This window comes from Cupressus sempervirens, chromosome 11 (assembly GCF_028749045.1).
Source record: "Cupressus sempervirens isolate cs-2001-9-10 chromosome 11, ASM2874904v1, whole genome shotgun sequence".
NCBI classification, from domain to species: domain Eukaryota; kingdom Viridiplantae; phylum Streptophyta; class Pinopsida; order Cupressales; family Cupressaceae; genus Cupressus; species Cupressus sempervirens.
The window spans coordinates 392,481,016-392,730,574 of NC_143128.1; the positions used below are offsets into that span (position 1 = coordinate 392,481,016).

At 35.3% G+C, this 249,559-nt stretch overlaps 2 protein-coding genes, 2 non-coding genes and 1 pseudogene across 4 annotated transcripts; 4 read left to right on the forward strand and 1 right to left on the reverse strand.

Annotated features, from left to right (window-relative positions):
- The first annotated feature begins 6,071 nt into the window (after positions 1-6,071).
- On the forward strand, positions 6,072-6,190 carry LOC149529669 (5S ribosomal RNA; annotated as a pseudogene).
- Positions 6,191-6,788: 598 nt separating this feature from the next.
- On the forward strand, positions 6,789-6,907 carry LOC149529670 (5S ribosomal RNA). Its single transcript, XR_016359545.1, has one exon. It is a non-coding gene; the product is annotated as a 5S ribosomal RNA (ribosomal RNA).
- A 575-nt stretch (positions 6,908-7,482) lies between these two features.
- LOC149529671 (5S ribosomal RNA) lies at positions 7,483-7,601 on the forward strand. Its single transcript, XR_016359535.1, has one exon. It is a non-coding gene; the product is annotated as a 5S ribosomal RNA (ribosomal RNA).
- Positions 7,602-82,643: 75,042 nt separating this feature from the next.
- Positions 82,644-243,468, reverse strand: LOC149529672 (NAD(P)-binding Rossmann-fold superfamily protein). Its single transcript, XM_089810478.1, has 6 exons — positions 243,141-243,468; positions 203,258-203,410; positions 186,936-187,029; positions 141,831-141,913; positions 93,132-93,285; positions 82,644-83,082 (listed from the first exon to the last, which is right to left on the reverse strand). The coding sequence occupies exons 1-6, from the start codon at positions 243,327-243,329 to the stop codon at positions 82,847-82,849; spliced, it is 909 nt and encodes a 302-aa protein (XP_089666604.1). The 5' UTR covers positions 243,330-243,468; the 3' UTR covers positions 82,644-82,846.
- Positions 128,499-132,450, forward strand: LOC149529673 (uncharacterized). Its single transcript, XM_089811143.1, has 3 exons — positions 128,499-128,577; positions 131,328-131,625; positions 131,765-132,450. The coding sequence occupies exons 1-3, from the start codon at positions 128,499-128,501 to the stop codon at positions 132,003-132,005; spliced, it is 618 nt and encodes a 205-aa protein (XP_089667269.1). The 3' UTR covers positions 132,006-132,450.
- Positions 243,469-249,559: the final 6,091 nt, after the last annotated feature.

Here is a 249,559-nt window from a genome sequence, read left to right on the forward strand (position 1 = left end):
TTCACTATTCATAAAAAATGATTTAAATTAGTTAACTCCTTTTTCTAATCAAATTGAATAAGTTAACTCCTTATTTTACTCAAATTAAATCTATTAACTCCCTTTAATTTGGAAATCTTCCTTTATGACTGAACATCACCTTTAATCCTGACCGTTGATTGAAATCGATCTCAACCGTTGATGAATTCTTGGAAAGTCTATTTAAGAGACCCTCATCTCTTCATTTTGAAAGGTTGAATGAGACTTTGCATCGAATTGTTGCTGGAATTCATACTCAAACTTGCTCATATTCACATACGCAAAGATTAAGTTTGACCAAAAGTTGACCAGATTCAACCACGGTTGACTTGAGTTGACTAGTTTTGAAAAGAATTTTGAAATAATTAAATGAAATTATTTAATTAAATGGAGTACTTACTTCTAATTAATTAAACAAAATTATTTAATTAAATGAGAAGTCATTCCTAATTAATTAAATGAAGTTACTTAATTAAATAAGAAAAATGTCTCTAATTAATTAAAGATTATTTAATTAAATAGAAAAAGTAATTATGAGAGCATATCTCATTTTATTAAATTAAATATCTCAACAAAATCTCTCTTCAGTTCAAAAAGGGAAGTTTCCAGTTCACTATTGATCAAAAATGAATTAAATCAGTTAACTCATTTCTCTACTCAAATTGAATCAGTTAACTCCTTATTTTATTCAAATTAAATCTGTTAACTCCCTTTAATTTGGAAATCTCCCTTTATGACTGAACTTCACTTTTAATCCTGACCGCTGATTGAAATCGATCTCAACCGTTGATGAATTCCAGGAAAGTCTATTTAAGAGACACTCATATCTTCATTTTGAAAGGTTGAATGAGAATTTGCATCGAATTGTTGTTGGAATTCATACTCACATTTGCTCATATTCACATACACAAAGATCAAGTTTGACCAAAAGTTGACCAGATTTAACCATGGTTAACTTGAGTTGACTAGTTTCGAAAATAATTTTGAAATAATTAAACGAAATTATTTAATTGAATGGAGTACTTACTTCTAATTAATTAAACAAAATTATTTAATTAAATGAGAAGCCATTTCTAATTAATTAAATGAAGTTATTTAATTAAATAAGAAAAGTGTCTCTAATTAATTAAAGATTATTTAATTAAATAGAAAAAGTAATTATGAGAGCATATCTCATTTTATTAAATTAAATATTTCAAAAAAATCTCTCTTCAGTTCAAAAAAGAAAATTTCCAGTTCACCATCGATAAAAAATGAGTTAAATCAATAACTCCTTTTTCTACTCAAATTGAATCAGTCAACTCCTTATTTTACTCAAATTAAATCTGTTAACTCCTTTTAATTTGGAAATTTCTCTTTATGACTGAACTTCACCTTTAATCCTGACCACTGATTGAAATCGATCTCAACAGTTGATGAATCTCAGGAAAGTCTATTTAATAGACCCTCATCTCTTCATTTTGAAAGGTTGAATAAGAATTTGCAGCGAATTGTTGTTGAAATTCATACTCACATTTGCTCATATTCACATACGCAAAGATCAAGTTTGACCAAAAGTTGACCAGATTTAACCACGATTGACTTGAGTTGACTAATTTTGAAAAGAATTTTGAAATAATTAAATAAAATTATTTAATTAAATGGAGTACTTACTTCTAATTAATTAAACAAAGTTATTTAATTAAACGAGAAGCCATTCCTAATTAATTAAATGAAATTATTTAATTAAATAAGAAAAGTGTCTCTAATTAATTAAAGATTATTTAATTAAATAGAAAAAGTAATTATGAGAGCATATCTCATTTTATTAAATTAAATATCTCAACAAAATCTTTTTTCAGTTCAAAAAGAGAAATTTTCAGTTCACTATTGATAAAAAATGAGTTAAATCAGTTAACTCATTTTTCTAGTCAAATTGAATCAGTTAACTCCTTATTTTACTCAAATTAAATCTGTTAACTCCCTTTAATTTGGAAATCTTCCTTTATGACTGAACTTCACCTTTAATCTTGGCCGTTGATTGAAATCGATCTCAACAGTTCATGAATTCTATGAAAGTCTATTTAAGATACCCTCATCTCTTCATATTGAAAGGTTGAATGAGAATTTACATCGAATTGTTGCTGGAATTCATACTCACATTTTCTCATATTCACACACGCAAAGATCAAATTTGACAAAAAGTTGACCAGATTTAACCACGGTTGACTTGAGTTGACTAGTTTCAAAAAAAATTTGAAATAATTAAACGAAAGTATTTAATTAAAAGGAGTACTTACTTCTATTTAATTAAACAAAGTTATTTAATTAAATGAGAAGCCATTCCTAATTAATTAAAAGAAGTTATTTAATTAAATAAGAAAAGTGTCTCTAATTAATTAAAGATTATTTAATTAAATAGAAAAAGTAATTATGAGAGCATATCTCATTTTATTAAATTAAATATCTCAACAAAATCTCTCTTCAGTTCAAAAAGGGAAATTTTCAGTTCACTATTGATAAAAAATGAATTAAATCAGTTAACTCCTTTTTCTACTCAAATTGAATCAATTAACTCCTTATTTTACTCAAATTAAATCTATTAACTCCCTTTAATTTGGAAATCTTCCTTTATGACTAAGCTTCACCTTTAATTCTGACCGTTGATTGAAATCGATCTCAACCGTTGATGTATTCCAGGAAAGTCTACTTAAAAGACCCTCATCTCTTCATTTTGAAAGGTTGAATGAGAATTTGCATCGAATTGTTGTTGGAATTCATACTCACACTTGCTCATATTCACATACGCAAAGATCAAGTTTGACCAAAAGTTGACCAGATTTAACTACGGTTGACTCGAGTTGACTAGTTTTGGAAAGAATTTTGAAATACTTAAACGAAATTATTTAATTAAATGGAGTACTTACTTCTAATTAATTAAACAAAATTATTTAATTAAATGAGAAGCCATTCCTAATTAATTAAATGAAGTTATTTAATTAATTAAGAAAAATGTCTCTAATTAATTAAAGATTATTTAATTAAATAGAAAAAGTAATTATGAGAGCATATCTCATTTTATTAAATTAAATATCTCAACAAAATCTCTCTTCAGTTCATAAAGAAAAATTTCCAGTTCAATATTGATCAAAAATGAGTTAAATCAGTTAATTCCTTTTTCTACTGAAATTGAATCAGTTAACTCCTTATTTTACTCAAATTAAATCTGTTAACTCCCTTTAATTTGGAAATCTCCCTTTATGATTGAACTTCACCTTTAATCCTGACCGTTGATTGAAATCGATCTCAATCTTTGATGAATTACAGGAAAGTCTATTTAAGAGACCCTCATCTCTTCATTTTGAAAGGTTGAATGAGAATTTGCATCAAATTGTTGCTGGAATTCATACTCATAATTGCTCATATTCACATACGCAAATATCAAGTTTGACCAAAAGTTGATCAGATTTAACGACGGTTGACTTGAGTTGACTAGTTTCGAAAAGAATTTTGAAATAATTAAATAAAATTATTTAATTAAATAGAGTACTTTCTTCTAATTAATTAACTAAAGTTATTTAATTAAATGAGAAGCCATTCCTAATTAATTAAATGAAGTTATTTAATTAAATAAGAAAAGTGTCTAATTAATTAATGATTACTTAATTAAATAGAAAAATTAATTATGAGAGCATATCTCATTTTATTAAATTAAATATCTCAACGAAATCTCTCTTCAGTTCAAAAAGGGAAATTTCCAATTCACTATTGATCAAAAATGAGTTAAATTAGTTAACTCCTTTTTCTACTCAAATTGAATCAGTTAACTCCTTATTTTACTCAAATTAAATCTACTAACTCCCTTTAATTTGGAAATCTCCCTTTATGACTGAACTTCATCTTTAATACTGGTCGTTGATTGAAATCGATCTCAACCATTGATGAATTACAGGAAAGTCTATTTAAGAGACCCTCATCTCTTTATTTTGAAAGGTTGAATGAGAATTTGCATCGAATTGTTGCTGGAATTCATACTCACAATTGTTCATATTCACATACGCAAAGATCAAGTTTGATCAAAAGTTGACCAGATTTAACCACGGTTGACTCGAGTTGACTAGTTTCGAAAACAATTTTGAAATAATTAAACGAAATTATTCAATTAAATAGAGTACTTACTTCTAATTAATTAAACACAGTTATTTAATTAAATGAGAAGCCATTCCTAATTAATTAAATGAAGTTATTTAATTAAATAAGAAAGGTGTCTCTAACTAATTAAAGATTACTTAATTAAATAGAAAAAGTAATTATGAGAGCATATCTCATTTTATTAAATTAACTATCTTAACAAAATCTATCTTCAGTTTAAAAATGGAAATTTCCAGTTCACTATTGATGAAAAATGAGTTAAATCAGTTTACTCCTTTTTCTACTCAAATTGAATCAGTTAACTCCTTATTTTACTCAAATTAAATCTGTTAACTCTCTTTAATTTGAAAATCTTCTTTTATGACTGAACTTCACCTTTAGTCCTGACCGTTGATTGAAATCGATCTCAACCATTGATGAATTTCAGGAAAGTCTATTTAAGAGACCCGCATCTCTTCATTTTGGAAGTTTGAATGAGAATTTACATCGAATTGTTGCGGGAATTCATACTCACATTTTCTCATATTCACATACACAAAGATCAAGTTTGACCAAAAGTTGACGAGATTTAACCACGGTTAACTTGAGTTGACTAGTTTCGAATAGAATTTTGAAATAATTAAATGGAGTACTTACTTCTAATTAATTAAACAAAGTTATTTAATTAAATGAGAAGTCATTCCTAATTAATTAAATGAATTTATTTAATTAAATAAGAAAAGTGTCTCTAATTAATTAAAGATTATTTAATTAAATAGAAAAAGTAATTATGAGAGCATGTCTCATTTTATTAAATTAAATATCTCAACAAAATCTCTCTTCAGTTCAAAAAGAGAAATTTCTAGTTTACTATTGATCAAAAATTAGTTAAATTGTTTAACTCCTTTTTCTACTCAAATTGAATCACTTAACTCCTTATTTTACTCAAATTAAATCTGTTAACTCCCTTATGCTAAGATCAAGTTTGACCAAAAGTTGACGAGATTTAACCACGGTTGACTTGAGTTGACTAGTTTCGAAAAGAATTTTGAAATAATTAAACTAAATTATTTAATTTAATGGAGTACTTACTTCTAATTAATTAAACAAAGTTATTTAATTAAATGAGAAGCCATTCCTAATTAATTAAATGAAGTTATTTATTTAAATAAGAAAAGTGACTCTAATTAATTAAAGATTACTTAATTAAATAGAAAAAGTAATTATGAGAGCATATCTCATTTTATTAGATTAAATATCTCAACAAAATCTCTCTTCAGTTCAAAAAGGGAAATTTCTAGTTCACTATTGATAAAAAATGAGTTAAATCAGTTAACTCCTTTTTCTACTCAAATTAAATCAATTAACTCCTTATTTTACTCAAATTAAATCTTGGAAGTCGGAAGTAGGCTTGGGGACCCAAAATTATTTAATTATTCAACTTCATTTTGGGTCCCCAAGCCTACTTCCGACTCCGGGATAGGAACTTGCTGCGTCTTTCTTCCTGTCCCGGACGAGTTGCATTCTAGATGACAGACACGATGTTAAAACGATGTTCCTCAACAAAGTGATCCCCGTGTGGCTGAAACTGTTGATACAATAACAATGCGTTCTTATGATGGACAGAAGCTTATACGTTACAACTCATGGTATTCGAAAACTTTCGAGGGTCGTAACTTTTCACCCCCCACCTCTGTTCTTCTTGAAATTCTCAACAACGTGGATTCATTAGGAGATGTTATCCCCATGGAAACTCGTGCCTTTCTTCCTATTGGTGCCTTCTGAGTTCCCCATAAGGTGCATTCTTAATGTCGGAGTGCTCTTTACTTGCTCGTGCATTCTAGGTGCCCCATAAGGCATGTTCGAAGTGCTGGATAAGGTGCATCCCAGATGAGGTGCAACCCGATGCATGCTCTAAGGTGAAGACGCAATAGTTTCATGTCGGGTGCGATCATACCAGCGTTAGTGCACCGGATCCAATCAAAACTTTATAGTTAAGCGCGCTTGGGCCGGAGTAGTACAGGGATGGGTGACCTCCCGGGAAGTCCCGATGTTGCACCCTTCTTTTACTTCTTATATCGTGTCGTTGTTATATTTGCACTACTCTTTTAGTTCTCGGAGCCCATTTTCGATCACGCGTCCTTGTTCCCCAATTCAACTTCATTTTTGGTCCCCAAGCCTACTTTCGACTTCGGGATAGGAACTTGTTGCGTCTTTCTTCCTGTCCCGGATGAGTTGCATTCTAGATGATGGACGCGATGTTAAAACGATGTTCCTCAACAAAGTGATCCCCGTGTGGCTGAAATAGTCGATACAATAACAATGCATTCTTATGATGGACAAAAGCTTATACGTTACAACTCATGGTATTCGAAAACTTTCGAGGGTCATAACTTTTCACCCCCCACCTTCGTTCTTCTTGAAATTCTCCACAACATGGATTCATTAGGAGATGTTATCCCCGTGGGAGCTCGCACCTTTCTTCCTATTGGTGCCTTCTGAGTGCCCCATAAAGCGCATTCTTAATGTCGGAGTGCTCTTTACTTGCTCGTGCATTCTGGGTGCCCCATAAGGCACGTTCAGAGTACTGGATAAGGTGCATCCCATATGAGGTACAACCTGATGCATGCCCTAAGGTGAGGACGCAACAATTTCATGTCGGGTGCGATCATACCAGCGTTAGTGCACCGGATCCCATCAGAACTCCGCAGTTAAGCGCACTTGGGCCGGAGTAGTACTGGGATGGGTGACCTCCCGGGAAGTCTCGGTGTTGCACCCTTCTTTTACTTCTTAGACCGTGTCGTCGTTATATTTGCACTACTCTTTTAGTTCTCGGAGCCCATTTTCGATCACGCGTCCCCGTTCCCCAATTCAACTTTATTTTGGGTCCCCAAGCCTACTTCCGACTCCAGGATAGGAACTTGCTGCGTCTTTCTTCCTATCCCGGACGAGTTGCATTCTAGATGACGGACACGATGTTAAAACGATGTTCCTCAACAAAGTGATCCCCGTGTGGCTGAAATAGTCGATACAATAACAATGCGTTCTTATGATGGACAGAAACTTATACGTTACAACTCATGGTATTCGAATGCTTCCGAGGGTCATAACTTTTCACCCCCCACCTCCGTTCTTCTTGAAATTCTCGACAACATGGATTCATTAGGAGATGTTATCCCCGTGGAAACTCGCGCCTTTCTTCCTATTGGTGCCTTCTTAACGTCGGAGTGCTCTTTACCTGCTTGTGCATTCTGGGTGCCCCATAAGGCACATTCAGAGTGCTGGATAAGGTGCATCCCAAATGAGGTGCAACCCGTTGCATGCCCTAAGGTGAGGACGCAATAGTTTCATGTCGGGTGCAATCATACCAGCGTTAGTGCACCGGATCCCATCAGAACTCCGCAGTTAAGCGCGCTTGGGCCAGAGTAGTACTGGGATGGGTGACCTCCCGAAAAGTCCTGGTGTTGCACCCTTCTTTTACTTCTTAGACCGTGTCGTTGTTATATTTGCACTACTCTTTTAGTTCTCGGAGCCCATTTTCGATCGCGCGTCCCCATTCCCCAATTCAACTTCATTTTGGGTCCCCAAGCCTACTTCCAACTCTGGGATAGGAACTTGCTGCGTCTTTCTTCCTATGCCAGACGAGTTACATTCTAGATGACGAACACGATGTTAAAACAATGTTCCTCAACAAAGTGATCCCTGTGTGGCTGAAACAGTCGATACAATAACAATGTGTTCTTATGATGGACAAAAGCTTATACGTTACAACTCATGGTATTCAACAACACATTAAGATCACTTATGTCAACTGTTTTTTTCAATACGTTATCCATACATGTGTGTCTTAAGGGGACATAGGAGTCGTAATGGGACATACTATTTTTTATAGGTTCTAATAAGTCTTAATATGTATTATTAGGATATAATAGGTCTTATTAGGTAATGATGATTCTTACATTACCAAATGACACATAATGACCTCATGATACATTTCTAGGTATTTTTATCCATATATATGTTAAGGGAACCTAGGGACTCCTACTAGGTCATTATGTCTGTTATAGGTTGTAATAGGTATTCATATGTTTACTAGGACATAATAGACTGACCTTACTATCAACCTTAATAAAACTATATCCCATTTACTTTATTAACATTCTTAACTCTAATTCAAACTACTAAATTAAGTCATGAGTTCTAAATTGTAAACTAACATTTTCTAACTAAACTCATTTACTCATCTAGTAACAAATTTTTCTATCCCTATGTCCTAACTCTCATCTACACTCCCCATAATCATCAAAGCATTTACATCAAAATCTAGATTTTAGTCAAGAATTATATTTTTTTATTGCATGTATGTACATCTGTACACTTAGTTATCATTTAATCAAGAAATTTTATTTTATTTTTATTGCATATACATGTACATGTACGAATATTTATTTTTCACATTTGCATGAGCACGTTACAATGTACATTAGATATGGTCTCTAAGATAATTTGTTTTAAAATACATATTTGTGTTACATGATTGAATTTAGCACCATACATTTAATGTTGTTTATTATATTTACATGTGTTTCAAATTAAATTTAACTTTTAATTATTTTAATTTAAATATACGTGTATGTTTATATTTGTATATATATGCATGTGCAGATCTCTAGATATTTATCACTCAGATGATAGCTTCACATTCATATCCTCATATTTATTTTCATATATACATTATGGCATCCGGTTCTGGGGATCGTGCTCCTGCATCATCAGGGGATGCCAGTGTTTGTGGTGGGGGTCAGAGTGCTGAGTCTAGTACAGTACGTAGATCGACCTCCTCCACCCATGATAGACAGAAGTTACTTAGAGATATAGTTGCAAGATTATCTTGTGCTATGCAGGTTTTGGATACCTCACTTTCCTCTTCTACCACCCTCCCTAATAGGGAGAAGGTCATAGCGATGCGAGAGGATTTATTTTGTATGATTCAGACAGTTGAATCATACAACCTGTGAGGCCTCGCCCCCGACCCATCGTAGCATAGTGATACATTACTCTTATTTTGTTATCCGCGACTCGAGATGTCAAGACATTATCTGATGCTTAGAAGATATTTTATTATTTCATGTTGTGTGATGTTATTTCCAGATATATTTGATGATTTTCATTTAATGTTCATGTATATGTATGTTGATGAAATCAGTAAAATATAGGATTAACACATTGAGTTGGAATCTTTATGATTAAGGATATAAGTAGGATGCAAGAAACCCTGATTTATGTATGTTTCAATTTATGTAAATTTTTGATACGTATATATGTACATGTGATTTTCAGGACTACTGATGTGTGCAATGAGTGTGCAGATATTTTAGTCGAGGAAACCGACGGAGGAACAAAACTGATCTCTATGTGCTAATTTTTGGAAACCTTGTTGGTCGTAATTCATGTATTGTGTTGTGAGATGTATGTATGTATCTCTTTGTGTTCAGTAAATGTTGATGTTCGTAACTATGTTTTGGTTAGTGTCGCTTGACACTCATAAATTGTTTATGTGCTTCAGTGTGTTGTTTAGGGTTAGTCATCCCTAATTCGAATTTGTGCTTAATTTGCAAGTTAGAGCTGTTAGATGGACCTATCTTATTCCTAGATTTTATTTGTCTCTAAACCTCTTTCCTAAGGCTTTTAACATGTTTTTTATTCTAACCAAAGGGTATGGGTATGGGTTAGGGGTCTTTTCCAACCCCTAAGCCCCTTTTTTTGACTTTAGAGGTCACTCAAAAGTCCCCTTTTTGCCTTTGTGCGGAAATTGCGAGTGGTTGTCATGAGTTGTCTTACCCCACCTCCTTTTAGGGTTTAACCATGGTGTAGGTTGAGTTAGGAGTTTCTAGAGTGGCTAGTGGGTGGAAATAGTTATTGCTCCTTTTGGGTGGTTGAGTTGGAGGCTTATTTAGAGGCCTTCCTTGGACTAGTTGTTTTGTTACCTAATCTCTACATTTAGAGAAGATTTCTTGAAGCTTGAAGGAAGGAGGGATACTCTACTCAAACTGGTTCATTGCCATTACCTCTTGTGAAGGTAGGAAACGCCCATCTCCCTTATTCAGTTCTTATGTTTTGTTTCATGTTCTTGTTACTTTGTTGTTGTTTCACTGTTGTATGGTTGTGGGTATGTTGGGAAGGTTTGTAAACCATGTCTTTTTGGTTGTTTTCTTTCTTGTTTATGTTTTAAATTTTTGAGTTTTTCTTGCATGGGTGTTTTGGTATTGCTCACCCTAGGAGAGGGCAGAAGTGACCAATTTTGGGAGAGGTCTGTTTAGTTGGACTCCAACTTGTGTAGAGTCTCTTCTCAGGATGAGAAGAGGGATAAAGGGTAGGGTGTTATGGGCCCTTACCCGTCAACACAAACCTGGTATGAGTATGGCAAGTTTAAATGGAAGAACGGAAGTTCTTGGTTATTGGCCCCGATTGGGCATCTGAATTGGTGTTGTGTTTGACTTCTCCAGTTGGAAGAATCCACCTCTCCCTAGTCTTGATTCACTGTGAATCTTATTGTGTAAACCATGTATGATTATGCATGCTTGATGTTCTTTTGGTTCTGCTTAGTTGTCACCCGATCAGTTATTGGTTTCCTCCATGGTTCTTGAAATGAGATTCAGAAAACATTACAAACTCCTTGATTATGATCATGAAGAAAATTTGATAAAGTTATTGAAAATTGGGATTGAGATCCTATTGTAAATTGTATTTTTTTTTAAACCTTTTTATATATGGCAACGAAGCCGGGTTTTCTTCCTGATTCTTTCTCGGCTGAGCCCTTGAATCAGGTTGATAATAAAATAAATGATTGAGTAAATTTTGCTTCTCTCAAAATTTTTGTATTCTATGTTGTTATACGAATGTGTATAAAAGATGAGATGAAACAATGATGTGCAATTATGCAAGATTCAAATTGTAAATGTATGGTATCTCCTTTGAGCTTGGTATGATTTTAGTTATGGATGGTTGTGTTGAAAGTGAAATTGCAAGAACATGTAGGAAAGAATCCTGTTAAGTTATCCAAACTTAAATTCAAAAAAAAAACAAGATAGCGGACAGAACTTGGTGTGTCTTGATACTCCCATCAAAATGAATAGAGCAATATCATTTTGATCTCTTATTTTCTCAAATTGCCTTAAGACTAGTTTAGTCATTATGTTGTTCCAATGTTGATCCATCAGTTATAATAGATAGTTAAATGAATATGCAGATGGTTATTTCATGAAATGTAGGTCTCATTGAAATACATAGCCTCTGAGGTGCATGAAAATTATTAAGCAGGAATTCATAAGAAATTTGCGTAGATTTTGATGATCTTGCTATAGTTGATTTGTTGAGCATAATGCATAAAAAGGTGGTAGATTAATATCATTTAAGAATTAAAACACCAATTCTATAAGACTGTATAGTAAAACCATAACCATCAAATAAGTTTTAAAAATACATATAAAAGAGGCTTGTAGAAGCACATCTTCATTCTGGAAATTGTATGGAAAACTCAAAATTGGTTGATGCTATTACAGACTATTAAAATATTCACATCACAATAAAATAAAATAAAATCTAAAACCAAATTCTATTCATTATGACAAAAATAATATAGTTTTAGTAGATATCCTTAATATCTTAACTCTCACCTATAAAACTTTACCAATGAATATTTGGGGCAAGTCAAACTGTCGTTCCACATGATGACATCACCATGTCCCATCACTATCTTCCTCCAGATTGGGCGCTCAGATTTGAGGGAAGGCATTAAAGTTTTTGGAGTTTAAAATAGCAAATTTTGCAAGAGATTCTATCTTGCTTCCTTCCACTTGCTATCCACTTGGATCGCATGGTTATTGAGGGGGGGGGGGGGGGGGGGGGGGGGTCTGTCACGCCTCCCTTGGGCAGAGTGCTGTCCCAAGGACAGCGCTCCTTGGGAAGCGCTTGCCCAAGTGGGGCATAGGGTTAGTGTAGGATGGGTTAGAAAGTAAGTTAGTATTAGTGTTAGGTTGTTTTTTTTTAAGTTTAGTTTATGTGTAGTTTATTTTGCTTTGCTAATTATTAATAATGTTGGTTAGTTTTTATTTTGTTATTAGTTTTAGTTAGTTGTTATAGGTTTGTTTAATTTTTAAATTAATTTAATTTTAAATCAAGTGAAGTTAGTTAGTTTAAAATGCAACTAATTTGTTATTAGTAGTATATATTATGTTTTATAGTTACTTATGTTATTGATTAATTTGTAATTACTTTTAATTAGTTAATTTTAAATGTAATTTAAGAATGTTAGTATGTTATTTTTTTTTTAATTTTTAAAATATTGTAAAGCTTGCATTAAAATTAGTTTCAGATGTAATTAAGTTTGGTTAACAATGTTAGTAAGTTATTTAAAGTTTATTTAAGTTTTAGGTTAGTTATTGTTTTGTTATTTGTTAATTATTCTAGTTAGTTGTTATTTTGAATATAGTTTTGTTTAATTTTGCAGATGTAATTTAATTAGTTTTATCATTAATGATTAATTTAATCTAAGTATAGATAGTAGTGTTTTGTTTTAATTGTTATAATTATTTTAGTTCCTCCTAATTAAATAAAGTATAGAAAGGTTAATTGGCTATTTAAATAAGATTTAATGTAGGATTGATTGATTCAATAAAGCAAGTAATTTTAATTCAGAATTCAAGTACATTGTTATTCAAGTAATTTTGATTGTATATCATTGAAAATTAATGTAATATCTTAAGTTATCGATATTAATCTAATAACGAAAGTTTCAAAATTTTAACGATGATATCGTCCTCTTGTTTAAAATCTTAGGATGCAATGTAGGGAACCTGTGCTAAAACTTCTATCTTAGTCATATCAAACGTAGAGCATGTTTAAATTTTTTTTTTTTTTTTTTTAAAAAAAAGTTGTGTGTGTTTTTGCCCTCTTAGTTTGTGCATGACACAACCCTTTCGATGATATGAGCATTAAGACATTTTATTCTTCTTTATCTCACAGTGTCACTGGCACTGTGAAGTACACACAGATTGACAGTGAGGTTTCCACCAGCATGGTGAAAACCATGTTTCCATCTTATGCAGATCGTCGCAGAGTTAGAGGCTACTCTGCGATGAAGTGTACTGATCCACTCGTCGCACCATTGATGTATCCTCGTTGGTTGGCTACTCATCATAGATGGCCACAGAAGGATGAGTTCCCCCTATATTTCTGCAAACAATTGTTTGCAGAATTTCATTTACACTATGATGTTGACTATACAGATTATCCAAGGCATGTTGGGTAGGGTCAAGGGAGACATTTTGACATATTTAGACCTGTGGACACTCCTGCACTCGTTAACAAATGAGCAATGGTGGGTCCAAACCTTTTCGTTATGCCGAGAGGTCCACAGATGGCTACTGCAGGTGAGAGTGTTCCTGATGACACAATTAGGACAGATTTTTTCGAGCATCGCCACCATCGCCACACAGTTACACGAGATTTCTTCTGATCGATGTAGTCAATATATGCTACGGTCTTACGTGTCTTGAGGTACCGCTCCCACAGCTGCATCATCTAGCACACCTGTTGATGATGATTATGGAGTTGCAGACATGCCTTCTCCTGTAGACATTTATGCAGTCTTAGAGGTGGATGCATTGCATCGTTTGGCATCATATTTAGCATGTGATCTTTTAGATGCATATCAAGCATTATCTACACTCTCAGGGATTCAAATTTGTGACATGAGCTCTTAGATTAGACATATTTTGTCACGTACAGCAATCCCAGAGGATTCACAGAGGCAGGAGGACATTCCTACACCTTCTACTACTCCTACTGCTACACAGGTCCAGGCTACAGCACCAGCCCCAGCTACTCAGGACCCTACAGCACCCCCCCCCCCCCCCCCCCCCCACACTCAGGATCTTAGTGGCACCATACAACCTGGTCTATTTACTTCCATGCTTTCAGATCAGGGCCGCACTATTGACTTGGATGCTGATACTATTTTTTCATTACATGATTCAGATATCAGTCAGATCGGTAGAGCATTACATAATGCAACGGTAAATATCTCTATATGTTTAGATTTATAGTAAATAATATGTCTATATGTTTAAATTAATGTATATGTGCGTGTTTGTGTATGTGTTATAGGGTTTGAGTGATAGTATGTTACGTTTTGTTGATCTGCAGACACCGACAGATCCTACACATCGTGAGTCCCAAGTATGTTATATATATATATATATATTTGATTTATATACATGTATATCTTGATATAATTTATATGTACACATAATTAAATGGTTCACTTGTTATCATTTGACATAGGGTTCAGATGCAGCTGATAGACCCCTTTTGGGGACAAGGCCCAGGATCAGAGGGGGGATGTAGCTGATTAGATCATATGTGGCCTTTTATTTTATTACACACATGTTATGTCTAGATACATATTTATATGCGATAGTTTGATGTTTTATATGTTATTTCCATATGCATACATTTTATATCCAGACACTTTGATATCTTATATGTTATTTTCAAATACATGGTTTATATGGACACTTTGATGTTTATATGTTATTTATAGATACGTGTTTATATCATGGACACTAAATGATTTTTTATATGTTATTTCCAGATACATGTTTATATGGAGATTTTGATGTTTTATATATTTTATTTCCAGACATTTGATCTACATGACCTATTTTTATACATTTGATATGGGTACATTATATTCTCCAGATATATGCACATGTATGTTATTGATCTTTTAATGTAGACGTCTATTTTATTGATCTTTTGATGTCTTCATCCTTTATGTAACTTATGTATGTGTTATGCACATGTTTCTATATGTTATTCATATTTTCAATATTCAAGTTTACATGTATATGTATAGTTATTCATCTTAATACCTTAATCTAAGTATAATTAACTATATAATTTTAATGGTCGATGTACATAACAATATAACATATATTTAATGACATGTCTTAATTAACTGTATAATTAACTATATTTAGTCTAATTATATTTAATGTAGATCATGTATTAACTATATTTAATGGCATGCCTTAATTAACTATAATTAACTATATTTAACCTAATTAACTATAACTAACTATATTTAATCCTATTAACTATATTTAATCTAATTATATTTAATGTCTTACTAATTGACTCTATTTAATGACATGCCTTAATTAACTATAACTAACTATATTTAACCTAATTAACTATAACTAACTATATTTAATCTAATTAACTATATTTAATCTAATTATATTTAATGTCTTAATAATTAACTCTATTTAATGACATGCCTTAATTAACTATAATTAACTATATTTAACCTTTAAATTAACTATATTTAATCTAATTATATTTAATGTCTTAATAATTAACTCTATTTAATGACTTAATTAACTATATTTAATGACATACATTCTTAATTAACTATAATTAACAGCATTTAATTAATAAAATATAATGTACATGTAATATGTAACATAGTTCATATAACATATACATGTAAGAACATAACGATTACATACAAACATAAAGAATGTATCATATAAGAACATATAAAGATTATATGTACATACAAATACTAAAAGGGTTGTCTTAAGGGGAGGTCCTAAGAGACCTGGTCATAAATGAGATATCCATATCGAATTTAAATAAAAATAACAATATATGTCTAATTTTTCATATGCAAGATAAATGATCCAATGTACAAAAATTTATAAAACAAATATCCTATCAATATTAAATATGAAAGTATAAAAGCTATACAGGCATAACTCAACTAAAGCTCCACAATAAGTACATAGGTAAACTAGAGCTCCACAAACAATGTATTGTTAGGATCCTCTCTACTTTTTATTATCTCTAGAAGTTTTTTCATATTCTTCAATAGGCAATTTTCACTTTTGATTTCCACGACGTCCTTTTCTTTGTACTGCTTCAAATTGTAATTTGGTTGCTATAACATGGTTACTGTAGTGTAAAACCTTTTCTCCAGGCTCGTATTCAATAAATTCAATACCACTACCAATTACCCTTGTTTGTTGATAATATGTTCCTTCAATAACAACTGATCCAATTGGATATGACTATTCATCAGCATCTATAGTTCCTTCTAGCAACTTGTGTTTTGCTTTTGTGCATCTTAAAAGATAAAAGTCCACATTTTTCGCATTATCTGATAAGGCTTGAACTGCAAAAATATCTCCTGCATGTATATAAAAGATAAATATAAATTAATTTTAAAACAAATATACATGTATATATGCACACAAACCTGCCACAACTGAATCAGAAATGCGCTCATAATCAGCTAAATATATAGGATCATGAATGTCAATGTCAATGTCAACATCTTCGAAAGGAGGCTTTCTAACTCTCCTTCAAATCCCAATGTGAAACATATCCATTCCCAATATTTTCGCATGCACTCACTACATTTTCCTTAATGCAGTCATCACAAAAACATGTTTTCTCTCTTACTTTAATTACTGGAGGTTTATGGTTTCCTGTAGTCATCACTTGATGTAAACTTCTAATTCCAAGAATCATTTGACAATTGTAAGGATTAGATCGATCTATATCTGTTACAAATACAAAAACTAATTGTCATATTTCAAAATAAATATTTAATTAAAAACTCAATTTGATTTGAAAAAGACATTAAAAATAAATATAACTTAGTTCACCTTTCACCTCCCAAAAGTAACGCTTATTGTATTCAGTATCTCAAGTAGCAAAATGAACTTTGCACCATTCAACAATTTGATTTGTGCTTTCTATCCTATTCCCTGTATGTACATACAATATGCATGTATATATAAAATTAAAAATATATGCTATTGGAGTATTAAACATGTACATTTAAAAAATGCATATATTTAGCTGCAAGTTCATGTTGTCAAAGCGCACGTATTATACATGCTCCTGCTCCATCATGCTCCCCTTTTCCGTGTTCACTTTCAAAGAAATTCCATAAAAACTTAACATTGGTTCTAGAATGTTGCATTGCTAACCAATTAAATGATTTTGCAGATTTGAATTGTCCTGTGAACATGAAACATGATAAGTATCTACAATTATCCAAGTCCATATATCAAATAGAAATAGACATGTCCAAATAAATATAAGTTAAAATAAAGTTAAATAAATGTGTAACTATTTCGTGTATACTAACCTGCACATCCATCAGACCAAATCCAGTGCTCTGAAACATTTATTCCACGATTTTTGAGATCTTCAGAGAACATTGCAAAACAATGAGCCACATAACTCCTGTCATGAACTTTATCGTCACTAATATAGAAATGAACCTCTTTGATGATGATGCGTTCATTTTCATCCAATCTTTCTATCTGATCCACCTCAAATTGTGCATGTCTATAGGTCACTTGCACAAATATTGCAACTTGTTCAGAATGATAATATTGGCTTTGGAGCTCTATATGAGGTGCAAATGTATAATTCTCAGAAAAATTTATAACTAAAAGTATACAACCAGGTGGAAAACAATTTTTGGAATCACGAAACTATTTAGCTTGCCATCGTGCACCATGACAATGTTGGATATGTGAATATATCAATGGACGAAACTTGGCCATGAACTCATCATAATGCAATTCACTCTCCTTAATACAATTTTTCTGGATTCATCCCCTCTATTATTTTGGTATGTCTCATATTCATATCTCATCCATGAAACTGGTGTGGATTCATTAATATTCTCAACTTGCATAATTTCAAAAAAATTGTGTAAATCTGCACAATCTGCACACTGATTTTTGATGCATTGCACTTTGAATTCATCTGAATCTTCTAATTTATCACATAATATGGACCTCACAAATTGTGTTGTACTGCTAGGGATGACCAAATTAGGATCAAGTATTTCCATAACTTTTTTAAATGATTGCAAGTGTAGACCAAATTCAACATGATTTCTACAACAACAAGTTTCTCGCATCTTATTTATGCGTATAAAGGAAGAACGTAAACTCTCAAACATTCTCTGACATATTTTGACATTTGAAAATTCTTGTTTGAATGCTTCAAAAAGTTCACTTTGAGTCATATCTATGAAATGTTTTGGATGTTCAATTTTGGCCCCTGTTTCTTGATCTTTAATTTGTATAGTATCACGCCTGTTGGAAGAAACATGAGAATGTGTGGTCCAAAATTCAATAACTTATCTTTTTACTTCTCCAAAAATCCTATCTTTTCGAGGAACTCTACAAATATTTACCCAGTTATTCTCAATGTTATCATCTAGCATATTTCTCCTCTTGATGTATCTCTAGACAGTTCTTCTAGATATATGTAGTACATCAGAAATTGCACGTACCTATTTTTATGTGTCAATTTTCTACTAGATATAGTAGTCATCAATGCTCTACGTGCATTACTCAAATCACCTCCTCAAGTTGTGTTGTCAATTTTGTTATAAGCATTTTTCAAATTTTCAACTATTGTTTTATTAATATTATGGGCATGGCTTTTCCTGTTATCAACACCCAACAACTCTAAAACAGGTCTCATATATTTTCTCCTAAATAACTTGACAAATAATTGTGCCTGTCCAAATATACTTTTATCCTTGAAATATTCATCCCACATGTTCTAACAATGTTTTCTGATAGTGTTATCATTTATCATATCTTTAGATGGAATTTGGTTAAAAAGTAGTTCTTCATCCAAATCCATCAAATTTTTTATGCTTTCTAATTTGTCTCTATCAATAGAACTACCAATTTCTTCCTCTTCATTACTTTCATTTTCTTCATGAATCTCATCATGTTCGAGAATTTCAGTAGGTTGGTTTAGAGCATTTTTTGTATGGCCTTTCATTTTGTCATCTCTTTTTCTATCATATTTCCTTGATTTTTTCCTTTTACTACCCATTGAATATTTCAATCTATAGAAAAATAAATAAATAAATTTAGATTTCACTAAATATCAGCTAATGGTTCAATATATAATACATAAAAATAAAAATAATTAGAAGAGAAAAAAAACACCTTCAAAATATTTGATCCTTTGCAATATTGATTAAATCCGCAAAATAGTTGTTGAAAATTGCTTCAAAATTAATTGTTTTTTGAAAATCTTCTTCCAATTTTCCTTGTCCCTGTATATTTAATTTTTTTTAAAAGGGAAAACAATATTTTTTTATATCAAATAGTCACATTAACCGCTAGCGGTTTCTACTGCCGACAGGCATTTCGGCCGAAACAGTTATGGCCGAAACAGTTCCGGCTGAAACAGTCTATGTGGCAGCCAAACAGGCAAAAATCAGAACTTCTATAAACATCTCACTTTGAAAGCCAATTTGACCTACTAAATTGAAGTATTTTTTAAAACTAATAATATACTTTTGTAGTTCTCGGAGTCACGATTATGATTGTATAATTTTTTTAAAGTTTTGATTATGATTAATATGTTATAATTTGAAAATATTACAAGTAGGTATCTTAAGATTCAGGAAGATGTCTATTCAAAAATAAGAAAAAAATAGTAAATCATGTTAAAAAAATAAAAAAAAATTATGGTGCACTAGAGGAGAGAGTCTTCTTCAAGAATATGTAATTTTTTTTTTAAAATATGTAGATTTGATGGAAAAAGCTTGACGGGAGAAAAAAACTGTCTATTTATGATAACTTTGACTTTGACCAGTTATAACTTCAAAAATATTAGCCGAATTTCAATTTTTCTTTTTTGGTGCACTAGGTATACATGTTAACTCTAACATATTCCAAAATCAAACCAAAATATGAACATTTTCATATATTTATTTGACGGGAAAAAAACTCTATATTTTTAGTATTTTTAAAAAACTAAAAAATACACTTTAAAAATTAAAAAATAAATAAAATTTTAACTCAATTTTTTAAAAAAAATTATAGACATAAACTTCATCCAATTTTACACATTTCATTAGTTTACATCATCTTCAAATTCTAAGCTCAAATGCCACTTTTATTTCGTTAAAGTTGAAGACTTTAAATTCTGATATCACTTCTCCTTTATAAAAGGTGACACAAGTTTGTGCTTTTACCTTGGAAAAGAAATAAAATTTGAATGAGAGAGAGATGAAGGGAAGCTACCAATCCAATTATGGAGTCCAGATATGACTTGGGAAGTTACTGATGCCAGTTTTGTTTGGTTTGACCAATATTTTGCTCCCAAGATGAGGATGTTATTAGTCCAAGACAACCCTAGAATACCTAAACCTTTGTTGCAGTTGATAAGGCCTAAAGATCATGCTAAACTTTTGAAGGTTATTCATAATTAGGGAGATATCATCCTGTATTATGTCTGTACTATTTTTCAAAGCATATGGTTTCTAAGGGAAGCGTCATGTCTTGCCCACCAAGTACCCTTAAAGGTAGGAATTTTTGTGAAAATTTGGAGGACTTGAAGAGAGAGAATTAGTGGGATGATTCAGAGGGACATTTTTTCCAAGCTTCAAAGTCGCCAACAAGTTTGTGATAACCAAATGAGGATGGAGACACCTAGGTAAGTTTCTGGATAGGTATCTGATGGCTCAATCCCATTCTCGTTTTATAGATCCAGAGGGATTTTATGAAATGTGTAAGGAAAGAACTAAGGCTAAATCTTATAATCACATTCTTTACTATCTTGGGGATATAATCATAAATGAGTTGTCTTTATAAAGAACAAGAAGTAAAGAAGGAAAATGGAGATTTTTTAGCAGAGTTCTTGAATTCGTTAATACTTTGGATAACAAATATGATCCTTTAGGGGATATAAAATTTTGGGGAGACAAAATAAATAAATTAATGATACATTTTGCCAGAATAATGCAAATATTGAATGAGAAGGAGGTATTAATAAAGACATATCTAGATCAAGTTGAGGAGTTGGAAAGAAGATTAGTAAGAATAATTGTCATCTATCCAGAACAGTACACCCCCCAGAGAAACGTTGGATATGTAGTTGCTAAAAATATAGGATCACATCCATTGCTAGTTTATCAGAGGAATCATTCATAAAGCTTGTCTTCAAAACTAGTAAATATTTCATCAACGACCAAATTTTAAATTCCTTTGCTTTACATGAAGAATTCAACTATTGTAGGCATTAATGGTGAATTAAGATACATCTTCACGTGCAAATGAAGTCAACATAAAATATGTGATTTTTTCTTTTATGAATACAACACGAGACAGAGCATACAGAGCAGACAGAGCTTGGATTCTTGAATTTTTAGGTTATAAGTTGTTATGACCAAGGTGGTAGTTGTTGTGATCAGAATTATACAATGATCATTGATAGGTATTTGAAGTTTTGTAAAGGATTATATGTTCAACCTTTCAAAGAAGTAAAATCCCTCCACAAAGGGATTTCTCTAGAAAAATGGACTACCAGCATAGCAACGTCCATGATGATTTTCTCAAACAACTACCCGCCTTTATAAATGAAATTGTTAAAGGGAGTGAATTGGTCTTGAAAAGCCCTAGGTTGAAAATCAAGGAAGGTTTTTATGATAAAGGTAATTGGCTAAGAGATGTAGAGACATCTACTAGTGATTTAGAATTATTTAAAATATAGTTTTCACAGAGAGACCATGATACACCGCTCAGTAACATATGGGAGTTTGATGTTGGGAAATTGGTAGTACCAAGCTTTTTCATGGATGTTGATTTATTGACCGCAATAGTCAAGAGATATGACCCTATATTGCAGACAATTAAAAACCACTCTAGGGATCATTTGTTCAAGGTCATAGTAGAATAGATCAAGGAAGTTTTTATGCCGAACCCTAATACCGCTCAGCATGAGAAGATTCACTTTGATGATTTGCACACCAAGTACGATGTACAAAGGGTATACCTATGAGGAGGGCCTCTACAAAAGAATTTTTTTAAGGTAGGGCATCTGACATTGGTAAAACCCTCTATCCTTGAGCCCCTTTTAAAGAAATATTTCAATGTTGTTGTGATGTGGAGTCTATTCAGACTCGGAGGTTTATTCGGTATGGTTTTTTCCCCATATTATTTCTACAAGAGTTTGGTGGTAGCACCTCCAAGACAGGTTCAAGGGGTAGCACCCCTGCAAGGTCTTGAGGCAGCACCCCAGGTGTGTTGCCTATCATAATATAGGTTGGGTCAAGGGGAAACACCCCTGCAGAGGTACTAGCAACTAAGAAGCAAAGGTTAGTAGTGGGATCTTCATCAAGAATGGAGGAAATTTTGCCTCAAACCCCCATATATTTTGATAATAAGGACTCTTTAAGGGAGCAACTAAAACAAATAGGAGGCTAGGATGATGTTTTGATAAAAGTGTCATAAATAGAAGAGGGAATGCCTCAATAACCCCCAATGCTACTCTTAGAACTCACTATTGAGGATTATAAGGGGAAGGGAGATGGATCCTGTCATAGACCATGATGCTAAGAAGTTTGTGTTTGATGATGATTTTGTTAAATCTAGGGCTTTCATTCAATTTTTTGTGGAGAAGAAATATTTCTAATTTTGAGGCACAATGTAAGAAGATAAAGTCAAAGTAACCTAATAGACAGGACTCTAATATCGAAGAATAGATCAAGATTGAAAAGATCCAAAATTTTGGTTGGTTAACCCCTAAAGGGGGAAGACAATTACTCAAGGATGTAGGTGTTCTTATATTACCAGTATGGGACACTGCAACTGCAATGATTTTTTATGCTATCAGGAGAGAATGATACCAAATTCAATACAAAAGAAGAAGTCAAGGAAGCCCATAAATGGTTAAAATAAGTGAGGATTGCAAAGCCCTGGTAATCTAGTCAATTAAGAGAAAAGATGATCTAGACTTTAGGAAATTCCAAATGAAAAACATAGAGGAAGCTTGGTGTTATATAGAGTAGCGGATGTAGATAGTGAAAAAACTGCACTCATGAATAAGGAGGTGATTGATTTCAATGTAGTAGTTACCAAACAAGACAAGAATAAGTTTATTGAGCTAGACACTAAGTTTGAAAAGGGGCTAGAAGCCTACGATGAGAGAAGAAGGAAGATAAATGAAATGGAGAAGATTATTTCCAATTTACAAAAGCAACAAGGAAAGATAAATACGGAGGAAGGGTCTAGCCAACTCATGATTGCAACCTCCCTTGCTCCACCTCCTCTCATTGGGCCTATTGTTGATATCCCAGATACAACTCATTATCAAGAGTTCTATACTATAGATGAGTTAAGTGAAGAAAGAGCTAAACTTAGGGCAGCTCAAGTAGAAGTGCAGTTGCAATATGAGGATAGAGTTAGGGATACAATCTTGTTCTTATATGATAGAATAAATTGGCCCTTTTTCCATTTGGAAATATCAAAACTAGATTGAATTTGGAGTGAGCTTAAGCATAATCAAGGTGCCTTAAGAAATTTTTTGGATAAATGAATTAGTAGAGAAGATGATATCACTGCCTTATGTGCCACTATTATTGATAAGGTTGATGATTAGAATGAAAAGACATATGATCAAGGTACTGACTTGGTTGAATTTGATCTTAAGAGGGAAGTGCTATAGAAAAGGATGAGAACACGTTCCGTGTATCTTAGTAGAAACTATGATCTTTTCCCCATATGTTAAAAGGCCTTGGTATCATTAAAAGAAAAGACGAGTGGGGAACTAAATTAAACGAAATAATGAGTGTAAGGATGAATGATGATGTCAATAAAGAAAACTATATCTAGTTTGCTAGGATTGTTGACGAAGTAGTTACTGTTCAAATATTCTTTGATTCTTTCCACCAAGACTTTGAGGAAATAATGAAGCTTGGAAAAGATATTTTGAATATAGAGATTAAAATCCTTAATTTCAACTAGCCAAATGACAAAGTTTTCAATAAGTGAATGGTAGAATATTCTTCAGCTTCAAAACTTTTACAGATGGCATGTGAGATTAAATCAATGGACAAATCTATGACCACTTAGGAGAGAGAATTAATGGACAAAGGTATTTAGGTAATAAAGGAAGAGATAGAAGGAGTAGTCTAACAACCAACACAGGAAATTGAAGATAACGCATCAAAAACTATTAAGGAAGGGGACATCCAATCACCATTTGAAGATGCCATAGAATCAAATCAAAGTTAAAAGGAGGAGGAAAAGTTGGCCCCACCATCTGAAAGAAAATCATCATAAATTGTTAAGAAACAAGAAATAGACAAAATGGAAGAAGCCCTTGCCCCACCACAAAGTATTTGATGAGGAGTTACCTTGTTGTCAATGAAAGATGCCACAAATGTTTTTTAGTTTCTCGTGCTATGAGGATAGTGACATTTTGTATTTTGTTTAACCTTTCTGTCAAAAGCACAACTGTCTTTTCCCCTTTATGTCTGAAGCTTGTTGCAAGTCATGCTATATAAATGCATTCCCAATGCTAGAGAAAGGGTCTGAGAATCATTATGTCGAACTAGTTTTGATCATTTTCTAAGTAGTCCATGTTTACTATATGGTAATTTTCTAAAGGTAGAATGAAAAACATGGTTAACAATATTCACTTTAGTTGAGCATCTCTACAAGAAATTAACATTGAACTATATATTTTTCAAGGAAGATAATACAAAGGCATTAATAGAATTGTTGTTCAATTTGAATCTTGTCTCTTCTTTGTAACTTCTGACTTTTTGAGATTTGATAGTAGAGTTATTGAATCCTAGTTCGGTTCTTTCTGGAATTGTATTTCAATTTATGTTTTTCTTATAATACAATTGATTATGTACATTCTTGATGTGGATTGAGTGAATTACTAGTTATCATAAGAAGATTCTGATGAGAATGAGATTTCTAATTGAATATTGATTTCTTTTCACAAAGTCTTGAGATAGATCAAATAGTAAATGTCAAATTGTCGTGAGATAGTATCCCAATGGATAAGGCACTAGTTATCATCAAAGTTGATATAGCTTGGAAGTTCATACAATGTATTCTTTTGTAAATCATATCTTTAAAACTTTCTTTTTTGAAGATCTGAAAGTGAGCATGTGCTTGATTCTTGGAATCTTAGGGCATGACTGATTAGCTATTTGTCATTCTTTTAATAATTCTAGAATTTGAAGAATATGAGCCAAATTATCTATTATATTGGAGTTCATATTAAAATATAAGAATTGGAAGGAGGAAATGAATTCCTAGGTAAACCCACCTAAATTTTGCAAAGTTCAAAGTGGAGAAAATGTTGCAGGGTCTTGTCAGTTGGTCCTTTTAATTTGTTCCCCAGAATACTAGTTATGGTTTTTAGCTAACACTTAGGTATTCTTGTATATTAAAAGGTTCTTAAAATTATGTCAAATCAAGAGCCGACAAAATGGCAACTCTGATGGGGACTTATATTGAATTCTTTTAGTAGACATACCTTGAGAATCTAAAAATGAAATTCAACACAACATGATGTGGGTTGTATCCCAAAGTATGGTAGGTCATGTGTTAGAGTAATTCCTTGTTCATGTAACAAAGTTTTCACTTGCCAAAGTGTATTGTGACAAGGGTTTTTTTTGTATTGGGCCCTTTTGTCAAATCTGTGGTCAACATCACATTCTCTTCGTAGTCTCTTTTTTTTCCTCTTAGAGGGTGGCGAATCAGTCAAAGGTTTAGTAGCTAGTGATATATTTTAAGTTTTTTTTGAAATGGATGATAAAAGGAGAAACACAAGAGCATATACGAAAGAAAAAATAGAGGTTTTGTTATACATAGAATTACCTCAGGTTGGTAGGACGAACCAACTTGAGAAAATGGGAGATTATGGCCATACATGGTGTACAGTTTCATAATAGATGAAGATAATCACACCATTGTCTCTCTCAAGGATACTATATCTATTCCGAAGACTACCTATTCTGTCATCAAATACACTTGAATTATTAGCCCAAGAACATAGGACTTGAAATGGGTCAACACGATATGTGCACTAAGTTCCTTTAAGAGTCTTAACACCTATGTTGCAGGAAAATAAAATGCATGAAAATAATCTATACTACTGTTACAAAATAGTAAACACACTTGGGCTAACAATAGATAACTGTAGAAAGCTTTGGAAAATGAACCTAAACTAGTTAACAACTCAAAACATCTACCATGATCATTTTCTGCAAGTACTACAGGAACTTCCACAATAACAATGTTGTCGGACTAATACAGTAAATCTATCTTGAAAATATAAAATTGAAAAGAATGAATCTACTCTACCTAAATCTATTCCACCTCCCAAGTGGACCCCCTTGGTTGGTTTCAAATAACTATGAACACAACATGTATTCCAAAATCACTCTTTCATTAAAATCCTTCTTTGATTGAATAATTCATGAAGAACAGAAAAAAAGAGTAACTTCTAAATCTTAAACCAACATTGTCTATTTTCTCATTAGCTTACTAAGATGATCCAAATCCATTATATAGAGGATTGGATACTTATTAAAAATATGACATAAAAGTCTTGAACAAACATCGCCAAAAAAGAAAGCGGAAGATCAACCATAACATAGTATATTTATTACAAAGCAATAGAATAACAACTTGTAGGAAATATAGCAAGTTGTGTCTGCTAGATTTTTTGGAATAGTAACTCCTCTGCAGGCGCGACCTTTCCATAGGAATTGAACTGCTCTTTCCTTGCCATGATTGGTCTCCATCATCCTCTTCCTTTAATGCAGTAATCGCCACCCTTTGAATCACTCTTCATTTTTGCAAATGTTAGAAACATCCATAACATATATGCAAGATAACATTCCTACTCTTATTCATATATTAGAACATAGCTTAAGATATTTCTATGAAATACTGCATTCTATGTATAATATTAAGCAAAGTATGTCATACACACTACCCTATAGTTTAGTAAGTTCTAACTATCTCTGGTATAAGTTCACAAAATATTCACACAAATGTTTTGGAAATCTTTTTGACAAAGCACAAAGAGTAAGTCAAAACTATGAAAACTATATCAAAATTAAGACATTAATATGCCTCATCATTTGCCCCCCCACTATGCAAATGTTTTTTCTCAAGCATTATACTTCCTTACCATAGCTCTGAAGTCTACCACTGTAGTTTTCCCTTTCTTCCCACTTCTAAAAGTGTAGAAGAATCCTCTGGTGTGCTTCCAATGTTCATCCATGTGTTTCTCAACCAATGAATCTGGTCTAGTAGCATCATTACCATAAAGAGGCCAAAGAAGGATAGGAGGCTGAAAATTCAATGGAATCCATAGTTCCTTTCTGATTTATCTTCCCAGTTGTATATACGTGGCCACCCTATTAATGCTTGCCTCATAATTGATAGGGCTATGTGGTTCTACCTTTCTGAAAGCTTCTAGCAGTCGGTTCCATTGGTTCCTAAGCCTTGCATTAGCTCTTTGCTATATAAAGTTTGGAAGTGTCTGGTAATCTCTATAAACCTTTTCTCTTTCTACAAACACTTTCTCCCTGATCTCTAGTTTTGATTTTCTATAGGTTTTTCTAAACCAGTCTTTAGAAGGTCAACAGGCTTGCGTGATTCAGCATGTAGTGGTAATGGTTTAGATTTCTCAAGATCTCTATAGGCATTTAACTGCCTATCATAGTTTGTCTAGTTATGCATCTAGGACATTAAAGCCCTGAGGTGAACATCCCCTATGTAAAGAAAAGGTTCCACTCTATCTTATGTGGAATTATGAAATTATGTAAATAAAGTTCACACAACAAATTCTTCTACCATGAAGAAAAAGCCTGATACACATTGTAGAAATCTTGAGCATTTTTAAATTCACAATCAACATCCCTTATTTTCATCATCACCTGAAATAGTAGAAACTGGTCCTTTAGACAAATGGAATACACCCTTGGTAGTGGCCTATAGGCCATTACTTGATCAACTACCTTTAAAGCCTTATTCATTTGTTGTTTCTATTTCTCAAGTTACTCTTTCAGTGACTCAATTTCCTCATCTTTGTCAAATATTACTTTATGCATTTGGTCTCTTTCTTGCCTCCAGAAGGCCTTTTGAAAAATGAAGTGATTGTGCAGACCAAATAATATAGATTGAATTGTAGATGAAGGGAATTCTTCAGCCATAGATTTCTTCTTTTGTTCCTTAGCAACTTGCTGGAAGTAATGGGTATACCAGGAGGATCTATAAGGCATGATAGAAACATTAGAATATACAGGGACTGATGGCAAAGTAGGTTGATCATTTTCAGGGGCTTTTTCTAAGACAACAACAGGGTTTGACTCACACATTTCCTAATTTCTCTGTGGCATTTCATTAACAGGCTCATTTTTATTTGTTTCCACATTTTGGGGTTCCAACCATACATGAGAGTCTGGAATATTCTCAACCACTGATTCTGTATGAGATTTTGAGATTGAAGCATTTAGGTTTTCAATGGAAATTGGGTATACTTGACCTCACATACAAGGGCTTCAACACGTAGGAACCTCTTTAACTTCTATTGTTTTGCAGGCCCACTTTGGTTTAGGTGCTACTGGGGTAGATGCTGCAGGAGTGGTCACTTAATGAAAGAATCTTTTTCTCTTTATCACTTGAATAGAAGGGTTTTGGGCTTCCTTTTCAAGATTAGGGCTCTCTTTACTAGCCTTATGCTTTCCTTTGTCTCTGGAAGAGCAAGGTATGTCACCCTTTGAAATCAGCTCAACATGTTTATCAGGAGAGGGTAATGCTAGTTCTTTTTCTATTTCAGCTAGATTCTAACTGGGCTCTGCAATTTCTTTCTCATTCTCTAAATTTTGCAGGACAACGTTGAATTGAGGTTGCAAGATTTTAAATTCAACGAATTCTACCCATGACACAAGTGAGGAATCCCTTAGAGACCTTTCAACAAAAATTTTGATGAGGGCATGATGAGAAATAGAATTTGCATTTCCTTTCTAATTTTCTTTAGTGGTTATACATAGCATATTATAAAGGAAATTGGGGACATCAACTTGAATGTTATGTCTTACACAACTAAGTAGCTTAAAATGGTGAGCGTGCAAGTTTGAAAACCTGCCTTTGCAAGTCAAATACCTAATGATATGGGTTGCCAATTCTGGATACGAAGCTGGAAGAAAGAGTCTTTTACACCCTTGCTTTGAAATTTCCAGTAGAGGGTCACCTAGTCGAGAGAACTGCGCCTGCGACGACATGGCATCATGTTCATTCAGATAATGCTCCCCATTAATTGGTAGTCCTGTGACTTTTTTTGTATGCTCCTTAGTAGCAATTACTATTAATCCCCATACTGTGGCTCCCCCTTCATCAAATGTCCTCATAAACTCCATTGCTACTTCTTTATTAAGCTCAAATAACTGCAGGAAGTAGCCAAGCCATCCACAGGAATTAAATCATTCGACTACTTCCACGTCCACAAGTAGAATACTATGAACAACCAGCTCATGTCTCAACAACTGTCCTCCCATCTTCAAAATGCCTAGCCTCAAATTTCTCTATTCTCACCACCCTAATAAGTTTTACTCCTTTAACACTTCTTCAAATACCCTCTTCTTCGAATTTAAAATTGATCTTTCTGAGAAGTGTTAATATCGCATTCTCTTAACAAGACTTTTTCATGTTTGGCATGTAAAATAATGATGTAATTAATTATGAAGGACATCAAGGTTTAACTGGAAGTGTTCTCGTAATAAATCATAGTCTAAGAGATCTTTCCCAAAATCACAATGAAAAGGTACAACAAATACAAAAGGATTTTAAAATCAAACCGTCACCAAAGTACAACCTATAATGTGGACATGACTAAGGTGACATGGAGATGACATTTGGAAATTAATACACTTTCTCAGCACCCCACTAAATTTTGACAAGTGTCCACACTTAAAAATTTTGGCATAGGAAAGAGAAACTGGCTTAAGGCTTATATGATACATTTAATGCAGTATTATATATAAATATTGAAACCTATGCACTAAAAATGAATAAAGATTAAAAATGTTGTACTTGAAAATTTTAGAGTGTACTTCCACATGCAAATTGGTGAGGTGACAAAGTCTGGTGACCACAAAACAGGTACTTACGGTATATTTTATTGAAAGCAGTAAAAATAGATTTTGTGGGTGATGTGGAGTGTGAGTGGATGATAGATAAAGAAATGAGATGAGTTGATATGAAGAAAAAGAAAAATGAATGAAACAATGGACCTCAAATTAAATGAGGTTTTATTATGAGTGCTCGTTGAAGGTTTGTCATGGTACAACTACAAGAAGAAGGTTTGCACCCTCCATTGCAAGAATTGTGTCTGTAGGAGCTCATAACCTATTTGGTTGGAATTGTTGCAGGAACTCATCTTTGGTCTGTGGTTTATGATAGAGGCTCAACCTATGGTCATTTACAAGAAATTTGAATTGGATAGGATCAATGGTTGTCAGCTGGACTACTCCATTTTTTAATACATAAAAAATTTCATAAGGCCCTAGCCACCAAGTCTGCATCTTTCCTAGATTCTCTTTGAAATGAGAATCGTATAGGAAAGCCCAATCTCCCACTTGAAATTGTTTATTGCTGATATGTGCGTCATGCCACTTCTTTCACTGCTGCTGAATTATCTTTGTTCTTGCCAAAGTTGTCTTTCTCATTTCATCCAGTGAGTTCAAGTGGAGAAGTCTATCTTCTTGTGCTGCAGGAAAACTAATGTTCAATTCCAAAGCAGTGCACAGTGTTTTATCTTCAAATTAAATAGGCAACATTGTTGCTTTGCCATACACAAGTTTAAATGGAATGAATCCAATTGTTGTCTTCCATGTATTTCAGTATGCCTAGACAGCTTCAGTTAACTTGCTACTCCAATCCTTCCTGTGTATTTGCACTGTCTTGGTCAGAATGGCCTCAATTTCTCTGTTGATGACCTTTGCTTTCCCATTTTCCTGAGGGTGATAGGGATTGGATTTCCGGTGCCTTATGATGTATTCTTTTATAAGTTCAGTGATCAAGTTTGATGTGAACTGGGATCCTTGATCTGTGACAAGTTGTCTAAGAACTCTGTAGCATATAAATATTTCCTCATATAAGAATTTAGCTACTTTCTCATCTCTTGCATTTTTCATTGCCCTAACTTCCACCCATTTAGTTACATAATCCATACATACTAAGATGTAGGATTTTCCATTGGATGGTGGGTCAATTGAACCTATGAAGTCCATACCCCACTTGTTAAAGGGTGTTACAACAATTTGTGGATTGAGTGGCATCTCACTTGACTTGGTCGGCCCATCCTCTGGCATTTGTCACACTTGGTTTTATAATTTGTCCTTATGTAATGTTGGCCAATAATATCCAGTTGTAAGTACCTTTAGTGATTTTTTATCCTACAAACTGGCCTCCACATGGTTCGTCATGACAAGCATGTAGTATGTCATATATCTCATCCTCCCTAACACATCTCTTCATGATCTGATCTAGTCCAGTATAGAAGAGATTGTTATCTATCCATGAATAATGTAAACTTTTCTCTACTAGCTTCTTCTTATCTTTGTGAGAGAAGTGTGGGGGAATTCTATTTGTAGTAAGATAGTTTTCTATGTCTGCATACCATGGTGTATGAGTTGCTATGTGGAACAAATGCTCATGTAGAAAGGTATCTTCAATTGGAGTCAGATCTTCATCAACAATGTGCAGTCTAGACAAATAATCAACAACTATGTTGGACTTGCCTTGTCTTGAAGCCCATGGTCAATGTTGAGCAATGAAGAACACTTGATCATTGTCCCCATCTATCTTCGTGTACTCCATTGGTAATTGTTTATTCTCTAGGTTGGTTACCAGTTTACATGCACAGTCTTCCTTCTATTTGCGACAGTAAGGACAATACTTTTCCAATCGTGATTCAGCTTGTGCATGCTTCTTCTTTGCAGTCATTGTGTTGAGATGCATAGCGACATCATTTATGATGTCCTTGAAATCTAAGAGTAGATTAGATATCTCAAGCTTTGAAATACCTTAACTGATCCCTTTAGCAATTGTTGACAGGTATCCTCTGCCTTTCTTCATACTTAACCTTGAGTAGTTAAGAAATATTTTCTTGAGGTCATCCCAAGAGGATTGATATACATCACCACCAACCATCAAGTCTAGTGCTTCCAAACAATTTTTCGTTTACCCCTCTCAAAAAGACTAGTTTCTATTAATCTTCCGCCAGTACATGCTGGGGGTTCTTTTGTAGTGTATACAAGAAATGTGAAACATAGTCTTTCAATGTTTCATCCTCCTTTTGTGATATTCTAAAGATATCATCTCCTCTTGGATCATTCCCCTTGCAATACTCTTTGTATTTCTCTAGAAATAGAGTTTGCATTTCATCCCAAGTACCTGCTCCATTGGCTCCTAAGCCCATGAACCATTGCAAGGTTGATTCTTTCAGTGTTGTTGGGAACAACTTGAGCTTATGGGAATCAATGTTATATCCAAAGCTACAACAAAGTATGTCAAACTCAAATAATAAAGTATCAGGATCCTCAATTACAAGGACATAAAACTTTGGAAGAGCAGTTACGAGTATATTTTTGAGATTAGCATCGGTTATGAGGCTCAAGAGAGGAAATGGAAAAGTAGGTTATGTCATTACTAGAGGTATTTGATTATGAGGTTGCTACTAAAAAAGAGCATTGGCTATGGGATTATTAACAACAGGTAGATTTGTACCAGAACTATCAAGAAAGCTAGCCAAAATTTCAACACAAGGTTGAAGACCACTTGTGTCCAAGGTTTCTTCTCTCGAGGAAGATCCTGTAGGAAAATCAGGGCTTGCATCCTCAAAAGACAACTCAACTTCTTCAAATTCTTCGTTCAAATTAACAGACTCCAGTGGAAGAAATCTGCCATATTCATCTCATTGTCTTCCTCTTTGATGCATGCAATTGAATTCTTCATACTTGTGAAGAAACTTTTAGGAATGCAACTTTCTAAAAAATTTAACTAAAAAAACTATGACCCAAAAAGATGTTCCTAGCTTGACACCATCCCTAGCAATGACACCTAAAATGTACAATTTCATAATAGATGAAGATAATCACACCATTGTGTCTCTCAAGGATACTATATCTATTCTGAAGACTACCTGTTCCATCATGAAATACACTTGAATTGTCAACCCAAGGACATAGGACTTGAAATGGATTAGCACGATATGTGCACTAAGTTCCTTTAAGAGTCTTAACACCTATGCTGCAAGAAAGTAAAATGCATGAAAAGAATCTATACTATTGTTACAAAATAGTAAACACGCTTGGGCTAACAACAGATAACTATAGAAAGCTTTGGAAAATGAACCTGAACTAGTTAACAACTCAAAACATCCACCATGATCATTTTCTACAAGTGTTGTAGGAACTTTCACAGTAACAATGTTGTAGCACTAATATAGTAAATCTATCTTGAAAATAGGATATTGCAAAGAATGAATATAATCTACCTAAACCTATTCCTCCTCCCAAGTGGGTCCCCTTGGTTGGTTTCCAATAACTATGAACACAAAAAGTATTACACAATCACTCTTTCATTAAAATCCTTCTTTGATTACATCAATTGAATAATTCATGAAGAACAGGAAAAAAGTAACTTCTAAATCTTAAACCAACATTGTCTATTTTCTCATTAGCTTACTAAGACGATCCAAATCCATTATATAGAGGATTGGATACTTATTAAAAACATGACACAAAAGTCTTGAACAAACATTGCTAGAAAAGATGGCGGAAGATCAACCATGACATAGTACATTTATTACTAAGCACCAAAATAACAACTTGCAGGAAATATAGCAAGTTCTATCTCCTAGATTTTTTGGAACAGTAACTCCTCTATAGGCACAACTTATTCATAAGAACTAAACTACACTTTCCTTGCCATGATCGGTCTCCATCATCCTCTTCCTTTAATGCAGTAATCACCACACTTTGCGTCACTCTTCATTTTCATGAAAGTTAGAAACATTTCAAATATATATGCAAGATAACATTCCTACTCTTATTCAAATATTAGAACATAGCTTAAGATATTTATGTGAAATATTGCATTCTATGTATAATATTAAGCAAAGTATGTCATACACACTACCCATAGGTTTAGTAAATTCTAGCTGTCTCTGGCTTAAGTTCACAAGTTATTTACACAAATGTTTTGGAAATTTTTTTTGACAAAGCACAAAGAGTAAATCCAAACTATGAAAACTATATCAAAATTAAGACATTAATATGCCTCATACATGGAAGCCCTGAGATAATACCTCGGCTCATTCACAATATCATCATGTGATAGAAAGAGAATCCTCATCCATGAATTCTGAATCTGAGAATACAAAGCTTCTAGATTAAAAATGCACTACCCTATTATGTGAAGAAAGAGTGTACCAGGATAAAACTATTTCTTCCATAGGAGATACTACTTTCATACCCAATATGTCTAAGGAGGTAAATCAACGATGGGGATATAATAATACCCTAGATAATAGGAAAAACTTTAAACACATTCCATATGTTGAAAGAAATCTTATAGACCTAGATGATCCTATAGATTCAGAGACCACTTCTGTAGATCCTGATGAGTTGCTATCTAAAATCAAAATACTTAGGAAAAAAGTTGCAGAGGAGGATGCCAAACACATTTTTTTGGAGAAAGAGGTAATAACCATGAATTCCCTCATATAAAAGGAAGCTTTTCTCCAAAGAATGGAAGAGCTTAAAGAGAAAAATAGGAAGTTGGAAGAGAAATCTTCTACTTTACACTTAGATATATTTGGAGATATGGGAGAAATCAGGTCTAAAATCCAAGATCAAGAACATGTTCTACAAGAAAAAAAAGAACCCATCATTTCTTAAGTTCAACCTTATAAACCCATTGAAGAGAATGTGATTGATCTCACCACCAAGAAAGATGATAAAAGAAAGAAGGTCATAGGTATTCAAATTGATGAGACCAATGTTCCCCGCAACAATATTGTTATATCCTAGATTGACTTAGAATTGGAAAGAGCAAAAAAGGAGAGGGAAGATTTGGCAAAAGAATTAGAGAAGTTAAAAATGAAGTTGAGGCAGCAAAAACAAGAAGGAAGATTCATTTCCTTAAATCCACCTCAATCTTAGCAACTTGGAAAAATTAGACTTCAAAGGGCACATTTCTAATTCCAACATGCAATCCTGTGATAAATAATCAAGCATTCTCCCAATCAGTACTAGCTTCCACTTCTACTACCACTTGTTAGTTAGCTATAACCAAAGAAGGAAATATTCCCATGCAAACCCAAGGGGTTGGACCTAGTTCTTCTAATGTCTTAGGATTTCAGAAAAGACTCATCTATATGAAGAGAGAGATATAAACCATTGTCCTTTATAGGTATCCCCAGTTTTCCTCATCCTATCCTCAATGATTTGAGAGATAAGGTCACAAAAGTTTCTGGAAATAATGCCATTAGTGGTGAATAACATCTTAGAAAATTTACTAATATGTTGAATGATTGTGAGGTTGAACATGAAGATGTTGTCATGAAATTATTTTTGCATTTACTCACAAAAGATGCCAAAGATTGGTTTAGGAGACTTCTTGATGATAGCATTGGGTTGTGGGATGATCTAGAGAAGTATTTCAAGGAACAGTATTGGGATAACACTAATGCAAGTTGTATGTTGAATGAATTTAACAGTATCAAGTAAAAATGAATCTACATTTTATTTTAATGGGAGGTTTCAAAAAGGAATGCATAAGTTATTCCAAATTGTGAGATTAGGTGAGATTTTACTCTTGACTACCTATTTTAATACTTTTGATAGTAAAATTACCTATATTTTGAGAGACAAAGATCCCAATACATTAAGGGATGCTTTCAAGATAGCTATCAAAATTGAGAATAATAGGAGAGCATCTAGAAAGCTTGGAAGGAGAGATGATCCCAAGCTTTTTAATCCTACGGAAAACAAGAAAGAAGGAGATAAGTCTATCACAACTAAAAAGCTTGAGGAAGATAAAATGGATTAGGTGTTGAACTTGCTTAAGAATTTGAAACCTCCAGCTAACAATGCAAACAAGCCTAATATTGGTGAGAAGCCATAATTCAACAACAATTATGACAGACAAACCAAATTGTAGAATTACCCATACAACACATAATGGAAAGATGATGAGCCCAACACTAATTCTATACAAGGCACAAATGACAAGAATACACCAGATCGATTGCAGAGAAATTCTATAAATATGATGGAAGAAATGCTTTGCTGTATTATTGTCAATCTCCTCATTCTCCTCATTACTATTCAATCTCCTATGCAGTTGCTCGGTCATTCTCTACACCTCAACAGACATAGCCCAAAGAGGGAGAGGAAGAAAATAATCATGATGATGTGACCTGTAACATGATTAATTCATGTGATAAGTGTGAAGAATCTGATGAAGAAGGGTTTGAAATGGATGTGAGCAGCCGACGAAATATGTATCAGGTATACCATCAACATATATTCTTAAATGATGAAAATGAAGTTGATGATAAGACATGCAACATGATTTAAGGGGTTTAACACATGAATTTGAGAAAACCTTCCAAGGAAGAAATTGATAAAATAATTGCTAAGATGGCTTCTCAAGTTCACAGTACTTATAATCTAAGGAATAAAATAGTTAATACTAGTGCTAGGAAAGTTTCAAGCATCTTCATTAAGGATATGACCCACAAAATGAATTATGGCAACAAAGAAGAGGATCAAATGGTTGTTAAGATCAAGGACAATAAATTTAAGAAGTGGGAACCCAAGAAGAAGGTGCAAACTTAGGGTGTAGATGTAGTCAAGACAAATGAAAAAAAAAAGTGCAGTCTTGATGAAGTTAGACAAATTGAGGATCCTACTACTTGAGTAAAACTAAAGGTTATTCATGAAAACTCTTTGTTTATGACCCTGTTGATATGATATCTATGTTATCACAAATTGCTATCAAGGTTCCTTTATTTGAAATTTTTAGGATAGAGGGATTGGGAATAGTAATGTCATTAAGGGAGAATCATCATTAGGATAGGAGGTACAAGTTGTAGTAAAAGAAAAGGAAGATAAAGGAGTGATATCTCAGATACTCCAAATGTACTTGGATAGTTCGTCAGCAACATACATAGAGAAAATTGACCCTTTCTTTGTTAGCTTGATTCTAAATGGAAAAACTTTGAAGAATTTTATGATTGATTTAGGAGCCTCTAATAATGTCATGCCTTTTAAAATCATGGAATTCCTTAGTCTAAACGTAGATACTAAATATGGTAGATATCAAGCCATGGATGCAAGGGAGGTCCCTTTTATAGGTACCATCAATGAATTTCCATATAAGCTAGCTTCTTACCTTGATGTTGACTTAACCATGAGTGTCTTAGTAGTTGATATTCCTCCTTAGTATGGAATGTTACTCTCAAGAAAGTGGAGTGCTACAATGGGAGGGAGCCTACAATGTGACCTATCTTTTGTCACTTTTCACATAGATGACAAAGCTATCAAGGTCAATAGGGAACCAAGAGTATTCATATGAATGAAGACAACATCGATACTAATTCTACATATTTCTTAGATACAAAAATGAATGCTTTTAGGGCTGAAATTATTATTCTAGAAACTAGAAAGATAGTCCCATTGATTTCACAAGAAGCAATAAGGTGTATAGGTTCGCATAAGGTCTAGACAATGTATTTTTATGGGGCTAGTTCCAAAGAAGGGTCAGGGGATGGAGTAGTTTATATCTCACTAGAAAAGAACACATTTATGTACTCCTTTACTTTGAACTTTACTTGCCCCAATAATATAATAGAATATGAAGCATTATAGCATAATATGAAGCACTTTTACTAGGATTGAAAGTAGTTGCTAATCATGGCATTAAAAATTGCATTTTATTGGTGACTCTGAATTAGTATTATCCCAGATTAGGCAGACTTATGCATCCAAGAATAAAGGTTAAAACAATACAGGAATTTTGTATGGGATGAGATTGAAGCATTTATGCTTTTGGAATCACTTGGATGGATATGACTAAGAATAAAATGGATGATCTGCTAGCTAATTTGGCCATCAAACTTGATCATATATTCTTTGTTGGGGTCTCAAAGATTGAAGTGTAGAATAGGCCCTCAATTCCTGATAATATAGAGAATTGACAGATATTTGAAGATGATAGAGATATTTTGAATTTTCTTCTGAATGAAAACAAATACCATGGCCATGAATTAGATTTCAATACGCTTGTTGAGAACATAAATGGGAAGGACACCATTTTTGGTCAAGAGATATTGTAGTTGAAAACAAATAAAGTACCTAAAGGGTTAGTAGTATTGGAAAGTGTTTTTGACAATCAAGACAGGGTCCACCTAGAAGTCAAAGACAAGAAACAAAAGAGCTAGAAGAAATTAATCTTGGAACAAAAGAGTCACCCAAAAAGGTGTATATATGTAAAACTCTATCCCCTTCTATAATAAAATTCTTAGTTGATCTATTAAGGAAGTTTAGACATGTATTTGCATGGCCTTATGATGATTTGAAGGCTTATAGGGAAGATTTGTTCAAGCATGTTATCCCACTGGAAGAGAATGTTAAACCATTTAGACAAAAGCAAAGGCCTATTGATCCCACACTAGCTCCAAAAATGCAAGAAGAATTAATGAAGCTTAGGGATGGGGGAATTATCAAGCCTATAAGGCATTCCACTTGGGTATCCAATTTCGTGCCAATCAGGAAGAAAAATGGTCATATTAGACTATGTGCAAAATTTAAAAATATTAATATTGCCTCCTTAAAGGACAATTATGGTTTACCCAACATGGAAGCTATGCTGCAATAGGTTATTAGCTCTGAGTTGATGTATATGATGAATAGATTCTCTGCTTACAACCAAGTATTGGTTAACAAAAAAGAACAATTCAAGGTTGCTTTTACCACACCATGGGGAACATGATATGTGTATTTTAGAATGTATTTTGGCCTAATTAATGCAAGGGCCACTTTCCAAAGACCCATGGATGTTGACTTTCAAGGTTGTTTACCAAGAGGATTTGACAGCGTATTCTAAGAAAGAAGAAGATTGTTGCAGACATTTGGAGAAAATATTTTTTAAAGCTTTGGAGTATGGAGTTTCCTTGAATCCAAGGAAATGTGCATTTGGAATCATAGAGGGGAAATTTCTAGACCACATAATATCTAAGGATGGAGTTAAAATTGGTCCAGAGAGGGTTGCAACAATAGATAAAGTCCGCAAACCAAAAAAATTCAAAGGTATCTGATCATTCTTTGGCCAAGTGAATTTCTGAAGAAGATTGATAACCAACTTTGTTGAGATTAGCAAACCCATATCCAAGATGCTTAAAAAGGAGGCAAAAATCAAATGGGAAGGTGAACCATCAGTTATTTTTCAAGAAATAAAACATGCAATGAAGAATGCCCCTATACTTAGGAGTCCAAATTACACCAAGCCAATGCACATTTTTTCATTTGCATGTTTCCACACCATTGCCATAGTCTTGCTCTAGAAAAATGAAGAGGGTTTTGAACAACCTATTGCATTTTTCAGCAAATCTTTGCAAACTACAGGGTTAAAATATCATATAAATGAGGAGGAGGCCTATTTTCTTGTAAAAGCGGTCAAAGCTTTAAGATGCTATATGGTTGGTCCTATTGTTGTAGCTTTTGTTCCCAGTGCTACTGTGAAAGAAATTTTTTTCCTAGCAAGAAGTATTTGGTAGAAGATGTAGATGGATCAACTCGATTCAAGAGTTCAACATGGATGTCTAAATTACAAAATTAGTAAGAGACTAGGGGTGAGCAAAGTTGATGGGAATCTAACTTAGAGGCCAATCAAATAAATCTTGTTGATGAAGACCACCGACCCAACACTTATGATATGGATTATTGTGTGTGGTATTCTAATGTCATTTCTTATCTGCAACACTTGGAAACCCCACCTAATTTTACTAAGAACAAAAAAAAAGATCTATAAAATTGTAGGCAATTAGATATATTATGATTAATGGGAAACTCTGATGGAGAAACTTTGAAGGAGTATTATTGAAATGTACTAATCATGAAGAGTCAGCTAAGATACTTGTTGAGATGCATTCAGGAGTTTGTGGAGGTCATTACATGGCTAAGACAACAACACACAAGGTAATGAGAGCTTGTTTTTGGTGGCCCAACCTATTCAAGAATGCTCATTGTCTAGTTAGAAAATGTCACCCTTGTTAGAATTTTGCTGGCAAGTTGAAATTCTCTGGGAACACCCCATTGAAACTAGTGGAAGTCCAAGATCCTTTTCAATAGTTAGGAATGGATTTTATAGGAGAGATAGTGAATAAATCTAGCACTAGTTATTTAGGGATCCTTGTAGCAACTGACTATTTCACAAAATGGGTAGAAGCTATTCCCACCAAAAAAGCAACTAGCAAGATCATGAACAATTTACTACTAAATAACATAATCACTAGATTTGGATGTCCAAAAAAAATTATAATCGATAATGTTATGTGCATCAAATCAGATGAGTTCATTAAATTTTGTGAAAAATATGGTATCACAAGATCAACATCATCTCCATATCATCTACAAGGAAATTGGCAGGCTAAATCTACAAATAAAATTTTGTTGAAGATCTTCAAAAGAACTATGGACAACAAAAAGGCATGGGACTCCAAGTTACCCTTGGCAGTTTGGGCTAACAAAGTAATAATCAAGAAGGCAATAGAAGTGTCTCATTTTGATTTGGTATATGGGATTCAAGCAAGAATATCTCAGAACAACCTAATTGGTCTTTACAACTATGTCCAAAAGTATGATGAGGATGTCATAGATGATGGATGAACTTGTTGGGTTAAGTAAGTATAGAAGAGAAACCTCTACCAAAAATGCTAAGTTGCAGTTTCAGATGAGAAACCTATTTGATAAGAGAGATGTATAGAAAAAAAATTGAGGCTGAAGATTTAGCATTATTGTGGAATGCAAGAATTGAAGATAAGGGTAAGAATGGTAAGTTTGACCCTATATGGCTTTGTCCATACTTGATAGACTTCAAATCAGGTGAAGATTCATATATCTTGAAAGGAATCAATGGAGATATTCTGGAACTACCAGCTCATGGACTGTTCTTGAAAAGGTATTTCTCCTAAGAATTTCTTTTCTTTTCCATGGGCAGTAGTTAAGGTTTGTATATATGTTGTTTCTGTATAAAGGTGTGGATTTTTCCTATCATGTGAGCATCGCTCTCTGTACTATTGCCAAATATGTGGTCTGCTTCGCCCAGAGATTCTAAGCCCTTGTATGAAAAGAGATTATTCATCATCCCCAAATAGAGCCATTGTTAGCCTCTCTTTGAGTCCCTTTGTTTTAGCATATTTTTTGAATTTTAAATTTCGAACAATTATGTCATTCTTGTCTAGGGTGGGAAATTAAAGTAAACCCTAGTTATGATATAAATATTTTAAACTCCTCTGTCAGTTCTAATCCTTCGATTAGGGTTTTTTCTTTTTCAACATGAGTTAACCCTTGTTATTTCTTTAGTTTTACCTTATCTATGGTTATATCTTGTTTGGTTTGCTTTTATTAATTATGTCAATATTAACCCAAGGGACGAATTGTTTTACAACCTTTTGATTTATTTGAGATCTACAGCTCTTGCTTCATTGCTATGTAAAGATGTAGTTTCTTTATTTTCTACAACAAGGTGAGCTTATGACACCTATCAACTGGGACCGAAGAAATGCCACAATCCTAGTGATCAATCTCAACCCTCAGATGCTAAAAGGATCAACACTTGTCATTTTTTTGTTATGAAAAGTTGTGCATGGCTTAGCAATTGCAACATAGTGAGAGTATGGCACATGGATATGGCAGGCCCCTAAACTTTCAAAGGAAATTGTGTCATTATAGGATAGTTGTCAAGATATTGTTGGTTCATCAATCTGGTGATGCAACTTTTAGATGTCTTCACAACTATTGATCAAGATAAAGATAGAAAGATGGCATGTTCTCACCATGGAGAAGTACCCAAGTTTTAAGCATTGTGAGAATATTAGAAGTTTCCACATGTTCATAGAGGTCCCAAAGAGATATCGAAATATGCAAAACTTTTCAGTCGTTGATTAGAAATAAGATCAACGATGGTCATGTGATCACAATTTTAAGCTGCATGTTATTTAAATAATGCAAGAAAATGACTGTTTGGCATGTGTATAGTGGGTCTACATGGGTGCAGTGATATTAATATGGAACATCAACCATTAGATGCAAGCCAGATTTATGGTAGTCATTAAATCTCTAAAGAAAAGTGAAAGGTATTTAACGAAAGAAATTATGTAACATGATGACACATGGACATGGTGGACCAAATGGCTCACAAACTTCAAAAGAAATGACATCATTAGAAAGCAATAGATGTCATGTTATGATTTTCTCATGCACTATTAAGGTATTGTTCCCAAACATTGATCAAGGATAGATCAACGATCCTCACTTTGTCGCCATAAGGAGTAGCAAGGCCATTAACCAAAGTGATCATGTGATATGGTGACATGTATCTAGGTGGGTCATAGCGAAGAAATAGAACTAAAAGGTTTCCAGACCATCAGATTGAAGATAGATCGATGGATGTTGTTTCCTCACAATGAAAAGATGCACATGTTTTAAGGTATCGTGCATAGTGAGATGAAGCCACATGTCCATGTGGGCCATACGGAGCTAGTATGAGTGTTTGTTTTCTTGTAACCATCAGATCAAAGATAGACCAATGGACATTGTTTTGTTGTTGATTTAAAGTGAGCGGGTTTTAATTTTTGCAACAAACTGAGAGATTACCGCGTGTCCCATTTGCACAAAGATGACTCAATTTGAATCAAAATCATCAGACCATTTTAGATCAACAAACAAATTTTGAATTTAGTTGCTTTATATGAACAATTCAACTGTTGTAGGCATTAATGGAGAATTAAGAAACTCGCCCATGTGAATGAATTTAACATAACATATATGACTTGTTCCTTGTTGAATACAATGTGAGATAGAGCATACAGAGAAGACAGAGCTTGGATTTCAAAATTTTCAGATTGCAAGTTGTTGTGACCAAGGTGGTAGTTGTTGTGATCAGAATTATACAACGAGCATTAGTAGGTATTTGAAGTATTGTAGAGGATCTTCTGTAAAGCTTTTCAAAGTAGTAAAATGCCTCCACAAAGGGATTTCTCTAGAAAAATGGACTATCAACATAGGAATGTTCATGATGATTTTCTTGAACAACAACCCACCTCTACAAATGAAACTTCTTAAAGGAGGGAATTGGTCTCGAAAATCCCTAGGTTGAAAATCAAGGAAGGTTTTTATGATAAAGGTAATTGGCTAAGAGATGCAGAGACATCTACTGGTAGTTTATAATTGTTTAAAAGATAGTTTTGTCAGAGAAACCATGATACACCACTCAACAACATATAGGAATTTCAAGTTGGGAAATTGGTTGTGCCGGGAGTTTTCGTGGATGTTGATTTATTGACCACAATGGTCAAGAGATATGTCCCTATATTGCAAACGATAAAAAACCACTCTAGGGATAATTTGTTCAAGGTCACAACAAAAGAGATCAGAGAAGTTTTTATGTTGAACCCCAACATCGCTTTGCATGAGAAGATTGACTTTGATGATTTGCAAGCTAAGTATGATGCCCAAAGGGTATACCTATGAGGAGGGCTGCTACAAGATCATTTTGTTAAGGTAGGGAATCTTATATTGGTAACACCCTCTACCTTGAGCCCCTTTTGAAGAAATATTTCAACCCTAGGGTAGAGGTTTTATATATTTCCCTCTGTAAGATATTTGACATGGATGAACAAGAACATGTCACAACACCGCTAGTTTTCATGATGGCCCAAATTTTGCAATATGGAATTACCTCCATTTGATTTTGCTTCCTATTTAGCCAAAGATATACACAATGGTTTAATTGGCATTAGCAAGGGTAAAGTAAAGTAGACAAACCTTTCGATTAGTACTCTTTCGTCATGTATATGTTCTTGTTCAAAGGTGTTTTTGTCTTTGGAAAAGACATAAAATTTGAACAAGAGAGAGATGGAGAGAATCTACCTATCCAATTATGGAGTCCAGATATGACTTGGGAAGTTATTGATGCTATCTTTGTTTGGTTTGACCATTATTTTGCATCCAAGATAATGATGTTATTAGTCCAAGATAACCCTAGAATACCTAAAACATTGTTGGAGCGAATCATACCTAATGATTATGCTAAAGGTTTGAAGGTCAGACATAATTGGGGAGATATCATCATGTATTCTATCTCTACTATTTTCAGAGTAAATGGTTTCCAAGGGAAGCCTCATGTCCTACCCTACCAAGAACACTTAAACGTAGGAAATGCTGAATTTTTGTGGAAAATTGGAGGACTTGAAGAGAGAGAACTGGTGGGAACATCTAGAGGGACAATTTTTCCAAGCTTCACAGTCGCCCACCATTTTGTGATAACCAAGGGAGGATGGAGACACCTAGGTAAGTTTCTGGATAGGTATATGATGGTTCAATTCCATTCTCATTTTATAGATCTAGAGGGATTTAATGAAATGTTTAAGAAAAGAAATAAGGCTAAATCTTATAATCACATTTTTACTATCCTGAGGATATAATCAGAAATGAGTTGTCTTTATAAGAACATGAAGTAAAGAAGGGAAAATGGAGAGTTTTTAGTAGAGTTCTTGAATTTATTAATGCTTTGGATAACAAATATGATCCTTTAGGGGATATAAAAATTTTGGGAGACAAAACAAATAAATTAATGACACATTTTGCAGGAATAAAGCAAACATTAAATGTGAAGAAGGAGGTATAAATAAAGACATATCCAGATCAAGCTAATGAGTTGGAAAGAAGACTAGTAAGAAAAATTGTCATCAGTCCAGGATAGTATACCCTCCAGAAAAATGTTGGATATGTAGTTGCTAAAAATATAGGATCACATCCAATACCAGTTTATCATAAGAAACATTCAGAAAGCCCACCTTCAAAACCAACAACTAAGAGACAAAGGTTAGAAGTGGCATCTTCATCAAGGATGGAGGAATATTCACTCTCTCAAACCGCCATACATTTTGATATTGAGGATTCTTCAAGGGAGAAGCTAAAATAAATGTGAGGCTAGGATGATGTTTTGATAACAACATCAGAAATAGAAGAGGAAATACCTCAAGAACCCCAAATGCCACTCTTAGACCTCACTGTTGAGGATTATAAGGGAAGGGAGATGGATCCTGTCATAGAGCAAGTTGCTAAGAAGTTTGTGTCTGATAATGATTTTGTTAAATCTAGGGCTTTCATTCAATTTTTGTGGAGGCGAAATATTTCTTATTTTGAGGCAAAATGTAAGAAGACAAATTCAAAGTAACCTAATAGACAAGACTCTAAGATTGAAGAAGAGATTGCAAGGATATATAGAGAAAGAGATTGTGGAGGGAACTCAGTGAACTACTTCGTGGATAAAAATGATTGCAAGGATATGTAAAGAAATCTTTCATACATATGCAAAGGAATCGTTTCCTAAATTTATCAAAGAGGGGAATTTAAATAATTCAACCATGTGCAAACGACAGGTGTAATGCCTCTCATCAAGGCTCATGTCTTGGCAATGACACAACCATTTGTAGGGTTGTAGCTGTAATTGATAGAGGATGTTTTGAATTTTTTGTTGCATGTGGGCAACACAAATCAAGGGCAAAAAAATATTTCAAGCTATTAATCCAAAGACAAAAATCATAAATAAAGAAATCAACTAAAATATACACTACCAGATCCAAGGGATTCAAGAGCACGATTTTATACCCGTTGGGCTTCAACAACAATTGCTTCATATGGCGAATTAATGTTTTTTGCTTGCATTTTGGATGACATTATTGTTGCTTGGTTTTGTGGTAAGATTTGATATTTGTTTTATTCTTTTCTTATGCTTGGATGATGTCAAACTTTCAATGCTATCAGGCAATGCTTTGAAAAAAATTCCACAATTTATAAATTATGTGCCCCAACCATCAAAAGTTGTCATCAAAATTAGGTCCTAATATCAAAATTTCTATGATATCGGGAATGTTCACAAAAAGATCACAAATTTTACAATACATTCACCCAAAATCAAAAAAATTAGGTCCTAATGTACTAGTGGCTCTCTATTGATTTTAACTTTTTGTTATGTTTTATGTCAAAATTTTGGCTAGTTAACCCCTGAAGGGGGAAGACAGTTACTCAAGGATGCAGGTGTTCTTATTAACCAGAATGGGACATTGCAAATGCAATTATTTTTTATGCTATCAAGAGAGAAAATGATACCAAATTCAATACAAAAGAAGAATTCAAGGAAGCCCGTGAAGGGGTAAAATATAGCGAGGATCACAAAGTCATGGTTATGTGGTCAATTTAGAGAAAAGATGAATCTAGACTTCAAGAAATTCCAAGTGCAGAACATATAGGAAGCCTAGTGGTATATAGAGTAGTGAGCGTAGATAGTGAAAAAATTGCACTCATGAATAAGGAGATGGTTAATTTCAATCTAGTGGTTACCAAACAGGACAAGTAGAAGTTTATTGAGCTAAACACTAAGTTTGAAAAGGTGTTAGAAGCCTACGATGACAGAGGAAAGAAGATAAATGAAATGGAGACGATCATTTCAAATTTACAAAAGCAACAAGGAAAGAGAAAAATAGAGGAAAGGTCTAGCCAACTCATGATTGCAACCTCCCCTGCTCCACCTCCTCTCATTGGGCCTATTATTGATATCCTAGATACACCTCATCATCAAGAGTTATATACTACAGATGAGGCAAATGAAGAAGAGCTAAACTCAAGGTAGATCAAGTAGAAGTGCAATTGCAATATGGGGATAGAGTTAAAATACAATCTTGTTCTTAATTGATAGAATAAATTGGCCCTTATTCCATTTGTAAATATTAAAACTAGCAAGAATTTGAATGAGCTTGAGCATAATCAAGGTGCCTTAAGACAAATTTTGAATAAATGGATTAGTAGAGAAGATGATAACACTACCTTATATGTCACTATTATTGATAAGGTTGATGATCACATTGAAAAGACACATGATCAAGCTACTGACTTGTTTGACTTTGATCTTAAGAGGGAAGTGCTACCAAAAAGGATGAGAACATGTTTCTCCATGTATCTTAGTAGAAACTATAATCTTTTCCCCATATGTTAAAAGGCCTTGGTATCATTAAAAGCAAATAAGAGTGGGGGATCGAGTTAAAAGAAATAATGAGTGTAAGGATGAATGATGTTTTTAGTAAAGAAAACTATATCCGGTTTGCTAAGACTGTTGAAGAAGTAGTTAGTGTCTAGATATTATTTAATTCTTTCCACCAATACTTTGAGGAAACAAAGTGTAGGACCAGAAAATGGATTAATAGTTAACATACTATGGCAAATCACAAACTCAATAAACATATGCTAATACCCTCTAGTCTACCATGAAAGCCAAAAAAATAAAGAAAGCAAAACAAAGTTTTAACCCCCTCTTTCATTTATAGCTCCCATATCCTTCTTTCTTCTCCATATGATGTGGCTTCAATTGCCTATGATGCACACAATTGAAAAGAAAAAACCTATGATATGATAATTCGATGAGAATACTAGCTGAGTGATTTGAAGCTTGATGATTATGGACTTAGGTGTTCAAACCAAAAATGAAAGCAAGAATGCTCAATTTATAGTCATCACACAAGAGGAGAGCATTGGACTTGTCACCTTGGATATGGGACTTTACAAGAGATTCCTTTGAGAATTTGCGACGCATATGACACAAGATGCCAAATGTAAGATTGCATGATGCTTGGAAGTGAATCATGGCTAAAAATGGTGGAGGATCTATGATGCGTCATGTGACACCTCAAAGCCACTTAAAGCCAAGAATCTATGAAAATGATGACTAAATATAGATATGTGTAAGGAATAAGAATATATGGATTGTGACATATCTTAGCCAACTGTAAATAGAGAATTCATGATGTGTCATGCCCATGTGTCATGATCATGTCAAGATTGTGCCAAGAGTATGTGGAATATTTGAATTAAAAATTCATTATTCCCCACAAATAGAAATTAGGAATTTGGAAATTAGAAGTGGAAAATATGAGTTAGGAAATTGAGAATTTCCATAGTTTATGAATGATGAATCCATTAATTAATAATATTAATCAATTGAGAATGTTAATTAGGAAGAATGGTTAGTGAAATGGCATAGGATTAAATTATGAATTATTTAATCCTATAAGAGAAAATTAATAGATGATTCGCCAATTTGATTTGATAAATGCAATAATATCCTTTGATGAAATATGATGATTATGTAGATTGAATAGGATGATGAAGAGTAGACAAAAGCCATGGTCAAATTAAATGACTGATTGAGATTGATAACATGCCAAGGACACATGGCGTGGTTTAAGAATGTGCAACATTTAAGGGCCATTGTAAATGCTATAAGATCGAAATTGACTAATAAGGTTGATCATAATAACATAGATAGACCATGTCAATGTTATTAAAATAGTTGATGATGTCACAATCTAAAATTGAGGGACTCAACAATGTCAATGATCAGATGACAAGAATAATAGTTTGAGCTAGCATTGAGAACCATGATGGTACTAAGGCCAAATTGATAGGTTTCTAAGGCACTAAGAGCCACAACAATGCCTAGGGTTGGACAAATGATGATTGATTTGAGACATCTGACATGTTTCGGGATAATTATAGTTGATTCCAGGTGATTCTGGGTAGATTTGGGGTGATTCCAAGTTGATTTGATATAATTTCGGGTAGATTTGATATGACTCTAGGTTGATTTGATATGATATGGATAAAATAGAAATCAATTTTGGAGCGATCTGTAATTGATTTGAAGGCAGATATGAATGATAAAGAATATTTCTAAAATACGGTTGAATGATAATCAAGTTGGCCAAAAGATTAGAATTAGTGAAATGAGAAAATGGGAGGGTTAGTGTGAAAAAGTGATGAAATCGTAGACGCGAACCATTTTTGAGTGTCTACATTTTGCCCCTCTTTGATACAATGTGATTTAGAATATTATGTCAAAGAACCCTGATGAAAAAGCCATAAAAAGATGCCCTAGCAGTGGTGGTATATATGGGTGCCCCTCGAGAAATTGACTAGGATAGGCATATGATAGGTCAACTTGTTGATAGTGAGAAGACAAAGCCATATGCAAAAGTGATGGGGTCCAAAGTTTAAAATAGGGGTCAATCGGGGGCCCGAGAGTAATTTAATGGGTTACCACAGAAGCAAGTGACCAAATAATGCAAATGATAGGTCAATTTTTTCACAACGAAGATATGAACCCAACACAACTTACGGCTTGCAAATCATAGTTCAAATGCAAAAGTTATGGGCTTTGGGAGTAGTTTCGAGCATTTAACTACCCCAAGTGCGCCCAAAATGCACCCAAGTGCACCTAGAGTGCACTTGGTCATGCCAAGTGTGCTATGACAGGACCAAGTATGCCATGTGTGCACTTGGGAAGCCAAACTGTGCTCTAAAAGTGCAGATTGTGCCCCAAAAGGCCTCGAGGGCCAAATCAACCTAACTGGACTTAGAATGACCTAAAACTTTGTGTGCATGCCCAAAATGATGGAAAGAGCTCATAAAATGGGTAAAATATGTCAAACATGGTCAAATGTGGCCAAACTTGGGTCAAATTGAAGCTAGACTTGGTGGAAAGCCACAGAAGGTTGATAGACAGTGTATGATAATGCAAGAATGCTGGATTGCAAGAGGAAGATGATTTGGTGTATCAAAATACATGATCATGGTGGTGGATGAAGAGATAAATGATAGAAGATTGAGGAGACAAGATGAAGACGAATTAGTATGAGGACTAGTTAGAATAAGCTGAGGACTTTTTCTTTTAGAAAGTGCATTATATGTCAATGGAGCCTTATTTTGATATGGCAAATGAAATGCAACACATCATGGCATAAAGGGACAGAGCGCAAACGCAAACCTTTTGCACAAACAAGCATGATGTAAACAAAAAATGACCTTGTCCTTTACAAGGCATATATACATGCCCCAGACTCTCGAAGGTACATTTTTTAATAGATAGGAAGGAAAAGATGACCATAAACCATCCCGAACACTCTCATAGATCATTTTATATCATTGAGTGGCTTAGGAATATGATAAACGAAAAATAAATCACTCACTAAACAATGTGAACAAACAACGATTCCTGTCCATTATTACTTGCTCTTTAGTGTTTTAGGTTTGCAAATAGTTTGTGACAAGTTGATCATGTGATAGGTCTGATTGTTGATTTAGTTGATAGGTTCATACTGACACTTTGGATTGATTGTTGGTTCACGTTGTTCAGATAGTGCGGTTGTCATTCAAGTGTCATGCTTTAAATTTTAGCCTGCAAAAAGTGCAAGTGCTTAAGCAAAAGGGGTGGTTATGCATAGTGAGTATTTACAAAGTTTATTACATTTTTTGGTAGGTTTTGTGATTTTTAGGATTTTGAGGGTATTTGATGTTTTTGTGTGATTAGTTTCTTCAAGACATTTTACGATTTTTAGGGTTTATTTTGAAGACATTTTATGATGTTTAGTGATTTTTTTAAGGATATTATATGATTTTTATGAATTTGTTCAAGACATTTTATGATTTTTATGAATTTGTTTAGGACATTTGATGATTTATAGGAATTTGTTCAGGACGTTTTATGATTTTTAGAATTTTATACAGGATCATATTTGAATGTTTAGGATTTTTTCAAGATCATAAAGGATTCACAAGTGTTAGCTCCAATACAATGTGTGATAATTTTGATGGATAAAAAGTGCTTAGGGATATGCCCCCAGATCAAGTTCAAACTCATGCACTGTATAGGTAATATGCCCCCAGACAAAATATAGACTATGTACAAAGGCCAAAGATAGAGCATGTACAAATTGGTGACGCTTGGGTAAGATAACAATGGACATTAACCAATTCATGGGCCATGATCAACGATTAGGGATGTCTTTCAATATGAAGGATATGATCAAGGAATGACAAAAAAGGGGGAAAAGCTAGATGGGATCCCAATACATGGAGGAGCAACAACTGATTGCACATGGCACTTATTTGCTAGGTTTTTACCATGCTACTTGTTCAAAGCACCTATTTGCTAGGTTTTCACTTTTGGACGAAATTTTTCTCTTGACTCAAATTTTTGTGCTAAGATGCTTGTTTGCTAGGATTTCATCAAGGCATCTATTTTTTCATAACTTTTTTCACCTTTTTCTTTTCTTTCTTTTCATGACTTTTTTGCTTTTTTTCTAGGACTTTTAGATGGAATCATGTTTAGTACTTGCAATGATGCATTTTGTTGATGGACACAAGTAATGGTTCACCCTCTATAATTGCAAGCTGATATACTCTGGACCCAAATGCTATAGTAACTACATAAAGTCCTTCCCAATTTGGTTCAAATTTGCCTAGTTTTTTCCTATGTTGTTGAGTTTTGTAGTTCATCTTCAAGACTAGATCTTTGATCTCAAAGTGACGACTTCGAATTTTCTTATTATAGCTTTGTTTGAGTTGGTTTTGCTCAGCTTGCAGATGTGCCAAGGCAGCTCACCTCCGCTCATCAAGGATTTCAAGTTCATGGAGTCTAGGTATTATGTAGTTTTCATCATCAACAACATCTTGTAGGGATACTCTCAATGATGGAATTTCAACTTCGATGGAAAGTATTGCCTCGATGCCAGAGACAAGAAAGTATAGTGTTGCACTAGTGGGAGCAGGCACACTCATTCTGTAGGCCCAAAGAGCTAGATTTAGTTGTAAGTGCTAATCTCGACCAGAATCATTGACAGTCTTTTGGAGAATCTTAACAATATTATTATTAGATGCTTCTTCTTGGCCATTTCCCTATGGATGGTAAATATTAGAATATCAATGGTATATGTTGTATTTCTTGCAAAGCTTATCCACATCTTTGTTTTGAAATAAAATGTCATGATTAGTAATAATAGCTAAGAGGGCTCCATACCGACAAATGATATAGTTTAGGATGAACCTTGAAATTTGCTCTCCTATGGTTAAAGTCAAAGGGATGACTTCCACCCACTTGGTAAATATTATGTTGCTATGATGACGAACTTATGGCCATAAAAAGGAGGAGAAATAACTCCAACAAGATCAAGTGCCCACTATGAGAAGGGCCATGGAAATATGATTGGATGTATTTCTTGTGTTGGTGCATGGATCGGATTACTATGTATCTAGCACTTATGACATGTTTTGGAAAAATCATATACATCTTGGTCCATGGTGGGCCAATAATATCCAACTCTTACTAGCTTCTTGGCTAGACTCAAACCATTGAAATGATATCCACATATGCCTTCATGAACCTCGTGTAACGCAATTTCAACTTCTTGTGAATCAAGGCATCTAAGAAAGGTTTGGTCAAAGGATCTCTTGTAAAGGGCATCACCGACGATGACATATCTAGCGACTTGCAAGATAAAGGCTCGACATTCGTTCTTGGATAGGTTAGGGGGTAAGATTTGGGCATGTAGGTAATAAAAAATGTCTTGATACCAAGAGGAATTGGAACCAACAAGTTCACACACGAACTATGATTGAGAGAGTTCAAATGTTGAATCAAAAGTTGCTCGACAAGGAACTCACAACACTCCAAATTTTGAGGCATATCAATCATAGAAGCAATAGTAGCCATAACATCAACTTTCCTGTTGTGTATTCTTGGTAGTTGATGAAAAGAGATAGTGACAAATTTTGATTTGAGGAAATCTGTCATTTGTTTGTAAGGCATTAATTTGTCATCTTTGGTGTCATAATCATCATTTACTTAGAGGATAACTAATTGGGAATAACCAAAAACTTGCAAATGTTGTATGTTTCATTTGATAGCTAGCTTCAGTCCTATAATCATTTCCTCATATTCTGCTATGTTGTTTGTACAATTGAATGCTATCCGATATGACTTGGGGATTATGTCTCCTTGGGGAGTGATGAACATAATGTCAGCTCTTGAACCATTTCTTGTATGTGATCCATCAAAGTAAAGTTTCAATTCATTACCTATATCCATGTTAAAGATGGCTTCATCTGGAAAGTTTATCAACATGGGATGATCATCTGTTATAGGTGCTTCTGCTAGCTAATCTACTATCACTTACCCTTTGATTTTCTTTATGTCCACATATTATATGTTGAATTCACTAAGGACCATAACCCATTTGGCTAAGCGCCCTGTGAGAGCAACCTTCCTGAGGAGATATTTTAATGGATCAATCTTAGTGACAAGCATTATTTTCTAATGGAGCATGTAATGTCTCGGCTTTTGAGCTGCAAAGATGATGGCAAGGCAAGCTCGTTCAATGGCTCACTCTCTTCCTTGTTCATCATTTTGTGCTAAGAGAGCCCCTAATGTTGTTTCTATAGTAGATATGTACAGAATGAACAATTTGCTTAGAACAGGAGCCATGAAAACTAGTGGATGTAGAAGATAGTCTTTTAGCTATTGAAAAGAATCATCACACTAGTTGTTCCATTGAAAAGATACCCCCTTATGTAACAGCGGTTGAAAGGAGTGGCACTTGTCTGCTAGTTGTGCAATAAATTTACAGATAGACTGTAATCTCCCTTGTAGACTTCTTAATGTTTTTAGATTTCGTAGAGGCATTTCAAGTATTGCTTTTACTTTCTCAGGATCCACTTCAATGCCTCGTTGAGAAACAATATACCCTAGGAGTTTTCCATAGACAACTATGAATACACACTTTTTAGGATTCAAACAGAGCTTGTAGCCTTACATTTTGTTGAATATCTTCTCTAGGATGCCCAAATGATACCTTCTTTTGGGGGATTTGCAAAGTAAGTCATCTACATAGTACTTCATAAGATGTGCATGAAATCATGGAAGATGGTAGTCATTGCTCTTTGATATGTTGCCCCAGCATTTTTTAGGCCAAATGAGATAACATTCCAGCAATATGTTCCCCAAGGGCATATGAAAGTCGTTTTATCTTGATTTTAAGGATCTATTCTTATCTAATTGTAGCCTTAAAAACCATCCATCAGTGATAACATCTCATATCCAGTTGTCATGTCTACAATGATATCTATATTTAGTAAGGGGAAATCATCCTTGGGACATGCCTTGTTAAGATCACAAAAATTAGTGCATATCTGGATGCCCGCAGAGTGTTTGCTTATTGGTACTAGATTAGATATCCACTCAATATAGTTAATGGGTCTGATAAAGTTGACATCCAATTATTTCTTCAATTCAACTTTGACAAGGAAAGCAACTTGAGGACGCATGTTTCTTAACTTTTGCTTTGCTAGTTTCACTCTTGGTTTTAATGGCAAGTGATGAAGGACTAGTTCAGGATCTAATCTAGGCATGTCTGCATAAGACCAGGTGGAGTTGATTTGTCTCTCTAAAAAGAATCTGACAAATTCCTCTCTTTCCTCTAGGGATAATGAGGCTACAAAATGTATGATCTTAGGATTGTTAGGTCTTCCCAGATTTATCTCTTCTATCATTTCCACAATTAATGTTGATCATTCCTTCAATGGAGGTACGTCCGGTCTTCCATCCTTGGGTGCCTCAGAGAGGTTTTCCCCCTTGGATATGTCCTTTATTTTACTTTTTCATGGTCTAATGGCACCTTTTGATTTTCACGAAGAGACCTACTTTTGTCTTTTTTTTTTCTATTTTTTCAATTTTCTGACTGGAAGATGGAGTTAACTCCCTAAAGTATGCCATGATGTTTAGGTCAATGGAAAATCAGGACTTTGGATCTCCTTTTGGTAAGTCTTCACAGAGCTCAAAGAATTATGATGGCACCATCATTTTCAAACTAATCAAAGATCGGTGGTCCTTGTTGGTCCCAATCAAAAGTTCGGGTTGAACTAGGGAAATGTCATCATCGGTGTTGAATAAGCTTTGGTCAAAGGAAACGATACGAGTATTGCTATCAAAGGGGTCATAAGCACCATGTTCAGAGGCGAAAGGGCTTGGGTCTTAATGTAATTTGTCACAAAAATCTAGACGAACTAAAGGATCAATAGAATTGTCAATGATGTGCTTATCTTGTATGGGTAGTTCATCAGGATCAAAGATGTGGTGAAAGCCAAAGGAGGTATCAAGGTCATCAATGTTGGATGTAGGTTCTATGGGCTACAGTTGGGTGTTCTCAGACACCTTTTCATCGGTTGAAGTGTTCACATTCTTAGATGAGGATGACTCAATATTAGGGAGATCCAAAACAAATGGTTTGAATCCAAGTCCCAAGCTACGAGGTTGTCTTGATGAAGTGATGGGTTGAATAATGCTTTGTTTTTGAGGTCCCAATCCACTACATCCATCATATCCCTTTTTCTACTTGATGGTGAATCCAAGTCCATATTTATCTGAGGATATAGAAATAGATTATTGTTCTACTTTAGGCTTTTCAATCCATGTAGATGTGTTTTCATAGACATGTTCTTCGTGTAGTCCACCTCCACTATTGAAAGTCACAGAAGATTTCTTCTGAAATGTGAATTTAGGCTTGATCTGTAAAAGTTGTGGTTTACCATATGACTTTGGGGAAAGAGGGAGTTTCCCAATGTGAAAGGCATGTGACATGGAATACTCACTACAACCTTCGTCTTCAATTTTGAGCTTTCCTTTGAATGCGGGCATGAGTGTGGAAGGATCAACATATTTGGAGGATTTGAGTGAATTCGCTGCATGGTTTGTCGAGACTTGGTATGTGGTAGTTCCTCTAAGACTACCATAGAATTGGAATGGATTTGGATCACTAGGGATGATAACCTCTACATTGTTATAGGAAAATTTTAAGCATTGGTGGTATGTAGAGGGCACAACTTTCATAGCATGGATCCAGGAGCATCCTAGTATCATGTTACAATTTATTTTGATATCTAGGACCTAGAATAATGTATTTTCGGTATCTACACCAACTCTTATGGGTAAGATGATGACGCCCTTGGAGAAGCATTCACCATCATCATAGGCTTTTATTGTGATTATGCAAGAGGGATCTACATCTTCTTCAGAGTAACCCAGACCCTTGACAACTTTAAGGGTATAGATATTTAGTCTCGCTCATCCATCTATCAAAACATGTTTGACCTTGGCATTATGGATAAAGACTTCAAGATGAAGGGGGTCATTGTGGTTGGGTCTATCTTTAGGAATATCTAGAGGGGAAAAGGTGATATGTTGTGATGTACAAGGTTCCCAACCATGGCCTAGAACTGGGAAACATCAATGTTATCTCAGACTACAGACTCTTTAAGGGCTTGATCCAAGATCTTCTAATGTTGGGGAGATGCATGCAGTAGGTCCAAAATGGATATTTTCCTAGGGGTCTTGTCAAGCTGTTCAAAAGGCCTACTAGGAGGTGCGGGTATAGTAGAGGTTGTAGGTCTACAAGGAGCTCCAGGTAGGGTGATCATGGTACGATGCGCAGTGACAACGTAACAAGGGTCTTCAGCCTTTAAGGTGAATGTGGATATGCAGGAGTCAAAGTCATTGAAGAAATTGATGGTGTAGCCATATCCAATGCATGTGTAATTCACATTAGCTTGTGAGTTTGAGTTTGAACTAGACGCCTTTTCTTTGTCATGATTACCCAAGGATCTTTAAAAATAGTTTGATCAGAGTTAGATGCTACTAGTAAAGGATCTACAATAATTATACTGTCATCGATGAGGTCCTCGATTTCATGTTTGAGTTGAAAACATGAGGTAGTCTTGTGCCCTCTAATACGGTGATAATCACAGAATTTATTTTCATCCCATCATTTTGATTTTGTCAGTGGCTCATCCCTGATTGGGCGTAACTGCAAGAAGTTATTACTTAGTAATTGTTGGAGTGTGGTGTCGAGAGGTATCCCCAAGGGTGTGAATTTTATGTCTTTGGTTCTAGGACGTTTTCGAGGTTTGTCTTGCATGAAAGTCTCAGTTGTCTATTGTTGAGGTGGTATTTGATTGGGAATTTGTGAATTTGTAGTGTTTGCACCTTTTAGAGTCAGTTGGGGTTGTGTTGTGCTAATTGTTTGTACATCCATAATGTCATCATTGGTTACATTCTTGTTTTTAGAGGAAAATGCCATTAGACGAGTTGGTGTTTGTGTTTTCCTTGTTTGTTTTGAGGATTCCCTTATGGATAAGAGTGTCTTCAATACTAGCCCCTTTTTTCATCATCTTGGAAATGGTGCTTGGACTTTTGATCTTGAGTTCATACATTAAGTCAGGGACTAGGTATTCAATGCACAGATTAATTTGTTCCTCAGGAATGTTCAGTGAGCATTGACTGACTAAGTTTCTCTAGTGTAATAGAAATGTGATAAATGGTTCTCCCATCTTCTGTTTAGTTGAGCATAAATCAGAAAGTGTCACCTCATTTGTAATGTTGAAGGAAAAGTGGGAGATGAACTTGTCTACCAATTCTGACCAAGATACCATTCAAGTGCGGGCCCACCTAGAGAATGAGTAAATGATCTCATGAGGTAGGTAGGTTCATCACTGAGTTCGGTACAAGAGGCACAAAATTCTCTAATGTGATCAACGAGGTTGCTTTTTCCTCAATATTTTTTGAATCTAGGTGCCTCTAAATGTTTTGGGAAAGGAGGCATATACAGACTTTTATCAAATGAATTAGGACACAAGTTAGTTTCTGTGTATAGAGCTTGTTTCATCTGGACTACCAATGCCTCAACTTGTTTGGATAGTTGTTTGAATTGTTGTAGTAACTCTTCATTAGGGTTTTGAATGATAGTCTTCTCTTAGAGTCATTTGTGTCTACAAGTAGATTGTTTGCTATGGCGAGAACTGTGTCTACTCAGTTCTGACATTTCTATGTCTGAAGAGTCAAGTGATGTGTCACTAGGTGGTGGAGGTATATTAGTACCTCAAAGACAAAAGGGTCCTTGTTGTGGTACATACTAGAGTACTTGTTGTGATACTTGTTGTGGTACTTGTCGTATTGATTGTGATTTTTGAACCATAGGTTGTTGTTGTATCACTTGTTGTGGTTGTTGTTGTGTCATTTGTTGCAGTTGTTATTGTGATACCTCTGTTGGTTGCATGGGAAACCATGTATGTGATTGTCGTTGTAGAGGTATATGTTGAGGTTGTGAAGGTGTATGTTGTCATTGTAACAAGTCTAATTGATAGGTAATTTTTCGCTCTAAATGTCTTCGGTATTCCAACTATTGTTCGAGTTTCTCTTGTTATTTAGCAAATAAGGCTTGTTGTTGTTGGAATTGATGCTGGTACATTGCATGTAACTCAAGCGGATTCACATTAGGTTGTGCATTAGGTATGTTGGATCCTTGCACCACTTGAGGTTTTTGTTGTTGTTATGTTGTATGTGTGTTAAGTAGATTTTGACTTGGTTGTGCATTAGAAATGTTAAGTTTGTGTACGACTGTAGGTAGTTGTCTTAGAAGTTGGTTATGCCCTTGAGAATTAAACATCATGTTTGGGTTGTTGTTTTGATACCTTTGTGTGTTAGATGTTTCTCCTTGGGACATCATATTGATTTGGCAATGAGATCTGTTACTTTTGCGAATGGGTGAAATGTCAATAAGGATATTCCTTTGTATGTCAACAGGGCTTGTTGCAATTGATGTTTCACATGGTATACTTATGGGAGGCTCCATAACATTTGATGTCATAACATTTGGTAAAGTTAGGAGCAAGGGTACGCTTTGTTGATTTTCCTCCAAAGGAGGTATGTTTGGCATCTCTAGAGTGCAAGCTACTTTAGGCACATCTTGTTGTTGCATTACTTCATTGAGTTTGATTCGTAATGTCCTTTTGGGATATTTAGGAAGAGTCTTGTTTCCATTTATTGATGGCAGTTTGTCAAACAAGGGATTGATGTTGATGTGTTCAAACATACTTTGGAGGATTTCAATGGTTGATTCTTTATGGGATCTTATAAGTGTCATCAGTGTGTTTGAAAATTCCAAAGGTTGTTTTCCCTTGTCTAAGTCTAAATTAATCATGGGTTGCATGATTTCAAGCGTACGGTTGGTTTGATGTTTGGACATAGGTCCCTCCAAGTTTCGGTTGAATTTGATGATTTCTTGGGCTGCTAAAACTTTAAATTTTTTTGCGGAAAGTCTTCTCATGGCAAGCCCTAGCCATTTCTTCATCATTGATGCTATAATCTATGTCGAAATCATCGTTTAGGTGTGATGTACCTTGTATGTTTAGAGAATTAAAGGTACTTGTGTTAGGTTTATAGAATTTGAATGGGTGAGTTTCTTCATCCTCTGGAGTTGTAGGTGCACTTCCACATCTAGGTGGTATAGGTATGAATATGGGTTCAAAATTAGGACCCCATTGAACCATCCCATGTGTAGGGGAAGTGCCTAAAGGAAATCTCAATGTAGGTGTGTTGTTTAGGGTTGGTGGTTTCATCCCTTGATGGTTATGATCTTGTGGATACTTGTTTAAGGGGTCCACAAGTAAGGGTTGTGATGTTTCAAATTGGTCTTTGTCAAACGTTTTTTGGGATTTCTTGCTCTTATTTTGCCTTGGACGAATTTTAGGTTGCACTTTGGGATGTGTTTGTACCTTGGAAAAAAAGGGTTGATATAGTGCTTTTGTTCTCTCAGCTGATTGTGTCCTTTTGAGTGTTGGCATAATACCTAAGGATGCAAATGCAATGGAGGAAACCCTAAATGGACAATCTACCTCCCAAGTGTGCACCTAAACTACCAATTGCACTCAAACAGTACCAAGTGCACCCTTGGTGCACTTGGGGACCTGAAGGTAAGTAGTTGGTAAGCAGAAGGTGTGCAGTGGATTAAAAGATGTGTTAGGGTGCTTAATATGCAGAATGTGAATGATTTGAGTGTTTTTAAGTGTTTTCTAAGGTATAGGGATGCAATGCAAGCTATGAGGATGCAGATTAGGGTTCGGGAACCTATAATGAAATCCCTAATTACCAAGTGTGCTCTGAAACTACCAACTACACACTAAAACTACCAACTACACACCTAAAGTGTGCAATTGGTAAAATAGGGCCAAGCTTGGAAAACTGGAAGTGGGTATGCAAGATATGACTTTTTTTTGGATTTTTAAGTATTTAGGGATGTTATGCAACCTATGAAAGTGCCAAATGAACTAGGGTTTTGATATGCAAGGTGAAAAATGTTCCAAGGAAATCATGCAAATGCAAATGTAAAAGACATTTTAGATTTTGACAAAAAGAAATGAAATTGACCCTATGGTATGCAAAATGAAAATTAGGGTTGGACTTTGGACTTGGGAATGATGTTAGAGGTTGATGTATGCAAGTTGGATTGTGAAAAGGATAGTGTGCTAAGGTTGATAATGACATGTAGGATATGCAAAATGCGGATATGAGATCAAGAAAAGTGGTGGGTTTGACAATGATAAGTTGATGGGGTTTGATATTGGATATGATGCTAGGGTTTTGGAAAATGCAATGTGAAGGGGATATGACACTATGGTAAGTCAAAATGACATTTAAGGACACTAGGAATATGACATAACTATGATGAGGGTGCATGAAAGGTATTGAACTTACGATCAAATCTTTGGAAAGTATTTTGTCTAAGAGTTTAACCTTGTGAAGATGGACTTTGGATCTTAACCAAAAAGAGATAAGAGACAAAAAGATCAAGTTGATAAAGATGACAAGGTTAAATCCATCAAGACATAGATAGAGTTTGACCAAACAAAAATGATAAAAATAACAAAAGGACTAGTCAAAATCCATCATCCATCGACATTAGGAAACACTCTAGGACTCATACTATGTTCTGATTTTTTACTAAGTTCAAATGTTTCAGGTTCAAAATGAGATTTAGTGGGCTCACAATGAGGGTTATGATGATCGGATATGCAATATGCAAAGGTCACAAGATGCAAAATGATGTTTTGGGTGCAAGATGACATTTTGAGTCATATGCAGAATGAGGACTACATGGACTTCTAGGTGCAGTTTTAGGGTCCCAAAATGCAGTCTAGAGGCCCAAAATGGTCTTGATGGTCACCAAGTGCGCTCTGACAGCACCAAATGTGCTCCAATAGCACCAACTGCCCCTATGGTGCACTTGAGGCCAATTTGAGCACAATTGGTAGTTTCATGGCATAGTTGGGAGACTGGGTTGAATGTATGTTGATTCTAGACTAGGTGACTATCAAATTTATATGCCAAGGAGCTATGTTGTTGGGGATGATGCTAGGAAAGGATTGAAGATGCAGAATGAGTGTTATGACTTAAGGAATGAAACCCTAAGTGAAGACAATGAAGGTTAGGACATGTAGAATGCAAATCAATGCATGCTGAGAAAGGGGGACATTTACAAGCACCTAATGACACTCCTAATGATGTATGGAAGTCTAAACTAGGTTCTCAAACTACTAAGTGCACTCAGTTGGTGCCAACTACACTCATGCTGCACTTGGGGCTAGTTAGAGCACAGTTGGTAAGTTGGGTTGAAATTAAGGTGATTTTGGGTTCTATGGTTTCCAAATTGATGCTCAAGTGAGCCAAATGATAGAGGATAGTGCTAAGACTAGAATGAAGGTGCAAAATAATGGTTAGGACACCCAGAATGATGGTTAAAGTGTATAAGATGAAGGTTGGGTAATGCAGGAATGCAAATGGGAGATGTAAGATGTAGATTTGAGGTTGAAATGCAAAGACTAAGAGATGCAAAGTGAAGCCTAAGGAATGCACTATGAATGATGAGAGATGCAAAATTAGGACTAATAATATGCAATATCAGGCCTAAAGGATGCAAGTATGAAACTCAAAGAGTGTTAAATGCAAGTGGATGCTATGCAAAGATCGAATATAAGTCATGCCAAGCATGTCTAAGGTTACAAGTTGTCATGTTTTCCAAGTCCTGAGAGTTTTGGACCAAAGTTTGCAATGTTTTGACAAGAGGTGTAATGTTTTGACAAGGTTTGAATAGTATTCAAGGTGTAGATTTTCCAATTCGATTTTATTTTGATTAATATTTTTTGCACACGCAAAATGCAATAAACAAGAATAGTTGTTAATGTGAAAAGACACACCACAACCTAAGACTTTAACACTGTATCTACTGAATTCCCACTTGAACTGAAGTTCAATCCAGACTGGACAACCTACGATATTGGCACCACAAGCTCCCCCTTACAATGCAGTCACTTCTTCGGGCTACCAAGATCTGAATCCCAAGGGTCATCACTTCCCAAGGCATTGTTGCCTCTACTGAAGACCACGACTATGTGGGATGTCTTCACAAGCATGTGTGACTCCCTAAGCTAATGGATAGAAAGGTTTTTGGACTTTATAACAAAGTATTTAATGTGGGCATTCCATTCAACAAGTGAATGATAAACTTCCTTAGAATGTCTCCCAGCCCTGAGCACCAGGGTTTGACACACCACCAAGGTACTAGAGGAGAGCTATCATGCAGCAATACCACTGACACAACATTAACCATATCGAGTTTGTTATAACGGCTAGAATGTTGACCTAGCTTTGGCCTGTTATCGCTTTGAGGTCATCCCCTAGGGCTCACCAAGTGGTGAGTCTTGGGTCCAAGGCAGGCCTCTCTAAAGAAGTTACACAGATTTCTCTTGCACCCAAGATCCAGAAATGCAAAAGGGAGAGGATATGTACATGCAACTCCTAGGGTTCTAAACAATACATAGACACCAAGCAGTATAGAAAGACCAAACAAGGTGTTATCTAATCTAGAAAAACCACACATAGAGTTTGGACAAGCACATGGGTCTTCAACAATGTCCTGCAAACAAGCATTAGTAGTTTTTCAATGAATGTCTTCTCCCAACGATCGCCACATGTTGCAAAAAAAATATCAGTAACATGAAATCATCTACTCTTGGTCTTAGAATGAAATTGAAACCCTAGATGCAGATTCTGATCAAAGTAAGTGCTCTTTGTGAACCAACTGTGCCTGATAGAGCAAATTGCGCCCCAGAAGGCCAGAACGACTTAGGAGACCCCCAAGTGCACTCAAATAGTACTAAATGCACCCATGGTGCACATGGGGCCCAGAAGGGTGCAGTTGGTAGTATTGGTGCGCAGTTGGGAGACTACGTGCAAATTGTGGGGAAATGGTGCCTAAACAAGACCCAAAACTTGAAATTTTGAAACCTACCTAACCAACTACACCCAGATAGTGCAAACTGCACCTGGATAGTGCAAACTACACCCATGGTGTACTTGGGGCCCACAAAGGTGCATTTTCTTGTTTTGAATTGCAGTTGGTAAGCTATGAACAACAAATGGGGGTTATGGTGACTCCTAGGCCCTTAAAACAACTTCCTAGAGGCCCCAAGTGTACCTTGATAGAGCAAAGTTCACCCTACAACAACAAGCTAATAGAATGCATAGATGAGAGCTTAACATCATGTTATTGGGCCCCCTAATTAAACTAGATGTGATAAGAAAGAGCAGATAGCCATTATACCCTTCCAAATGAGCTCCTTCCCTACACCTACAAGCAAAAAAACCACAAATCCAAGGTAGTTAAGCATGATCTTCACATCGGGTTCACCAATTGTAGGATCAGAAAATGGGTTAATACTTAAAATACTATGAGCAAATCACAAAATCAATAAATATATGCTAATACCCTCTAGTCTACCATGAAAGCCAGATAAACAAAGAAAGCAACACAAATTTAAAACCCCCTCTTTCATTTGTAACTCCCATGTCATTTCTTCTCCATATGATGTACCTCTAATTGCCTATAATGCGCACAATTGAAAAGCAAAAGCCTATGATATGATAATGCTATGAGAATACTAGAAGAGTTATTTGAAGCTTGATGATTATAGACTCGGGTGTTCAAGCCAGAAATGAGAGGAAGAATGCTCAATTTATAGTCATCACACAAGAGGAGAGCATTGGACTTGTCACCTTGGATATGCAACTTAACAAGAGATTCCTTTCAGATGCGAAATGTAATATTGTATGATGCTTGGAAGTCAATCATGGCTAAAAATGGATGTTGGTTCCCAAAACCGCAAATTGGAAATCCAAGAGCTTGCCACTTCTCTGATAGGACTTCTCAATCAGTTCTGGCCAACGAACCGGAATACTTTTTTATTCCCCTTCATTTCATGATCCGCTACACCCAGGCGAGTTAATCTTCACCTCAAACGTTGACTGTCTGGTTCAAGGGTTTTCTATAACGAATTTAACTTCTGGAGTTCTCTAGCTAGCAAAGTCCTCAAACTCAATTAAAATGAAAATTGGATGTTAGATAATGGTTGAATGTATTGTATAGTTGAATAATAATTAATTTGATGCTTTTAGGAATGAAATTATAGATTTTTTGACTTCCATAATAAAAAGACCAGTGCCTCTGCTCATTCAGGCAATAAAGGCAACTTCAGTGAAGATTTTCACAGACAACTTTATAACGTTCTATGCACTTATACTGTCAACAATTAAATAATCAAGATGCAACAAATCAAATATTTATGCAATCTTAAATTAGTCCTTATTGAACTTTAACTCCTTTGGTAGGGAGACAAAATGGACACAGATACGGAAACAATTTAATATTTCACAATATCGGTGATGATCGAATTTAAAATGCTAAATGACCATGTCTAATCTAACATTAAAATTGTATACATAATTCCCAAAAATAATTACAAAGGATGATTCATCTGCAATTTAAATCTCCATACCTTTAATAATAAACAAAGAACATTTTATTTTAATAAAAAAATTAAATAATTGAGTTTACATTATAAAGTCATATTGAGCCCTTATTCCTCCATACAAATAGATAATAAATATTCTTCTGAATATGAATGTTTTTGAATATATCATGTTGTTTTACATTTCTCTCATTATTTATATCTTAAAACTTAAAGAAATGTGACTTTCCAAACTCAAAAGTCACTTCCTTATAAAAATAAATTACACCCCTTCCCATAATATGACTTATAAATAGTTTTAATTAAATTAAAATCAACAAGCTCCAGTGAAAGGCTTCATAATTTCATGACCCCATCTCATGATAAATTCATTGAGCTGTATAATATTTTTCCAGCAAATATTATTAATTTTAAGAGACCTTTATGGTGTTATTCAACACTCTTATCTATTTACGATTTAATATATGCTTCCATATTATAGCCACATCATAAATACTCTTGTATTAGTAATGATTTGAACCTTTATTATTTTTGTGTTTTACGGAAAATATCATTCCGTCATCTCCAAGTGTTCGAGCTGTGTATATAGTTTTATGGCTTTGAATGCACTTGTCTCTTCCGCTCTAATTGGCATGAGTTATGACTTCCGAATTTGGTCCATTCCTTCAAATTCATTGCTTCAATAGGCATGATCTTGGCAAGACTCGTTCAACATAATCCATCATTTTGTGAAACCCTTTATGATATGGAGTCATCATCAAATGTGTGTGAATGGCCTATAATTCTTCATCTGCGTGCATCTCACAAAGCATGATTGACACCATCCACCATTTTCTGGCATAGCATCCTTTAAATGTCATGCATACATATCATCATGTCTGGAAAACTCAACAGTGTGCATTGTATTCAAAAGTTAGTTTGCTATGGTGCATTTAATATTTTGTTGGAAGTATACTTCTAAAATGATGCCTATTCATAATTTGAGGGATTGTGTCATACTATATCGTAAAACACAAGTGGAAGACATGGTAAAATGCATAAGAGTATTATGGGGATGATTAGCCATGCACGATATAACTTCTTGGAAACATTATGAAGGCAAGTGCTTTGTAAATTCAATAGCCCAATAGTAACTCATGGGTCATGGTAACATTGGTGTTTCATAATACTCATAGCAGTCATGCTGGACTAAACCAGAAGCACATCTTAATAATGATAGTGTCCAATTTCATTCAACACAGTGATATTTTAACCCAAATGCAATAGTGGGACACCCTCCAATAGCAGTGTATATTTCGAAAACAATATTGGAGGTGTATGTGAATTGGAAGTAGGCATAGAATGAAAAAGAACCATCATATCACATTCCATTCATTGGAGAGAAACATTGGACAGAACCACACTTTGAGATATTAGATAGTGAATTCCCTTTGATAGTGAACATGTTGGGATTACTAAAGCTTTGGGGTCCTTTATCTCTATTTGTGTCAATTCACTCAAACTCCTTTACACATTATGGTGGTTATGATCTTTTATTGTTTTAATTCATATTGTTTGAATATAAGTAGTGGGTAGGATTTAAATATTTTCTCTTTACCATGGTGCTTGGGAATCTAAAATTTGCCAAATTTTAGAGTTTCATCAACACTTATAACGCATCATCTGACACCTCAAAGCCACTTAAAGCCAAGAATCTATGACAGTGATGGCTAAATATAGATATGTGTAAGGAATAAGAATATATGGATTGTGACATATCTTAGCCAAGTGTAAATGGAGAATCCATGATGTGTCATGCCCATGTGTCATGATGATGTCAAGATTGTGCCAAGATTATGTGGAATATTTGAATTAAAAATTCATTATTCCCCACAAATGAAAATTAGGAATTTGGAAATTAGAAGTGGAAAATATGAATTAGGAAATTGAGAATTTCCATAGTTTATGAATGATGAATCCATTAATTAATCAATTGAGAATGTTAATTAGGAAGAATGGTTAATGAAATGACATAGGATTAAATTATGGGTTATTTAAACCTTTAAGAGAAAATTAATAGATGATTGGCCAATTTGTTTGATAAATGTGACAATATCCTTTGACGAAATATGATGATCATGCAAATTGACTAGGATGATGACGAGTACACCAAAGCCATGGTCAAATTGAATGACTAATTCAAATTGATAACATGCCAAGGACATATGACATGGATTAAGAATGTGTAACATTTAACAACCATTGTAAATGGTACAGGATCAAAATTGACTAATAAGGCTGATCATAATAACATCGACAGATGCTATCAATTTTATTACAATGGTTGATGATGTCACAATTTGACATGAGGGACTTGACAATGTCAATGATCGGATGACAAGAATGACGATTTGTCCTAGCACTAAAAGCCATGATAGTATTAAGGTCAGATTCATAGGCTTGATAGATTGATAGATTTATGAGGCACTAAGAGTCGCGACAATGCCTAGGGTTGGACAGATGACGATTGATTTGAGACACCTGACATGTTTTGCAATGATTCTGGTTGATTTCGAGTAGATTTGGGGTAATTTCAGGTTGATTTGATATGATCCCGAGTAGATTTGATATGATTCCAGGCTGATTTGATATGATATGGATAATATGAAAATTGGTTTCGGAGAGATCTGCAATTGATTTGAAAGGGGATATAAATGATGAAGAATATTGTTGACATATGGTTAGCGTGATAATCAAGTTGGACAAAAGATCAAAATTAGTGAAATCAGAAAATGGGATGGGTTAGTGTGAAAAAGTGATGAAACCGTAGATGCGAACCATATTTTAGTGTCTACACAAAGAAGCTTGGAAAAGATATTTTGAATAAAGAGAAAGAAATCCTTAATTTCAACTAGCCAGATGAAACAATTTTCAATAAGTGGGTGGCAAAATATTCTTTCACTTGAAAACTTTTCCAGATGGCATATGAGATTAAATCAATGGGCAAATCTACGGCCACTAAGGAGAGAATTAATTGACAACTAAGGTATTCAAGTAACAATGGAAGAGATACAAAGAGTACTCCCACAACCAACATAGGAAACTGAAGATGACACATCAAAAACTATTAAGGAAGGGGACATCCAATCACCATCTAAAGATGCCAGAGAATTAGATCAAAGTAAAAAGGAGGAAAAGGTGGCCCCACCATTTGAAGGAAAATCATCAGAAATTGTTGAGAAACAAAAAATAGACAAAATGGAAGAAGCCCATGCCCCACCACAAAGCATTTGATGAGAAACTACCTTGTTGTCAATGAAAAGATACCACAAATGTTTTTCAATTTCTCGTGTTATGAGGATAGTGACATTTTGTCTTTTGTGTATCCTTTTTATCAAAAGGACAACTATCTTTTTCCCTTGTTGCAACTCATGCTATATAAATGAGTTCCCAAGGTTAGAGAAAGGGTCCGAAAATCATTTTGTTGAACTAGTTTTCTTCATTTTCTGAGTCAACCCATGTATACTATATGGTGATTTTCCAAAGTTAGAATGAAAAATGTGGTTAATAGTCTTGAGTTAGTTGAGCATCTCTGCAAGAAATTGACATTGAACTGTATATTTTTCAAGGAAGATAATACAAAGACATTAATAGAACTGTTGTCTCTTCTTTGTAACTTTTGATTTTCTGAGATTTGATAGAAAAGTTATTGAATCCAACTTATGATTCCTTCTGGAATTGTATTTCAATTTATGTTTTGTTGATAATCCAATGAATTATTCAAATGCTTGATGTGGGTTGAGTGAATTTTTGGTTATCACAATAAGATTCTAATGAGAATGAGATTTCTAATTGAATATTGATTTCTTTTCACAAAGTGTTGAGATAGATCTGATAGTGAATGTCAAATTGTTGTGAGATAATATCCCAATGGATAAGGCATTGATTATCATCAAATTTGATATAGCTTGGAAGTTCATACAATGTATTCTTTTATAAATCAAATCTTTTAAATTTTTTTTGTTGAAGGTCTAAAAATGAGCCTATGCTTGATTCTTGGAACTTTGGGCTCGATAGATTAATTATTTGGCATTCCTTTGATAAACATAGAATTAGAATAATATGAGGAAAACTATCTATTATATTGGAGTTCACATAAAGACATGAGAATTGGAGGGAGAAAATGAATTCCTAGGTAAACCCACCTAAATTTTGTAGAGTTCGAAGTGGATAAGGCATTGTAGGATCCTGCCAGTTGGTCCTTATAATTTTTTCCCCAGAATACTTATTATGGTTTTTAGCTAGCTCCTAGGTATTCTCTGCTTTTAAAAGGTTATTAAAATTCTATCAACTTAGGAGCTAATAGTTAACAAGAGGAATTTTTCTTTTCTTAACTGATTGGTGTTTTAAGACATCCTATGTCTCTAGTTAAAATGATGGTTCTTCTACATACAAATATGGGGCAACACGATGGAAAAGGAACCCAAGATTAGAAGCTAGTAACAATAATAGGACATGACAATCCAATGGTGTTTGGAAAATTATTAGAGGGTGAAGGGAGAAACGAGCCTACAAATCGCATATCATAGTAGTGGATAATAATTATTAAGAGATTGGTAATATATGTAGGCATATATGTGAAATACTTATTGTTACCATTTTATTTACAGATTGCTTAAGAATGGATAAATTGTTGTTGTGTTGTTATTTAATTGAAGTATATTTTAAGGTGGGATTGTTTTCTTCTAAGATATAAAAGAAAACACACTAAAAAAATAATTATTGATTGCATTAACAAGACAAAAATGCTGATAGAAAAATAGAATGGGCCGCTCTCCCCGCTCTCCCGCCCAAGCGCTTTTTCAAACTGGAAGATCTGCTGCGACTCCCCTGTCTCCGTCCTGTTCCAGTGTGGCTGTTGGAGTCACTCCCGCTCCTCCTGCGAGTGGGGCTTCTTATGTGGGTGGGGCTAAGGCTCTTTCTGCATCTCGCCCGACCTCTTCTGCGGATGGGGGTAGGGTCCCGTTTGCCCCTCTATCGGCCTCTGGTTCTCCTACTCTTGGTTCAGGCTCTTTTGGTTCTGGGGGAAGAACTTTTGCTGACGTTGCCGCCTTTGAGGCTAGGCTTCATGGTGCTTTCCCTCATGTTAACTCATCTGGCCCCTCTTTGGTTTCACCTGTAAGTGCTTTAAAGCCTATTAGGGTCCCTTTGGATCTAGATTCAGTTGAAGACATTTTCCAAACGGTAGATGACCTTTCTTCTTTTGCTGCAATTTTTCGCTTCCGTGGCTATTGGCCCTCCCTTGCTGATCTACATGGCTGGATCTCCAAGAACTGGTTGCCACTGATTGATAATAATGTTCACATATTTCCGTGTGCTAAAGGTTTCTTTATAGCTAAGTTTCAAGATTCTAATGAGAGGAAGATTATTTTATGTCACAATAATTTCTCTTGGCAGGGCAGATTTCCACTTATGGCCAAACCGTGGCATATGGATTTTGATCCTCTCTCGAAATCCTTTAATAAGTACCCTATCTGGGTTCGGCTCCCTAATCTTCCGATTCATCTTTGGCAGGATTCAGTTTTTGAATCTATTGGGAATGCTATTAGGGATTTCTTATATGTGGATGCTGACACTTCGGATATTTTCCACTCAACTTGTGCTCACTTCCTTGTTGACTTGGATGTTTCTAAAGGTCTTCCTGAGGCGGTCTGTTTGGATTCCCCGAGGGGGTCTTGGTCTCAAATGTTGGATTTCGAGGGAATCCCTTTTCGTTGCAAGAAATGCCACTTGACGAGTCACGTTGTTGCTCGTTGTGTAGCTGGGAAATCCAAACCCAGGCGTTCCCCCTCTTGGTGGACTGGGGCCTCCTCTGAGCATTATACGGTGAAACAATCCTCGGTTGCTCCTGCGGTTTCAAAGGTTGAGGTTAGTGTTCCTTTCGTGCCGGTGGTTGCGGAGGTTGCTTTGGCATCTCATCCTGTGGATACTGTGGCTGTGGGCAGCGTTCTTTCCAAGCTGGTGGTAAAGGATTTGGTCTCTCCCCCTGCTTCGGTTGACCCTCCTAGGGGTCAGTTGTCGTCTGTCTCTCATAGGGTTGCTGAGGCCTCTGCGTCCCCTGGGATCCATGGCTCTTTGTCCTCTGAGGATTGGGTGACCGAGGCAGCGAAGTTTGAGGAGGGTTGGATAGCGATTAAAAGGAAGAAGGCTAAGCCTTCTGCTCCCCCTTTAGATATGACCCTTCAGTCGCGTAAGGGTAACCTCATTTTAAAAGGATAATCTTTTGTTCCCTTATGCTGACTGGTTCTTCTGGGTTGGTGTTATGGTCTTGTCACTAGTTTTCTGGTATCTGGTTTGGATAGCCTTCCTGGCTGCTTTGCTCCAGTCTGTTTGTCCTTTCAGATTCTAGAGTTTTTGGTTAATTTTAGTGGTCATATCTGCTGGTTTCAGGTCCCTGCAAAACCTGGTTTAGTTGTTTGGCTGGTTTCAGGTCCTTTTAAAACCTGGTTGTGCTTAATGGTTTATCTTTCTCTTTGATGTAATGGGTTTCGGGGCCCCTTCAAAACCTGCTTTTACCTTAATCTAAAACAAGACAAAAATGCAAAGAAACGCACAAATAATTTTATTCACAATTTAAAATGAGATATATAGTGAATTCATCATTACAAGACTAGCTATAAGTCTTTTATTAAGACATAATAGAAGAATAAAAACATATTTTTCCAAAAAAAAATAGATCCACACAAGTCGTTACATCTACTAAAATAGTAAAATCTAAATGAAAATAGCTTTGAATGGATAAACATTAACAACAACAATAGGGGGGGAGAAGTCCTCTATCACTTGGTAATGAAAATTCTTTTTGATCTAGCTAATGTAGACCCAAGCTTGCATCATGAATGGAAAAATAGTGAGAGAAGGATTAATTTTACAAACTAAGTAATGAACGATATATTCATGTTACTTCTATTGCTAACATTCACTCATTCAAAGTAGTTTATGTTATGCGCACCTATACAAGTGTAAAGACCATGCAATTATTGAAGGGACATACTAATTATGTCTATGAAATCTTCTAACTAGTTTATATTAGTTGTACAGATGATTGAAGACTTATGTTGTTGAAGGGACATGTTCTTGATTTATGAAACCTTCCAACATTCACCAATTGTTGATCAATGAATTTTTTTGTCTCGAATCATTAAATGAACACATATTCAGTTGTGAAACCTTTTGACTCCAATTTGGAGTAGTTTGAAGACACGATTTTTCAATTGTCAAAGGTACATGGCATTTTGCAGTAAAACCTTTCAGGTCTCTATAGGACACCATGTTCTTAGTTTCAACAACTACTGGAGATCAACAAAACTTTAAGTTTTCCATGAGAGAAAGTTGAGGATCATAGAGGGAATAGGAATTCGTAGCAGCAATGACAATGAAATACAATAATCAAGATTCATGAACAAGCAATTGACATGGATTACATGTCGAAAAGGTGCATCAACCATTACACAAGGAAGTAAATAGTAGAAGCAATGCAATGATAAAGGACAACTATTTCATCATTTTGTGGATGATCACATTAGTATCGACAAATGTCAAAGCAATATATCATGAGAAGGGTCAACTATAGTCAAAAGATACAATTATGATGCCAATTTTTTTTTTGGACAAGAGCAATGCAAGAAATAGGCACATGTAAATAATGACCATGTAGAAGGTTTTGTAATTTCATTTAGAAATAAGAGTAAAAGACTATAATGTTTCAACAACAAAAGAAAAAAATTCAGTCATGGTGTTCTCTCAAATTCAACAGGATGGTTGGGGGTCATCTATGGAATCAAAACATGATCAAAATGTTCAAGTGCATATCATCCATATGAAGGATTAATGACTGTATGAAAGAGGTCCAGGTATAGATTTCAATTGTGAGGGACAACATGTTTACAACAAGATCTGACAAAGAAATCCAAATGACCCCTAGATATAGAGGCACATAGCAGCGTGCATCTCATTACCAGCAGCTAGTTGTACGGACACTACAAAGAAAATGAGGAAATTCTTTTGGCAAGTAACACATACCAACAATAACATTGATATCATAGTTGACAGTCTTATACATTGAATAATCTCAAAAAACATGGGCCCTCGCTATGCGAATGTTTTGAAAACCACCGGGTGCGTGCATTTTGTCCCCTGTGTTGCGTTGATCTCTTTCACCCCATTAACGGCTACTGATTTGCCTATCGGCTCTGGTACTCTGCCTACAGCTGAAGTGTCTCATGCGGCATGTGCCAAGGATATGTAGGTTGGGGATCCTTTGGCTGCGGAACCCGTTTCCTCTAGTACTGCTTCGGGGGGTGGCCTTGTTCCCACAATGTGCAGTCATGGTCTGGCAAACGCTGGATCTTCATCCCCTTTTTCGACTGGTGGTATGCTCCGACAGGTGCCTGGGAAGCACTCTTCTCAAACGGTGGTTTTTCTAGGTCTCATTCTGCTACGAATGTTGCTATCATGCAGAAGGTTGGGGTTTGGAAGGTAGCTCTGGGGGTTCGGTTGGGCCATCTTACGCCCAATCTCTATGCAATGGCGATGGTTTTGGGGTTGTCACTGAGTCAACGGTCTCTAAACCCTTTACTACGTGCAAACCTATTTCTGTCAATCTGAATAAAGATATAGTTTCAAAGATTGAGCAACACACTGAGGCTCTTGAAGTGGATGCACTTATTTGCTGATTTAGGGGTTTTTGTCTCTATCTCAAGGAGCTCCATGCTTGGATCTCATAGTATTGGGATCAATACTTGACCAACTCTGTTCAGATCTTTCCCTTGGCAAGGGGTTTCTTTTGCCAGATTTGATAATTCGAAAGATAGGCAAGCGATTTTATGTGATCATTTTTTCATTTGGGATAACTATTTCTCTTTGATGGTTAAACCTTGGCACAAGGACTTTAATCCAATCACTACATCTTTTTACAAAATGCCCATCTAGGTTCGCCTTCCTAACCTCACTCTTCATCTCTAGCGTGATTCTCTGCTTGAGGAAGTTGAAGAGCCTTTAGGTGATTTTTTAATGGTGGATTCATAATCCTTTGGTAAATTGCACTCCACCTATGCAAGGATACTTGGTTATATAGATGCTCCAAAAAGCCTTTCGGTAGAGGTTAAACTCAGTGGCCCTATTCGCTCTTGGATCCAATTGTTAGATTGTGAAAGCCTGTTATTGTTTAGATGCAAGCAATGCTTTAATACTAGGCATGTTGTAGTAAATTGTGTGGTTGAAAAGATCAATTCCAAGAAGCCCACTTGGTGGTTGGGGGCTCAACGACAACATTATACGATGGTTAAAGTGCTTGAATCTAAAGTGGATGCTACCCAAGATGTTGATCTTTCTCAACATCAAGACATTGTTGTTGTCCCTTCTGCTATACAAGTTGTTGAGGTCGGTCATAAGGACCTTTTTGTGGTTGATTATGTCATTGTAGATTCTGATGTTTCTATTCCTATTGATTAGATTATGACCAATTATGTCGGTTTAGCTCAACAGGGCGTTCTGGGTGGTAGAGATTGTATGGTGGCTTCTGTAATGTCCCTATACTGATGTGTTGTTGGAGTTGCCTCTACTGATCCTATCAAATTTGATATTGGTTTTGCTTGTCCTGATGGTTATATTGATTTGTTGGCCTGGCCTTCTATGTCAGCTAATATCAAGCAGGCATGGATCACGGTTAAAGGAAAAAATTCAAAAAAAATCCCTCTTATTCTTCTTATAATGCCCACAAGTTGGGGGTTAAAGAAAATCTTAATATTTCTTGTCCTGATGGGTGGCCAAATTGCTAAGTACTTATCCTTTCTTGAACCACCAGTTCGTCTTGTGGGATTTGTGAGTTGTTTTACATCCCCTTTCTATCTTAGTCTCGATGTGTCTCTATCATGTGTCACTTTGTAGTGCGTATTGTTTATCTTTCAGGTTTGGTTTGCAGGTGTTTACTTTTACACCTATTTGTATTTGGGTTTCAAGTTCCCTTCAAAACCTATTTTCTTAATAAAAAACAAATACCAAAAATAAATCTGTGTTAATAGCTTGAGATAAAATTTGCAAACCATTGGAATAGGGAGGAACAAATATAAAATATCAAGCGTATCAAAACCAAGTTTTAGGGGCAACATTTTTTTGAAAATTCATCATGAACAACATCTCAAATGGGCATAATCTTTATAAAAAAAAAAAAAAAAAAAACTTGCCAATCTAAATTGGGAGGTCTTCACAGTACTAAAATTCCCAAGAGGACCCTAGATAAGGATCTTCGTATCTAAGTCTAGCAAAATAATACTAGACCACATCACATGCGACATAAACGAGCGAAATAAAGTCATTTTTTTGTATGATTAATGGGGAGGAAATCCTTTTATCAATCAACTAATGAGTTTAGAAAGCATTAAAAAACGTATGCCATGAAAGCTATGGAAAATATGTCAAGCACTAGATTACAATTCTAGAGCCTAACCCGAGGATATGCGTTAATGGAAACAATTAGATGGTCTAAACTTGCATCATCAAGACATGGATAACTTAAATAAAATACTAAAAGATAGGTTTTCCACTCTTACTCAAGGTAGTGATGAAATCCTATGGAATGGTGCAAGGCCAAGGAAATACAATTTAAAGGAAGGGTACAAAATAGTCTCCAAACAACATAACCATAGTAAATTTCAACTACCAATTTAGTTATACTGGACCAAAGATAAGATAAAATTATTAATGTCCACGAAAAACCAAAATGGTTTATGGGACTAAGCATACAAACAGAAGAGCCAGCCAAGCAAAGGCACCAAACAGTGACTGAAAAGGAAACAAAGCAACAAGAAGAAAGAAAGACAAGGAAAGGACTAAGGGTCGTTTATTGTCACAAAGAAATCCGTAATAGAGAGGTACATCCATGGACAATCCATAGTCTTCGGATGTCGTGAAGAACCCCTATAGGACTAATTTAGCCTGTAGAGACTAGTACAATGTCTGACAGATCTGGAATGTGAAGTACTGGAAGGCCCTTTCAAACCCCGCGAAGGAGACAAGGGAGAGAAAAAGGTGGTAATGAGCTGATCAGAAGTCTTGTCTCTAATGAAAGGACTGCAGGGTATTCTCTCGAAGATGGGTGGCCTCCCGAAGATAAAGTGCTAAACATCGCTGATCAATATAACTGAAGAACATCGAGAGAGAAGAACAGTCTCTGAAAAGGCAATAGAATCTCCCTCTGATTTCATAGTAATGAGGACAACAAAATATGAAGTGAGTCTCGGTCTCAACATCCATCAAAGTGCATAACTGGCATAATCGATCAGCCTGATCCATATGGTGATCAGTCTGAGCCCTAAGACAATGAGAACCAACCCTAAAAGAGCCCAAAGAGAACCGTAATGCATGATTCCAACGCCGGTAAAGATAGGCAGGGTGAACAACAATACCATCCTGAATAACAAGAAAATGCTCAGCATAGAAGGCCATCTTAGGTCACAAACCACCCAGGGGATGACACCAAGTAGTGGTAATATACTGCCTATAGATATCATGTCTGACATGCTCATTCAACTACTGACGAGAGGGAAGAAGATGAGCCGAGGCATCCAACGAAAACTGATAGGGAGGAAGACGATCAATCTCAATCCCGATCAAACCCAACAAAGAGGTGCCCTGAGCATACCAGCATCTTGATCTAGCAGAAGTGTCAGATCTCATAATCTCCACCAAAGAAAAATATGCCAAAAAAGAGTATCTATGTCGATCAACACCTATCTCCATAAAACCACGAAGCTGATGAAAAAAACCAAATCAAGTCAAAAATAATGACAAGTTTGAGAGGATGAGCACTAAACTCCGCTAAAACAATGTTGTGAGGGGTGAATCTGTGACACCTAATGATACGATGCAATAACAGTGTCTGGACCCGCTCAATAGAAGCCTATTCAGAAGTAATAAAAGAACGTCCCCAAACCACAGAACCATAAAGGACTGTCGGATGAAGTAAGGAGTCAAAAAGGGACTACTTGGATGAAATATCCTGAAAATGATGCCTGAAGCATTGTCTCTCCAGCAAAGCCAGGGAGCCCATACCCTTACTGACTCTAAACTGAATAGCAGGTTTCAAACTGAAACATGGTCCTGAGAACTTCACACCAAGATACATGTGAGAGAGAGTAATCTCAACCTCCTTCCCCTAGAAGAAGAAATGGAGATGAGAGCTCTTTAAATAGTTAAAGATCATAACCCATGTCTGAGATAAATTGACCACAAGCTATCCCTGAGTATAGAAAGAAGTAAGACTATCAAGGAGTCTCTGTAAGCTATCGAGAGAAGAGGCCAAGAGAACGACATCATCAGCAAAGAGGAGAATAGAGATCAGAACCTGATGTAAATAACACCCATCTCCTAGTTGAGAGGATTTCATAAGGAAATCCTCCAACTCATCAATATACAAGCCAAACAGTGTAGGGGAAAGAGGACAACCCTACTTCACGCCAATGGTGCTCTGAATTGGATCAGAAAAGCCCTCCAGAGTTTTAAGCCTACCAATAACCTTCTCATAAAGTCTCAAAATAGCAATCTGTAACATATCTAAAATTCCAATCTCCTAAAACCGCTGAAATAAAGCCAACCTAGGAACATAATCAAAAGCCTTACGGAAGTCCACAAAACAACAATAGACCTTCTAAGAGCGGTGTCTAGCCTCCCCAATGATAGCTCGTAGTGTAAAAACATGATCCATAGTCTGGTAGTTTTCCCGAAAGCCAACTTGACCTCTCGCCCTACATCCCCGTCTATCAAGCTCATTGGATAACATGGTGTTCAGAGAAGTGCCATAAAGTTTGGCAAAAGTATGACCAATCATAATAGTTTTGTAATTTCCTAGATCAGAAACAGGCCTAAACTTGTGAATAGGATAAACAACATGTCTAGACCAGGAATCAGGAAACCCAGTGCAAACCACTCTATTAAAGAGTGTAGGAAGGTAAGATCCAAGAACTAAAGCACCAAGTTTGAAAAGTTATGTCTAAAAACCCTCTTCATCAGTTCCTCTATTGCATCTCAAAGATCTAATGGCCTCCATAATGCTAGAATAGGTGAACAAATGGCAATGGGGAGGTGGAGTGGAGTAGAGAGGAGGTTGCCCAGGAATGTCATAAAGCGACATGATGTGGGAGGTCAGAGAATGATAGTCAAGAGTGGAGGATGGGGGCGAGCAATGAGGGAAAAGGGTATGCCAGAAGATTTGGGGATTCTAAATAAGCATGGAGCAAATAGTTCTACACTGAAAAGAGGCAAAGGAACGTTTCTTATGACGAAGAAAACGAAGATAAGAAACACGCAGATGGGTAAAGACAGGAGACAGCCTCAAAGACAACACGAATAGAGTGATGGACATTTTTGCAATCAGCATCAAACCATTTATTCATAGGATAGGTATTCTGACGCTTAGCTATGAGAGAGAGGGGAACGGTGGGGAATAGAAAGGAGAGCAAAATCCCATATAGCAAAGGCAAGCGAATCAAACATGTTAGAGGCAGCTAGCGAGTCATCAAAACTAGCGAGTGACAAAAGACACCTAAGGTGATAAGTAAAGAGCTCACCATCACTCTCAGGGTAATGGAAGCGAGTAGGAAGGGAGACAGTACAAGTAAGGCAAAGCAAGCATGGGGAAGGATGGGGTGAAATGCAAATAGAAATGCTAAGAAGAGCATGATTGGCTAGCAGAAGACACGAAATGGTGAAACTGCGAATGGAAGAAATGAAAGGAGGATAGGAAATGACATAGTCAACAACACTCGCACCACCACAGTACTGCCAGCAGGTAAAGAGAATTGATCCAAGAAGGAAGGATAAACCATTCAAGATCAACAACCCAGAAGATTCACAAAGCTGGAGGAGGTGGCGACCATAAACAGAGAACAGCCCAAGAACATCCTCTGAAGTGCGTTGCAGGCCCATAGTAGTCGGATCTAACTCAGAAATGCAGTTCGAATCAGAGCCACAATCACGTAAAGGGATCTGACGATCCTTGGTATGAGCATTGAAATCACCAAGAATAACAATATCTCCTAAAGCCTCAAACTGCAAAATACTCTCCTGAACGTCAAAATAGGGATCGCCATCCTCCGGATCATGAATAACATAGGAAGAAGAGGTCGGAGGAAAATAACAAACAGCAATAAAAATATCTCTTTGTCTATATTTCTGCCGACCAATCCGGACCCACATAAATCTGGCAAAGGCATCAGAGTGAACAACCGACATAACCCTGAAAATATCATCTCGAACCAAACAAGCAACACCCCCAGACCCACAGACCCAACCAAACGTCTGAACCTCATCTCTACACACTGACAACCACTGATAACCATGATAACCTAGAAGAGGACGCATAGGGCTCTCATGAGTCTCAGTAACGGCCAAAATATCTGAAGACCCCACCACATCCTGAAAAAGACCAGGTAATGACCATAAAGAGCCATTACTATTACAGCAGTTGACAAGAAGAGAAGAAGATCTTACCAAAAAGGAAGAGTATTTTCTTGGGCAGAGCTACAAGGGAAAATCCTAACAATAGACAAATTTAAAGGTTGAGGATTTAAGGGCCATCAATATGCCCTCTTTGCCAACTCCATGACGAGGATGTCAATCATCTAAACTGAACTATCCTTTTTCATCACAATAGGGTGTCTTTCTTGATTTCCCAATGATATTGTGTCCCTTCTTCAATTATGGCAATTAATGAATGGAGTAAGTGGAAACTTGTGGCTTATATCACCTGTCATCCTTATTTTGAAAGTGTGGAAGGAAAGAAATAGGAGAATCTTCCAAGACAAAGGTAGGGCATAGTTTCATTATTAAATAAGACAAAAGCAATAGCAATAGAAACACTAAATTAGCAAATGTCAATTCAAAAATCTTCCCCAAAGTTTTACACAAGATGGGATGATCTTATGTTTAAAAATTGGTCCGAACAGGTAAAGGAGCGCAAGTAAGCTCAAAGAATAGAGAAAGATGTAAGTGGTCTCTTGAAAACAATAGTTGGTACAACTTAAACTTTAATGGGGGCTCTAGAGGAAACCCTAACTCATTGGGTGTTTGATGCATCATTCACTCTAGCAATGGAGAAACTATAGCAAAGTTAGGACTACTCCTGGCTGAGGATATCATATTGTGGCAAAATTCAAAGCTTTATTAGTAGGAATATCACTATACTTAGAATTGAATTCAGCAATGGAAATTGAAGGGGACTTGATAATTGTGATAAATGTGGCAAGGTTCAAAACTACCCCATAATTAGAGACTACATTCTCTTTTGGAACTGTTGTTATCTTTGATTAAAAAAATTAAGTAGGTTACAATTAACTACATCTAAATAGATGGGAATAGTTTAGCAAATGATTAGCCAAGATGGATGCGAAGGGCAATCATCTCAGATAGACATTTGAAGGAAGGTTAGAAGGATTGAGAGATTGACAAGAGAAGGATGGTCAAAAGAACACATATCCTCATAATAATATATTACTAAAAATGGTTTAGACCAGAAAAATTCAAAAGAATTAGTGATGGTTTATCAATATAATATGATAAAAGTAAAGGGCCTAGGAAGCAAGGAATCTCCTGAAGAAAATGAGGAAGAAGACGAACTATTGGAAGAGGTAGAAAAAAATAGTGAGCAAAGTTGAAGATTTATAAAGAAAATAGGAAATTGCAATGCCTAAGAAGGATACATAGGTTGAGTCAGAGGATGATGAGGAAGCAAAGGAAAACATGATGACTCTTAGGGACTAAACCCTCAAAAGTACAAGGATAAAGGATCTTCAACTTCCTCAAAGTGAGGAGCAATAGATAAAGAAAACTATGTGACTGTATTATTTCTAACATACTTATCACAAAGCTTCCGATTTCGACCCCTTATTCAACCCAAAACAAAAGGCAATTCCAAAAGTTAAAAAAGCATTCCCAAACATATAGGGAAATTGATTTTTTAATTTTCGAAAATTCTATAAAGGAAGATTTGGACCTCTAGTTTGGGCATGTTGAGTGACTTTTGATATCACATCTATTTGAAGGAGATTGGTTCGTCATCTCTATTTCTCTATGAACAAACCTCTTGCAAGCAACACGCTCCAAGTTGTTGAGAGACATAACCTAGAGAATAATCCAATGTCTTCATTCAGAGGTCTCATTTGGGCGTACTAGCTTTTACGTTTTCAAATGCACGAAGCTTATTGCACATCAAAATTTTAAAGAATGATTTTGGAAAAGATTGAGAAGGATTAAACTTCTATTTTGCTAGTTGTATCTTTTTTTTTGGCCAAATCATTCCTAGCTAACCATATTATTTCGAGGATCAACATATGGATTGTAAAGCGTCATTTGGGTTCATCTTGCTCATCATAGCATTCACAAAAGAGTTTGGTTGTTATTTGTCATTTCTAACCCAATTGTACCATTTGGAATATACTAGTTAGGACCTACAATTTTCAAAACTTGCACTTAGTAATTATTATCATTGCAATCATTTATAGCAAATGGGTATGTACCATTTATATTTGTGAGCAAATTTATCCATCTACGTATTTTTAATATCTTTGTAGTGTAGATTGTGTTAGACTAGTTTTTAGAAGTGAATATTACAAGCATACAACCTATATTTTGTGTCATTGAATGTATCTATTACAATATAAGTTAGCTTCTTCTATTCTCTCTTCACAATCTTATATTCAAATGCAAAATAAGGCAAAGACCAAGGGGATATAAGGCACATATTACAAGTAGATTAAATATACAAACTGGAATGATCAATGCGAATTCAAAATCAGAACCTTTAACTAGGTGCAAGTCAAGCCAAACAAGAAGAATTAGGATGTTTTAAAAAACATCCATCACTTGAACGAAAAAGCAAATCAGAAAGAAAGACTTGCCACAATTGTAAGGAATCAAGAGTAATCTGAAAAAGGTGGTGCAAGTCAACATATGCATCATTCAAAACTATGTATTACGTATGAAATTTATTAAGGCTTATTAGATGTCCTAAAACTATTTGAAGAAACTTCATCATAAATCAAGTACTCCACCAACAACGGAAGAGAATACGACCACAAAAGCCCATTTTCAATTTTTGGATAAAAAACTGCTGCGTTTTTTAAAGATGAATAGTACATGGTTGAGGCAATATTGGGTTTGCGACATTGGTTCCATCATGGACCACCTTCCTTGGAGATTTTTATTCTTATTTTGTTGTATTTACATACTTTTCTTGTCAAAGGAATGAGGACCCTTTCAAAACCCCTTGTCTTAAACTTCGAAAAAAATGCCCTTCACTTCTTTAATGTTCAATTAATTTCTAAGATAAATTAGTTAAATATACGAAAAAGTGAGAATATTTGACAAACCTAAACCCAAGTGAAGAAGCATCATAACAAGTATTTTTCAACTTAATTTCCAAATATGCATAATTTGTAGTGTATATAAAAAAGTTCTCATCAATATTGAAGTTTAATATAAATATTTTATTTGGTCCTCTCATGACCATCCTTCCTTTGGGCTTGTTCGTGTTTTGTTCATTATCATCATTCTTTTATTGAACATATGGGGACACTTCCAAAAACCCTTACTTTTCTTTCAAATTAAAAAAATAGATCATATTTTGTAAGAGAATGTGAGACTTCTTTCATGTCTGAAGATAAAATAGTTGAAATTAATCAAAATTTGTGAGAGAATATTTAGAAACCCAACTATAGAAAAAATGGATCAAATATTTTTGAAAAAAGGTTCCTCAATATTTGAATATGCATTGACATAGTTTGTAATATATATAAAAATAGTAAAGATAAGCTTGTGGTTTAATACATATATTCTCATTAATATGGAACCTCAACATTACCTTCATATGGGAAATTCACAAATGGGAAATAATTACCTTTATCGAAACAAAATAAACCTTGCAAGGACTACCAACACCTACCATGGTATCTCTTGCCCATCCCAAGCTAAGAACTTTCCATTATCACTTGCTTTAGAACCATCAATGATACACAATAGTTTTTCTACAGAGAATTTTGTTGTAAATAATTTAGCAGAAGGCACATTTTGTTGATATGGCCTTGAAAGATCTGTATTGACAGTTCCAGGGTGTAATAATAAGCATATGATTGGTTCCTTTTGACGTTCAAATTCCAAAGATATGTTCTTGGTCACTTCAAAAACATGGACACGGTTAGCTTTTCTTTCTTGGAAACAAGATAAGATAGGAATTACTTTGAGCAATATTAATATTTAAGTTAAAAATAAAACACAATTTATAGAGAATAAATAGACAAAATGTGACACTTAATTACATCTTTTATTGTAAACTTCATACTTCCTCCAAAAGGAAATAAGATATTCAAGTACCTTAAATGTGATTTTTTGGTTACTGACATATACCTATAAAATGCATCTTAAATCATGGATCATTGTTAATGTATATTATGATTTCATTATTTGACAAAACTATACATAGCAATTGAGAGAGAAATTAGATTAAATGTTGTAGCTTTTCTCAAACAAAGATAACTCATCTCTTTGAAGATCTCTTCAAATATCATTATATAAGATAACATAGAATATTTTATGAACTAATAGTTCCATAAAACATTTGATATTTTTCAATACTAGTTATAATTTTTATCTAAAAGAAAATAGAGTGCATCTTGTAAAGTTATGTTTTTGATACAATAATGCTCAATGTAACCAATTGCTTAATTTTCTTGTAATATAGAATATTGTTGTATGGTTAATTAGTTCACCATTCTATAATTCAATTCCATAAACTAATATGTAATGGTTGAATACATGTAATTAATGAATGAAAATGTCTCATTAATAGGATAAGTGACTTGAAAACCTCTAGCAAGAGAGTAAAATGGTGCCCCATGGAAATAGTCTCAAACTATATTTGTGTGGTCTTAAAAGGAGCAACTTTGATCTAGCAAGGAATGGAAATGGACTTTTGATGTTTTTTGGGTGAGTGTTTTGCATTTGACAGTTTTAAGGATCAATTGCAAAACAATTTTTTTTTTCCCTTTAGTGAAGTAAAACAAGAAGCTCATGAAAGTTCAAAGTCTTTCCACAACTCCATATAAGAATTCAACAGCAAGGATAAAACATATGTATAGCTCAACATCTCTAGCATATATTTCACCTCCTTGTCTATGTGTTCTACAATAGCTTCATATTAAGCCTACAAGAACATTTGGAAACAAAATATAATTTTGAACACAATATGCAACTCAAAGTCTGCAAAATTGAGTTTCAATCCCTCTTGAACAAAAGCATAACACTCACAATTGTCTCAAGAATATGCCATCACATAGTAACCTAGATTGGCATAAAGTCTCAAAATGACCTAACTCTTTTATTGAAAGCAATCTAATTTACAAGTAAGCTCAAAGTCTTAGAGGCGTAAACAAAAATATAGAGTTTATTGCCTTCCCAAAAGATGAATATTACAATGAGGCTCTCTCCTATATATAGGCGAACAACTAAAAGAAAAAGGTGGGAGAAACCCAACAAACTTTGACCTACTATATAACTAACTTTAACTTATTCGAACTGCAAGGCCTAATGTACCTAACATGTAATTTAATTGCATGTAATAACTTTACTGATGAGGTCACTTGCAATTACAACTTAATTTTTCAATTACATGTAATTTGTCAATAAAAAAATTCCAAAATGCTCGATGAAAAATAATTACCTCAAAAGACACAAACTCATTACATCATCCTTTGCCAAATTCATTATGTCTCTACTAGATACTTCGTAATTGATGCGCTCAAGTTTGGTGGAAACATCTTAAACTAGAATAGGAACTTCCATTTCATATTGTTCTACACATAATAGCCACTATTGGAAAAGCACCATTTAAATGTTTCTTTCCATCTTTGTCTTGCAAGCATTCTATTCTCTTAGTCATTTCATCACAATTCCACCTTGTATGGCTTCATCATGTGGTTTTTATTGTTTTATATCCTTCTACAAAATAGAGCCAATGAGGAATTTTGGGTTTTTCGAAGGCCACTTCAGGTAGCTCAAACAGACGCATTTGAACTCATAAATAAGAAGTTCAGGTTGCATAAGAAAACAATGTGGAGTGAGATCAATAATTTCACAGAGGTAAACTCTACAGAGAATGTCTTTATTGGGGAGGTTTTAATGCTATTCTAAACTTATAAGAAAATGTAGGTGGATCCAAAGCTATCACACAAACAATGTTAGCTTTCAAAGAATAGTTTACAAGGGGCATCCTACTAGATATCCTATCCTTTAATGGGGTGTTTACATGGAATAGCAAGTGAGCTAGTTTATGTTACATAGCGAAAAGATTGGATAGGTTCATATTTAAAAGCATTTCAATTACATTTAACTATCCTTTTAGCTCTTTCATTCTTCCTAGAGCATGATCAGATCACTTCCTTGTTATGCTAGAGATAGGTGAACAACATTAATCAACAAGAAATCCTTTCAGATGTGAAAAAATGTGATTTTTAGATAACGACTTCCTTAAAAATATATATCAATGCCAACACAGAGAGAAATTTGAAGGATCAAAGATGTTCTTCTTTACAAGTAAACTAAAATCATTAAAAGATAAAATTAATAAATGTAACAAAGACCACTTCAATAATATATTCAAAGAAAAACTAGAAAATGAAGCTGAACCAAAAAAGACTTAAGGAAGAAATCATCAAAATGGGTATAGACATCGATAAATATATCCAAGAAAAATAATTATTAGCCAAAACAGTAGACATATTAGCAAAAAAAGAAATTTTCTAGAAGTCGAAATCAAGAGAGACATGGCTACCAGAAGAATATAGAAATACAAAAAAAATCCATAATAGCATTACTAAGAAGAGAAATATCAATAGAATAGTTAAAATAAATGATAATGTGGGTGATAATATAACTAAAAACCCAAATGAGATAGTTGAAACCTTTGTCAAATATTTTTCTGATATCCTAAACAATTTTGAGTCCACAAATCTAACAACCCATAACAAGATGTTAGGTTTAATCCCTAAAATAATAATTGTAGAAGAAACTAAAATCTAAATAAGAAATTCACTGAGGAAGAAATAAATGAAGCTCTTTTCAAACTCAACCTAGACAAATCACTGAGCTCAGATGGTTTTCACGCCTTCTTCTTTCAAAAATGTTGGGATATATTAGGACACGACTATGGGAGGCTATTGAAGCAACTAGAAACTCTGAATCTCTATTAATTGAACATGAGGAGCTAGGTGATTTCAAGCCTGTAGGTTTATACAATACTATCTATAAAATCCTGTCCAAATTGTTAGCTAACAGACTTGTGTTTTTTTACCAAAGCTCATTTAACAAGAATATACATACTTCATTCCCAACAGGTCAATTTGTTATGGTAATATGATAGTTCAAGAATTAATATATCTGGTACAAATTAAAAGGAGTTGTGTATGCTAATAAAGTTAGAATCTGAAAAGCCTACGATAAAGTAGATTGGAGATTCCTATGCAAAACACTGAAGCTTTTGGCTTCTCTCGTCAATGGACCAACTTAATATTTAACTGCAACTTGACACCCAAAATTTCCCTCTCATAAATGGCACTCTTGAAGGTTATTAAGCATATCGAGAGGAATTAGGCAAGGGGGGCCCATTTCTCCCTTTCTCTTCATCATCATGGCATAAGCATTTGGCAAAGTTATAAAAAAAGCTCGAACATAAGGGAAGATTAGAGGTATTACAGTAACAAAGGAACTCCCTCAAATAACTCATCAACAATTTGCAAACGACACCATTTTATCAAGGAAAAGAATTATGGAAGAGCCTCAAAATTTCAAGCAAATAATAAAAACTTACGTGGATGTGTTAGGCCAAAAAGTTAATGCAAACAAATCAATGATCTTCTTCATTAACATAAGTGATGAAACAAAGAAAAATATGTGTGATATAATGGGGTATAGGAAAATAACTTTTCCATGCAAATATCTCAAAAATACAGTTTGAAAACGGCGCCATAGAAGAAAAAACTAGAATATGGTCATGGAAAAAATAGACAAAAAATGGATAGTTGAAAAGGAAAATGGCTAACCAAAGCAGGTAGGACAACCATGATCAAAGCAGTTTTATCATCTATTGACATATATCAAATGTCTTGTCTCTCCTTACCCAAAACTGGTAAAAAGGAAATTAAGTTCTAAACTAAAAAACTTTTTTTGGCAAGGTACCACATATAAGAAGAAAAAAGCCTTGATAAAATGGGAAAGTATTTGTAGACCTAAAGAATATGGAGGGTTAGGAATAAAGAATTGGAGATGGAAAAATGAGGCTTTTGGACAAAAACTTATTTGAGGAATGTACAAAAAATACAAAAGTAAATGGGCTAAATTCTATTTCATAAATATTTAAACTCTTATCCCCTTTCCTTGTTTTGTACTAAAAATCTATCAAAAGGATCTAGAATCTAGAACTTTATGATGAATTGTCGCTCACTAATAGATAATAATCTAACATGGGATGTCGGTTTAGGTTAGGATGCGTTATTTTGGGACGATTCATGAGATGGGGTTCCTTCACCAAATAGTTTTAACCTACCAGCCAACATGAAAAATACTTTCCTCTCTAAGGGGCAACAACTTAGCAATTATAAAATTAAAGTAAATGATATCCACTATGGAGGTTGGCAATGCAAATCCCTTGAAGACACTACTAACAATTCTAGAGAAAAACATATTTAATCAATTTCTAAACAAAAGACAAGTATATCACAAAGATAATGATGATAAACTAATATGGGGAGCCTCAAAAAATGGAAATTATAAAGTTAAAAAAGGGATACGAAAAGATTATAATCTACCAACAATGGAAAAAGATCAATATCCCTCTTAACCTATCTTGGGATTCAGCATGCCTTGAAAGGTGTGAAATTTCCTCTAGGTTGCCCTCCAAAAAAGAATTCCAACAACAGATAGATTCTCTAAGATGTGTTTTGAAGAACCATCAAGTTGCCCATTATGCGAGAACGATTCTAAGACAACAGAACATGTTCTCTTCAACTATCCATATGCTAGGAATAGTTGGTTATGGTTATGTTAGAAATTAAACTGAAAAAAGCATTTCCTCGCAATCTTTTAAATCTTCTAAGTATCTGGCCTAAACTCAAATGTTCCAGGGTTTATAGCAACCTATGGAAAATATCCCCTTCCATACTTATATGGGAATTATGGAAAGAAAGGAATAGAAGGATATTATGCAATGAGAGGATGGATCTACCAACTTTCCTCAATAAGTTGGAGGTAAGCATTACAGAGGTCGCTAATAATAATCTCAAGAACCTTTATAGGGAGGAAAGGCCCTGCATTGAATGGGATGCAGAAATACACAAGAACTGATTAAACTTAATTAACCCACCAATCACTTACCCAAAATCAAACAAACTTGCTAGTTTAGAATGGAAATGGGAACCTCCTTCAACAGGATGGGCAAAGCTAAATTTTGATGGTGCTACTAGGGGTAACCCAAGTCCCGCATGCTTAGGTTGTGTTATTCACTCAAATAAAGATACCTATTTAATAAAACGTGTCAAGCCCTTTAGAGTAATGTCCAATAATCTAGCAGAGTTAGAAGCACTAGTCGAAGCTTAAAACTTAGCAGAGAAATGGGCATTAATAAACTTTAACAAAAGTGATTCTCAAATTATCTTAAACACATTAAGGAAAAGAAAAACCCCTAATTGGATTCTCAACTCAAAACTTTAATATGCATTAAACATACTTGACGAATTTTAGGAGATAATCATAAAGCATATTTATCGAGAAGGAAATAAAGAGTCAAATACCCTCACTAACAAAGGTGTAGAGGGAGAGGATATTTTACAAAAATAAAACCAGCCTAATAAGGATAACCTAGAACTCAATTCTAGCATTATAAATCTATAATATAATTAGACAAAGTCTAGAGATGGGTCACATTTGCTTTACATAATGGTCTCACAGACAAGTTCTTCTTACTATTTTGACTTTTTAACTAAGAAGGATAAATTTAGTTCAAAATGAGGAGAGATTTATCAACACTAACAAGAAAGATGACTAGTATTCATTTTAAAACTTTCCTACTAATATAAAAAAAGGAATCAAGAACCATAAAGAGGATGTAGGTTTCAATAAATCATCTCATAGAAGGATTTGATTTTAGAAACTCTAGAAACAATAAAGATCAATGAATTTTAACACAAACCTATTAATACAATCTATGTTATAGTTTATAGTTCTTAGACCAAGATCAAAGAAATAGATTAAATGTGATATCACACTGAAAAGATTAAGGAACTAACACAAATATTACTTAGAAAGGAAAAAGACGTCATATATATATATATATATATATATATTATCATCCTGTCAATAAAGCTATTATCGAGTAAGGGACGATTTTGCTAATCACCATTAGAAAATTCATATACAGGATATGTGGAAAGTATCACCAAATATCTAAACTTGATAGTAGATAAATTTTTGCTACTATGATTTCCAAACACTAACAACGGATTTTAGCCAAAGCAATGTATGCAATGTTAATTATTGTTAGTTAGACAGTTGTTATTTCTGACCCGGAAATAGCAGTTGTATTTATGGGTAACTTGGATAGTTGTTCGTCCTTATCTATGTATAGCAGCATTAGTTATGGGTGATTTGGACAGATGTTTGTCCACTTGCCAAGAATTAGTAAATGGTTATTGCAAAGATAATTATTTACTAATTTTAGTGATTCCCTTTTGGACACCTCGCAACCAATTCTATTATTCGTTGTCGAGTTGTCTTAATCTCAGCCGTTGGTTTGATTTAATCTCGGTCGTTGGTTTTTCCAATAGGGTAGTATAAATAGGGGTCATTGAGTCATTTGGAGAACATGAAGTTTTGGAGAAATGTTTGCAGTGTTAGCAAACAGTCTTACAGTGTTAGCAAGGGCGTAGTGTTAGCGTGGGGATAGCAGTGGAGAACATCAGCGGGAGAAATTAGGAGGTTGTCGAAGTTCTGCTAGTAAGAGGCAAGGAATTTTGTATCTCTTGATTTGCTGAAGTTTAATATAATTTCTCATCTGTAGAACTGGTTTTCCCTTGGGGGTTTTTCCAAGGACAATTTGTCCGAAAATATTGTGTTCATTGTGTTGCGCATTTCTTTCCGTATTTTATAAGTGAAGTTGCAGTTGTGTTATTTTTCGATATTAGCTAGGGAATTTATTGTCAGCAGTTTAATAATCGTTTATGATAGGAGATTAATAATCAGTGACTGCAATTGTTGATTTTTCACATGGAGGTCATCAAACTCAAAATCGCTAATCAAGCAACAAGATTATGGAAAAATGTGAAGCCAGCAAATTGTGACCAAATATTGTAAATTCTCATATAAGAAAATAGATGTTAAAACTGATGTATCAAATGTGAAGTACTTATGGCATAAACCTTACGATCTAAAGTGCTTGTGTAAACAAAGCTCTCTATGTCACAGAGAGGGTTGAATTGAACATACAAAATTGATGAGACTATTACGACCCCTTTACAAACTATATAAGATTACTGGCTTGATATTACTTCTAAAACATATGACACCACTCACTAAATATTTTCAAGAAACTCGCCACCTTGAAATTCCATTCAAGAACATTCAAGAACATCGATAGTAGACATTCAAGAACATCGATAGTAGACTTTTCAAAATTCCACAGTAGAGCATTCAAGATACAATTCATGCACAAGTAGTAATGTATGTCTAGAAGGAGAAGGTATTCACATGTAGAATGTACTCACAAAAATCACAAAAACTATTGCAGATGATGAAGACTGAATTTGAGACCCTTGGCAATCATGGGTATTTCCCTGCCACACTCAAATGGAAAACGTTATAATTTGAGTGGCATGAAACAAGCTATTAATGTATGTCAGTCAAATTTGAAGAATCCTTCACATGCCCAGACCAATTCTACAGTGATCATCCATGTTATTAGCCATTACATAACCAGCATAGTTTCATGGTGATGTGGGAACGAAGTAAAAGGAAAACACGCACGGAGATGTTATAAATATGCTCAAGGCATGAAGTTGATGAAGGAATTTTGCAAAGTATCTTCCCCAATGACGGAGTCCAAATAGTCAAGGAATTGTGAATAGGTAATTTTCCGTCTTGAAGCCTAGAGTTAGTTGGAAGCATACATTACCAAAAGAGATTTGTCTGCCACAACCCCCAAATCTCCCGAGCGCTACTAAGAATAAATCATGGAATATGTAAGATGGAAATAATGCTATGCCAAGTCTTATATGCAGTTGAACGTAAATTCCACCATGTCAAGGAAAGATGAAAAAAGAGAATGACCGCTGAGATACTAAAAGATTCCATCCTGATATGTGCAGGTTTAAACTCACGATGCTATCCATCTCACATAGTGTTGGAAAGGATGTTGACCACGTTATGAGTGAATGGAATATAAGCCTCTGTTTGCATAAGATCAGCAAGTATTAAAATATATATATACACACACATACATATATATATTCAAACCAAATTTTCGGAGCCTGTGAATGCCGTTGGGAGCAGCCAAAGAAATCATTAATACGGGGCATTGATATTGTTAATAAGATAATAAAAAAAATCAATCACGAGGACTATTTGTTTATTAAGTGATAATTTACTTTAAAAGGTGTGATTTAATTTTTGAAAAGGAATGCCTCCTCACTTAAAAAGTCACGTTCACTTATATAATCAAATATAACTAAGAAGCTAACATGATTGAGAATGACACAAGTGAAAAAACATTATTGAAAATGAAACAAGGGAAAAAAACAATAAACAAGAGATATTTGGAAGAAGAATTATAAAAGACATTCAGATCTTGTAAGGGTAAATATGAATTATAAAGATTGATTTGTATTATGAATCAATATTTATATTTTAAATAAAATATATTTATTTGTGTTTATTCAATGTAAAGAAAATAAAATACAATTTTGATTTCTCCCCTATAATTAATAAGGTGATTTAAATTATTTCCAACAAAGCTTATGCATTAGAATTTTTGCAGCATTCTTTATTTGATAAACAGGAATAATGTGAAATATATAAGGGTTTATGCATTCGTGTCTAATTGGACTTCTTGTCAAAGAAGATAAAATCATTTTAGACTAGCATCGAATTGCACAAGGGGTTTATCTTTTGCATTTGGAGTACAAGAGTAATTGATGATATGTATATAACAACTTTGCCAATTCTCCAACAGGATTACCAATCAGTTTTGACATACGAACAAAAATAACTTCAATTCCCCTACACTTTAGGCTTTGCTAAGCCAAATTTTGAACCTTCCTTGAACCTTGATTGTTTGGTTCAAAGCTTTTCTATAGCGAATTTAAATCTTGTGAACTAAAAGTTGGCAAAATCTTTAAAACTTGTTGAAAATAAAATTATATGAATGCTTTGATACGATTGAATGTTTATATAATAACTGAGTCGATGCTTGTAAGGAGGAGATACATAAAAGAATCTTTAACATCAACTATGTCTCTAAAACAATACATGGTTGCCAACCACACTCCCTATAGTACCATACACTCATGGTCGAAGACACAAGGATTGTAGTGAGTTAAAAGGAAAAAGCCACAAATACAGTGGAACTCAACCACTTATAATTTCATACATTCAAAAGATCTCTACATAATATTTGCAATTATTGTTCCTTACAATTTAACCAAATAATTCCGTTATATAATATAAGAAATACCTCAAAATAATTTTCAATAGTATAAATTTTACATCACTGATCTCCCTCGAATTTCATCTTTGATTTTCTCAGAATACTTTTGCTTCGATTGCTGAGACAATTATAAGAGATATTTTTATTGAGTGCAATCATCTCTCTTACAAGAGCCAATCAATCCTTTTGGTTTTCTCAGAATACAACAGCCGATAATTATATCTCTTACATCATTAATTATAAAAGATTGAAAGGGCCATTAAGTTGCTTGTCTTGTGTATTCAGTACTACTTCTCCATGTTCACATTTATATTATATTATTTACCACATAACATATCGAAAAGAGAATAATTTATTTGCAACAGAAATTGGACTAAAAAATTAGTTTATTTATACAATAAGATGATTCAGACTATGAACCACTGGCAAGATTAAACGGAGGAATAGTAGCAATACTGCAAAGCATATGAATTTACTTACATTGATTGAGGGCTGTTTTTGAGGCTCGATATGAATGCCATCCACCTAATCTGTTATCACCAATGGAACCCACCCTAGCACTCAAGTTCGCGACAATGGCAGTTTCTCTTCCAGAACCTTGTCCTCCCCCTACCTTTAATAGTGGCCACATGTGCTGGAAATGGAAAGTGAGATATTTAACACATGAGAACTATACCATGTCAATCCCTAAACCAATCATAATGAGAAGAAAGTCAATAAATGAAAGTAAAAAATTAAAATGGCATCCTTCGTAATAATTCAAATTTCTTGAAATTCATGTCTTTAAAGTTTAATAAAATACAATTGATATAGAATAGTATATTAAACTGTAAATGGAAGTGCCAGTCTTCAAAGAATGTATGAGGAAATGATAAGAACATCAGCCCTGAGATGGTCCTTGCATTGATCCAGTAAATGAAATTTTGGCTACAATGAATGAAAATATATTTGTTGAAAACATGTAAGGTTTACATTTTTAAAACGTCACTTTAGCGACGGCATATTTTAGTATTTAATTTTTTTCAAATATCTAAGGTTTACATTGATAGAAAACTCCCTTTCGTGACTTACTCTAGTATTTAAGTGTTTATTTAGTAAGGAGTTAGCTTCCCCAAGGTATTTTAATTTCTTATATAAGACCTGGGGTTTTGCTTATAGTTATTTTGTAAAAATGTTGAGTTTGCTTCCACATTAAAAGTTCTAATCATATCTTTCACATTGGCTCTACAACCAAGTTGTAATCATCAATCTTAATATCAAGGGACCTTATTTCTTGTGTACTCTCTTGTGGAAGGTAATCTTTGTTTCTGCAGATGATCCTAGGGTGTTGAGCTAATCTTCAGATCCTACATCCTTGAAATCGTCAAGCAAATCATGCAATTTTCTTTTATGTTTTCCTTTACTCACATGCTTGGTGAAGATCACCAATAAATCTTCCATGTTTGGTCAAATTTATAGTTGGTTTGGCCACTGAAAAAAGGTTCCATATCACATGGCATTCACCTCTTTCAGGCATGATTTCATAACCTTATTGTCAATTGAAATGTGGGATTTTTTCAGCACAGCCAAACAAATTATAGCAATTTCCTTTTACATTTTTCCTTCACTCATATGTTGTCTGCATTTTCAATAATAACCTACCACTTGAAGTGCACATTTCTACCAAACTTGAAACCAAAAAAATCCAATAGTTCCTTAAGTCTATTTACCTATCCTACTGATCCTGTTTTTACACTTGTTTTTTGCCACTTTGGCACTGATTTTCCTCACCTCATCCTTGGAAGCTATGAAATCCATGTGTTTGACTCAAAGCATAGTTCAGAGACTGCTTTCCCATATTTGGTTGAGTTTCCAACTTAGCATGCCACACAAAAACACATGATTTTTTTCTATTTTTTTGCCTTAGCGCAGTTTCATGAGTTGGTTACCATCTAAATTGCAATTTTTACTTCACCTCACTGATTGAAATTTGTGATTTCACTAAACATCAAAACATTTATGAAGTGTAGATATATGTTGAGGAAGTAGCTTCGTTGAGATTGAAGCATATGATACTATATGGAAAATTGATTTAAATAATATGTATAATTGTGTGAAAGAAAGATTTTATATATATATATATATATATATATATATATATATATATATATATATATATATATATATATATATATATATATATATATATATATATATAAAAGATCAAATGTAATCACATACATATTAGTGAATCTTTGTCTAAATTAGGCAGAATAAACTTCCTTATACTCACCCAATGACTGGGTATTGCATATGCTAATTGAACAGACATATATATTGGTTCTTACATTATATAGTGGTAATGATAGTTCTCGTATAACAATATTTATATTATCGGTGCTAAACAGATAGTCACATCCACATAAGGTTGTGACCCTACTTGGCATGAGCCACATCAAGGTCATACCCCTATGTGAATACATCTATTAGAAATGTATTAATATTACTATCAGTGCTTGTTTTGACATGACATCAATCACACGGCAATCTCATCTACAAGGCAAGCATTCGATAATATACTTACATATCAGTCAAGTTAAGATTACAATGTGCTGCAATAAAGGATATACATAGTATAGGTATATACTCTTGCATATATTACTTTGCAATTAATTGATTCTCAGAATTTTCTGAGATCATATCTCAGTTGCAATAAAGAGAATCAAACTGAGATTAAAATCTGAAAGCATCAAAGGACTATAATATTGTTCTTCAGACATACTTTGAAATTATAAAACTATTCTTTTCTCTATTTAGATAGATATACCTTAACATGGTATCAGAGCCTAGCTAGAGAAGAATAAATATAGTAAAATTTGAGTCCAAAATTCAAATTTACAATCAAAATTTTAAAGAAGAAGCAATCATGGTGAATGGCATTAGATTTGAGGATAGACTCGAAGGCACTTCAAATTTTGTTTCATAGAAAATGAGGATTATAGCAATACTTAAAGAACTTAAATTGGATTCTGACATAGAAGACGACATTAAGATGCCTGAAAATGAACCAAATAAGACACCCTAGAAGAGACACAACAACAAGGCTAAGAAAATAATCATTAATGTTGTCAAAGATCACATTCTTCCATCAATATCAAAACTGGAATCTGATTATGAAATGTTTCAGACCATTCAAAATACACTTGAAATCGACAATGCAAGCAAATTACTCACCTTGAAACAGCAGCACTTAAATATCAAAAAGATTAAAAGGGAGACAATTTCATCTTACTTCTTGAGAATCACTGAATTAAGAGATCAACTCTCTACAATTGGAAATAATGTTGATGATCTGGAGCTCTCTCTAATAGCCCTTGGAGGATTACCAATCTCATAGGAATCAATTATCCAATGCATTAGTCAACCTTCTCTACCTAAATTTGATCAACTCAAGAACGTTGCACTCAAGAAGAATCTTGACTAATCTCAAAAGGGATCGATCCAAAAAAGAGGGAGAAATTCAAGCACTGCATGTTAATTCAAGCAACAAAGGAAAGAAAATGAAATTTAAATGAAAAAAGAGGAAATAACTATCAGAATCATAAAAACAGAGATTTCTCTAAAGTACAGTGCTACAAGTGTGATATGTTTGGGCATACATACAAGTTTTGTCTAGAAAGAAAGAAAGCTCAAGCTACCATAGATGAAGTCAAGGAAGTTGAGAATTATGTATTCTTCTTAGCTTTAATGAGTGAATTGAGCTCAAATAGAAACAATTCGATAATCAATAGTGGAGCATCAAGACATATAACCGGATTCAAAGATCAGTTTGAAACTTTTGAAGGACATTCAACAGAAGAAGTTACCATTGGAGACAATTCAACCTATCCACTGAAGGGAATTGGGACCTGTTCAATTCATATAAGAACCAAAGTTACCTTACAACTGAAACATGTTCTCTTTGTACTAGGCATCAAGAGAAATTTGGTCTCTATTTCAGGCCTAGCTGATCAAGGCTATCAGGTCACTTTCCCTGAAAATAATGTTTTACTTTGGCCTAAAAATTCTAACATTAAGAATGCTATTTCTGTAGGATCTAGAGATGGTAGTTTATACAAACTATGTAATAATCAAAAACATACGCTGAGTCATGAAGTATCAAATAATAATAAAATAGGGCATAGAAGATTAGCACATCTCCAATATCATGCTCTACCTACTATAGGAAAGATCACTACCGGATTACCCCATCTAAAACCTGAACATACTGGAATTTGTAAAGGACGTGCTCTATGGAACAACACAAACGGGTCTTTTCCTTCAAGTGAACATAAGTCTAAAAAGGTACTAGAACTTGTCCATACTGATTATGTGGTCCAATGTTAACACCCTCATTAGGGTGATTTTTGTATTGCATAATCTTTGTTGATGATTACTATAGAAAAACGTGGATATCCTTCCTAAAACTAAAAGAGTCAAATGAAGTATTGTTGAAATTCAAAAAACTTAAAGCCTTCATGGAAAATCAAACAACGAAGAAAATAAAGACTCTGAGATCATATGATGTGGGTAAATATATATCTGAAAAATTTTAAGGATTCTACATTTTTGTTGGGATTAAGATGGAGAGTACATTACCTTTTAATCCTCAACAAAATGGAGTAAAAACATAATCATCATTGAAGCTGCAAAAGCCATGATGCATGATTAAAACATATATATCTCATTTTGGGCTGAAGCCTCAAATACAACAATATACATTCAAAACAGATGCCCTCGCTCAATCTTAGAGAACATAACACCTGAAGAAACCTTTACAAAGATTATGCCAGATTTAAGCCATCTAAGAATCTTTGGTCGCCCCATATATATTCATATTCCCAAAGAAAAGAGAACTAAGCTAGAACCCTCTGGGAAGAAAGCCATATTTGTTGGCTATAGTGAAACCACTAAAGGATGCAAAGTTTATGTTCCGAGACAAAGATCTATTGAAATTTGTAGAGATGTTAAATTTGTAGATGCAGCCTACAACCTCTCTCTAAGTACTGAAGATGATTCAATCACAGAACTGGATACAACTGAGAATCAAAGGGAGAATATAATAGAAGATCATGAACCTTCATCATCTAACCCTAAGAATGGTGAAATTTCTAACAATAAGAAAAGACCATTATGGGCGAAAAAGATGATCAAAGAAAATAATGTGGAACCCGATCAAGTATATAGAGAAAATAAGAGAATAAGAAATCAAACATGCTAACTTGAACTTCTGACTGACCTTACTAAAACTGAACCATCAAATGTTGAAGAGGCTTTGACCTGTCAAGCTTGGAAAGATGCAACGATGAAAGAATTCCAATCCATCCTAAAGAATGATGTCTGCGATGTTGTACCTAGACTTAAAGACAAATCAATTGTCTCTACAAAATGGTTATTCAAAATCAAATATGCATTTGATGGTAGTATTGTAAAACACAAAGCCAGATTTGTTGCCAGGTGGTTTTCTCAAAAGATTAGAATTGATTATTAAGAGACCTTTGCTCTAGCCACCTGATATACTTCTATAAGAGTCATTATTGCTATTGCAACATCGAAAGGGTAGAAGATACATCAAATAGACATCAATGCTGCATTTTTTAATGGCTCCATTGAAGAAGAAGTATATATAGAACAACCTGAATGATTTGCCACACATGACAGAAATCTTTGCATATGCAAATTGAACAAAGCAATCTACAGCCTTAAGCAAGCTCCCAAGGCTTGGTATAAAAGAATAGACAGTTATCTCTCCAATCTAGGATATTCCAAAAATGAAGCTAATCCTAACATATATTTCAAAATATCTAAACATGACATGTTAATTCTTGTTCTCTATGTTGATGACTTATTAATAATACTTGAAGATCATCTTATTGCAAATTGCAATTAAGAACTTGTGGCTGAATTTGATATGAAGGATCTAGGGCTTTTGTACTATTTTAGTATTTTCTGGGTCTAGAAGTATGGCAAAAGGAAAATTACATTTTCCTAAATCAAGAGAAATACACTTTTGATAGCTTGACTGGATTTGGTATGATGAATTGTAAAACTTTATCTACTCCGATTAAAAAAAATCTTCATAAGCTTAAAATTGAAGCAGCAGACTTAGAACCTCCAGACCCTACTTACTATAGACAAATTATTGGATCTCTTATGTACTTGGTAAACACTCACCCTAATATATATTATGCTACTAATATGTTAAGTCAATTCATGTGCAAACCTAAGAAGATTCGCCTAATGGTCGCCTAGCATATTCTAAGATATTTACATGGTACTATTGGAATTGGCCTGAAGTATGAGAATGTTGAGATACAACTCCAAGGGTATTTTGATTTCGACTAGGCAGGCAGTTCCATTGATCGTAAAAGCACTACAAGGTGTTGTTTCAGTCTTGAATCAGCTATGATTTCTTGGTATAGTCGAAAATAGTAAGCAGTTGCTCTAAGTTCCATTGAAGCTGAATATATGGCTACTTCAATGGGAGCTCGTGAAGCAATGTGGCTGAGGAAGTTACTAGTTGAACTATTTGGAAAGCCCTTGAATCCCACTGTGATTCACTTTGATAATCAAAGCTGCATCAAACTTTTAGTAAATCCAGTCTTTCATAATCGACCCAAGCACATAGAAATCCCTTACCATTACATAAGAGATATGGTAGACAGAGATGTTATTCAATTGGTCTACATTAGTATTGAAGAGCAAAATGCCAACATATTTACCAAGCGTTTTAGGAAGTTGAAAGTGGAGTACTTCAAAAGTAAACTTGGTATGACTAAATTGTAATTGAAATTTTTGAGATGGAATATTTGTATTATGTAATTAATATATTCACGAATATCTAATGTTGCAATATTGCATTTATGTATTATGTCATGAAAGGTGACAATCTTTCATGGAATGATTGTGTAAGGTCATTATTGTAAGGTGACAACCTCAACAATAGTGTGACCTGTTATCATGATAGACTACATTAACTTGCTATCCTGGATTATGCCAGAATTCATGAGAACTATTGTATCAAGATTGACTACATTAAGTTGTTGTCTCAGACTATGTCGAATATTTTGATATTGTATATAGTGTGTTTATTTGTTATCACTTAGTGTGTCTCTGAATTATGTCAGTGGTTATGATAAAATACATATCATGATTGACTCCTTAAAAGTTTTGTCTTGGATATCATGATATTGAGATAAGTTATTTTAAGTTCTTGATCTGTTACCATGACTGAATACAACATCTGTTGTCCCAAAATGTGTTCGATGTCATGATGATTTATGTATCCAGATTGACTATATACAGTTCTAAGGTTGTAATACCTGTGATATTGGAGACTTCATCGTCATCCTAAGATCAAGGGTGATATCTGATTGACTTCTTTTTGTTGTTATCCAGGAGTGCTGAAAATCAGATAATTCAATTTTCTTTAAGATGAAATGTATTCAAATTGGAAACTTTATTGATGTAATACATCTAAAAGATGTTCAATCTTCTCTTGCTAGGAGGGAGTGTTGACGAAGTAGCTTTGTTTAGATAGAAGCATACGATATTATATGGAAAATTGATTTAGATAATATTGTATAACTGTGTGAAACAGTTATTGATTTAGATAATATTGTATAACTGTGTGAAACATTATATATATATATATATATATATAGAAGATCAAATTTAATCAATACATATTAGAGAATCTTTGGCTGCATTCGGCAGAACATCCTTGTCTACATTCAGGAGAATAAACTTCCTTATACTCACCCGATGATTGGGTATTGCATATGCTAATTGAACCGACACATATATTGCTTCTTACATTATTAAGTGGTAACGATAGTTCTCATATAAGAATGTTTATATTATCGGTGCTAAACAGATAGTACATCCATGTAGGGTTGTAACCCTATGTGGCATGAGCCATGTAAGGTCATACCCTACGTGAATGCATCTATTAGAAATGTATTAATATTGCTATCGGTGCTCATTTTGACATGACATCAATCACACAACAATCTCATCTCCAAGGCAAGCATTCGATAATATACTCACATACCATTCAAGTTGAGATTACAATCTGTGCGATAAAGGATATACAGAGTATAGTTATATACTCTTGCATATATTACTTTGTAATTAATTGATTCTCAGAATTTTCTGAAATTGTATCTCAGTTGCAAAAAAGAGATTCAAACTGAGATTAAAATCTGAAAGCATCATACAAGGACGGTACTATTGTTCTTCAGACATACTCTGAAATTATAAAGCTATTATTCTCTCCATTTAGATCCATATTCCTGAACAATATATAAGCATCTTTCCACCTCCAATCACTATTTTTACCCACTCTACTACCCCTGCAAAAGTGCAACAAATGACAGAATTCTTTATAAGTACAATTTTACAAGGCTGAAGCTGGTAAAAAATGGTAACAAGGGTTGTAAGTTCCTAATGAAGCCATGTCATATTTAGGGTAGAGCTAGTAAAAAATGGTAATAAAAGGGTGGCAAGTTGTTGATGATGCCAAAAATTTAAAAAAATATTTAAATGCTAAGTAAAAGAATCATAAACTTTCAGCTGGTGATGCCAAGAAAAATCTATAACTTAATTGTCAATCAACCCATGGAACCACACAAAAGCAAACATAGATGAAATTTACACTTTCTTAACTGGCGAGCCAAGCTGAAAACTCTCTCAAACAAGGCAAAGTTCTCATTAAATCATGCCTAGACATATATCTCTGAATTTTGCGCTTTCCCAAGGGCACAACCAAGAAAAATCAGTGCCAAAAGCAGTCAAACATGGGTGAAAATGAGACCAGCATGATAGGTAAATGGGCATAAGAAAATATTGCAGTTCCATAGTAGGAATGGAAGTTGTGCATTAAGTGACAAGTCGAGATGGAAAATGCAAAAAATATACGAGTGAAGGAAATCATAAAAGAAAATCTAACAACATTTTTGGCAATGCCAAGTAAAGACCATGATTCCAGTGGCAAGGAGGTGTGAAATCATGCCAAGAAGGAGCAAGCAGTTAAGTGATATAAAAGCATTTTAAGAAGTTGAATCAACACTAAAGTGCATTAAACATGGTACATGCCATTATGATCTTGATCAAGTATAAAGGGGAGGGTTTTAACAACAATATGGCACACTTTTATCATGGCAACAAATCCCAGCCCTTCCTTGATATTCGTGAACAGCTTCAAGAGAATAAGAAGATTTTAAAGTAAATGATGACTTTGTTTTCGTCCTTTTTCCTTCTTTCAAAAAAAAAAGATAAGTTTCTTTAAAGTGATCTTTTCTTAATATATGATATTTTGGTCCTTTTTATTATTTATTTAACATTTTAGAATTTTGATGTTGAACTTGAAGTATATGATGCTATGATGATGTGATCATGATGTTGTGATTACAAGTTTATGGTATTTCGAATTTTTATTGTTCTGTGATAGTATGTGATATTCTAATCTTAATTCATGCTTATAGGCTGCATGTGTGTGTCTGTGTAATAACGTACCCAAACCCTATTTCAAAAAAATTGTCGTACTAGAAAAACTGTTATTCGAATGTAATATCCAACCCTTATATTCTCTCCAATTTTTCCTACTATAAATTGGAACCAACAAATAACCAGTAAATAACCAGCAATCGTCAATCAGTAAATAACCAGCAATACAATAACAATATAATTGTATAAACAGTGATAAAAGTCAGATTGAATAATCAGAAAAGAACCTGAAATGCAACTGTGAACTTTGTAATAAATTCAGTCACAAAGATGAATTGGCGCTACGTCCAATCCACCAAAGAAAAACCTGAGAGTTTGCATCCTCGAATCCTAAATAGAAGATGAAGCTTCCCTAATTTCTCCAAGAGAAATCTCAAAACCAAATCAATATCCCAACATACTGAAAATGAATTCCTCATCCTTCTTTTATACTGAAAATGGTGACCCTTTAGTTCCCTTCTCCTATCCTTTCATCTTTTCCTTCTTGTCACATTAAACCGACTATATAATATTAATTTGACCCATTTTATTAATTTGCATTAAGCTCCCTTAAGCCAAAATTAATATTTTATGAATTTGACTTTAAGAATCCTAATATCCCAAAAAGGGGACATTACAAGTCCTCCCTCCTTGAGATTGCTTCTCCTGAAGCATTCGGTACCAACATCCCATATAAAGTTGCAAGTAGCCCTGGAGCCCAATCGGAAAATTACTGCTACACCCATTTGTTGCGCTAGTCTGACTACGACTACACCAAGCCCAAGACTGTATAGCAACTCGTCAAAAACCTCAAAAGGTAAAGCACTCATTTTAGACCTCACACGAGTCTATCCATCTGATCCTGGGAATAGATGTGCATCCTCCTACAATCCTCTCTGGGAATCACCCCATCGTTGTAGTCATGTGAACAAGTCTCAATACTAGGTGTACACCTAGGTCCCAAATCATCCAATCAATCTCATCCCCATCTTGTAAATCAATAGGATCTTCCTCATCCAATTTGAAACGCAGGTTATCAAATGTCCAATCAGCATCTACCTCAAACAAGGAATTAACTACCTACTGAATGTGATCCAAAATTTCGTTACTTGATTTTTTGGGGCAGCTATCCAAGTCATAGATTTGTTGAATACTATACAATTCCTTAATCACTTCACGGAAAATCTCATGCGTTACTTTATCCTTGTGTTCCCTAGATTGATTTGTGACAACAATTAAACTCTCTATCTCATGAAGAACAACTTGTGTATTATCCAAGGCCTCCGAAGTATCCTTAAGCTCCCTAATGAGCTTATTAACCTCATCTTCTTTTTTCCTTAATTGACCAGCATAATTTTCAGCAACTTTTAAAATATAATTCCTATCTGAAAGTAGGCATAAATACTCTGATTTCAAAGATTCTAAGGCTACTTTTAACCCCCTGTAGTTCAACTATATTAAGAATCACTTCCCATTCTCATTTGTCCATTTTCAATTTCTGCCTTCCTGTAAAGATGCTCAATGATCTTGTAAGTGTCGTCATAGCATACTAAAGCTGCAACAATCATATCTTCAATAACTTTCAGCTAATTTTTCAAAGAATCATTGTCACTTTGGAGTGCATTTTCCTAAAATCTTGTTTTTGATTGTCCGTCTAACTCATTATCATGTATAAGTGAGTTGTGAATAAAAACACATGATTCATAACTCCTCACAAGGATGCCATCCATTTCATCATAGGCCCCAAACTCCCTGTTTGATTGATTTGTGTGCAATCACAAGGTAGTTTATTATGTCATCATTGTCAAGCAAATTGTCATCATGTGAAGTCTCCAACACACTCTCTCCTTGAATAAGACCATCCTCTTCAAGATGCTTGTCTATAACCACCTCCAAGTCACCAATGTAGACAAATCCATAACCCATACCAACATTTGTGTTTTGTTAAGGCAAAGTTGTGAGATTTTTATCTTCTTCATTGGTGGCCTGAATTCCTTTATCTGTCTCTTTTTCATTATAATCCTTACAAATGTGACTAGGTGTCCAAGTTTACTGGCATGTAAAACAAATATGCTCTCTACTCATTTCGTTTTTGCTTTTTTTTGAGACCCTGTAACTTGTTTACTTGTTGTTATTAGCTCGTCTTCAATATAAACTCCTTGAATATTTCAGTTTTATGATCAATTAGTCCTTTGGAAAATTCGTATGTAACTGAACATACAATATGTTCCTTCCTCCAAATGGTCAACGATTCAGCTTGCAACTTCTTGCATATTCCATCATTTTCATCAAGGATTAAGGACATAATCGTGTGTATCTGAGCCTTCATATTATGCTCCCTAATTTCAACAAGGATACATTGAAATATGTGAAAAATCAGGTAATTGCATTCAAGATCCAGCATAACAATGAATGGTCTAGCCTTTGCCATGATTTCTAGAATATTCCCTCTTAGCATAGGCAGAATCTTTGTCATCGTGTAAGCCCTAAAAGCTTTCCATCATTATCTGCAAAATTTTCCTCATCACATCGTCATTATAGGCTGCTACCAGTGCAGTTATGCGTGTAATTTCATTGCGACATGAAGCCACTGTAAGTCTGATATTTTTGTTTGGATTTTCCATAAGCATGAGTTGTACCAAACCAATCATCGAAGCCTACAAGGCCCAGTTAAGAACACTGCAATCTGTTTGTTCTACTCTGGACAAAAATGTTTCTAATTCTTCCAATTTTGAAAGAAGACCATCCATACATTTTAAAGACTCTAATTGGTACCCATTTATATACAATCCATTCCCTATCTCATTTTCTTTCTTCAAATCCCTTAGTTGTTCATGACTAAAAGTGTCATTGAATTTCTTAGAGAAGACTTTCTTTTCATTTTTTCCATTGCACTAACACACACATAACGTTATTTGATTAGCTACATAAAAAACTACCGAGACAGATATTCTAAAATCAAATGAGATATAGCTAGCTAAACAATTTCCTTGCAACATTCACTAAATATTCTCAACAATTCTTACTCTGACAACAGCAACCAAGAACAACTGAAGATGGTTTTGTCCATCTAGCTTTGGGGTCTTAACGGTTTAAAAAAGCACTACATATCATTCACAAAATTGGCAAGTTCATAGCTCAAATATAGACTACTCAAACTGGATTAACAGGACCCTCTTTTTAGACTTAACTTATTTCTTACCAGAAAATGTTGCAATGTTTCTTTCAGACCAAATAGCTTAAATCAAAGTGATTCCAGCAGAAAGATGGCAAGAATTTAGGACCTTCCTATTCATGTAATTAACAACTCTCCCAGATTATACTCAAACAATGAGTAAGCGTTTCAACAACATATCACTTACCCTGTTTCATAGAAACCGGGATCGCTTCTTAACATATGCTGATATGCTTGTGGCTTTAACCATACTCAGGTTCAAATTTTGGCGTCCAACACTTTCGATCTCGTGAATATTCAGCTTCAAAAGGTTACCAAGAACCCCATACACCAATTGGATTCTATTTTTAATTTATCAATAATAATCCAAGAAGCTCCACCTTTGTGAATAATAAACACCAATAGTCGCAGATTGAAATCCAGTCTGTATCAATTCCTATACTGGCAAAATTGTATTGTAACTACCTGAGCGGTAGCTAGAGGCTTGCAAAGTCATCTCCAAACTGTCGAACCTGCTTAACATGTGCAATAGTAAGCTTCAAACTATTCAACTTCTTCCACAAAAACCTCTCTCAACGTATATAGTTATCAAACTAAGACTTTGGTTTCCAAATGCAATTGCGACGACATTGAAGTTTCAATACTGTGATTTTACTCAGTAACAGTTTGTCTGGATGAGTACACTAGTTCACAGTCGTTAATTCTTTGGATATAAATATTGTGAGCATATAAAAATCTTGGGTGATTGACGTGTGGACACACTTCACAGCTGACGTATAATGAAAGGAGAATCAACGAGCCTAAGCAGAAAATCGATTCACCATCAACAATTTCACCAAATTAAATCATCAAGACAACCAGACGTTTAGCCAATGAGGTTTGTGTTGTCAATCAGGATTGCGCCTATAGCGAGATAGGAATCTAGCTATCCTGTTGGAACATGGAAACCTCTCTCGGATGGTGGGGTTAAGAACGAGAGAAGAATCTCCGAATTCTAGGCCGGTTCCTATATGATAGCACCTATGAAACTAACTTTGAACTCGGGAAAAGGGTTGAGAATGTATGTGAATAACTAGATACTAAAACTAAAAATAGGTGATACACCAATGGTTTTGAATGTAACTTTGATCAAATTAGCACGAATTACGAAAAGACAATTGATTCACAATACTCAGACAAACACGTAACCACAAAAGTGTTTCTATGCAAGGAACGGGATCTTCTGCTTTGAAAGGGATACCTAGGTTTCACCAATTTTCTGCAAAAAGACAATAATCACAAACATAGACCTGTAATCACATGTATCACGATTCAAAGCTGCAATAAGGAACGTAACTAAAATGAAGGCAAACACAACATTAAAGTAAATAATCCACAATATTGCACAAGAACCAATGAGAAGGAACTGCTGAATCTCTATAATCAATGCTAAAAAACAATCTTTGCTACAAATGCCCTCACAATCAACTCAAAATCTGCAATGTGCAAAAATCTGAATCCGAAAGAAGGTAACCCAGCAAAATATGGTGTCTACAGCCATGAAATAACAAGAGAAAGACATCAAGAGGTGCTACCGTCCATGGCCAAATACATAACCAGTAGAAAATGCCTGGGTCTTTGGGCTCATATTAGATATACATTCGGGCCATGTACCCATTTCTCCCATGGATCTTGGCTGGTGATTTTAACTCCATTACTAGCTTAGATGAAAAACGTAGAGGAGTAGCTAGGTTGGACACCTCAACAAATCTCTTCAGGGATATGATTGACTCTTTGAATCTTATTGATGTGAAGCCAACTAATGGTGTCTTTACATGGAATAATAGGAGGTGTGGTGTTGAGGCTATCGCAAAAAGGCTAGATAGATTTTTGGTTTCTTGTTATTTGATGAACAGCAAATTGATCACTAATTCAGAAATTCTGGATTGGAGAGGCTCTGATCATTGGCCTATCAAGCTCTCGGTTACTACTTATGGAGTCACCAAGAACCCTTCTTTTAAATTTCAGTTAATGTGGTTAAGGGATCAGTCTTTGCAGGATCTAATGATGGATTGGTGGTACGAGGGGATGCCTACTCATGGGACGGCAATGTTTACTTTCTGCAAGAGGCTTCAGCATGTTAAGTGCAGGCTTAAGAAGTGGAATAAACAATGTTTTTGGAACCTACAGGCTCAAACGATAGATGCTCAGGCTAAGTTAGACAACATTACTTGGTTGATTTGAGACCAAGGGAGAACCTTTTATCTAAGTGAAGCGGAGTCCTTGGCTCTTAAAGGATTAGAAGGGTGGGAGCTTCGAGAGGAGATCTTCTAGAAGCAAAAATCTCGTATTGACTGGCTATAGGAGTGGGATAGGAACACTGCATTCTTTCATAACTCGGTCAAGGCTCGGAGATAAGGGAATTCTCTTTCCTCCTTGGTCTCGCCTGAAGAAATTCATCTTTCTTCCAATGTTGATATTTCCAAGGCAGCAGTCAACTATTTTCCAAATCTCTTTTCTAAGGAGGATCTTGATGCTAGGAATAAGGAGAGGGCAATCTTGGATTGCATTCCTCACCTAGTCTCTGTCGAGATGAATAAGAACCTTTTACATCCTATTTTGCTATCTGAAGTGGAGAAAGTGGTGTTTAACATGAAAAAAGGTAAGGCTCCAGGCCCTGATCGATTTCTGATTCAGTTCTTTCAAGAATTCTAGGAAACTATTAAGTTTGATCTCCTTGAGTTGGTACAAGAGTCTCATAGGAATAAGCAGATGCTCAAGTCCATGAATTCTACGTTTCTAGCTCTCATACCTAAGCAGGAGGTAGCCAATTAGTTGGCTCATTTTAGACCTATTGCACTTTGTAATGTTGTCTATAAGATCATCACCAAGCTGATTGCGGAGAGGCTTAGGACGCTAGAGCAAGGGGGTTTTGTTGAGGGAAGGCAAATTTTGGATGGTGTTGTGGTTGTAATGGAAGCTATTCATTCTATGGCTAATTCGAAGGAGAGGGCTATGTTCATGAAGCTTGACATGGCTAAGGCTTATGATAGGGTGAGCTAGGAATTCTTACAAAATGTTCTCCTGGCATTTGGCTTTGCTGAGGAATGGGTTAATTGGATTCTGAGTTGTGTGACCTCCTCTTCTTTTTCTGTCATTATAAATGGAGAACCATCAGATCTGTTTAGTGCTTCTCGAGGACTTCAGCAAGGAGATCCGTTATCTCCTTATTTATTCATTATCATGGCTGAGGGTCTTGGAAGATTTATTAAATCTCAGGTGGGAGGTGGGGGGGGGGGGGGGGGGGGAGGACTTATTCAAGGTTTGAGATGGACTGACTCTCTTCCTTCCTATTTTGACCTTCAGTTTGTGGATGATACTACATTGATGGGCATGGCCAGAGTTAGTGAAGCTATCAATTTCAAGAGAGCCTTAGACATTTATCTAAAGGCTTCAAGTCAGTGTATTAATGATGACAAATCTTCCATTTTCTTCTTCAATACCCCTCAGCCTATTCAAAACAAGATTGCTAGGATCCTCAGATTTTAGATTTGGATCTCTTCCCTTGTTATACCTTGGAGTCCCCTTGGTTTTGGGATCTCAGTATAAAGTGTATTGGCAGGGGATTTTGGATAAATTCCGCAATAAAGTCAATCACTGGACTTATAGGTGGCTTTCATCTGCTAGCAGAGTGATTATTCTTAAGACTGTGGTGCAGTCTCTCCCTATTTACAGGTGTTGTATGCAAGTTCCCCCTTCTACTTTTGTATGAGATTTTGATGCTCTTTCTCGCCAATTTCTTTGGTCTGGTACCCTTCTCTCATCGAGGTGGAGTTTAGTTAAGTAGGTGTGTCTGTAGGCCAAAGTATGTTGGGGGCCTGGGTCTTAGGTCAATGGCACTCGTTGTCACAGCTCTTGCTGCTAAGCTGTATTGCAGGTGGTGCAACAATCAGCACTCAAATTGGGCCAAGATTCTTACTCACAAGTATTTTTCTGGTGCGGATAGTTCAGATGTGCCATGCCTTGCTTTGGTGGGTAAAGGTTCTTGTGTTTGGAATACCCTTAAGAAAGGCGCTCAGCTAATTAACGAAGGCTTCTTTTGGATTTGTAATGGAGGCTCGAATGCACTGTTTTGGCAGGATTCTTGCGATTGCCATCCACCCATGACCTCTAGCTTTCCCCAACTTCAGCCTCTCTACAACATTTTCACTAATGCTGCTTGGTTTCGGCTGGAGCATTTTAAGACTGTCAAGCATTTGGGACAGGTGGAGGTGAATTGCTAGAAGGATTCTCAACAGTGGCCTATCGGTGACTCTGATGAGGATCACACTCTTCTTGCTCAAGTGTTGGAGAACAGGTTTTGTAGTTCTCTTAAGGGGAGGGATATTCTAGCTTGGGATCCTAGCCCAAAAGGCAAATTCTCTGTGGCTCAAGACTATGCTGTGCTGGACAGGAACCTCAATGGTACAGCTGAAGCGCACTGGTGGAAGAAGGTTTGGAATAGCTTTTCTTGGCCCAAATGTAATTTCTTCTTATGGTTGCTGGCAAAAAAGAAATATCTTACATGGGAGAATCTTCACAAAAGAGGCTTTCAGGGACCTTCTGTTTGTTTCTTATGTTCACATAATGAAGAGTGTATCTCTCACTTATTTTTTCTCTGCCCCTTTTCGAAGGAAATTTGGCATAGATGGTGGGAGGCTTGGAGTCATAGCTGTATTCATGCAACTTCTCTCATTGACTTCTGGGAAAGTCTAGGCCGACCTCTAGCGAAAATGTCTTTCTTGCAAAGTGCCTAGAGGGTTGGGCTAATTTTTGTTCTCTGGAACCTTTGGTTGGAGAGGAATCGCACGATCTTTTGTGACTCTAAGTTAGATAGCCTGCAATTGTGGAGGAAGATTCTTAGTAAGCTGCAGGAGACTATTTTTGCTAAGTGGGACATGTTTGAAAGTATAGATCCTGGGGAACAAAGTATTGTGAGGAATTTGAGTTTGGATGGCAGTAATCAAGGAGGCACTCTTAGAAATCGGTCGTGCCATGGCAAGCAACGTGTTTGTAGGGATGGGCGATGGTCCCCTCCACCAACTGGGTTCTTCAAGATTAATATTGATGGGTCTTCTCAGGGAAATCCTGGTCATGCTGGTATTGGAGCTATAGGTAGAGGTAATGATGGTGTTGCGGTTTTTATGTTGTCCATTTATAAGGGTCAACATTCTAATAATCTGATGGAGGCCCTTGCTATTAAGATTGTTGTGAAGAGACGATGTTCTTTAGGCTGGAAAAAGATCATATGTGAGTCTGACTCGTAGATTGTTGTTGAGATGTTGAATAACCAAAGCTTGGAAAGGGTTAATTGGAGATTAGCCTCTTTGGCCAGACAAATATTGAGCTTATGTAGCTCCTTGAACTCTGTTTCCTTTCGTCATATCCCTCGCGAATGGAACAAAGTTGCGGATTGTTTGGCGAAGTGGGCTTCAGAGAACGTGGATACTTAGGGTATTAATGGAAGAGATGAGTTACCTGGGGAATATCGGGAGATTGTTGATCAACTGATTTTGGACGATAAGAATATATAGTGTTGTTGTGGGCCTCTAGCCTTTGTTTTGTAATCTGAATTTGATTGAATAAATTTTTACCCCTTTCTCAAAAAAAAAAAAAAAACTATAACAAAATAGAATACTTGCACCAAACTGGTCTCCAAAACACGTTGCATCTATAGCCTCTACTAACACAATTCTGTCACCTTAGCCAATCTGACCTTGATAGCCACCTGTGCCGCCTTCTCTACTTCCAACGCCTAGGTACGCTGAGCCAAGTGTCGCTCTACTACCTCCAACGAGATGATTGCTCCACCCGAGCTCTCTATGCATCAACCAAGACAGCCTCATGCCAAACACAAACTCTAAGTGCCTCAAAGCATAGCACCCCTCTCGAAAGGCTTCTACAGTGCCCTTTCCACCTCTGGCAAACAACCACTCCATGCCTGTAGTAGCTCCAAGTCTCATCAACTGGTCACACTTCCCTTGACTGATAACTGAACTAACTAGGGGTCTAGGGGGCATCACCTCTAGCGGGGTCCTGGAACACACCATTTTTGTGATTTTCTTCCAATCCCACACTCTTTCTACCAACCGCTTATGTTTTCTTCATTACCAGTTTATGTCTTTCCTTCCGGTACCATACGTTTTCTATTCTAACCTATTTTGATCTATTGTCGTTTTTTTTTTTTTTTGAACCTCCTATCGCCCTTCTTCTGTGTTTACTGGTAAACTATAATCTACTTCCCTTCAAGTGAGTCTGTGCAGTGATCTTAGACTTCTGTGTTGCATAGATGACTATGCCTATGTCGTACGGTTCTTCTTCTTTCTCCAGTTCCTACCGTACGAAATGGCTCTGAGTTCTTTCATAATTTGCCAATGTATATATCTCCTTGCTATCGAACGGCCCTCCTGATACAGTATGGGCTTCCTACTCTGGTTACTAATTTTGTATGGACCGTACAACTTAGTTCTCCAACACCAATGTTGTAGAAGTTTTTCGTACGGCCTCTTCTTCAATCTGACCGTATGGTACACATCCAATTCCTGTAACTCCCAATCGTACAATGTATTCTAGTATGTTCCTTCTACACTTTCATCTGCAATGTTCCTCTCTCTGTCCTCTAGTGGCTGTACGGTCCTCTTTACGTACACACTTAGCACTTTATTAATGACATTTCCCTGTTGTCATACGGTAGCCTCAAGAATGTCATATGGTTAGTCTTCTACTGCTACTGTACGGTCCTCCCAATTGTCTCTTTGTGTTTCCGTACGAGTTGTATCGAGTGCCTTCCTTATTCTCGCTTTCGTATGGTCGTACGGCTATTGGTTTGCTTTATATAGTTGGTCATACTCTGTTCTTCCTAGGCTGTACAGATCAAATAATGTTCTCCCAACTTTCTTCGGTAACACTCCTCCTGTAATCTTCTTGACCGTATGGCGTACGGCAAAACTAAGATGTGTTTGTTGATGGTCATACAGCTTTTCCTTCCTGAAAAGTGATCCCAAATTTGCCTTCACTAAGTCTGTAGCTCCTTTTGTCGGGTCATATGGCTTTATATCTTCTTTGCTTAGCGGTATAGGTTTTATAATTCCTTCTTTGTAAATGTCGTACGACACTTCCTTTCCTGGTGATCCCTTGTTGACTATACCAGTATGTCTTCTTTCTTGCTCTTTGTACTTTCTCCCTTCCAGTTTTCCCGTACGGCCATACGATATCTTCCCAGTGTTCACTACTCTCTGTTTTGGCCATACCTTCTCCTCTGCTTCTAGTTGTTGTATAGCTCTCCGTTTGGTCGTATAGTGCTTTGCATGGGCCGTACGGTGCTCTCCAAGGTTACCGTATAGTATAACAATCTATCGCCTTCTACTCTCCAAGGTTCTCCTATGCTGTACAGTCTACCGCCTTTTGCTACCCTTTAAGTTCCGTATGGTGATGGCTTCCTTCAGTATTTTCGTACGCCCTTTCCTAATGCAAGTTTCAGCCGTATGGTCTGAGCTCTCCCTTTGTTGTGTGTTCATATGATCTTCTCTCATCATACTAAATGTCGTACATTCCTATTGTTTTAGCCCTTTTATATATAGTGCCTCTCTCCCTCAATCCGTACAATCGTACGGTTAAGCCTCCCCGTTACACATGTTCGTACTGTGAGCTTATATGTCTTTTGTGTTTTAAATGTTCTCAAGACTGTATGCTTTGAGTCCATATTTCCTCATTACACATTAATATTTCTCTTTTCTTCAGCTTACTACTAAAAAAAACTTTAATATTATATTTTACACTTTATTTTACATATATACACCAATATTTATTATTTTTAGACTATCTCTCAGTTGCTCGTCCACAAAGGTGCGTTATTTCTTTCATGATAGACTTTTGACTTCAATTCATTCAATGCATCGACTACTTTGCATCAACCATCCATAATTTTATTGCTCTCTTATAGCCCACTTCACAGATTTTATATGATCCGACCCACTTTATTTTAAATTTGCCTGGTTTGATCTCGTTATGCCTCTTATACTTCAAAACTAATTGTCCTAATTGAAATCTGTTCAACTTCAAGTGTTCATGCCATGCCTTATGCTTGTTTTGTTTAATCTTCGTGGTCCCTTACATGAATTCCGTCAATTGCCACTCCTTGCCGTCAATAACTGTATTCTTGATTCTAGAACCTTCACTCCGTACAACTACAATTTTTATTAAGCCCTTCCTCTTTGTTTCCTGTGCAAACCATACGATGTGTTTTTCTTGCTATCAACACCCTTCTACTATATTCATGGTGCAATGTAACATTTTTTTTCTGCGCAGTCCATTCACCGTTCACCGTAGAGTGGAATCTTTCCTTTTGCTGCCTTCAGTTTCAACCATAATCACTTCATCTCCCAAGTTCATTATTTTCACAGAAGGCTCTTCATACTTCATCGGTTTATCCTCACTGAACGTATGGGCCAGTGTCTCATCCACATGCACTTCTCCCTCCTTTATTTCCCTATACTCCTTTGAAAACTTGTTTCCTTCTTTTTATTCCTCGACACCCAACATGTTGCAACTCGAGAAGAGTTCTAATCCTCCATCTATAGGTGGAAAAGTCGTTCATTGAGTCTAGGTGGTCATCATTCGACCCACCTTCCAATTGTAGGACTCCTTCCTCATCTAGTTCCATTTGCTTCTTACCTTCGTCCTCTCTTTCTGAATCGGAAGATCTGGCTTCTTCTCCTACCATTTGTGTGTGTAAATCAATAATAAATCTTCGTCCTCTACTCTTCATTGATAGCGTATTCTTCTTCCAATCATATTTAACCTTCGCTTGTACAAGTCATGCTCGTCCAAGAATGGCATCATATCCCCTTGTTTTTAGCAAGATGACTACAAAGTCGAGCAGGAACGGTTGTGTTCCAATAGTTATTGGTTGTGCCATCAGGATCCCTAGAGGGTTAATGCCATGTTGGTCTACAGTTAGCAATTGGAGCGTGGGTGGCCACAACGTCGGCTATCCTAACTTCTTCTAGGTATCTTCTGGTAGGACATTTACCCCTGAACCTCCGTCCACAATTGTGTCTAAGAGAATCATTCCCAATATACCCATTTCTACAACCATCGGATGCCTTCTTGATGTGAGGGCTAGCAGCATTGGGTCTGTTGCGCTTGTTCTGTTTTCCTTCTCCTTCCTAGGTTCTAGTAATTTAGCAGTCGGAACCATGTTTGTGAGTGTCGTTCGTAGTTGGGGCATTGTGAGGATCAGATCATTTAATTTTATTGGCACTTCAACTTGCAATATCCGCCTTATGATGTTCTGTTCTGCGTAGTTCTTCATTGACGTACCTGCAGAGTCCCCCTTCTCCGTTTGTGATTTCTCTATCTGCATCCCCTTCTCAATTTCTTCCCGTGCTTCCAATCTCTTTTTTCTTCCGTCGGGTCTGGGTACAGCTTTGGCTGTTTACGTGTAATTGCCAGGAATTCCTCTTCGTCTATTCTCAATTCAATGCTAAACAAATTCACTCCTGATTTTGATTTCGAGCACTTGGCATCTTCATGATCTCTAGGCCCAAACCATCTGCATAACAACTGCGGTGTGTTCATTATTGTACAGTTTCAAGCAAAGGCCCCACAAGTTGCATGCCCGACATTGAACCATTGGTCAGTCATTCGCATTATACTGAATCCGAATGCGGCCCCCATTATTATTGTTATTATTGTTGTTGGTGTTGTTATTTTGTCCCCTTCTGTTGTTTCTGCACCCCACCAAAGTGGCACCATCATTGTTTATGTTTCCTTTCCCTCCTAAAGTAGATGCTTCCTGTTTTCGGAGCACTTGTTGATGCCCTCTTGTTTTCATATTTAATGGGCATTCCTTTGTGGAATGTCCTGCAATTTGGCAGCTATCGAAGAATTGATTCCTTGGACATGATCCCTTAGTGTGACGTTTTGTCTTGCATTTTGTGCACCATAGCTCGTTTTCTTTGGTCTGGCTATTTCCTTTCTACATATTCTTTAACTTTTTCATCATCCTGATCATATCCTTCTAGAGGGCTCGAACCTTCTTACTGCTCTTTTCATCACTACTGCTATCTTCAGAAAAAGATTCATCTAAGTCAGATGATCTGCTTTTCTTCTTCTTTTTTGTTTTATGTTCACTCTCTAAGTCCATCACTCGATTGTATGCTTCAGTGTACAACGATGGAAGTACATTCTTCATTTTCCTTTTTAACTCCAGGCGTAGTCCTATGAATCATCTATTCTATAGGCTTACATTCCATTTTATTTACTAATTCTTTTAGCTTTCTAGCATATACATAGACTGTTTCATTTTTTCCTTGTTTTGTGGTGTAGATTTTTGTTACTATCTCATTGTCGTCTCGTAGCAGTTGAAACTCTGTAATAAATTCCTTCTTTATGTTTTCCCATGTCGTTAGCTTTGTCGGACCGGTGTCAGAAAACCAAACGATTGCAACACCTCGTAAGGTGGCTGAAAAATAGCCTTGCCCATTCATCCTAGTCGTTTTCTCCATTCGTGGTCCAAATCATCTCGCAAGTTTTGCAGTGTCTGATCGGGTCAGTCGTGCCACCCCGTCGAACTTTGGTAACTTTTCCTTGGACCGGCCATCGGTATCTCTGAGATTCACATACATATGCATATCATAACAAACTCAAAATACATTTCACTGATCTTGAACCAGTACAATCATCTAAGATGAATTTCTTGCATACATATACATATTCAGATTAGGCATCATATTTAGTCTAATTGCTGATGGTAAAGATAGTATTCACGAACTAATCAAGTTCATAAGGATCAGATTAGTTAGTGAATACTAATTATTACTAATCATGCCTACTGAAGTTGAAAGATCATAATCGATCTCATTGTAACCCTTAAAAATATTATATATGCAAGATCGATGAAGGAAAGTAAATCATTCAAATCAATAAATGTATTTACTTCTCCTGCAGATTGAATATAATTACAGTTTGTTATCATTTGTTACAGAAGAATTGACATGTACAGTTGCAGTTCTCAGAGATCTGACCGATGCTACTCATCAACAAATAACGTATCTGCAGCAATTTAATATTTTTATTGAAATAAACATGTCGTAAAGGCTTTTGACACTGTCCCTAGAGACAAGCTTTGGCTCTGGATGGAAGAATTGGGGACTCCTACGCATCTCAGAGTTGTTGTTCATAGAATGTATGAAGAGGTGAAAGTCAAAATCAGAACTTCAAATGGCATTTCAGAATGTTTTAGGAGCGATATCGGGGTCAAACAAGGTTGCCCTTTATCTCCCACTTTGTTTGGTTTATATATTGACAAACTAGAAAAGTGGTTAAACATGCAAAAGGGTGGAGGCATTCAGCTAGGTGAATTTGTTATAAAGCTGCTACTATATGCCGATGATCTCATTTCGATTGCCAAATCTGTTGTGGTTTGCAAGATAATCTATCTTCTCTTGAGAGCTTTTGCAAAATGGTGAGGATGCAAACCAATATCAGCAAGACTAAGGTTATGATTTTCTCTAATAATAAAAAACAGCATCAACAGGAATTTTATTACAACGGAAGTGTTATTGAAGAAGTTGCGGAGTATAAATACCTTGGCATCAATTTCAACAAAAAACTAAGCCACTCTAGTTGCCGACATAAAAGGACATTAGGTGGGTGGAAGGCTTTTTATGTTCTTCAGAACAGGTGCCGTGAAGTGGAGTTGTGGGATTGGAAAACTATCCAAACCTTGTTCGGTCTTCTTGTGCTGCCGGTTGTTCTTTAAGGGTGTTCAATATGGGCCATCAACACTATTATAGCACAATGGAAACAAATCGAAGGAATCCAAAAGCGTTTGATCACAAGCAAGTTTAAAATCAAAAACATTGTTCCATATGATATCATGCTAAGTGAAATGGGGGCTGCTCCTATCGAGGCACTTGCTATGGTTAGCCTTTTAAGCTATCTAAAAAGAATCAAAAAAATGGAAGAGTATAGATGGCCTAAAGTTGTCTTTAGTGATACACTATATAAGCAAAAAAGAACATGGATACAAAAAAACATCAAATGGATAAATAAATGGAATATTCAATTCAATATGTGCCCCACAAATAATAAAGAAATAAAGGTCTTTGTTCTGGAGAAATTCTACAACAGAAATTGGGGAAGTAAGATCAAGAGGAAGAAAATATATTATATAAATGAGTTCAACCCCACTTGTGATCAACTTCAAAAAGCCTACATAGGAGCCAACATTTCTTAGAGGGCTATAACTCTAATTGCCCAGCTGAGAACCAACTCTCACCAACTTCGTTGTGAGACTGGGTGTCGAAAGAGGCCAAAGGAGGCTTGGGAAGAGAGAATTTGCAAATTCTGCAATTCTGGGAAAGTGGAAACTGAAGAGCACTTTATTTTAGAATGTGAGGCCTACAAGGACAGCAGAGATAAATTTGCGGATACTTTATGTGACAATTCTTGGCATAACCTATTCAACGAAGAGTACATTGAGCAATTGGGTGGGCTCATCATCATCCTACACAAGAAACGAACGGAGCTACTTAAGTCTGCTTAAGTTGTCTTGCTGTCCCATAGGCTATTTTTAGCCTTGCGGACATTAAAATTTTATCTATCTATCTATCTTTCAAATCTAGAGACGTGTTGCTTATTCTCGAAGGCATTATTATCAGATGGTCTTAATCTGCCACTTGTAATTATTACCTGCTAGAACGACCACTAGACATTCATTATGAGCCAAGACAAGTCTCAAGAGATACTACCGTTAAATTTTGTTGCCCAATAGTTCCTGACAGTGTTAACTAACCAAACTAGATTCTTGTCAATGCTCAGTTATACTATGATTTTCTCTGGCTCTCATGATGATGTGTTCTCAAAATCCTATAACTGCAAAATGCTCTCTTCATCATCCAAAGGAATAATATCACAATTGAAACACAACACTCACATATATGAGAAATTTGGTTTTTTATTAAATTCCTCCAGTAATTCAAATCAGCTTTCAATCAATGTTTAAGCATCCCAAATAAACCATAGAAAGTATTAATCGAACTCTAATCTTGGTTACGACCTAAGTCACAAGGTTCGAGTTCGAGTTCGAGTTCGTCAACTATGAAATTCGGATGATGTTCGACAAGGCAAAAAAAATCAAATAAATTCGACAATAAGTTCGTCTTACATAATTTTCTAAAAAAATATAAATATATGATTATGATTGTAAAGTATGATTTTTTTATACTAATCTTTATGAATAAATAGAATTAAAATATATACAAAATAATTGTTTTATTTAATTTTTACTAATTAAATAAAGTTTGAATATTACAAAATTAAAAATAATAAAAAAGTATTGTAACAATAATTAAATTAATAAATATGCTACATGTTAATATTTTACTGATAATAAATAAATGTACTGTATACATATAATATACACATGAATATTTTCCTACAATAAATACACATCGATACAAATATTTTACTCTTAATAAAGAGATAATAAAAATAACATTTATTTTAATAATCTTATAAAAGATTAAAACCTAATAATAAAAACAACATCTACTATTATAATCTTAATAAAGTTTCAAACCTAACCAAATAAACAAAAAAATTATCGCCCGTTGTTAGAGAAAACGAATAGACGAAGTTTTGGTTGTCACTGGAGAGCCCGTCGGTTGGAAGGTTACGCAGTTAATCAAACGCATAGGTTGGACGGAGCTAAGCAGAGGTGAAAGGTAGGAGGCTGGAGCGGAACACATCTTCAAATACAAGCTTCAGCCAACCCTTCCACGGTGCCACGATATTCAAATCTTCAGACAGTCTTTTTGCCCCAGGTTCAGTTACGATTGGATTCATTTCAATAGACCATGGACATCGTTTTATAAGCTTTTTTCGCCCAGAAATCTGATAACATCGCCGTACGAATTTCATGACGAATTTAGACGTTTTTTTAATATTTTATATGGGTTCGCCGAATTTCGAACCTGAAGCCGAAAATTCGGCGAACCCTGTGACTTAGGTTACGACAATACTTCCTCGAGATCCACTACAACCTCTCTCGTGTGCTCCCACTGTTAGCGGTTTCCAGTTCCCTTCAATTTTTGACACTAAACAGTATAGAAGCCTCTGTGAATCTAATTCATGTCTATTCTTCGCTTTACATGATCCCCCACACCTTATCGCGTTCTTGAATGAGAAAGATTTACAGAGATAATTGCAAGGAAACAAGTTAAACGTAATGGCACTAATGTGTCGTATCGATCATTTGGAATGTCCTCTAGTCTTCTGTGTCATCTAACGGCAATGATCAGAGCCAAATATGCACTGCCTCACAATGTTTCCTTCACAACCTTCGCCAAAATACTAAAACAACGGCAACAATATACGTTCTGATTAATACGACAACCACAAATATTAAGTATGAAATATTCCATGGCAATTTGGCTTCAAAAATTAGGTATGGCAAGTGCTGAAGAATTTTTTAGCAAATATAATTTACGGCAACTACTACTTCAATATTTATATTTCCCGAATACCATCATAGGTGTCCGCAAACCATTTGGCCAATTTTTAATACTAACTATAGTCCTTCAAATCTGAATATCCTGCAACTTCAAATTATTTAATACCAAAGGCTGCATGATATAATTTTCTTTGCATAAAGTATCAGAAACAATAAACATGGGCCTGTAGGAGAAATATATTGACCATCAAATATCTGCCCAAACAAATATTCTTCCATGACAATATTAGAAATCTCCAGCTTTGTAATTGTGTTTCCAGAATTCAACCAATATTATTCAAGGCAATAGACTTTATGAATCAACCCGTTGGTAAAGTTTACAGAATATAAGCTCAAATGATTAAATATATCAGTCTTCAGAGAGCAGCATAAACTCCAAGCCAGGTTTTATTCTTTTTGAGATTTTACGGAGTCCATAGAAAAAACTTGCAACAGCCACAATATAAACTCTCCTCAAGCTGAAAAAATCTAATAAATCCATTCTATATAAATAAAACAGGATGGCAGAAATTTTTAGCTCTGACACCACTGTAGTATCCCACTAAGATATTATCTCCAATTTTAGGTCAAATTATTTTCAGAATATAAACATATATTTTATACAAAATAAACCAACACAATAAACTAGTAGTGAACCAGTAAATAACCAGCAAATGCTCATTCAACTCCAGAACTTGTTATTGCATTATACATCAGCAATACAATAACAATCAAGTCCAAGCTTGAAAACAAAAATACAATCGAATTGGAGATAAACAATAAATGCACCTATAATCCCAATGTGAATTTTGATGTGAGCCCACCATAAAGATGAATCGGGGCTACCTCTTATCCACCTTGATAAGAGCCCGAAGTTTTTCATCCTCACAATCCTCAACAAGAGAAAGCTAGCAGCCTCCCACAGTTCTCCAAAGAGAAACCAAAAATTCAATCTCAAACCCAAGCATGCCCAAATGACACCATCTCTCCTCTTTTTATTATCCAATGCCATGACTCTTCAGCTTCCTCTACCTCGTCTCCTTGTCGTTTTGTCTCTTATTAATGTCCCTTTAATATTAAATTGGCCCTTTTTATAAATCTTCATTAAGCTCTCATAAGCCAAATTAAATATTTCATGAATTTGACTTTAGATTTCTTAATGTCTTAAAAGGGGAACATTACATAAAGTGGCACCTGTATAATCTTTATTTAAAATAAAGTCATTTTGTAAATTAATTTTAATTTTCGCCTTACATTTCCCTTAATTGTTGCCTAAAAGATAATCATTTGAAGAATATTTTAAATCAATACCTAGTAAATACCACAGAACTGATATTAGAAATTTAAATTATATTAGATAACGGTACTTATGAATCTAACTTGACTTATCAGTTAACGTTATGTATAACAATAACTCTAAAAATCATTAGTTGCCAATTTATCCTCAATTTAAACAATCGCCAGCTATACAAATCTGGAAGCTAAAGATATTGCACGTTGAAGCTAAGAGGAGACTGAACTATGACCAGCTGTCAAAAATACCAGTAACTAATAAAAATAGTAAGTCATCCTAGCCTGCCAACTGACCAAATAGAATCAAAATTGACACTAAAAATAGTATGTCTCGGACGGCTTATCCAAAATCACTTCAGAAATTGTTGTACATCTCCACTTCATCCTTTGAGCTCGCTGGCAACATCAAAGGCCCCCTCTGAATTGGTTGACACAAACCTGGAAAACCATACCAACCACTTCGTAAGAGGACCACAAAGGGGGGACATCACGTCATGGTTTTATATTACGATATCGTTGTGAAAATATTAGGAGATGGTATATTGGACTTGGTTCCTTCCTCGGAATGATTGCTATTAGATTTTTCTTCGTTATGGGAAGCTTAAATCCATGATAGTATTATGTGATGCATAACTTTGTTTGATCTAACAGAATGAACAAGGCTTCGGGTGTTGTTTTAGCCTTATATTTGAGGGTCTTTAAAGGAGATCATAAATGACACGGCATTGCTTCTTTGAGGTGTTAGTAGAAAGAAAGGTTATGTTTTACAAGTATTCTCTCTTTATTCTATTCGAGCTTCCATGAGATTCAAGATATATGATTTGGAAAGATGGTGACATGTTATGGGAGAGTATGCAACTATATTAGTGGTATGTGTGAATCATTGTGATTGTTCTTACTTATCATAGCTTGATATGAACATATCTTGGTATAATCGACATGCATTGAGCTTGATTTTTGGATATGGTATTACCCATGCAGTAATAGTTTGTGGTTTATGGGTTAATACATTGTTCACGTGAGTTTATTGATGATGTTTATGCCTAGGAGGTATGGACAATTGGATGTATTGACATATATTGTGAATGTCATTTACAATCAACTGGAGTTTTCCCTTCTAGCAGAAGCTTGAAGACTTTATTATCACATTGGATTTTGGTGCTTATGTTCTTGGATTGGTGCATCTTCACCTTGACTTGTTCTTTTTTCTTTTGTAGGTGGCATGTTGGAGGATGAGAAAAGTTATTTCTTAAGATGGTGATCACTTGGTTTTATTGCACTTATCTTGATGGATTACATGTATGGCTTTCATGATGTATTGCTTGACTAGCCCTTATGCAATATATACAAATGGGAGAATGTTGGGATAAGGTATTGTACACCTTCCATAATGTTTACAACGTATTACTTCATTATTTTGTGTGTTGCACTAGGAAAACCTAAATGGACATGTATCACTAGATGTGAATATTGGTGGGGCAACTTTTGATGAATATGTGAATATTGGCTATATTCTAATATTGGCATTATTTTTAATATGGGTATCACACACGAGTTCATGTTAATGATTCATGTGGTCACATCTATGGCTATCATGATGTATTCATTGATTGACCCTTATGCAATCTATACAAATAGGAGAATGTTGGGATAAGGTGTTGTACAACTTGCATAATGTTATAATATATTACTTTATGATTATGTGTATGTTTGACTAGGAAAACCTAGATGGGTGTGTATGATTCCAAAATAACCCATAGGCATCATTCCAAAATAACCTCGAGCTGCAAATGATGCCTCCAAGAATGATGCCTCCAAGAACTACTTATGTGTTGTACACTGCCTCTAGAAAGAATGGTGCCACCAAGAACTACTTATGTGTCATACACTGCCTCCAGAACGAATGGTGCCTCAAGGAATGATGCTTGTGACCGTACTTTAGTTTAGAAGTCGTACAGAATGACAAGGATGGTCGTATGGATGCTTGATGAGGCCGTACGGTATGGAAAGTTACCAAGCAGTACGGTATTTGTATCAAGCCGTACGGTGGGAGGAATATTTATGTTGTATAGTGAGTAAGGAGAGTGCGGGGTTGATAATAGAGGCCGTACGGACAAGGATACAAGAAGTTCAATGGAAATAATGAAGAGTATGAAGGAATAAGAGACTATACAGCTAGGAGTTAGCTGTACGGAAGAAGATGGGAGGCCACACAGATGGGTTTACGCGTCCCACAAAGAAGGCGATCTGATTCATACACAAATACAATAGTTCTTGATAAAACATACTTGAATGCGAATAATAATAATTGCCGAAATATATTACTCCGGTTTGCCAGATCCAAGCGACGAAATACATGCAACAATGGAAATAGGGTGAGGGTTGAATCCCACCGAAATCGCAATAAGCCAAATAGGGAAGATCTTTCACTTCTAAAATGGCGAAGAACAAAGAACCCTAAACAGGAGTTCATAGTATAAAGAGATAATCTAGAATGCATTCCTAAGACTTCCTATAAGTCGTGCTTAAATACCCATCGAGAAACCATTCTCAGGATATACAAAAATAGCCGACGGCAACGCAAACTTCGAACAGAAAAATAAAAATGGCACCGAGATAAATTAAATCAATCGGCCCGTTACAAAGTTTAATTAAATACATTTACTTCATGACGGGGACATTACAGTCCTCCCGTCCAAAAATTTGCTTCTCCTCAAGCAAATGCAATGCCGGATGCTAGAGAATGTGCTCGCCTTCCCACGTTGCGTCGTCCAACGGTAGGTGTCGCCAGCGTACCAAGTACTCCTTCACAGTGCAGTTCCGTAGGATCTTTTCACATACTTCGAGGATCTCGGCAGGTTCCAAGATGAGCTTTCCTTCTTCGTTGAGTAGCGAAAGGTTGGTAGCAACTATGATGTTTTGCCCTATGGCTTTCTTCAGATAGGAAAAATGGAAGACATTATGAATGTGGCTTCCCTCCAAGAGTTCCAGTTCATATGCTACCTCACCAATGTGACGAACCACGCGATAGGGGCCATAAAATCGCGACTTCAATTTCTGCTTTCCTGATCCCTTTAATGAAGACTGTCAGTATGGTCGGACCCACTTCAAAACTCCTCTATCCTATGTCTGTCAACGTACATCTTCTGTTGGATTTGTGCCTGCTATAGGTTTTCTTTCAAGCTCCTAAGTATGTCTTGTCCCTCCTGAAGCTAGTCCTTCACCCTTCGAGTGCGACTATCACCCATAACTTTTCGATGAAAGAAAGGGGTTCGTACCCATATAGGGCTTTGAATGGTGTCATCCCAATAGACGTGATAAGTGGTACTGTAGCAATATTCCCCCAGATGGATCTATTTTACCCACACTCGTTGTGCCGAGACATAATTCCGAAGCTAGCCTTCGAGCCATTTGTTTACAATCTCGATTTGATCGTCCGTCTACGGGTGGTAACTCTGCTTGGTGATAATTTTGTTCCTGCCATCCAAAACAATTATGTCCAGAAGATACTGACGAATCGTCCATCCTAATACTAACGATGTTTCAGGGTAACCCGGGCAGATGAAAGACTTCTCTAAAAAACATATCGGCAACTTGTGCAGCCTGAAGGTCCGAGGGGATGGCGAAGAAATGTGCATACTTTGTCAATCTGTCAACCACCACGAAGATACAATCCTTTTCGTTCACCTTCAAAAGACCTGTTATGAAGTCCATTGATATACTTTCCCATTTATGTTCGGGAATCGGCAAAGGTTGTAGCAGCCCGACAAGAAGAGTATGTTCGGACTTGTTCTGTTTGCAGACCGTACATTCTCTTATATGTTGCAACACGTCCTCTTTTAGCCCTTTCCATGAAAACCTCTCCCGAAGACTTCTGTATGTTTTGAGGAAACCGAGGTGTCCAGCCAGAGGTGAGTCGTGCACTTCCTTCAAGATCTTCTGCTTCAATTTGGAGTCTGACACCAGGTATATCCGATCTTTATAGTAGATGATATCATCCACCACTCTGTACCGATCTTCATGGGTGTGGCCATCCATTATTTCATAGGCAAATATGTTCTTGGAATATTCCACTAGCAGATGTGCCTTCCAATCAGCTGAAATCCAGTCTAATGAGCAGATGGTGGGTTTTCTGGACAAGGCATCTACAACAACATTGTTCTTCCCTTCCACATACTCAATGTCAAAATCAAAAGCTTGAAATTTACTTACCCATTTTTTGTGTCGTTCGTTCAAATCCCGCTGCTCCAGAAAATATCTTAGACTATTGTGATCCGTACGGACAACAAACTTGGCACCTACCAGATACTGTCGGAACTTGGTTAGCGTGTGCACAATGGCCAACATTTCTTTGTCGTATATGGAATACAGGCGTTCTACTAGAGTAAGCTTTCTGCTCTCATAAACAATGGGGTGTCTATCTTGCATCAGTACTGTTCCATTGCCTTCCCCGGACGCGTCGCACTCCAGAATGAACGACCGAGTGAAGTCAATCAGTGCAAGTACGAGACAACTGCTAATGACCTCTTTCAGCTTATCAAAGGTGAATTGTGCCTTTTCGTTCCACTGGAATGACCCCTTCATCAAATCCGTTAAAGGTGCGCTGAGCTAAGAGAATCCTTTAACAAACCTCCTGTAGTAACTGCACAGTCCAAAGAATCCTCACAAATCCGTGAGTGATTTTGGGGGAGGCCAATCGAGGATAGCCTAAATCTTCTCTTGATGCACTTGAACCCCATATTTACTGACAACATGCCCCAAGTACAATATCTTTGTCATACCAAACTCACATTTGGACTTGTTGGCGAACAAGGACTATTCCTGCATGATACTTAGGACTTCATTCAGATGCTTTAGGTGCTCCTCCCAAGTCCTGCTATAAATAAGAAGATCATCAAAGAATACCAATAGATACTTACACAATTGTTTGTTGAAAATGTGGTTCATGCATGATTGAAAAGGTGCATTGGTCAATCTGAACGGCATAACGAGGAACCCATAATGTCCGTAGCGGCAGCAAAAAGTCGTTTTCTCCACATCTTCTTCCCTCATTCGGATCTAATGGTATCTGAAACGGAGATCTATTTTTTAAAAATAGACCACGCCATGTAGTTCATCCAGCAACTCATCTATCCTTGGAATGCGATACCTATTCTTTATTATTTTCTTGTTCAACGCGCGGTAGTCCACACACATGCACATCGTCCCGTCCTTTTTGACCAACACTACAAATGATGCAAATGGGCTAGAACAGGGACGGATCCATCCTTTCTCTAGCAATTTTTGAATCATCCTTTCGATCTCATCTTTGAATTTCTTGTGGTGGCAGTACGGTATGGTTATGACTAGCTTTGCCCGTGATTCCAACTCGATTGTGTATTCAAACCCCCGATGAGGTGGTGTGCGCAGAGGAATATCCATGAAAACTTTATCATGTCTACTTAAAATATCCTTAAGTTCATCCTCCTGTGGAGGTGTTAAATGCCCCTTTATAAGTTCTGCCTAGATAAAACAATGCGCAGCCTACGCAACATCATCGTGCCGCAAGATTGCCTCCATCAGATGTGTGGAAACTTCCTTCGAACCTTCATTTTCCATTCCTCAAAAAACAACCTTCTTTCCATCAGCCACAAAAGTGAAGTCCATCCACTTGAAACACTGAGTGTATTCATCAAGGGTCTCCATCCACTGTATGCCCAGAATAACTTCAATGTCAGCCAGGTCCACTATGAAGAAGTCCTCAGTCATCGTCTGATTCGCCATTGTGATGCTCAGTTGAGGAACAAGGTGCGTGCAGGGCAGGAAAGTCCCTCTGGCAACCTTGACCTGAAAGCCTGCATGTGCCTCCGTAGGGAGACTTCTCTGTCTCACCAAGGATGAGTTGATGAAATTTAGAGTAGCGTCAATATCCAACATCACCGTAACCCTTTGTCCTTGAAGGGTACCCCGTACACGAAAAACTGTGCACCTCGGGCTGCCAGCCAATGCAATGGCTCCCTCACACTGTACCAAAGCAGCAATTCTCTCTGTACGGTTCAAACTGATGTTCGTGTCAAGGTGGGGTTGCTTGTCTTTGGCCGACATTTCTTCTTGTTCGTCCTCATCATCGGACACGACCTCAATGTAATGGATCTTCCCCTTTCCGAAGCATCGTTGACCCAACTCCCAAGGTCCGTTGCAGTTGAAACACAATTTCTTCCTTCGAAATTCCTGTCTGGTCACTTCATCCAACGATGGCTTCTTGGGCAAAGGTTTGTCCCTCAAAAATGTCAGTGATTTAGGATGTAACTTCGAGAGGATGAGGATGATGCAGACGACGATGTCGTACTTCGTGCTTTATTGATTACTTCCGATAGGGTAGTCGGATCGAATCCCTTCACCCAACCTTTCAGAGGTTCAGTCAATCTGTCCATGAAGAGCACTACCCGCCTTCTTTCGGACATGTCTATGACCAAAACAAGAGTTTCTGAAATTCTGCAATGAATTGATCTACCGATCCAATTTGCCTCAATTGCGCCAAATCATTGAAATTAAGCTCCGGATCTTTACCATCAAATCGTGCTATCGATCTCTCCGTGAATTCCACATAAGTTTTTATTTGATCATGCCCTAATGTGATGGTGTCGTGGTGCCACCATTCGTGCACAACCCCCTCCAAGTGTAACACAGCAAATTTGATTGCTTCTTCTTCTGGCATGGAATTCAGCTGGAATAGGTATCGGCTTTCATAACCCACGCTTGCACTGATATGGAACCCGATCCGTCAAATGGTGACAAATTTACCTTACTCAACTTTCTCCTGAGATCATCATTAAATTATCCTTTGTTTCCGCCTATTGAATATCTCATTCTCAGATCTGCATAATCTTTCTTGGATATATCTTCTTCAAGGTTTGCACTTCCAATCTTCCCTCATCTCTTCGAAAGTTGGTTGTCTCCTTCCATGTTGTGCCTCCGTCCGTGGTGGAAAAGTCGGCATGGAAGGTCGAGAGTGTGTTGGCTGAGGGATTGATTTCCCCAACACCGAGTCCACGCTATGACCATTTTGTTCTCCAAATATTTTGTTCTCCACCAACTTCTTGAGAGTTTCTTCCAAAAGTCACTACGTCTCAGTGATTTGTGCTTGATTCCTGGCAAGTTCCCTCAAAAGAGCCACAAGTTCGACAGCGGTCAATTCTCGTTCGTCAGCCATTCCATCAACAGAATGTGTCCTTCTCTTCCGGCTATAAACTCTCATTCACTATCCACAGGCTGGCAAGATCGAAGCGCTCTGATACCACTGTAATGTTCCAAAATAACCCCGAGCTGCAAATGGTGCCTCCAGGAACTACTTATGTGCTATACACTACCTCCAGAAAGAATGGTGCCTCCGGGAACTACTTATGTGTCGTACACTGCCTACAGAAAGAATGGTGCCTCATGGAATGATGCATGTGACCGTACTTTAGTTTAGAAGCCATACAGAATGACAAGGATGGCCATACGGATGCTAGTTAGCCGTACAAAAATAGCCGACAGCAACACAAACTTCGAACACAAAAATAAAAATGGGACCAAGATAAATTAAATCAATCGGCCTGTTACAAAATTTAATTAAATACATTTACTTTATGACAGGGACATTACAGTGTATCACTAAACATGAAGTCTTGGGGCAAGTTTTTATTGTATTGTAATATTGGGATTATATTTAATGTGGGCATGACATTGGGATATGATATTCTCATTATTTAATATTGGGGAAAGAAAATTAACAAGATTGCGCAGGGATGTGGGTGCCTGGGTGTGTCAATTTTTGATAAAATTTAATATTTTACAAAATCTAGAAAAAAGAGTCATGACAATGAACTTTCAAAACAAGATTAATGATAAATTTTGCAGCAATAATATTGTTTTCAGATTCAGATTTGCAATATGTTTGTCATAATAATATATGCTAAATGTTTAGATACATAACAGAGAAGGCAAACTTTAAAACATCAACAAGATCATAAATCCTATAACAATGACATATTGCAAATGATAAACTTCTGATCAAACAGTGAATAGAGTTTATTGTTAATCAGTACTTTATCAAGATTTCAAACTGATTATATATTAAATTAAGCTTCATAAACAGCTAGCTCATATGCAAACAAAATCAGAAACCTTAATCAAGGTCCTTAGCTATGATTCTCTCTACTGAGTATATGCTACTTGGGTAGATGCACCAGTATCTAGTACGCACCACAAGGGTATGGGTACAAGTACCCGTGCAACTATGATATTTAATATAGTGTAGATATAGTTTCCAAAATCAAATGCAGGGTCAATGGTATCGTGTAACCATGAATTTAATATAACACTAGTATTTTGTGTGACCTCCTCCTCGTAAAAGAAAACACTTATTAGTGGTTTAGGTTGGTTGGTTGAGAAAGTTGTCTTTATCGAGTATTTCTAAACGTTGCATTTGTGAAGCATGGCATGGAATGTACATATACATGCTTGAACACTTGGGAATAATGGGCTTGATGTTTTAGAGGTTTTAACTGTAACTATTTAAGCGCTTTATATAGTTGTGATATCCTACATTTTGTCAACACAAAATGCAGGTAAAAGTACGAAGCTTTTTCAACTTAGTTTTGCATTTCTTTGAGTTTAGTTCATTATTTAATTGGTTAGTATTGATCAACCAATCGACTCCGATTAATATAATGAATCCTTTTACCAAAGGCTTTCGTCAAATCTTTCTAATTTCTCTATTTTTTGAGCCTATGCTTGATTTTTGAAGCCTTAAACGTCCTTTTTCTCGTTTTTGAATGTTTGTTGGCTTGTGGTCCTTTGGTTTTGTTCAAGTCATTGCTTTCGGTTTTCCCTTCAATTTGATTTATCTTAGTGCTTAATCGGAGTTGGCTATCAAAATATATGACCAATTTAGTGTCCAAAAAGTGAACCTTTTTGATGCAACTACACGAATTAAAAATATGATGTTATATTTTCAAGTTGACATTCACTTTTTGAAAAATATAACATAAATTTATCATTTTGATTTTTCACTTAAAGTAACTATAGTGCATTTTATGTTATATTTTTAAGTTGAATTACTTTTTGATTTTTTGCTTAAGTGACTATATAGTTTGATTTAATTTTATATTTCTAAATCAAATGCTCCAGTAAATATTACTTTTAAAATTATATTTGCACATTATATTTTAAATATGATAGCGTAAATCATAGTTCCAAAAATTGCCATGAAATCGCCAAAATCGCGGTAAGATTCATGGCTCACGATTTTTTTGGAATCGGAAATCGCTGGTGGTGATTTTTTCCTGTGAATCGCCTGAATCGCCAAAATCGCCATCGTGAATCTCCAGAAATCGGCCACGACAGCAAGGATAGAAAGTTCAATTTTTAAAAAAAAACACATGTTTTATTTGCTTTCTAAGTTGACTTTCCTCTTTGTTATAACCCTAAAGAGCCTTCTATTTGCTTAGTATGAGTAGAAGACAGGAAGAGTGAGAGAGAAGAAGAGAAAAGAGAATCCATAGGTTTCCAACCGGCAAGAAGGAAGAGCACCAAAGAGATCAGAAGTCCATCTGGGGAGGCCATAAATTGCATTGGGAGCATTAAGGAGTCAATATCAACACTCCTCAACTCATTTGCAAGAGGTAAGTGTTGGTTTTTTTTTTGCATGTTAGTGTAGTATGCATTTTTTGTTAAATTCTTTTATTGTTCATTTGCAAATCTTGAATATTTTTTATTTTTACTAAATTGCAAACTAGGGTTTGTTGTTTTGTAGTTTTTGTTTATTAGTTGCAAACTTTGATTTTTTACATGAATTTTTTTGTTGCAGCAGCCCTTTGCTTTCATTTTCCAATTTCCACAACGGGTAAAAAAGATGAATGCTGGAAATATAATGAAGAGTTTCCTGGGAGAACCAAATATCAAACAAAATGTATATTTTGCACAGAAAAAATAAATTCGGGAGGTATCTATAAATTGAAATACCACATTGTTGGCATACCTGGCCATGATGTCACAGTTTGCACTCATCAAACCGCTGAGGCAAAACGCTCTTGTTTAGTGGCATTAGAAAAAATTGAACAAGACAAGTTGACTAAGAAAATGCAACTTGAACGGTTAAGAGGTATTGGCTCCCATGCTCCCACATCCGCAACCGCATCTACATCTGCAAGTGCATCTGCATCAGCTTCCGCATCCGTAGGTTGTGTTGGAGAGGGTTCTTCTAGGCCTCATTTTCATCCTAGTGCTAGTGCTCATGTGAGTGTTAGTGGTAGTCGGTCTCATACTGAGACAGAGTCCAACACCAACCTATTGCGGCCTAGAGTGCGGAAAAACAGAATGGATAGTTACTTTGTGCCCCGCACTACTCCTGGCTCCCAACCCACGCTTGAGGGCATGGGCTTGAACAAGGAGATTCATGATGCTGCCAGAAAAGAGATTTGCAAATTCTGGTACTTTTGCAACATTCCATTTATTGCAGCCAGGTAATTGATTCTTTTTTCTTTGTTATCTTCAAAGTTAAAGTTAAAAGTAAAAGTAAAACTTTAATTATATCTACTTGTTTTATGATTTTAGTTTTTGACATCTAAATTTCTAATCAATATCATTATCTATTTGTGACAGGACTCCTTATTGGCAGAACATGATAGATGCAGTTACCATTTGTGGTCCGGGGTTTAAAGCCCCAACTGAGGCTGAGTTGAGTGGATACCTCCTGGAGGAAATGGTTGAGGATATGAGGCATGAGCTTGAGGACAACCGAAAGGAGTGGATCGAAAAGGGTTGCACCATCATGACTGATGGTTGGACAGATAGGAGGGGAAGAATACTCCTCAATTTTCTTGTATCCTGTGGAGGTGATTGATCATTCTACTTTCCTACATACATAATTTTGAATCGTGATTGACTATTTCAAATTTTGATTTGTTGATTGCTAATAGTAATTATAATTCGTTGTTTTGTTACTTGTAGGATATACCATGTTCCTCAAATCCATTGATGCTTCTGCTCATGTAAAAAACGCCACATACTTATGTGAGGTTATTGAGGAAGTTATAGCAAAGGTGGGGGAACAACATGTGGTGCAAGTGGTGATGGATAATGCAGCAAGTTATGTTGCTACAAGTAAACTTTTAACTTTTTAAGTTTTGAAAATAAATTTATTTGAATTTTGAACTTTTTCTAATTCTAACTTAGAATTTCTAAGTTTCCTAAGTTCTAACATGTTTGAAATTTGAATTTCTAATTATCTTAAAATTGTTGTAGGCAAACTTTTGATGGAGAGGCACCCCACCATATTTTGGTCCCCTTGTGCAACACACTGCCTTGACCTCATGTTGGAGGAAATTGGCAAACTTGAGTGGGTCAAGTCATGTGTGGAAAAAGCAAAAAACATATGCAAGTTTATTTATAATCATTCATTTGTCCTTAGCACAATGAGGAAGTACACAGGAGACAAAGAGTTAGCTCGTCCAGGGATCACGAGGTTTGCCTCGAATTTCATCACCTTGCAGTCCTTGTTGACATCAAGAGATGATTTGAGGAGCATGTTTGTTGGGCGGGAGTGGATTTCATCTTCTTATGCTACGACCACTGCAAGGATAGATGTGGTGGATTGCATATTTGATGATGATGGTTTTTGGAAACCTGCTAGAGAAATCCTTAAGGTAATTTTATTGCAATTTAACATTTAATATTTTACAGTTTACTATGCTAATTGTTTAATGATTTAGTTTGACCTTAAGTTATATTATTGAATTATTCTATGTTTAAGTTTTGACTCAAATTTTTGTTTTACTTTATATGTAGGCCACTGAGCCCCTTGTATCTCTCCTACGAACTGCTGATGGGGAGAAGCCCTCTATGGGCTACATATATGAGGGCATGGATAGGGCCAAGAAGGCCATTAGAGCTCAGTATGCAGGAGTGCAGGAGAAGTATGCCCCTATTTGGGACATCATTGATAGGAGATGGCAGAATCAGCTCCACAGACCCATCCATGCAGCAGCTTGCTTTTTGAATTCGGCATTTCGTTTCCGTCCTAACTTCAAGGCGGATGAGGAGGTTCTCACCGGATTATATACAATGATCCAGAGGTTGAGTACTGATGAGGATAGCAGTGCTACAATTATTGAGCTTGATAAGTTCAATAATAAAGAAGGGCCACTTTTCTCTAGCAGGGTAGCCATAGATGCTCGGGAAACAATACAGCCAGGTAAAAATTAAATTATATATTTAAAATTTCAATGTTCATGAATCTAGATTCTAAACTTAAAGTTGATTATGTAATTTTAGAGTTAACTTGTAATTTGTAATTTGTAAATGACACTAATTATTTTTATTTTCCCTTATTTCAGATAGATGGTGGCAAATGTTTGGGGCCACAACCCCAAAACTTCAAAAAATTGCCATTCGTATTCTGAGTCAGCCAAGCAGTGCTTCTGGATGTGAGCGCAGTTGGTCCATGTTCGAGCACATCCACTCGAAGAGTAGAAACAGGTTGACAGTGCAGAGGTTGAATGATCTTGTCTTCGTTCATTACAACCTCCGTCTTAGAATCAGACAGATTTTGGGCACTGACTCCTCTCCGATCATTCTGGAGGAGATTGATCCAAAATCAAAGTGGCTCACAAAGGTTGTAGATCCAGTCTTCACTGAGGAAGACCGTGCGTGGATTGACCAGGTGGATATAGAGGCTGAGGCAGCTAGAGCACGTTCTTCAGGCATTGGTAGACGCACACGTGCACGCACAGACACAGGCCCTAGCAACATTCGTGAGCCCATCTTATATGCGGGAGATATGGCTCGACAGTCCTCTAGGACCTACATTAGACGCCTTGCTACTAGGCAGACTGGATACTCTGAGGCTGAGGCTGAGGCTGTAGCCGAGCTTGAGGATGATGTTGAGGATGATGATGACTATAAGCCTGAGGCTTGAGTTGGAGCCTTGTTTTTATATTTTGTTTACAGATATTGATACTGAATCATTGATAGACATATGTTTCAAACTTTCACGGATCTTCATCTTAGATTCTTACATAAATTTATGATATGATGTCTTATGGATCATCTTACATACATTCTATGATTTAAATCATTATGATCATTTGATTTCTATTTACTTCAGCTAGCCTACAATTTACATTTTAGATAACATAGTTACGTATGTGATGGATTTTATGTTCCATGTTTATGTATGTTAAGTTTTAACTTCTATTTGATGATGTTATAGTGTGCTTAAGTTATATTCAATAAAGGCTGCATGAAATAAGTTTTAAATTGTTAAAATCTTTAAATTTAAAGAGTTTTTTCAAATTTGCCGATTCATCGCCGATTCATCGCCGATTCAAGATTCGATTAGGCCTTGCCGATTCCGATCCGATTCCGGTTCACGTTTCTTTGGTGTAAATGTTATTTATGACCCATTTAAATAATATTTTATCAAAAATTAAATTGACATGTGCTTAATTCATCACTTAAGTTGTGCAAAACATGTCTACAAGCACATTTCATCAAAAATATGCAATTGCACCCAAAAGGTGTGTTTTGTAAAAGAAAGCTCAAGACATATTTTTACAACATGTATGTGCACCTCTAAAATATGCATTTCCATCCCAAAAACCTGTTTTTGTATTCCAAGGGCCAAAATGTCCATGCATGTTTTTCCCAAGAACACGTTTTTGCAAGGAAATCTCAGATTTCTCCATGAAATGCTTTCAAATCTTCTCCTCTGGGGACATTTTCGCAAATCGAAGCTTTCTCGTCCCAAAAACATTGAATCTCCTTGCAAAAAAATTATTTTTCATGCCCTTTAAGACATGTTTTTAAGAAAAAATCCATTTTGGAGGATTTTTTTTATCACGTTTTAGGCCCAAGGAGAGGCGTTTTGAAGTTTCAAATACATATCTTTGCTAATGGGAAGCATGTTTTTGCATTACATTTGCGGAATGACTAATGTAATAGCAGATTTGAATTATGCTTTTCTCCAAAAACATCCCATTACCATGCATTCATTAAAAACGTTGGAGTTGCGAGAGATTCTAGGGCACGTTTTGAGCATTCTCATTCAAAAACACCTCATTGTATGTTCATTACAAAGTCATCATTGCAAGGTTGAAGAAGTCCAAGTTTGTTTGAAGATTTTCAAAGTTGGAATTTCTTTCTCCTTCATTTTTGGCATATGATCATCAAGTGGACATTTTGCTTCTTGCTAATTAATTCATGCTTATCTTGCTGATTTTATGCATGTTTTAGATTGATGCTTCACACTTGTTGATATAGATTTCATGAAAAGTTCATTTTCCCTTTAAAAATAATAAAAAATTTCATTTCTATGCTTTTGGTTTTTTTCCCAAATTTCAAATTCCAGTTCGCATATTGAAGTAGCTTGCTTGTCAACATGTTTGAAGGTATGTGTTTGTTTTCTTGTTTTTCTTCATTTGGAAAATGTTACAAGTTCTTTCCCAATAGCTTGATCACGTTTCATTTCACTCCATCTTCCATCAACGAATGCAAGTGCATCTTTTCATCGCACTTCCATCATTTCATGCCACAACACATTGCATCTATTTTTTACATGCAATTACAAATAAGCTCATCTTCCATCTGCATTTACATGTCATCTCACTTTTTGTTCCTCATTACATGTTACATATACAGATAATTCACTTTTCGTGCAATGACATCTTAAAAACCCATTTTCGTTAAAGTCATTTTTTAAAAGCCAAATGTTTTAATTTGCAAGCATTCCCATGCATTTGACTTCCATGTCTAAAAGCATATTCATAAGCGTTCACTTCCACCTCATACTTTCATCCTCTCAAGCCGTACTCCAGCCTTCACATATGCATGTTATCTCTTTTCAAGATCATCACATTAGATCTTTGAACTATCTAATCCATACTCTGAAGCTTTGTTGTTGATCAAGAATCGACACTTTTATGGAAGCAATATCCTCCCATGATGTGTTCACATTTTGGAATTTTCATGTTGCAGCACAAGCACAAGGGATGCCCCCATCTACAAGATCGAAAGGCAAAATGAAATATCAATATGATAAGGAGTTGGCTCAAGCAACTCCATCCCAGGTTACAGCTATTCTTGATAGTTTGTCACATATGGAGATCGGGCATGTGGACATAACTAATTTCCTTTGAAGGGTAGAAGTTGTTGTTAGTCATGAAATGAAACGCATCAAAAGGTGTAATATTCATTTGATGTCCACATTTCCCATGGCTGCCCTAGAACCGAAATTTGTTCTCGGATGTGTAAAGCGTTTAAGTCCAAAGTCAAAAACCATCAAGGATGCTGATGCTAATGTTACTATAAGCCTTGATCTAGAGGTTATTGAGCAGATTTTCAAAGTGCCGAAGAGTGCACAGTGTGTGGATTTGACCAAAGAGACATCTTTGGAGATATGGAATGTGAGTAAGGGAAATTATCAGAAGTGTGATAATTTATATTGGTTTGATTCCACGAGAAACAATTTCTCAAGATGGTCAAAAACCATTCACAGATCTAGTTTCAAGTTGGAATAGAAAGACCTAATTATGCTACTCAACAAGATATGTGGTCTCAAGGATTCTAATGATTTTGAACCATGGATGTATAAGTTCATTTTCCAAATAATTTCTTTGGGGAGAACCTATCAGCACTGAACTCTATGAGCAGTTGCTCAATGAAGGGACATCGGCACCGTTCCACATGAATTCTTATCTTGTCTATATTGTTACGGCTATGGGATATTTTTCTAGACTTTCAACCAAGGGACATCATCTTCATATACCAACTTGGGAATGATCAGATTACTCTGACAAATAGTAAGTACCATTACAAAAGAGTTCAAGATGCATTCTGTGGACATTTTCAATGTCTGTTAAAAGGGTGTCTGATGAAGCTTGGGACAATGTTAACCAGTATGGTTGCATCTTTATCCAAATTCCAACTTTTACTTACTTAAGAGTTGGGTATTTCAAAGGAGAACCATATATCTTACCTAGGTAAGCTAATGACAAGATTATTTTAATGGAATGACCAGACAACTCATGGAGGTTAAATTTGATCAACATGCTCTGCATAGACCAGGTTTTGGTATTTCTTTTGCCAAAACCCTGATAATTGGTCATTGCATGATCAATTCTATACACAAAGCAAAAGCCATGGAAGAAAAACTTTAGTTCATCACATTGAAGAGATTCAAAGCCAGATTTGACTTTGATTATAGAGAGATGAATTCTCAAATTGAGAGGGCCTTTACTCATGTTCATCGTATAGAAGATGTTTGCATTAATATGCGGTCAGAGTTGGATATAATGAAAATGGATTACTACAGACTGACTTTGCAGCAAATCATTGATCTTAATATGCTCGAGATCCCATCTTATAAACAACTTGAAGACGATGCCCTTTCCCTATCCAATGGCAGCAAAAGGAAGCTACATCTATTCTTAGTAGATTTCAATCCATTCTAGCAAACAACAACAAGAGTTTGACAATCAAAGGTCGTAAAAGGGTCAATCCAAAGTTGGGTTTGGATTGTGGAAGTTTTGGTCCTCCTGGAAGGAAGTCACAATTGGAAATCACAAGTAAAGACGGTCCTTCTTCTTCTGATGTAAAGAAATCTCTTAAATTCAAGTTGAAGGGTGGAAAGGGATTTAAATAATCTCAAACCCCGAAACCAGTTCAAGAGTAAGAGGAAGAATCAAAAGAAGAACTTGATGAAGAAGATGAGGAGGAAGGAGTCGTGGTGATCATATCTCCTCCGAGACCTACACAAACTCATGAACCATCCATGCAGGAAGCACCTTTTTTGGGTACGATAGGTGTTCATGTGGATTCATTTTCCACTATTTTCACACCTTCCATCCTGACTTCAAAAGTTAATACATTGGCTTTTCCTATATCCTTAGCAACTCCTCCCATTTGAACAATTGAACAATCTGAACATTTGGGGAATGTGTTCGAGGATTTTCCAACTCTGACAGAACGTCAAGTTTCTCAACTTGATACATCCCTAACAAGTTTTGAGTTGTTCATGACAAAATCCTCTTATCATGCACCTATGAATTCAGCTATGCAAACTGAATCTTGCTCGATCATAAGGGAGATACAATCAGGATCAATGTCAATGGTCTGCCTGTATCTGCTTCCACACATGAAAATTTCAGTTCGCTTGCATGGTTAAGCAGGATCACAATGAAGAGAAGGAAGGTTGTTGTACCACAAGATGATCTTCCTATTAATAAAACTAAGTCCAAATCTTTGAAAGATAAGATTGTATCAAGGATCTTTGTTGATTCAAAAAAAACCAAGTTTGTAGAGGAAGTTGGGCCACTGGTGGACAAGCCTATTGAAGAGCTTACCTATTCTGATTATAAGTTCACCAAGCTAGAGATAAGAAAGCAGTCACGACTAGGTTGCTTACAAGATGGATGCTCAAGATGCACATGCTAATGTAACAAAGAGCAATCATGAATTATGGAAGAAAAAAAAATCAGCTCAAGCAAGGGGTTGCTCACTTAAATGAAGTTATTCGGCAACAATCTTCTCAAAATGTCGTTGTTGTGTCTCAGACATTCAAGGAAAGAAGGATATTAGAAGCTGCTAAGTCTTGGATAGGAGATGTCATTTCTGAACGAGTTCAAGCTATTACAGATATGGTTAAAGTCCTTATGCATATCAAAAACATGGATGAAATGGAATAAGACATGATTTATTCTTTGACTCAAGAAGTTGACGCTTTGAAAGGAATTCTTAATGACTAGGATGAGATTGCATAGTTTGATCTAGATGTCATGGTTAGATGTGACATTCTTCCATCTTGTGAAATGTTTTTCAGATGTCATGGGCTCATAGGTTACAAGGAGGAGACGCTAAGAAAACTTGTGACAAAGTTGCAAGCAAATCTGGAAGATTGTCAAGCAATAGAAACAGGAATCAAATGTGACTTAGAGCAAATGGGATGTCAAATTCTTGATGAAGACAATAATCTAATTACAATTGAAAGGATAACTTCAGAATATACAATCAGGGCCAATTTTGATTTAGATTCTAAGGATTTTGGTTCTCATACAATTAACAAGTTTGCCTTGTACAAGTCTTTAGCCAAGCATCTAAGAGATTCCTTATGATCAAATTCCAAAATCGTGCAATCAGCATAAAAAGATGCAATAAGAATAGAGGCCATATCAAAGGTGATGGAGATTTTAGATCTTCCTACAATGCGTGATGTCGTCATCAAATTTAAGGCACTAAAGAACAATCTCTAAGATTGTTATTTTGCTTTTCTATTTGTAGATCAAAGAGGATGCATTGCATGGAATTATGTAATTACATGTAATCCAATAGTTTATCTTCTAATTAGACTCGGTCAAAGTTTGTTGAGTTGCTCCCACTTTTTCCTCCATCTTTTTCTCAACTTCATTGCCTATATCAAGGAGTGTTCTATTATTGTAAAATCATATTTTATTGTATGCAAGAGAGCTCTAGAGAAATTGAGCAAGCATAACTTTTATTGTGTTGCACCATTTTGAGAGAAAAGTGAATACAAAGAATCAATTGAAACTTAACTTTGATTGAGTGAGATTGTTACTTGTGCAAGTTAGAAGCTTTGACCGTGATTTGCATTTGTTGTCTTTGATTCACATGTTTTACATTCTTGACACTTGAGTTTTAAAAAATGAGTTATAAAGCAATCGGATCCAAAGCTATGACTAGGAGTGGTTGTAGAGATATATAGACCAGAAGCTTTGTTTGTAGCTTATATCTCTTTCTTGTTTCACAGAATAATTTGGATATCCTTACTTCTTGAAGTCTTTGTGCCCCAATAGTAAAGCTTATTTATATAGAATTATAAATGGACATAGACGCAAATCAGTACACTTTGACCTAGGCTTTGAGTTAGTGTTGGTTTATCAGTATCACCGTTTCCAACTATTAGATAGAAGCATAGTTAGAGATTTCACATTGCCCATTACTCGCTCCATGGGTAAGTGGGTTCTTTCTTGAAAGTTAAGAGGAAACAATATTGGCAACATCCCTTTACAAAAGCTCTCAACTTCTTGCTTACCTTGAGTTGATCCGAGGAACGATGAGAAGGGCGAGTCTGCCCTTTAAGGTAGGAGAGACTCTGTCTCATACGTTGTGGCTGCTCATCCTATTTTGCCAATGGATTTTACCCAAAACTATAGGTTGCAAAATATCCACCCAACAAGTTGTAAACTACAATGGAGTGTAGATGCTTTCAAGGATAGGTATTTCCCTCAAGAGGGATTTCCTAGGGTATATCCTGTGTTATATTGTGGCTTGTCTATTTGATTTTTGCATTATTGCAATTGTAAATCTTGAATGTATGCTTACCTCTCACGGGTTATGTAAGAAATGGATTAAATGTAATTGGATATGAAGCATTATTTCCTAACATCAAGCACAACAACTTCAACCATCACAATGGGAAATCTCCAACACCCAAACACAAAAAAAAATATTAGAAATCTTAAACACAAATGCTCAAATAATCGGCAATATTAAAACACGTTGAAAACCTCTATGACTTGAAAAAGCAAACTGAACTTTAATCTGCACAATGGCGATTCAAGAAAGACATCACGCTAGTCTAGCTAGGGATTAGCTCACAAATCCAAAACTCAAAATCTTAAGAGGGTTCCCATCCTCAAAAGAATAAGCAAGAACTCTAGGTTTGATTCAACAACATAACAATAACAATCAATAGCATATCTAAAAATGAGCCCCCTCAACCGCTTTTTAAAGATTTTGTAACGAAAATGAGTAATTTGAAACTATAAAACAATTCATGTATCACTCACAAAACCTTTTTAATTATTAAATAGCTTCCATGTGCAAATCGCCTTCATTTTCCCTCAATGTCCATTTTTGATAGGGACATAAACAACTCAAATAGAATATCACTTGAATATTTTATCAATTAACATGAGAAACTTAAGTGCATGTTTTACTTATTTCACCAAAGTTGTGGATAGCACTACAACAACATAAAAATCCAAATTTGACTACCATGATGAAATGAACCAATAGGAAGAAGGGGAGAACAACTGAAGAGTCTGAAAACACTTATAGAAGCGCCATTGCAGTCAATACTACTAACTGCCTCGTCACCATAAACAAAAATCTTGAAATACTGAAACTGTGCACTCCAAGATCTTTGAGTCCCTTTCCCTTACCAATTAACCTAAAAGCACTTGGAAATACGCACAATATCACCAAATTGATTTGGCCTAAGAAGGGGACATTCATAACCAATGCATATGCACAAAACAATTTCAAATTCTTCTCATTAATAGCATTTGGGGGGATTCTATATATTACCTTTTTTAGAGCATAGTTTTTTGAATTTATAATTATAATCTGTTTTTTAAGGAGAATGCACCTCAAGCCTTCAACAGCAAATTTTGAGTTCTTTTGACATAAGTTCTGAGTTTTACAAATTGTGTGTAACTGCTATAATAGTTTAATCACTTATTCATATTGCAACTCTATACTGAAATGTCAAGAAATGTGTCACATACCAAAAACAAAGCTCTTCTGATAGTGGAAAAATGAACCACAGTTCTAAATAAGTGGATTTGCGAAGTTACAAAATAGTCAAACTTCCAATGACAATACACAATAGAACATGGTGTGGTGAAAGGCATCAAATTTACTGAATATATACCTTAATTACAAGGAGTGGCCCCACAGCATTAACTTCAAAAGACAAAAGCAGAGACGCCTTCTCTACTTTACTAAGCGTTGTTTCTGCAAAAAGCAAGGAAACATGATTAATTTCTAATGTTCACATCATGTATATTATAATAATTAAGAGATCACTGTACGTGTTTGCTCTATCAGATTACATGTCATGACCCCTTCCTGAAATAGGGTTAAATAATAAACAATTAAATTAAAAATATGAAAGAATAATATTAAAAGTAATTCTATATTAGTTATGTTAACCAAAAGGTCAAAGGGCATGAATAGAAAAGTTGCGTCTCCTTAAACTGAGAGGTATGAAAGAGATAGATGAGAACTTCATTTGAGGAAAAAGGGAAAGATATAAAAGAAGACAAAAATATCAGAAATCATATCAGTCATACAGAATCAGCAATAGATAAAAACATGGCAGGAATATGATACTGACCAAATGAAATGGGCATCACATCTTTAACACAGAGCCACTGGCTGGGGTAACAAGAAGCAAGGAAAATGACAGAACTAACAAGCATGCATCAGGAAGGGATCCAACCAGGCACTGCAGGGAATCAATGTAGTCTGAATCACAGTCAGGTTTTCAGAGGTAAGCTATTATCTGTGTGTGTGTGTGTGTAACTGCAAATGGTTGTGACTTTTCTGAAGGGCTGAAATCCCCAATTTCTCAAGATCTTTCTTGTGAGACCCTTGTTTCAAAACCTTTCACAATTTCACAAAATCCAATGCACAATAGAATGATTTTCACCTTGCAATGAATGCATTTAGAACTTTCAAACCCAATTGCTAGTAGCTTCTTGAATACTGCTTTCATGACTTATAAAATATTTTTCATTTGTTGCACTTGCTTTTTAGCTATTTGAAATTTATAATTATATTTTCCTCCATTTGGTGCACATAATGTATATTTTAATAACTTATATTTCTCTCATATGCACTTTATAATTGACTTTATGATCATTAGATAAGCCCTTTTAATAATACGGTCAAATAACATTTAATGACTTTGTAATGCCCAGCCCTAGTTTGCTTTTCATGTTTTTTGTTGCCAAACTCTTTTAGGCCAGTTTTATGATTATGTTTTATGTTTAGCGGTACTTATTTACTGGATTTGATTTGATGTTATTTCATATTCAGTCCATATATTTGATGAGCTACTTGGTACATGGTTATTTCAGGTGTTTATGTTTATCCTTTCGATGATGATGTTTCGTATGTTCATATAGTGATTTCAGTTATTTCATGATGATAGTTAGATGAATGATTTATATGTGGTTTCTATGGATACTTACCCCATACTTGCATGTGTATGGTGTACTTGTATGTTTTACTTTATGTTTGACGTTTTTGATGTGGTTGAGAGAGGGAGTCACAGTCACCTGTTAGTTGGGATCTACACGATACACTACTCCCCGCCATTGCCTATTTAGTTTAGATTATATTTGTATGTACATGCTCGGATTTTATGCAAATTGTAAGTACCGAGCATCGACTTCCTTCAATAGCCACAATGAGTGTGCTCTATCGCAGTATCTCAATGGTAAAAGAGGTGAGATAATTCTTGAGTCCAAATCCTAACCTTAAACCAATTGTCCTAGAAAGTAGGACAAGTATGAGTTGTTTACCCTTCCGAATTCAAGTGAGGTGAATTCATGATTTTGACCATGTAGTTTGAGTTTGTGTCTTATCTTTCAGATGGCTTTACGTATTTAGTCTTGTGGGTCTGTGATGATTTTCAATTATAATTTAATCAAATTAAAAGAGAGTTTAATGATTTAATTTAATGAAAATTTTATAAAGAAAAATTGATATTTAATTATATTTTAGTTAATTGTTAAATTAATTAAATAAAAGAATTAAACTTAAAAGATTTAATCGAAGTTCAAATTTTAGCGTAATCATATTTATTTAACTTAATAATAATATATTTAGAAGTTACATTTCTAGAATAAACTCTAAATATTATTATTAGTTAAATTAATAAATATTTTATTATAAACATCTCATGATTTAATAAAAGAGAGGAATTGATTTAATAAAGTAATTTTAATTAAATTGCAATAAGGTTGCACATGAAAATTAAAATATAATAAAATAATTAAGAAAAAAGTTTCGCGTGATTGCAAAACCGAAAAATTCTTTATTAAGAAATTAGAGCTCATTTCTCCACACACAGATTTGGACGAGCCAATTTTCGAGAAAAGGGTTTTGAAAGAAAATGGATTTGATTGCGAGCTTCGTGTATCCATTGTTTAGCGTCAGATCCAGGTAAGATCTTGTGGCTTTTGCACAGTAGTTTCTTTCATTGAAATATTTGTCTTCTCCGTGTCTAAATAGAATGGTTTTCAAAATTTAATTTGGTTGAAACCCTTGTTTGTGAATTTATTGTTCTTCGTTTCAAAAAACATTTTTAAATGAATTGAAGATTGAAAACCTTATTTGTTGAATTCAGGCTAGGGTTTGAAACAAAAGGAATACCAGAAATTAGAAATTTACAAATTTGATAGTTCCTATTTATTTTTTATAAAATCTATGTTGGTTTTTATTTTTAAAATATATATATATTATATAAAATTACCACAGGTAATAAATTACTGTGATAATTTTATATGAAATAGAAATTTGTTTAAACAAAAAATTGGTTTATTGCATGCGTTGGGGAAGGGAATATTTTATGGTTTTAGTGGTGCATTTAAGGAATTTATTTTTAAATATATATATTTTTATTGGGCGGGTGAGTGCCACCACCCCCCCACCCCACTTCTCCTTGATGGTTTCATTACATAACTATGATGGCAGCCAAGCCCATCGTGCAATCCTTGACTACTGCAGCAACCGAGGCTACCAAAGCAGTCAATCACACGCAAGCCTAGGGTCGGGTGGCAACTACCCCACTTTGTGGTTTGCTAAGTTGTTTTTTTAAATGTTTTTTATTTTTCTTAATATTTTTCAGTGTGTAAATTTTAAAATAGTTTTATTTTATATTTATTTAAAATATTAATAATTATTAAATATTTTGTTGTTAAATAATATATATTATAAATATTATTAATAATAATAATTAGTATTTTGTTAATAGATTTGTAACTATTTTATTAACGATTTAAAATAAATTATTAATAAGAAAATAATTATGATCATTAATAAATTTATTGATTATTGTTAAATTTTAATAATATTTAAATTGAAGATTTCTAATTATTAAAATATATTTTGAAAGTAAATTTGAGAATTGTAATTGGGAAAATGATTAAGGGAAATTTATTTCATCTTTTGATAATTTGAAAGCCTTGGTAATTTTGATACTTTGGTAATGAAAACTGAAACCCTAATTGTATATTGAATTTTGTGATTTGAAAACAAATTGTACTATGAAAACAATGTTTAAAAAATTCTGATGAGATGTATGTTGTATTTCATGTTGGGGATCGAGTTTGACTTAGTGCTTTGACCAATCAAGATGTTTACCAAAGGCTTGGGGATTTTTTTTCTATGATGATGTTTTGTATATGCTCGTTTATAACCGACCATGGTGATGTGTCACGTATTTTCTATGATGAGATTTGATCTAATGTTTGTTAGTGCTTTCCAGTTCTTGTGTAGAGCTGAGGTGAATGGTATGATTTTCTTGGATTAACCTTTTGAGTCTTCGATCGGATATCTTTTGATGCTTTCCAGCCGCTTGTATGGGACTTGTGTGCTAAAATGTTGCCACACTTCTATGAATCATTACATGTAAGAAAACTCAAGAATGAGCCCTCACAAATCGGTCCATAGCTCTCTACTCATAGAGTGCAAGGGTTTGCAATGGAGGCCCTCAGTTTGACCTATTTTTGTGCCCATGCACGTACACCATGAGATGACAGATTCAAAGAGGAAAAGCAAGAATGCTAGTCTCCATGATCTTCAAATATGCATGAAAATAAGATCTAATCTATGAAAGCAAAATCTAATCTATAAATGCAAGATCTAAGCTAAAAGCCCATGATGGGTGCAAGAGAGAAAAAGACAATAAAATAGAAGTTCTCCACAAAAAGCTTTTGTATTCAAACTCCTTCAAAAATTGGTCTTCAAACCTGCAGCATAACGATAGCATAATCATGGGTCTCTAACATGAGGAGAGGGCTCTCCCTTATAAAGGAAATTATGGAGGTGAGAGGCTTCTCACAACCAATATGGGATAATAGAGCTTGATCCATGTGAGACAAAATTCCACCAATGAGAAAAGAGGAGTGGTTGAGAAGAAAGTGGTGATCCATGTGAGACAAGATTCCACCAATTAGAAAAGAGGAGTGGTTGAGGAGAAAGTGGAAAGATAAATCCCACTTAAATCACATTTTTAAGTGTAGAGAAATTAAATAAAAAGAATTTATTTTATTTCCTTTTTTCATCAAATGAGATATTTAAGTGGGATTTTTATTTAATTAAAAGGGAGCAAGTTCTTTTTAATTAAATAGAAGATATTTAATTAAATTAAAAGAGAGGTTTTTCTCTTAATTAATTAAATGTGGATGAACTGTTTAATTAAAAGAGAGGTTTTCTTTTAATTAAATGGGGATTTTATTTTATTTAATTAAAAGAGAAGATTTTCTTTTAATTAAATAAGACTTGGAATAAAATGATCAATCTTAGAAATGAAATAAATCGAATTTGATCAAAAAAATTGATTTGAATATATTACAAACCATTGATTCAGAAATTTTGATAAATTGATAAATTGAATAATGGGGGGCCATAGTCTAGGCGACCATTTTTGGGTGCATACAGGACTGAGGTGATTATTGTGTTTTATCTTTTGGTACTTTCCAAATGCTTGTTGGGACTGAGGTGATATTGTGATTTGTCTTTAGGTGCTTTCTAATTTCTTGCAAAGGACTAAGGTGAAAATTGTGATTCTATGAGTTGTACTTTTGAACCTAGGGTAGGTAATATGTGTGTATATTGGGGAGTGGCTTGCAATTGAGGCCAGAGTCCTAAAGAAGCTACCTGGGTAACCCATTGTAAGTTGTTTTTAATAAGTGATAATATTTCATTAATTAAAGTCATTGTTTTTCCTCGCCCCTACCTCGAGTGCTAGTACAAGCTACAATGGGAGTAGAAAGGAAGGTTGGTTCTAACATTGCTTCGTTAGTATGCCTTGTCTATACGAAAGGATGTTGGTGTTGTAGAGACACTAGGCAGCCGGAGTCCAAAAAGGCTGTCAGGGTAACCTTAGAGTTGTCTCATGCGATGACACTTGCCCACTTACATAGTAGATTTCCTACGTGTCTTTGTTGTTGTAATAACCCCAATAGGTTATAACTTCTTCAAACACCGAAAATCTTTATACTTCAGTTGTTTGACATTTCGTCAAACACTTTGCAAGCAAGGGTCGTCTGACTGATATAACTTCTCAGATTGTTGCAGTGATTCTTGTTTGGATTTGCCTCAAAGAGAATGATTACAAAAGACTCCAAATTGTCTAAGCAATGACCTAACATAAATATGCAACTAATTTTGGCACTAGTGAATGCATATATGAGTTCTAATCATGAAAATGATCACTTACAGCCAACTGGTATTTTAACAAACAGTTGGTATGCAAGCTAATTGGCTAATAAAAAATGATATATTAACGCTCGAAGACAACTATTAATGACCAGCAATTGTATCTCCTTGATTGAGAATGAGTATCCAATACAATATTCATACTAAGTTAGCCAAGACTCTTGGCATTTACAAAGATATCAAAATATGATGATTGTTGGTAAAGTAATATGCACCTACAGCTGCCAATGAAAACTAATGCAATACTAAATATCTAACTTCAATACTCCCCTACAGCAGTACGCTATTCACATGCATGATTAAATAAAAACTAAACCATGGATTGCTGATACCATTGTGAGAAATGTAAAAATGAATGATGTATCTATTAATGAATGATAGGTATGATATGAAATGACAGTTACAACAGCACTCTATAGTGAAAGGCAACTATGAAAATACACATCAGACCTGGCATATGAAGTCGCCTTAGAGAATAGATGTATTGCAATACCACTGAACAAAAAATAACCTCCTCAAATGCCCAAGTCGTGCCTCTCTAGCTGTCGTCCCTGATTGTAGATGGCTGTAATAATTTTTTTTGCTTTTTCGAATTTGCTTTTTCAGATTGCTTTTTTTTTTGGATTGTTTTTCCGAACCTGCTTTTTCGGCCTGCTTTTTCGGTTCTGCTTTTTTGGCCTGCTTTTTTCGGACTGCTTTTTCGGCCTGCTTTTTTCGAACTACTTCTTCAGTCTGCTTTTCCGAACTACTTTTTCGGCCTGCTTTTTCGAACTGCTTTTTCGGCCTGCTTTTTGTACTCAATGTAGCACAAATAGAAGATTGAAGTATCTTCCTCCCAGCTGCAATAATTCAAGTGATATTTCACACCCTCAAAATTGCGTACCAATTGAGAGTTTTCGTTCTCAATAGCCAGTTGTGACTACTACAGAAACCCTAGGCTCCACAATGCACATCAACAAACATCAACATCAACAACAACAAATCTGGATGATTAGAATGAAGCCCGGGGTGCCTATTTATTCTTTTTCCTCCACTTTCTCCAGAAGCTTCTAGAACATTATTTTATTTTATCTATTAAGTGACTTTATAAAATATTTTATAATTCAAGTCACTTTATTAAATTAATTAAATATAAAGTTACCTCTTAATATCTATTTATTTGATAACTTTATAAATAATTAACTTAATACCACTTATTTATTTAATTAAAATAATTAATTAGTCATCCTCATAAAATATTCATTATTTTGGATAACCTAATTAATTAAATTAATTAAATCAAATTGCCTCCAAAATGGGGACATGACAGTTGCCTCTGGGATTAGATGGTACTAGTGTGTTGGTACTCTTTGAGATAGTTTTCTATCACGTATTTCCTTGACCTAGATGTTGGTTATGACTTGTGGATTGATATCTATATGGGACTTGAGATTCTCTCCTCAGCACAGTGGTAGTAGGTCATATAGGTTACATGAGGTCAAGTGGTAATGGTTTTTACTTATAACATTGAGATCCGACTACTGGATGTCGTCATTGGATGTGCTTGTGCAATTGTACCTTTCTTTCTAATCTTGTATTTATGTTGGATGGTTATATTATGTTATATTGTACTTGATTATCAAAGATCTTATGAGATGATGTATTTATTTCTGATGTATATTCTTTGAATTTTTCATACCCTATCACTTGTACAGTGGATGATCATGTATTTTGATTTTGCCAAGTGGCATCTTATGTAATTATATATTATTGAATTGGAATTGTACTTGTAGTAATTTTTTGATGTGGATTTGTTGTGTATCGAATTTAGTATTAATAAAACTTACTTATACATGTGACTCAACGTCGTGGGACCCCTAAGAGATGTAATCTGTTTATGATGGTTGTATGCATGTGAGTTATTGCTTCCGCTATATTATCTCTTGTTTAATTATTATCTTTTAAAAAAATGTTTGACAAACTTAGTGAAAATTTAGGTTAGTTTCTTTTGGGTTCCCTAGTAGGGCATTACAGATTTGCACTTTTATGTGTCGATCGACCCCCCACTTAAATAAAAGAATTATATTATAACTCTAACCATTAATTATTAATAAAGGATTATCTATTAATAATTAATACCTTCGGCTTAATCCAATATCTCATTGAAATATGTCAACAGATGAACTCTGCCAATACCAAGTACAAGTGCACTGCTAAAAATACCAACTAAAGCATAATTTACTTACTATAAATAGTAAGTCACCCAAACTAAGCCAACTAAAGAATGAGTCAATCACTACATATACCATGACCCTGAGTACGCCTACCAAGTATAGTAACCGCTCAACAATGACTTACTATCTATGAATAAATGCTCCAGTCAATGATATTGGATCTCAATGCTATCACAAAGTTGTTTAGTGGCACTACTAAAGATAGAAACCCCAACTCTCCCAAAAAACGCTACAAATAGTAAGTGTAACAATTAAAATCACACGAAAGCAATACTAAACATCCCTGATCACTGGAGTGGGAAAACAACCTCAACCTCAACTGAGACCCTCTATCTAACTAATTAGCCTATGAGGGTCAAGAAATAGGCTAATCACTCTAACATTGATGCTCATGAAAAATGTGAACATTGTATGTCCTGTGGCCTTATTCAAGTCCATGTTCATTTGCAGCCTGTGAAGGTAAATTTTCTAAGTGATTGAACAGAGTTTAAGAATTGAATCCAATTTTTTAAGGGTCTAAAATTTGTTATTTTGTATAAGTCCCTTAAAACCATACAGATTGCCAACTTCAAAAAGGGATATGAGAGAGGGAATAAGGGGTGAAACTCTTCGAAGATGAGTTCTATGAGGCCAAGGAAGATTCCCTTTCTCTTATTAGTCCTCAAACCATCGAAATTTATCGTTGCCTCATTTTGTGGTGCTTCATTCTCATTGCCTATTTGTGGTTGCCCTAATTAGAATTTGCCATGCATCAATCTAGGCCATTGGTTTTGGTTTAAAGAGAATTATTGGAGAATTTAGCTAATATACTGTCAAATTTTCTCTATTGTTTACTGTTGTGTTTTGCATGGTGAATAATTTAGATCTATTAGGAGTATTGCATGGTGATCTAGATTCCTCATTCAAAATAGATTTGATTTCAAGTGGTTAAGTAGAATTCACATTATGTAATTTAGCTAGATAAGACTAATTGTGGATGCATCCTTGCTTGGCTCTGTAATGTCCCCATTTTTGGCAACTATCTACAGTTGGCAGGGTCAATTCATCATTGCAACTCTCGTGAGTTGACAGTGTGATTTAAGGCTCTCAATTGTGAAGTTGCTATTTTTAGTGAGTCTATTATTGGCAGTTACTATGTTTGGCAGTGCACTGGTGGCATTAGTTGTTGCTCACCATCTACATATGGTTGGTGCATTTAATCATTCAAGTTAATAATTATAGATTTATTAATGAGGCTTCATTATTATAAAGTGTTTTATGTTACTATTATCTCCAAAATTTACACCCTCGTGCTTATGTCCTGAAACTTTAGCAATTTTGGAGCAACATGAGATCAATCAGGAGTTGTGGGTGGCCTATGATCTAATTGAACTATCGAGTTATAGTCCAGCTCCTATCTGATATAAATGATGAATACACCTATACTAATAAACGATGTAAACGTTCCATGGAAAGGGGATAAAAAGGGAGACTTGTAAATGGAAATCCTAAAATAATGAAAAATAAGGTGATACACTAGAAGAGTAATTCAGAATACTATCATATTATATGACACAATGAATGCTTTCAACAGATAACCACTACACACACCTTGAAGGAAATGTTAATACATATAAATATTTCAAGAGAAGGCAAAAAATGAATATTATGAAAGGAAATACATCACAGTCAATTATATCACCAAGGAAACACAACTCAAGGCCTATGAATAACAAATATAAGACATGGAAGATGTAAAACAAGACATCACCAAAAAGGTTTCTGAATGAAACACAGTTAAATAACATCAAACACCAACGACATACAACCAAATCTTACTCCAAAAAGCTAAGTCCAATGAAAACTATATTACGATCAAAAGCCCAAAGAACAATACATCTGCATGAATAGCTCAGAAAAATTGAGAAAAAGATGCTAAGGATAAAAAATCACATATGCATCCCTCTCCTCTCGAAATTTGAACCTCTTCTCTATGAAAAAGAGAGGTATATAACAATAATGAAACATCGCCACATTCCCACAAAATTATAAAGTGAGGGTCAAATATCAGAGAAAACTCCTCAAAAAAAGGGGTCCAATCTGAAAAATGATGCCAACTATCCTTCAAACTAAGCCTCTACTCTAGGTCTGTGATGACCACTCGATAATAACTAAAAAATCTCCAAGAATCTCTCAAAAAGTAGCCCCAAAGTCACCCTTAACACTCAAAGTCTCAATATCATAGTCAAAACACATGGCATCTCAACTGATCATCACTACACGTTACTACATCTTTAACTAAAAATCCATCCCTTGAATTTATGCATTAGAACCCAGCTATCCCTCGAAACTCTAGTCTAACAAGTTGACTTTATCAACTCAATTAAAATGCAAACTCTCTTTCTACCGTTGTTGCATTTTAATTTATTATCTATTAAACAGTTGATTTATAGGATATCAACTAAAAATAATAATATTTACAATTAAAATAAACAATGCAACAATAATAATATATTAATTAAAAACCAATATAGACTTAAAACTCAAGTCTTACATTATTCTTTAATTAATAAATTACACACGTCATAGCAAAGTAAATGTTGCAGACCCAAAATGGTTATCAAACTCGATATAGTATTTTGTTTTGGTGAAAGGCAAAATGCATCTCCTCTCATTTCATTATAGTTTGGTCGAATTATGAGACAGGACGAGGAAAAAAGGGATTGATGAAAACCCTAGCCAATATAGAAAGAAATCTAGAGTTTCTCTTGTTACTTTGCCCTATTCAGATCTTGGCCATTGCTTGGTCTTTCTTCATGTCGTGACTCGTCTATTGCTATTTGTTGATGTTTGTGGTGTATCCTTGCTTATGTTGTAACTTGGAGTGAACACCCCGTGAATGGAGAATATTCCGAGTGGATGTCGTGGTTATTTTCTCCTCCTTTCTTTTGCTTCACAATGGCAGATTTGGGGCTATTCTTCAGGTTTTCCTGAAGCAGGTCCAGCTATGCTTTATGGCATACAATGAACTTTTGATTCTTGAGTTATCGCTGGTTTATTCTGAAAATATCGTGGCTCGTGTCATGATATCTTCCTGCTTGCTTCCATGTCATTTTAGAGCCATTCCAAGGAGCCGTGGCTAAATTTTGCACATTTTTATTGATGAATACTGTAACTGGGAGTTGTAAGTTGCATTTTCTTTACTTTGAAATTCTGAATTTTTTTGGAGGTTTTCACATAATCTTACGGCTGCAGCTTGGAAGAAGATTTTGCCTTTGATATTCACACTTCTTTCTATTTCTGATATATGAACCATAAGTAGCGGTTTTCCATACATTTTCTGGGTTATTCTGAAAATACAAAATGGTTGCCATTCCAAGGCATTCTTCTTCAGGGTTTTGAATAAATATATATTCTATTGTTTCCCTTTGCTGCTTCTACTGATGGATACTTGTTTTTTTACGTTATTGCTTTCTGGGTGCACAGAATTCATTGATATATTTGCTATTCAAGATGGAGTTTGGAAATAACTTGCAGATTTCTGTATTTGCTTACTGCCTTTTGACCCCTTTATTCTGAATTCTTTATCCATACTGCAACAATTCTATAACAAAATTTCTAGAAAACAAAACCTTGCTCTATTGCTCTAGCACTTCCATTATCTGGTTGATTATGAAATTCCCTGATTTTTTCTTGTGAGGTTTCATGGTGATCATTCTATTTTCAGATATTTCTACATTAATTAGAAATCTGGATATGCCATTTTTACTTTATGTTATAGCTTCATAAAAGAGAACTATAAAGAGGGCTCTTCTAATGCTCGAACTGTTTTACATAAAAACTTAATATTGCATCTGAAAACTGGCTCTTATACATTTCTAGGTTAATCTTTAAAAAAATCCAAATGTTTAGCTTTACGGTTTAGCTTTCTTCTTGGAAATGTTACCTTCTGCTTGTACTTTACTTTCTTTTAAAAGAGGTTTCTTTGTTTCTTATGGAGATTGCATTGCAAACATTGAAAATATTCTTCCTGATGCTATAAAATCTGAAATTTATTTTCCTCATTCTCTCAAAATGTGCAGAAAAGATAGAAATGATTTTTATTCGACTTTGTAGCTTTTCCATTCTTGTTTATTTGCTTTCTCTTATTTAAAGAATTACTAAATGCACATTCTTCTCTTCCTACCTGATAAGCTTTTTCTTATTATCCACCTTTTGTACAATTTAAATTATTCAACCTCTTGCTGCACTCATGTGTTATTTGAGAAATTTCCAGTTCTATATTTGCTCATTTTGATTGTAGAGCTCATCACTATACCTGATCAATATGTGGCCATTGCACTCTTCAATGTATTTGAACCATTTCTACTGATATAGATGCATTTGTTTATCTACATTTACTCTTTCTGTGCAATTCATGCATATGTTTTTTTCTGTTCATTCTTGTTGTGTGGAAATTCGTAATCTGAAACTCTCGGTTTTCCTAGCTGATGTAGAGGCATTCTCCTATAGCATCTTGATAGTTGTTAGTTGTACTATATTTGCAGCCTTGCTCTATTTGATTAGACCTTTTGATCTTGTGACTTTCATACTCCTTTGTTGGTTTTAAATCTACAATTGTCTTCTTGTAATTTGATTGTTCCATCAATCTTGTAGCTTGATTGCAGATTGCATTTGTTCTTCTTGTAACTTCAAAATGATTTCTTCTGTGTTATTGAAACAAAAGGTTTCAAAACAAAAAAATGACTTCTCACTTTAATGTTTAATTTTTTGACATTGAATTAGTTGAATCATCTCTATTACAAATGTAACAGGTTTCATAAACATGAAAATGTCCCTTTAACACTTTTGTTCTTACTATTTAGCTCAGCTACTCAAGTGATTTTATCTTTAATAGACATGTTGGACAGGAAACAAACATGTTAGTAATAAGCATTGTGTCATGATTGTTTTCCTTTTCTACTGATATATATCTTTATTTTGTGAAGATGAATGGCATGATAGAACTATGAATATGAGGCAAGCGAATATACAGTCATTGCATAGATCCATTGAATCTATTTATCTTTTCTGTAAACGCAAGGTTCGGATGCATGGATGGGATGCACTTCGAAGCAGCGAATGGGTGGAAACGAATGGATAGAACTCAACCAATCTATACAGACAACAACTGGTGCCCATGACCTCCCATCTCTTTCTGCTTCTTTCATGTTATTTATTTTGGTAGAGTAGGAATATATATCAACAGTTTAAGGACTACTCTCACGATCAATTGTGTGAGAGAATTTCACTTTCAGCATCCTTTTATCATTTTGTGTTTGTAAATATCAATTCTATTATCATGATGAATGATACAAGGACATTATCTATTATTTCAATATGAATGAAAAGTGTTTCTTTTGCAATTATGAGTATGGCTTGAAAGTGATAAACATGTATACTTTACTCCATTTGATTTTTCAGAATGGAATTTTAACATGAGTTCAAATTAAGTAACATTTTTGACGACCTTTGTTGCCGACCTTTGTTGATTGTCTACCTACTAGACTTTTGACCATATGCCATGACATTCATTGGGCATCAAAGTTTGAAATTTATGACTCTTTCTTCCACTTTGAATTTGTTGTTTGGAACAATCAAACATGTAGGGATCAACTAGGTAGGATGTGATGACTTGCTAGTTTATTGATATGCATGTGAGTGTTTCAAATAGCATTTTCATTGTCTCCTTTTGAAAGGGTGCACATGTACATAACTGATTTTTTTAAAGTAACGTTGAACACAAAATGTGTTTAAAACACTTAGGGAAATGGAAAACTAACACAACCTCTAAAGTTGTTGGTCAGGTTTCAGTATGCATATACATGAGCCTAATGAGACCTAAAACGCTGTTAGGACTGATTTATATGGATGACCAAACTTGTTGTCCTGCATTTTGTCACCACAAAATGTTGGTAACAGCATGAAACTTTTTCAAGCTAGTTTTGTGTTTCTCTAAACTTAAATTTGATATTCAATTACTTAATGTTCATCGATTGATCCATTTCAATTCGTATATCAAATCATTTTACTAAAGGCCTTCGTCAACTCCTTTTCGATTTCATTTCTATCGAGCCTTTGCTTGATTTTTGAAGCCTTCATCGTTCGTTCTTTGCTTTTGAGTTTGAATTTGATAGTTTTTAGTCCTTTCTTTTTGCTCATGTCATGCCTTTCAAATTTCCCTTCGATTCAGTCTAACCTAGAGCTCAATAGGAGTTGTCAGTCAAAAAATATGCCCATTTTACTACCTCAAAAGTGGACCTTTTTGGTGCAACGGCACGGATTAAAAATATCATGTTATATTTCTAATTTAACATTCACTTCTTGAAAGATATAACTTAAATTCACTTTTTGCTATGTTTTTAAATTAATTTAACTTTAAATTTTTCACTTAAATTGACAATAGTGCACTTATGTTATAATTTTAAGTTGAGTTACTTTTTGATTTTTCACTTAAGTGACTATATTAACTATATAGTTCAATTTATTTTTTAGCATTTAAATCAAATGCTCTAGTAAATAATACCTTTTAAATGATATTTACATGTTATATTGCGAATATGATATGTAAATATAATTTATGTCCCACTTAAGTAATATTTTAATGAATTTAAATTGACATGTGCTTATTGAATCACGTAAAGTCACCAAAAGTGGACATTTTATGTCATTACATGTAAAATCCATCAAAAGTGGACCTTTTACATGTCATTACATATAAAGTTCAACTTGGAAACATAAATTCATCAAAAGTGGACATTTTCCACATCTTTGCATATTCAAGTTATCAAAAGTGGACCATGCAATTACATGTAAAATCCATCAAAAGCAGACATTTTACATGTTATTTCATATAAAATTCAACTTGGTGGACCTTTTTGATGTCATTACATCAAAAGTCTATCATTAGTGGACCTTTTTTATGTCAGTGCATCAAAAGTTGATTTTTTATGCCTTTACATCCAAAATATGAGATGCGACTTAAAATGTGTAATTGCATCTAAAAGGTCCGATTTTGCTTCCTTGCACATTTTAAAATATGCTACTGACCCAAAAAGGTCTGATTTGCCTTGTTTGCACATTTTAAAACATGCTATTGCATCTAAAAGTTTCGATTTTAAACTAAAGCATGTTTTAATGTGTATTGGCCTCCAAAAAGTCTGATTTTGAAGACATGCATGTCTTTGCCCTCCAAAAACCCGATTTTGATCATAAATAGAGATTTTCTTGATGGATTTGCATGGAAGATTTCCATTGGAGGCATTTTTTATTGGCAATGAGTTTTCTTGCATTAAAAATGGATCTAACAAGCTCAAAAACATTTTTGGAAGCTCAAATCTAGGACACGCTTTTGAAGAAATCAGCAAATAACTCCAATTTTTATCCATGTTTTTGCTCCAATCCAAATCGATCTGGCTTTATTTGGTGATTGCATTGCATGTTGCTGCATGATTTGAGGTTTAAACACCAAATCGATTTACTCATGCACCATGGTAAAAAACATTTTGTGTTAAAAATGTCCCAAGCACATTCATCTTAAAAATGTTGGATCTTGGAGCAATTTCAGGGCACGTTTTGGCATCTTTCAACAACTATTCCTTGTTCGATGCCCTCTTCCATTCAAATTTGTAAAACGTTGAAAGATTCAAATATTTTTTGAGAATTTTTCAACATTGGAGCATCTGTCTCCTTCACTTTTGGCACTTAATCTTCATATAAGTGGACTCTTACTTTCTTGCTATTTAATTTGTGCTTATCTTGCTGATTTTATGCACATAATTGCTTGATGATTGCCACTTGTTGAAATCTATGCCATGGAAACTGCATTTTTCCCTTAAAAATGAAGATTTTGTTCATTTTCATGTTTTTGGTTCTTTCCCAAGTTCCAATTTCGAATTTGCATGTTGAAGTGTTTTGCATCTTGGCATGTCTAAGTCACTTTCCAAAGGTACATTTTTCTTTATGTTTTTGTGTTTTGTGCTTGTTTGTCGGTTTTCTCCACTTTCCATTTCCTGCGAGACCATCGTCACATTCCATTTCCATCTTTCCATGCCACAACACTTCACATCTCATCCGACAAATGCAATTACATGTTTTTCATCTATTCACCATCCGCACATGCATGTAATCCTATTTTCCGCTTCTATTTTCACTCATCTCTCCATATGCACTCATGCCTCCATGAGCAAATACATGTTTCCACATCTTTCCATGCTTTTCATCTCCCATTACATGTTGCATTTACATGTAATCCATTTTCCGTGCAATGACATCTTGAAAACCCTACGTCACATTTAAAAATCAGCAATCTCCATTTGCACGCATTCTCATGCGCCAAACACTTTACTTCAAAAAAAAAAGAGTTAAAAGGTGTTTATAGAAAGTTGCTCTGAGTTTACATTCGGACACCATCAAGAAGGTTTTCAAAGTGTCAAAGACTCCAATTTGTGTTCATCTACAAAGGAGAATTCACGACAACTCTAACGAGAAAACTTGCATTACATCAAGTTTTCAAATGACAATGGATAATTCATCAAAGTCAGAGGTTATCAATAGACGCAGCATCATGGTTATCAAGATGAATGCAGTAGCACAAAAAACAAGAACTCCCAAACCTGTGATCCTTCGAGATAGCATCGCCAAGTACAAGGTCTTCCAAGAGAATCCCTAGGATTGTTTCAATTCTCTTCTATCTTTCTTCTTCTTCTTTCATGTCTCTAATTGAAGAGGATGTATTACATGAAGATGTGTAATTACACGTAATGCAAGTTACATGTATGTAAAAGATGTAATGTGAGTTGCATGTGCAGTTGCATGTAACCCTATATTTTCTCTTTTAGTTAGACTAAGTCAAAATTAGTTGAGTTGCTCCCACTTTTTCCTCCACCTTTTTCACAACTCGTGTGCCTATATAAATGAGTGCCCCCTCTTTGTAAAAATCATCTTTTGTTGTATGCAAGAAAGCTCTGCCACATTTGTGCAAGCATAACTTTAATTGTGTAGTACAAAATTTGGAGAAAAGTGAATAAAAGAAGTAATTGGATTCGAAGCTTTAACTAGAAGCAATTGTGATAGAGCAAATTCGAAGCTTTGACTGTAATTTGTGCCAATTGTTTTTGATTCATGTTATTATTGTGTGTTCAATAAAAGACCATAGTGATTTAAGAAGCAATCGAAGCCGAAGCTTTGACTGGTAGCGGTTGTGGAAATATATAGCTAGAAGTTTTGTTTGTAGCTTATACTTTTTTCTTAATTTTCAAATAGTTAAGTTATTTTTACTTTCAAGACTCTTTGTGCCCTCATTGTATAGCTTTTCCATATAGAAGTACAATCGGACTTAGAGCCAAACCGGTACATTTTCAACTAGCCTTTGAGTTAGTGAAAGTTTATTGGTATCACTATTTCCAGCTCTTGATAGAAGTGTAGTTAGAGATTCACCTTGTCCATTAGTCACTCCACGAGTAAGTGGATTCTTTCTTAAAAGATAAGAAGAAAGGATATTGGTAACAACCATTTTATAAAATCTCTCGACTTCTCACTTGCCTTGAGTTGATCCAAAGAACGGTGAGAATGAGGAGCCTTCCCTTTAAAGTAGGAGAGACTCTATCTCATACGTTGTGGCCAGTCATCCTATTTTGCGACTAGATTTTTACCAAAAACTATCGGTTGCAAAATATCCACCCAACAAGACTCAAAGAACAACTTTAGGAGTTGAAACTTTTCGTTGTTGTGTATATTAGCCATGTATGTATACATGTTTATGTTGGGTAAATGTATGTGATTGGCTGACTCATGTATATACATGTGGGTGGGGTAAACAACAAGTTTTAGATATATACCTTTTGAAACTTGAAACTACCTATACATTCCAATCATATGAGTAGGCATGCAAGTACCAAGTACATACATTTATGCAAAAAAACATTCATATGTGCACGAATGATGTAGGAAACTATATAAATGAGACCTGATTTGACTTGAACTAGCGACTAGACCTAAGGAAAACAAGAAACTATACAAGGAAAGGAAACAAACTGAAATGTGTTTAGACAACACTTTGGGAAAACCTAAACTAATATTTAGAGGCATTTATTGAAAGAATGAAACCTAAACCTAAAAAACAATAAAAGATAGATCATACCTCAAAGCAAGCCTTGAGGTGTATCTCGTTGACAAGGATTGGTAGAACATTTGCTTAAATAGTTGCGAGTTGAAGCACATTGTGTTCTTTGTCGTCAATTATTCGAAAAGTGTCTGCTCAGAAATTATCAAACTTAGCATACTGCCCTGGGCTTGTCTTGAGTACATCCCATTTCAGTACCAAATCTCCTTCTTCGAAATGACATTTAGTAGCCTTTTTGTCAAAAGTTTTCTTGGTAAGAAGTTGTTGATGTTCCATTTCCTGCAATGTTGTTCTTCTTTCTTCATCTAATTCATACAACTTAGCATACCGTAATTTGAGGGGATCATCCTCCTTAAGTATCATTAATTGATCAACTAGTTCCAATGATTGGAACTCTGTAGAAATAGGCAATCTAGCTGGTTTACCATATACAATCACATAAGGAGAGTTTCCAAGAATCTTTTTGTGCATGATTCTATCCAGCCAAAGGGCTGATTTCAATTTCGAATGCCAATCACGCTAATTCTCCTCCAAAGTTCTTTTGATTATCCTCAACATATTCTTGTTTGTACTTTCTGCTAAACCATTAACCTGAGGGTAATAATTTGAGGATGTATTAAGATATATATCATTCTGTACAACCCACTCAGTAGCTTTAGCTCCCACACAGGCTAAAGCATTATCACAAATGATTGATTCAGGTAAATTTTCATAGAAATTTAGTACAGTTGTTTCTTTGGCTTCTCTCAGCACCACTGCTTCAATCTAGCATGTAAAAAAGTCAGTTGCGGTCAAAATCTATTTTTGACCTACACTAGAACTTGGTTTAATAGGACCCACAAAATCAATTCCCCACTTCATAAATTGTTGATCAACCAAAATTGGTTGCAAGGGTAAAAGATTCTAGCCTTTCTTTACCTGCAAATAAGGCACATTTTTTACATTTCCTTGCCCAAGCATGGGCATTTTTTAACAGATCAGGCCAATAAAAGCCTCCCCTTAATATTTTACATGTTGTTGTCTTTCGGAAAAAATGACCCGCTTCATCATGGAACTGTTCCAAGAGTTTGTTGGTTTGATCACCATCAATACAGTGCAACAACATTGCCATTATGTTCTTTTCTGAAAAAAATATCATCAGCCAAAACACAAGGGATGGACAGAAGTCTGAAATACCTACATTTGGCTCTATTATCTCAAATCGCACTCCCTTATTTGCAAATAATGAGTCATTTCAGTCACCCAGTTTACTGGTTGATCATTTCTACCCTGAGCATCATTAACCAACAACAAATTTTGGTTGCTTTTAGTTTCCTGAAAAGTGTCATTAGCCAATTGTTCACACAAACCCTTACCCCTGACAAGCTTAGTGATGTGAACATCAACATCATACTCCATGACGCAAGTTATCCAACCTACTCGTTTTTCATTCAAATCCCTACTTAGTATGAATTCTTTCTCACTTGGATGAGCTACCATTAAATGAATCTTGTTGTTAGAAACTAGGTGTTTAAACTTCTTTAGACTTTTTTAAAATCAAGAACATGTTTTTCTATGAAGTTGTACCTGTGTTCGTATTGTTGCAAACCTTTGTTGAAAAACGCAACTTGTTACTGAAATCCTTCAGCATTTTGCTACACCAGCATTGTAGAATGGTGTCAAATCCACCATAAGCATATAGAATAAAATCTTTAGTGAAATCTGGATTAGCCAAAGCAAGGGCAGAGGATAGGGCCTCTTTAATTGCTTCAAAACAGCACTTTCCTTCTTTGGTCCAACTAAAAACATTATTCTTCATTAACATTTTTGTTAAAGACTTTAAGAAATTTGCAATATCAGGTATAAAATGCCTTACAAAATTGATACTACCAATGAACCTTTGCAGTCCCTTTTTATAAGTAGGCAATGGCAACTCTAAAATAGCCTACACTCTTTCCAGATCTGTAGTGTTTCCATATTTTGAAACAATGTATCCAAGAAGCCTTCCGTCATGAACAACAAATAAAGACTTCTTAGGATTTAGAGAGATACCAAACTCTCTGCATCTCCAATGCCTATCTAAGATGAGAGATATGATCAGTAGCTTCTTTACTGAAAACAATTATATCATCTAAGTACACCAGCACCATTTTATACATCAGGTTTCCAAAAGCCATATCCATAGCTTTCTCGAAAGTAGCTCCAGCATTTGATAGTCCAGATGGCATTCTCCTATAGGCCATAGTGCCCCATTTTGTGGTGAATGTTGTTTTGAACTAATCCTCATATTTTACTAAAATTTGATTGTATCCTGATTAACCATCTAATAATGAAAATCGCTCAGAGCCTGAAACCTATTGTAAAATTTGTTCCATGGAGGGTAAGGGATGCCTATCTTTTAGCAAGGCTCTATTCAAGTCCCTAAAATCAACACATATTGGTATTTCTCATTTTTTCTTTCTTACAAGAACTAGATTAGAAACCCAAGAGGTATGTTTAATCGTAAACACAATCCCACCCTCTAAAAGCTTAGTCAATTCTTTTAGCATCATAGGTTCTAGCTTAGGATTTATGGGTTGCTACTTTTGTCTTATCGGTTTGGCATTACGCTGAAGTTCTATGGTATGTTGGGTCAACTTAGGATCAAAGCCTTTTAAATCAGATTAATCCCATGCAAAAACATCATTCAACTCTTGAAATAACTCGATGAAAGACTATCTTTCTTGCTGTGAATTTACTTTACGAACCTTTAGTCTTTTTCCTTCAAAAAATTTCAGCTCTTCATAGTGTTCCTCCTTGATTAGTAAGCTGGTTTTATCCTTCCTTCCTTGATCATCCGGATTAAAAATAGTTTCTAGAGTAACCAAACCTTTAGGTAACTTATTTGTTTTCAGTTGTATAACCTAATCACCATACTATTGATTAAGTCTATCTTGGTAAGAAACTGAAAAACACATCTTCCAACAAAAAGTTCAACATTTGTTTATCTGAATCAAAAACTTGTCAATTTATGTTGTTATCTGGGATTGAAGGTCTAACCACTACCTTCACATGATGTTGTTCATTTTTTTTAGTGATATTCTCAACAATATTGAACTGTGTGCCTACTGCTGCAAGTCTATCAGCAGACTGATTTTTACTTCTAGGTATGGATATCAAATTCAAAGCATCAAATTCCTCTATAATATTTCATACCCTATTTTTGTACAGCTTTAAGATATCATTTTTAACAAAAATCAGACCTCTAACCTGGTTTACAATCAACTTCTTGTCCCCAATAACCTGTAGGCACTTGATTTTCATTTTTCTTACCCATTCCAGTCCTTGAATAAGACCTTCATACTCAGAAACATTGTTAGAACAGGAAAATGAAAACCGCAAAGCAGTATAATATTTATCATCTTGAGGTGATATCAGCATTACACCTCCACCCACACCATTCTTGCTTCTTGACCCATCAAAATACATCTACCACACGCAGTTCTTCTCTTTTACAACTTGACTTATATCCTTAACCAGATTTGGCATGACTGAATTTGGTTCGAAAATCATGTAAGTCCCAAAACCAGCATCATGAATGTTGTTGTTTTTGAACATCATGAGCATATTCAGCAGCCCATTCACCTAATAAAATATCTGGAATGTCATTTATACGGGTATTTAGCTCTAAGATAGCAGACTGATTTTCACTATCAAAAGACATCACATTTGCATTAATGGCAGGGAGGACATAAGGCTTTATACGGTCCTTACCTAGCATTTCAAACTTAATCGTAACCTTAGTACCATATCTTGTTCTAAAAAGCATATGAGACCAATCAGATGAAAAGTACCCACCGATCTTTGTTGTGAAATCCCTAGACAAACATAATGGAAAGTATGATGGAAGATCGATCACATAAATGTCCTGAGGTATTGACAAATTTGGACATGCATGCAAAGTCAAGCTAGCATCTAATGAGATCCATTGTATTAACTGAAGATTCATCAAGTTGTACTACTCCTTTCTCCAAATGCTGATATTTTAACCTTAGTTGGTCTGCTATCTTTTTAGACATAACAAAACTGGTTATCAATCATACAATTGTGGACCAAATTATCACTTATTATCAATGAAACGTTAAAAGCGGGAGGTTTTATATCTTTACCTTGTATTCCTTCCTCCTTTTTATTTTTGTTCTCAGCGGCAGCAAGCTGATTTATTAATACAACTTTATGAAGATCATGTGCTACTTGTTTAGGAATAGCTTCACCAAACAGCGTTTCCTTCAATAGATCGGTTTGAACCGATATTGCTAGGGAATCCCACATAGACATTGTAATATTCATTTTTTCATATTCTCCACAATGTTGAAATGTACACTCGCATGTACCTTTGGCTGAATCTTAGCAACAGCAAGCTGAATTGGCTGATTTTAATGATCTTTACTAGCAATTGGAGGGTTCTTCTATGAAACATGTTGATCGATGGGCCTGGATGATCCACCGATTGTTGCGTTACTTGTATTAGTACCCTTGTTAACTTTTTCATTGTCAAGTGCTCTTTTCTTATTTTTGGTATAAACAGCAATTTGAGGATTATCATCATTGACACCACAAAAATCTTCTCCTTGCCAATTGAGGAAGCTAGCATCCATAGGCGGTGCATCTTGCTGCTGTTCATATTCAGCTTCAGGTGTATGTTGTGTACTTGTAGCATCCTGAACCATCAAAGCCTGATTTATAACTCCATTGGAACAAATAGCTTGATTGTGGGCCTAATTACATGGATGGCACCACTCATAATTTGTTGTTAGGTTATTTTAAGCGAGTACAATATCCTTAATAGAATTAGCAACATTAAGGGGTGTTGGATTATAAGGTCTATGTGGCCTTTGATTTATATTTTGTCTATTTCCAGCATTATAGCCTTGATAATTTTGTTTATTCTGAAACTGACCTTGGTTTTGCTGCTGATATCCTTGGTTTTGTTGCTGATACCCTTGATTTGTAGCAATGTTTTGAGCTTGAAATGGAAGTCTTGGCTGGTCTTGTTGTTTCTTCAGAATTACCAGCTCATTTCCAAAAGTTTGAATAAAACATTCAAACTTTTGCTAACTATTTTTTATCTCCTACAGCTCTTGAGAAGGTCTTGCAATTGTAACTTCTTGGCTGCTTGCAGTCGGCAACGGATTAAAAGCAGAATTTGTAAAAGCATATTGAGTTCTATATTCGGAAAAATAGACATAGTTGGCCTAGGAGCAATCTTACATGCCTGAATAAGACTATTTTCCGCCCTTACTGATAGAGCCAATGATTGAGGCAACAAAGTATCTCCTATAGATTGAATCATGACAGATATGATGTTCAAACTCTTCAAATAGTACAAAAATGCATGATTAGCACTTGCTCTAAGAGCAACAGGTATCCTATTCCACGATTTTTGAAAATGTGTCTTCAAATCAGTTATCTTCTCTTGTAGAGCCCTTTCGATAGTTTGCAATTGTTCTACTGGTGACAAATGATCAGATTGTCTTCAAAAAACTTGGTGAAAGCATCACCCAATTCATCCCATATGCTAACTAAAGCCACTAGCAAACGACTGAACCATTCTAATACTTTTCCCTTGTATGAAGCTACCAATAACCTGACTAATACATTTTCTTGCATGATATGATGAACATTAGAGAGAGATGCTATGTCTCTAATATGTTCAAAAGCTATGGTTTAACCTCCTCTAATGAAATTTAGTACTCATTTGAGAGTTGCCAAAGGAATATCATTAAGTTGTTGGAGATTCAAAGGACTTCCCTAATTAAAAGGCACAAAAGAGAAAGCTCTTAATAATGCCATTAATGGTGGCTGATAATTCATTTTTTGTTGTTGTATTGAAACTACAGCAGGTATTGAAATCATTCATTGTGGAACTTCTTGTTGTATAAGTAAAAGTAATTGAAATCTCAAGTTCAAAAGACTTGGTTTTACAAGTTGGACTTGTTGAATGCCTGAGATTCTTATCACTTGCACGATTTCATCTTTGATAAACTCGAGTATCCGGTGCTAACCATTGAGTGCTCTTTGTTGGCTTTGTTCTACCAAGAGTTCTCCAATGTCTTTGTGGTGTCTCCAGTTGTAGATACTCAAAAGTATTGGAGCTTCTAGTCCATACTTTTCTCTCTAACAACACTGATCTGCACTATTTCTTTCCCACAGAGTCGTCAGATATGCAAATTTAAAATCCTTGAACAAATAATACTAAGAAATTGTTGTTTGCATATCAAAAACAAAAGAAACTTCCTTAAAAGTTAAGGCAAGTGTCCCACTGGGCATGCCAAAAACTGTTATCTCCAAAATTTGCACCTTGATGCTTATGTCCTGAAAATTAACAATTTTGGAGCAACATGGGATTAATCATGCATTGTGGGTAACCTATGATGTGACTGAACCTCCGAGTTCTAGGCTAGTTCCAATCTAACATATCTGATGAACTCACCTATACTAATAAAAGATGTAAAAATTGCATGGAAAAGGGATAAAAAGGGAGATTTGGAAATGCAAAACCTAAAATAATAAAACAAATAAGGAGATACACCATAATGTAAAGTTTTATGGATCTTCTGATAGATAAAACAATTACAATAAATTAGGAAACAACTGAAGATCTTACTTGTATTACAGAGGTGCAGAGTATGGCTTGAATGAGGAGGACCTTTGATTGGATTTATTTAGATCTTTTGCTCTGACAACAGTTGATAATATAACCTGTCTGCTAATTGTCCTGATGCTGATCTTGCAAGTTAGTTTTATTAAAAATATATAACATCAACTTGTTTGCAGATCGCTGGAAATAAAATGATGTGTATTGATTGTCTTTCACAGTGACCTGCTCCTCTTTTAATATATGTATGAAAAGCCACAACCACCGTAGAGTCATGGATCTATGTGGCCTTTGCCACGTAGAGACATGCCTCTTTAGTGGCATTGTCTAAGTTAACAAACTTGATTCTTAGTAATCCGCTGATGGATAATTTATCAAGGAGCCCGATATAATGTGGCATTATTCATATGACTGTCGATAAGTATACTGCCGATGATTATTAAAGTGCAAATGGATATTATACAAAGCCTCTATGTGTGTGTGTGTGCGCGTGCGTGCGCATTGAATTTAACAAGCAACAGTAACAACTTTATTAGTTAAACATAAACACAAATTAGTATTTCAAATAAACATGAATTACTTCTACTGATGCTAAAACATTAACACTCCATCTTTAGCGAGGAAGAAGAAAATACCATTAGAATTTCAATATAGAAATCTAATCACTTTATCTGATCTTCATACTACAAAATTATGAACACTTATCATAATGCATATTTAAAATCTCTAATTGTTTGAAACAATATCTAGAGAAGTCACAATAAGAATGTTACCTATGATCTCTAATTGCTCGAGGCAATGTCTAGAGATGTCGCTAGGTTTTCATGATCTCTAATTGCTTGAAGAAATGTCTAGAGATGTCCATGAATATCTGTTACTCATGATCTCTAATTGCTCGAGGCAATGTCTAGAGATGTCCATGATCATAACATGAATTTGTTATCTATGATCTCTAATTGCTTTGAGCAATCTCTAGAGATGTCCATGATAATAGGCCTATTACTTACAAGATCATCACCTAGTAAATAATTACCCTAGTTACCGGATTCGTGCCTTAACCCTCGGATCCGGATCCGCGTATGGATCCTTGAGGATCCGGGCAGGATCCTTAATCCTGCCTGTGGATCCGTCAGGATCCCTGGATTAAGGATCCTGCCCGGATCCTCAAGGATCCACGCGCGGATCCGTGTGAATCCATGGCAAGGTCAAAAAAAATTTGCAAAAAAGTGGGAATTGTAGTTTCCTATTTTAGCCTGCCAACATTTTCAACCACCAACACCTCTTTTAGCAGTCAATTTTGTGTCGACTCCAAACACTGACACAAAGCACTTTCAATATGGTATCAATGTGACTTTCATTCTGGAAAGAGAAGGCAGGACCATTGACATAGACTGACAGCAGCTGCTGGTGTTACTGGTACTGTTGACTGTAATGGCTGGAAGGACTGTCAAAGGCTTTGTCCAATCGTTTCTGGAAGAATTTTTTTAGCAGGTATGTTAACCTTATTGATCTTCATCTTCCCATTGGTGCTGAGTCAGATAGCACTTGCTGTCTTCAACATTTGGGAACCACTGCAAATGAATTTGTATTTGAACAAGCGTCCTAATGCAAGATCATTATAATATATATATATATATGCACGAATCATAATTGGAAAAAAAAAAAATCCCCGAATCCACGGATCGGATCCCGTGCCCGAATCGGATTCTTGGCACGAATCGGTAACTAAGATAATTACCTTCTCAATAAATATGCTCATGAAAGATCGTCACCTTTCATTACATATGATGCTACTAATAGACAATAGAAGCATAAACACACATCAATTTAAAATTTGATTTAATATTAAATATTACAAATTAATCATACCAAGTTTTTTTTTGAACTATTTCAACTTCACTTTAGCAAGAGGCCTGGTAAATATATCAGCTGTTTGCTCATTAATACCGATATACTTTAATTGAATGATTCATCGATTCACCATATCTCGAATGTAATGAAAAGGAATTTCAATATGTTTGGAGCAATTGTGGAAAACTGGATTGGTTGAAAGCTTGATGCAACTTTGATTATCACAATCAATCACAGTGGGCTTCAAAGGTCTTTTAAACAAATCAGCTAACAACTTCTATAACCATACTGCTTCCCTGGCACCCAAAGAAGATGCAATGTATTCTGCTTCGGTGGAGCTTAGTGCAACTAAAGTTTGTTTTCTGCTACACCAAGAAATCATGTCAGATCCTAGACTGAAGCAATATCCCAAAGTACTTTTACGTTCAATAGGACTACCTGCCCAATCAGAACTTGAAAATCCATAAAGTTTGATGTTGACCTTCTTATATTTGATTCCCATTCCAATGGTACCTCTCAAATATCTCAAAATATATTTAGCTGCATGTAGATGTATCTTCTTTGGTGCACACATAAACTGACTCAATGTGTGACTAGCATAGCGTATGTCAGGACGAGCATTAACCAAGTACATTAGGGACCCAATAATTTTCCTATAATAAGTAGAATCTGTAGGTTCAGATTTGATCACATCATCTTTCAACTTATGTAAATTTACTTCCATAGGAGTAACTGCAAGTTTACATTCCATCATCCCAAATTTAGTTAAGATATCCACAGTATATTTTCCTTCATTCAAAATAATACAGTTATCCTATTGCCAAACTTCTAAACCAAGAAAGTAGTGAAGTAGACCTAAGTCTTTCATTTCAAATTCTGCTGTGAGCTCTTGTTTGCATTTTTCTATGAGATATTCTCCACCTGTTATCAACAAATCATCAACATATAACACAAGGATAATCATACCATCACCATCTATTTTGAAATATAAGTTGAGATCAGCTTCATTTTTAGAATATCCTAACTTCAGTAAGTAGTTGTCTATCCTTTCATACCAAGCTCTGGGAGCCTGTTTGAGAGCATAAAGTGCTTTCTTTAACTTACAGGCATGAGTTTTGTTGTACTGAGTATTGAATCCTTTTGGTTGCTCGATATAGACTTCTTCAATCTTCTTGTTGAGGAATGTTGTTTTGACATCCATCTAGTATACCTTCCATCCCTTGGATGCTGCAATAGCCAAGATGGTTCTGACAGAAGTATATCTAACAACTGGAGCAAAAGTTTCTTCATAATCGATGCCTTCTTTTTGTGAGAACCCTCGTGCTACAAATCTGGCTTTGTATTTTTCGATGCTACCATCAGATGCATATTTAATTTTGAACAGCCATTTGGAAGAAACAACTAATTTGTTCTTAGGTTTTGGTACCACATCGCATACATCATTTTTTAATATAGAGTTATATTCTTCAATCATTGCCTCTTTCCAAGACTGATTTGAAAGTGCTTGCTTAACATTAGAAGGTTATGTCTTTATAAGTTCAGTTAACAAGGCAACATAACATGATTGATTTCTTGTTCTTTTGCTCTCTCGCATTACTTCATCAAGTTCAACATGATTCTCTTCTATCATTTTCCTAGCCCAGAGTGGCCTCTTTTTATTAGTGATATTTTCAGATTCTTCGTGAATAGGCATAGTGGAAGAGGAGGGTTCATAATCATTCTCCCTCTCAATTTCTGTTTGTTGATCTTCTTCAGGAATAGACTGAGTAATAGATTCAATACTGTTTTTGGAAATTTTAAAGGCAATTTCTTGTTCAAATTTTACATCTCTACTAAGCTCAATTGCTCTTTGTCTTGGAATGAAGATTTTGTATCCTTTAGTTGTTTCACTATATCCAATAAATATTCCCTTTTTCCCAAAAGGTTCTAATTTTGTTCTTTTCTCTTTAGGTATGTCAATATAAACTGGACATCCAAATATTCTCAAATGACTTAGATCAGGTTTAATGCCAGTGAATACATCTTCTGGAGTGATGTTTTCTAAAGCTGAGTGTGAGAATCTGTTTTGTATGTAGACTGCAGTGTTAGATGCTTCGGCCCAGAAGGAAGTGTGAAGATTTTGATCGTGCATCATTGCTCTGGCTGATTCAACAACTGATTTGTTTTTACGTTCCACAATTCCATTCTGTTGAGGATTATAAGATACAGAAAAATCCCTCTTAATCCCAACAGTAATGCAGAAATTCTTTAAAATATCAAAGATATATTCACCTCCATTGTCTGATCTTAGGGGTTTTATTTTATGTCCTGACTGGTTTTCAACTAAGGCTTTGAACTCTTTGAATTTAGCTAAAACTTTAATTGATTCTTTTTGTTTCAAAAAATAGATCCAAGTTCTTCTAGAATAATCATCAATAAAAATTATATAGAAGAAACATCCATTAAGGGAAGGTACAGACATAGGACCACAAAGATCAGTGTGGATCAGTTCAAGGATGGATTTAGATTTGTGATCACTTTTAGGAAATGATTGTTTAGTGTTTTGGCTTAAGGCATATCCTTTGCAAACATTTGAATGATCAGTTTTTAGGCTAAGTAAACCTTTTACTATTTTTCCCATGGACGATAAAGCCCAGTAGTTAAGGTAACCTAACCTCCTATGCCAAATTTCAGTGGAGTTTGAGGTTTCATGACTTAGAGCTAATTTTGTATTTTGTCTATTACAAAGTTTATAAAAACTTCCATCTCTAACACCAAGAGAAATAGCGTTCTTAATATTAGAATTCTTGGGCCAAGCTAGAACTTTGTCATCTAGAAAGGTGATTCTGAAACCTTGATCAGCAAGTCCGGAGAAAGAAACTAGGTTTCTTTTTATTCCTAGTACATATAAAACATTCTTGAGTTGTAGTGTGATTCCTGAATTTAGTTGAATTGAACAGGAACCAATTCCTCTGATAGGATGAGTAGAGTTATCTCCAATGGTGACTTCTTCTAAGGCTTATTCAAAGAAGGTTTCAAATTTGTCTTTAAAACCGGTGATGTCTCTAGATGCTCCATTGTTGATGATCCAAGTGTTGTTATTAGAGTTTAATTCACTTGAAAGGGCTAAGTAAAATGCATAGTTTTCTTTTCCTTCTTTCTCTTCACCCTCTTCTTTGATTTCCGCTAAGGCTGCTTGAATCCTTTTCTTTTCAGAATAGAATTTTTGGGGGTGACCAATTTTGTCACATTTAAAACATCTAACTTTTAACCAATCACGATGCTTGCAAGATTTGTTAGACTCCTTTTTGTTGTATTTGAATTTTCTCTTCTTATTTGATTTTACATGAAGTGCTTGGATTTTTCCCTCTTGATTTGTACTTAGTCCTCTTGAAATTAGTCTAGATTCTCCTTAAGTGCATTCATTTTTTAATATATCAAATTTTGGAAGTTCGGGTCATGAACTTAATCCTCAAATAAATGTTTCCCAAGACAATGAAAGACCTCTCAGTGCCATCATGCCAAGTTCTTTATCATCAACTCGACTGTCCATACTTGCAAGTTGATCTTTTAGTTCAAAAATTCTTAAAAAATATGGGGTGATTAATTCTCCATTTCTCATTTTTATGTATAGTAGATCTTCTTTTAATGTTAATAATCTGCTAATATTATTGATTTCAAATGTATCTTGAATTGTGGAGAACATTTCAAATGCAGTCTTGAGACTGGATATGGATGGTAGGATATGATCTTTTACTGAATCTATAATGATCTTCATGGCTTTGTTATTATGTCTTTTCCATGTTAATTTTTCTAGTCCATTTTCAGCCATAGCCATGTTTGATTCAATGAATTCTTCTAATTCCATTTCTCTTAATATTATCATTTCTCTAATTTTCCATGAAGAGAAATTAGATGCACCCACAAGCCTATCTTCTAGTCTCACATGATTCACCATTTTAATAACTTAGAGTTTTAGCCCCTTTTTCAAAACTGAGATTTTTTATATATAGAGTCTAATGGTTTTTCTTATCAAAATGGCTCTGATACCATGTAAAGTTTTATGGATCTTCTGATAGATAAAACAATTACGATAAATTAGGAAACAATTGACGATCATACTTGTATTACAGAGGTGCAGAGTATGGCTTGAATGAGGAGGACCTTTGATTGGATTTATTTAAATCTTTTGCTTTGACAATAGTTGATAATATAACCTGTTTGCTAACTGTCCTGATGCCGCTCCTACAAGTTAGTTTTATTAAAAATATATAACATCAACTTGTTTGCAGATCGCTGGAAATAAAATGCCATGTATTCATTGTCTTTCACAACGATCTACTCCTCTTTTAATATATGTACGAAAAGCCACAACCACAATAGAATCATGGCTCTACGTGGCCTTTGCCCAAGTAGAGACATGCCTCTTTGGTGGCATTGTCTAAGTTAACAAACCCGATGCTTAGTAATCTGCCGATGGATAATTTATCAAGGAGCCCAATATAATAATGTGGCATTATTCATTTGACTGCCAATAAGTATACTGCCGATGATTATTAAACTACAAATGGATATTATCCAAAGCACACACACACACACGTGTATATATATATATATATATATATATATATATATATATATATATATATATATATATATATATATATATATATATATATATATATATATATATATATATATATCTGTGTGTATATATATATGCATTGAATTTAACAATCACCAGTAACAACTTTATCTGTTAAACATAAACACAGATTAGTATATTAGATAAACATAAATTACTTCTACTGATACTAAAACATTAACACATAACAGTAATCCAAATTACTATTATATTATATGACACAATGAACGCTTTCAACAAATGACCACTAGACACACCTTGAAGGAAACGTTAATACATATAAATATTTCAAGAGAAGGAAAACAATATATATATTATGAAAAGAAATACATCACAGTCAAATATATAACCAAGGAAACACAACACAAGACATATGAATAACAAATATTAGACATGGAAGATGTAAAACATGACATTACCAAAAAGGTTTATAAATGAAACACAGTTAAATAACATCAATCACCAAAGACATACAACCAGGTCTTACTACAAAAAGTTGAGTCCAATGAAAACTATATTACAATCAAAAGCCCAAAGAACAATACATCTGCATGAATAGCTCAAAAAAATTGAGAAAAAGATGCTACGGATAAAAAATCACATATGCATCCCTCTCCTCTCGAAATTTGACCCTCTTCTCAATCAAAAATAGAGGTATGTAGCAATAATGAAACACCACCACCTTCCCACAAAATCAAAAAGTGAAGGTAAAATATCAGAGAAAACTACTCGAAAAAGGGCCTCCAATCAGAAAAATGATGCCAACTAACCTTCAAAGTGAGCCTCCGCTATAGGTTTGTGATGACCAATCAATAATAACTCAAAAATCTCCAAGAATCTCTCCAAAAATAGCTCCAAAGTCAAAACACATGACATCTCAACTGATCATCACTGCACGTTACTACATCTTTAATTGAAAATCCATCCCTTGAATTTATGCATTAGAACCCACCTACCCCTTGAAACTCTAAGTCTAACAAGCTGACTTTATCTCAATTAAAATGCAAACTCTCTTTCTACCCTTGTTGCATTTTAATTTATTATTTATTAAATAGTTGATTTATAGGATATCAACTAAAAATAATAATATTTACAATTAAAATAAACAATACAACAATAATAGTATATTAATTAAAAAACAACAGACTTAAAACTCAAGTTTTACATTATTCTTTAATTAATAAATTACACTCCTCACAGCAAAGTAATTGTTGCGGACCCAAAATGGTTATGAAACTCGATATAGTATTTTTTTTGGGTGAAAGGCAAAAGGCATGACATCTCATTTCATTATAGTTTGGTCGAATTATGAGAGAGGAAGAGGAAAAAGGGGTTAATAAAACCATAGCCAATATAGAAAGAAGTCTCGAGTTTCTCTCGTTACATTGCCCTATTCAAATCTCGGCCATTACTTGGTCTTTCTTCATGCCGTGACCCATATGTTGCTATTTGTTGACGTTTGTGGTGTATCCTTGCTTATGTTGTGACTTGGAGTGAACACCCCCTAAATGGGGAAACTTCTAGGTGGATGTCATGGTTATTTACTTCTTTCTTTTGCTTCACAATGGCAGATTTGGGGATTTTCTTAAGGTTTCCCTAAAGCAAGTCCAGCCATTCTTTATTGCATACAATGAACTTTTGATTCTTAAGTTATTGCTGGATTATTCTAAAAATATCATGGCTCGTTTCATGAGATCTTCTTGCTTGCTTCAATGTCATTTTCGACCCATTCCAAGGAGTCGTGGCTGAATATTACACATTCTTTTTGATGAATGCCATAGCTGGGAATTGTCAATAGCAGTTTCTTTCCTTTGAAATTCTGAATTTTCCTGGAGGTTTTCACATAATCTTACGGTTGTAGCTTGTAAGAAGATTTTGCCTTTGATATTCACACTTCTTTCTCCTTCTAATATATGAACCATAAGTAACGATTTTCCAGTTATTTTCTGTTAAAACTATAACTTCGATCATCATAGAATCTAACTGTGCAGATTGCACAGACCTTATCTTGGTATATTACCTAATGATGGCCTTTAAATACATTGCTCCTTGAATAGGCATGATTGGCGATTTTGAAGATGAGTGTGTGTTAGCATTTACTTAACTAATTATAGTTATTCTTGTTTGCTAAACATTATCTCCTTGGACACCGACTCTGAGAATGCATTGTTTGGGCCAACCTAGATAGGGTCATGTCCCTTCAAGGGACATGCCCTTTGGTTAAGGTACTTATACAAGGTGTGATTGTAGTTAAAGGACACACAAGAAAAATAAGTCTGCTCTTTTAAGAAATTATGCCTATACAAATTTATTGCAGAGATAAAACAAATTTCAGAAAAACATTTAATATTCTAATAACACCTCCTACATACTAAAGATAAAGAAGATCATCTACAACAAGGACAGAAAGTATTATGTAAGTCTGATTTAATAACAGAATTTGTAGAAACTTTACATGGTATCAAAGCTCTAGTAGTCAAACCTAGGCTCTGCAAATTAAATAATCAAACTTAATATATATCTAGCATCTTTCTACTATCTTCTAATGGCATACACAATTTTGATGGGAAAGAACACTTTGATGCTTGGAAATTCAGAATCATGATGATTCTTGAAGAAAATGATGTGAAACAATTCGTTGATTCAGCATCCAAACAACCTACTATTGAACCTCATAAAACTATCTGGAGTGAAGGAAACAGGAAAGCCATACAGATTATATTAGATCGGGTTAAAAATGATATAGTACCCATGCTAAAGAAACATCAAACAACATTTGATATGATGAATGCATTACTAAATGCATATGAAATTAACAATGCAACTAGAGTTTTGGCACTAAAAAGGAAACTAAATCATATACAAATAAAGAAGGGAGAATCGATGAACTTACTTCCTAAGGGTTGCTAGTTTAAGAGATGAACTTGCAAGTATAGGAACCATCATTAATGACACATAACTAACACTAATGGCTATAGATGAATTACCAGATTCATGGGAAACATTCGCACAAGGAGTAAGCACCAAGGATAATCTTCCTCACTTCAATAGACTTAAAGGAGATTGTCTTCAGGAAGAATCCATAAAACATAAGGAAGGAGGAAAATTGAAAACGAAAGATGAAGAAATTCATGTTCTTAATACAAATTCCTATAAAGGCAAGAAGAAGCACTTCAAGAAGAAAAAGGCTAATCAAAAGAATGACAAACCTAAGAAAGATCTATCAAAAATAAAATGCTTCAGATGCGAAAAGTTTGGACACTACAGATCTAATTGCCCTGAGAATTCTAAACAACAAATGAACTGTACAAACAATACTACAGAAGAAGATAAATATGATCCTGAGAATATTGTATTGTATTCGTCACTAACAAATGAAGTCTCAAGTAAAGCATGGGTAATTGATAGTGGATCATCAACATATTACAAGATACAAAGAAGCACTAGACTCTATATCAGAAAAGGTTAATGGTGAAGTCACCATCGGTGATAATTTAGCACATTCAGTCAAAGGAATTGGAAATTGCACCTTGAATCTAAAGTTGGGTAATTCTCTTCTTCTCAAAGGAGTACTCTATCTACCAAGAATAAAAAAGAATCTAATCTCAATTACAACACTTGAAGATGGTGGACATAATGTTGCATTCATGGACGATAAAGTAATAACCTGAGCTAAGAACTCCTCATTTAGGAAAGCAAAATTGATTGGTCACAGAAAAGGGTACTTGTATGAACTGAATTCAGAACCTACTTAACCTATTCAAACCCTAACTCATGAAGCTATTGATATAAACGAAATATGGCACAGAAGGTTAGGACATCTAAATTTCAAAACCTTATAAACTATGGAGAAGATGGTTACTGGTTTACCTAAACTGAATAAACATCACTCAAGCATATGCAAAGGATGTGCTCTGAGTAAGAACACCAAAAGTCCATTTCATGATAGCATTAGGAAAACTAACAATATTTTGGAATTAATCCACTCAGATTTATGTGGACCTATGTTTGTTCCTTCTCTTGGAGGATCCTGGTACTATATACTTTTTATATATGACCTCTTTAAAAAAAACTTGAATTTACTTCTTAAAATGCAAAGAATCAGAAGAAATATTGAAGATATTTAAAGAATTTAAAACCTTACTGAAAACTTTTCAGGACACAAAATTAAAACTCTTAGGACTGATAATGGAGGGTAATATACCTCAGATTTGTTTAAAGAGTTTTGTAAAGAAACAGGAATTAGGAGGGAGTATACTATTCCTTATAACCCACAACAAAATGAGGTAGCAGAAAGGAATAACAGAACAATTATAGAAGCTACGAGCTATGGTATTTGATCAAAATCTAGAATATTATCTTTGGGCAGAAGCTTCTTGTACTATTGTCTATATTCACAACAGAAGCCCTCACTCCTACCTTAGAGATAAAACTCCTGAAGAAGTCTTTACAAAGGTTACACCTAATATAAGTCACCTTAGGATTTTTGGGTGCCCAGTATATATACATGTTCCAAAAGAAAAAAGAACTAAGTTAGAACCCTCTGGGAGGAAAGGTATTTTTGTAGGGTATAGTAAAACATCTAAAGTATATAGGATTTTCATAATTGGTCAGAAAAATATTGAACTTAGTAGGGATGTAATTTTGAAGAAGATTTAACATCAAAAGAGCCCTAAGTTCTGAAGATCCCTCTCCCTTACCTAGTTCTAAAAGAAATATTTAACCTGAGTCTTAGAGGGAGAAATTGAAGAAATTGAAGATAAAATTCAAAATCTCAATCTTGAAAAAACTCAAAATTCTAAGAAAAGACCACTTTGGACCATTAAAAAAGTAGAAGAAGCACACGACTTCGCTGCACCATCCGAGACAATCAGAGAAAGCAAAAGACCCAAAAGATTTTCTAGTTATACAGCAAATATGAATGATCTGTCTAAATAAGAACCAACCAATGTTTTAAATGCTATTAAACATACAGCTTGGAAGGGTGCTATGATGGAAGAATACCAATCCAATATGAAAAGTGATGTATGAGAAATTGTTCCTAGACCTAAAGGAAAATCTGTTGTTTCTTCCAAGTGGATATTTAAAATAAAGCATGCTGCTGACGGAAGCTTTGAAAAATATAAAGCCAAATTTGTAGCCAGGGGGTTCTCTCAGAAAGAAGGAATTGATTATAAAAAAAGCTTTGCTCCTGTTGCCAGATACACCTCTATAAGAGAAGTCCTAGCTATTGTAGCATCGAAGGTATGGAAAGTACATCAGATGGATATAAAAACAAAATTTCTGAATGGAAAGATTACAGAAGAGGTTTATTTGGAGCAACCTAAAGGATTTGAAACTCATGATCCTAAATTTTTTGTTTGCAAGCTCAAGAAAACACTCTATGGGCTTAAACAAACTCCAAGTGCTTGGTATGAAAGAATTGATAAATATCTCACTGACTTAGGATTCTGCAAAAATGAAGCTGATCCAAATCTATATTATAAAAGGGATAAAGATGATATGGTAATATTGATACTGTATGTTGATGATTTACTAATAACAAGTGATGATCATCTCATAGATCAATGCAAGAAAGATCTAACCAAAGAATTCAAGATGACGGATTTGGGACTCCTTCATTACTTCCTAAGACTAGAAGTAAGGCAGAATTCTGACAACATTATACTTAATCAACGAAAGTATACATTAGATATCCTGAAGAGATTTGGAATGTGGAACTGCAAGTCTATGTCTTCTCCAATGGAGACTAATCTACATAAACCTTAAAGAAGCAGGAACAAAATCACTTTCATAGATTTTACTCTCTACAAACAAATGTTTGGGTCCCTTACGTATTTGGTAAATACAAAACCTAATATTTGCTATGTTGTTAACACCTTAAGTCAGTTTATGTGTGAGTCAAAGGAGATTCACCTCGTTTTAGTCAAACACATTATGAGATACTTACAAGGCACTCTTAACCTTAGGCTCAAATATGAGAAAGTTGACTTGAATTTACATGGATTCACAGGTTCAAATTGGGGTGGAAGTGTTAAGCATAGAAAAAGTACTTCAGGATGTTTCAGTTTAGGATCATCAATGATATCACAGATATGCAGAAAACAGTCTTTAGTAGCACAAAGTTCCACAGAAGTCGAATACATTGCAGCAGCGATGGCCTCTCGGGAAGCAGTTTGGCTTAGAGAGTTACTTGTGAGACTATTTGGTCAAACCATGAATCCTACTATTATTCTTTGTGATAATCAAAGTTCTATCAAGCTTTCTGTGAAGCCAGTTTTCCATGACAGGTCCAAGCATATTGAAATTCCTCACCATTATGTTAGAGATATGATAGACAGGAATACTGTAAAATTAGAATACATTTGTACTGCATATCAGATAGCAAATATTCTTACCAAACCTCTCTCTCGAGTGAAGATAGACCACTTCAGGAAAAGACTTGGTATGGTTGAATTATAAAAAAATTTATTCTTTAAATTATAATAAAATAATTTTATTGTCAGGTATTGACTGTTATGGGCTCCACCATTTGTATTCATTATTTAAGAGGTGACGATCTCTGAAGTAATGAACACTCGTATGAAAGACATTATGATAGATGACCATCTCTTAGATAATGTGCGGAACAGTAGAGAACTAGTGTCAAATCTAGATAAGTTTAAGATCATTTGTCACCTAGACATTTCTATGCCTATGAGTCATAACTTGGATAAAGGAAGAATTTATTCTTCGGACTTTATCCTGTTTTCTGGTAAATCTTAACTCAGTATCATGTTGTGATATAGGATTGTCAGTACCTATGAGTCACAACCTGGATAAAATAATAATTTAATCATTCTTCGGATTGTATCCTATCTATTGCATTCCATGCAATATGGTTATCACTAGTATCAATGATAAGTCATATCACAAGTATAGTAATATAACATCTATCATGTGTTCAATGATACCACAAGATAAATAAGATTCGGATAGATATAGAGTATCATACTATGCTTATTCATCGAAATTGATGATGCTAGATATGTTATCTCTCAGTATGATTATAAGGTTAAGAGGGAGTGTTGAACTATAACTTCAATCATCATACAGATCTAACTATGCAGATCGCACAGACCTTATCTTAGTATATTACCTTATGATGGCCTTTAAATACATTGCTCCTTGAATAGGCATGATCGATGATCTCATAGATGAGTGTGTGTTAGCATTTACCTTACCTAATTATAGTTATTCTTGTTTGCTAAACATTATCTCCTTGGACACCGATTCTGAGAATGCATTGTTTGGGCCAACCTAGATAGGGTCATGTCCCTTCAAGGGACATGCCCTATGGTTAAGGTACTTATACAATGTGTGATTGTGGTTAAAGGACACACAAGAAGAATAAGTCTGCTCCATTAAGCAATTCTGCCTATACAAATTTATTGCAGAGATAAAACAAATTTCAGAACAGCATTTAATATTCTGATAACACCTCCTACATACAGAAGATAAAGAAGATCCTCTACAGCAAGGATAGAAGGTATTATCTAAGTCTGATTTAATAACAGAATTTGTAGAAACTTTACATTTTCTGTGTTATTCTGAAAATACAAAAATGATTGCCATTCGAAGGCATTCTTCTTGAGAGTTTTGAAATAATATATATTATATTGTTTCCCTTTTCTGATTCTACTGATGGATACTTTTTCTTTTACATTATTGCTTTCTGAGTGCACAGAATTAGTTGATATATTTACTATCCAAGATGGAGTTTGGAAATAGCTTGCAGATTTCTGTATTTGCTTACTGCCTTTTGACCCCTTTTTTATGAATTCTTTATCCATACTGCAACACTCCTATAACAATTTTTTTGGAAAACAAGCCCTTGCTGTGTTCAGATCTCCAAATACCGCCCTTCCAGTAACTTTTGTATTGTTGTAGCAGTTCCATTATCTGGCTGATTATTAAAATTCGCTGATTTTGCTTGTGAGGTTTCATAGTCATCATTTTGTTTTCAAATACTTCTACATTACTTAGAAATCTGGATATGCCATTTTTACTTTCTGTTATAGTTTCATAAAAGCAAACTATGAAGAGGGCTCCTCTAATGCTCGATCTGTTTTACATAAAAACTTATATATTGCATCTCAAAACTGGTTCTTATACATCTCTAGGCTAATCTTGAAAAAAATCCACGTATTTAGCTTTATGGTTTAGCTTTCTTCTTGGAAATGTTACCTTTAGCTTGTACTTTACTTTCTTTTAAAAGAGGTTTCTTCATTGCTTATGGAGATTGCATTGCAAACGTTGAAAACATTCTTGCTGCTGCTATAAAATCTGAAAAAAAAATTCCTCTTTCTCTTGAAATGTGCAAAAAAGATGGAAGTGATTTTTATTCGACTCTGTAGCTTTAACATTCTTATTTGTTTGCTTTCCCTTATGTAAAACATTACCATATGCACATTCTTTTCTTGCTACCTGGTAAGCTTTTTCTTATTCCGCACCTTCTGTACAATTTAAGGTATTCAATCTCTTGCTGCAATCATGTGTTATTTGAGAAATTTCCAGTTCTGTATTTGGTCATTTTCATTGTAGAGCTCATCGCTAAACCTGATCAATATGCGGTCATTGCACTTTTTAATGTGTTTGAGCCATTTCTACTGATATAGATGCATTTTTTTATCTACATTTACTCTTTCTGTGCAATTCTTGCATATCTTTTTTTTCTGTTCATTCTTGTTGTGTGGAAATGCGTAATCTGAAACTCCCGGTTTTCCTAGCTGATGTAGAGGCATTCTCCTGTAGCATCTTGATAGTTGTCAGTTGTACTAGTTCTATTTGCAGCCTTGCTCTGTTTCATTAGACCTTTTGATCCTATGACTTTCATATTTCTTTGGTGGTTTTAAATCTACAATTGTCTTCTTGTAATTTGATTGTTCCATCAATCCTGTAGCTGAATTGCATATTACATTTGTTCTTCTTGTAACTTCTGAATGATTTCTGCTATGCTATTGAAGAGAAAGGTTTTGAGACAAAGAATGGCTTGTCCCTTTAATGTTTAATTTTCTGATATTGAATTAGTTGAATCATCTCTGTTATAAAAGTAAAAGCTTTCATTAAAATGAAAATATTCCTATGATACTTTTGTTCTTACTATTTGAATCAGCTGTTCAAGTGATTTTATCTTTGATAGCAATGCTGCACAGGAAACAAACATGTTAGTAATAAGCATCTGTGTGGTGCTTGTTTTTCTTTTCTGCTGATATATATTTTAATTTTGTGAAGATGAATGGCATGATAGGACTATGAATATGAGGCAAGATGAGACATGATCATTGTCTGGATCCATTGGATCTACCCAAATTTTCTATGAATGCAGGGTTCGGATGCATGGATGGGACGCGGTTCGAGGCAGCGAATGGGTGGGAGCGTATGGATGGAACTCAACCAATCATTACAGGCAATGACTGATGCCCATAACCTCTCCTCTCTTTCTGCTTCTTTCATGTTATTTATTTTGGTAGAGTAGGAATATATATCAATAGTTTAGGGACTACCCTCACAGTCAATTGTGTGAGAGAATTTCACTTTCAGTATCCCTTTATCATTTCGTGTTTGTAAATATCAATTGTATTTTTATGATGAATAATACAAGGACATTATCTCTTGTTTCAATATGAATGAAAAGTGTTTCTTTTGCAATTTTGAGTATGTCTCGAGAGTGATAAACATGTATGCTTTTCTCCATTAGACTTTTCAGAACTGAATTTTAACATGAGTTAAAATTAAATAACAATTACTTTATATTATAATTTGGTGTGGTGAAGTTGAAGCCTCTTAAGTGAAAAGCATCTTCATGAAGCGAGGTGCTAGAAAAGTAATTTATTTAAAGAATTTAATGGAAGCTTCTAATTAATGGTGTGTTCAATGGATTATAGGTCAAGTCGATTATAAAAGGTTGCTTCATGAAGCAAATGAAGGATCCAATGAATTGTTTATTTTCTTGATATTTGCTGAGGGTTTGTATTTATGAATTCTGGAAATTCTACTGAATCATATTCTAAATTGTTGCTGAGGTATAACAATTTGTGTTAGCTTCTCAGTCTGTATCCACTGTATCTAAGAAGTCATTTGTGCAAGGAATTGGCTTGAAATTTGCAGTTCATCTGAGGGAGACATTGAGTGTATCTGCATTGGAAAGAACCTGCAATTTCCAATACAGGGCTGAACTGTGTTTGGGTGGCTGCCATTGACAGGATACTAGGCAGCGATTTATGTTAATGGGAGTCTGTAATTGCACCTGCAGATTGGCGGCTAAATTCTGAGCCTGCGGGTGTTATTTAGGATCCATTTTGGAGAATTGAAGACCCACGATAGGTAATTCTGGCCTGGTAAATCAAACAAGGCAGCCACTTAAGTCTTTCCTGGACTGTGAGCAGAATTTGCAGGGTTTGCGATCAGTCTTTGGAAGCCTGTGTTCGCTGTTGAAGGCCTGCGAATCATTGCTGAGGGTCTACATTTCAATATCTGGGGCTTGTGTTGGATTTCCTAGGGCCCACATTGTCTGTTGTGCGCTCATGCAGTGATAGAAGAAGTTTGCGATTTGGGATCAAGTGTGATTTGCTTGCTGTTTGTAATTCCTCAATCAAAATCAAGTTCTTCTATTAATAAATTATAATTTCCATTTCATTGCAGCAGTATTGTGATAGTTAATAAATGACAAGTTTCTTTGGTTGGTGTGAATTGTGCAAAATCAAAATTGAGCAAAATAAAGAGATTGTTATTTCTCAAGGTTGCATGGGTACTCGTACCCACGTACCCAAGTACCGGGTACACGTATCCCACGTACTGGGTACTCGGTGGAGAGCATCATAGCTAAGGACCTTGATTAAGATTCTGATTTTTTTTTTTGGTTTTTTTTTTTTTGTATTAACTTGTTGTCTATCAAACTTAATTCAATACCAAATCAGTTTGAAACTTTGATACTCATTAATAATAAACTTTATCACTGTTCAAGTCATAAGTTTATCATTTGCAATATGTCATTGTCATATGATTTAGGATCTTCTTGTTCATGTTTAAAGTCTGCCTTCTTTGTTATGCATCTAAGCATTTATCATGTATAATTATTTCAAACATATAGCAAATCTGAAACTGAAAACAATACATTACATTTCCAAAATTTATCACTGTTCTTGTTTTGAAAAACCATTGTCATGACTCATAATTTCAGATTCTTTATAAATATAAAAGTATAATTTTTAAATAAGTTTGACATACCCAAGTACCCCCATCCCCTATTATGAAAAATACTTTAAACATTAAACATTCAGCAATAGCACACACACACACACACACACACACATATATTATAATTTGACTTATGGCTCATATTTTCAAATTTCCTGTTTTGAATGCTCAATGTCATGACTCGTGACATATATATATATATATATATATATATATATATATATATATATATATATATTATAATTTGACTTATGGCTCATATTTTCAAATTTCTTGTTTTGAATGCTCAATGTCATGACTCATGACATATATTTTGATTTTTATATTTTATATAAAATACTAATTATATAGAAAAAATTAGGCATACACACGTACCCCCGTCCCCTATTTTGAAAAATATGCATACCCGTACCCATTCCGTTCCCGTACCCACGTACCCGTGCAACCTTGTTATTTCTTGTAAATAAATTCTTTAGCATTGTATTTCCTATATTATTGTTATGATCCAAAATTCAAAATGTATTAAACACAAGCAAAGAGGAAGACATATACATTTGCCAATCTATCGGCATAGGCAGTAGAGTTGGGTCGGGTTTATTTAGTGGTATTAAGCTTGCTTGCCATTGTTTGACGAAATGTCGAACAATTGAATGGTGAAGAAACTGGAATTAGACAAGGCTATAACCGGTTGGTATTATTACAGGCTCAATCATAGACCAAACCACTAGTTATTGACTGTAAGTTTTGCTTCTGTAGGTGAATGGCATTTATATGCACTTAACTTCAATGTATACTTTCTCTTTGATTCATGTCCATAGATGGGATTTAATGAAATGGTAATTGGTTTGAACATCATTTGAACGCACCTTAGAAGCTTGCACTAGATGAATGGAGTCAGTGAAAAGATTGCATCTAGTAGACCCCAAGGACATTCGCACTTTCTTGCATCCTTATGTAGAAGTAGAAATAGTCTAGATTTGCAAGTTTGAGTTTAATTGCATTTCATAAGTTGGAACTTGAAGTATAATTTTATTGCACATTGTGAAGCCATGTCATTCAAAGTCAAGTTGACAAAGTCCTAAGTTAACAAACGTAAGTTCCTTTGTGATAACTAGTATAATCTACTATTATCACTTAGCGAGTATCCATACAACAAAGTAGCCTTGGAGTCACCAAATGATATTTCATTGCAATCATAGCATAAGTGGTATCTTTGTTCAAGAGAGGATTTGATATTCAGTGTTTCATCGTGAGACATTGAGTGGTTTATCTTAAATGTTGTAAGGGAATAAAACTTACATCAACACTACCCAAGAGAATTACAAAAGAATGTAACAAGCCTAAAGCATGCAAACACACAAGAAAGAAACATGGTGCAGTTGAGAAAACAAATGCACAACACAAATTCTTTTAGGGTGATGCTAAATTACTCAACCCCTAAAATGTTCTTGTGCCACTTTGCAAACTTACAAGTCATGTCATTGTTAAGAACTTAAGATTGATGTCATTGTTATAAAGATTTGATGAGAGCTATTTCTACTTATCATCAAGTTCTTTTATTATCCGTATTACACACCCAAGGTGAGGTTCTCATACGGAATCTATGAAGTGTGTTTTATAAGTTCACTCTTATTCGTGAGTGTGAGTGCCTTGTTTGAGAACGGATATAGAAAAGTTTTTCTTAATATTTAATCCAAATATTGAAGGATGTCATAACCAACATGAACTAAATTTTGCAATAAAATGAGAGGTCCCCAGTCTACAACATATTAGAATGTTAATATATTTCTCTTTTCAAAGTTTGCATTGTAGATCGCTGGCACTGGATGGTACAACAGGAAGAACAAGTTTTCTTTCAACACATACAGCCATACAAGATTAATAAAAGGGTCATCAGAACAGAGCAATATACAAAACAGCCCTTAGAAGAACAAAAGGTTCTGCTCTGCTGACAATTTTATTAATATACTTCGTAAATCATAATATTAAAATTGCAAAACATGTTTAAGTTCTTTCTATTCCGTCATCATGGTCATATGCTTAAGACAAACTATAAGATTCCTCTTTGTTTAAGAAACCGACATAATATAAAGCAGAAAAAACACCCTTATGAACAACATTACTAAACAGAAGAAGAGCTTTAATATCAATGTAAAAATGGAGATATGTAGAAAGGATGTAGGATGTAATACAAATCAAGAATAATTTTATTATGTCAATGTTTCAACGTAGTTTTTTCCCAACTCTATACTAGTTTCTTGTTCGTTGGATTCCAGTAAACCCTAATACTTCAGTGTTCTGCCCAATGCTGAATTTGTTAATATGTTACATCTTCCATTCTATACAACTGTTTAAGTTTAACAAATTTTGATTTAAAATAAAACTTACCTTGGGAACCTGTGAAGACTAATTAATTTCCATGGATAAAATTTTGGCCTTACTGAATTCCAATAGCACCATCTAAAATAAAGTTATATTGCATGCAACTTGAATTCATGCATTACATTTCTTCCAGCCAATAAACATGTTGTAGAGATTCAAATTAACAAATTTTTAACCAGTTTTCCCTGCAACTGTTGGATATCTATTTTAAGAAATATAATAAGTTTCCCGATTTAAGCAGTGTGCAAGAGAATGACAAAGTATCTGCTAAAATGAACAAATATTCCTAATCGTATTTTTGCATTTGTTATCAAGTCCTTCCAAGGTAACGATAGCAAGAATTAGAGAAACTGAAGATTAACATTACTGAAAACAACAATATGATGGTACTCAAATTTATCTTTTCCTTGTAAACTCCAACTTCTGTCATTTGCATGATCTTTTAAAATAAGAGAACAAACCTGGCTTCAAAACATTGGGTATAGACAGGATCCCAGAGGTATTGATTAAAAGATCTAATCGTCCATGAGTATCTCTAATTGTTTTTGCTGCAACCTGCCATATGTAATTCATACATCAGAAGGCTGAACAAAAATCCCAAAAGAGGATATGACAACAAAACATTACACTAATAAGAGAATGAGATTGAACTAACATTTCATAGTAACTAAAGCTGAACCTAATGTAAAATTAAATGGTGGCAATCATCTTACAAAAACCAAGCAGTATCCTCAATAAAAAAATGGATTTTGCAGTGTAGCTCAAAAAGTATGCAGTAAATGGGCAACCCTTCATGACATCTTTGAAATGGACAAGAAGACAAACAGATACATAACATACATAGATGGCTTCCATCAGTGGAGCTTTAGCAGCACCCTTCCCATTGCCACTCCAGTGATAGAGCTTATCAAGTCTATCCTGACAGCATAAGTTACCAATTCGGATGCGGGATGTGGGATTATATTTTTGGGGCGGATTCAGATGCATATGGATACGTCTGTGTGTGTGTGTGTGTGTGTGTGTGTGTGTGTGTGTGTGTAATGTTGTTGATTCTGCTGATGATGTATCACTTGGGATTGGGGTGATTGTTGCTGTTGGAGAACTGATGTTGATTTGTTCTATTGAAAGCTCTGCAGTACCTGTTGTTGCATAAGCAATTGCAATTTTTCAATACTTTGTGTCTGATAATCCTGCTAACAATGAAGAATAACTTGGGAAGTTATTTGCTGCTGCTTTATTTGGTTTAATATAAATGATTGGAGATCACGTCATGCAGGAGATGACTGCAATTGGGGCAAAACTGCAATGTTTTGATTTTGTTGAGGATTTATAGCCTGTGAATTTGAAGTTGGCTTCTTGGAAGCTTCCACAGGGCTTCCGGTTGCATCCGGAATCTACCCGCATCCGCTTCTGTTTCAAGCAGATACCTGGACAAATCCGTATCTTACCTGACAGCATAATAGAACCTAGTCCCACTTTGCTAATTGTAAATTGAATCCAAATCATGCCAATCTCTATGTGACATCTGTATTAAAATTTTGAGAATTACCAAGTTTTACTTTGGTTACTTGTTACGCTCCACTTGCAGTGCATTTTTCTGGTGTACTACAATAGCCATTAGTTTTAGGTTAACAAATAAATTAAAAATTAGTTAGTTGTGTCTGTGAGTTATTCCAGTAAAGGAATTTCAGGTGGTTATTGACACGAACACAATGCTTAATAAGCATTCGCACTTGATCTTACAAAGCAATTGAATTGAAACAAGTTTGCTGAATTTCAGTCTTGATGGAAATATCGGTTTCATTTTTTTATTTCTCTCGACAATCAGTTGATCTGTATGTAAAATCTCTTTACTAGATTGGACCAAACTTGATCTAATCACACAATCAGTTTGTTTTACAGTTTGAATATTGATTGGGAAACATTTTTACAAACAGTTTACAAGCATGCTTATCATAGTTTCAGTTGAGTTTGGTAATATTTAATAACTGGAAAAAAAGAGGAATGAACTAATGACAGCAATTTCCAATAACCATACACTGATTATATTAACAGAAGTGAAAATAGGTAGATACAGAAATATAACAATTCGGTCCTGATCTCAACAACTAGCCATAATATCTGCATGGTTTCTAAGAAATTTAGGAAGCCTTCTTCAATGCAATGGACTCTTGAGCTTTTGACTGCGCGTCTTTATATAGTCCCATTGTCACAAATGAAGCCCACAGTAAATGACCAAGATACCCACACTTGAATAAAAACCCAAACTGCTGCTGCTATCTGGCCCATATCTCCATTACCACTGTACTTGCTGCTTCTTGGAATTACTCTCTCTGGTCCAATGTGAATTCAAGCAAAACCGATCATTGGTTTCTTGGATGTGCAACTGCCTGTGAATAATAGCAATTACTTAATTGTTTTGTTGTTCATGCAAGGTCACCACCTGCAGGTCAAGATATATTGCTTTTATTTGTCAGGAAGTTGCGATGTCTGGACTGAAGACCCCGATATGATGGAATTTGCTTTACCCGTATTCTCTTTGACACACAACGACACTGCCCTAGCGCAATGTCTTTCCAAGGCTTCGGAATGTTCGAAGTACAGGTGGGAGCCGTCTTTCACACTTTCCATTTCCCACCGTGTCCAGACACAACTCCTTCAGCGTTCCTTTATCTGTGGTGTGGCCTCTGTTCTGTTGCGTTCAGAAATTGGAGACTTCTTATTGATGCAGAACAATCTCAAATATCATAACTCCTGACATCCCGTGGGACATTCATGTGCCATATCGACAGTACTGAAGCCTATAAGAACAACAGTATTGTCGCTATGATTTGCCACCTTTCTGATAACAGTTTTCTTAACCAACTAGACCAGATCCTTTATGGTAAAATAGTTCTCATCTCAAATCTGAGGAAGTGTTATAATTTTCATAAAATCTTCCACACCTTCCACCACCTCGACAATGCTTCCTCCCGTAATTCAACTTCCTCCAAACTGTTAATTAACAAAGCCTTACAGTTGATTATTTAATTCTAGTTTGCGATTTATTAACTACTAATAATAATTAACATTATTATTTAAAATTAGAAATAGTAACTAATATTAAATAATTAACATTATTTATTGATATTTAGGGACATTACAAGTCCTGTTCTGAGATTTATTGTCCTCGAGCAATCAAATTTCTGAATGAACTACCATTTGTACTAGGAAACCTGGGTCCTGAAGCAATCTCGTGAAGTCTCTAGCAGGAATATGCCACAGCACTCTGACATATCTAAAATGTACTTCACTGTAAAATAGTCCACCATACATGTGCCAATCCCAGGGTCCCAAATCTGAACATCATCTCCAGTATCAATCATCAAGAAGAAAAGAGAAGCATCATTCATCAAAGCTTCGTCAGTGAATGTTTCATTAACTGTTCCTAACCTGAAATTATCTATGCAACCAATTATACCCAACAAATCTAAGTATGGTGAAGTTGATTGTTTTATGTTAGCCTTACAAATCATCATATTCCTATACCCCAGCACTAACCAAAATCACTAACACTATTTGTTGAACTATCTATTCATGCAATTTAGATTATATAATTCTTGATGTACTGCGGTGATCACACAGCTAACTTTCAATACTCATTTCTGATTTTGTTTGAGAACCAATGTATCTATGACTTTAACTTTTCACAAATTCTCCCTTCCTTGAGCAGCTATCATCTTAGCGTGCTTAGCTTTCTCCATCCACACATTGCACTGTAAAAAAGTTCTTTCTACATGTTCACTATAGCCCATCAATTTCCTTGGTTTCTCATCCATTACAACTGATTCCTACCAAATTCCTTCAATGTCTTCATTTTGCTGATCTGAGTCTTGTTTTATGATGATCAGTATGCTTTCCTAATGTCTGATGATAATACTGATTCAATATGGCACTGTTTCTGATTTATGGCACTTGTATTTATGCATCAAAGTCAACAAGGCTGCTGCTCAATTTGAGCAAGCCACAAATTTGATGCTGGTCTTCTTTGATACCACTGATACTCCTCTAATATCTTCTAGTTGGATATGATATGAGCAGTTGTAACTCTCTACCATGTCCCTTTGACATATGTTTAGCTAATGTTAATGACTTAATTAATCACACTCTGAATCTTCCTTTAATCAGCAATAACACTATTTTTCTTTGAGCACTGGTAGTTATATGCATAGTTGGAACAATCGCCGAGTATTCGGCGAGTTTCCAACACTCACCAAGATTTTGAGCTCAGCGAGTTTTCCAAGAAAAAACTCGCGAAAACCAATAAATAGGCCGGGAGAAAAAACTTGCCGATTACTTGGCGAGTTTTTCTTTTTTAAAACTCGCAGAGGTAGCAGGTAACAGCTGCCTGCGGGCTGGCCCAGCAATATAGAGTTCCATTTGTGCATTCTCAAGGCTTGAGGTGTGGAGAGAAGAAGGCTTGGAGATATTCTTAGGTGATTCCAAATGATTCAAGGCAGATTTGAGTGGATTTGTAGAGGATTCTAACCTGTTGTAGAAGACAAATCTCTTTCCAGGTAGGTTTGCTGAGATTGTTTTTATCATAGTTGGAAAACTTTTTATAGTTTTTCTATTGTGTTGTTGTTGCTTGTAAATGAATTCAAATCATTTAAAGGCATTTTAACTCTATGTTTGAATCATTTGAAACCCATTCAGCTCTATGTTTGACAAAAAAATTTGAAGACTATGTAAGATTTTCTAAAAACAAACCCTAATTGTTCGTTTAGTTTGTTTAGTTCATACTCATAGATCTAACTTCTAAGTTCTAAATTTGTTTATTCATTTTTTATAAATTTATGTGTAGGGCAGCAGTTAAGCATTAAAAAAACATGACAAATCAGCAGGAAGAGTGGCCACAAACACCGTGCCCATTTGGATATATAGGCACTTGGCCTAGAAATGCAAGAGATAGGGCATCGCGGTTTGCCTATGAAGCTCCAAATGATGTTGGGAAGGTTATATGCATTCCATGTGAAAAACTTATTTCTGGAGGCATAAACTACTTCAAATACCACCTTACAGGCATAAGAAACATAATTCAAATCCTTGTCTCAAGGTAACTGAAGAAGACAAAAGATTCATCAATGCCCTACTTGCAACTGCTAAAGAGGAAAAATAGAATAATGAGAAGGCGAAATTAGCTATGAGGGCAGCCATAGTTGAATCTCAAGGAGCTCCTTTTGATATGCAAGAAGAAGAAGAAGCACTTGAGAACATATCGGGATCTCTTCGTGGCCAGCAGATCTGCAAAAAAAGTGTCTCTTTTGCCAGTTCCACTTCTTCTACATTTCCTAGTTCTTCATCACCATCCGCATCAGGGATAGGGAGTTATTTTGTGTCCAGGAACACAGCTAGATCACAGCCATCATTAGAGGGCACTAGATGGAACAAGGAGGTGCATGAGCAAATTGCTATTGCAGAAGCTGATTTTTTGATTTTCAACAATCTCTCAATGAATGTGGCTGATAGTCCCTACTGGTTGAATTAGGTGAAAGCAATTTCAATATTAGGCAAAGGGTACAAGCTGCCTTCTGGCAAGGATTTGAGTGGAAGGTTAGTATTTTACTATTTAATAATTGTAAATAAATATGATTTACTTCAGTTCATTGTTATATTTTAAATCTTAATTGTTATTTCCTATTTTTTAATAACACTTTATTATGCCTAAATTTTGTAGGTTGCTTGACAATGTGGTTGATAGAGCAAGAGTATTGATTGAAGACCAAAAGAAAGAATGGAAGAAATATGGCTGCACCATTTTATCTGATGGGTGCACAAATGGAAGAAATAGAACCATTATTAATTTTTTGGTTGCTTGCAAAGATGATGTGGTGTTTTGGAAATCTGTTGATGCCTCCAACAAAGTGAAAAATGCAAACACATTGGCTTAAATGTTGGAGAATGTTGTCATGGAGGTGGGAGTAGAGAATGTGGTGCAAATCATTACAAATAATGCAGCAAAATATGTGGCAAAAAGTAAATTTATTTTTTTATGTTCAATATGAATCATAAATGTAATGCTATGGTATTATTCAATTTAAATTTGATGTTAATATGGAAAGTTTGTAACTAATTATTAATTTTTACTACTCTTTTTGGTAGAATCCTCCAAGACAAGCATCCCACACTTTTTTGGTCACCTTGTGCAACATGTGTCCTTGACCTTCTTTTGTAGGACATAGGAAAACTTGATTGGGTGAGTCCAGATGTGGAAGATGGTAGGCGAGTCACCGAATATCTATAAACACCCATGGGTTCTCAGTTTAATGAGAAAGACCACTGAAAGCAAAGATTTGTTGAGACCCGCTATGACAAGGTTTGCAATGTTGTTCTTGATGTTGCAAAGTATTCTCGACCACATATTGGCTCTAAAACAAATGTTTGTGTGTGTTGATTGGGTTAATTCACCTTACTCAAAGAAGCCTGAAGGAGAGGCTATGGCACGGATAGTCTTTGATGATAGTTTTTTTGCAAAGGCTAAGGAGATTGTGGAGGTAACTTCAAGAATCAAAAAATTATTTTTTTAGTGGATTCAAGTTTCATTATTAATTTGTAACTTACTATCTTATTAACTAATTTGTATTTTTCAAATTTCAAATGTAGATGTCTATGCCCCAGGTTAGAGTCTTGTGCATATGTGATGGGCAACAATCCCCAATGGGCGGTCTTTATGACGCCATGGATAAGGCCAAAGAGGCTGTTAGAAATTACTATCATGCAGACAGACTCAAATTTGACACCATTTGGGAAATTATTGATAGGAGGTGCAACATGTTCTACCAACCCATTCATGCGGCAGGCTACTTCCTCAACCCCAAATTCAAGTACTATGATTGTCCTTGAGATTTTACTAAGACTTTATTTTACTTTACTTTTTAAGGTTGTGTAGTAAGACTTATATCATTTTCTATTTGTTTTAGGGCTGATGATTCCTACTCAAATCCTATCCTAGAGGTCATGGAAGGTCTCTCTAAATGAATTGAGAGAACGATATCCAATGAAGCGGAGAGAGACCTTATTGTGACCAAACAAGAAGTCTGTATAAAATCGTGGGGTAATTTGTCCTCTTCTATGCTAGCAAAGAGAGAAAATGCTACGCAAGCACTAGGTAAAGCATCAAACTTTAAAACTTTTGCAAAATGATAAATTATGTTTTCTGGTTATCTTTTTCCATTGCTTTATAACTTATTATATTTTGTTTTGCAGATGGTTGGTGGGCAAGTTGGGGTGGCAATACCCCCAATTTAAAGAATTTTGCTCTCAGAGTCCGATGCCAACCTTGTAGTGCATCCCATTGTGAGCGCAATTGGAGCTTATTTGAGTCCATCCACACAAAGAAAAGAAACAGAAAGACTCAAAGACAGCTTAATGACCTTGTTTATGTGCATTATAATCTTAAGTTGGGCATAAAAAGGGCACAGAGTTCAGCACTACCTGGTCCACTTGATCTGGAAGAGATAGATCCTTATGCAGATTGGACTGCACACGAGCCAAGTCTATTGTTTTTAGCAGATGAGATCGCTAATTTGGAGAGGCAGGCTATGGAGGGGAGTGTTGGAACAGATTTTCATTTCACAATGGATGACATTGAGGACAAGGACGATGACGATTCAAGCTCGGAGGAGGAGGCATTACCAGTACCACATATAGGAGGAGATACATCCTCTTCTAGAACGTCGAGCCAGTCAGTAGGGATGTCAAGCAAGGAGGCACAGCCACAAACTTCACAATCATGCAACTCATGCCCAATCCAAGTGCGGGGCACTTCTTCGAGGACTAGACCACCTCGCTTTCCTACTAGTACAGCGAGAAAGAGGAAGATGTGATTGTATTGATATATTTAGTATTTACTTCTTGTTTGACAGATTGAAACTATTTACTATTTTTCTTCCCACCATCAACATTCCACGTGAGAATAAGATTTTGTACCGGCTCTGCATTTATATATCAAAAACTCTACTTGTTTCTTTTGTGTTCTCTTTAATTAACTTATTAGATACATCTTCTCATTAAATTTTGCAAAAAAATATTTTTTTAATTAAATTTCAGCAAGTTTTTTAGGTTCCCAAGTTTTCCCGAGTTTTTTTTTAAATGGCCAAGTTTTTCCCAATTAAACTTTAGGGGGGCTTGGTGAGTTGTTGTCGAGTCCGAGTTTTCCAACTATGGTTATATGAGATGATCACCATTGGATGATAGCATCCCTTAGTCCGTTGCCATCTCAATGGTTCCAATAGTTTATTGTATTCAAAAACAAATTCTTGCAACATCCGATATCCTATAGCTTGGTAGAAGATATGATTCTTTGGTTGTAATTTCCAATCATACCAATTTAAGAAATCCTTGTCATATCCAAGATCCGTTTGATATTTAAAACGACCCAAACATTATTTTGAGTCAATATTAACATCCATAACCAATTTGTTGTTAATCATCGTTCTACACAATTGTGATGTCTTCTTTCTAAAACAGAATTTAATAAAAAATAATAATACTAAAATAGAAAATTAAATAAATAAATAACAATAAAATATAATATGGGTTTGGCCAATAAATTAAAGAAAAATACATTTGTTTCAATAAAGAAACAAGTTATATTATTTTATGAGAGAGAATTTAATAAGTAATAAATAATAATTATATACAATAGAACATAATTAAATAAATAAAAATAAAGCATGCATAACCGATATTGATTGCATTTTTTCTATATTTAATGTTCTTCTTTAGTAACAATAATGGCAATGATGATAAAGATTTTTGCGGCTCATGTATGGCAAAGACTACCATGGCTTGGAGTCGGTAATGATACATCTATACTCATTGGTTTGCCTTCGATGGAGACTATTGTCAAGTCAGTGGCAGAATATCAAATATCATTTGATTTAAGTGGTGCTTGGACATTATCCTAAATTCGATAAGGAGAACGCACTTACTTAAATCTGCCTATTCGAACCATAAGTAAATAACAATAAAGTGAGTCAATTACAGAAGTCTGAAAGTCAACATAGCTTTCACAGACCAACATATAATGATATATATTTAATAAATACTCCTAATTTTTTGTGATTAATTTCATGTGGAGAATCACTGATGACAACGATTAATCATGAAGTCCATCAAGTAAGGAAAAGGGCTATTATATAGGAAAAGGGTGATTGTATTGGTCATAAGAAAAATATGATAAGGAAAAAAGAATCCTACTCATTCGGAAATTGGTGATCAAAATCTTGAACCATAGGGTGTGATTACTAAGAACTAAAATTATAAAATATGATTGGGCAGTGGTTAACATAAAAAGAAAATCAATGATGGAAAATTGTGATGGATATATATAAACTTAAAGAGATGTCGCTCTGGGAGAAGGAAGCATAACAGCATTTACATATTATTTCCTTCTTCTACTTAAGAATGCTAGAATTTTCTACTCAAAAAGAGAACAGGTGAGTATAAGTGGGTTATACCTACCCATTACAAGGTAGATAGGTGTAATATCCCTCTAATAATGAAATATATATGGAATAAATAATTGATTTGGATTGAATAATAAATTATTAAAGAGTAAAATGATTATTAGATATCTTGATTATCAATTTATTACTACCAAGTATATAAGTTGATTGAATTAATATAACAAACAAATTAATTAGTATTTCATAAACAATTATAAATTGATATTTTTAAAAGTGAATAATAACAATGTTCATTAATTAAATAATTAAAGTGCCATTGCATATAAGAGTGGACCCACCTAGAAGGAAAAGACCTGAATCGGGTCACGACTCCTCACACCATATAGCATGGGTATGTAGCAAAGGAAAAAGGGCATCAGAGAACAATGAAAGAACTACCATGGGGAAAAGAGGAAGCATCGACGCAGAAAGCCATGTCACCTCCGGACTGTTCACACCACGTGAGTCTACATTTCGCTCAGAGATACAACGAGAGGAAATGGAAGAAGTAATTGTTATCTCCAAAATCGACACCTTGATTTTCTTTAAGTCCTAAAACTCGCAGCGATTTTGGAGAAACATTGGATCAACCAGAAGTTGTGGGTAACCTATGACCTGGTTGCACCTTCGGATTCTAGGCCAGTTCCTATATGATATATCTGATACCTTACTTGTACCAATGGAGACGTGAAAACTTATATGGAAAAGGGTAAAAAGACAACCTTGAACATGAAAAGCTTAAAAGATTTAAAATAAGGTGATACACCAAGATTGATAACACAAAGTACTGTTATACCTGAGACACAATGAAAGTTTTTTAAACAGATAATCACAAAAACCCTTGCTTGAAGATCTGCTAATTCATATCAATAATTTAAGAGAAGGTTTATGAACTTGAAAATATACGAAAGGAAACTAATCACAATCGAATATACCAATAATGGAAACAAAACTCAAAACCTATGAAACAGATATTAGATAAGGAAGATGCTAGACAAGACATAATTAAAAAAGGTCTATCAATAAAAACATAATTTGAATAACGTCAATCACCTTGAAGCGTACAACCAAATCTTTCACTCCAAAACTGGTTCCAATGAAAACTTTATTCCAATCAAAAGCCCAAAAAACATTACATCTGCATAGTAGCTCAGAATAACGAAGAAAAAGATACTAAGGACAAAAACACATAAGTATCCTTCTTCTCTCAAAATCTGAACCCCTTCATGAAAAACAAGAGGGGTATATAACAACAAGACCATCTACATAATATCAGGAAGTTTTGGGTCGAGTTAATGAGTTAACTCATTATTAAGAACCTCTAAAAACTCCAAAAATATGTCCCACATATCTCAAACTGAGCCTTCACCATCCATGCATGAGAAAAGCCTAAAAAAGACCCCAAAACTGCCACAAATAACTCCATAGTGCACTCCAAACTCCACAGTCTGAACTAGGCCTCCAAAAATATCAACTGAAACTCCTCCTTGAATTTTGGCATTTAAATACTGTTAACTCCCTTTCAATTGCCAAATACTTCCAGTTGAACTCCAAAGTTACAAGGCAAAACTCCCTTTTAACTGCCAGATACTTCCAGTTGAACTCCAAACTTACAAATCAAAACTCCCTTTTAACTTATTATTTAATTGCATTTTGTTTTTTTAATTATTATAATCTAATAGTTGATTTATAAATTATCAACTAAAGAAAAATAATAATATCTACAATTTGTATGAAATGCAATTAAATAATAATAAAACATTAAAATAATACATAGCTATTTAAAATACAAAGTCTATGTTATTATTTCAACAAAGAATGAACAAACTCCTTATTATCCTTAACTGATGGACTCGAAACTTCATTAAAAACAATTAAGGAAAAGATAAAAAGGTATTGGAGAGTTTTATTTGATCACTTGTAACTTATGAGAATGCTGAAGGTGAAGCACGATAGGGGTAATTGTGAAACCCTAGCTGCCTTTTAGCTCAAAACCCTACAATTTCGCTACTATAAAACGTCATTTTTTGTGTATCTTGCTGTTAGAAAGACGCCTGAAAATTTTCTCAGATTTGTGGCATGAAAAGCAATCATTTTTTGAGGCCGCCGACTAGTGATTTGGTATTATTTGAAGTCGAAATCTGCTCCTTTTGTGGGTTGCTCTTCGCTGTTAGCTTTACTGGCTGTGAGCGCCATTTCTTTTCTCTTTGGCCGTGGGATTTGAATCTGCAGGCTAGAAGTGGGAATGCTAGTAGACTCATTTTGTTGTTTAGAAACAAGAAAAACAAACATGGCCCTCTGTAAGTGATCTTTTCCTCTTTATTTCCTTGTTCTGTCTTTACTTCATGGGTATAAAAAATCACATGCTGACTGGTTATTTTTAGTTGTTCTTTCTGGAAAACACCTTAGCCATTTTGTGGGTTCTTCTCCTTTCATAAGTTCTGGACGCTATGAAATCATTATTTCCTCCTTTTCTCTTGGTCATGGATTTAATAGCAGGCTGAGTATGAGACGTTTGGAGATTGATTCGTTTTGTTTGAATTTACATGAGGGTTTCTGCTGTATATGAAATTTTTACAAAGATATTTGCCAAAATACTCGTGTAGATAGTGGTTGCTTTGCTGAAAGTTGCCATAACATAACATGATCTCTGTTACTGGTTCTTGCTTTCATTGCTGAAAGTTGCATATAGATGCCATATTTACTGATGTATTTGTAATAGATTCATGATATATGAAACTCCTTGCTGAGTGTATTTGGTTGAACTCTTAGAGACTATGATTCTTTGCTGAAAGTCATACCAGATTTCTTGTTTTGTCTTTGCTGGAAAAAAAAATTGGACACCAAATTTCCTCTATTTAATACGACTCTGTCATACATTTGCCATTGCTGATATGTTTCCATTAGTTGCTGTTTGAACTATACCAGATTTCTTATTTGGGTTTTAGCTGAAAGATGCATCTGTACGCCATATTCCCCTCAAATTTGTGATTTTCTTGGCATAGAATAAACACTACAGCAAGTACCTTTCTTGAGATAAATTAATGTCATAAAATCTGGACGCCATTTTTGTCTCTATTCTATGATTTTCTTTTCATCTCCATTCTCAGTTAGTTGTGACATACCAAAAGTGCCAAATAACTCTTTCCTTCCTTGTTTTGTTATAAGGGTCTGCATATGTCCATTGAAGCTCTCATCTATTGTATTACCTTACCAACAGTGATGGTGTTCTGCATTATGTTAATGTTGCTGGCTGTCTCAGTGTATTGTGATTCAAAAGTTGAACTCCCACAACCTGCCTGTAGCTTCTGGACATTTTTGGAACTCAGACCTGTGGAGCCTTTGCCTTCTCCTTAGGATTCTTTATTGAATCCAATGCCCTCTAGTCTGGTTTTGCTTCCTTTCCAGCGTTATTTTCTCCCCATTCCCAACATTATGCCTTTACTGGACTTCCTATAAGTTTCATTTTACTTATAGTGATGAGTATTATCTTGCTTCTGTTTGCATCTTGCCCTGTATGATGCATTTTTCCTACTGGCTGAAAATGGTTATTTTCTTGTTGTGATAGATAACCTCTTGCTGTAGCTTTGATTTTTGCTGTATTAGCGAAACAAAAGGTTTCAAAACTTTAAAAGTTTGTCCCTTTAATGTTTCATTTGTTGTTATTCGTATGCATACCAATCCCACTTGCTACGCCTATCATATTTTCACCAGTTTTTATAAGTAAAAAGTTTCAAAACAAAATGAATTGTCCCTTTAATACTTTTATTTTTCGCGATTGACTTCTCTATCTACTGATGTATGCCTGTATTTTACTGAGATGAATAGCGTGTGGGATTATGAAAGTGAGATGAAGTGAGCTATTAGGGTTGCTTAGATCCATTGGATCTAACCCATTCTCTTTTGTGGATGCAGGGATTGGAAGCACGGAAAGGGCGAGATCCAGAACTGTGAAAAATTGGATGCAAATGGCTGTCACTTCACTAGTCATTACAGATAATAACTGGTGCCCATGACTTTTTTCTCCTTTTACTCCTCTGTCATGTTACTGATTTTAGTAGAGTATAGGTGTATGTCAGCACATGCGGACTACTTCCACAGTCAAATGTGTGGGAGAAATTTACTTTCAACATTTTATTTCTATCATGATTTGTTCCATCATACAAACATTGTATATTATTTCAGTATGAATAAGATACTTTTCCTTTAATGCATTTCTAAGAATTACTTGAAAGTAATAAGCATGTATGTTTTCCTCCATTTGAACATGTGTGAAAATTGAGCAACAGTAATATGGCAATCCAAACAAGCCTCTTGTACACTATAAATGATGCACGACCAAACCGAAGGACGACTACATCACTAGGAGACACGCAAAGGGAGGATCAATTCACGTCGGCAAAAGAATACCTTACAAAATGTTATTTATGAGTTGGCAGTGGATCATAAATGCTATCGTGCAGATCAAAGGGGACATATAGGATAATACTGACCAAGCAAGTAGGAGGATCGGGTAGATAGGAAGAAAGAACATGTGATCAGATGCGCAGTAAACAGTGACATCACTGTGATGGTTCCACCATAGAGATTGATCGAGTACGAAGGCCATAGGATAAGGGTAAGGCTTATGCAACGAATTGACCCCCGAACGTAGGTAATGTATGAGTTATGACATTTATCATTCATAAATTATGTTTAGTAATTACGAATTATCAATTAAGTCAGTTTTTAACGTTTAACGATGTAAATATTATTTGGAAGTATTAAAGATATAAGTTATAACTTATTTTATGGACAAATATGAAAATAAGGATAGATTAATTTATTAAATGAAAATATATGAGAAATGAAATATATATAATTGAACGGTAATTTATTAAAAATCATAAATTGATATTAATTAATGGATTATAAATTAATTTACATTTAGTGATAGCTTGTTAATGGAAATTAATAAGTATCACATAAAGGAAGGATTATAACTTTGTATATTTGTATCAGAGGTGGGTGAACTCCCACTTGGCAAATATGATGAAGTAAATGGCAATCTATTGATGTCAGTATCAAAGATAGGTATAGTTACCTGTTTGGCTGACACAATAGACATGGATATATGTGTTGGTATCAAAGATAGGTATTATACCTATTTGGCCAACTTATTAAGGAGAGATATATGTGTTGGTATCAGAAATAGGTATCATACCTATTTGGCCAAGCACCAAGATATGTTGATATGTACGGGTGCTCCCTCCCATCAACATACTTAAGGAAATATAATGGTAGAATATTCTAATGGTGTCAACATATGCATATGTGAACCTTAAAGGGTGCACTCTAGAAAAGACGGTTGAATAACTAAGGGTTAGGTAACCCGATCTAGAGATGTATTTAAGGTTGGGTTAGGATAGAGGGTAGAATAGTAAAATATATTTTATTATTGTATAAACTCTAACATTGGTTTTACAGGAATGAATGTCCTATTTAGTGGGGACATTAAAATAGGCAGGGAATAAAAGCAAGGCATCAGGCATAGTGTGAAAGAAGGTATAAAGCTAAAGGAAAGTATTTGAAACTACAATCAGAATTCTGATCAGAACTACATAATATTTCAATTGTAACTAATTGAATAATTAAGAAACAGTGACCCAAGGATATGACAAAAACAAGAAGGATTAACAGCAAAGATGATGTCAGCTACATCATTTCCATATTCATTCAACCATCAGAAATTGCAGAGTTCATCAGATTGCACATAGAGTAAATACATATAAGATCAATTCACTTCATATCTATTTAATCGTGCATTCTGAGATAGCAGTGTTCTTGATAAGAGCATTCATTCTCTGAAGTATTGTAATGTATATATTGCCCTTTGAAATATTATCAGTATCTATTCATTATCAATTACATAACTCTGCAAGTGTAATCTGACATTGCAAATTTTTAGTCATAAGAGAGAATTCTAGTTAATTGTCCCAAATTTTCAAGCAAACCAGAAAAGGGACCTTAGAACAATGGGGTATTTAATATCAAGTTTGCTGTTTTCCAGAACGAGTAGCTGCCTGAAGAAATCAGACAAGAACAGATATCTGCTTCTAATTCTGTCAGATGACTGTTGCATGATATTACTTCTGTCCTTCTGTGTCCACGTAGTTCTGTATCCTCGTAACAATGTTTATCCTTCCTGGTATTCTTTTGAAATCATTTATGCAACATAAATGTTAGCTAGATTGATGGGGACATCACCACATATTTGACACTAGAAAACATTTTTTAATTTAAACCACTTCAACCACTAAAAAACTGTGATTCCCTCACAAACAAGTAAATTCAAGGCACGCAGTGACCATTGCTTAGTGACATATCATTTTCGAGTCGCAAAGCTTGATCTCAGTTAAATAAAAAATTGACAACATGCAAGGTAAAAGACCATTACCTATGGGCCTTCCACTAAGTAGTTGTTTAATTAAATGCTTTTCATTTCAATCTTCATTCTTATCTTCCCATCCTCAATTACATATTAGTTAGGTCAAGTTGTACAAGTTATCTCACTTGGAAGAGGATATTTCTATCATTTGGTATCATGCTACCAGTTACATATTTCTCAACCACTGTTGATTGTGGAAACATGGATAAATGCTTAAACTTGCACCAATGGAAACAAGCAAACCGCATAGAACCTGGTTGGCCACAAAGTGGTTATCCAGCATTATTTTGCAGAAAAGTTTCCATACCTATTTTTATAAAATTTGCACATAGCATAAGAAGCAGGACCAAAACTAGCCCACTTTCATCTAGAACACAACCACAAAAGACATTGCATATCTGAGAAAGTGATGAAGACAAGATAATTTGCAATAGTTAGTGAATTTAAGCAAATTGTCATCCTAGATGCTTTTAGTCTGCTGTTGACCTCATGGCATCTTTTAGGCACTCTGCTTATATCGGAGAAACTCAATTTTCAACAAGGTTAGGATCAAGAGATAGATACACTTTGTTCCTAAATATAATCAAATGTTTTGGTAATAAGAGATCTTTCATATAGCACAATTTGCATTTTATGGAAACTTTCTGATTAACTAGTATCTAGGATACTACAAATCTAGGGCGTGCACTTATTATTTACATTTAGCTTAATGACTTATTGTATCCTATCATGGTTGCAAATTTATAGTTCCTTTTCTTTGGATTAAACACACTTGGACACACTAAACATTTGTACCACACTGCATGAACAATTCAATTCAGTCATTCAAGTCGAACTAAGAGTTAAATGGAGTGAAAGCAAAACGTACATCAATGCTGCTCTCATCTGTTACATCTAACTGTAGAAGAGTAAGTCGTTCTGTGTGCTGCTTTTTTAAATCTAGAAGGCTTTCAGCACCATTAGGATTCCGGCAAGTTGCAATTACATGGCCCTTTACATAATTGTTCAGCAGTTGTCGGACCTGACACACAACGCTTTATATTTAGATAATATGACAAAAATTTAAATACAAATTCTGTGTAAAAAAATTGCTAGGGGAATAAACTAGAGCAAACCTCATAAACATAAGTTTGATTTTGAACCAGATTAATTTACCTTGTAAGCTCGTGCAAGTAAAAAAAAAAACAGAATGAAAAAAAAATGATTACGGTCCAGAACCAGGAAAAACAAATAAAAACACAAAGTAAACATATAATTCACAATTTCTTGGAGTTTTTTGTACATTGTACCCTACAATTTATGGCATCAACAATATATCAATACACGCATCTATCATTCAAGAGCATGGGAAAGAAATTTACCTGAATGAGAATGGAACATACAATGAATGACTGATTAAATAATTAAAAGAACATTTGAAATCTCATGCCACTTTTATGATAGGTAACATATCATATCCAGAAATTGTTTTACATAGCAGTTAATGGCATGCTTTTCTAATGTTACGAACCAATTGTTAACACTGTCCATGTCTATTATCCTCCTTTATGTTAGGAAAATGTGTCTCAACCTTGAATTTACATGCAGTCACTATTTCTATGAAGTTGTTTGCTTGAGCACAAATTTTCCCTAGTCTCTCCCCAAAGGTTCACTTGGCTAAACAAGCACACTTTTTCTTCCAAGATTGTGTCTAGTTTTGCAGATATTAAAGTTGCCATTTTTGGAAATTGCTGAACAATTTGTTGAGTTCAATTTTGGAGGCTTTTGAGGCTCCAGAACAGGCCAAATGAGGTTAAATGGCGTACTGGTTTACAAGGTAATAGAGCACGTTGTGAGCTTTCAAGCGCTTCAAATGGTTCATCGCTCCGACACACTATTTGAAAGTTGTCGCCACTTGAATTCAGGTCTCTTGAAATAGGAAACGTAAAAATGTGTAAAACACATAAATGAGTTGTAAAACAGAGTTACATGTGTTGGTGTATTTATTGACACATCGTAGGACATCATTGATCGGTGTTTCCTATGTTGAGCACATAAATGAGTTGTAAACGAGAGTTACATGTGTTGATGTGTATATTGACACATCATAGAGCATTGTTGATTGGAGAAAAGATAGGCACCACTTTATAAGTGATTCTTAGCCCATGGTTTTGTAATACCACTTCATGATTTCTTGTATCATATCTCCTATATAATACATGTGTGAGATGGAGGGTGTGTATAAGAGTCTTACAGCTATTCAGATACGTTCAGATCTCTTGTTGGTGATAATTCTAAAATTAGCTTTCTCTGCAAGTATATTGTAATCTGTCATTGATTTCTATCTGCAAGTATATTATAATCTGTCATTGTTTTCTAAATATTATATTGGGCGGCTTTTGAGTGTGAGGCTTTTCTCCCAAAAGGGTTTTCCCTAGATAAATTGTTGTGTTGTGATATGCATGTAATTTTCTGTTATTTCTATAAAATGTCCGTAACTATTATAAAGATTTGTGAAAAAATTTATATCACCATTTCCTCAAGGTTAGCAAATGAAGTTATTCTGCTAATCAAGTTCCTTACACTTTAATCATCTAAATAGTTAAAACTACTGTAGTGCCCTTCCAACCCTGTTGCGGCAAGAAGTTATTATAGTTCTGAGCCAATGCTTGGATGTGGAATGACATATATTTGATATTGAATGCTAATCGGTGTTGTTAGAAACATGTGTTAGATTTAAGTGGATGACTATTATGTTTTATATATTAGCAGCAGCAAAACAAGAGAGGTGCCCCATAGTACAACGAAACAAAAGGGTTATAAGCAGATAGCTATTAACGGCACATTAATAACAAATAGACAACAACCTAAATTTACCTCTATCAAAAACAACCCAACATCTATAAAAATATAACCAGATAGCAATATCAAGATTACTATCTGAGTTATGATATGTAATAAAAGTATTCAACTAACCAAGCAGGGCTATACCACCACAATATTTTCACAGTATAAAACCTAGCAAAATAAAGATTTAAATTAAGGCCAAGCAGGCCAATCATAGTCCAAAAAGCCACAGAGCCACTAGACATTGGGATCTCTTCTCATTAGGGATCTTAGCCAGCAACACCCTGGCCAATCTTCAATTAGGAACTTAAAAATTCTTTTAATCCTCTTCCTCTTCTAACTTCCCAGCATTCACCTTCTCTTACAAAAGGCAAAGAGTAATTGTTGAGCTGTGCATGATCCTGAGGGTCAAGCAGCTGACCTCCTACAATCTGTTATCAATACTAGCAACCTTTGTCTTCAAATTCTGCAGAGCCTCATTTATAAGTGTGATGTCAATTTTAAACTTCCCAACCAGGCCACCGAGAACAATAATATTTTCTTTCACAGGTTGAGGAGAGGGAGGAGCCAATTTTACCTCGACAATGGGGTTAGGGATAAAGGTAACATTATTCAAACTCTGACATGAGCGGAGGAACGAGTCAAAGTTCCCCTCCTCATTACTTTAAGAATCCTCTAATTCCTAAGAGCTTGGATCAGCTGTGCATTTATTTCCCTTTCCCAAGACTGGACAGTGATTTTGGTCGAGCATCAAGGAGTAAAAATTCTTTTAATCCTCTTCCTCTTCTAACTTCCCAGCATTCACCTTCTCTTACAAAAGGCAAAGAGTAATTGTTGAGCTGTGCACGATCTTGAGGGTCAAGCAGCTGACCTCCTACAATCTGTTATCAATACTAGCAACCTTTGTCTTCAAATTCTGCAGAGCCTCATTTATACCTGTGATGTCAGTTTTTAACTTCCCAACCAGGCCACCGAGAACAATAATATTTTCTTTCACAGGTTGAGGAGAGGGAGGAGCCAATTTTACATCCACAATGGGGTTAGGGATAAGGGTAACATTATTCAAACTCTAAGAGACATGAGCGGAGGAACGAGTATTGTCAAAATTCCCCTCCTCATTACTTTAAGAATCCTCTAATTCTTAAGAGCTTGGATCAGCTGTGCATTTATTTCCCTTTCCCGAGACTGGACAGCGATTTTGGTTGAGCATCAGGGAGGACCAGTCTGCTCCATGATCTCTACATCAGAATCCCCCTGATAATTGAATTTAGCCTTTTTGGTCAACTTGTTCTCCAGGTTAAGGTCACTAGGTTTCTTCTTTTTGGACACATCTACAGACTTAGTAGGAGAAGTAACCTAAGGGCTATGTAACACTTTACGACCTGGGTTTTTAAGACAATGCTTCCTACTAGACCCAAAGGTGGGTAACTTTAGGAAGGGTAGGGGCAACTGAGAGCGGGGAAGGAACTGCAAAGGTATATCAAGACCTTCCGAAGGATAGCATAATCTTTCACACTACTTTTAGCTTCAGCAATTTCTATAACATTTATCCCCAAAGAATTGAGTAGAAAGAAGGGAATGGAAATAAGATCATAATTACAAAGGTGATTCAAAAATAACAAATGGTAGTAGTAAAACACTCTAAACCGACCTTCCAAAAATATTTCATTATAACAACACACACCTAAAGCTAGGGATCCTAAAGCTTCTTGCGGGTTGAAACTCCCACAACGCTTGACCGGATGTTCATTGGGTCAAAAGATCTGGTTCAAGATGGCAACGTTATGGCATCCCACTAGTTTTTTTCCATTTTCTTCCTTCTATAGAAAGACTCATAGCTTTCCCAATAACCTCCTCATAAACTTCAAAGGAAATACCTCCACAAAAACTCAAGGTTCGTTCTAGGAAATAACAAGTTGATAAGACAAATTCTCACCGAAGTTGATCATATTTCTCACAAATGGAACAATCCCTCCCTCCTTACAAACCAACCACACAGTAGGGTCATTCTGTAAGTATCATCAAATTGTCAAGCTCAACGTGAACCTTGTCACCACCCATGCCGTTCAATAGAGAAATATCCAAGTCAAAAAACCAAAGTACAATAAGTCTCAAAAAACAAACGTCTAGATAGATAGGCTCAACTTCTCGTAATAAGAGGTGAATATCTTCATTATTACAATAAATGCCCACACACTTCAAACCATTTGGAGTCTCGTTTGTCACATGCAAAGAGCCCATGATTTCTAAGCCAAAAATGGTCGAAATGGCAATTATGCTATCCTCAAATCCAAGGACTTATGTTAGCCATATAAGGCTATTATTATTGCAAGTTTCAACATTCATATTATGATGCCAATTTGAGTTATGAAAGAACCGTCTCATATCGCAAGGGGTATGAAGGAACTGCAGCATCGAAAGGTACTGGCCATGTCATCATTTCTCATCCAATTGTCCATGAATCATGACTGTCAAATTCAAATGTAAACAAGAGGTAATGTTCAAATTGTAAGAATTTGCCTTAGGGCAAAATCACCCAAGATCAAGGAACTCAAGCACAAGCACAAAATAGACCAAAAGAGTATGATCAAAATAACAATATGATATTCTATTGATGTAATGTCATGTACATACACACTAGGAGGGACTGAATATAAAGGCCTCTAGAATGCTTCTAGAATGTCTAGGAGTCAGCACACTGATAAGTCTAACAACCAAGCACATGTCCACTAGGAGTGGATTATCCTCCATTAAGCACAGGAGTAAATGAGATGATGAGCGGATAAGCCTACAAAGGTGTAGCACGCAAAATTATGTTGTAGACACCATGTGCTTAATTAAGAGTGCGAATAACTGTGTTGACCACATGACAACTTAGTTAATTATGCAAACTCCAATGTTGTAAACTAATAAATAATAAAATAATGCATTGACCTAAGTAAACTTAAGTAAAGTGTAATAAGCAAACACTTATTTACACCAACACCCCCCATTAAGTGCAACTTAGGGGAATGCACTTAAGCTTACAAAAGCTAGGATGAAAATGCAAGATGGGTCCCGGCTACTAGTGTTAGGTACCCATGTACAAGATGCAATGAAATCTCTCATAAAGTGGAGAAAGAGGGAAAACCTCATGGGAAAAACCCTCCCCCAAAAAGAGATATGAAAAAACAAGATGCATGGATGGATGGAGTAATCAAGACCCCCCCATTACAACATAAATCAAGTATATACAATAGATAAGTATGAGAAGGACAAAACCCCAAAAGATGAAAAGGTCCCCCCCACAAGAGAGAAGAAGAAAAAGGAATGAGACAAGGTAGTCCCCCCCCCCCCCAAATGTAGAATGTTGATCAGTAATAGCTCCTCCAATGTAGAAGTTGATCCATGACTGCTGAAAAATGTTCCTCCCTTTGGGAAGAAACAATATCATAGGTATATATGAGATGCTTCCCCAATGTGTAGAAAGATTCCCAAAGATGAATGGTGTCTCTGAAACCTGCTCAGTTGTACCTATGTCGATATTGACTGGTGCCCCTTCCAATACTGCTGAAAAAAACAATGTTGGATCTAGCAAGGACAAATGTAGAACATATTCCAAAGCACCAACTGTCTCCTCAAATGATAAAGAGACCTCCTACAACTATTGTACATAAGGATCCATAATCATATACACCTGGAAAGACCGATCATGTAGAGAATGAACAAGAGGGTTAGAGTGGGCCCTCGCAACAACTGAAGAAGGATCTTCTTCATCAAAGAGAAGATGTATATCATCAATAATGTCTCTCAAATCTGCTATGTGTGACTCCACAAACAAACCTAAAATGTCTACCAATAAGTCATCCCCTGATGCTGGAACTGAAAGACAAGGTGGACTGGACTATGCTGGATTACATGGACCTATCACTATAGCAATGTATGCATGTGGAATGTGTTGATACTGTGACCTTTGTCTGCATCTGTCAATAGGATCCCACATATCTGAATCTGTTGATCACTATTACTGCTGTCACTATCAGTTTCCACTGTGTATGAAGTGCGGAGAGGATTAGAGGATAAGCTAGGTGAACTTTCCTCAAAGTGAACATTCCTCTCTATGAAGATCTCATGAGTCTTAGGATCCATAAGTCTATATGCCTTAACACTATCTTCATATCCAATGACAGTACAAGGCCTTGGTGGTGGTACCTTGCATTCCCTGGAAGATATGTGTGCCCATGCTGGACAACCAAAGACTCTGAAGTGTTTCACAATTGGTTTTCTTCCGCACCATGCCTCAAAAGGAGTCTTTCCATCTAAGGCATTATGAGAAGACCTATTTAGAATGTGATTGGCACTGCTTGTAGCTTCGACTTCAAGTGATGGATCAAGAGACTTAGCTTGAATCATGCAACTTGCCATAGACTCAAGAGTTCTAATCCTAATTGCTGCAACATTTGTCTTTTGTGGACTAAATGCTACTGGATTCTGAAGATCAATACCCTCAAGTTCACAAAAGTCTCTAAGTCTTGAGTTCACATATCTACTTTCATTGTCCATGCGAAGAACCTTGATGGCTTTCCTTGATTGCTTTTCAACATGACTCTTGAAGGCTAGAAACTTATCAAACACTTCATTCTTGTGATCAAGAAAGTAGACCCATGTGTAGCGTGAAAAGTCATCAATGAAAGTGAGGATGTAGCAACCCTTGCTAACTGATGTTACTGCAAAAGGTCTTGCTAGAACTATGTGAACCAACTCAAGAACAACTGACGCTCTTGAAGACTTCCCTTTATCAAACTTCTCCTTTAGATGCATATCCACTGAACAAGTTGAACATTCACCCTTAGAAAAGTTGATTGTGGGTAGACCTTTGACCATATTGTTTGAGCAAAGTTGATGAAGATAGTGGAAGGCAAGATGACCATACCACTCATGCCATAATTTTCTTTGTGATTGAGATTGAGTCAACAAGGCATGTAAAGGAAACTTAGGCACAAAGTGGGAGAAGGAATAAAGCCTTTTGTCATGATTGACTTTACCCACTGCAACCAATGAATCATCTTTAAGATTGCGCATCATTACTGAATCAGGAAGGAACTCAACTTTATTGCAATCTCCATAGTGAGTCATTTGGTAGATTGAAAAAAGATAAGGTTGAGAACATAGAGAACTTCTTTGAACTCTCCATTTTCCATCTCAACTTGTCATTTCCCTTCAACTTCCATTTTTGTATCATCTCCTGCAAAGATGTGAGGTACCTTAGACTGCTTCAATGAAGAAAAGTCCCTTTTTGAAGAACCCATATGATATGAGGCACCTGAGTCAAGAATCCATTTCGTTGAAGAACTTGAACAAACCAGCCATAAGTGCTTTCCCTTTTCCCTTTTAAGCGAGTGGAGTTGAATCCTTGGAGGCATTTGGCACATTGATTTTGTTCTTCCTAAGTAAGTTTTCCAACTCATTGATTCTCTTAGTCTTGAAATGATGCTCATCATGATTCGATTTCTTGCAATATGCACAAAATAGTTTATCCTTCTTATCATTGTTTCCCTTCTTGTTGGAAGAAGAATTGCCTTGCTGTAAAGAGGAAGATTATTGTGTCTCTAATTGTGATTTTTGCTTCCACTGCTTTTTCTTGTTGTTGCTAGAACTTTTTCTGTTTTGATTTGATTGGTTTTCATTGCTAGGCACCACTGCTTTGGTCTTTGATGACTTGAGAATTCCCATATCTATCAGCTTTGATTGTTCTAACATCAACATTTTTGCAAATACATCAAATGTAGGCTTAGTGAAGGCACTTCCCATGGTCAACCTGTGAGTGTTGTAACTCGAAACAAAAGATGCATACTCTGAAGGTAGTCTCTTCAAGATGTGATGAATAAACCGATCATCCTTCATGGGATTACCAAAATCTTTAAGTAGTGCTCTCAATTCATTGGCTTTGTTGATATAGTCTTGAATTGTGTCAAAATTCTTAGGATCCAATAGAAGTAGATCATCCTCAATTTGGAATCCTTTTTCCTCATCCACCTTGCCATACAACACTTCAAGTTTGTCCCAAGCACCCTTGGCTTCCTTAAAGATAGAAAAGTGGAAGAAGAGATCTCTATGAACACAACTCTAAATAATTCCTAAAGCTTGATTGTCTTTAATTTTCCAATCAGCTAGTGCTGTAGCGTCAGTGGGTTTGGTAATTATACCATCAACATATAGATTTAAACCTTTTTCCATTAATCTACTCCATACAATATCTTTCTGTGTAGTATAATTGTGTGAAGTTAGAAGTGGAATTTTAGGTGAACCCATGATGCAAAAAATTAAAAGAGCACAAGCGAGAAAGAGAGACACAAAAACACAAGAGACACCCCCCCTATTCACTCAATCAAAGAACCCCCCTCCAAAAAAATGTTGCTTTTGGCACTTTATATGTAGTGCTTTTACAATAGGCCACTTGTCAAAATATACAAAGTGGACTTCTAATTTTGTTGTTAACAACTGCCTTTTGAGGTTCAAATTTGACACTAAGCACTATAGCTCAGATGTACATCAATTTTGAAAAGTAATCAAAGCAATACAATGCAAAAAAGGACCTAATTTTGAAAGTGATATTTTCGTCCACACAACCCTATAATCTAATTGCAAATATGGAAAGTAGACGAGAAATTATACACTTTCAGAAAAAACAAAACCTAAGAATGTGTCTAGATGAACTCGTACAGAGCATTTGAAGTTGCAAAATGTAAGATTGGACAGGTACAATCGCCAAAAAACGCAATTTCTAACAAATTTGTGCACCAAAACCAAAAAAGAACAGCACCGCTAAAAAGTTCAGGAAATTCTACCAAAAATCAAACAAATTGCACTTGATTTGGAGTCCAAATGACTGAGATATGGCCTCCCAAAGTCAAACTGTCAAATCAAAACTAAATCTGGAGAGGGCTCTGAGTAGCAAACTACGAGGTTAAATTTGACAGTCAAACGACCTTCTCAACAGTGTATTCTGGTCTACAAATGACAGTCAAACGGCCGTCAAATTTAACATAGTAAAATGCTTACATCAACAAAAATCGGCCCTCCCGATGAAGTGGCAACGACATGTCCTATACGGACTGCTGACGTCACTATGTACAAACCTACGAAAAATGATGACGGAGTTGGTCCGCGTGTCAGGTACGGCAAGCTAATTGTGCACAGTATGGATCCAACGTGTCACACTAGTTGTCAAGTACGGCAAGTTCGGTCGCTGTGACGTGGATGCTGACAGGGCTGGGTGACTTTCGCAAGGGTCCACATGTCTCCACGCTAGATGTGAGTGTATTGTGATTGGCACGACGTGGAGGGGTGGTCAACATTTGCTGTAAAGTCTTTGACAGGCGTCAGATTTTGAAAGAGCGTTGCCGGTGAACTTCGACGGGCAGCAAATTTTGAAATGCTAGCGGCAGGAAACGTTAATTGGCGAAGAATTTACCTCAGCATTGGAAAGGCTTAAGACGACAGCCAGAAAGTGTGTAAGTCGTCAAGAGTGTATGTGACAGTGCTAGTGGTCGACTTTGTAAAATACGGCGCCGAAAACAATTTGTCAAGAGCTGGGACCTAAATGCCGACAAGAGTTTAATCCTACATGTATGCGGATTGGGAGTGTAGAGTTGTATAAAACACAAAACTCCGGAACTTTAAACAAAGTGGAAGCAGCCGGTATGAATGTTGCTTGTCGTGCTTGGCCGAAATGTTATGCGAGCCAACCGTGATATTTGAAGCCGGATTTGTGAAGAGACCGCCGGGATTTGTATGTTCGGCCGGTATTATGAGGAATATTCCAGATTTACAATGAATATTCCCTGGGGGGCCAGGGTTTCAGCACCCAATACCTACCAAAAAAATTCTTTGTAGGCCAAATGGCCGAAAAAAATTCGAAAAGTTGCTCCAAAAAATGCAAAAAAATTCTGACGGAAATTGCAAAGAAAATAATTTAGATCTCAAAAATAATTTAAACAAATCTAAAAATGATTATACTGAATTTGCAAATCGAGCCTTCGGGTGTCGGTTTGCAAAATTTTTTTGCCTAAAATTCGACTATGGCCTAGGGTAGGCGAATTTATAGTCAAATTTCACTCAATCGGTGTTTCAGACGCAATGGCAAGGTTTGCTTTGGCTCTAGACACTCCCAATAACTGCGATACTCCGGATCTGAGTTGAGGTCCTCCAAGAGGTGAAGCAAGAAAATGGTCTCCAATGGCTATCTGGAAAAAATTCCCCTCAACTCTAATACCATGTAAGAATTTGTCTTAGGGAAAAATCACCCAAGATCAAGGAACTCAACCACAAGCACAAAATAGACCAAAAGAGTATGATCAGAATAACAATATGATATTCTATTGATGTAATGTCATGTAAATACACACTAGGACTGCCTGAATATAAAAGCCTCTGAAATGCTTCTAGAATGTCTAGGAGTCAACACACTAATACGTCTTACAACCAAGCACATGTCCACCAGGAGTGGATTATCCTCCATTAAGCACAGAGTAAGTGCGATGATGAAAGGATAAGCCTACAAAGGTGTAGCACGTAAAATTATGTTGTAGACACCATGTGCTTAATTAGGAGTGTGAATAACTGTGTTGTCCACATGACAACTCAGTTAATTATGCAAACTCCAATGTTGTAAACTAATAAATAATAAAACAATGCATTGACCTAAGTAAACTTAAGTAAAGTGTAATAAGTAAATACTTATTTACACTAACACAAATTACACCATATGGCCTTTAAAGTGCAAAATGAAGAGATGTAAATATAGAAAAACTAACTTTCATTATTGCATGCAACAATATTACACCATATGGCCTTTAAATTGCAAAATGAAGACATGTAAAGATAGAAAAACTAACTTTCATTATTGCATGCAACAATATACTCCTCTTGTCTTAAAAGGCACTTTATATTCTCTAGCAGCAAACTCACATATCTCCAGCATTGTAACCCAGTTCGCAATAGACCCAAAGCTGCAAGAGAATCAGCAATAGGATTCCCTTCTCTGTAGGTGTCATTCAAGGTGAAACCATCTAAATTTGACAACAGAGCTCTAACATCCTTAATAATGCCACAACCTTCCATCCAAACAAGGAAGCCTCACGGGCACCATCAATGATGAGTTTAGAGCCTCCCTCAATCTCAAGGTGGTTGGTGCCAATAGAAATAGCAATTTTAAGGCCCCGTAGAAGAGTCATTCCCTTTGCCTAGTCTACAGTGTGATTCTTTAATTGACCAGAGAAAGTGGCAATCAAGTTACCTCTATGGTCTCTTATGACTCCACCAACCTCCATCCTGGAATTGGCAACATCGTCAAAGTTTAATTTTTGCCAATGAAGGCATGAGGTTTTCCAAGTTGTATATCGTCTGGCCATCTTTTTAAAATTGTCATATTTATTAAAGCAAGCCCTGAGGGAGATTCCAGGATTGAGCGATTGACCTATCCATAGCAAGAAGGGAACTAAGGATTTTCTAATTAGTGACCAAGATGTTCTCGAGTAATAATTTGTAGCAAAAGAGGAAACCATTATCTAGAGACATAACTTTATCCCTAACAATCCTATTATTTTGCTCCTTCGAGATGCTCCAATAGATATGAGGGGCGATGAGGGGGGATTTGTCTCCGCAATTGTCTAATGAGAGTGTGATTTGAGGGAGGGAGACCAAACAGAAAATGAACTCTTGGACATCCCACCCAAAGACCCAATGAAGTCTGAAATTGTGGAAAAACTTTTGCTAGTTAAGGGAAGCTAACTAGCAGCGAATGAATAGATGGTTGATATTTTCGTTAACCCTTTTGCACAATACGCATCTATTGGTGAGGTAGAACTCCCTCTTCACGAGATTGTATCAATATTTTCCAATGCATCACCGTCCACCAAAAGAAATTGAATTCTGGGACTAGCTGCGAGTTCCAAATATTCCTCCAACAATTAGGATCACCATGATCCTTTATTCGCAAATTGTAAGAAGATTGAACAATGAACGACCTCGATTGGGTCAAAGTCCAAATAACTTCGTTAGTTCTAGCAACCATTAGTATCCTCATACTTTCCAAGATAGACTGACGGTCTTAAATTCTAGAAGATAGACTAATCCTTTGTTAGTAGATTGTAATAAGATTGAACAATGAACGACCTCGATTTAATCAAATCCAAATAACTTTGTTAGTTCTAGCAACCATTGGTATCCTCATACTTTCCAAGATAGACTGACGGTCTTAAATTTTAAAATTATCATATTTATTAAAGCAGGTCCTGAGGGAGATTCCAAGATTGAGCAATTGACCTATCCATAGCAAGAGGGGAACGAGGGATTTTCTAATTGGTGACTGAGATATTCTCGAGTAATAATTTGTAGCAAGATAGGAAACCATTATCTAGAGACAAAGCTTTATCCCTAAAAATCTTGTTATTTCGCTCCTTCGAGATGCTCCAATAGATATGAGGGGGGATTTGTCTCCACAGTTGTCTAATGAGTGTGGAAAACCTTTTGCTACATAAAGGAAGCAAACTAGCAGTGAATGAATAGATGGTTAATATTTTCCTTAACCCTTTTGCAGAATATGCATCTATTAGTGAGGTAGAACCCCCTCTTCATGAGATTGCGTCAAGATTTTCCGATGCATCATCGCCCACCAAAAGAAATTGAATTCTAGGACTAGCTACGAGTTCCAAACATTCCTCCAATAAGTAAGATCACCATGATCCTTTATTAGCAAATTGTAAGAAGGTTGAACAATGAACGACTTCAATCGGGTCAGAGTCCAAATAACTTTGTTAGTTCTGGCAACCATTGGTATCCTCATACTTTCCAAGATAGACTAACGGTCTTAAATTCTAGAAGACACATTAGACAACAAGGTTCTTCCATTTCCCTGCAAGGTCCAAGCAATCCATAAATTACTCCCCAAGTCTTTGCTTAAGTCTATTCTTCAAGAGGCAAACTGCCCATCCTCAAGGGGTTTATCGTCAATCAATTATCTTTTCCAAAATCTAATATTTCTACCAATCCCTAGCTGCCATTGCAAACCAGTTTTTAGGAGGGTCGTGTATTTGAGGATGTTGTTTCGTATTTTAGATCCATGGGGCAAGTTCTAAGTCATATAGGCTCTATTAAAATGGTCTTTGTCGAGAAATTTTTTTTCCATAAACTTAAACCAATTTGGAGTACCAACCACCAAGTTCCAAGCAATTTTCATCAACAATGCTTTACTTTGACTAGTAATTTTGTGAATTCCACGCCCCCCGTACAATTCAGGAAGACACATATTTCAATTCACCAATGCCATTTGTTTTTTCTCTTCAACACCTGTCCATAAAATGGTATGTTGGATTTTCTCTAGTTTATCAGCTATAGAACCAAAGATCTTGAAAGGAGAAAGAAAGTACATGGGGATCCCTTGAAGGGAGGCAAAGAGGGGTTGGAGTTTGTCAGCGCTACTTACATTTTTCCTTTAAAACTTGCCAGCTTTCTTTGGATCCTTTCTTAAATAGTATTCCAAAAGTTAAAATAAATTTCCTTAACCTTGAGGGAGAGTTTTAGGTAAGTGCTAGCGAGGCTGACAGATTGATAGCCAAGGATGTCAAGAGTTTTAGTTTGGAGATGAGTTTTGGCATTGAAGAAAACAACTCTACTTTTGCTATAATTCTTACATTGGCCTAAAGCTTCGGAATAATTTCCAAGAAGATTTTTCCATTCCCTTGCCTCAAAACTAAACATTTATCAAAGAAAAAAATACCATCAACAAACTATTGTAACATGAAGGGTGGAAACTAAAAGTCTTTTTACTGCCTGAATCCTACCGTTGGTAGCAAGTTTCATGATATTGCAGCCAAGAACCTTTGTATCCATAATGAATATAGGTAGGGGGACAGGGGTCAGCTTGCCTAATATCTTTACCAACCTTGAACAATCCCCAATGGAACATATTAACCAAAACAAAAATCTGACAGCCTCCACACATTCCTTAGTTATCCCAACAAATTTATGGCTAAATCCAAGCTTCACTACCAATTTATACAGAAAGCATCAGCTCACTTTATCATATGCTTTGGAAATGTCCAATTTAAAAGCCATACCTGGTTCCTTGCATTTGTCCATAGAATGGATTATCTCATAACTTGTGATTGCAGGATCTAGTGTTTCTCTTCCTGAGACAAACCCCTTATGACTTGGGCATATAAACTTTTCCAATAGAGGCTCTACTCTATTTACCAACACCTTCATAAAGATCTTATACATAGTGTTGCATAAGCTAATCATCCTAAAATCAGGCATAATTCTAGGATCCTAAGATTTAGGAACAAGCACAAGGTGTAAGTGTCATTTAAATTTTTCAGAAGATGTAAGGACCCTCCTCGTATGTAATTATTAAGTATAAATTTTTCTTGTTAAATCTGTTCCAGGAGATTTGAATGGACCTGAAGTAATGTTTTATGTTGTGAAGGTCCTAATAAAAAATTAAGAGAAGTTGATACACCCAGGTTTAAACACTCAATGATCCGAGAACTTTTACATTAACTCAACTGTTTAAACATTGAAATTTCACTAATGATGCTATGAGGCATTTTCAGCTAATGATAAAGTTGTTGATTTCAATATCCTGATGATTAAGTTTTACGCTCTAGATAGTTCAGTATTCTTTAATTGACCAGTGTTGTTATGAGGATTAGATGTATGCATTCCTAACGATGATTACTCTGGTACTTTAATATGGATTAACGAATAAGCTATGTTATACTGATTATGTGATCCAGATGATTAAATGTGGGTAGAAATGAATCAAATAGTTGATTTTATGAAAGATTTAAGTTTTTAGTTATGTAACTATCCAGATAGGTTTTTTAATATATATGCATGTGATTTTCTTGAGCTACTGATGTGTGCAATAAGTGTGCAGGATATTGTAGCAGAAAAATTTAATGGAGAAACAAAACTAAACCCTATGTATCAATTGTGGAAACCAAGGTTAAATCTGATGAAAGATGCAAATTCCGTTGTTTGTATTTTATTTGTGTCGTGGTGTTGGTGAATGTATCATTCTGTGATCAGTAAATGTTGTTGTTTCGTAACAGTGATATTATAGTGTCGCTTGACACTCGTAAATTTTATATGCATTTCAACATGGTAGTTAGGGTTGACCATGTAACCTAAAGATCTAAGTTGGACTAGGTTAGTGAACCTTTTGCTAATCAGTAAGTAATCAAGATTAATTACCTCCTAATCAAGATTAGTGTATAATCTGTCTTTTGAAGGTTGTTAGTAGGTCCTAAATTATTCCTAGCGTTTGATAGGCCTCTATTTAATCCTCAAAGCCTAAAATCATTAAATCTAAGTACCTAAAGGGTATGGGTATGGGTTGGAGACATTTTCGATCCCCTTAGCCCCTTTGGTTGACTTTTATGGTCACTCAAAAAGTCCATTTTTGCTTTAGTGCGAAAATTGATTGCTTCCTTCTTGAGTTGGTAACCTTGACTCCACCTTGAGGTTTACCTAATGTCTAGTTGAGTTAGGATGATATTTAGAGGCATCTTGGAGAGGTTTTGGTTGTTGCCCAATCTCTAGTTTTGGAGAAAGTTTGAGGATTGAAGGAAAAAAAAAAAAACTCTTCTCAAACCACCATTTTTGCCAGAACTTTTTGTGAAGGTAGGAGTTCTTCACTCTTTTTGAATTGTTTCTTCATGTTGTTCATGCTTGAATCTTGCTTGAATCATGTATAAGGCATTGTGTTGTTTTTGTATTGCTTGCTTGTGTGTTGGGGTTGATTTGGAGGGATCTTAACTTGTTTTTCTTTTGATGTTATTCTTATGCTTGCCTTGATGTTTTGTTTTTGAGGGGATTTCATGGGGATTGTTTTGGCATCACTCACCCTTGGATCGGGAAGAAGTGGCCATGTTTGGGGGAACAGCCTTAGTTGGACCTCAATAGTGTAGAGTCTCCTCTCTTGGTGAGAAGAGGGAAAGAAGGTAGGGTGTATGGGCCCCTACTTGTCATCCCATACCTTGTATAAAAATTTGAGTTCTTGAAGAAGGGAAGGAAGGAATACCCTTGTTATATTGGCCCCGAAAAGGCATTTGTAGAAGAATGGAAGTTCTTGAATGTTGGCCCTGAAAGAACTATGTTATGGTATGGTGATCGACATCTCCTATTGAGAAAATCCACCTCCCCCCTATTTTGGTTCAATGTTGAACCGATTGTGCAAAACCGGGTTGGGAATGTATGCTTGAATTGTTCATCATATTATGTGGTTTTACCTCCATGTTAGTTCTTGTCTCTCCATGGTTCCCTTGATGCATTGAAGACATTGGAAAAGATCTCTTGTGAAAGCCCTTGAAGAGAATTCAATTGAATTGTAACATTATGTAAAATTGTATTTTAAATTTTGATGTATTTGGCAAAGACGTCGGGTTTTCTTACTGGTTCTTTCCCGACAAAGCCTTGAACCAGGTTGAATAATAGAAGGAAGAAAAAAAAAAAGAGATTCAAGTAACGTTCTTGCATTGGATTTTATGTGGTTTTCAATTTATGCATTTGTGTATTGAAGAGTAGATAGAAAGATGATTATCAATTATGCATCTTCAAGTTCAATCATGTTAAGGAAGAAAACAATGTTATGATGAAATGTTCAATTCAATACGTGCTTAATTGGAATAAAATAAATCTTACCTTGTTAAACAAAATTACTCCACCCTTTTTGTTCGACTAAATTAGTGGTGGATTCAATGTGAAAAGGAAGTATATATGAATTTCCTTGTTACAAGGATCTTTGAACACAAAAATATACCTCTTGAGAAAAAAAATTATGCAAGTTCAGAAAAAAAGGGGACACTAAAAAAATATAGCATGAAAAAAAAAAAGTATCCTTCCAGGAGTATTTAGCTCTCTGGAAATTGTATGGGGAAACAATTTTAATTTCCCCCCACTTGCAACAGAGAATATGCCTAAAAGGATTCTCTTGAAAAAAAACAGGAAATTAAATTAAAATTATATCCTTACATTCATATAAACAAATAAACTAACAAGAAAATAAATGTTGGTTAAGACAATGCATTAAAAAGAAAATAAATAAATAAATATTATTAATATTTTAAAAGGGATACTACCTCCACCAAAAAACTTTATATCATAACTACATCTTATTCATTATGTCCTAGGCGTCAGTTTTGGGCAGTGGGACAGAGGGACAAATCTGAACTTGTCAACAAAAGTCAATGAGAAATGTTGTTTAACCTTTGTATACTCTTAATTTTCGCAGACCACATGTCTTGTCAAAAAAGTGGTTCGAGTGGGCATTTAAGCCAATGAAAAATACAGTTGTTTGAAAACTTGTTGTTTTTTGTTTATCCACCATCTACATTTTTGAGCGCTTGGTTTGGGCCTTAAACCTTGCAAGAGGGTATAGGTCTTTGCTTTATGTGTTTTGCTGTCCTTTCTTTAAAATCGGCTCCACCTCCCTCATTGGTAACCGACCCCTCCTTCACCTTGGTGGACGAGCACTTGGGTAAGAGTTAGTTGAAATGAGGGTGTTAATGTCTTAAATGCATATGCATTGATTTTATTGGCTAGGACAGCCCTCTTTCCATGTACTACACCTTGGGTAGGCGTGTAGACCTTCTTGGAGATGTCTAGGATTTTTGGGTGGATGTTAGGGAGTTTTAAATGTTATTTGTTATGTTAGTATAGGTGAGTGTCAAGGGGTTTGGGTTAGTGAAGATTGTTTCTTCTTATCTTAGTTTAGGATAGTATCATTGTGGTATAGTAGACAATTAGAATGTTAGTGGGATGTAAGAAATAAATAAATAAAAACGATTGTTATTATTACCTAGTTTGTTTTAGTTAGCATTTCATATTAAGTATTTTTGTTTAATTGCATATAGTAGATTGTTATTTAGAATTTAGTTTTAATTAAATTAGTATTATTTTAGTGTGTTTTTATTTATTGAATATTTTAGAAATTAGTTAAATAAAGTTTTCATTTATTATTATTTTAATTTTGTTTAAGTTAGTAGACGGTATTAACATTAGCGTAGAAGGTGATGTTTAGTTGTTAGGTTGATGTACTTGTGTTAAGTAATTAATGTTTTAATTTAATAATTTGTGTATTTAGATTTAGTTTTAGTAAGGTTTTAGATTTTAGTTAGATTTATTAGTTTAGAAGTTAGTATATCTAAAATATAATTCGTAGCTAATGTGTTAGTTTAGAACGGGTAGTAGCTTTAAACTCTTAGTAATTTTGAATTAGCATATTTTGTTTTATTATTGAGTTAAAAAAAAAAAGATTAGAATTTGTTTAAAATGCTAGTCAACGTAGTTAGTTGACAATTTAGCTCTTAGTAATAGTAAAAAATTTATTTGTTGTATGATTAGATCGGTAAAATAGTAGATAAGATTTGATAAATTTTAGATTTTAGTAAGGTAAAATTTGCTATGAGTTGTGTTTAAATATTAGTAAAGTTAATTAATAGAAACTAATATGTTTAAAATTCTGGTATATTTAAAGAATAAATAATTTATTGCTTTCAAAATTGAAGTTGCATATTAATGTCATGGTTAGCTTGTCATTCCATATTTTATTTCTAGTTAGTGTTAGTTTTAAGAATTTTAATTATTATGCTTTTGTATATTAGTTATTTTTAGTAGATGCTAGTTAGAATAATGATATGTTAGGTTATGTTGAGATAATGTAGTTCGTTATTAGTCTAACTTGTTGGTTTAAGTGAATATTAGAGAATTTATTAATAAGATAGTGTTATAGTGTAGTTGAGTTGCATTATTATATTATTGTGTAGTCTCCACTAGAGTAATAAGGGTACTTTCATGTCAGTTAATAATCAAGTTGAACTATTGGGTGCTAGATGGTATTCTTCTTAAGGGGTTCTTTTATCTCTAATGTCTCGAGTAATTAGGATTATAATTATTTATATTGTTATAAAAATAATTGAATTATATTATTATAAATATTTGGATTAATTAATGTTATGTCACTCATATGCAAACTTATCGAGCTATTCATACTCATTGTTTTTAAACATAAATGGATTGTCAAGTTATCAATAGGAGAACCTGTTCCATCGTACAGTGTACCTATGCTTTCACTTGCAAAACAAACTTATTATCTTAGTGTGATTATCCTTTAAAAAAAATTGCTATGTGTGTTTGTGCCCTGTATTTTGGGCATGACAAAAGATTTGTTATCCTAATAAAGTCCCTCACAACTCTACTAACATAAGGTTGACAATATCCCAAAGTCCTTGGAAAATAGCTAGAGAAAAACCATCTCGCATAGGAGATTCGTAGGTAACCTCATCTTCAGAGACGTGAGATAGGAGATCATTATTGACAGCCAAAAAGGTGGCACACAAGTCTGTCTTGAAGCTCAGAGCAATGCATGTCATCATTGTTTCAATACATCTCCACAAAGCAAGAAGAAGCAATCTGACCTAGTTGAGCATTGTCTAAGGCTTCCTATCTAAGATCATCCAGAAGACAATTGAGAGTATTTATTTTCTTATGTTAGTAGTCCTACAGAAGAAGGTAGAATTACGGTCTCCCTCTTTCGGCCATTGAACTCTCAATCTTTGTTTCCAATAGATTTCCTCTTTAGCAAGTATCTCCTTCTAATTAGCCCTGTGTATCTCTACTTCCAAATGTAAAGAATGAGAGGGATCCTCGATACCCATTTGAATCTGTATATAGTCCAATATCAAGAAAATCTCTTTCTTTCTGAAAATATCCCCATAATTGGATTTGCTCCATCCTTTCACCTCCTTCCTGATAAGCTCCAACTTTTTAGAGACTCTAAACATAGTTAGACCACGAATAGGGGTGGACTTCCCTCTAAATCTGAATGAGTCGTCCAAAAAGAGGCTTATCAACCCAAAGGAAAGTGGTCCAAAATTAGGCTTATCGACCCAATGCAAGAGGAGAGGGTTATGGATAGAAGAAGTTCTAGAAGAGGACATAAGAAATATGTCCAACCTCACCTGGATGAGATGATCGCCTTTTCTATTCTTGGACCAGGCAAAAGGTTTACCTTGGAGCTCATGATCAAAAAGTCTTGTTTTACAAATGAATTCAGATCAACTTCCTACCTATAACCAATTCTTCGGAGTATAGAATATTAAAGAGAGGCCAACAAAATTTACTCAACTTAAAAGTAACATCCTTGTAATTTTGAGAGAAGACACGAGTTTCCCCATTCACCTTAGTTGGCTTCCACAAGGTAGCAACTCCTCCATATGCCCCAACAAATGCAAAGTAATAGAAAAAAGCCCCCAGCTAGATCCTGCCAACAATCATGGAGAAAGTTTGATATGACATCTTAACCTCCTACAACAATAAAATATCAAGTTTATGATTAAAAAATTTACTATTTAATAGCAAATTGCTTTGGGGACTATTTAGTCCCCTAATGTTCCATGAAAGGAGCTTCATTTTTTAGTCTTCTGATTTAGGTCTAAGTTTAACTACTTTCCATAGCCAATCTCCCTTGTTATAACCTTTTGCCTCCTTATACTCTCCAATGGTCTTCCTAATTTATTATTTGTTTTCACATCAGCCTTCTTGCTTCTAGTCTTCTTCCTATTGGTTTGCCACTCATCATCAGCATCAACAGTCAAACCAACATCAAACTTACTGTTGGGTGTGAGGATAATAGATTTGGTAACCTCTTCAATCATCATCTTACGCTGGGAGACAAAGGTAGGGTGCTTGTTAGAGAAGGAACTCATACTCACCATCCTCACAAGGTTGGTCTCATCCTTGTAGTTTTCCTAGGCCCCCATGTCACTATCCTTTAAGCTTTGAGTTGTTATAGTTGTTAGAATTGAAGAGTACTAGGTGGGGGTGGGCGAATTAGTACACTTGCTCTTTTCTTAACCTTAAACAATTGCACTAATACCATATGAAGAAAATTGAAAGTCAATTGCAACACAACACAAAAGTAATCCAAGAACTTATAACACCATCATTACCCTATTAAACGAAAAACTACAGTGGGAGTTGGGACCCATGAAATTATTCTACAGAAGTAATTATCCTAGTTAAAAGATTTAGTAGAATAATGAACCCTGTTAAAGGTTTATGGAAATGCAAAAAGGCATTAGGCACTTGCTTAGACCACACTTCTATATTACAATGTATATGGCTACAACACAATCTGATACAACAAAATATGGGCAACAACCCAATTAAGAACTATAGAGTAGCATCAACTATGCTTGATCACAATTGATGAATCTTTTCCTTGTTTACTGTTCTTCGCATCACAAATTCTTGTCTAATCTTTGCACTTATCACAATTACATATCATATCCTTAATCATAAATCACATCTTCCTTTGCATGGAAAAACTCAATTTTTTATATATATATATATATATATACCCATCCAAAACATTTCCTATACACACACACACACACACAAATATATGTGTGTGTGTGTACCCATTCAAAATATTTCCTAGTCAACTAGCTATGTCCCAAACATGTAAAACAATCCTCTTTACTTGATCAAATTATCAATCCATGATATGTCAAACAAAAGATTAATTCTCCATAGTCAACTCAAGCATAATTATTAACTAAAACAATTTCTCTTACTAATATTCAAGTGTAACCGATGAAATCTTTTCATCTTTATCATGTTGCTAACCAAAATTGTAACTTTGATACTGAAATGTGAATATCTCCTGAATTCCAAAACTCCAAAACTTGCGATCATAGAATTAGATGCTTATAAACGTCTCAATACTATGTCTAAAATCGCCTTACATAATTCTATTTCATCTTCCTGTATCAATCCATTGTAAGTGATCTCTTGCCAACAATCTCCCCCTTTGGCATTGATGGCAACACTTAGTGAAAATGATTGTGTCCAATCAATATGCCAAGAAGCAAAAATATACCTAAAACAATACTCCTTTTGGTATACATTACTCCTATACATTTTTCACTAAATCTCTCGCACTTTGACATCAATGGCAAAGGCAGGGCCTCAAAAAACAAAATTGTCTACCAAAATCCCATAAATTCCACATATTCAATAGTGAAGATATCTAAGAAACTTGTTCTAAGATTTTCTAAATAAACATCCCAAGAGCTCTAAGAGCTCTCGAACATCTAAATTTACCACATGGCATAGGTTGACTTCTCCACTTTGACAAGGCATGTAGGATTCAATAACTTATAAGCTTTTTTTGCCTTCTCAAGTGCTCTCTGGAGAATATCTATCTTAGGAACATTGAGGTTCCTTAAGTCATTATGCCTGATAACCATCTTTCTCTCATCTTCTAAAGATCTCATTTTATCATTCCACTTCACTATCTATATCATCTATGTCGATACAAATCCATTTGATGAATCAAAAGTTTTTACCTTAACCAATATTAAGCTTTCAGTGTCCTTCAAAATCTTGTCTATATCAAACATATGAGCAAAAGATTCTATGCTCATCCTATTTATCCTGCACACTTCTTTTATAGCATCCTTAATATACTTTACACTAATGTCTTAAGAAGTTTTATCTTGCATGATAAACAAACAAAGATATTTAAATCTCCTATCATTGAGATCATTTTGTACCTTGTTCATACCTTCTTGCTCCACTAATTGGAAATAATTGCCGAAAGCATTAAGTAGTCCTTCTAACTAGTCAGTTGTAGATTCTTCATGATTCAACTAATAGTTGGGCATCAACCTCTCAAAAATGTTTAATTTCCTAGATAGTAACCTTGTTCATTTCTCATTCTTTCTCAAGGCTCTTTGCTTAGCATTCTCTGTGGCCAACAATGATAATCTCATCAACTAACCGTCATCATAATCCTCCTAATTAATTGGTCCTTTCACATCTAATTCAAAAGAACCAATCAATAGAGTTACTCTTGCCACCAATGATTCAATTTTGTTAATTGATGTAGTCATAGTTGTATCGCTCTAAGATTGCTCAACCTTAATTTCTCTAGTCTTGTCTACCATAGTAATCTAATCTATTGGATCTTGCTCATGTGCAGGAAATCGAGGAATGTTCATAGGGACATTGTGAATTGGCTCATTAGCATCTTCAACCTTATCGGTAACCTTCGTTCCTTCTATACCAATCTCCTTTTCTTTCTTAGGTTCAATGTCATGTTCATCAAGTACAGTAGGGACTCGTTGAATGCATACATCAAGTACTTTAACTGTAAATCATGTTGTCTTGCATTTTGTCACCACAAAATGTTGATAACAGTACGAAACTTTTTCAAACTTAGTTTCGCATTTCTCTGAGTTTAGTTCATTATTTAATTGGTTAGTATTGATCAACCAATCAGTACTAATTAATATAATGACTCCTTTTACTTAAGGCTTTCATCAAGTCTTTTTCATTTTGCTTTCTGTCGAGCCTTTGCTTGATTTTTGAAGCCTTCACAATCCGTTCTTTGCTTTTGAGTTTGTGTTTGTTTTTTTTTAGTCATTTGGTTTTGCTCATGTCATGCCTTGCGCTTTTCCCTTCGAATCGGTCTAACCTAGAGGTCAATCGGAGTTGTCAGTCAAGAGTTATACCTGTTTTAGTGCCTCAAAAGTGGACATTTTAGGTGCAATAGCACGAATTAAAAATATGATGTTATATTTTCCATTTGACATTCACTTTTTGAAAAATATAACATTATATTCACTTTTTGTTATGTTTTTAAGTTTCTTTTATTTTAAATTTATAACTTAAAGTGACTATAGTGCACTTTATGTTATAATTTTAAGTTGAGTTACTTTTTAATTTTTCACTTAAAGTAACTATATAACTATATAGTTTCATTTTAATTTTTGGTCTTAAAAATCAAATGTTTATTTAAATGTTACTTTAAAATGATGTTTATGTATTATATTTCATAATATGATAAATAAATATTGTTTATGACCCATTTTGTAACATTTTTATAATTTTAAGTGAATTAAATAACTTAAAGTCTTCATAAGTGGACATTTTATATACAATAACATGTAAAATCCATCAAAAGTAGACTTTTTACATGTCATTGCATATAAAGTTTACTTTGGTGGACTTTTTTGATGTCATTACATCAAAAGTTCATCATAAGTGGACCTTTTTGATGCTATGACATGAAAAGTGAAGTTTTTATGTCTAAACATCTAAAAGGTGAGTTGCATTTTAAAATATGCATTCTCCTCCAAAAGGTCTGATTTTACTTGGATGCATATTTTAAAACATGCTATGCACCCAAAAAGGTCCGATTTTGATCAAGAGCATGTTTTAAAATGTGTTGTGCCCTCCAAAAAATCCGATTTTGAAAGAATGCATGCATTTGGTCCCCAAGAAACTGATTTTGCTCATTGTGAGAGATTTACTTGGTGGATTTGCATGAAATCTTCTCCATTGAAGGCATTTTTACTTGGCAATGAGTTTCCTTGCATCAAGAATGGATTTGGCATGCTGAAAATTGTTTTTGGAGCTCAATCCTTGGGCACATTTTTGAAGAAAACTCCAAATACCTCCATTTTTTGTCATGACTTGAGTTTTTCTCAATGGATTTGCATGGGATTTATTCCATTGGAGACATTTTTGGATGGCAATGATTTCTCTTGCTTCTAAAATAAATTCATTTACCTCAAAAACATTTTTGAAAGCTTCATAATGGATCGTGTTTTTGAAGAAATTTGCAAAAAAATCCATTTTTGATGCATGTTTTTCCTCCCAACCAAATCGATTTGGCATATATTGGGGATTACATTGCATTAAAGTTCATGTTTTGGTGTTGCAAGATCAAAATGTTTTGATCTTGCAACATAAGGGAAAACATTTTTTGCTAAAAACATCTTGCAAGCATGAACATTCAAAAACGTTGGAATATGGAGTGTTTTTAGGGCACGTTTTGGCATCTTCCAACTTCTCCTTATTTGCTGCCCTCTTCCATCCGAATTTGTTGAGTTGGAAAAAGTCTAAGTGTTTGGGAAGAATTTTTCAAACATTGGAACATCTTTTCCCTTCATTTTTGGCACATGTAAGTAGACTCTTTCTTTGCTTTAAATTCATGCTTATCTTGCTGATTTTATACATGAAATTACTTGGTGGTTGCCATTTGTGAAAATCTTTGCCATGGAAAGTGCATTTTTCCTTTAAATATGAAGTTTTTTATTTATTTTCATGTTTTTGGTTCTTTCCCAAGTCCCAATTTCGAATTTGAGTTTTTAAGCGCATTGCATCTTGACATGTTTGAGTCTTTTGCCAAAGGCATGTGTTTGTTTTGTGCTTGTTTTTGTTGTTTGCTTGCTTGCTTTTTCATTTTTATTTTTCTTTTGGAAGAAATTACAAGTTCTTTCCCAAGAACTTGAGCATATTTCACTTCGCTCCACATTTCATTTCCATCTTTCCATGTCACAACACTTTGTATCTTATCCGTCATCTGCACTTACATGTAAGCTCATCCTCCATCCACATTCGCATGTCATCTTACTTTTCATTCCTTATTACATGTTGCATTTACATGTAATCCATTTTCTATGCAATGACATCCTGAAAGCCCAAGTCACTTTTTAAAAATCAGCAATTTCCAACAGCACGCATTGCCATGCACCAAGCACTTTACTTCAAAAAAACAAAAAGTTAAAGGTGCTGATGGAAAGTTGTTTCGAGTGTACATCCGAACATCGTCAAGAAGGTTTTCAAAGTGTCAAAAAATCCAAAATGTGCTGATCTACAAAGGAGAATTCACGACAACTTGAGCGAGAAAAGCTTGATCACATCAAGTTTTCAAATGACAGCAAAAAATTCGTCAAAGTCAGAGATTATCAAAAGACGCAACACCATAATTATCAAGGTGAATGCAATGGCACAAAATACAAGAACTTCCGATCTTGTGATCATTCAAGATTGCATCGTCAAGTACAAGGCCCTTTAGAACAATCCCTAGGATTGTTTCAATTCTCTTCTGTCTTTCTTCTTTTTCTTCTTTCATGTTTGTAATTCAAGAGCATGTATTACATGAAGATGTGTAATTACATGTAATGCAAGTTAAATGTGTAAGTAATTACATGTAATGAGAGTTGCACGCGCACTTGCATGTAACCCTATAATTTCTCTTTTAGTTAGACTAGGTCAAAGTTGGTTGAGTTGCTCCCACTTTTTCCTCCACTTTTTTCTCAACTCCTGTGCCTATATAAAGGTGTGCCCCCTCATTGTAAAAATCATCTTTTGTTGTATGCAAAAAAGCCCTACCACATTTGTGCAAGCATAACTTCGATTGTATAATACGAATTTGGGAGAAAAGTGAATAAAAGAAGCAATTGGATTCGAACATTTCACTGGAAGTAATTGTGATAGAGCAAATTAGAAGCTTTTACTGTAATTTGTGCCTATTGTCTTGATTCATGTTATTATTGCATGTTCAATAAAAGACCATAGTGATTTAAGAAACAATCAAAGCCGAAGGTTTGACTAGGAGCAGTTGTTGAAATATATAGCTAGAAGATTTGTTTGTAGCTTATATTTCTCTCTTAATTCGCAAAATAGTTAAGTTATTCTTACTTTTAGGAGTCTTTGTGCTCTAATTGTAAAACTTTTCCATATAGTGTTACTTGTTTAGAACTTGGTATTTCTTTATCTGCCATGCAACCTTCCCCCCTTTGCCTATTGTAAATATGAGTCCAATTGTTTTTTGTTTTATAATGTTATATAGAAGTACGACCGAACTTAGAGCCAAATCAATACATTTTCAACTAGCCTTTGAGTTAGAGAAGGTTTATCAGTATCACTGTTTCCAACTCTTGATAGAAGTGTAGTTAGAGATTCATCATGCCCATTACTTGCTCCACGAGTAAGTGAATTCTTTCTTGAAAATTAAGAAGAAAGGATATTGGTAACACCTTTTTTACAAAATATCTCGACCTTGCTTACCTTGAGCTGATCCAAGGAACGGTGAGAAGGAGGAGCCTTCCCTTTAAGGTAGGAGAGACTTTGTCTCACACATTGTGGCTAGTCATCCTATTTTGCGACTGGATTTTTACCCAAAACTGTCGGTTGCAAAATATCCACCCAACATATTAGAATTGATATTCCTTGAAGTATAACTTGTCCTCCCTTTTCTTTGTCCTAGGCTCGATCCTTCTAGGAATTTTTGCTTGAGATTCTATAAGCACTCTGCTCAATATATCCACTATTTCTACTATAATTTATCATTCTTTCCTCTCACTGACATATTTACCCTATTCTATGTATAAAGTTTCTTCTTTGCTTGCTCACGAATGCTATCAAGATCATTAATCTAAATAGTCGGAAAGATTTTCAGAATTTCTCCTTCCCCGATCTTTTCTTCATCTAACACTATTAATATATTCTCCTCAAGAATATTGTACATCTCATCGGGAATTTAGTCCTTTATTTCAACCAGTGTTTTACTAAACTTATTCAAATATGTAATCATGGCTTTTATTATCTCTTCCTTCTCTTCCTCATCAAACTTGTCATAATATCTAACTAATTTCTTTGAAACTCCAAACTTTGTAATATCATAAATGACTTTTCTATCAACACTATCATTCTTAGCAATTGTAGTAAGCTTGTGCCTTGCTACCTTTGTTGTCATGTCTCCCTCAATACGAATCTTCTTCTTTGACTAATTTGAATCTGTACATGATCCTTCGTCTTCATCTCTTTCTTCTTTGGTGGACCAAAGATTTTGCCCTTAGATCACTTCCTTGATGGCTCAAACTAATCTCCTTTCACCTTAGGGGCCTTCGGTTTTGATTCAACTTTTATAGTCCTTGAAGGTGCAAATGCCTTCATTTATTCTCGTGGATTCTTAGTGGAACTCCTTGTGGCACGCTAAGATGTAGCCTTTGCAATAGGTGGCGAAACTTCCTCCTCTACATCTATTAGAGAGGACTCAAGCTACATAGTTGTTTTCCTTAGCTATTTCATCTATTATTTAGAAATACCTACTTTTTGTACAATCTTATCAACCATTTTCTTGATCTTCCTTTATGTTGTTGATCTATTCAATTCTTAGAGTATGTACCGAATCTCTCTCCTTTCTCATCATGGAGTTGACTCAACATATTGTCAACATACAGCAATGAAATGATGGGATCCACTTCATATTACATAGGCATTATCCACACTATCCTAGGTTCAACTACATTTATTTAGCATGTATCGGTCTCAATCATGAAACAAACTGAATCAGCATATTTCTCAACAATATGCTTTGGTATCCTCTCTCTTTGCTGCATTTGTTTCTGAAACATCTTAACGTGTTCACAAATCTCTTTAGTTACCTAGTTCTCATCCCACATTCTATAATATCTAATGATTTGAACTGCAACAAGTGTATCCTTCTCTCATGCGATATTATCTATATTGAGAAATTAGTTCATAACATAAAAGAAAATGTGAAGAATATTTACAATTTGTCCTTTATTTGAGCTGATCTCTCAAGATTTGACATACATCAATTTATGCATCCTCCTTCAACATTCAGAAGGCACTATGTATGATGGTGGCTAAGATTGAATTCAGTTCGCTGGTGTAGTATACCTCATAACCAAGTATCATAGATGCCAATTTCACATCAAATTGGATGATCTCATTGACAAACATTACTCGCTTATCCCATCTAGATATAGTCAATTGTTCAACCACATTCTTCTTTGATGATTTCAATTAAGGGGTTTCTCCAACTACATTGAATCTAATAACTTCCTCCATAAGTTCCTTCATTATCTTGACAAATTTATTACATAACCAAGGAATTGGTCGCAAATTCAATGTAGCGCAATCCAAACCCATTCTGGTTCATCAAACATATATAAATCTAGATATTGTGCAAGTTTTGCTTCCTCCAATTTCTTATACTCCTCTTTCAAAACTCCATCAACACACATCAAATCATACTAATTGTTAATCTCAGGGTCTCCTAACTCTTTAATTTTGCAGTAAATATATGCATGGATGTCTCTTTGACATGAAGAATGTCGTAGGGCACACTCCAAAATACACCATGAAGCTCATCTTCCATTAATTTATAAGGATGTTTCTTGAATTCATATCTTGTCTTATCCAATACATCAATGAAAGTGATAGATTTCCAAAAAGATAAATACCTTTTAAGTGCTACTATAGTTTACTTCGCCAATTTGATCAATCGCACTAATCGATCGCTTGTGAAAATGCTCTTCTCAGGTTCTCCTAGTGGCAATGTAAATAATGAGTAATGAAATCTGCTTTTTGTCCTATTGATTTGTCTAATTTTTATCATTAATTGTCATTTTTACCCTAAGTCTCAATAAAGTTGTTGCCAACCAATGAACCCAAAAATCTCTAGCAATCATCGAGACTTCAAAAATTTTGCCTGCAATCCAAGATGTAGCAATTTAAGATCTATCTCCAACTGTATCTGCTATCACATCATCCCATAATGTCATCTTTTGGATTCTTATGATATTCTATTAATATTTTCCCATTAGTTCTAAGACCTAATTAGTTTGTCGATGAAGATTTCACACCAAGCGCTAGTGTGACTTCCTTGGTAGAGTTAATCTACTCTTTCTTAACCCATGTGCTCCTAATTTCATCTCTAACTTGCTCAACATCAATTGTTTTCCCTTTATTTTCAACATTTTGATTTCTTCTATCAACCAATGGTCTTCTCTTGTTGCTCATTTGATTGTATCTACAATTCTTACCAATATGACTGAATTATTGCATTTGCAACAAATAAAATTCGGATTTGCACATCTTTGATTATTATGATTTGTCTTCAACCTTCAATCCCTTGAAATGTGACCAAAATTGTTGCATTTAAAACATGTAATGTTGCCTTTGTTTGTAAATCTCACATTAGGTTTGTCTTTAGATCTCCATTCATTAGATTTATGTCCATACTACAAGCATGTGAAACAATATCCTAAAAATGGTGTGTGAGAAGTGATATTGCTTTGGCATTCATTTGCCCTATGACCAAATTTATTGCATGTAAAACATTTGTCATTAAACTTATGCCCATTAATCTGTTTAGCACACATCTCCTTACGTTTCTCAATTGGATTTGTTCTAGCTTCAACTCTTTTAGACATTTTCCTTGTTCATAACCTAACCCTTGCTTACCTCCAACCAATCTTTGTCTTTCCAACTACTCATCAAGATTTTCAATGCTTAAACTAAATCTTTCCTTGAATCTCTTTGATTCGGTTAAATCATTCCTCAAGATTTCATTCACTCTTCCAAGTTCCTACTCATTCTGCTCTGACTCATCTAGATCAAGTTGCATCTGTCCAATCTTAATGTTCAATTTATGACATTCATCAAATCTCTCCTTCAGTGCCTTTTCAAGCTTGTCTTGATTTTCTTGTCTCTTGTTAAATTCCTTAGTCAACATTAGAATTGTGATCTCCATTTCATTTTGCAAATCATCTTTTCATCTCATAACCTTCTAAAGTTACACCAATGAAGATATGTCACCTTCCATAATAGTGTTCCCATCAGATTTCATCTGATCAATGAGTTCTTTTCTTTTAGATCTTGATTTTGTAGACTAATCTCTAAGAGTCTTGATAAAACAGTTTGCTTCCTTAAGCTTTTCTTTCAACCCAATTTTTACTACTTTTTGCTTGTCAATGTCTTCAAGTGCAATCAAGAGCTAATTTTGAATGTTGTCAGTTCCCATTAGGATTCTCTTTAAGTTGTTAGATTTCCTTTGAGGCACAAAAACTCTAAAACCAATTGTTAGGATTGAAGAATTCTGAGAGGGTGGTGAATCAGTATTCTTGCTCCTTCACTAACCTTAAACCGATTGCACAAATATCATATAAAGCAAATTGAAAGTAAACTACAACACAACACAAAAGCAATCCAAGAAGTCAATTATTATAAAGATTACTACTCTCGAAAGAACAATGAAGGAGATAAACAAGAAGGAAATAAGGAGGCAATGTGCTAAGTAATAAATCTGAAGAGGATGCTTTACTTCTTTCCCTAGAAAATGCAGATGATTTGTGGATCTTAAATCTGGGGACCTTATTTCATGCTACACCCCATAGAAGTTATTTTATTGATTATGCCCATGAGGATTTTGGGCTTAGCCTATTTGGGAGATAATGAACCCTATTGGATTGTTGAAGAGGGAAGAATTAAGATTAAGTTGCAAAATGGGAATCATTGACTACTATAAGAAGTAAGACATGTTCCAAGTTTGAGTATAACTTTAATCTAAGCAGGGCAACTAAGTGATGAAGGTTGCACAGTTACTTTTAATGATAAAACTTGGAAGCTCTCAAAAGGTTTCCTAATAGTAGCAAAAGGTGTGAAAGTATGCACCTTATAACTTTGTACATGTCATATTGTTTCTTCTACTTCAATTGTTCTAGATTCTGAAATAGCAATATGGCACAACAAACTTTGGGCACATGAATGAAAAAGGCATGAAATTACTTCATTATAAGAAAGTTTTACTTAGTCTAAAATGTGTCCACATGGATTTTGTTGAAATTTGTGTGGATAAAATGCAAAGATAAAATAAGATAAGATAAGATAATGATATTAATGTCCAACAAGAGATCAACAAAGAGTCCAAGGGACTGGAAGATTACAACAACGATGAAAAACAACCCAACAAGAGCACCAAACGATGTTCGAGAAACAGTGCACAAGAAAGCAAAGAAAGGGAACAACACTAAACATGAGGACTACATATCCTTTCTCGCTAAAAAGAAGTCTAGCACCGAAGAACAAAGCCTAAAGCGATGAGGGGTTTGGGCCCATCTCAGAGTAACACTGGAGATAGGGTGTCATTGTCTAGTTCCACGATGAGGTCTAACAGATCAAGTATGCCTAGATACGGGTGTAGCAAGCGGCCGATTCATGCCCCTAAAGGGGGACATGGACGAGAAAAAGGCAATGATGAATTGATCTGAGGCCTGGCTCTGAAGAAACATGAGTTGTATGTTAATTCCATATAAATTTGATAGTCATGATTGGTCTGAACTACAAATCATCAGATCTTGTAAAGCTTGTAGATCCTTAGAGAGGATCAGCCTCTTAAATACCTTCTATGTATGACCTAATTGGTGTCTTCAATAGGAGCATTTATTAATGTTTTATTTGCATAGTATAGTTAGTTTACTAACTAATTCTAAATTTCTTAAAGACGTCGATCTTGGGAATATATTGTTTAGTTTATAAGTAGGGCCAACTTGAGTCATGTCCTTTCTAAGGACATGCCTCTTGGTTGCCATATATAAAGGGGTAAGGATGTGGATAAAGGACACACAAAAAATACAAGTCTACTCCTTTAGCATCTACAGCCTTATATGATTTGTAGCAGGTATAAGATATTTGCAGAATAATTATCATACTCCAAATAACACTTCTTATACAGGTTTGATATAATCAAGACCATCTTTAGCAACTAGAAAGGCATTATATCTGTTTGGTTGTTCAAAATTTGCAGAATCTTTACACTATAAAGTGTGGTCACCAAGTTGTGAAGTCTCCCGGAGGTAAAGCGTTGAACATCGTTGGTCAGATGACTGAAAAAAGTCGAAAGGGATTTGACAAAAGAGACTTAGTTTTCTAAAGAGTGGGAAGGACAAGAAAAATGAAAAATTAGAGTTTGTGCATACAAATGTATGGGGACCAACTCAGGTATCTTCCCTCGGTGGCTCTCTATATTATGTCACATTCATTGATGATGCAACTAGAAAAATATGGATTTACCTTCTTAGACAGAAATCCAATGTATTTGAAACATTTAAAAAATAGAAAAGCTGAGAGTAGCACTGGTAAAAGACCAAAATGTCCCAAATCTGATAATGGTGGTAAGCATTGCAGCAATGATTTTGAAGATTATTGTTCCACTAATGGTATTCGCACACAAAAAACTATTCCAAGGATTCGACAAGAAAATGGAGTTGTTGAATGCATTAACAAGAAGATAATGGAGTATGTAAGGAGTATGTGGTTGCATGTTGGGATGCCCTCAAACATGTAAGTAGAGGCTGTAAACACTTGTTTATTTAATTAAGAGAGATCCCCCTACTCCTTTGGGTTATGGTATTCGAGAGGAAGCATGGACAAGCAAGAAGGTGAGTTATTATTTTCTCAAAACTTTTGGTTGTGAAGCTTTTGCACCAATAAATTCTGAAACTAGGACCAAGATAGAATCTAACTCCAAGAAATGCATATTTGTTGGATAAATCAATGATATAAACTTTGGGATTTTAAAAATCATAAAATTGTAAATAACAGGGATGTTATATTCAATGAAAAAGTGTTGCACAAAGATCTATTGCAGCAGCATGAAAAGAATGAAAATGATTACGCAATGCTGAACAATACTCCAAAAGATGATGTTAGTGGTCTCTCACGCTCCACAACAACAACAACAAATACCACAAACTCCATTGAATGTTAGACGGTTAACAAGGCTAAGTAGACCTCCTTAAAGATTCTCTCCTACTTTATACTCTATTTTTATTAACAGAAATTGGTGAATTAGAAAGATATGATGTAGCTATGCAGGTGGATACAAAGATTCAATGAGAATCTGCAATGATAGAAGAAATGGACTCCTTGTTGAAAAATAAAACTTAGGCATTATGTAAGTTACCTGCAAGTAAAAGGGGTTTACATAACAAATGAGTTTATAGGCTAAAAGAGGAGAATGGAGGTAAAAAAAATTAAAGACAAGTTAGTTGTAAAAGGATTTGCACAAGAAAAAGGTATTGATTTTGATGAGATATTTTCTCCAGATGTTAAAATGTCTTCTATTCGTACTGTTTTAAGTATTGTAGCTACTACAGATTTGCATATGGAACAACTTGATGTTAAAACAACTTTTCTCCATAGTGATTTGGAAGAAGAAATATATATGAAAGAGCCATAGGGATTTGAGGTCAAAGGTAAGGAGAATTTAGTATGCAGATTGAAGAAAAGCTTATATGGCTTGAAGCAAGCACCTCGACAATGGTATATTAAATTTGACAGTTTTATGACTGAGCATGGATACAATCAATGTCATTCAAAGCATTGTGTTTATTTTAAGAAATTCGATGATGATAGCTACATTATTTTATGTTTATATATTGATTATATGCTTGTGGCGAGGTCTAACATGGATCACATTAAGGGGTTCAAAAAACGATTGGCAAATTCGTTTGTGATAAAGGATTTGGGGGCAGCAAAACAAATCCTTGGTATGTAAATTTGCAAAGATAGGAAGAATAAGAAATTGATTCTATCTCAAGTTGATTATGTTTTAAAGATGTTGCAGAGATTATATATGGCAAATGCAAACGCTGTTAGCACACTTTTGCCTAGTCATTTGAAATTGACTAGGGAGATGTGTCCAAAGACATAGAAAGAGCAGGATAAAATGTCCAAGGTACTTTATGCTTCAAAAGTAGGTAGTTTAATGTATGTCATGGTATGTACTAGAGCAAATATTGCACATGTTGTGGGAGTCGTTAGTAGGCATATGAGTCATGTTGGAATTGGGCATTGGAATGCAGTCAAATAGATTCTCAGATATTTGAGAGGTACATCTAGTAAATGTTTACATTTTGGGGGCTCCACTACTGATTTACAAGGCTATGTTGACTTTAATTTGGTAGGGGATCTAGATACTAGGCGGAGTATTACAAGATAAGTATTTACTGTTGTTGGGACAACACTGCATTGGATTTCTCAATTACTGAAGGTGAATGCTTTATCCACTACAAAAGTAGAGTATGTTGCTATAAAGACATCCAAGGAGATGATATCGCTTCAAATTTTCATGGAAGAGTTGGGATACTCACACAAAATATTATCTATATACAGATAGCCAAAGTGTCATTCATCTTGCAAAGAATTATGCTTTACATTCAAAGGCGAAACACATACAATTGCGATACCATTTCAATAGGTCAGTTTTCGATGATGGACAATGAAAGTTGGAAAAGATACATATAGATGACAATCCAACAAATATGTTTACAAAGGCAGTGCCAAGGGAGTAGTTGAACTCCTCTTCAGCTTCGGTTGGTTTCTAAACTGAAAATAATAAAAGGAACAACAGAGTCCAAGGAGCATCAACCCAATGGGAGCTTCAACAATAGCGGTGTGGCTACAAGATCAGCCTCGAAGTGGGAGATTATTGGTCTGTGGTGATTGAATCGTCAAATATGTTTAGGGTCAACTTGTTAAACCGACATAAGTTATGTAATATTGGATGAGGGTTAGGGTTTTCTAAAGTGAATGCATAGCTTCTTGCAGTGGTATTAAGTTGTAAGAGAGATTGAAGATTGTAACAAGTTGAAGTAACTGGATAATAATATTGGACTCTCTATTTGGTGGACATAGCCCAAGATTAGGTGAACCATGTTAAATCTTTGTCTTACTTTCATTTGTGTGTTTTATTCCTTTGTGATTTGGTTTTATTTGCATGTAACTATTATTTTATATCTAAGTAATCCTCACAAAAATATGGGCAACAACTCAATCATGAGTTGTAAAGTAGCATCAACTATACTTAATTGGTTCCAATAAAGCTTTACTTTGTTTATTGTCCTTTGCATCATAAATTTTGCTCTTATCTGTGCACCAAACATATTACATATCATATCATCAACCATTTATTGCATGTCTTTCTTTGTAAGGAAAAACTCAATCAAGTATACATACATACATATATAAGAGTACTCTTTACTCGATCAAATCATCAATCCATGATATTCTAAACAAAAGATAAACTCTCCATAGTCGGCTCAAATATAATCATTAACCAAAACAATTCCTCTCACCAAAATTCAAGTTTAACCGATGAAATCTTTTCACTTGTGTCATATTCTTGACAAAACTATAACTCCGATACTTTGACATGAATATCTCCTGAATTCAAAATTCCAAGACTTGCAATCGTAGAATTAGATCCTTATAATAGTCTCAAAACAATGTCTGAAATAACATTGCATTATTTTGTTCCATTTGTCCATACCAATTAATTCATTGTACCTATATATTGCTCTATAGTCCATACTTATCTGATTTCAATCAATTATGTATTGGTAAATCAAAATCTGTTAACATGAACATAAGAAATGTATGTAACTGCCATCGATGACAACATACCATCCATTGTGATCTCTTGCCAATAGTAGCAGTCAAAATAAAATAATTTGCATATATATGGAGTTTCATCACAATAATAACTACTTGGAAGTCACCACCCCCAAATATGTTTATCTATTCTTCTACTTTGTCAATATAGAGGCCAACTAAATTTGGTAACAGTCTAATAATCATGTGTGCAGCCTGATCTCAGTACTAACTTTGTCATAAAGCTGTGGGTAGCTGACCTATATTCTTTTGGGACTCCAAATTATTCCATCCTACCCTATAACCTGTCTTTAGAACTGTGTTAGATGATTTACTGAAGTCAACAAAATAACATAAGACTTCACCTTTTCTCTCCCATGCTTTTTCAATTGAATGTTTGAAAGTAATCCGGGGACATATTATTAAATGCTTTGGTTTGAAGCCTGCTTCCCCTGTTTCTCTTATTCTTATTTTCTCAGGTCACCAACTGATTTTACATTCAAACTTTTGCAGGAGAAGGCTGATCATAATAGATCTGTACTTTGATGGATTGCTGACCTTTCCACTTTTAAAAAGAGCTAGGACTGGGCTAATAGTGCATTCCTCAGGAAAACCTTCTCAAGAAATTTCCTTAAAGTATCTCATGTGAGATCGAATGATGGAAGATCCTCATTTTATATTTTCAGCCTGCAATCAAACTACATCCTGTTCTTTGCAATTTGCTAACATGTTGGTACCTCTTCTAACCTCATTTTGTTGAGATATGAAGCCCAACGGTCACATTGACTGTTCAACTTCTCATGACTATTCGTTGATGTTCCTTGCGAAAGTATAAATAGATATATTCAGTCATATCTTGTATCAGTGTGAATTTGATTAATACAATAGTTCCCTGCTCAAGTGTGGACGTAAACACAAGTTCTGGTGAACCACAATAAATCTGTTTTCTTTTTTATTTTGTCTTCTTTGTTTATGTTTTACTCCATTTCTTTGCTTGTTTTAAATTAACAATTGGTATCAGAGCCTGGTGAGGTTGAGCAGAGATGGAGGAAGAAGATGATGATGCTGATTTTATCATTGAAGAATTTCTTGAAAGTTTGGATTCGACTAAAGAGGAGCATACTGAAGCAAGCGAGGATAAAGTTGAGGATGAAGAGGAAGATGTTGAAGCTTCAGCAAGGATGAAGTTGAGGCTGAAAAGGAGGATGTTGAAGAAAGCGGGGATGAAGTTGATGAAGCTGATGCTTATATAACTAAGGAGGATTACAAACAAGAAAGACTTGTGAAGTTGAAGGAAGGGAATTTCCTACTCGCTGACCAACTGTTTTGTATGCACTTAAAGTTGGAGGCTTTGTGTCATATAATATATATTGAAAAAGACAACTTTGAAAAAGAGTGGGAGCTTTTTGAAGAGACTATGTTTCAGGAAGAAGAGAATGATGGGAAGAACCATACATAGGAGCTTTATCTTGCCAAAATGTATGATTTGCTGATAGAGAAGTTCCCTCTTGGTGAAAAGAAATCACAAGAGGATTTCAGGTGCCTGGCAACTGAAGATCTAAGGAGTACGAGGAATTTATGGAGCTCAAGGAGGCCGGACAGAGCCTTAGGCTCGTGCAAGGATTAGGGAGCTCAAGGAGGCCGGACAAAGCCTTAGGCTCAAGGCTGCGCATGATCCAGGAGCATTTGGCATGTTAGAAAATAAGGACTCTGATGATTTATTGTTGCAGATTGCAGCAATAGAAGCAGAATGGAATGCATTAACTATAGTCTTCTGTGTGGAAGAAGGTAACGAGACAGGTAAAGGAAAAGAGAGACAATGAAAGGACAACAATTCAAACTTTAGAAGAGCAGCCACACTTAGGCATAAGGCTGAGACATTTGGGCTCCCAACAAATTCTTTGTTAGAACAGTCCAATGGAAGAGATCAAAATAAAGATAATTCTCTCTTTGAACAATCATATTTAACTCCTACCACAATAAGGAATGATAACAGTCGCAACTGTGATGAGTTTGGCAGCCACGGTGGCCATATTTCTCTGACTGGTACAGAAGATATCCATGGTAAGGTTAAAACAACACTTACTCCTTCAGTGCACACTTGGGATAGTGAAATGGGCCCACATTTCAGCGTTTTAAATGATAACAAAAGGGTGTTTAGAAGGAGTCTTGAAGCGGTGCATATGGACAATACCATTGGGCATGAACACCCAAACTCTGCAGAAACCTCCCTTTTGCTCTTTCATACTTCACACCGAACATTGCGTGGTAATGATATTCTTCAACAAGGAACTACAATCCCAAGAAAGGGATTCAGCAAAGGAGGCAATGGATGAAACTATTGAATTTTCTCCTGTGAGGGAAACTGTTTTTGACATTACAGGAGGGCAATGGGGATTTGTTGATCAATCTCGAGCCATAGAGTTGTTAATGTCACTACAAGAGCCCAGAAATTCTTATATTAAAATATGTTTTAGCAATCAAAGTTTTGTACTGGAGATAGCCCGTGTGGAAATAATTTTAATGGGTGTACAGAAAAACATAACAGATGGGAATTTCATTGCTGGGCCCACCTAAGGCTGAGGTTCTTGAAACTATGTTCATATTTTTCATATTTTATCAATTAGACTATAGATATTTTTGACTCTTAAATTTAATATGGAGAAGACTTATTTGAAGTGTGCTGGAGCAAAGCCTGGCGATCTTAAGATCATCTCAAGACCTCATTGTCATCTAAAATTCGGAAAAGGAAGCAGGGAATGCTATTATGAATGGCTGTAACGGCTGGACTTCACATAGGAGACTGTTGGGATATGAAGCCCAACGGTCACATTGACTATTCAGCTTCTTGTGATTATTCGTTGATGGTCTTTGTGAATGTATAAATAGATGTATTCAGTCATGTATTGTATCAGTGTGAATTTGATTAATACAATAGTTCCCTGCTCAAGTGTGGACGTACCACGAGTTGTGATGAACCACAATAAATATGTGTTCTTTTTTATTTTGTCTTCTTTGTTTATGTTTTATTCCATTTCTCTGCTTGTTTTAACACTTTTGTGGTAAACAACTTAGTGTATAGATTTAGGGGGGGTGTACTTATCTTCTTTACGCTCCTATGGTTGCCCCACATATCGAGTGTAAGGTTTTATTTTGGGTTTCGTTCAACAGACTTGGATATTATCAAGTTAGAAATGATAGAAAATTAGTAACCAAACAAACTACAGAAAACAGAAAAAGAAAAATTCACAAACGAACACAAATAATACAAATCCATTGGCGCCTTTGAGAAACTAACCCTTTGTTTTGTAAATTCTTCATTACTAAATTTCTAATATTGCTGGCGTTGCCTGATTCATGACGGAAAGGAATACTGGACCACACGAATTTGCTCAGTAAATATCGGTGATTCATTTGCAAGGTGTTATGACGCATAAATTATTATCATGCGCTCACCGACTAACTTTGCAAGCATCCTAGACAAAAATTATCACACACTAATAACTCCACCTTCCGCATTCTCACAATAATGCGCCTATTTATGGAAACTACTCTTCTCGGCCAGCTTGTAGTTGCAGAAGAATGAGGCACTCACCAATGCCTATACAAAAAGAAGTGAAGCTCCTACTATACTTTAACAAAAGACCAGTTAGCTCAGCTCATAAACTCTTCATATTTTCATAGTTCCTTCGAAATTCTCAGAAGCGAAAAAAAATGCAAACGGCCATCAACTTCTATCATAATCGTGCGAGCAACACAATGCAAAAAGCCCCTCAATAGGCAATATTAATCTCTCTACGAAAAAGTTCAAAATGGAGATTCAAGGCAATTGGAATAGTACTTACAAATTCAAGTCCTATGCCCCTGGATCCGCCTTGTACCATTGACACGCCATTTTCAAATTGAAATGCGGAACCCGAGCTGAAACTCCTTAACGTTATCTGCTTGCTAGTGATTTCTGATGGAAATCTTGCACCGCTAACAATGGAGATGACACTCCTACCCAAATGCAGGTGACTCCTGAAGCTCCCCATTCCCGCTTGTCCTGCTTCAATATCTGCTAAAATCTGTCATTCATTCATTTGTCATCATTTGAAATGTTCGCAATTACTTTCTGCCACCGAAGTAGCTCGTTACATTAAATATGGGTCCTCGAACGCCTGGATGATGCGATTTATTCTTTGGAACAGTTTTTGTTAGCTAAATTATACAGAATTAGTAACTAAATTAATGTAAATCAATAAATAATACAAACGCGGTAGTTTAGAACTATTTATATGTAAATCGTATGTTTATATTATTCGTACTTGTCCTTAGACTAAGTATTTTGTGAGACATTTTGAATTGAAGGTTTAGTGATTTTTTTTATGGTTTGTACAAGTGAGAATTAGTTGATTTTTTTTTTAATGAATGATCTTTTTCGTTAAATAAAAATTTTAAAGATACATGTTCACAAAAAAAGGGTCGGGGGATACAGGATCATCCCACAAGTTCAAACAGACCAAGATCGGAGATCAATTATTCATCAAAAAAATATATGTAAACAGAAATTAAAAAACTTCAAGCTGCAAGAGCAGTGTCAGCCGAAGGAGGGTCTTTGTCATCAGAACTCCAGAAGTCCTTGGGGTCTGTGGTTGGCTCAAGGGGAGCCCAACTATCTGCAGCAGCAGCTTCTTTGTCTTTATCTTTATCTTCCTCGACCTTAAGAGGAGAAATGGCAAGATCCAGCTGGGAGAACACCCACCTAGGGTCACGGTGAGTCGCTGGCCAACCTGCATCAACGGCAGCAAGGGAGTCACCGGAGACCAACCCGAGCCTACCCTCCAAGGAGATGAAATCGAGTAGCGACGGCCACCAAAGCCACCACTGGGAGAGTGGCGACAAGGCTACAACTCGGGGGGTCTACGAGCAACGAGCAGAATTGCTCTGGCCTCTTTGGCAACCACAAGGAGGAGTGCAGTCATCAGGTAAAACATCCAAAGGTACTCGGGCAACCGTACAAGGGGCATTTCCCCAATGAGCAAGTAGCTCCTGCAGGTGAGCCACTTCCAACGCAACCTTGTCAGTTTGTACTTGGATATGCATCATGACATTACTACAAATAAATACGTGCTTTAAAGTACATTGCAACATAAATATCAAGAAAGTTGTGAGAGAATAAAACAACATTGTGATCTTTCCAAATTGTGAATAATATCTCCATTCTAAAAGCATGTCAAATCTGGGCATACCTAAAAGGGAGTCTAGGAGCATCCCCTAGAACCACCATATGCCAAGTGAAGGCCTCAGGATGAAAGGGCCTAAAGAAACCAAAAATCTAGAGCCAGTAATTTTGAGCTCTTCTGCAAAACCAAAAAATATGCAGAAAGCTTTCAGTTTGGCCACAAAAAGGGCATCTAGGGTCAGGAACTCCTAGATGTCAAAGTCGAGGTCCCAAAGGCAAACCCTAGAAAAGGAGACACCAGGTGAAGTGAGCAATCTTTGGCTCAATGATAGCATGTCAAATAGTGACAAATCTAAGACTCCAAGTCTTGTGCGAGGATGGGGCACTAGCCACCAATACCCTAACCCAGGTTTGTAACAGGTCATTGGAGTGGCAGGGTAGCACTTCCAATCTTCCCACCAAGGGCAAGATGAGTGAATTCTAAGCTTGTGTAACAAATTGGGAGGTACCGTAGAAACTAAAAGATCAATTGTCTGTCGATCTGGATGGATAAGCCAATACTATACCTGCAAGTCCTCCCATGAGCGAAAATTCATTGTAACCATGGAGAATAAATCTTTGGGTGTCTTGATACCCCTATGAAATAAATGCAAAGCACTGGCTTCTTGAATCTTGGCTAGAGGCACCCCTTGAGTGGCAAACAAGGGCGACCACCAAAGGTTTTGTTGATTCATCGAGAGCCCATCTCTGAATCCATTACCAGCCCAACGAAGCCAAGGCTTAATGGCTTCCCAAGACTTCCAAATGCTCTTAGCAACAAAGGTACCCTGTATCTAAACAGGTTCAAAAGTCACAAGAAGGGTTTGAAAACCAATCCCTTTCTTGGCTGGTTGGTTAACTAGGAAGCTTGAAGAAATGCAATGACGTAACAAAATTTTCCAGGCCTTATCGCCAATGAGAGCCCATATGACCCATTTGGCACAGAGGGCAATCCCCTATTTGCGAGTGGAAAGTAAGCCAAGACCACTAGAATCCTTGGGTAGACAACATAAATCCCAAGCCACTCTGTGAAAGCCATGATGCAAAGCATCAAAGGCCTAGAGGAAGTTTCTAAGAAGACGTTCAAGCTTAAGATACGAGGCTTTGGAGGGAGCATAACAAGAGGAATAATATACATGAGTAGCAACAAGCACTTTGGAACATATTTGGAACTTCCCCGCAAGTGAAAGGAGCTTAGTGATCCAACACTCCAACTTCTTCTCAATTCTAGCAAGCACAACATTTCACAACTCCATAAGAGATGCTTGGAAAGCAAAAGGAATGCCCGATAATTTAAAAATTTCACCTTGTTGGACCCATTTCCATCCATTCTGCTACAACCAGTCTAGGCCTGGAAGAAAAGATTGTTAGTAGCACAAGGTTTTGTGCCATTGAATAACCAACCCAGGTATCTAAACACTACAAGGCATTGATAATATTCTCCTCATTCTCAATCAAAGTGAGGAATGAATCATTAGCAAAATGGCCATTAAGCAGCTAGGTGGTCGACTCTAGTAAGGAGATGCCATGCACCAGCCCTCGAGAGATGGCATTGGCCAGCAGGTAACCAAAGCCCTCAGCTACCAAAACATAGAGAAAAGGTGCAAGAGGACAACCTTGACAGATAGAGATGAAGAGCCAAAAAGCTTCAGACTGGCGACCATAATGGTGATGCAAGTAGAAACATCCCCAAAGAGCATCTGCACCAATTGACAGAATACTGGGCCAAAATCTAGAGCTTGAAGCATAGCAAGAATAAAGGGCCATTCAATACAGCCATATGCTTTGGCGAAGTCAATCTTCAAGAAAAGGGCATGTTGTTTGGATTGCTTGACCCATTCCATTTCTTCCCAAATAGCAATGATGTTGTCTAGGATATAGCAGGACTTGATGAAGCTAGTTTGTTCAGGTCAAACAATCTGAGGGAGCAAGTGCCGAATTTTAAGAGAAAGGGCTTTGGCAATTATCTTGTATGAGACATTCAACAAGGTGATGGGCCTTGAATTGCAAATCTCTTCAAAGTCTCAAGCTTTAGGTATGAATTTAATATTCCCTTTATCGATAATGTTGCCTAATGTTTTATAATTGTAGGCTTCAAGATACACCTGAAGTAAGTCAGGGCCAATGTCATCCTAAAGTGTTTTGTAGAACTCACAAGAGAAGCCATCATAGAAAAGGGCTTTGTCATCAGCCATGGATACGACAGCTTCTTTTAAGTCTACAAGAGAAAGCTTTTGTTCACAAAAGGCATACTGCTTTGGAGCAAGCCTATCGAGAGTAACATCAAGGTAGGCTTGCAACGCTTTATCACACGCAATAGACGGACCCTGAGCCATAAAAACCTGCTCGTAATGATGCATAAAAGCTTGGAGAATATGAGGTAGGTCGATGAGAACCTACTAATCTTCTTGGATGCACTTAATGCCCACAGCAGAACGATGAGCCCTCAAGGCATTAAAAAATTCCTTGGAAGCCTGATCGTCGACCTCCAACCAATGGAGACGAGCTTTGATATGAGCTCCCCTGGCAGCATAACTATCAGCAACCTACTTTTGGTGTCGAAGGTTGGCAAGCCAAACTTGGAGATCTGTATCAAATAGATTTATGGCAAGAGCCTTAGAGGCTATACGCAAATTGAGAATAGTAGCTTCATAAGATCGCCTGTGGTATATAGCTAGCTGTTTACCGTAAATGTGAAGAAATATTGAAGTACGAAGGGTAGCGTCATTCCACCATTTAATCCATCCAAGATGATTGTAAGGTCGAGGCTCAAGATTCCAGACATGTAGGATTGAGCAACAGTTGGTGGATGGGATGAAAAAAAAGTGTTGAAGTAAAACTGGGTTTTATTCAGGCGAGACTGAGTTGTTTGCCAGGTGATGGAAAAGAGGATGGGGGAGTGATCTAACAACATCACATCAAGCAAAGGCATGATAAGCAAGGCATGCTTTTGAGAAAAGGAGAAAAAGGACTGTGCAGAAATCATAGCCCTGTTAAGCCTTTTAAAAACTCTATCAGATCCAGCTTGAAAATTGGACCAAGTGTGCCAAATGCTATTAGGGTGGTGGCGAGAAGCATTAGGATCAAAAAGACCTAATTTGATCTACATGTAAAACTAGGCCTCTCATTCACTAGCTACTCATATAAATGGCAATAGGCCATCCTTGTTAGAGGCTAGCTCAACTATATTAACGTCCCCACAGAAAACCCATGTCATAGGTGGCAAATGATCTACCAACCAATGCCACAATTGTGAACGCTCACCAACATCATTGGGAGCATAAATGTTAATAATACCAAAAGAATGATTATAAAAAGACAGCAAAATCTAAACCACCTTGTGCAAATGGTTAGTACCATGAAAAACAACAGAGGATATTAAATGAGGGGAGAGAAGAGTAACAACACCACCTCGATCAACTTCATGCTAAGAAGCAAAAACAACACTATCTGGCCAAATAAGCTAAGGTAAGAAGAAACCCAACAACTTTAACTTCTTGGAGACAAAGCACATCAAGATCAAACCGACGTTTGGTATAACGGACATAATATTTTCTAGGGTGGTTTGTCAACCTCTACACATTCCATGACATGCAATTCATGGTAACCCAGCTTGCATGTCATCCTCATCCCCAAGAGAGGAGAAATTATCATGTAGAAAAGAAGGGGGCTCAAAAGAGGGGTCAACAATAGTCATGACCCTTTGAAGCTTCTCCCCATTGTCAAAAAAATCATCGCGGCCATCTGGGCTATGAGACCAACGTAGCTTTTGCTAGGTAATCATCGACGCCACTTGTGGTGCTCGAGTCCAAAGAGGATGTGGATCTGGATTATGAACAACCATAGTCCCCTAGCCTCTAGGGTTTGAAATGGGAGGTGGAGGGAGCACTGGAACTAGGGCTCCATGGTGAATCTAGCTTGAGCTAGGTTTACCATGATCCACAAGCACAAAGCCTACCTTAGCCGTAGCCGCACCTTTCCCTTTCTTCACTACCGTAGTCCATTCATCTTTCTTGGCGGTCGGGGCAGGCTTAGTTTCCAAAGCAGAGGGACAGGTATGGTCCAACAAGGGACAATCCCTAATGTTATGCCTAGATGACTGGCACTGGTAGTAGGTATTCATAAGGGTAAGGTAAAGCACCTTCTGAGTAAAGGTGGTACCACCTATCTGTATGTCCATTGTATCTTTGAGGTCCCTAGATAAGTCGACCTCAACACAAACCCTACATTGGGGACAAGTGTTGAAAAACTTGTTTGGTTCAAGGCAAACAACCTTGCCAACAATTTGCGCAATAGTGGGTAAAAATGACCAGCAAGGAATGGGAATCCCAGCGAACTCCACCCAAATGGGTACCTTAAGTTTTTTATCATCAAAAAGAACAAAATCTGGCAACCAGTACTGAAAAACCAAAAGGGAGGACCTTGCAGTCTAGGGGCCTCTCACAAAAACATGTTTGACATAGCCAACATTGCCAAAGTGAAATAGAAAAAAGCCTTTGGTAAGGCTTTGAATGCCTTCAAGGCAAGCACCCTGAGGTGTCCAAACCTTGGGAACAAATTCTTGTGGTGTGCTTTCAGAAGGAGTGCAACCTACAAAATACCCAATAAGGGTTTGTTGTTCTAACTAGGTGCATGCACTATCAAACTCCTTAGCATTCAAAATAATATCAAGAGAGGAATTACCTCGTGAACCACTTTGGGAACAAACTTGCGTGGGCGTTTGGTTGGCGAAGCCATTAACTCCAGTAGCAACAACAACTCTAGCACCAGCATCAACTATTGGGCCAAAGAAGGCTGAACTCATTATAAATGAAAATAATCTCGTAGTAAATGCGATATGATGAACAGTGAAAACCAACAAGAATTCGGATGGAGACTGTATGAATTAATTGATTTTAACTTTTGTTATCAAACTAATATGTTGATGCAAGATTTTTAACATTAGAATTTAAAATATATATATTTCCAAGATTTGATTGGGTGAATTATTTAGCTCTTATATTGATTGGATTGTATAGTTATTTTTTATTAAGGTGAATGTGATTCATTTAAAAAATAATA

Bases quoted from the DNA above. Each gene is read 5' to 3' on its own strand.
- LOC149529673 (XM_089811143.1), top strand. From the start codon at position 128,499: ATGGTGCCTCCGGGAACTACTTATGTGTCGTACACTGCCTACAGAAAG. The intron at 128,578-131,327 runs GTACTTTAGTTT...CATCTGCATCAG, and splicing joins ATGGAATGATGCATGTGACC to CTTCCGCATCCGTAGGTTGT. The intron at 131,626-131,764 runs GTAATTGATTCT...TATTTGTGACAG, and splicing joins ATTCCATTTATTGCAGCCAG to GACTCCTTATTGGCAGAACA.
- LOC149529672 (XM_089810478.1), bottom strand. From the start codon at position 243,329: ATGGGGAGCTTCAGGAGTCACCTGCATTTGGGTAGGAGTGTCATCTCC. The intron at 187,030-203,257 runs GTACGTTTTGCT...TACATATGGCAG, and splicing joins CAGATGAGAGCAGCATTGAT to GTTGCAGCAAAAACAATTAG. The intron at 93,286-141,830 runs GTATATATTCAG...TTCCATTTCCAG, and splicing joins GGCCACTCCTTGTAATTAAG to CACATGTGGCCACTATTAAA.